This window comes from Phascolarctos cinereus, unplaced genomic scaffold (assembly GCF_003287225.1).
Source record: "Phascolarctos cinereus isolate Bilbo 61053 unplaced genomic scaffold, phaCin_HiC Scaffold_4;HRSCAF=312, whole genome shotgun sequence".
Classification (NCBI taxonomy): domain Eukaryota; kingdom Metazoa; phylum Chordata; class Mammalia; order Diprotodontia; family Phascolarctidae; genus Phascolarctos; species Phascolarctos cinereus.
This window is the reverse complement of record NW_027555847.1, coordinates 515557779-515780692: the sequence shown is the minus strand read 5'-3', so window position 1 is coordinate 515780692 and position 222914 is coordinate 515557779. Positions and strand designations below refer to the sequence as shown.

At 38.2% G+C, this 222914-nt stretch overlaps 1 protein-coding gene and 2 pseudogenes across 1 annotated transcript; 1 reads left to right on the top strand and 2 right to left on the bottom strand.

The window, feature by feature from the left end:
* Positions 1–21150: 21150 nt before the first annotated feature.
* Positions 21151–207556, bottom strand: RAB31 (RAB31, member RAS oncogene family). The gene is made up of 7 exons (XM_020985548.2): positions 207021–207556; positions 127554–127633; positions 110893–110974; positions 79970–80041; positions 78325–78431; positions 63681–63790; positions 21151–25728 (listed from the first exon to the last, which is right to left on the bottom strand). Exons 1-7 carry the CDS (start codon positions 207057–207059, stop codon positions 25631–25633), a joined length of 588 nt encoding a protein of 195 aa, XP_020841207.1. The 5' UTR covers positions 207060–207556; the 3' UTR covers positions 21151–25630.
* LOC110207776 (alpha-enolase pseudogene) lies at positions 132682–133936 on the top strand (annotated as a pseudogene).
* Positions 207557–216893: 9337 nt separating the features above from the next.
* On the bottom strand, positions 216894–217144 carry LOC110207835 (large ribosomal subunit protein eL39-like; annotated as a pseudogene).
* Positions 217145–222914: the final 5770 nt, after the last annotated feature.

Below are 222914 nucleotides of genomic sequence, written 5' to 3'. Positions count from 1 at the left end.
AGTTCTTTCTTTTGAGACAGACCACATTTTTCATCATGAGTTCTTTGGAATTGTCTTGAGTATCCTCCTTAACTCCCCTTCTCCCTATCCCACTGTGTGGGATGCCACTCAAATTAAAAAACAAAACACAGAGGTATCCAAGAAGAAACGAAAGTTAATTTATTATTATTATTTCAAATCTTGAGATTTGGGTGTCCCTCCACCAGTATGATCTGATGAGGGGAGACAAAGACACAGAAGCAGAAAGCCAGGTTAAATAGTCCTAACGGGTAAATTCCCCCTCCCACTAGCTGTCGCTCGGTTACTTGGCTCACAATCTCAGACATGAGACTCTACCATAGAACAAAGGAAATAGTATGCATCTCTATATTTCTTAGTTTGTTTGAGATATTGTCAAAGAAGCAATTAAAAATGTGCAGTCAAGCTAGAGGTTGTGCTGTGGAGCCAGGCCATCAAGACAGAAAGATAGTTTACAAATGTATTGGGAGGTCTAGAGATTGAACAGACAATGGGAATAGATAATGGAGGGAACTGGAAGGCATTTGAGTAAGGTACTTTCAAAGGTAGATAAGGGGAGTAGTTAAGGAACCTTTTAAGGATTTTCTGGGCCCTGTAGACAAACAGGAGCCAGATTATTTTAGGGCGAGGGGCAAAGGCACATCTGAATAAAATTAAAAGGTAGGCTAAGGCTTAACAACTAGACAAATTTTAACTACTGATATATGGCACTAAAAAAAAAAGAACTTACAGAAATCTATACTTAACCCTATCCTACCTTCTGAACTTATTACCAGATTTAGGATAGCCTTATTCCAAACCTTAATTACGCTGAGAAGTCTTCACTGGGACATCCCATTCACCACTTGTTTGCCTGTAGAGTTTGATATATTTCTACACTAAACAGTGAGTGTATATATTCAAAACACCTTTGTACAGTGCAGGTAAAAGTAAGGTTCAACTGATCTCCTCCCCTTTCTACCCTTTCCTCTATGTTTGTATACTCTCCTCACATTCCCTAATTATGAGAAATAGCAAGTTCTGCCTTCTTCCTTTCTACACTAGAATACTCCTTTTTCTTTCCTTCTCTTTCCTTTCCTGAAACCTTCAAAATAAAACTATATTTTCTATTTGACTCCAATACTTTTTGAAGAATATTAAAGTTCTGAAGGGACACTTGTTTTTTTCTCCCTTACAAGTATGTTAGCACTACATCATCATACAGCCTCTTCCAGTTGCTAAAATAAATCTACCTTTCTTATCTTTTCTCTTGACTTATACTTGTATTATGAAGTCTCTGTTGGGTTCTGGACTTTTCATCAGAAATGCTTCACTCCTCTGTTCATTAAAGATCCATTTTTCCTTTAAGGATTATACTTTGAAGGATGTTTTTCTTGGTTATGAGCCTACATCATTTGCTTTTTGGAATATTGTATCCCAAGATCTCTTATTTATAGTTTTAAAAAATGCCAGGTCTTATGTAAGATTGATTGTGATTCCTTGGCACTTGAACTCCTTTCCAAATGCTTGCAAAATTTTCTCTTTGATGTAAAAGCTCCAGATTTTGGCTATGACGTTACAGGGACTTTCCTTTTGGGGGTTCTTTGAGGAAATGTTCAATGAATTCTTTGTATCTTTGTTCTGTCCTCTGGTTCCACTATATCTGGATAGTTTTCATTTATGATTTCTTTAACTATAGTGTCCAAACGTTTTTTGAAAGCATAGTTTTAAAGGAGTGTAGTTACTGTTAAATTGTCTCTTCTTGACCTGTTTCCCTGATCAGTTTTTTATATCAAATATCTTATATTTTATTCTATTTGTTAATCTTTTGATTTTGTTCTATGATTTCTTGTTTTCTCAAGGAGTCATTCATATCCCTTTGATCTATTCTAGTTTGAGGAGAATCATTTATTTGGATAAAATTTTCTACTTTCTCTTCTAAATTATTTATTTTCCTTCTAATCCTTTCCTCTAGATATTTTATTTCATTTTTTATTTCTTGCTTAGCTTTTTTAAGGTATAGTTTTTGTAGAAAATCCAGTTTTTCCTTTGAGTCTCTCCTTGTAATTTTTATAGACATACTCTCTCCTTCTAAGTTGGATTTGGGGTATATTGAATCTACAGTAATTTCTTACAGTACTCTATGTCTTTGGTTTGTGCATCTTTCCAGCCTTAGTTTCTAAACAGGGGCTTTGTGCCAGGGTCAGGCTCTTCCCCTTGCTGTACTTCTGAAAGTGTTACTTGGTTACTTGCTCTCCAGTTGGATTGACAGACTGTCAGAATGTGTATATCACACACACACACACACAACACACACACACACACACACATATGACAAGCATTACAAATAAATGTTAAACTGGGCTCCACATTGAATAGGAGAAATAGTGTAGCCTATATTGTCTTTGTCATTATTTACTGCATCAGTTCATATAAGTCTTCCAAAGCTTCATGATTTTTGTATCCATTTTATTCATCATTTCTTATAGCATAGTAACATTCTGTTATTTGAATGTACCACAACTTGTTTAGCAATGCCCTAATCAATAAGGATATAAAATTAACAATGAGTATGTGGGTCAAAGAATTGTTACAGAAATTTTGACAAATCCTTTGCATTTATTACCTCTTTGGAATAATATGGCTCAACTGCATCTCTTGCCAAGATTTCTTAAACACATTGTTTTATGAGGCAATATTTTATATTATATTCCTATAGAAAATTTTAAAAATGAGTTTATGATCTAAATTGACATTGCCTTTACCTGTCATATCTCTGTACTTGGCAAGAAAATCAAGTTTTTGCTAACTGAGGTGGTCTCTAAATTATCTCACACCTTCTTCTACCAATTGATTTGCTTCAGTTAAACTTCTATAGTAATACAGTAGTCCAAATCAATGTACTTTCACAGTGATAGTTCATGTCAATGTCTGTTCTTGTATCATTGTTTATTTTTCAGAGTCAACAATCTGCTTAACTAGGTCACATTAGAGGTTATTTTTTAAAATTGTATATATTCTCTGCTCATTTGTATTAATTCTTCTAATTTGATTTTGATTTTTATCTTTGTTCTACCAAATTGATAATTCACCTCTGCACAGATAATTATTTCAGAAATGATTCCAGAATCAGTGAATGACTGATTCCTATCTGTTAACATGTAGTCAATTATGTTATTGTGGTATTATTTAATTCCTATTATGTGCAGACTCTCTTGACTCTCTTCTTAAAGAACCTATTCATGATTGACGTGAAGCTTCTGTATAGCCAATAACACTTTTGCTCTTTCATTTCTTAGTCCTGAGACAAATTTTCAAAACAATTTTTTGTTGTTCTCCCCTTTTATTACCTTCGCATTGAAGTCACCAAGAATTAAAGTATAATTTGCAGGGTCTTATCAAGTGCTTTCTAGAAGTTTTCTGTTTCTTCATCTTCTGCAATGGACATTGGTGCTTAAATTGTAATTATCTTCATAACGTGTTATTTTTTTTTCATTTCAACTGTCATAGATTATGAAAATAGGCCTCTTAAAACACTGGCAAATTTATTCCAATTTTTGTCTTTTTTGTTGTACTTCTTTAAGTTTTATGCATGTTTTTGGGTTAATCAGGCTTGGTTTGATCTCACTCCTGGACTTTTGTATGCAGCACTCCTCAGAGATATTGTGGGCTCCATTCCAGACCACTGCAATAAAGAGAAAGGGAGTCATACAAATTTTCAATTTCCAAGTGCATATCAAAGTTATGTCCACACTATACTGTGGTCTATTAAAAGTGCAAGTATTGTGTCTAAAAAACATATCTACCTTAATTAAAAAATATTTTATTGCTTAAAAAAAACCACTATCATTTGAGTCTTCAGCAAGCTGTAATCTTTTTGCTAGTAGAGGGATTTGCTTCAATATTGATGGCTGCTTCCTGATCAGGATGGTGGTTGCTGAAGGCCTTATTTCTTAAAATAAGGCAATAATGAAGTTTGCCCCATCGATTGACTCTTCCTTTCATGAAAGATTTCTCCATAGCATGTAATGATGTTTGAAAGCATTTTACCCAAAGTTGAACTTCTTTCAAAATTGGAGTCAATCCTTTCAGACCCTGCCACTGCTTTATCAACTAAGTTTATGTAATATCTTTCAATACTGTTGTGCCTCAGGGAATAGGAAGGCCCACGATGAGGGAGAGAGACTGAGAAACATCTGGTAGGCAGAGCAGCCAGAACACACACAACATTTGCTGATTAAGTTCACTGCTGTATACAGGCTTGTTTCATGGCTCCCCAAAATAATTCCAATAGTAACATCAAAGATCATCAATAATAATAATTTAAAAGTTTTAAATATTGCAAGAATTACCAAAATGTGATACAGAGACTTGAACAGCTGCTGTTGGAAAAATGGCGCTGATAGACTTGGTTATGCAGGGTTGTTACAAACTTTCAATTTGTAAAAAAAAAAACCACGATATCTGCAAAGAACAAAAAAGTGAAGCACAATAAAATGATGTATACTTATACTCATTTTCTCCTGTATTGTTATTTGATATTTTATGAATATAGCTAATCTTCCCCCATTCTCCTCTGTAATATTTTTTTTCAAATGAACTTATATTCCCAATAAGAATTGCTACTGGCTGCAATAACTTTTTTTAAAAAATCATTTTATTGATATCTTTAGTTTTTTACAAAACAGTCATTTTCCAATATCTGCATTTTAGATGTTTGTAATTAGAGGAATACCTATATAGTCAAAGAAAGTGTAGAACAAAATAGAACACATTTAATCTGAAACCTGGGTTTTTTTTCTCTTTTGTACATTTATTTGATTTGTATTAACATCATACATATATTGCACATTTTAATTGCAATAGTTTGTTAATTATGTGTAAACGAATGTTAGCAAATTAATCTGGCTATTTTGTATAGGCTTCCAATATTATTATTATTATTATTATTATTATTATTATTATTATTATTATTATTATTATTATTATTGCATGAATGGCATGAATTGGCAAGGTTTAGACTGGATAACCCACAAGAGATGAAGGGATAGAAGGGGGCCTACGTTACTAAAGACCCTGGGAGTTGTATTTCTTCCTAGATCTGGAAGAAAGGAGATTATCTATGGACCAAAGCAGCAGGAAAGAAGGCTTAGGGATTTGTTTGTTTGTTTTTCTGCTATGGTGGAATTTATATTCTGGAAGAATGGCAGCTCCCAGATTTCACTATAAAGCATGCCACACAGACCCTTTAGTATTAGGCACTGGGAAGAAATTTTAAAAAGGATAATGCAGGACCTCCCCAAATCACTAAAGAACTATACAAGATTTTGGACTATGGACTTTGATAAACACATGCCAGTACATTTGCTGGGGACAATAAATATTAAAACTGAGGGAGAGATTCTGAGAATCTGGATGTGAGATTTTGGAGCAAGAATGGCATTTCAGCTCACCTTTGGGGAGCAAAGGGGTCTAAACTGTGAGAGAGATGGGAGAGATCCAGGAAAGTCATTGGTTTCTAGGATCATCTCTGAGTAGAATACCCAGGCAGAGGGAAGTCCTAAGAAAAGGTCAGTTCTTTCCCCAACTTCCCCCCGCCCCATGCCTGTCTATCCACAGACACTTTAATATAATTTGATATTTTGCTACCCAAATGTTTCTAATAAACACAGTTTTACCTCAATTACAAAAAGGCCAGGAGTCAACATAAGTTGGTATAGATATAGATATAGATAGATCTGCTAAAATTTTGGGAATTTTCCTAATTAGGAGTTCAAAATAATTGTAACTGAATTCTAAACTTTTCATCTAAAATAAACCTTCTAAAGCTAAAGAAGCTACCAAGTGAAACTTAGGGTCCATTTTACTGCCCCTTCAGCTTAGATCATGCTAATCATTACAACAGAATTAACAAATAGTGAATCTAAGCAACCACTATTTGGATTTTACTCTCAAATTTTCATCACATTGAAAGTAAAGTTTCGGGTGGGCAGAGAGGATGGAACAGGAGTCAAGAGACCTGTATTCAATTTCCAGCTCTGCCATGAACCATCTCTATTACCTTGAGCTAATAACTTAGCCTTTCAGGACATCAATGTTCTTATTTGTAAAGTGAGTAGATTTATAAGGTACTTCCCAATCTAGATCAGAATCTTCCTTATAGTGAGAAGGAATCTTCCTTTATAGTTTGCAAGGATGTGTTAAATTTCCGCTAGGTATCTTAGTGCCAAAGAAAACAGGCTACTCTTGAGGGCTTGTTCCAGATGGCATCTGGCCATGATTAGGAAACAGCAGCAAACCCATAAAATCCTCAGCAGCCAAATCAGAGCTTCAAGCATGACTCAAGTCAGAATAGCTAGATTTATACCAAGAGCCCAAGGGCTAAAGTGCATAGGTCAGACAAACTGAGTTAAATCTGGGCATTTGGCTCAACATGAAAGGCCCAGACATGTCCATAGTACAATTTAAGTGGGTACAAAGATATTGATCAAAAGAGAGCTATGCCAAGAGCCAAGAGTTTTTGGATGAAATAATTGTTACAGTTAAACTGAAGAGCTTTCTCTGTTAGAACTAAGTAGAGTGAGTCAGCCTTTCCAGCCTTGTTCTTAGGTTAGATCTTAGGTTAGGTCTAGTCAGAACTTCCTTCTCAACAGAAAAATTGCAAGGATTTTTTATCTTGATTTTATATAGTAGGTTACATTGAGAGGAAAAGAAAGAGAGAGAATGGGAGGGAGGAGGAAAAAGGTGGAAAATTGCATATGAGAGGAGCAAGGGAAGAGACTAAGTTATGGTAGCAAAGAGAGTACATACTTCCTGTAGATTGCTCTAGGTCAAAAGTAAAAAGAATTTGAATTGAGATGTTTTTTTTTTATCAGTTCTCTATCTTTCCTTTCTACTTAAAACTCCCCAACAATTAGAGTTATGCCAAAATAAAATAGGTTGACTCAAGAGACAGTTGGTTTACTATCACTAGAGGCCTTAAAGATGACCACTTGTCACGATCATTTAGTAGATGAGATCCTTGCTTTCTGCTACTGGCTTTGCTTCTTATTTTAAAGACTTAGCCACTATGCCTCAGCTGCCATCTCATGTTGGATCTTCCCTCGGCACCTGGGACTTCCTCATCCTAGAACATCCATCTGCCTTTGTGGTCTTCTCAATCTGATACATCCCTCTGCCATGCCAGTGAGTTCCTTCCGGGGGGGGGGGAAAGGGTCCATTCTGAGAAAGGGTCAAGGTTGGCAAATCTTCATTTTCCTTTTATTCTGCTCCTGACTTTCCAGACTTTGACAACACATCCCCATATCTTCTCATCCTTCATCACACCCCACCTGGCTGCACACCCTCCCTTGTTTTGCAGGTCCCTTCTGTGTGTTGCTTTTTCCCATTAGAATGTAAACTTTGAAAGACAAGGTTTGTCATTCTTTTTGCTTGTAGTTGTACTTCCAGACCTTGGTACAGTACCTGATATAATAAGCGCTTAATGAATGCTTGTTGCTTGCCTCTGTGCCCAAAAACAGATTGGGGACCTCTTGGGGCACTTTCTAATTCTAAGGTTCTATGATTTTGTAATATGTACCTTTTTTCCTCTTTATTCTCACTCCATTTTACTCCTTTTTTTCTTTTTGTTTTTTTCCTTCTCCCCAATTGATGCCTCAGGCCTGTCTAGGGCACTCACCTCCTAGGCCAAAAATGGTATATATCCTTTGCCCATCTATAAGGAAGTTAAAAAAGAGAGAAGAGCCAATATAAAGAAAGAAAATAGAGTTGCTATAGGGAGACAGTGAGGATTTTTATAGTCCAAAATACATCGCCAAAAGAGATACTAACAGATATATGTAATAGTTAGGAATGCAGACCAGATGGGTAGGGGACAATGGCATTGCCTTCTTTGTTTAGCTTTTGTCTTGGATCAAATGCATTTGTATGCCAAACTGAGAGTATCTTGGAAATGTCTTACCCAAAGTCAAATAGTTGCCCAAGGCAAAGGAATGTAATTTAGCTTTAGATATTGAATTTTAGGGCCAGCTAATTGACCATCTACACTATCTGTTAAATGTATATACTGAAGAACAAGTTCTATAGGTTCTCCATTCAACTGAAAAGCATAGCCTAGACCAATGGTCTCCAAAGCGAAGGCTGTGGAATGACCTAAAGTGATGTGTAATAAATTGTGAATCAGAGGGAAAATGAGTCACATTCCACCTTCTCCAGGATAGCCAATTATGAGATTTGTTTCCAAAACAACCAAGCCTATTCATATTCCCCAATACTCCCCCTCTCCCTTCCCAGGGAAGCTCCTAATCATTTTTCTTCTGAGCCAGCATTGAGTCCTCAAGCCAATTATAACTAATCACTACCCACAGTGGTTGCCCAAGTGTCATTGAGATAATTCCCCTGCATCCCTAGCATGCCCATCCCCTACCCCTCCAAGATCCCTTACTTCCTTGCTGAGGACATACCCTACACACTGAAGAAGTGACTTGTCCTTGCCCCTTTTCTTTTTATTCAGAACAGAGTGAGTCATATGGGATGAGTAGGCATGGATAAATTGTGGTCTGCATTGTAGACCTTGTCACATTATTTCCCCCCCATATCTGTACCTCTACGTATACCCATATGTATATATCTTCCTAAAAGAAGAAATTAGGAATGAATATTGGGGGAAGGAATGAATACAGGTCAGAACTTAGAGCTCTCAATAAGAATTAAAGAACTTAATAAGCAGATTAGAAAAAATTATAATTATAATATATAATTACAATCCATGATGGAGAGAAAAAAGATGAACAGATTTGGAATACAAAAATACTGAAACAGAAGAAAATCTCTCAGAAAAGAAGCAACAGGCAACAACATTTAAAAGATTACATGAATTTTGTAAAAGCCCAAGTGGCTAATTTTGAAGACAGGATGCACAGAGATACTTAAAGATTAAAGGCCAAACAACAAATTTTAAAATCTGAACATCGTAATGCAAGACATTGTACCAAAAAATTTTCAAGAACTTCTGAATATATAAAACAAAGCATCAATTGAGAGCAACCACAGATCATTCCGAGGGGAAAAAATAGAAATTAAAAGCCTGAACCTCAAACTCCAAGGCACACAGTGCTTAAATTTCACAATTTCAATGACAACAAATTTTACAGGCATCTAAAAGAAATACCTTGAAATATAAAATAAAGTGCATTCAAGTAGATTATTCTACAGATATAAGAAATTATAAAATAAAATGTAATAGTGTATTTCAAAAAGGAAAGGAAATCAAATTGCATCCCAAAATGACAAACCCTTTGAACTTGAGCCTTATCAATAATGAAAAAAGATGGATAGTCAGCAAAAGAGAAGAATTGGAGTTATTCTTGCCTTTTAAAAAATGTGAGCAGAATATTTGATTTACAAGTACCCAGACCAACAGAAAGACAAAGTAAAATAATACAATAACCAAGTTAAAAAAATAATGAAACAAATTATTCCATGTTTAGAGGTTATTTTAAAAGAGAAGGAAAGACTGAGTGATGGGGTGAAAAATCAGTGAGTAATTCATCAATAGCCTCTGTTAGGATGTTCAGTACTCAAGGATATCATCAGGCCAAGGTAATTGGAATTAATCAAAGCGAAATAGATACTCTCTTAATGCCTCCTTACTTATCTACAGAATTAACTCCCAAATAATAGGTTTTTTTCTGTCTTTTCTAGTCCAGAGATCATTCTACTTTGAAGAAAGAAGTAAAATTAGTTGAACACCTCTGCCTTCTCTCGACTGTCTTTTATCAGTATGTCATTCACCCCAGTAGTGTGGTTTTATTTTTCATTTGATACTACTCTTTTCTCTAATACAGCTTTAAAAAAAATAAGAACACCTTTTTTAAAAAAAATCCTTAGATTTCCCCAAAAGCCTCAAGTCATTCTGAACTTGAACAACTTTGACACTATTCATACAATTCATGCTCCATTACTTTTCCTCCCATGTTTATACATGTCTTTTTCATATTTAAGTTTGTTAATGAGTTCCTTGTGAACTTAGGCAACTCCCCTTTTTATTCCTATTGGAACCTTTTCTCTTTGTCATTTTCAAAACTCATTCTTGGCTAACTTCTGTATAATTTTAGTCCATAGAATCCATTTTTCTGAATCTTTTGATATCTGATCTACTAAAAATCTGGGGTGCATTCTAATTATGCCCAACTTTCCTCTTCTTCTCTTTTATAAATACTAAAATGAATTAGTCACTTCATTCTTTGTATCCCCAAAAAAGTTTCTCCTTCTTGGCAATGATACATAATAGAAATGGTATGTAGCATAGGCCCATGGCAATGTTATTCATATTTCTACCTCCACTCTTATTCACCCAAAAGCTTTCCACTATGTTTTGCATCCCCAACATAGAAGACATTTCTGGATTTTCGCGCATGTGTATATCTCCTTAATATACAATGCGACTCCTTTTCCTTCCTTCCTAATATTTCCTGTTCCCTTTAAATAAATTATATCTTTCCAGGACTATATTATAGTTATGGGTCACATCCTACAAAATTTTTTTTCCCCGCTTTTAGGCAATTGGGGTTAAGTGACTTGCCCAGGGTCACACAACTAGTAAGTATCAAGTGTTTGCTCTGAGGCCAGATTTGAACTCAGGTCCTCCTGACTTCAGGGCCGGTGCTCTATCCAGTGTGCCACCTAGCTGCCTCTCTACAAAATCTTTTTTTTAAATATAAATTTATTTATTTTTAGTTTTCCACATTCACTTCCACAAGTTTTTGAGTTCCAAATTTTTGCCCCATCTCACCCCTCCCTCCACCCCAAGATGGTATGCATTCTGAATATCCCTTCCCCTAGTCTGTCCTCTCTTCTATCTCCCCCCTTCTCTTATCCCCTTCCCCTTCTATTTTCCTGTAGGGCAGGATAGACTTCTATACCCCATCTCCTGTATTTCTTATTTCCCAGTAGCATGTGAAAACATTTTTTTAAACATATGTTTTTAAAACTTTAGGTTTCAAATTTTCTCTCTTCCTCCCTCCCCATCCACCCTCATTGAAAAGGCAAGCAACTCAATATAGGTTATACATGTGCAGTTATGCAAAACACTTCCATAGTAGACATGTTGTGGAAAACTAACTCTATTTCCCTTAATCCTATCCTGCCTCCCATTTATTCTATTCTTTCTTTTGACCCTGTCCCTCCTCAGAAGTATTTACTTCTGATTACCCCTTTCCCAATCTGCCCTCCTCTCTATCATCCCCCTGCTCTCTTGTCCCCTTTCCCCCTATTTTCCTGTAGGGTAAGACAGATTTCCATACCCAATTGAATGTGTATGTTATTCCTCCACAAGCCAAATCCTATGAGAATATGATTCACTCATTCCCTCTCATCTTCCCCTCCTTCCCCTCCACTGTAAGAGACTTTTTTTTCTGTATTATTTTCTGAGATAATTTACCCCATCCTACCTCTCCCTTTCTTCTTCTCTGAGTATCATCCTCTCTCATCCCTTAATTTTGTTCTCCAGATATGACCCCTTAATCTTCAACTCACCCTGTCCCTCTATCTATATCTATTACATAACATATAATTTTTTTCCTTCAACTACCCTAATACTGACAAAGGTCTCATGAGTTGTAAATATCATCTTTCCATACAGGAATGTAAACAGTTCAATCTTAATAAGTCTCTTATGATTTCTCTTTCCTGTTTACCTCTTCATGTTCCACTTGAGTCCTGTATTTGAAAGTCAAATTTTCTATTCAGCTCTGGTCTTTTCATCAGGAATACTTGAAAGTCCTCTATTTCACTGAATGACCATTTTTTCCCCTGAAGGATTATACTCAGTTTTGCTGGGTAGGTGATTCTTGGTTGTAATCCTATCTCCTTTGCCCTCCGGAATATTATATTCCATGCCCTGCGGTCCTTTAATGTAGAAGCTGCTAAATCTTATGTTATCCTGATTGTGTTTCCACAGTACTTGAATCGTTTCCTTCTGGCAGCTTCTAATATTTTCTCCTTGACCTGGGGAACTCTGGAATTTGGCTATAATATTCCTAGGAGTTTTCCTTGGGGGATCTCTTTCAGGAGGAGATCTGTGGATTCTTTCAATTTCTATTTTGCCCTCTGGTTCTACTATATCAGGGCAGTTTTCCTTGATAATTTCTTGAAAGATGATGTCTAGGCTCTTTTTTTGATCATGGCTTTCAGATAGTCCAATAATTTTTAAATTCTCTCTCCTGGATCTATTTTCCAGGTCAGTTGTTTTTCCAATGAGATATTTCACATTGTTTTCTAATTTTTCATTCTTTTGGATTTGTTTTACAGTGTCTTGATTTCTCATAAAGTCACTAGCTTCCAATTGCTCTATTCTAATTTTTAAGGAAGTATTTTCTTCAGTAAGCTTTTGGACTTCCTTTTCCATTTGGCCAATTTTTCTTTTTAGGGCATTTTTCTCCTCATTGGCTTTTTGGACCTCTTTTGCCATTTGGGTTAGGCTATTTTTTAAGGTGTTATTTTCTTCAGTATTTTTTGGAGTCTCCTTTAGCAAGCTGTTGACTTGTTTTTCATGATTTTCTTGCATCACTCTCATTTCTCTTCCCAGTTTTTCCTCTACTTCCCTTACTTGCTTCTCAAAATCCCTTTTGAGCTCTTCCAAGGCCTCAGATTGATTCATATTTTTCTTGGAGGCTTTGGATGTAGGAGCTTTGACTTTGTTGTCTTCTTCTGGTTGTATATTTTGGTCTTCTTTTTCACCAAAGTAAGATAATATAGTCTGACTCTTTTTGCGAAGTTTGCTCATGATCCCGGCCAATTACTTGAGTTTTAAACTCTTTGTTAAGGTAAGAGTCTGCTTCCAATGTGGAGAGTGTACTGTCCCAAGCTTCAGGGGTTTGTATAGCTGTTTTCAGAGATACTTGTAGGGACCTGTAAATTTTCAGTTCTTCCAAGGTGGTATGATAAGAGGAGAGGTGTTTACTCGTTTCCTGGCCTGCGACTACAAGTACTCCTTTCTGTCCTGTAACTGTGAGGAGGGGCTCCTATCCACAGCCACTACAAGCTCCTCCAAGCCAGTGCTCCTCCTCACCCCAGCACCACTGCCCAGAACTGTGACCCAGATCCAAGCATGGGCAAAGCAAGAGATTCCTGCCTCAGCACTGGCAAAGAGACCCCTGCAATCCCTCTCTGATCAGCCACTGGATTCCCCCTCAGTCTGTGGGCTGGAAGCTCCGGAAGCAGCTGCCCCCCCACAGCACCGCACTCTTGGGGAATGGAGCTGAAACCTCACCTTCCTCTCTGAGCACCACAAAAACAACAGACTTTTCCCACTGACCTTCTAAGTTGTCTTTGGCATTGGTGGATTGAGGAGTCTGGAAACCGCCACAGCTGCCCGCGATTCAGTTCTCTGAGGCCTGTGCCCACGCCACACTGTGCTGCACTCCCAGCCAGGTGTGATACACTTTTCTGATCAATCATCCAGTTTGTCTTGTGCTGGAAATTTGTTTCACTCTGTCTTTTTGTGGGTTCTGCTGCTTCAGAATTTGTTTAGAGCCATTTTTTATGAGTATTTGGAGGGGTTTGGGGGAGAGCTCAAGCAAGTCACTGCTTTCACTCCACCATCTTGGCGCCGCCCCCCCCCCACAAAATCTTAGTGATATCTATGAGCATATTCCAAATTTGCCTCTTTTCATTAGGGTCTATAGTTCATCTTGCTTGCTGCCTATACTCCGAACATTCTATATAGACATCTGAAGCCATAGATTTTATTGCTGGCTTCTTTCTTCTATTTTGTTTCTGTGAATTTATGATTATCTTGACTGCTATTCTTCTTATGTTGTAAATGCTCTGTGTGGTATCTAGTCTGGAAGGTATATTTGAGTAGTTTTCTTCTCTTTTTCTTTTCAGTTTAAAATCCTTTTGATTTGATTCATGAGACACCAAGCAAATACATATTTTACTAGCCCTTCCTAGATTTCCTTCATCTTTATCTAGAGCCTGTCATTCCTATGTTGTTAAGAATTGGCCCAGAAATACAATTTCTACTCTTTGACATTACCTTCCTAACTACCTAGTCACTCTTTAAATTTGTTATTCTCATCCAAAGCCTAGTTTTTGATTAGTAACAATGGTGAAAATGTCATTTGTGTCCCTAAGGTAGTCAGATTTTTGCCCAAGACTTCATAATCCTAAGTAATGATTTCTAGATTCCTTGTGCCAGTATCATTTGTGCCCACAAAAATCCCCAGGAATGGGTAATAATTGTAAGGTCTGACAAGCCTTGGGAGGGCTCCATCCTGTCCTGGATGCATGTTTCTCAAAGATAACAGCAGACTGCTCTCTTGTTATTGTCAAGTTAACAAAGAACACTTAGAGCAGGGGATCATTAACCACCACTGTTGGCCTCTTTCTCTGACCCAGTTATGGTACTATGTCACTATTCCTTAGATGACAAGCAGCTGCTTCCTCCTCACAGACCTCCATTATCTTCCTGTTTGGAAAGAGCTTCATATCTGTTACTTAACCTTCAGCCTTCTTCCCTTTCTCCACCATGTCACATCATCACTTAGGTCAAGATTCAGCTGTGTCTCTTCAGTTCCTTTTTCTTCTTCGTTTTTACATTAAAGTCCCTTTTTAATTTTAGGGGTACTTCATTACCCCTTGGAGGGTGAAAAGCCTTCTTCAAACTAGTTTTTTTTTCTGCCCTTTATAGATCAGCCTGCACTTTGACCATTAATAACAATTACTTGAATAAGGCAGAAAGACAAATGTACATTCTATGCAGGGGTTGGCAAAATTCTCCCTGCCTCTTCATGTTTTCCAGAAGCAAAATCAACAGGGCTCAGGAATGTGATTGTAACTTGACCTCAGTACATGCAAGAAATAAGACCGACTTTTTTTTTTAGGCAATTGGGGTTAAGTGACTTGCCCAGGGTCACACAGCCAGTAAAGTGTAAAGTGTTTGGTCTGAGGCCAGATTTAAACTCAGGTCCTCCTGACTTCAGGGCTGGTGCTCTATCCACTGAGCCACCTAGCTGCCCCCAAGACCAACTTTCAACTGTCAGATATGGAGGCATATGAATCTTTCTATCAACCCATATATTTTGATTTTCTTTGGGAGTTTTTCTTTGAGAAGGCACTATTATTTCACACATATTTTTTGAAGGAAAATGTCAGATTACAGAAAAATGATTAGTCATGATAGAAACTCCTTATTCATTTAACAGAAAAGAATTTGCTCATCCACCATTGGTGGCACTAATTTAAGAATATTGCTGCTGCTATGTGTGCTATTGCCAAGAAGATGCCATTTTAAATGCTGCCACTTCTGTGTGTATGTGTATGACATTCAGAGTAGTGAGTGTCAAAAAGGGAGGGGAGTAAATATGAAGGTTGTTGAGAATTAGCAAGTGACACCATGATAGGGTAATTTTAATAGCAAATCAGAAATGATTTCATATTAGATGGTCAAAAATGTAAGGAGGTTCTATGAATATGTATGGTGTGGGGTTTTTTTTTGTTTGTTTGTTTGTTTGGGGTTTTTGTCTTTCATCCCAAAACTGGTAATAAAAATCTGTGAAAGTTAACAAGGAGTATGACTTGAAGATAATGGGCAGACAAAAAGGTTGTTTGCTGAGCTGAGGTAAGAAAGATGACATACCTCTGAAAGTGAGACATCTTTGGGTACTGGGACAATAAGCAAAGAAGGTCAACTGTACCATGGCAAGTAGAACCAAGAAGAAATAACACATGAATAATTTTCATTTGCAGAGAGTACAATCTGCTTTTGCCTTTCTATTCTAGAAACCCAAGTAAATGAGTTTTACTAGGATTATAGCTTTAGAGCTAAAAGGAACTTCAGAGATCAAGTCTAAACCCCTCATTTTACATGTGAGGAAACTGAGGCCCAGAGAGGTTGTGACTTGCCCAGGGTCACACAGGTAGAATGGGCATTCCATCAGTAATATAACACTTTTCCTTACCTTTCCTAAATACTGGGAACTGGTTATTGACTTCTTATCTCATTGATGTGGATTTCTGTTGAAATCTGTTGATTTCTTATCTCATTCCCTTCAGGGCCCGTTCTAATTTTTCCCCTTTTTCCTCTATTCTCCCACCATATACCCTTATCACCCTCACTCATATTAAAAAACTTGGACTGCTACTTCACTGAGACTGAGATCATCAAATATTGAGTTCCCACAATTCCCTTTCTCCACTTCTCAAAACTTCTCAGCATCATCACTTATCCATTCCTTCTTTCTTCCCACTTCAGATAAAGAGGTATAGGCATATGTGATTGTAATATGTTCATTGTAATGTATGTGATATGTATATTGTTATTTCTTATTAAAGCTAATCCCTCCAGTTGTGGCCTTAATCTCATTCCTGCCCTCCACTGGCTTGATCTTGGAACTTGGTCCAATAGCCTGTATCTTGTGCATCTTTCATTCTTTCATTCATTCTGTCTCACCACTGGCTCTTCTTCTGGCTGTAAACATGCTTGCACCAATCCTAAAAAGCCTTCCCCTTTTATGAGAAGCCCCTTTATAAATCTGAACAAAATTGATTAAAAATCATCTTTTTACTTAAAATCCTACAGTTTCCAACTGTGTAAAGTTTTAACTCCTTACCCTAGTATTCAAAGCTGGTATAATATGGTTTCACTATACCTTCTTTCTATCTTTGTCTCGAACTGTTCTTTCTACACACAGTATGTTCCAGTTAAAGGCCTATTCTCTCTCCTTTCTATACAGGAATGTACAGGTAAATGTTTAATAACCAGCTTTCCAGGAAAAAATGTAGGCATGACACACTTTTGAATTAAATCTGCATTTTTTTAAAAAAAATTTCATTTTTTCCCAATTACATGTAAAAATAATTTTAACATTCATTTTTAAAAATTTTGAGTTCCAAATTTTCTCCCTCCCTCCCTTCCCCCCTCTTCAAAAAGGCAAGCAACTCGATATAGGTTATACTATATGCAGTCATGGAAAACCCATTTCCATATTAGTCATGTTGTAAAAGAAAACATAAACCAAAAAACAAACAAGAAAAATAAAGAAATTTTTAAAAGGTATGCTTCAATCTGCATTCAGACTCCACCAGTTCTTTCTCTAGAGATGGATAGCATTTTTCATCATAAGTCCTTTGGAATTATCTTGGATCACTGTATTGCTAAGAATAGTTAAGTCATTCACAGTTATCATTATGTAATATTGCTGTTACTGTGTACAATGTTCTCCTACTTCTTCTCATGTCACTTTGCATTAGTTCATGTAAGTCTTTCCAGGTTTTTTTTGAGAGCATACTGCTCATCATTTCTTATAGTACAATGGTATTATATCACAATCATATGCCACAACTTATTCAGCCATTCCCCAACTGATGAGCATCCTTTCAATCTCAAATTCTTTGCCACCACAAAAAAGCTGTTATAAATATTTGTGTGCATATAGGATCTTTTCCTTTTTTCATCTCTTTGAGACACAGACCTAGCACTAGCATTACTGGGTCAAAGGGTATGGTTTTATAGCCCTTGGGGTACAGTTCCAAATTACTCTCCAGAATGATTAAATCAGTTCACAACTCTACCAACAATGCATTAGTGTCTCATTTTCCCAATCTCCTCCAACATTTCAATTTTCCTTTTCTGTCATATTAGCCAATCTGATAGGTGTGGGGTGGAACCTCTGACTTGTTTTAATTTACATTTCTCTAATCAATAGCGATTTAGAGCATTTTTTCCATATGACTATAGAGAGCTTTCTTTATTCCATCTGAAAACTGCCAGTTCTTATCCTTTGACCATTTATCAATTGGGAAATGGCTCTTATTTTTATAAATTTGACTTTGTTTTCTATATATTTGAGAAATGAAGCCTTTATCAGAGAAAATTGCTGTAAAAATTTTTCTAGTTATAGTTACTGTATATTTCCCTTCATCTTGTTTTACCACCTGTTTAGTCTATTCTCTCACTTCTTTCACCCTGTCCATCCTCAAAAGTGTTTTGCTTCTGACTAGTGCCTCTCCCAATTTACTCTCCTTTCTGTCAGTCCTCCCCTTCTCTTTTCCCCTTCCCCTCCTATGTTACTGTAGGGTAAGATAGACTTTTATAACCAACTGAGTATACATGTTATTCCCTCTTAGAGTCAGTTCTGATGAGAGTAAGGTTCAAGTGCTCATCCCCACCTCCTCCATCTTCCCCTCTATAAAAGTTCCCACTATAAAAGTTCTTTCATGACTCTTTTATGGAGATAATTTACCCCATTCTACCTCTCCCTTACCCCTTCTCCCAGTTCATTCCTCTTTCTTACCCCTTAATTTTATTTTTTTACTTATAATCCCATCATAGTCAACTCACACCCATGCCCTCTATGAATAAACTGCTCTGATAATGAAAAATTCTTAGGAGCTAGTTACATGTATCATTTTCCCTTGTAGGAATATAAAGAGTTGAAACTTATTGAATACCTTATGATTTCCCTTTCCTGTTTACCTCTTCCATGCTTCTCGAGTCTTGTATTTAAAAGTCAAATTTTCTATTCAGTTCTGGTGTTTTCATCAGGAATGCTCGAAAATCCTCTGTTTCATTAAATATCCATTTTTTCCCCTGGAGGATTATATTCAGTTTTGCCGGGTAGGTGATTTTTGGTTGTAATCCTAGCTCCTTTGCCTTCTGGAATGTCATATTCTATACCCTCAGATCCTTTAATGTAGAAGCTACTAAATCTTGTATTATCCTGACTGAGGCTCCATGATATTTGAATTGTTTCTCTCTGGCTGCCTGTAATAGTTTCTCCTTCACCTGGCAGCTCTGGAATTTGACTCTAATATTCCTGGCAGTTTTCATTTGGAGATCTCTTTCAGAAGGCAATTGTTCAATTCTTCAATTTCTATTTCACCCTCTGGTTCCAGAATATCAGGGCAGTTTTCCTTGACAATTTCTTGAAAGATGATGTCTAGGCTCTCTTTTTTTTCATGGCTTTCAGGTAGTCTAATAATTCTTAAATGATCTCTCCTTGATCTATTTTCCAGGTCAGTTGTTTTTCCAATGAGATATTTCTATTTTTTTCATTCTTTTGGTTCATTTTATTGTTTCTAGATGTCTTATGAGGTTATTAGCTTCCATTGACCCAATTCTAATTAAGAAATTATTTTCTTCAGTGAGCTTTTGTACCTCATTTTCCATTTAGGCAATTCTACTTTTTAAGTAGTTCTTCTCTTTAGTAGATTTTTGTGCCTATTTTACCTATTTGGTCTATTCTGTTTTTTAAGGTGTTATTTTCCTCAGTATTTATGCATTTCTGTGCCTCTTTTACTAAGTTGTTGATGCTTTTTTCCTGATTCTCTTGCATCACTCTCATTTCTTTTCCCAATTTTTCCTCTACCTCTCTTATTTGATTTTTAAAATCCTTTGTGAGCTCTTCCAGGAATTCTTTTTTGGGTCTGAGACCAATTCACATTTTTCTTTGAGGCTTTTGCATATAGCTATTTTGACTTTGTTGTCTTCTTCTGAATTTGTGTTTTGATCTTCCCTATTACCACAGTTACCACAGTAACTTTCTATGGTCAGGTTGTTTTGTTGTTGTTGTTTTTGCTCCTTTTTCAGCCTATTTCTTGACTCTTAACTTTATGTTATAGGTGTGTTTATGGACTGTGCTCTGGTCTGTGAGTAACCACAAACACTCTTTTCCACCCTGGAACTGAGACCAGGGTCCCCATTGCCCTGTGACTTTAAGCTCTGGTGTGCTAGTGTCCCCTCCTTACCCCAGGACTGTGACTCAGATCCAAATATGGGCAATGCCAAAGAGTCCTGCACCCAGTGCCAGCAAAGGGACCCCTGTAATCTCCTTCTGAACTAGCTGTCCAATCCCCTTACCATCTGTGGGCTGAGAGCTCTGGAAGCCACTGCTGCCATTTCAGTTGCCCCCAAGGCCAGCTTCTGGCTTGCACTGGACATGGCTGCTACTGACTGACTGGTATAGAGTCGAGGGCCTCACTGCTAGCTTGCTCAGGTATGGACTGTGCTGGGCTACAAGCCACTCTCATCCCAATGCAACAGATCTTTCCTTCTAAGTTGCTTGGACTGGGAATTTGTTTCACCCCCTCCTTTTGTGAGTTCTGCTGCTTTAGAACTCATTTTGAGGTGTTATTTTAAAGTTGAAGGAGAATTTGGAAAAGCTCAGGTGAGTCCTTGCTTTTTCTCTGCCATCTTGCTATCTTAAATTCGCATTATTAACATTTTGTCCATCACTTTCTTAAGTCCAGATAATCAACAAAACAATAAATCAACCTCTGATTTATAGTTTGCCTATTTCTAAGGTGTAAATGCTCACAATGAAGGTTTGACAATTGGCTCTCTTGGTTCAAGCTGGCTCTGGCACATATACCTAATTATATATACCCTAAAGTTTCCCATCCTCTTAACTTTGTTCATGCTCTTCTTCATGCCTGAAAAGCTCTTCCCAGTCCCATCCTTACTTATTTAATTCCTACCTTTAAAGCCTACTCCAAATGTTACCTTCTTCATAAATCCTTCCCTGATTACCCCATTTACTAATGACTTTTCTCTGTGTATCTTCAATAGAACTTTGTACCCCTCTTGTACAGTCATCATGAATTATACTTTATGATACTTCATAGCACAAGTTATATCTATTGGACTTTAACCTTGACATCAGGGGCTAGGTCCTATCTAGATCATGTATCTTCTCTTCCATCTAGCACTACTGTGCTTAATACAAATCAGATTTGTTGAATTGTTATTTATCTGCCATCTCCTCCAAGCTGTAACTCTAACATCCATATGTACTCATTGGCCAATAGTAACAATAGACTAAAAAAATGTGTATAAGGATAATGAGTGTCTATATAGGTTGTTTGAATAAATTAGCACTCATGAAACATCTTATTATAAGCTTGATTTCTGCTAGCTAATAAATCTTTGAAAACTGATATTATGTGCCCACTTGTTATGTATTCTAACCTTTACCTTCCCTGCTCTCACATATCTACCTAGCATAGCACAGTGATCAATGTCTTGCACATAGTAATAAGTCAGTAAACTTAATATTTGTGGAATTGATTAGATTAAATTGATCTTAGCAGCCCTCATTTTGACAACTGTAGCCAAGTGCTTAAAACTAAGCAGAGTTCTAAAAGATTACGACATTTGGTAATACTTAAAATATTTATTAGTATGAATCAGTGTATGTTAAAAACAAAATAACAAATACAGTCTTGTTGCTATTGTTGGAATTTGATGATTTTTATGAGGAGAGATTGGGAATGCACTACTGTCTAAAGAAAGGGAGAAAAGTCTTGACATTGTAAAAGCATCCCCCTATGCAGGAACTGGGTCCAGCCCAGTCAAAGCCCTTTGCAAAAACACAAGAGAGAAAGCAGTATTCCTGACAAAACATAATGCTGACATTGGTACACTGGGTCTGGTTTAAAAATGATTAAAATAGTAAACATATATCACTGATATACTTCTAGTCTATTGCTCAACTTGCCTTACTCTTCCGTAGCAATGTAAAGTGGGGAACCTACCAGTGAGTGCTTGTTTTCAGCTACTACACATTATAGTGCCATGTCTAGAGAAAGCATTTCACCTTCACATCCCCAGCACTTAGCACAATCCCAGGTACATAATAGGCACTTAATAAATGCTAGTTGACTAAACTTGTGCATACCCCCTATAAGGAATGAGATTAATTCTCTTTGGAGCACAACTTCAGTACCCCGACTGTAAAAGAATGGCTAATTTGGGGCCCTCAAAATCTTGTAGCCTGGACGGAAAATGCATATTTAGTATCATTGATGTACTATTTCAAAGTTTAAAAAATGGCAAGTCAACAAGGTATCTATATCAGCCTCTTGTATGTTGCTACTTTCTATCTTTGGCCTTTCTGTTCTTAAATGTGAAATGGGTACTATAAAAATTCATATTTACAATATACAATAGATATCTGTAAGCCAGACTCAGCCAGTGAAAGGTATAACATGTTACCTTAAGAAATGTAAAATCATATTTATATATGTATATATGTACATAAGAAGAGATAAAGAAGGGGCAGGAAGAGAAAAATGGAAAAAGAGAATGAAGGAGAGAGAAAGGGAGGGAAGGAAGAAGGGAAAGAAAGAGGGAGAACGAAAGAAAGGAAGGGAGGGAGAAAGAGACGTTTGGGAATGATTAAAATGGTGTTATGTCACCTCTAATGCTCTAGCTAGAGTTTGGAGGCACATTGTTCTATAAGGTCACCTTGTAATATACTGTTCATGTGTTAACTCAGGCTACCCTGATTTTTTTTAAATGGCTCTCATGAAAAATCCTGACTCTTGAAAGGGTCTAGGTACTTTCCTGAGAAGGCTCAATAGACATAAATGTGTTTGCTCAGCCATGCTCTATCAGCTCCTTCCTGATTCTTTAAGTGATGATTAAGGCTTTCTTCCTCCCAAACTGCTTCTGATAGAAAGAAACAGTATCACAGAGGTAAAAAACAATCACTTTAAAAACCTAATCTCTTCTGAAAAGAGCCCTGATTCAATTAATTGGAGGGGAAGGGGGGGGGAATATTCATGCTCTGTCATCAGAATTAGCCTCCTTTATGTTAGAATTTGTCCAGTGTAATACCCTAGCTATGTGACAGACACATGGATATGATTCCTTACTTTCTCTGCTCTATTCCCTTCTTAGTTCAGACGTTAACTCAGTTTCTCTGTTGAAAGAGGAAAGGCTCAACAAAGATCTGCATGTCACCCAGAAAGAATTGACTTCAGTTTCTAATATCAAACTATTTACTTCCAGAAGGATGTGCAGATCTGTGTCAGGTCTAAAGTAAATTCAGTGTAGACTATGGACAATGTAGGAAATCCCATAAAGTCTTTTCCCAGACAGCCAGAATCCCTCTTTATTATTTGTGATGGACCTGTTTCTGTCTGAAATAACTGAGACTCAATTCTGTACCAAGACAGGTAGAACGGATAGAGTTCCTTCCAGCCACTAAGATTCAAGAACTAACAAACCAGCTCTACCAAGTCCAGAAATGCAATTAGAGAATCAAACTGGCTGTGTTCACGATAAACAAAAACAAAAAATATTTTTATTTGTAATCTTTTGTAATCTGTCATTTGTAATCTTTGTAATCTTTTTGTAATTTATAATCTTTTGCATTTTGTCATCTTTTTTATATGTAAAAAAATTTTTTTTTAATTTCAAAAGATCTTTATCGTCAGCCTGGCTTCATTGATTGTCATTCCATACACAGCCTTTTTTTACACAAAAGAGGGATGGTTGTGATACCCATACTGATCCCTCAGTAAATGCTTCTTTGGGCCATTGACATAACTCATTTCATCAGCTTAGGAAAAAAAGGATCAGAGTGTAACAGGCACTAAACAATCATGGGGATGGTAATATGTTTGCTCCCTAAGACATGAAAACTCCAGGTGTTTAGCCAAGACTTAATTTCTCTCCTAGTTCTGAAATGAACTAATTGCATGAACTTAGACAAACCATTTACCCTTTCCGAGCCTTTGTTTTCTCCTGTTTCTCCAGGTCAATGAGTGATACGATTGCTTCCTAGACCACAATTAAGGTGCTCATGGAAGGGTAAAAATGGGACCAACTTTCTCTTGACTTGACCAAATATTTTGGGGAGGGTAGGATTTCTTCTCACAGTATGGTAAAAAGACAGCTGGATTTAAAGACAGCTTAGATTCAAAGCCCACCTCTCCTACTTACTACTATGTGAGCTCGGGTGAATTAACTTAATTTGATCTCATTTTCATCACCCAAAAAATGAGAGGTGTTTGTCTCAATGGTCTCTAAAGTCATTAGTTCCTTAATCCCTTATCTCCTACCAAGGGTACTGCACCTGAGAAATTCTAAAAGTCCTGTTCCAATTTGAACCTTGGTGAGAAGTCAACCACTGTTTGATCCTGGATTGGTAAAAAACTTGGAATGCAAAAAGGATTTAGACTTAGGGGACAACTAGCTTTTCTCCTTATCCTTCTCAGTCTTCACTTCTTCCCTCCACTGGATCCAAGTGGAGTTTTCAAAATTGAACAAACAGGGGCAGCTAGGTGGCACAGTGGATAGAGCACTGGCCTTGGATTCAGGAGGACCTGAGTTCAGATCCAGCCTCAGACACATAACACTTACTAGCTGTGTGACCCTGGGCAAGTCACTTAACCCCATTGCCTAGCCAAAAAAAAAAAAAACCTGAAATTGAACAAACAAAAGATATTCAAATCCTTTTATATTACAGAAGAAGCTAAGGAATCTGGATCAGGAAGGCGATCCTAAAGTCTATATTTTGTGCAGATATGATGGAGTACTGCATTGATAGAGTGTAGAAGAGTCCAAAAGATGTCTTTTTTTTAATGCCTTTTTTTTGTCTAGTAGTTTTAAAGTGTTTAAAAGCCTAAGGCATCTGCCACTCACTGACTAATTGCTCAATAATCTAACCAATCTCCCCTCATCAGAAGTTTATCCTGTAGTTTAGTCTGCAGATTCTTTTACTTCAATTCTTAACCTTGATTAAGAAACCATGACAGATGCTATTAGCAAGGACATACTTTGTACATTGAGCTCCCTACCCATCAAGACAACATGCAGTAGGAAGTACCTCTTTTAAAAATATCTCTACTTTAGTCTGCTCATATGCATTCTTACATAGGAATGCCTTCTGTCTCTTTTTCAGAAACAAGACCTTCTCAGCTATCAAGTCATTTGCAGCAACTTTCTCAGGTTTGTCACTCTACATGTACCTGAAACTCAAAATGTGTGCAATTGAGGAGAAAAAGCATAGATCTAAAAAATATTTCTCTTTCTTCTTTTCTTCCTTCCTTCTTTTTTTTTGTTCCTTTCATCCCCTTTCCTTCTCTTTCTTTCTTCCTCTTTCTTTAAAATAAGTCTTCCCTTCTTTTTCAGTGAATTGCTCAAACCTGTAATCTGGGGGACAGTTGGATAATAATCCTCTGTTCTCTAAAGAAGATGTGGGAAGTATGGGCTAAATTCTATTTCTTTCCTTTAAAAAATTTTATTTAGAGTAGATCTAAAATTTAAAAATAAAAACCATGCTCAGTTCTAAAACCATATAAAAAGTTATCTCCTCACTAGCTAACTTTCACAGGTGACTGATTAGGTCATCCACAAAGTCAATGGCACAAAGATTCCGGCAGTGTGACCAGGCCAACTAGGAAGCCAGAGAGGAACAACTGACCCCAGAATGCCCCCACACAAACTGAGCCAGCAAGAATACATCCTCTTTCTTACAAAACTTGAGGACTGGGAGGGTTAACAGAGAACTTGGTATATACTTGTCATCCACCCACTCCCTTCCTTCACCCACTCAGTAAAAACCACCATTTTAAGAAGAGTGAGAAAGGGGGGGGGGGGCAAGATGAATTCAGTATAATCCAATCCATCAATATAAATAGTATGACTAAGGATTTTTCAAGAATTTCTGCAAAATCCTTTCCCAGAGAAACTTTCTGGTTGTGATGCCTGCGTATTTTTCATAATGTAGAGCTGGGTTTTTTTTTAAACAAGGCACCAAGTCACCAAGAGTGGGAAGTCCTTCAGTCAGTGCACAAGAAAATGGGATTTGAGTTCTTCAAGTACATCAGATGATATCATATCGGGTCAGCAACATCGCCTGCTTGCTTGTGGTGTTTGCTTCCCAAGCCTGATTGCTCCATTGTTCCCATTTTCATGAGGATCCAAGGGTGGGATCTGACGACCTAGAACATAAAACAAAGTCAGGGCTGGGTTTTGTGATTTGTCAGTATCCCTTCACACAGGTTCTTATAAAACCATCCTAATGATCCTCTAGTAACCCTAATTGAGTGTTTATCTCTTTCCTATTTACCTTCCACTTCTCCCTTCCATCTTCATGCCACATACTTATCCTAACACCAGTTCATTTTTATTCTTTCCCTAGCTCTTCCCACCCCATCCCCAGCCCAGGTCACTTTAAAAAAATACTTGAAGGATTCATATGTGCCATGATCTTTATTAGCAACTTTCAGAAGTGTTCCCAATTGCTTTTTTTTTCGAAAAAAATTGATCAAGGTCATTCAGCTCATTTTGAATCTACCAGCATAATTCACCAGAATCCTATTCTATCTACTATGCAGAAATCCCAATGAGAGAGCAAAGTAGATCTAGGATGGATAAGGGAGAAGGAAACATTGGACATGGGAAAGGTGGGAAGATAGGGGATTAGAGTCAGAGTGTTTGGAAATTCATAGCATTTCAATAACATTTATTAACACTTAATCCACCATTCCTTGAAAGGCTATCAAAACACAGAAATCGTCTATCACAAAACCATACAAGAAGACTCTTCAAATTCAATTATCTTTTCATTTGAAATGAAAGTAAAATTCTTGGTTTGCTTCATGATTTGTGGTTTTTTTTCATGATTTGTTTTTAAAAGTAACACCTATCCTAGGGCTTTTATTTGGAGTATAAAATAGTAATAAAGATGAAAGAAAATTCTAGAAAAGCCAAATGTTTCCCTTTCATTTAAAACAATGGCTCAAAGGGAGAGATTTTTATGATTTGCACTTCAGTAAATTAGTAGAAGAGAAGAAAGGCATTTCTTTAAAAAATAAAGCTCTTCCACAATCTAAAAAAAATGTAGAAAAGACTAGCAGATTTGCACTTCCACAAAGGGCAGAAAGAAGAACTGATTGTCTTCCTGCCATGTTGCTGTTTTTCTAAAGATATTATTGTAATAGTCTATGAGACATGTGAACTAGTGTTACAGCTTTGTGAGTAGAAAGAAGACACAGATGAGAGATGTTCTACAGGTAGAATGAGGATTTGGCAAAAGTTTAGATATGTAGGGTAAGTGAGAGTGAGAGTCAAGGATGATGCTAAGATTGGAGGTGTGGCCTATTGGGACAGTAATAGGAAAGTTCAGAAAAGGGGAGGGTTCAGACGAAAAGATAGTGAATTCTGTTTTGGACCCGTTGAATTTGAGATGTCTATGGGACATCCAGTCTGAGATGTCTAAGAGTCATGTGACAATGTAGGGCTGGAGCTCAGGAGAGAGACTAAGGGTGGGTACATAGATTTGAAGATCATCTTCATAGAGACGAAAAATGAAATTATAGAGTTAGTGAGATCAATAAGTAAGATGTTATAAAGCAAAAAGACAAGACTCAGAACATAGACTTGGGGGAATGCTCTTGGTTGGTAGGCATAATAAATTCTCTAGATAACTAGAGAAAAGATAACTAAAGAATTAGTAAAGGAAATTGAGAAGAAACAGTTAGATAGAGAAAGAGGAGAGAGCAAGGTCATGAAAACCTAGAGAGGAGAAAATGTCCAGGAGAAGGTGACCAGCTGTGTCAAATGCTGCAGAAGGATCAATAAATTTGACAGATGAGAAAAGGCCATTAGCTCTGGCAATTAAAACACTATTACTAACTGCCTTGAAAGCTACTGTGATCCTGGAGTAAGTTATAAGAGAGGCATAGCATCCAGAAATAAAGAGGCAATAGTCCTTCCATATTCTGCTCTTGTCAGACCATATTTGGAACTTTATGTTCATTTCTGGGCACCATAGCGAAAGAAAGAGATTGAAAAACTGAAGTGTGCAGAGGAGGACAACAAGGATTAGAAAGAGGAGAGACTAAAAGTAGGGAGAACAACTAAGAAGCTATTACAATGGTCCAGGCAAGAGATGACAAGGGTCCAAACTATGTTAGAGGCTACAGGAGTAGAGAAAAGGGAAGACATGCCAGAGATGTTACAAAAGTAGAACCGAAAATACTTGGCAACTGAGAGAATATAGGATGAGGTGGGGAGTATCGTGAGGTAAAGAGAAGAGTCAAGGATAATGCCAAGGCAGTAACCTATATGACTGAAAGTATGGTGGTGCCCTCAACAGAAATCAGGAAGTCTAGAGGAAGAAGGAATTTGAAGGGGGAAATGTAATAAACTACATATAGGGGATGTTGAGATGTCTATAGGATAAACAGGTAGATACGTCCAGCAGGCAGTTGATGATGAATTTAGGAGAAAGATTAAGGCTTGGGTATATAGATTTCAGAGCCTTCAGCATAGAGATTATTGAATTAATTGGAACTGATGAGGTTATTAAGGGTAAGTGGATGGGGAGATAAGAAGGCCTCAGAAGAGAGTCTTGGGGGATACCACACTTAGAACATTTATACAGATTGGTAAATACAACATGATTGGAGGAAGAAGAGAGTGCTAATAATTAGGTGGAATCAGGAAAGGCTTCCCTTATTCTGATTATTGTAAGGTCCTCCTATGTAGTAGATCAAATTTCCTGGGTTTGATAGTTTTTCCTTATGATAGAAAGAAATATAGGAATACATTATATAAAACTGACCAGTAAAAATCACAGAATCTTGAGTTGACTGGAACCTCAGAAACCATCTAGTTAGTCCAACTTGAATCTGAATAGGAATATCCCCATAACATCTTCAACTGCCTTTCACACAGTTTAAACTGGACGTCCCATAGATATCTTTAACTTAATACATCCAAAACTGAACTCATTATCTTTCCCCTACACCCTATCCCCCTTCCTACCTTCCTTATTACTGTAGAAAACAACACCATCTTCCCAGTTCCTCAGGCTCACAACCTAGGAGTCAAACTGGATTCTTCACTGTCTCTCATATCTAATCTGTTACCAAGATCTGCAATTTCACCTTTGCAACATCTCTTGAATATTCTTCATTCTCTTCTTGGACACTGCCACCCCTCTAATGCAGGCACTGCTGGTGGGTCTGCCTGCCTCAAGTCTCTCCCCCCTCCAATTCATGCTCCATTCAGCCACTAACATGATTTCCCTAAAACAAAAGTCCAGCCATGTCACATACCTCAACCCCCCACCTAACCATCAATAAATTCCAGTTTATTATCCCCCACTGCCAATAAACTCCAGTAGCTCCCTATTGCTGCCAGGATCAAATACAAAATGCTCTGTTTGGCATTCAAAGCCCTTTATAACCTAGCTCTCTCCTACCTTTCCTGACTCCTTACACCTTATTCCCTGACACATACTCTGATGCAGTGACACTGGCCTCCTGATTGTTCCTAGAAAAAGATATTTCATCTTTAGGCTCCAGGCATTTTCTCTGGCTGTCCTCCATGCTTGGAATGCTCTCCCTCCTCCACTTGGCTTACTGAACTCCCTGGCTTCCTTTAAGTCCAAACTGAAAACCCATCTTTTACTGGAAGCCTTTCCCAACCCCTCCTGATTCTAGTGCCTTTCCTCTATTATTTTTTATTTGTCCTGTATATATTTGTTTGCATGTCGTCTCTCCTACTAGATCATAAGTTCCTTGAGGGCAGGGACTGACTATCTTTTGCCTCTTTTTGTATTCCCATGCTTAGTACAGTGCCTAGCACATAGTAGGCATTTAATAAATGTTTACTGATTGATTGACATATAGTTATCTAGCCTTGGCTTGAAGACCTCCAGTAAATAAGAATTCACTATTTCCTGAGGCAACACATTTAATTTTGGGGCAGCATTAATTGTTAGGAAGAGTTTTCACCTAAGAAGCCTAAATCTGCCTTATTTCAGCATCTAGCTCCTAATTCTGCCAGACAGAAAGTCTAAACAGAAGTCCAGTACCTGTAACCTATCAAATGTCTTTGGTTACTTAAAGATAACCCTAACCAATTTTATTTTACAATATTGTTGAAAATAGTTATATCTTTCATATAGTTATACACATATATAGTTCATTCCTAGTTGCCTGGCTCAGTCTTTTCTCTACTACAGCTCATGCCTTCATACTAGGAGACTTCAATGTTCACACTGATGTTCCAACAATTATCCTAAGCTCTCATATCCTCACTTAACTCAGTTTTCATGAAATACTGCTCCACTCTACCTAGACTACACACAGAGATGGGTCATACCCTTGATTTTGCCATTACCCACAAGTTTTCTGTTTCTGCATTCATGAACTTCGCAATGGCTTTCCATCTTTCCCTATGTATTACAACCCCAATCTTATTTTTCATTCTCATCATAACCTCCAATCCTTCCACCCCTTAGTTCTTCTACAGGCCTTTGCCCCTGTACAGTCTACATTTTCCCTTCCCTCTTTGTGAATTAGTTCAACTCTATAGTATCTTTTACATTGAAACTCCTTGTCCCCTTGTCCTATCATGGATCATGTTTTGCCATGCCCCACCTTGGATTATTCCCACCATTCACTTCCATCCATGAGTAGCTGAATAGAGCTGAAGGAAATCATGAAATCATGCTGAGTCTACTATAAATTTATATTACATAATTTCAAGTGGGCCCTCAACAAGGCAGTTCTTTTACACCTCCCTAGTCAATTCCACACCACGGAAACTTGTTCTAAATATTATGCCTCTCCTCAAGCCTCTCACAGCACCTCATCCACCAACCCCCTTAACTGAGGACCTCCCCTCATACTTCACCAAAGAAGTTCAAGACTATCTGCTAAGAGTTCCCTCCTCATCTCACATCACTCAGACATCTTCCTCCCAATGTCTCCTCCTCTTGCCCTACTTCGCATAAGAGATAGCCCTTCTCCTTGCCAACTCAGAAACACGTACCACTGATCCCATCCCATCTTGTCATCTCCAGCAAACTGATCTCTCTGTAATCCTCATTTTTTCTCTAATCTTCAATATCTCCCTCTACTTGCTCCTTCCCTCCTACATGCAAATATACCCATGTCCTCCCATTCTTAAAAAAGTCCTCACTTGATCTTGCCATCCCTGCTAACTACATTCCACTACTTCTCTCCTTCTCAGCTAAAGTCTTTGAGAAAGCCATCAGTATTAGATGCTTGCACTTTCTGTCCTCTCACTCACACCTAAACCCTCTGCAATCTGTCTTCTGTGCTTGTCATTCAACTAAACCTTCTTTCTCCAAAGTTAGCAATGACCTCTTTAAGACCAAATCTAATGGCTTCTCAGTCCTCATCCTTACTAACCCATCTGTAGCATCTGACACTGTGGACTATACTCTCCATCCAGATATGCTATTTCAAGTTTCCATGATAGTGCCTCCCTCTTATTTTCATCCTGGCAGACCAACTACTCTTTCACAGACTCCTTTGATGGATTTTCATCCAAGGCATGCCTATTAACTATGGGTATTCCCTAAGCACTTGTCCTAGATTTTCTTCTCTCTATACACTGTCTCACTTGGTGATCTCATCAGTTCCCATGGTTTCAACTGCCATCCCTATGCAGATGATGCCCAGATCGATTGATCAACTGATCTATCTGTCTGTCTGTCTGTCTGTGTCTCTCTGTCTGTCTATCATCCCAGCCTTTCCTCCAGTCTGCATTGCCAACTGCCTTTGGAACATCTCAAACAGGATGTGCTGTAGACATCTCAAACTCAATAAGTCAAAAACAGAACTCATTTTCTCTCTCCTACTCCCAATTCTCTCCCCTACCCAACTTTCTTATTTTTAAGGGCACCATAATTCTTCCATTCTCCCCAGGCTAGCAACCTCAATGTCATCCTTAACTCCTCATTCTCATTCACCCAACATAACCAATCTGCTGTCAAATCTTGTCTTTTATACCTTGAAAACTTCTCTTGTATGTGTCCCCTTCTCTTCATTCATACTACTACCATACTGATTCTGGCCCCTGTCACTCACACCTAAACTGTTGCAATAACTTTCTGGTTAGTCTCCCTGTGTCAAGTTTCTTTCCATCCCAACCCATCCTCCATTCAGTTGTCAAAATGATTTTCCTAAAATGCAAGTCTGATCATGCGACCTCCCTCCCCACCCCTTGCTCCCACTCAATAAATTCTAGGGCTCCCTAGTACCTCCAGAATCAAATATAAAATGCTCTTTTTGGCATTTAAAGCCTTTCAAAACTTGACCCATCATACCTTTCTAGTCTCATTAGACCTCATCCCCCACCAAATATGCTATAATCCAGCTATCCTGGCCCATTTGCTATTCCTTGAAGACAACACTTCATTTCCTAACTCCATGAGTTTAAACTGGCTGTACCCCATATCTGGAATGCTCTTCCTCATCTCTACCCCCATAGCTTCCTTGGCCTGCTTCAAGATTCAATTTAAATTCTACCTTCTGTAAGAGATCCTTATAAATTTCTACCTCAACTCCCCCCACACCCTTCCCTCTGAGATTACTTTCCATTTACATATATAATGTGTGTGTGTGTGTGTGTGTGTGTGTGTGTGTAGGCAACAATATCAAAATAACTATGTACACACATTATATATCATGTATAGTTATTTGCATGTTGTTTCCTCTACTAGAATGTGAGATGCTCAAAGGCAGAGATCATGTTTTTGCCTTTCTTTGTATTCTCAGCACTTAGCAAAATTTCTGATACATAGTAAGCATGTAATAAATGTTTATTGACAGACTAACACATATGCCCAATAACCAAGCCCAACTCTAAGGCTGAGAATTCCACTGTCACGTCATTCTTATCAGTTCTTCCTTTTTTAAAAAATTAATGTTCCTTGTGTTTTCTTAAATTCAAGTAATGATTAAATCACAGATCTTTAACATTAGGTGAGCTATTCCTGCAAATGTTTGGTGAATCAATAAATATGGTAAAGAGAATATGAAATGTGTCTCTTGAGAGTGTCTCTGATAACTATAAATGTTTTGTTCTCCTAAAGAATTTAGTTATTTAAGATGGTTCCTTCCTATCAGCAGAGTTGGTAGACTATAGGCATAAAATAAGACATACATTTGCAAATATAGCCAATGGGTTGGCTTGTTTAACTTAGTTATACTTACTTGTTAGAAAGAAAAGTGCTAAGAGTGAAAGATGGATGGAGAAACGGGGGAAGGAGAGAGAGATTAGGAAGCGAAAGTATGTTTAAAAAAGAAAACTCATGAAAATTACAGAGGAGAAATTAAAATAATTAGAAAGAGATATTTAGTCTTGTAAGACATGAAGACGCCCCTCTAAAAGTTAGACCTCCAAAAGGAAATTATGTGGTGATTTTGTTCCCAAGAACCAAAAGTCCATCTCAGAATAAACATATCTACTGAGCTAATCTCCCAATAAATGGCACAGTGCTATGTAAATGTAATAGGATTTTTTTTTCAGTTGCCCAGAGGAGATTTTACTATATTATCTTCAGCTGTAATGGGCAAAGTATTTAGGTTATTAAAGCTCCTAATGTTTATCAAACACAAGTAGGATTTTTCAGATTTTCTTTTCTTTTCTTCGGCAAAGAGGAAATAACAAATTACATTCCAGAAGTGAGGGAATTCAAACACATAAATTCCATCTTTGCATTTGCCCCAGTTTGGCCTCACCAAACACAGTGCAACACAGATAAAAGCCCCACAAATATGCTATTTCCATGAATTCCAATTGTGCCCAGAAAGCCAGCAGTGCAAAGGCCTTTCGTGTCAACTGCTGTCGTGAAATCCCCATGAGTCAGAAATCCGCCTCTCCCCTCAAAATGTGTTATGTTAAATGTTAAGAATCCTATCTTGGAGCTCCAACCAATAAATTATACTAGGCCTTCAGAGATCAGGCTGTTTGATGGCAGCTTGCCAAAGGGAAAATTATGTGGAGAAAAAAAAGTGTATTTCCTTTACAAAACTAGGAGGAGGAGGAGGGGAAAGAACAGGGAGGAGAAGGGAATGTGAGTAAAGGAAGAAATATGCCATAAGTACAACACATACTTCCTTTAACTTTCCATCAGGGAGCCTCTATCTATATTCCTCCTGATAGACAAAGATATGTCAAAAGAATCCTTTTTTTTCCATCATGGGCTGATCACATTATTCTGTCAAAAAATTCTACTCACTGGTGTCGTTATAATTACTTTTAGACAACTAATAAATGTTTATGAATTTGTTAATCATAGGTGATCCTTGCTGCTTATTAATAATAATTGTTAATGATAATGAACAAACTCTCCCTTTCTCATAAATTGATACTATGTACTTGAAAGGGATAGAATCATAGATTCTGAGTTTGAAGAGATCTCAGAAACAATCTAGTCCAATGCTTTCACCTTACCAAAAGACATGAAGTACCGCAAGCAGGTTCTAACAGAGCTAGGATTCCAATCCAAGTTCTCTGATTCCAAACCAGAGGCAGCTAGGTGTCCCAGTGGATAATGCCCTGGGGCTGGATTCAGGAAGATCCAGCCTCAGTCACTCAACTAGCCGTGTGACCAGGGTCACTTAACTTCTGCCTACCTCAGTTTCCTCAACTATAAAATGAGGATGAATACTACCTACCTCTCTGGACAGGTAGGAGGATCGAATGAGATAATATTTGTAAAGTGTTTAGCACAGTGCCTGGGACCATGCCTAGCACATTATACGTATTTAATAAATGCATGTTTCCTTCCAAAATGAGTGTTCTTTCTACTGTACCACATTGCCTCACAACTGTAATTCTTTCAAAATGTCTTCTTATTCAAGTCCATAGATATTCTAGTGAGGGATAGGACCTGAGGAAATGTTTCTTCCCACCTCATCCTTTCATTTCTTCAAGAATCATTTTTATACTAGTGAAATCTTGTGATGAACTTCAAAGATAACCCTGGTCAACAGAACTGAGAGGGTAAATATTAGGTAGAGCAAGAATATTAGAAGTATTTCAGGGAAAAAAGTAGTAACTAATGGAAAATATTACAAAAGGCAACATATAGCCTGGGGGTGGGGGGATTATTGCTAGGCAAGCCGAGCCAGTCTCACATATGATGACTCAGTAATGGTGAAAGCAGAGATGTATATTGGGGAGGGTGGGGAAGGAGAAAAGAGTTATTTGTTGATTGTATATGTGTCTTGAGTCTTTTAAAGCACATTTTGGAGGTGTCACTTCCTTTCTTCCTCTTGCCATAGTAAGTCACTAAAGAATTCCAGCTGCTAGGTCTTCATAACAGGGTGTGTTCTTCCTCAAAAATATGTGGTTTGGGGCTATATAGATATGAGTCATTACTATGTTATACAAGGCTTAGCGCAAGTTTAAGCTGCTAAAGCCTACTAGCTGACCCTGAGCAAGTCATTTAACCTCTCTCTACCTCAGTTTCCTCAACTATAAAATGGAGATTAATAATGGCACCTACTGCCTATGGGACCCACACAAAACCACTAGAATAGAATGGAAATATTACAGAATCCATTGCTAAATTTGGGGTATGGACTCAGATGGTTCATTAATCAAAACTAACCTTCTACTTAAAATCATAGAAACATAGAACCACAGAACCTCAGAGTTAGAAGGATCCATAGAGGCCATGTGTCCAAACCAAATTTGAACTGGACAAGAATCCCCTAGAGAACCCAATCCAATCCATCAAGTATTTATTAAACACCTACTATATGTGTATGGCACTAGACTGGGTACAAGGGATTTAAAGACAAAAAATATTGTGACATTCTTAAGGCACTTTTTTGGGTGGTCTGTAAAGTATTTCACAGACATTACCTCTTTCAGGCCTCATAACAATTCCTTGAGGAAGATACTGCAGTATTATAATCTGCAATCTGAACATTAGGAGACTGAAGCTTAAACATGACCATGGTCCCATAACTAGTAGAATCCAGGTCTTCCTGAGTCTGAGGCCAGGACTCCATATACTACGTAACCCTGTCTTTCAACATGCTTGAGGCAGTGGTCATTCAGCCTTTGCTTGAAGACATCTCCTGAGGGGAGTAATCAACTCCAGCCTGAAGTCGCTTGTCCCACTCCTCTACTCTTTTTTTTTTACAGCTCTAATTGTTAGGAAATTTTCCCTTTCATCAAGCCTATATGTGCCTCTTTTCAACTTTTTCCCACTGTTCCTAACTTTGCTTTCTGGGGCCAAACAGAATATATCTCTGTCAGTAGTTTTAAAAAAAAATAGAAAGAACATAAACTGGTAAACTGAACTCCGTGTAGTTAAAATTACCAGGCTTGCCCCCCTGAGAAGAAACAAGAAAATATACCTCCCTCCCTTCTTTCATTGAAAAGATGAGGGACTATGGGCATGGCATATTGCATATGCTAAACTAATATATTTGGCTAATTTCACTGAACTGTTTTCTTGTTTATTCTCTGTTACAAAAGATGACTTGTTGGCTATGGGGAGGGGGGTTTGACATATTTTGAAATGAAAATCATATGAATGCAAAACATATCAATATATTTAAAGACTAATCTCAGTTACCAACACCTTGAAGGCAGTAATAGGAGGCACAGAGAATCAAAAGACCACCAAGTGGGAAGTGTGGAGGTAGGAGAGAACTCAAGAAAAAGTAAAGAATCTCCAGAAAAGAAAGAAGCCAAAAAGTAGGAAAGACATATGGGAAAATTTTAAACATTGAAGGGAGAATAAGAAACTGGATTATCTTTTTTTAAAAATCTGGGAATAAAATATTTGTGAGGTTTTAGGTGATGAAACCAATATCTTACTTGTTAGTATTTCTTTTTTTCCCCTCAGTATGACAGAGGACACATGTTGACTAAGTAGCCCTGGGCAACTTTCTAAGACTCTAACTTGAAGGAAACTGCTCATCAGAAATGGTAGGAGAAATTACTTATAGGAATCACTTTGTTGAAACAATATGTCCCATTAAAAAAAAAGGCTGAAGTGGAAGCTAGCAAAGGAAGAAGGGTAGGAATGTGAATGTTGGGGCCTCAAAGTCTACCATCCTTCCAGCTCTAAATTTACGATTCTCTGACCAAGAAATCAGAAGACTTTTTTAAAAGAATGAAGCTGGGATTGTTGAACGGATGAGCGAGCGTAGCCTGGAGCAGCTCTGTGGATGCAATCCTATTCAGCAAGGGGTATCCTGGTATGAAAAACAGTGTTCTTTTGGGGGAGCTAGGAGAAAGTCAGAGTGGAGAGAACATGGGGACAAGTTAAGTCCAAGTAACCTGAGGAGGGTATAATCACTGAAATTTAAGTATAACCCAGCCTGGTGTTTGGTAGTTTTCACTGTTACTTTATCTTGGCATTAAGCAGCTTAGTATAGTGGAAAGAATATTGGATTGGATATCAGGAGACTTGGGTTTAAGTCTTGGCTCAGTCACTTAATAGTCCTGTGACCCTGGGTAAGTCACTCAATCTCTGAGCTTCAGGTTTTATCTCTAAAATGGAAATTCCAATAGCTATACTACTTGTCTCACAGGAAAGCATACTGTAGATGGTAAAATACTTCGTAAATGTGAGCTATTACTATTTCTGATTTTGCAAATTCTCTTTTCCCTTGTTGAATAAATACAAATACATGTAAATTCATTCTTGTGGTGCAGCACATAACACAGTCTCTCTCTCTCTCTCTCTCTGTATGTGCGTGTGTGTACATAGGTATGTATACATGTGTGTACATACACATATACATATATTTTAATTTGTCTGTTGTTTCCTCCATTAGAGTGCCTCCTTTAGTTTCCCCAGTGTGTAACACAGTGCCTGACACATAGTAGGAGCTTAATAAATGTTTATTGATTGAGACCATACATAATTTTTTTTATATTACCTTGACCTTAAAATAAAGATGGGGAAGAAGTAAGAGGTAGAATGAAGAAAAAGGAAGAGGGAAACTTGGCAAGGATATAGAATAAAGCCTTGTATCAAAACTAAGTGATTACATAACCGTTTTTACCTAGGGTCCTAACCTAAGAAATTAATAAACTAAATAATTGGTCCCCAAATAACTGAGTTAACTGTACTGTCCCATAGATTTTCATTTAAAAATCATACAATAAAAATACTATTCAATTTCTAATTTCCTATCATCTTTGGAAGGTTATATCTTTGCTCTAGCCCTATCATCAGCCTATCCTTCTGTACTTTAGCTTTGCTATCCTTAATCACAATGACTACAGCTACTCCCAAGTAAATAATGGTGCTTAGCTTATGACTTCATGGACCAACCAGTTAAACCTTCCTAGGCATGGAAAACAATAAAGAACATAGGCAACAGCAAATGACCCAGTCTTAAAATCACAGAACTGTAGAGAAGAAAATGGATCTTAGTAATTACTCAGCTCATATGTTTATTTTACCAATGAGGAAACTGAGGCCCAAAGTCACACTGTCAACTAACGATAGTAAATTATACTTTTCCTATTAAAAATAAGATCTTTAGTGAAATAAAAGGCATAAATATGAACTAATCACTAAAGATAAATGACATTACTGACAATTTAGTGCATTGGGGAAAAAAAGACACAAACTTATAATTTGGTAACTTCCTTCCAAAACTTGAATTTTGAACAATAATCACTCTATCTAATCCCAGGTATTTTCCCAGACCTAAGCAGAAAACCTGATTTGAATTTTCTTTTAAAATTGTCTTCCCAGGGCACAAGCACTCATTTAATTCACCAATGAGAATGCTCCTTGAGGACAGAGACCAGGTGTTATGTGATTCTGTGTCCTGCACGGTGGTTTGCAAGTAGTGGGCACTCAATATTTGTCGAACGAATTAATGTATTAATTTGCCTCTTTAATACGCCCATTTATCTCTCTCAGCCATCCTTTTATTTATTAGAGTTCCTCTCTGCCCCTTTTCACAAAGAAGGAAAATTGACTTTCTGTTCCATGTGTCCTGATTAAAATGCTCCTTCAGCTTCTCCTACTTGTTCTTCTTATAGACGAGCAAAAAAAAGAGCAAGGAAAGGAATATGATGGCCTTCCAAGATTGGTTAAATATATTTACTAATCCTTCCTTTGTAACTTCTGTAGATTTCCAACATTTTTAGAATCTGGCTTCTTAAAAAGTATAAACATTCATTAAGCATTTATCAGAACTAGAGTCTAGTGACACAAATTAAAAAAAAAATGAGATGATACCTGCCCTTAAGATCTTACATTCTATTAGGGAAATACATCACATATACAAAAGTGATGCCCAAGTAAGAGACATTTGGTCTAGGCCAGGGGTTCTTAACCTGATGTCTGCGAACTTTTTTGAAAAAATATTTTAATAATTATTTCAGTGTAATTGATTTTCTTTGTAATCCTATGTATTATATTTTATGAATTTAAAAATGTTATTCTGAGAAAGGGTTCATTGGCTTTACCACACTGTCAAAGGTTCTGTGACACATAAAAGGGTATGAATTCCTGCTGAGGGATTGTGAGTGGAGCTACAAAGCACTGGATTATCATGACCTTCCAAGTAGCAATGGTAGTATTGATTTGAATATTGTTCCCAGAGCAAAAGCAAGAGGTGGAAAAAGGAGGGCAGGTTGGTGGCAAGATGCCTGAATTAGGTAGGCCCCTAGTAGATGCCCAAACAAATTATGAAGCAGAATTTGAGATTGAATAGATCTAGGTCTATAAATAGAAATATGAACAGATTTTGGGTTTTTTCACCCTAAACATCTTAAAGCATATAAATTTTTAAAAAAAGAGGTTTATTATTAGTAGTTTCTTGTATTTGTTTTTTTAAAAGAAATGTATAGAACATTCTTCACACTCAACCTTAGGTCCTTTTAGTACCACTTTAGACTAATGTACATGTGTACATGCTGCTCTAAACCTGACCTGAATAGGTCTTATTTTGGGGGTGGGGGATGAATGCCTATTTTATTTAACACAAGCATTACTTCACATAACTTTGTTCAAAATAGTTGATGTTTGCAGCTCACATGTTGGAACTTTCCCTATCCAACAGTCCCAACCTTCCAACAATTGCCATTTTCTTTTTTTTTTGGTCATCTTTGTCAACCTGATGAGTATAAGGTAGAAAAAGAATTGTTTCAATTTGCATTTCTCTTATTATTAGTGATGGAGGATTTTTTTAATTATATTTTTCCCAATTACACGTAATAACAATTTTAACATTCATTTTAAAAAACTTTGAGTTCCAAATTGTTTCCTTCCATCCTCCTCCTTGAGAAGACAAGCCTTTTGATATGGATTATACATGAGCAGTCAAGCAAAACATATTTCCATATTAGCCATGTTGCAAAAGAAAACATAGTCATAGACAAAAAAAAGAAAGAAAGTAAAAAGTATGCTTAGATCTGCATTTAGACTCCGTCAGTTCTTTCTTTGGAGGTGGCTTGCATTTTTCATCATAAGCTCTTCAGAATTGTCTTATATCATCATATTGCCAAGAAAAGCTAAATCATTCACAGTTATCATTGCACAATGTTGCTGTTACCCTGTACAATATTTTCCTGGTTCTGCTCACTTCACTTTGTATTAGTTCATATAAGGCTTTCCAGGGTTTGTTTGTTTGTTTGGACAATTTTCATATGGTAGTTGATCACTTTTATTTCTTCTTCTGAAAACTGCATGGATATATCATTTGACCATATCAATTAGAGAATGGTTCTTGTTGTTATGTTTGTATTAATTCCCTATACGGACACAAGGTATCCCTAGTTTTAAGGTTTCTCAAAACTGCACTAAGCCTTTTGGGACACTCTGTATCTTAGATTTCAAGCTTTAATCAGAGATACTTTCCCCCTGGTTAACCTCTTCCCTTCTAATTGTAACAACATTAATTTTGTTTATGCAAAAACCTTTCAATTGTATGCAATCAAAATTGTTTATTTTATATTTTATGATCACCTCTGTCCTTTAGTTAAGAATTCTATCCATAGCCATGAAATGTATCTCCACTTCTCCTTTAAATATGATCTCTTAAAATATGGATTATATATGAACTTGAAACTTCTTATGATAGATGGTATGAGATGTTGGTCTCAGCTTAAATTGTCCCAAACTTATTTCCAATTTTCCCAGCAATTTTTGACAGATGGTAAGTCCTTACCCCTGTAGGTGGTGTTCTGGATTTATCAACTATTATGCTATTATATTCTTTTACTTCTCAGTCTTGTATACCTAATCTAAATAAGAAACTTTCAGAGATTTAAAGACAGTTACCAAATTGGCCCTAAGCCTTTTTTATCTTTGGGACAAACATCCTCAGTTCCTTCAAGCAACCCTTATACATTACCTATTTCCAAGCCTTCTTGCCATTTTGGCCACTGAATAATTCTTTGTTTGCCAATTTTGCCCAGAATTCGACATAGCACCCCATAATCTAACTTTCACAGAGCACAGTAGGATTACGACCTTCCCTTCCTAGACACTATAATTCTATTAACACAGCTTAAGATGGCACTCGCTTTTTGATCAGACATGTGATACTGCTGACTCATAGTGAGCCAGCTGCTCGAAGACAACTCAAACCTCTGTGGGTTGTTGTTGTTGTTTATCACAGCAACTGCTATTAAGCCAATGTTTCCTCCATCCTGTATTTGTATGGATTTTGTAAGCACAAGACTTTACATTTATACCTGTTAGAGTCTTCTCTTTTTGAATATTGATTCCTAACTATTCTTCCCAGCTTTGCATCGTCCACTATTTAATAACCATGTCTTCTCTGTCCTCCCTTAACAACTGAAAAAATGTTGGACTGGACAAGACCAAGGATCATGTCTAGTCACAGCCATTAGGAAAATGAATTCTGTACAAGCTGATATTAATCACCATTTTTCTGAGTGCTTCATGTATATTAAGTGCTTGTTGTTTGATTGATTTGGATATGCTCATTCAACTAATCACCTCAATATATATCTATGGACCTCATCAGTGTATTCCCCCCAAAGTTGTTGATTGTAATCCAACTATGCTTGCCTATCCTGTGTGGCTTCTTGTCCATCTCTTCTCATAAATCTTCCATAGTGGGTACATCCAATTAATTACTAATCCACCTAGCTGTACTATCATCCAGCTCACGATTTTTTTTCATTTTTTCCATAAGGATACTATTACTGATGTTGTGAAAGGTTCAATTGAAATTCACATAAACAGGGTCTACAATATTCCCTTGATCTACTGGAGCAGTGACTCTGTTTTTTTTTAAAAGAAATCAACATGTGGTTTGAAAATATTCATACTTCAAATACAATAAGATGGAAAAAATGCTTTCCCATCAGAGTATGAAAAAGGAAGATTAATTAATGAAAGAAGAGTTGTACTTTTAAAAGGAGAATGTAAATAACTGGGGTGGGGGAAGGAACAAGGGCTTCTATCCCATGGTCAAAGATATTACAATTCATTCCAAGGTCAAGTACACCATTTACCAAAGAATGGAATCTGGAAAAAGGCCATACATAGTATTCTGCACCAAGGTGATCACCACGGAACAGTGTTAAATCAATATTGTTTACATGTGGGAAGGACAGACTAAAAGAGTCTGAAGAGGTTCAGAATAGCATCTGTATGTTTCAGTTCTTATAAAATACCTTGTAAGTACTCCACCTTAATAGCAAGTCATACTTGTGAAAAAGCCTTAGGGTATTTTCACAAATGAAACTTGGATTGGGTAAGATTCTGTTTGTCTGGGAAAAGTTAAAAGACTTTAAAAGTTCAGATTTCTGGGAAGTCAACAGGCTTTAACAAACCCAAGACTTTAACGGTTTCTTCAGAAATTTAATGTATGAAAACAAGACCTAAGCCTGTGAAATTTCAGCACAAGCATGACCTGGGTGGCTGGAACATGATTATACCAAACAAAAACTAAGCAACATTTTTATTTGCAGCTAGATTTTTGCCATGTGTGGTGGAACAAAAGCCATTTCCTTTTCATGCTTTACCTTATCCCAACTTTTCCACTTATATTCTTCACTCCCATTGTATTTTGGGGGCAGGCCTCCCATTTACATAGTTCACATATCTCCTTTGTCATATTACCTGCTCCTTTCTCTTTCTTTACTTCACTGATCATTCCCCATTGTTTCTGAGGAAACTTTTGTAGTATCGATACTTTTCAGTAGTTAACTCTATCTATCTGTTTATTTTATTTTATTTTATTTATTTTGGCTAGGCAATGGGGTTAAGTGACTTGCCCAGGGTCACACAGCTAGTAAGTGTTACGTGTCTGAGGCCAGATTTGAACTCAGGTCCTCCTGACTCCAGGGCTGGTGCTCTATCTATCTGTGTATTTTAAAGACCAACATTGGTTTTCTAGCTCCCATTTCTCTCCTCTGATTTGATAATTCTGTTGTTTATTAAATCAACCAACTCTTTTAGGACTAAGCAATATTTTACTCTTGAAAACAGGGACTGATCACCTAAGCTCATAGTCTGTGTAGAGTAAAATGAGAACACTGCTCCAGAAATAAAGAAAACCCGGAAGTCAGGAAGACTTGGAAATAATATGTGGCCTCATTTATACTCTAAACTTCCCCAACATAGGCTTGGTGCTACCTTGGTGAATGCAAGAAGGCAGCAGTGAAGAAACTGGAGTAATTATTCACAAGGGATTAAATTAACCAATCTACTAAAAGGGCAGGAACCAGACCTTCAAAATAATCTAATGGTGAATCAGCTTTGACATTTTTCTACATGGCAATTAGGAGATTATTCTTACTCCTGCTATTTTTATGTATGGGTTAATTTCCTCTGAAGAGAATGGACATTGTAAGGGTAAGGACTCTTGGTTGAAGTCTGATATGGCCAGCAAAGAAGACACGAGAACAGAACTAAAATTAAACCAGCAAAGAGTGGGAACTCAATACCTGCATGCATGAAGCTGGCATTTAGGACAGATGCAGCCTAATAAGGAATCTCTACAGAAATGCACGCTTAAAGGAATTTTTATTCATTGTAGAATCAAATAAACTGTGTGTTATGTGGTCCTGTCTCCAGCTGAGGGAGTTTTGTCATATAAGAATCAGGATTATTATCTGGCCTCATATTAACACTGAAGAATAGGGCTTGATAGAAATAGGAATTCCAAAGCTGTGCAAGCTTTACAAAGTAGAGTTGTCACTCTACACAAACTATTAAGGCTTTTTTTTTCTCTTTAAAGAGAAATATAAGTGGATCTTTCCTTCTGTTGCTTCCTTTCTTTCACTGCCATCAAGTGCCTATTTCAAGCACCATCTCTCTTACTCTTCTCTTTTCCCCATTCCTCTCCCCCTTAATTTCTCTGCCCTCTCTTCTCCTCCCTTACACAGCCCATCCATATGCCTATAGGTAGTGACTATGCATAGCCAGAAAGCCACCATGGTCAATACAGCTTAGATGGTTTACTTCTAGTCCTCACTATGGACAAACCTACAGCAGTGCATATTGAATACAATGACTATAATAGGGTGCCATATAGTTCATCTTTGCCAAGTTGCAATTCATTACACTGGTTGCACAGAGTCATTAACACTCTTATACAATGGTACCAGATGATTGCTTGTAACCTATCTTGACTCTGCTAGTCTTTAGTCGATCAACAAACATTAATTAAGGGCCCGCTATATGTAAGGCACCATGCTAAGCACTGGAGATAAAAAAAAAAAAGAGAGAGAGAGAGAGAGAGAAGTAATCTGACTCTGTTTTTGCACATAACAGGTGCTTAATAAATATCTCTTGAACTTAACTGAATTGAATTGAAATGTACCACAATAGTAGTACTGGCTAGGAAACATCGGTACCAAGATTCAGTCAGAGGAGAGGAGAGGAGAGAAGGGGAGGGAAAGGGTGGGAGGGAAGAGGAGAGGAAGAGAGAAGGGGAAGGGAGGGAAGAGAAGACTGACTAAGGGCACCTACCAAGTAATTCAAAATTCTATGTATTTTCAACATGAGGATATTCAGATTTTTCTATCATTAGGTTTCTTCTTTATTCAATTTGCACATATTCCCCCTATATATGATTCACAGAGTATCCTTTATAGCTGTATTTGCTTTTAAAAGTTAAGTTTCTGAAGGTTATTGGGGAAATAGAAATGGGTGGATCTTAGCTGTCCACCCCAAACTTCACTGCCTGCACAGGTGCTGGAAGTATTGCTTGAGCAAAAGTACTCCTCATCTTAGGATGCAGTGATTTCTGATCCAAGAGCAGCTGAGAGAACAGGGAAGGACATAACTATCACTGACTTTGTGACAAAGAGTCAACATAACCCAGCCCTTAGTGATCTCTGTGCCCAAGACCTCAGGCAGTTTGCAGCACTGTACAAAGGACAAAATTTCAGCAGATATGGACAGTACAGGACAATACACATACAAACATACTGGGAAAACCACCCAGAAAACCAAAATTTCTTTATGGTTTGGAAGGGACATCAAATGCCACCAAGTTCAACCATTACCTGGCCAAAAATCCCCTTTATAGTAGTCCCAACAGATGCCCATCCAGCCTCTGCTGCCTTCTAAACGTACAGGTTTAGATGCCACTAATTATTAGAAAGGTTTTTGTTACACCAAGTAGAAATCAGTCTTCTTGTAATTTAAACTTACTATTTGATTCTGTGCTCTGGAACCATGTAGTACAAGGCTAACCCCTCTTCAATAAATCAGTCTTTCAAATAATTCATGACAGCTATAATAATCCCGCCCTACCATGTTTTCTCTTATTTAAACACTCTCTGTGTGTGCATGTTCTTGCTACATCTTTAAAGTCAACTATTGGTAAAAGCTAAATGATTAAATGGAACTGAGGCACTAGTTATAGGACCCTAACAATGAGGGAGAGTGGAAAAACACAGTCAGTGGGGGCTTAAGTCAATGGCTGTAGAGGAAAAGATACCCACAAAACCTTCAGGGTACTCTGAACCCTGAGAGGTGACATAGCTGAACTGCCCCTGAGAGATAGTTACAGCAAAGACATGGGAGTGAGATGCCATGTCATATATGGGGAACAGAGAGCAGGTCAATTGGACTGGAATGGAATGTGTGTGAAATAAAGTAATATAACGTAGAACTGGAAAGGTAGGTGAGAGTTATATTATAGAAGGCTTAAAATGACAGCCTGAGTAGTTTGTATTTCATACTAGAAGCAATGGCAAGCTACAAAAGGTTTTTGAGTAGAAGAATAGCAGAATCAAATCTTCATTGTAGGAATATTAATTTGGCAGTTGTTTGGAAGCTGAATTGAAGAGGGGAGAGAATGGAAGCAGTGAGACTAACAGGACACTATTGCACTAATCCAGTAGAAAGATGATAAAAGTCTGAAGCAGGGTAGAGATTACATCAGTGGAGATAAAGGCACAAATGTAAAATATGTCAAAGAGACAAAATCAACAAGATTTCATAACTAATTAAATGTGAGGAATGAAGGAAAAGGAAGAATTAAGGATGTCTCCAAGGTTGTGAACAAGCAGTGACTGGCACTGCCAGTCAAGCATTTCTTAAGCACTTACTATGATCCCAGGCACTGTGCTAAGTCCTAGAGATATGAAGAGAAGCAAAAAACCCCCCAAAAAACGTGATCCCTGCCCTCAAGGAGCTTACAGTTTAATACAGCAGTTAATATGCAGAAAAAAAGAATACAGACAAGATATGTAAAAGTAGATGGAAAGTAACCTCAGAAGAAGGCACTAATAGTGGGAGTGACCAGGAAAAGCTTCATGTAGAATATGGGATTTGGCTGAGCCTTGAAGGAAGTCAGAGAAGCCATGACACAGAGATGGATGAAGAAGAACATCCTAGATCTGGGTGACAGTCAGTGAAAAGGCAAAAGTCAAGAGATGGAGTGGGTTGTGCAAGGAACAGTAAAGTCCAGAATCTGCTGGATTGCAGAGTACATAGAGGGGGATTAGAAAGACTTGGAAAAGTGGGAAGAGTCCAAGTTGTAAAGAGTTTTATAAGCCAAACAGATATTCTTTGTTATATATGAGGTAGCTCTCTGGGACTGGAGAGTAGAAAGGGAGAAAGAATATAGGGGGAAATTTAGGTGATGTAAAAATAAAAATATATAAATAAATTTTTAAAAGCCAAACAGAGGAGCTTATTATTATTATCATAGGGAGCCACAGGAGCTTATTGGCAGGGTAGTGATACCCTCAAGAGACATGGAGAAGTTTAAAAGAAGGATCAGTTTTAGGAGAAATGTGAGTTTCATTTTGAACATGTGAGTTTGAGATGGGGACCTGTGGGACATCCAGAGATAGACATCTAGCAAATAGCTGGTAATCCAACTGTTCAGGAAAAGGATTAGGGCTGGCTCTTTAGATTTAGGAGTCATCGGCATTGAGAAGACAATTGGTTCCATGTAGAACTAAAAAGATTAACGTAATTACCAAAAGAGAGTGTGAAGAGACAGAAAAGGACCCAGGACAAGAGCTAGGCGGGGTTAGGAGGATACCTATGGACTGAGTCAGAGAGTAATGATGATCCAGCAAAGGAGAAGGAACAGTTTAGCAGCTAGTAATGTAACCAAAGGAGAACAAGGTCATGGAAAACCGAGAAAGAAGAAGTGGTCAAGAGGACAAGGTGGTGCTCACTTTTTTTTTTGGATGAAAATGACATTTACTCAAAGAAAAGAAAAATGGAGTCGAAGTCTCCTATCCAAGGCTAGCTAGCTACCCCTAGTTGGGTAGTTTGGGGGGAATTACTCAGATGATAAGCAATTCACTGAATTGACATTCCTGAAAATGATCTAATAAGAAAACATTGTAGTTTTAAAGATTATGGATTAGATTGGTTGTTGCTGTCAGTCATTAAATATCCAAGGGTCGTAACTGCCCAGTCACAGACCTAGAGAGTCAAAGTGAAACCCTGACTTTTCGCCTTCATTCCTGAAATTGCTGGAGTCCAAATCTATAAGCAGACACTGGGAGGAGCCACAGTGGTCTGGCTCCTCTGCCTTTAGGATAAGGGATCAGGATCTGTTAAAGATGTTGATGTTTCCTGTGGCCTGAGGTGGTGAGTGGCTAGAGCAGGGGTGGGGAACCTGTGGCCTCAGGGTCTCACAGAATCCAAATCAAAAGGTTGCACTTGAGGACCTAGAGGGCCACATGAGACCTTGAGGCTGCAGGTTCCCCACTCCTGGGGTAGAGCTTACCTTTTCTTTTGATGGGGAAAAAAGCAAAAGCAGCAGATAGCTATGTCCCATCCAGTATTTGCTAGGAGCTAAGATAAAGAGTGAACCAGTGAGGAAAGTAGTTTTTGTATTTAATATCAATTGCTCACTGAAACTTGCTATTTTTCACTTTCTTTCTTAGTCCAATATTTGAGTCTTCTTGTAAAAATGACTAATATGGAAATGTTTTACATGATTGCGCGTGTATAACCTATATCTGATTGCTTACCATCTCAGAGAGGAGGGAAGGAAGGGAGCAATAGAATTTGGAACTTAAAACTTTAAAAACCCAAATGTTAATTGTTTTGACATATAATGAGGGGGTATAAAATATATAATCAGAAGAAAAATAATCAATTGCTCCATCCTACTGGTGAATGGAATTGTATGGCACAGTCTTAAGGTTTTCATTAAACTTACAATAAGTCAAGCATTGCAGTAAAGCAGTGGGGATGGTAGTGGAGGGGGAATGTGTTTATAAAATACCTACTATGTGTCAAGAACTTGCTAAGCACTTCTTACAAATATTATCTCAGTTGATTCTCACAACTCTCGAAGGAGGTGCTAATATAATCCTTACTTTATAGTTGAGAAAATTTAGGCCAATACAAGTGACTTGCCCAGGGTCACACAGCTGGTAAGTGACTGAGGTCATATATGAACTTAGGTCTTTGGACTCTACACCAATGCTTTATCCACTGAGCCATCTAGCAAGCAAAAAGACCCTAATCTCAAGGAATTTACGTTCTAATGGGAAAAGACACACATAAAGAGAGCTGAAAAGCAGAAAGGAAGGGGAAAGCACACAGGGTGAGAAAGAGGGAAATGATGTTGAAGTTGAGAGTCAGAAGCAAAATTAGGAGGGGAATGAAGGATTGTTGTTTGTTGTTATTCAGTCATTTCAGTCATGTCTGACTCTTCATGACCCCATTTGGGGTTTTCTTAGCAAAGACAATGGAGTGGTTTGCCATTTCCTTCTCCAGCTCATATTATAGATGAGGAAACCGAGGCAACCAGGATTAAGTGACTAGCAGAGGATCACACGGCTCCTAAGACTGAGGTCAAATTTGAATTCAGATCTTCCTGACTCTAGGATCAGCATTCTACCTACTGCGCCACCTAGATGAATGAGGGATGACGGCTTTCTCCAAAATAGAAGCCCCAGGAAAAATGCCTGGGAGAAGGGGGATGATCAGGTAGAGAGATATTCCAAGGTAAGAATGCTGCAGAGGCATTTAGGGACATTCTAGATGTAACTGCAACATAAATTTGAATCATGATTGTAGTTTAAATATTTGCAAGCTGGTTCCACCTTCCAAATTCATTATGTTTTGCTATGAGATTTGTGTATGTTAATAGGGACTGAGCTATGAATGATAGAGTTGGAGTGTGCTGCTAGCAGTAAAAGCCAAGCCAAATGGAGAGGAGTGGAGACATTAGCTATTTGGGTATTAAGTGCAGTGCCTGGCCCAACCCACATTAGGAAAGATGTTTGGAAATTTAAAAGGATAATGTCCTTGGAGGGCTGACAGTTTTGTATATGCTGCCCCAGCCTCTTTATTACATCATATGAGAGCCAATTATTTGACAAAGCATGGAAAGAATTTTGTGGGCCTTAAATCACTGTATCAATATCAGATGTGGTAATTGTTTTATAATTCCCTCTCTTGCTTAAAGAAAACCCTCTTGTACCTTAATAGGCATTCTTTGAAGTGAGAAAGGAACTAATCACCCAACTGCATAATATCTATGCAGACGGCTGTATGTGTCTTCTCAGTTTCTGTTGAGGGTACCACCATCTTGCCAGTCACTCAGGTTCAAAACCTTGGCCTTGTTCTTTTCTGTCTGTCTCAATCTCTTTGTGACCTTGCACAGCCCTCGCTCACTCAAATCAAAGTCAATTGCAAGTCATGTCATCATCTCCCTGATGTCATGGTCCTCCTCAAGAACAAAGGACAAACACAACAACCTATCTCAATCTCCACAGCCAGTCACTTCACAAGCCTGTGTCAACTCTACCTCCACAATATCCTTCCCTACATGTGTACATCCTCAGGACCTATCTAAATTGGCAATTTCTCCATGGCAGTAGCTGATAACAAAGCACATTGGCTTATCATGCTGGGGCCACTGGATATCAAATTCTTTTTTCATCACATATTCTGCTACAATAATGCCATTCTCTTACAATACCTCTCATGATCTATGGTTTACCTTATAACATATCCCCCATTCTCATCTGTCACCATGGCTTTGCTCATTAAGCGCCTGCTCTTGAAACTGAGATGGCCCCCACCCACCTATCTTTTGCAATCTCTCCTCTCCTTCAAAATCAAATTCATGTAGGTTAAACCTCCAAAGCTTTCCCTGATATCCTCTTCTGATGACATCTTCCCCGTCATTCAGGCTCACAAGCTGTGTCATCCACAACTACTTACCCTCACTCTTCTGACATATCAAACCCATTACTAAGTCCTATTGTTCCTTTCTACCTTTCATATACACCCCCCTTCTCTCCTGTAACATTGCAACCACCCTGGTACAGGCCCTCATCACCTCAGACCTGGACTATTGCAATGGCCTGCTGGTTGGTCTCCTTGCCTTAAATCTCTCCCCACTCAAGTCCATCTTCCACTTAACCATCAAATTGATATTTCTTAAGCTCAGGTCCTATTCACCTCCTATTCAATAAATTCCAGTGGCTCCTTATTTCCAGGATCAAATATAAATTCCTTTGTTTGGCTTTAAAATTCCTTCATAACCTGGTTTCTTCCTATCTTTCCAGTCTTCTTATTTAATACATTTTATTACATGTTAAAACAATTTTTAACATTTTTTTAAAGTTTTGAGTTCCAAATTCTATCCCCACTCTCCCTCCCTTTCCCCTCTCCCTGAGAGGGTAAGCAATCAGATATAGGTTAAACATGTGCAATCATGTAAAACATTTCCATATTAGTCATTTTGTACAAGGATCAAATAAAAGAAAAAGAATGAAAGAAAGTGAAAAAATAGCATGCTTCAGTCTGTATTCAAACAATATCAGTTCTTTCTCTGGAAGCAGATAGTACACTTCATCACTTGTCCTTTGGGATTGTCTTGGATCGTTGAATTGCTGAGAATAGCTAAGTCATTCACAGTTCTTCATCATTCAATATTGCTTTTACTGTGTACAATGTTCTCCTGGTTCTGTTCACTTCAGTTTGCACCAGTTCATATAAGCCTTTCCAGATTTTTCCTGCCTTTCCAGTCTTCTTATACTTTACTGCAAACCCCCTCACCCTGGCACACACACATATACTCTAAGATTCAGTGACACTTGGCTCCTTGCAATATCCTGAAAAAGGCACTCCAGGCATTTTCACTGTCTGGCCCCTGTCAAGGATTCTCTCTCTCATCTCCATTTCCCAGCTTCTCTGGCTTCCTTCCTCAGCTAAAGTCCCATTTTATGTAAGATTCTTTTCCCAGTTTTAAGTCTTGGTGCTTTTCCTCTTAGATTCTCTTCCATTTATCCTGTATCCCTCTTATTTAAACATAGTTGTTTTCCTGCTGTCTTCCCCTACCAGACTCTGAGTGGCTTGAGAGCAAGGATCATTATTTTTGCCTTTCTTTATATCCCCAGCACTTTAGGACAGTGCTTGGAACAAATTAGGTGCTTAATAAATGCTTGTTGAGTAACTGACTGACTTCTACTTTTACAATGCCTCTCATATACATCTCCTTTCCACTCAGACACGACCCTAGTTCAGGCCCTCATCACTTCTTGCCTAGACTCTGCAATAGCCTCCTAACTGATCTGTCTTCCCACATCAAGTCTTTCCCCACTCCAAGCCATCTCCCAATCAGTCGCTAAGATGATTTTTTTCCAAGTCTAATGCTATCACCTCTCTGATCAATGAACTCCAATTGCTCCCTATTACTTCCAGGATCAAATATAAAGTCTTCTGTTTGAAATTTAAAGCTCTTCATAACCTGGCCCCCTTTTACCTTTCCAGGCTCCTTACACCTTACTCCCCTCCATGTATTCTTATGATCCAGCATACCTGGATGTGGCATACCTGCACTTCCTCTAACGTAACATTTCATCTTTCCCCATGCCTTCAAAATCCCACCCCCTCATCTCTCCTTTTTGGTTTCTGTGGATTTCTCTGAAACTCAGCTCAATCCCACCTACTTCTAGGAAGCATTTCCCAGTCCCTCCAGCTGATAATGGCCTCCTCTTTCTGTCTATGAACATACAGATACAGGCATCTTGCATGTACCTAGTTATTTACATATTATCTCTCCCATCAGAATGCAAGCTCCTTAAAGTTGGTGACAATGTTTTTGCCCTTCTTTGTAGCCTCAGCACTTACCACAATGCTTGACATATAACAAGCACTTAATAAATGTTTTTTGACTGACTGACATCTTGCTTTTACCATTTCTCTGCGCTGATCACATTCTGCCTTCTAACATACTTGGTTACGTGTTTTAATGCCTCTTATTAGATTCCAAGATCCCCCAACATAGGACCTGTGTGCTATATAATCTTTTTTTAAAAAATCTCCAGCAACTAACACAATGCCTTCCTTTTACATGGTAGGTGCTTAATGTTTGCTAAATTGATGGAATGCTAATATACTCGTATAGTGCTAAATATAGTGTTAAGTATAGTGCTAAGCAGTTTTGGAGACCATTTTCACTATACTACTCATTCAATCCTCACAAAATCTCTGTGAAGCACCTAGTATACGTATCACCATTTGCAACATTTTGTAGATAAAGAAAATTAGGTTTTCAGAAGTTGAGCATCTTGCCTAAAGTCACAAAGCTTAAAAATAGAAAAGCCAAGACCCAAATCCAAGTGTTGTGTTTCTAAGTCCAGCACTCATTTCACCATATAACATTGCTACATGCTACTGTGAACATGGCGGCCCAACAGAATATTTAATGCAAGATTTGTTTATATCTCCTACAAATTGCCTTTTTAGTCCTTTCTGAGCCAACATTTCCTAAGCCTAGGGATCCTCTAGGAGTCTTACAATTTCACATGAGTCAGGGAGAGATTTCTCTTCTGCTGGCCTGTTATTGGAAACAAGCTCCATGACAAGCAGGGAAATAGGGCATCAGCAGGCTCCTTGTTATATTAGCCACAACATGACCTAATTATATGAATGTGTGAAGCCCAATCTTGGCTCCCTTTTTCACCCTGTACCTTCTACTTATTAGCCCTTTTTGAATATTTCTGTAAATGCCACCATACCACAAGCATTGAGCATCTACTATGTCAAGCACCTAGCAGTGGGCTCAGGATTAAGGGAATTACAAAAGAAGTAAATGACATGGCTTCTGAATCAAGGAGTCTGAAATTTCTCTGGGAGGCAAGACAGACACAGGAAACAATTGCAATGAGGGGAACTCCCAATTGCTTAGAAAATAACTAAAATAAACTGCAGGATTATACAACTCAAGAGGATCTTAATTAGTTCTTCAAACCTAAGACATCACATCCATAGGAAACAATTAGACAGCAACATAAACCAATATAATTAAGCATCCCAGTGATGGATGCAGATAATATGTAGGATAGGTCTAAGCAAGGAGAGATTACTGTGGGCCAGGGCAGCAAAGGAAGGCATACAGAAAGTCAGAGTTGAGGTTTGATCTGGGTCTTGAAGCATAGATAGGAGTTTTATATCTGAAAAGGAAGGGGTGGGTATTCTAGACTGGAGGAAAAGCAGGAACAAAAACAGAAAAGTGAGGATAAGAATGGCACTTCCCAGTATATAAACTCTGAAACCATGCACTTAAACCCCTTTATGCAAGCAGGTGATATATTGGGAAAGAGAAGCAATTTTAATCACATCTAGAAAGCCTTTCAAAGAATTTAGAAGACTTTCTGTAACAAGCTAACAAAAATGAATAGGAAGTTATTTGTTTTCTCATATGATTTAATATGTCACTAGATCTATGGTTCTATCCATGTGGGTACTCACTGAACTGGTCAGGGCCCAATTACAATTTCTCACTCTCTAGAAGTTGTCGGTGCCTTCTCATAAATCCTCACAGTAGGTCCATCTAATGAGCTAGGGGCTATCTTCTAAGTCTCTTGACATTATATGGAAACCAATGGAGCACAAAGGCTGTTCGTTACTTAGCCCTCCCCCTACTTATTATATGACTAATCTACCTCCTTTTGTGGCCCTAGAGTTCCTTGATGATATCTTTTAAGTCACTTCTCCTATGCAATTCTTTATGTTAGTGGAATGTTGCCATGTACTCCCACTGATCATGCATCCCTACACTGTCCTTCAGGCAACCCTCAACTCTCATTCATCAGAAACTGTGGTATTCCATGACTCACAGCCACATGTCATCAGCAGCCTACATTCTCATCTACCAAACTAAAAAGGAGAAATGTTCAGTTAGGGTTGATTTTTAAACCAAAAATCTGTTTCTTTTTTAATCCACAGGGATAAACACATACATTCCTTAACACCCAAATCAAGGGCATAAAAACTTCCCAGGGCTTGCCAAGGTTAATGTCAAGAGCCCAATGAAGAAAAACAAGTCAACCCAGGGTTAGGAATACATAGAAGAGAACAAATTATATGCACTGGGAGAAAATGATGGGAAAAAAAGCGATTTTGAAATCTGTCTTGGAGAAAAACCTCTATTCCAGGATGCCTGGCAACCTTACCAGTCAGGGCCCAATCAGGCCCACAGATTCCAAGGACAATAATAGATTATGTAAGTCAAACACATAGAGTATTAAGTAGCTTTACTGGAATCTGACACTAGAATAACCAAGCAGTTTTTCAAGTCATTGTTATGTACTTGTAGCCTGAGACTTTTTAAAAATATATGCTGGTGAGCCATTTTCAGTTAGCAAATAGATTAGCTCATCGTTAGAACAGACAGTGGCCTCATTTCTGGTTTACAAATACTTCTGAAATGCAACAGAGAGACATTTGTTTCTTCATCTGAATCAATATGACTTTATTTTTAACATAGCACACTTTCAAAAGATGCAGTTTTTTTCTTTTCTACTCATTCTTAATTGTTGTTTGGTTGGTTTTTTTGTATCTTTTCTTTCAAGCATTTTGCTCTTTGGGACGCTGCTTCTGGGAACATAGGTGTCAGCAGTGTCCAGTTCTATTTTAAGACCAAGGGTGGAATATATGTAATGCAAGCAGGAAAGTACTTGAAAATGCCAGTTACTTTGACCTTAGAAATACCTGTAATTGTAGTTTAAAGTATCTAGAAAGTTAGGGTTCATCCTGTGGAAATTTAGATGAGGGAAGAAGATAGAAGAAAAGGGAGGGGTGTATGTGTGTGTGTGTGTATAGACAGAAATTATATTAAGCTCAAAGCTATATTTTAATATTCATGTGACAAATGCAAGGCAAAGTGAGATAAATAAAAAATATTGCTTAATTGAGACAGAAGATGGACAAAATCATGCATCTACTGTCCATTCCAAAAAAGCATAATTACTCAGGCAAGATAGGCAAAAGCTCATGTTTTCCTGAAATATATAGATATCTAAGGGAAAACAAGGTTTAGAGATTTTGTTATTTCGTTTATTCAAAGATTTGTTCAGCTTATCCTTCTCTTTGTCCTATGGAGGCCCAGCCCCAATAGACGCAATACTTTTATTCTGGTATTATTTAGCCTGACAACAGGCCTGCTGGAGTCCTCAAGCCCAACTCAAATATCACCTCTTTTGTAAAGCTTTTCTTGATTGCTAACAATAGTCACCCTAACACAGCACTTTGTTCTGCGCCTTTGTGATGCATTTGTCATATAATATCTTCAAATATAGTTATTTATATATGTGGTACATCTACCCTCTTACTGGAATGTAAGCACTACCAGGCAGGGACTCTGTCTTACTAAAACTCCCCAACACCTATCACAGAGCTAGGCACATAATGGGCACTTAATATGTTCTGGATGAATAAATGAATGCAACAATAAACTTTCAAAGTTGGTAATCTAGATTATGCTAAAGTAAGGAAATAAGAAATAATTTAAGCATTATGGTATAGTGGATAAAGTACTGTAATTGGAAGCAGGAAGACCTGGGCTAGAATTCCACCTCAGATACCAGGCAAATTATTTAACCTTTCAGTCATTCATTCAGTACACATTTATTAAATACCCACTATATGCCAGAAACTGTGCTAAGTGCTAGGGTGTACAAAAAGAAGCAAAAGATAGTCCCTACCCTTAGGGTTGGGACGGCTAGGTAAAACAGCAGACTGGGTCTGGAGTCAGGAAGACTTGAGTTCAAAATTGGCCTCAGATACATATTAACTGTCTGACTCTGGGCAAGTCACTTAACCCTGTTTGCCTTAGTTCCTCATCTGTAAAAATCAGCTGGGGAAAGATATGGCAAATCACTCCAGTATCTTTGCCAAGAAAACCCCAAATGGGGTCACAGAGAATTAGACATGGCTGAAGTGACTGAACAACAACAAAAGCCCTCGGGGTGCTCACAATCTAAAGGGAGAGACCACGTGCAAACAAATTTATGTACAGGATAAATGGAGGTGGGGATTAAAAGAAGGAAAGAAGTAGAATTAAGAGGTAGAAAGTGAGATTTTAGTTGGGACCTAAAAGAAGCTAGGAAGATTAGTAGTTAGAGGAGAGTAGGGACAGTGTTCCAGGTATAAGGGACAGCCAGAGAAAATGCCCAGAGACAAGAAATGGAGTGTCTTCTTTGTGGAACAGCAAGAAGACCACTGTCACTGGATTGAAGAGTAGGTATTGGGAAGAAAGAAGACTGGAAAGGCAGGAGGGGACTAGGTTATGAAGAGCTTTGAATGTCAAACAGAGCATTTTTTATATTTGATGCTGGAGGCAATAGGAAGCCACTGGAATTTACTTGGGGTAGGTGTTACATGATCAAACTTGTATTTTAGGAAAATCACTTTAGTGGCTGAATGGAGGATGGATTGGAGTGAGGCAGGCAGACCTACCAGCAGGCTGTTGCAATAATCGAGGTGTGAGATCATGACGGTCTGTGCTAGAGGGGTGGCAGTGTCATAGGAGAGAAGGGGACATATTGGAGAGATGCTGCTAGGTGGAATCAAGGGGCCTTGGCAACAGAATGGATGTGGGGGGGTGAAAGACGCTAAGGAATCCAGGATGACACCTAGGTCGTGAGTCTGAAAATGATGTTGCCTTCTACAGAGACAGGTAAGGTGGAGGTGGCAGGAAGGGTAGGGGGGAAATAATGGGTTCTGTTTATGACATATTGATTTTAAGATGGCTACTCGACATCCACTATGAGATGTCTGAAAGGCAACTGGAGATATAAAATTAGAGGTCAGCAAAGAGACTGGGGCAAGAAAGGTAGATTTGAGAATCATCAGCATAGAGATGGTAAATCCATGGGAGATGATGAGATCACTAAGTTAAGAAGTTGGAGGTCAACAAATAGATTGGAATAGAAAAGGTAGAGTTGAGGATCCTTATCATTTTGTTGTTGTCATTCAGTTGTTTTAGTCATGTCTGACTCTTTGTGACCCCATTTGCGGTTTTCTTGGCAAAGATATTGGAGTGGTTTGCCATTTCCTTCTCCAGTGGCAAACAGAATATGTGACTTGCCCAGGGTCACAAGCATCTGAGGCCAAATCTGAATTCAAGTTTTCCTGACTTTAGGCCCAGCACTTTATCCACTATGCCACCTAGCTGCCTCATTAACACAGGGATAGTAATTCAATCCATGACAGCTAATGAAATCAATAATAAAGAAGTAAAGAAGGAGAAGAGAAAAGGCTCCAGAGCAGAACCCTGAGGGACACCTAAGGTTAGAGGGTGTGATCTGAAGAAGGATCTCAAAAAGTAGACAGAGGAGTGGTCAGATAGGTAGGAGGAAAGCCAGGAGAGAGTGGTGTCCTAAAAACCCAGAGAGAAGAGAGTATCAAGGAGTAAAGAGTAATCAGCAGTGTCAAAGGCTACAGAGAGGTCAAGGACATAAGGATTAAGAATATGCCACTGGATCTGGCATTAAAGAGACCATTAGTAACTTTGGAGAGAGCCGTTTCAGTAGAATGATAAAGTTGGAAGCCAGATTGTAAAGGTTTAAGAAAGAGAGAGAAGAGAGAAAATGAAGGCACCTATTGTAGACATCTTTTTGAGTTTAGCTACAAAGGGCAGAAGAGATAAAGGATGATAGTTAATAGGGACAGAAGAATCAAGTGAATTTTTCAATAGGGGATAGGACAGACATGGGCATGTCTGTTGGTGGTAGAGAATAAACCAGTAGAGAGAGAGAGATTAAAAGTAAAAGAGTAGGGATTACAGAGAAGGCAATCTGTTGGAGGAGATGGGATGGAATGGGATCACTTGAACAAGTAGAGGGGTTAGCCTTGTTAAGAAATAAGGTGACTTCATCATATAAAACAGGAATAAAGGAGGAGAAAGTAGTAGATGGCACTTGAGTGAGAAGAGATGGGGAAGAGAGGAAAAGAAGTGAATGGTGAATGGCCTCAATTTTTTTCTAAAAAATATGAGGTAAGATTCTCAAATGAGAGAGTAGGGGGAGGGGAACCCTTGGGAAGTTTAAGGAGGGGTGAAGGTTTGGAAGAGCTGTTGTGGAGAGTGGGATAGTAATTTGATAAGAGATGTATAATAGCATTGCCTAGCAGCAGTGAGGGCTCAGCTGAGGTTATGTAACATAAATTTGTAGTAGACCTAGCCAGAACAGTTGAGTGGGTGATTTCTCCACCTTTGTTCTGCAGCACATGTGTAGGCATGAAGGTGGGAGTGATTTGAGCCTAAATGTTGGTTGGGTATAGTCAGTACTCTAGGGATTCAAGAGAAGAGGACAGTGTAGAGTTGAATTGGTTCACCAAGCAGTCAAGATGGGGAGAAGAGGAGAGAGTGGCTAGTGCAGGGGAGATGGCCTGGGAAAGTACTGAAGGGTCAAGGGACTGGAGGTAATAGTGAGGATAAAAATCAGGGTTAAACAAGGGAAGGCAGAGGGAGTGGTGAAAAGCCAGTAGATTAAGGTAGGATAAGGAGATTTTGGAATTCTTGAATGTGAAGACATTTATGGGTGATGGCAAGATCAATGCTATGACTATCTTTGTGTATGGCTGAGATGGGATGGAGGAGGGACTCATGGAAGATAGAGAAACTGAGTGGTTAGAGTATTTGAGGAAGAATCAAAATGTATATTGAAGTCTTTTAGTATAAGGGCAGGAGTTTGGGAGGAGAGAAAAATTGTAAGCCAGGTATCAAAATCATTGAAGAAGGAAGGGTAGTGACCAAGGGATCTCTAGACAACAGCTACCAGGATTTTGATTGCATGGAAGATATGAATAACATGAACCTCAAAGGAAGAGAGGTTATTGACTAAAGGAGGAAGGGAGAGAACCTGGAAGTAGCAATAGGGAGCAAGGAGTATTCCAATTCCCTTGCCTTGACCAGTGAGTAGAGGAGGATGAGTGAAGGTGCAGCCAGTACTGGAAAGGGTGGCCAGGGAGGCTATGCCATCATAGGAAAGTCAGGTTTCAGTAAGAATTAGTAGATGCAAAGAGTGGGAGAGGAAGAGATTTAAGATGAAGGGAAGTTTTTTGCCCATCAAACAGGCATTCCATAGGGTACAGTAGAAGGGCTGGGTAGAGTTAGGCAGAAATCTGATTCTCAGTTTCATCATCTATAAAATGGGGATGATGATAGTACCTACCACAGGGAGTTATTGTGAGGACTAAATAAGATGACATATGCAAAGCATTTTGCAAGTCCTAAATTGCTACATAAATGGTAAGCTAATACTCTAGTAGAATATAAGTTCATTCAGACCCAGGATGGTGTCACTTTTGAATCTGTATGACCTGGCACAGTGTAACCACTTAATGTTTTCCAAAAAATTCATAGTACATAGGCCTGGGAAGAATATAATTCACCTCTTTTGAGGTCCTTATTTTGTAACTTATTTTAATGATGGGTATTCCCTGTATTAAAAGGTCTCTCAGAACCAATGGAGGAATCTCACTAAAAACATTTGAATATGCTTATAGCACTTAATGTATACAAAGCCATTACAATAATTTGGTGGTAATAATAATAACAACAACAAACACTTATGTAGTAAAATTTAAGCTTTTAGTACTTGCTGGCAGGATATCATTTGATCTTTGCATCTCATTAGGTAGCTACTAGTCACCTGGTTGTGGCCTACAGTGGATGAATGAAGTGGATGAATGAAATGAATGAATGAATGAATGAAATCCTTCAGTATCTGGACAAGTAGCCTAGGCCCCACCTACCAAGAATATAAATTAGGACTTTAGGGAGCAGGAGGGTTACTGTAACAAGTTCAACTTGCAGTTGCTTAGATGATAACTAAAACAGGCTGCAGTTACACAACTGACAACTGAAGAAGACCTTAACTAATTCTTCAAACCTAGACACCAAATCCATAGTCCTTTGCTGGAAAAGAAACAGCCATGTGGGTGGGAATTGGGTTTTTTTTTCCAATAATTCTTCATCCTGGAATTCAACAGCCAAAGTCAACAAGCCTTGCAAAATTCCTGTACTATGGAGAGTATGAAGCGAGAACAGGAAAGGAATCCTTTAGCAGAATTATTTGCACTATGCTGGCTTGGAGCAGCTAGGGTTGAAGGGAAGATGGAATTGACTGCAAGGAACTAAAGACACAAGGGGATACAGAGGTCTTAGCAACATTCCTTTCTAATTCTCTGGGGAGCATATTTCAGGTCACAGTTCTCTATCTCCAGCAAGTTCTTGTTAAGGCCAAAACAAGCAAACAAAAGATTCCCTTTTGTGGGTCCTGATCTTTGAGTCTAAAGTAACGAAGAAAAAACTAGTTCAATGGAAACCCAATCTCCCCCTGTGCTTTTCTGGGGGAGGCCAACAATGATCTCAGGCTTAAACATCAAACCAAAAAACTCTCCTTCTGGGGCTGTCAGGTTCCAGTCAATTTGAAAACAACTGCTCACTAAGCTTTGAGCCTTCCCCTGAGGAGGATCCCCAACTGTCTTCAAGTCCAAGACTCACCCAGCCACTTCTACTTTCAGCAGTAACTCTGGGTAAGTCAATTATAACTGAATGAGGTTTCTTTGGAACCCACAGTGAAAAATGCACTCTACCTCCAGAGAGAGAATTGATGAACTCTGAGTGCAGACTGAAGCAATTTTTTTCTTACTTTCCTTTTTTTCTCATTTGTGTGCATGTGTTTTCTTTTGTAATGTGGCTAATATCGAAATATGTTTGTGTGTGTGTGTGTGGAGAGAATTTGGAACTCAAATTTTTTTTAATGAATGTTTAAAACTTTTTAAATTGGGAAATATTTAAAATATATATGTATGTGCATATGTATATATATACATATATACAAACACATTTATGTACACACACATACACATGTATATATTAAAAACAAGTATACATATATTAAATATATTACATATTAAAATATATGTTTAATTAATTAAATTAATTAAACATAAATATTAAATATATGTGTGTATATATACATACATATATATGTATCTGTGTGTGTATACATATATATACACACACACATACACACACACACACACACACACACACACACACACACACATATATATATACACACACACACCCCATATTTAAAGAACTCCTTTGGAGAAACTCCCAGGGCTGTTGTTCAAAAAATATCTTCCACCATACGCCAGAACAGAAAACCATTATGGGTAGAGTTGATCAAGATAATAACTAGGTATTTCAGGAGATCTGGCTTTCTACAAATGAAGGTACTTAAGAAGCCATCCACCCCAGAACTTTACCCTCTGACAAACGTTATTTATGGTAAAACAGAAACATCTTTTAAAAATCTATAAGGATAACTAGATACTAAGCAGGAGTAGGAAATTGATTACTTTCAATTAGCTGTTCAGTAGTGATGAGTCTTTTATGAACAGCTGCTCCACCTAGTTTCTAGTTTGTTTTGAAGAGGAGACAGGATTTTCTGTCATTGTTGAATCAGATAATAGTACTTACTAGAAGTTTTAGGTATTTTTGCTCTGTTTATTTACTTTATCATGGCTTATTCTTGGCATCTCTCTCTTAGCCTCCCAAACAAGAGCTACCAACAAATGGCCCTTGAGATCCCTAAACACAGAAAGTTCTGTATGGTATATACAATAAGCTTTAGAAATTTCAGGTAATTTTTAAAAATAATTTAAGCAAATTAAAATTATTCTATTTGATTATTTTTATTGTTTTTAGTATTTTGTGACATCTTGGGATAAATAATGAGATTTACTTAGTTCTTTAAGGTTCACAAGCATTCTTCACAACTCTGGGGATTATTTTAGCTGACCACTCCACCTCCCTAGTCTTTTTACATCTCATCCCCTCCTCCCCACATACTCTTTAATCTAATGACAATGCCTTCTTCCTTTTCCATGAACCAGACACTCCATCTTTCTGCTCCAGATACTTTCTCTGGCTATCTCCCATGTCTAGGATGCTCTCCCTCCTCATCTCTATCTCGTTGTTTCCCTGGTCACCTATCAGTCTCAATTATAATCCTACCATCTACAGAAAGCCTTTCCCAATCTCTCTTGATTTCCTATTTATTATATATACAGCTTGTCTGTACATATATGTTTGCCTACTGTCTCCCCCATTAGACTGTGAGCTCCTCAAGAGCAGGCATATTTTTTTGTCTTTCTTTGTATCCCCAGTGCTTATCACAGTGCCTAGCACATAGTAGGTATTTAACAAATAACTATTAACAGACTGAGTTTCAAGATAAAATGAAGTAATGTTTTTAAAGCACTTTATAAACCTTAAAGCACTACACAAATGCTAGCTGTTGTAACAAGTATTACTATCCCCATTTTATAGATAAAGAAATAGATAGAGGCTGAAAGAGGTTAAGTGATTTGCCCAAAGTCAGAACTAAAAGTCAAAATACAGGTCTCTCCTAACTCCAAATTCAGTTTTCTTTCCACTTGATCACAATGTTCCTCTCCTATGACGAAGTGAAAGGGTCACAGATTCTCCAAGTTGGGAGAGACCTCAGAGGTCATTTCATTCAGCCCGAACTAGAATTCTCTCTAGAATATCCCTGACACATGTTCATTTAAGTTGAATGTTAAAGATCTTCAGCAAAGGGGAACCTTCTTGGGAAACTCAATTCCATGCTCAGCTCCAGTTATTAGGAAGCTTGTCCTTATATTTAATCTAAATTTTGTTGCTCAGTCATTTCAGTCATGTTTGACTCTCTGTAACCCCATTTGGGGTTTTCTTGGCAAAGATACTGAAGTGGTTTGCCATTTCCTTCTTCAGCTCATTTTACAGTGAGGTAACTGAAGCAAGCAGTTTAAATGATTGGCCCAGGGCCACTCAGCTAGTAAGTGTCTCAGTTTGATATCATAAAGATGAGTCTTTCTAACTGTAGGCCTGGCACTCTAACCACTATGCTAAATCTACCATTCTCCTTCCACTCATCTTTATTGACAGCTAAGATATCCTTAGTAACTGTTCTCCTCTCCAAGCTAAATACCCCTCGTTCCTTCAATTAATCTTCATATTGTAAGGTCGCCAGTCCCCTTACCAAGTGTGGCACCCAGAACCCAACATAATACTCCAGATACAGTATGACCTGAGCCAAATACAAATGGATTATCACCGCCTTCATCCTGGAAATGTGACTGTTAAAACAGCCTAAGATTACATTGACTTTTTTTTGCTACTATGCTACATTGTTTACCTAGATAGATCAACAGGTGAGAATACAGAATTGCAGCTTTAGAGCTGAAGTCATCTTAAAGATCATAAGGCTGCAGGTTTGAGCTCTTTATCTGCCAGAACACAGGTTTCATTTAATGGCTATCGATCTAATCTAAGACAGCTTTGAAAATACACACACACACACACACCACACACACACACACACGAAAAAAACAAAGTGATTTACTTACTGATTCCTTGAAAGAGTTCCTCAATGTTAATAGCACATTTTGCACTGGTTTCAACTACAACTGCACCTATGGATTCAGCATATTCCTTAGCATCCTTCATAGGAACCTCCCTGGAAAAGAGGTAAAACACATGTAGTAATAATTTGTAAAGAACTTAGTATTTAGGAAAACAATTCTCATCCCATCCAATCTCAGTGTGATAGAAGTAGCCTCTCCATTCATTCAGCAAGTATAGATGTACAATGGCAAGTGCTGATATGGATAAAAAAGAAATCAACAACCTGGTCCCTGCCTTCCAGAATATTCTAGCAGAGTCCAGTTCTTACCACTTTGCTTAGCATATAGCAGGCACTTAAAATGTTTATTGGTTGATTGAAGGGAAAAGATAAATATAGATTTATCGCTATTTCTTAATTTCCTCTGGAGGACAGCATTCCTAAACAGATAAACTAGAGCATATATTTACGCAAAAAGCGTGTCTGTGGGAAATATTTTGTTGCTGTTGTTGTTGTTCAGTCTTTTTCAGCTGTGTCCAATTTTTTGTGACCTCATTTGGGGTTTTCTTGGCAAAGATACTGCAGGGGTTTGCAGGGTCTTGAAGAGTCAGACACATCTGAACAACAACAAATTGTGGAAAATTAAAGGGAGGAAATATGTGAAAGGAGTTATGTGGTCACACTCCTCTGGGCGAAGTTTTGTTTCATAATGCCCTTCTAAAATGTGGCACCCAGAACAGAACATAATGAATCAGTAACCATTTATTAAGCATTTTCTACCATTCAGGCACTGTGCTAGGCACTGGTGATACAAAGAAAAAAAGAGAAACAGTCCCTGCCCTCAAAGAGCTTACCTTCCATTTGGGAAGGACAGGGAAACACCTACAAGTATAAGAAACATAAAAAAATAGAAAACAACTTGGGGAAGGTAGTTTCAGGAAGATAGGAAAGTGTTGTTTTGTTTTGCTTTTTTTTCTTTGCAGAAAATAACATGTGAGCTGAGTTTTAAATGAATAGGAGATTCTAAGAGATGTAGGTAAGAAAGGAGAGCATTCTAGACTTGGGAGACAGCTAGCGAAAAGGTACAGAAACAGGAGATGGGGGGCATTGTGTGAGAGAAGGAGCAAGGAGGAAGTTTGGTTAGTTTGAAGAGTTTAGAAAAGGGAATAAGGTATTAAAAAAGATTAAAAATATGTGTTGGAAATGTGTTGTGAAGACCTTTAAGAGCCAAAGAGAAGAGTTTGGCTTCACAAAACCTTGCATAGTTATTAAGGAAACTGAAAACTTCTGAATAATTTGTATTATCTAAAAATGGAATAAGGAGCCTTCTGAGGTAGTAGGTGCCTACTGTATGAGACACTGTGCTGGGTACTACGGTTACAAACATGGATGGAAGACAAACTTTGTCTTCAACATGCTTAGAGTCTAATAGGGGGAAAGACATGCATGCAAAAAATCACAATGTGAAAGAAAATGTGGTAACTATGAAGAAAAAAGGCCTTGGCGGATGGGAACGATAAATTTCAACTAGAAATGGGTTGTGATCAGGGAAGGGGTCATGAAGGAGGTGGCACCTGAGTTGGGCCTTGGAGAAAAGGAGAGATTCCAACAGATGGACCTGATGAGGGCTATGAAAGAGAATGCTATAAAGAAATGAGGGCGGGGAGGCATGAGCAAAGGCGTAGAATCAGAATAGAAAAGGAGAAGAACAAGAGTCAAAGAACAGCCAAGTGAAAATGGAACATGGGGCACGTGAAGGGGGTTAATATGATACAAGGCTAGAAAAAGAAGTTCAAACCAGATTACAAAAAGCCTAAGATGTCAAAATTAGGATTTTATACTTAATAATAATAGCCAACACTTTTATATAGCACCTACTATGTGCCAGGATACTATGTTCTAAGTGTTTTATACGTATTATCTCATTCGATCCTCATAACAACGCTGGGAGGGAAGTGCTATTATAGTTCCCATTTTACAGTTAGGAAAACTGAGGCAGAGAATAGTTAGGTGACTTCCTCAAGGTCACACAACTAAGTAAATGTCCCAAGCCATATTTGAACTTTTCCAGACTCTAGGCCCAACTCTCTACCCACTGTAGCATCTAGTTGCTTCTTTATTTTGTAGTTAATAGAGAGCCAATAAAGTTTTTTGAGTAGAAGATTGACATGATCCAAAATATTAGAAAGCTTATACATGCAGTGATGTGAAGGAAGGATGCATTAGTGAGGGAATAGGCCAGAGGCATTAAGACCAATCATTAAGGCAATACTAACAGGCAAGATGTTATAAAGAACAAAAGTAGACATATTGTAGTAGAAATGGAAAGAAAGCATAGATTTAAAAAAACAGCCTAAGCTGAACTGGATATGGGAAATGAAAGAAAGGGAAGAGTCAAAAGATGACTTTGAGATTATGAGACTTGGTCCCAGGCAGGATGATCACGCCTTAAATTAAAAGAGCAATAGTAGGGACAAGAGCAAGTGTTGACGGTAAATGGTAAGTTCAGTTTTGGTAATATTGAGTTTGAGATGCTGGTGAGGCATTCAGATGGTAATATCTAGCAGGCAGCTGGAAATTAAAAAAAATTAGCTCTAGAGAGGCAATTCTTAATCTTTGTGTGCATCACGGACCCCTTCTTAGAATAACATATTTAAATGGTTAAATTAAGACACAGAATACAAAAGGAAACCAATTACTTAGAAATAAAGATATAAAACTACATATTTTTAAACTCAAGTTCACAGACAACAGGTCATCCTGCTCTAAGGCAAGGAATTTTTCTACCTCCAACAGCATTTGTAGTAGAGCAAAAAGAACATAAAATTTAGAGTTAGTAAATCTGGATTTGAATAATGGCTCTGTTGCTCTGTTACTCTGTTAAGAGAACTCAGCATGCCTTTAGTTAAATCAAATAAATTCTTTAGGCTTCAGTTTCCTCCTCTCTAAAATGAGAATTGGCTGGTCTTTAGAATCTCCTAGCACTAGATGTTATGATGATCCTGAGTTATATATGAGACCCACAGTTCAGGTGCTGCCATTCAGATCAATAACCCTGACTCATTCAGTCCTGATACTCAGATACTCAAATAGATCTGGGATCTCTTCAACTGAGTCTTTTTTGCATCATGTGAATTGCAACCCATCTGTGCCTGTACATCTTCTGCAACTCAAGACTCAATTCAAATCTTACCCTATGCAGGATGCCTTTCCTGGCTCCACCAACTAGGAGTGATTCCCTTCCATCTACTCTGTATATACACACACACACACACACACACACACACACACACACACACATATATATATATCTTATCCATACAAAGTTGTTTGCAGGTTGTCTCTCCCATTAGAATGTGAACCCTTTAAGGGTAGAGACCTTGTTTTTACATTTCTTTGTATTCCCACACTTGGCACAGTGCCTGGTACATCATTGGTGCTTAAATACAAGACTATTCTAGACATACTTTGAGTCTCCCCTAATTAGTAACACAGGCCATACTGTTCTTAAGATTCAAGCTAAAGAGTGGGGAGCTAAATATCATTACATTTACAATCATAGAATGATTCCAATAATGAAATCTGGGAAACGCTTATTAATTGTTATACATATCCAACTCTAAGTCCATCATAGGGAGTCCACTCAACTTTTTGTAGGCCCTCTTCACTTTCTCTTGTCATGTGATGAGCTCATCTTCTAAGGCCCCTTTCAAATCTAAATCTATGATTGATCCTATGACTTTTATTCAAATCCATATGGTCTTAGGTATGTCACTTCCTTTCTAGGACCCAGTTTCCTCACCTATAAAATGCAGGAGTCATACTAGAAAGTCAAAATGGCGAAGTGGTGAATACTGGACTTCCATCCTGACTCTGATACTTATTAATTATGTGACCACAGGCAAGTCACTTAACCTCTCTTACCTCAGTCTCCTCATCTGTAAAATGAGGAAAATAATGCCACTTAACTCAAAGATTTATGAGGATTAAGTGACATAATGTATATAGTGTTTTGCAAGTTTTGAAGTGCTACATAAATATCAGCTGTTATTTTCATTAGATTATCTCTAAGGCACCTTCAAATGCCAAAGTAAGGACAAAAATACCTGTAGTACTTTCCTAACAGGATTGTTTTCAGGAATTAATGAGATAATGTATGTAAAGTACTTTGTATACTTTAAAACACCATATAAATGTAGGTTAATAATAAATCCTATAGTCCCATAAGTTGTATGTGAGAATGGGAGTTTTGACGATTAAGGTACCCTTTTCAGAAGAAGGTTACATTCCAAGCCCTTTCCCAGCTTAACCATTAAAACAGAACTATTCCATATGTCCTTTGAGGCTCCCCTAATTAGTAACACAGGTCATACTTCTAGTAAGATTCAGGCTAAAAAGTGGGGAGCTAAATATCATTACTTAGAATCACAGAATGATTCTGATAACGAAACTGGCATGTTGGAAGCTCACTTTATAATTTTATATTTATAAAGTAACACCTCAGAAAGGTCTGCTGCATCTAGGGCAGTATGAAATAAACAAGCATTTTCACAGTAACAAAGTCAAGATGGTCTTCTGGCTTCTTCCCCCTGCCTCACCCCTAAAACACAGGAAGATACCTTTTTTCACACATGCATTGTATTAAGCATACTATGTTTCTAAACTCCCTAGGATATAAACAACACACAGAAATTTTAAAATTGGCCAAACTCTGGGGAGCTGACATTTACCATTCAAAAAAGGAAAACGTTTTCCTCCCTCTTTACTTTCTTCCCACTATCATGGCCCCTATCCAAGGTCAAGTTTAAAATGGCAAATAAGCTGCCAGTATTGTAGCATGGCAACAGTGAGCAGTATATGGTAGTTAAATGTCTGGTGGAATAGTTTTTGTCACCACCATCCCACATGTTTAAAGTATCTGGGCCAAAAATGATGGGAAATATTCACAACACTCCATCAAAATCCTGCAGAGGCAAGCTGTGGGATGTGTGTGAAGGCTGTTGTGTGTGATGAAGCAGATTCTTATAGCCTTTGCTGATATCAAGGACAGCCACTGAATCCCATTACCTCTTATATTTTCTCTAAATATCCAAGATATTTGTGTGACACAGACGAAGCAATTCTTTTAATGATAGTTTTGAAGCAGCAACGTGCATGTTTAAAAATAAACTTTTACTGATGCTAGATGCAATTTACCTGGGAGAAAGAACTTTTTTAGCTAGTAAATAATTACTATGTTTATACCAAAAGACCCAATCATATTTAGCCTATATATAGAACCATATAGCTAATCCACTCAACATCCCTATCATGGGAGTGAGAAACTGTTCCCCTGAGACCCTACCTGCTTAATCATGTGGATCCAGAGCCCTATTTACCTGCAGCCAAAGCCTCAGTGTCAAGTTTAAGTAAGCAGTGTCAAGTTCACACCATAGACTTAGACCGAGTGTTTTCTCATGGAAAAATACTCCAGGTCTAAAAGCAGACCCTAGTTCCCAGAAAAGAAAAGGTTTTTTTTCAATTCAACAAATAGTTATTAAGTATCTACAAGGAATAAGCCATTATACTAGACTTGGGAATACAAAGAGCAAAACAATCCCTTCCCCTAAGGAACTGACATAAAGAAAAGTTCTTAAAGAGCAAGGTCTTTGAGCATTGCTTTCAATAATAGGATTCATGCCCTATCCCTGGGAAGAAAATGAAGGTAACTGAAGAAGGTCCTATAAAGAAGAGATAACAAAATATGCCCAATACCTCAAAGCAGAGAGGTGGGGGATTACTAGGGCAAAAGATTGTATGCATTGTTAGATGAGGTTTTCATACCAGGTATTTTTGCTTAATTGTTTTTCTTTGTCACAAGTAAGAGTTTGATCTTGGAGGTGGAGAGGTGAATGACTGCGATATAAAAACAAAAGTCAGCAATAAAAGGTTTTTAATTTTTTTTTTATTCAGGAAAGTGAAGGTAACACCTAGGAAAGTGGGAGGGAGGGTGGCTTAGGAAGAAGTGGCCATGTCCAGATCTCAGGAATTGACAGTCGTACCTTTTCTCACTCGCTCTTTGGGGCTCATTCCTTGTAGAAAGGTATGACCTTTCTTATGGCTCTTCTTCCCATTTCAGCCCAATCTCTGATGGTTAGACTCTGAGCTAGGAGTCCAAACATCTGGAAAAATGCAGTACTTGAAAATGATCCCTGGGATACCTGGAATTCATAATAGAAACTCCAGGGAAACTCAGGGCAGCATGCAGATTAAAAGGAAAATGAATACTTGCTCTTCTGGCAAAATTTTCTGTATCTAAAGCTGACCCTTAGTAATACTATGTTAACTTACACTTTTGAATTGGATTGGATGGAATATTGGTCTTACCTGAGTTCAAATACCGCCTTTGCTACTTACTATTTGTGTGACCCTGTGCCAATCACTTAACCTCTATGGGCTTCTTTAGTCTCCTCACCTTTATAGTAAGAGGTTTGCACCAAATGATTTCTCAAGTCCCTTCCAAAAAGTCTATGATCCTAATGATCTGCCATCTGTGGGGCCTGGCTGAGGAAGAGATTCAGTCCTCTTAAGGGCCTCAACCTTTTTGTTCCCTCTACTTTCATGACTAACCATATGTGTGGTCACCTACATCAGCCTCTTGACATCAACTATCAGCAAAAGATAACCTCCTTGTAGTCCAACATGTTACCAACCGTCGTTGAATGACCTCTTATAAACTGCTTTTTCATGCACCACATATCAGCAAAAATTAATATCTCTCAATAAATCAATAAGCATCTATGAAGAACCTGGCATTGTTCTAGGAGAGAATACAAAAATTAAATACTCCTTGACTGCAAGGAGCTCACATTCTATTGGGTGAGATAGCAAATACACATATTAGTATTTGCAAAATATATACCAAATAAATAAAGATAATTTTTAGGAGGGAGGCGATATAATTTGTGGGAGAGGGATCCAAAAAGGACTTGTATAAGGAGTGGCATTTTAGCTTAGCTTTGATGAAACTAGATATCCTATTCAACAGAGGTAAAGAGGGAGTGTGTGCTATGAATGGAGTCTAGAGCACATTCCATGAATAGACTCTAGAGTACATTCCATGAATGGCATCTAGAGTTCATTCCATGGATGTGATCTAGAGTGCACTCCATAAATGGAGTCTAGAATTCACGCCATGAATAGGGTCAGTGATACTCATAAAACAGGACCTTAGAAAAATGTCAGTATTTGATTCTGATACTTCAGTAATTTGATATTTCAATAATAATTTTGCTGACTTTCATGGTCTTAGCATTTATTTGTTATGCTTGAGAGTTTTTAAATATTTGATCTGGATTTATCTTGAGTTTTCACCACCCAGCATCTGCAATTCTGAAAGCTTGTAGATCATCAAAAAGTATTAATGTTCCTAATGACCACTTTTGAGGTTGGTTTGAATATTGGAAACACAATGTTCATAATCAATGCAGAAAAATTAACTACCCAATAGGCTCTATTCCATTTTCCAAAGTCTGCCTAGAAATTATAGACTTAATGAGCTACCTGGCAATACTAACTTTAGTCTTCATCTGTTGCAAGAATTAAGCAACAAGAATTTATGAGGCATCTATAATGTGCCAGGAACTGTACTCTGTTCTGGGAATACAAAGAGAAAAATAAAATGAAATAAAGAAAACAGCGTTTTTACAAAAGAAAACACAAAATATAATAAGTAAACAAAAACAGTAAAGTCTTAATTAATTACAGTTAAAAATAACAAGTAAATATACAGTAATTTCTGGTGAGTACTAGCAGCTCAAGGGATCAAAGGAAGCCTTGTTTAGGAAGAACTTGAACTGAGCTTGGAAGAAAACAAGGAATTCTAAGAGGCAGCAGAGAGGAAGACCAAGTGTCTTCCAGGCACAGGAGATAGTACAGCCTCAGCAAAAGCCTGAAGAGGAAGGACGGTACCTTGTGCCTGAAGAAAAGCCAATCTAGCTAGAATGCAGACTGTACTAAGGAGAGCAACACCTAATAAGCCTGAAAAGGTAGGCAGAAGCTAGATTGTGAAGGGCTTTCAGTACCAGACAGGAATTTATATTTCATCCTACAGGCAATAGGGAGTTACCAGATTGGAAATAGTGTTTGGACTGCAAATTCCCAAATTCTGACAATCGTCCCTTTCCCTGTCCTCTAGTTCCCATGTCCAAATTGCACAGAAAAATTTTAACATCTGGGTTCCAAAGTGGCATAATCCAGAGTTGCTGTTTTTTTTTTAAAATTTTAGCTATCCTTTATATAATGCTTTAAGGTTTATAATATGCTTTACAAATATTATCTCATGAGATATTTATAAAGCACTTAGCACAACGGCTGACAGACAGTAGATGTTATATAAATACTAGCTATCATTATTAGATCCTCAAAATAACCCTGGAAGGTGTGTACCATTTTACAGTTGAGGAAATTGAGGCAGACAGAGGTTAAGTGATTTGCCCAGGGTCACATAGCTAGGAAGTGTCTGAGGCTGAATTTGAACTCGGGTCTTCCTGAGTGCTCAGGTCCAGCACTCTTATCCATTGTGTCAACTAAGCTGCCTCTTTTCTGGACTATGGAGATAATCTCTACCTCTACCTACTTCACAGGGAGTAGTGAATATAAATAATAAAAGACTCATGACAGTAAGGTTAAATGAAAATTACAAATTGTTGTTGTAATGCCTCCATGCTCTTCTTCTGACTTGTCAGATCACAGTAGTACAACCTAAATTACAATAAATGTTTGTTAATTTTTGAATTTTAACCTAAAGTTATTGTTTTTAGTCTCTCTTCCCTCTGATCCCTTCTACTTAACACTTCCATTTTTTTTTACTTTCCTGCTCAAGAACTTAAATGGCTCCCTAACCTACTGAAGTCCAAATTCTTCTACCTGTCTTTCAACTACTTGTCCCAAACCTATCTTTTCTACCTGGGAGGTCACATTTTCAGCTGTATTATTTTATACCTCCCAACATAAATCTTTAGACAGACTAGTCTCTTTAATATCTCACTCACATACTATGCTCATTCATACCAGTACCTCTGCTACTCTCTCTAAACCAGTCTTCATTATTTTCACTAACAAAATGTCTCTGAGCTGTTTACCCTCTGGCAATTAACTCACCCTTTTGCTTATAGACACCATCTTCTACGAGCTGCCTGCAGAAGAATTATATTAGCTCTTTTATAGGGCATCTCTACTGCCACCCACTTCTTTAACTTAAGGCCCAGCACTGCAATGGCAGGCTGATTTCCACAGAAATCCCCTGCCCTTAAAGCCCAATAAACAGGAAACCTCACAATATCTGAAGCACGTTGACTTTTAAAACTCTACCACTTTAAAACTATTGATGATCCCAAAGTAAATAAAAGAAACTATCCCGAGAATTATAGATGGGCCAGCTGGTTTTGAGTTATTGTAAAGATGGTAGTGCTCTGAATAAAACCTGAAAATGTGGCTAAGACCCAGGGCTATATAAACTATTACATGGTATCTCTAGTTGTTATTAAAAACCAACACTCCACGACCTGACATGAGGTTTTAGAAATCCCAAAGAAACAGAGCAATTTGTCAAATGGTGTTAAGTGTGTGTGAGAGGCCTATTCTTCAGTGTTTATTTAATTTTAGTTTAATCATATATGGATTAGAAAAACTTGGAGCACTGTGTACTGTCTATCATGGTATTTATGGGAATTGGCTTCCAATATTCCTGACAGCCAAAATAACCAATGGAATAGAGCAGATGAAAATTCATTATTTGCTTCTTTATTACATATTTATTTAGTGAGGCAGCTAGCCTATAAGACTTGATAAAGGCATCCTCAAACCTCTATTCTAAGCCAGTATAAACCCCTCTCCAGAGGAAGGTTGCTCTATGTTTCATTGTTTCAGGGATAAGGCAGTGCACACGTTTTGCAATATACATCATGTCTCAAGTCTTAGGAGATGACCTAGGTCTAAATTTAATATTGAATTACAAGTTGGAGTTTTACTTCACCAGGAATGCTTGATTTAACTAAACAACTATGTCATGCAGAACATGAATAATTCATCTTGTCCAACCAAAGGGATCACCTCAAATAATGCTGGTGGCAGAAATAACAACAACAATAATAATATCAATTAAATACATGGCATTGCTCTTTCTAGCCTCAAATACTCATATATCTAGCAATTTATTTAGATCTTGTATGACCCAAGTAGAATTTAAGCTTCTAGGGAGCAAGGATTGGGTTGTTTTATTGTTTTGTCTAGTCACTGTATTTCCCGGTGTCTAGTATGGTGCATTACACACAGTAGGCATTATAATATATGCTTGTTGGATTGGTTAAATTGGGCAGCACTATGCCATAAGTGAAAGGAAAACTTAGTTTTAAAATGCATCATTACATAGTCAGGTAATTCTGTAATTCACTCTCCTTTCCTGCAGAGAAGGATATTGATGTTAATTCCTGTTCCTGCAGAATGAACACTATCTAGGTAGAGATCTCTCTGTGACATCATACATTTTCATGAATCTCTGAATGACAACAGTGACAGCTAACATATCAAGTAATGGACTAAAGTCACAATAGATTCTAGGAGGGTCATAGCTGACAGTTCTGGGTAATAACAAATTTCACCAGAACTCTATCCAGGACCATATCAATAAAAAAGATCAAATATCAAAATCAAACATATTCTCACATGGAGCAATGGAAAAAGAAAAGGAATAATTCTGGAACATACTAACCCCATCTGAAAAGGCAAAATTATGAGTATATGGTTTAATTATAACCCCAAGAGAGTTACTATCCTTCTTAGGATTCTGGGAATGACAATTGAACAATTAATTATTGTTCTTATTCTATTTTGACAAATGATTATTTAATAGCTTAGGACTACCTTTCTGAAAAATCACCCTTTATGCTTTTCCTGACTTTGTCTTTCCCTCTCCCTGGATGTCTTCCCCAACCTTTATCTCTGCCTGTGAAAATCCTACACATACTTCAGGCCCTCTTCAAACACCTTCTCTTCTATGAAGCTTTGTTAATCCCCCTAACAAAAATCTCTCTCTCCCTTCTTTATACTTTCAAAGCATTTTTGTTTATGCCTGTTTTGTGGTACTTATGATAACCTACCTTCCAATATATCTATCTGTGCCTGTCTTATCTCCTTTATCATACTGGAAGCTGTTTGAGGATAGGACCATGTCTAATTCATCCTTATTTCCTTTATAAGGCCAAATACAGTACTTTATACAATAATATATTAATGAATTCATTTAATTTATTAAGCACATACTGTGCACAGAACTAAGGACTAGAAAATCTATAAAGAAAAAGACATGGAAATGAGAGTTTATGGAGCTTACCTCCAGAAGGGGAAATACAAAATGGACACAACTATGTTTCATAAACATTAGCTGAATTCAAACCACTTAGCAGACAAGTCAACTAATTGCTTAGGTAAGGAGTTAAAGGGATTCAAAACTTCACAAATTTAATGAGGAAATAACTATATGCCCTAGGTTACTTCTACTACAGTTGCTCTCTTATAAAACACAATGAAACACATGTGTAAGTTAGGTGACACAGTAGACAGAGTGCTGGAGTTGGTGTTAGGAGATGAGTTCAAAAATTTGATGGTTGTGTGACCCTAGGCAAGTAATTTAACCTCTTTGTGCCTCAGTTTCCTAATTTGTAAAATGAGGCTAACAATAGTACCTACTTCACAGGATTGTTGTCAGGATCAAATAAGATAATACTTGTAAAGTATTTTGCAAACCCTAAAACACTATATAAATGCTAGCTATTATTATTGTTAACATTACTATTATAGACAAAAAATTTTAAAAATATTACTATTATATGTACATTATATATCAATAATGATAAATTATGGACATCGCAGTTCAAGGAACCAAGGATTATAATGGATCACAGACATTTAAACATGATCCTAGTTAGTCAATTTACTAATTACTGTGCCTACTTATGGACTGTATGTTTTATCTCCAAGGTTAAGTTTAAAGGGTTTATCACCAGATTAGCCTCAAGGTAATGAATTGTTTCAGCCTTAGCAGCTCTCAGATTTCATCTACTAACTTACAAAGGGTCTATAATCTGAGTCAAGGGAGAGAACCCCCATAACAATGAAATTACAGGTGGCCAGTGAGGCACTGGCAGAGAAGTTAAGAGCTACTACCTCCTTAGGATGTTGCAGGGTCAAGGGTTACACATACGTAGCCCATATATACAATTCTAAGGGCCATGTCAAGTACAAAAAAAACCAAACCAGTATTATGTAGTTTTGTGGAAATTGAAACATTTAAAATATACTAAGAGCTTGCTATTAAAAAAAAAATTATCAAAAATCTTAGATTTAACATTGGAAGGGACCTTAAGAGATTAATTTATTCAACCCTCTCATTTTTGTAGATTAGCAAACTGAAGCTTAAAGAGGGGTACTGACTTGGCCAAAGTCACATAGTAAAATGCAGAGTAGAGGGAGGATTTGGAGGAAGGGAAAATGAATTGTTTTGGGAATAATGAGTTTGAGATCCTGTGTGACATCCATTTGGAGATATCCCATAGGTAGCTGGTAATAAGGGAGTGGAGTTCAAGAAAAAGACTGGGGTTGGATATGTAGATCTGAAAATCAGTGGCATAGATATGATAATTGAACTGATGGGAACCAGTGAAAACACTGGAAAAAAAAGCTACTGAAGAGAACAGGACCCAGGACAGTACCCTGGGATACAGCCATGCATATAGAGCAGAACAGAGATAATGACCCCACAAAAGAGACTGAAAGAAAGCTTCCAGGCAGGTAGGAAAAGGACCAGAAGAAAGCAACATCATGAAAAGCCAAGGAGGAGATAGTTTCTAGGAGGAGAAAGTGATCAATTTTGTTAAATGCTACAGAGATGTCAAGAAATATAAGGCCTGGAGATTAGTAAAAAGATCTGGAGATTAATAGACCTTGGTGAGAAAATATAAGTGATACCCCTAAATGGCTTCTTCTAGGAATTTCATAGTAAACGGGAAGAATGCTATAGGACATACTTGAATAAAGTACATTTACTGTTTGTAGGATATTACCTAGAAATTGTCCCAATATGATTTTTTTGTAGTTGTTGTTCATAGGCATTTATAAAATTGTTGTTGTTTGTCCTTTGTTCTTAAAGAGGACCATGACATCAGGGAGGTGATGCCATAACTTGCAAGTGAATTAGATTTAAGTGAGACGGGGCTGTGCAAAGTCACCAGCCTCACTTTCTTATCAGGAGCCATCTAGGTCCAGTGGCAAGACATAGATCAGGACAACTGGAGATGGCCCTGGATGCAGTGAGAGATCATAGACTTTTTCACTTGGACAAATTTGCTTCCTCTTTCTATATCATGCAGTAATAGATTATAATTTTCATAGGGCAATTCTCTATAATTTAAAAGCCCTGTACCTATAAAAAGATAAGGCTAGCTATAAGAAGGCAGCTAGGTGGTACAGTGTATAGGGCACTGGGCTTGGAACTGGGAAGACGTGAGTTCAAATCCAGCCCCCAACTCTTACTAGGTGTGTGATCCTGGACAAGCCACTTAACCCTGTTTGTCTCATTGCTATTTACAAAATACACACAGACACAAAGTATGTTTGTTTCTAGTTATATATTTACACCTTTAGTCCATGGGATTCCTGAAGGGCAGAATGTACAAGTACGCATGGGATTGACACTTCATTTGTTCAATGGGTAAAGGAGCAATTTCATGGACAGTCTTGTTGCTGTAGACTGCTTAGCCTCAACTCTTCTCTTAAAAAGGCTCACCACCTCGCCTCTACTCAATGAAACTGGCACACCAATGAGATGCATCTTAGCTGGAAGCTGTGGCATTTACCTTATGACCTTTTTCTACACATCCAGCCTGGCCCATTTCAATTCATTTTGGAGTACTTTCATCAGATACCTACATACTCAGGCCTACTGGTGTTCATTTCAATTGGAGACCTAAAAACTCACATTACAAATGTCTAAAACTATTTATGAGGAAGCAGTGGAATGAGGAGAAAACTACTGAAGCAGAGTGAATAGAATGCCCATAGAAATATTTTTTCATCCTTCAAAGACTCTATCCCTTCCTTCTAGGTACATAACTATATTTTAGATAGCTAAGGTTGATCAGGGTCTTACTGCCAGGTACCCAGCTATGTTCGGAAATCTGAAGTTCCTCTAAATCTAACTGTGGGATAATTGAGTCACTGTTATATGTCACAGCTAATAATGACCAATATTTAGCAGATTTGATTTTTCTACTGATAAACTCATTCTGAAATTTATAGCTGCTTATTCAAGGGAGATTAATAGAAGAAAGACCACTGGACTAAGAATCTGGAAACTTAGCTCCTCTTGTAAAGTAGCCATGTGGCCTTAGACAAGTCATTTGATGTCTATGGACTTCAGAATTTTCATATGTAAGATAAATAGGTTGGACTAGAGGACCCAGAAGGAAAAGATCAGACACCAGTCAAATAAGAGATTAGATTAAGAAGTAGTACCATTGGCATAACCTTCTCAATCTGCACATAAGTATTAATAGGATAATTCATAATTGCACCCACATAAGTAAACATATGCATATATATGTATATATTACCTAATATCTGAGAGATCACATTTGTTTCCAGCGATGGCCATTACAATGTTTTCTGGACCATGTTCTTTTAATTCTTTCACCCATTTCTTCAAGGTATTAAAAGAATCCTAAATCGAAAGCACAAGCAAATTATTCAGAAAGTTTATTTGGATCTTTTTAAAATCTAACATTGTCTTGCCATTACAAGTGCACTCCAGTTTGATGAAGAAAGAGTTTTCATGGGTTCTCTTGAATAATGTGACTTAGGCTACTTCTCTGTATTATGTAAATATAAAACTATCATTGAAAATACAATTCATTCTTTCACACAATCCGAAACATTCAACATAATTCCCTCTTCTCAACAGAAAAGTAAGGGACTATTGTGCAAAATGTTATCAAATATGGTTACTGAATTGGCCAGTTTTGTGTTATTGGGATTTTGTTGTTGTTTTTGTTGTTATAAGACAAGTTTCTATGATAAGGTCAGGGTCGGAGAGGAGAGGAGGCAAGTGAGAAATGAGTATGATATAAAAACAAAAGCATTCAATAACACTATAAAATATGAAACTCATTCAAAGAATAAAATTAAACCTCTGATAGAGGTGAAAAGGTTTTCTACTGACCCTTTTTTCTGTAAGTTAATATTTCTTTAAAGTTGTATCCTTTACACTACATAAATACAGATAACAAGGCTGATGATATCCTGTTTGGGATGGAGGGCTCCTTTCATGTTTGCTTCAATAGGAGGAACAGCTCATGTGCTCTGAAGTCTGTTTTTCCTTTTTGCCCTTTATTTGTACCCTCCCCCCACTCATTGAGCCAAAGAACACAGAACATAGAGCAAAAAGTGGCACAAATTAATAAATGGTAGCAGTGATGGGTCATTAAGCTAATGCCTTAGTGTTCTGAGTCAGCCTTTCAAAGCTAAAAGTAAATAATTCAATTTGTAGGAAAGAAATAAAATGTCAGCAAACTGCTGTGAAGATCCATTAATGCACATCCTATAACCTCACTTTGTCAGATTTACATATATATATATATATAAATACATATATATATACATATATATATATATACACACACACACACACACATATATATATAGACATATATATGTATGTGTGTACATATATATGTATATATATATGTATACACACACATACACACATATACATATATATACACATAAATATTATCTCTGGGTTTTAAGTTCATAAATTTCCTGTAGTAATAGCCATAGGAATATTGACAGAAAACAGGAATTTTATAACCATATATAAAACTTTGCAAAACAAATGCTTTTCTGCCTTCAAAAGTTAAAAGCTTGGTCAAGAAGACTCTCAAAGTTCTATCTACAAATAAATGGTCCAAGTAAAATGTTTTCTTAAAGTTAATAAGCAGCCACTCTCTAGGACATTTGGTTTGCTCATTTATTTCTGGATAGGATGTATATCTACATGCATTGAGACCTTTGGGAAATAAAAGCAACATGGAAAAGCCAACTTTGGCTCCTGAGGATCATTACTTCCTGTCAATGCAAGGCTGCACGCTAATAAACTCCACCACTGCACATTTGAAAGACCCAAGCAAATGAGTGAGTCCCTGCCTTTCTCACATACTAAGTCAGGAGAAATATATTATTTCTCAGTTTGGACAATCTTACCTGTTTAGTGATATCATACACTATAACAGCTGCTGCAGATCCCCGATAGTACATGGGTGCCAATGAATGGAACTGTTTAAGGAAGAATGAATAAACTTAGACCAAAAAATACATTTAATGGAGTTTCAGACCAAATACAAAATTCTAATCCCAAATCTATCTATAATAGTGGCTTCCACTGGTATTTTCCAAAAAAATAGATTAAATAATTTTAAAATCCTCTTCATTGAATATTTCTCCGTGTTCTGCATATACCTACAAAACCCTTGGATCTCTTCTTTGGAGACTGCCAAACTTCAATTTCATTTTAAATGTTCTTTCTAAAAGATTTTTCTTTTTTCTATTGCTCTTCAGTCATCTGATTTTACTTTCCTGTATCACTGTCAAGGGAATTATATGATAGCAAGGTAAAAGATAAAGTATCTAGGATAGAGTGGCAGAAGAATGCCAAGTATCACCAGACCTTTGCTGAAGAATCATTGAGAATGAAGAGATTAAAAACCTTAAAAAACACTCCTATTCCAGTTTCACTCCACACAACATTGGACTATCTTAAGAATCTTAGGAAGTCATAAAATAAAAAGTACTTCGTTCAAAAGACTTACCAAAAAGAATATCGTTGGTGATAAGATTCTTATTAGGAAGGAAAGAAGTAAGAAAGGAAGGAAAAGATGGAGGGAGAGAGAAAGGAAGGTAGGGGAAAAAAGGAAAGAAAAGAAGGGAGAGGGAAAAGGAAGGGAGGGGAGAGCAGTGCAGGGCAGAGCAGGGAAGAAAGGCAGCCCAGAGATTTTTATTATAAGGACATCATCCTGAGGATTTAGTAGTGAGCCATGAACCTGATGAATATTCAACATATCTATCTATTGATTAAATGACTATCACCTTCCTCTTATTTCTTTTGGATTACTAGAACTCTCCAAGTGGGGAAATTCATTCTACTTTTACCAGTGAAGACCTCCAAGTCTATCTCCTTTTCCTGCAGTTTTAAATAACAAATGTCTATGAAGCAAGAAGAAATTCACTTAAATATTAAAAGGAAGAGGGGCACAACTATCCCTAATACAGACAGTTACATTTTTTACTTGACAGATTTGTATACAAAGTCCCAGTTCAGGAAAGACTGCTGAATCCAGCTGGGAAAGCAAAGAGATCAGTTATAAATTCATCAAAATGTATTCTTAAACACAAGAAGGCCCAATTCTGTAGCTCTGAATGAAACAAAATTCCTATGGAGGTTGTTAAGGTTGCTTAGCCTTGTTTAAAAAAGCATGATTGAGTCCAGAAAAGGTATTTCACTTGCAAACCTGTTAGGAGTTACATATCTTACCGTGGCTATTTAAAGATGGAAGTGATCAAACTGGAAAAAAAAGGAGGCAGTTCTTTTTGATGATGGTGATGAAGATGATAATGACAACTAGCATTTATATAGTGATCTAAGGTTTGCAAAGCACTTTACAAATTTTATTTCATTTTAACCTCACAACAACCCTGGGAGGTAGGTGCTATTATTATACCCATTTTACAGCAAAGGAAACTGAACCAGAGGTTAAGTGACTTGTCCAGGGTCACATAGCTAATAAATGTCTGAGATGGGATTTGTACTCAGATCTTCCTGCCTTCAGACCCATCACTCTATTACTCCACCTAGCAGCACCAGTACACAAATGATTGTAATATAAAGGCAAAAAGCATCAATAAAATATATTTTTTTAAAATAGCAGTGACTGTTGAATCTATACACAGAGAGAAGTGCTATCTTACTTTTGTTTTGTGGCCACAAGAAGTAAAACATGGTCTTAAAATCTGACAATGTTTAACAGAGTGACTGTCAGAACGCTGGTTCAAATCTCCCTTCTTTAGGAATCAGTATATGAATACCCTTCTTTTTTAATGTGAAAAATTTTATATTTTTTTTCAAATTACATGTAAAAATAATTTTCAACTTTTGTTTTTTAAAATTTTGAGTTCCAAATTCTCTCTCTCTCCCTTCCTCCTCTCCCCACTCCTTGAGAGGGCAAGGAATTAGATAAAGATTATACATGTACAGTCATGCAAAATATATTTCCGTATTAGCTATGTTGTGAAAGAAAACACAGACCAAAAAAAAAACAAACCAGAAAGTTTTTAAAAGTATACTTTGATCTGCATTTAGACTCTATCAGTTCTTTCTTTGGAGATGGATACCCATTTTTCATCATTCAAAATAACCATAAAAACTGAAAATCTGAGGAAGAATACACATGCTAGAATCTTAAAATTTCTTCCTAGAAAAAATTCGTACATATCAGTAGGTCACTATGTTCCATAGGAATCAATCAATCAAGCATTTATTAAGTACCTACTACATAGTAGGCACTTGGATTACAAAGACAACAATGATACACTTCCTGCCCACAAGTTCTGGAGTTCCCTATGGTATAGTTGTGTGCTCTAGACAGACAAGAAGTATTATCTATAGTTTATAATCCCCTAAATGTAGCCTATTTTGACAATTTTTTTCAGTCTAATTCAGAGAAGCTATTTCAACAAAAGCCTGAGGGGTTCATAGGATGAGGGGAGTTGGGGGGGTGTCAAAGGCAAAAGAGGAATTAGACAAAAAGCAAAGAACCCAAAGTCAGTCCAGGGCCAAAAAATAGTGCCACCAGGCAACAGAAGAAAGTTTAATCAAAGGAATCAACCAAGCTGCTGATTCAAGAGTACGTGTTCCTGAGGCAAGGGTACAAAGCTCTATAAAACAGGAAACACTTCAAAATTACTTCTTCTACTCCCCACAGGATCCAGAAAGGTCAAAAATGATATCCCTGGTTTTACAGAATAAGAAACAGAAAGGTTAAGTAATTTGTTCAAGATATATAGTAGGCCCATTGCAAAGAGAGTTCATGGTTGAATTGAATAATTTCTGTTATGCTGACTTCCTCATGGAAAGAAAGGTCCTATTATATATAAAATATTAAAATAATATATATTATGGTGATATATTAAATATATTATTTAATATCATATTATACATTGTGGAGAAAGAGAATAAGGAAAAGAGAAAAAGGGAGAGAAACAGAGAGGGGGAGAAAGAGGGGAGGAAAAGAGAGAAAGAGAGAGAGAGAGAGAGAGAGAGAGAGAGAGAGAGAGAGAGAGAGAGATTGAGAGATTGAGAGAGAGAGAGACTATTTTATAAGCCAGAAACTCCACAGTTCTAATTGCTGATATTTGTCTACAGTCCTGGGAGAGATTCAAGGTCTAACACAGTTTTTCTTGTTTGCAGAATAAAGAATAATGTTCTGCAATTTAACAACACACACCTGTTTGTGCATTCTAATTTGATGTGTTTGCATGTTTGATTATTTGCAGACAAAAAGCTGAAATAAATCTCTGGGGAACAATTAGTGCTGAAATATTTAAAGAATGAACTCTGCTCTAAAGTCATCCCAGTCAGTCAATGTGGAAGATACTATACCCTAAAGACCTGAAAAAGTTCTTATGATTTTGTAAAATCTGTTTCCTGAAGGCTCAAAATAAAATGTATGTCCTATCCTTTGTTTTGAAAGGAAGATGAAGGCAGCAGCTGGAAAAAAAGGTGTTTCTTTTCAAGATCCCAAAAGTCATGTTGTATCCATCACACAATACACTCCTTGGAAAACTAAGAGTCATGTAAGTTAAATCGTAGAGGAAACATTATTAAATGGTAATTGGTTGACTTTTTCCAATCATCTGTTTCTTGGAACAAGAGGCCATGGTATCCAAGGTCAGAGTAATCAAATACCATGAGAAAATGTCACAGGGTGCATTCCAAAGACCAGACCAGACCAGATTAGTTAAATCCTAGATCATGACTTGTGTCACAGAATTACAAAAATTTGAGGAGTCAGAAGGGACTTCAGATCAGCCTGTACCTGAAAAAAGATCTCTCTATGACCTATAGGACAAATAAGGGGAATTACTAGCCCTTGAGGCAGCCTGTTCCACTTCTGGCTAGCTCCAATAGTTAAGAAGTTTTATGGAAATCAAATCTAATTGGATTAACTTTGAATTAACTTTTTGCAATTGCCACTCATTGCTCTTAGCTTTGCCCTATGGAGCCAAGAAGAATACAGCTATACCCTCCACGGGACAGTTCATCAAACATTTGAAAACAGCTATTACGTTTGCTTTTATGTCTTCTCTTCATCCCCATTTTCTTTTCTTTTTTTTGGCTAGGCAATGGGGTTAAGTGACTTGCCCAGGGTCACACAGCTAGTAAGTGTTATGTGTCTGAGGCCGTATTTGAACTCAGGTCCTCCTGAATCCAGGGCCAGTGCTCTATCCACTGTGCCACCTAGCTGCCCCTCATCCCCATTTTCTTCAACTGACCCTAATACAGCATGAACTGTAGCCCCTTCATCGTCCTGGTTGCTCTCTCTCTCAGGACACTTTCCATCTTATCAATGTATTTCTTAAAAGGTATTACCTAGAACTGAATATAATGTTCCAGATATGATCTGACCAAAGCAGATCAACCCAAGATATCGCTGACCTGATCCAGTCACTTTTCTGTGAGATCAGAGAACCATCTAGGAGATCTTAGTTCAGTTTCAGGATCAACCCACCAATGTACTGAAGACCTTCTCCTTGTTCTTTTTGACACTGAAGTAGACCAGTGGGGAACTGTCTGTCATGCCTTTCTCTTTCCACATGGCTAATTCCTCTAAATCATACTTTTCCTGAAAAGGAAAATCCCTTACATCACTTTGCAAGCAGAATTCATCATCACATTTGTGTTGCAGTCCATTTGCATTCATCATGAGAATCTCCATTACTTTCTGGGTTATCTGCAACTTTAATCACTCAGATTTTTGTATTACTCCAAGATTTAGAACCATGGAGCATTAACAGGAGAACATTTATGTTGAAAAGATGGGTCTTTGCATGGGAGCCACTTGGGATCATTTAGAAGGTTTGCACAATTTCCCAAATGCAACCTACCCTGCTTTTTCTCCCACTTAATTCTGAGTCTCACTCACTGTCCGTCTATGTTGCCTATCCCAGATGTATGTATGTATTGAATTTATTATATGTACTTAGTGGATCAGCTATCCAGCTGCCTGGCACAGTCTATCTAAGAGCCTTTTTTCATGCATTTTTTTCTACATGAATTGTTAAGCTAATCTCTTTTCAACACTTTCAGATTTCACCGAGGATCTGGTTTTGTAATTTTGGAGTGGTGTTGGCTTTATGCAATAAGCACAAAATCATACTCAACCAATGAAGGACCTGGAAGATCTTCCCTCTAGTTCACCATCTAGAAGGATTCCCTCTTCCATTTGGACCTTGCCCAAGACATCTTTCCTGACAGTAGTGAACACTTTCTCTTTATGTGTTGTGCTTTGCTTGAAGTTAATGAGATGATCATGGAACAGTTATCTCTGTGATTACATTTGTCAAAGAATATTGTGCATACATGAGATATTTTTCATATACAAGAGACTCCTTGTTGAAGGAGAGTATAAAGCTTCTATTTTGCTGCAGCAAATTTGAGGGAGGGGAGTAATCAATAAATAACAAGCACAGCTAGATCTCATGTTCTCAGCTCTTTTCAATCCATATGACTACAAAGATGTTGTCTACTCTAGACAATCACTTTTTAAAGTCTGCTTGTTCCGTTCTTATAGTTTCATAAAATATACCCTTTTAGGGCAGGTAGGTGGTGCAGTGGATAGAGCTCTGGCCTTGGAGTAAGGAGGACACGAGTTCAAATCCAGCCTCAGACACTTGACACTTAACAGTTATGTAACCCTGATCAAGTCACATAACCCCAGTTGCCTCACCAGAAAAAAAAAATACCCTTTAGAGGCATCCAGATCACTATGTGAGCCTAAGCAAGTCCCTTAACCTCTGTCAGCCTCAATTTCCTCATCTGTAAAATGAGGATTTAGAAATGACCTCAAAGGTCCCTTGCAGATCAAAATCTATAATCTTACAACCCTATGACATGATAGTTTTCTTCAAGTACTTTCAGGGCTGTGGCCTGGAAGAGGGATTAATCTGTTTAGCATGTTTATTCTTTGTCCTTTGCTTGTTCTTGTTAGACGTTCAACAAACATAAATTTGTTGAATGAGTGAGTATAATAATAATAATAATAGCTACCATTTATATAATTCCTGCTGTGCCAGGCACTCTGTTTACAATTATCTCATTTGATCCTTACAACAACCCTCTCGGGCACACAACTAGTAAGTGAAGTATGTGAGGCCATAGTTGAACTCAGATCTTCCTGACTCCAAGCCCACCATTCTAGCCACTGAACCACTATCCTTGGATATCTGTCTTGGGCCAGCCTATTCCCCTCATGTATAGAGGGAGAATCAGACTGAGTCCATCCCAGAGAAAGCAAAAAATATCATGTCTCTACCCTCAAGGAATTTATATTCTAATGGAGGGATGGAGAGAGAAGAGAAAAGAATAATAAACAGGTAAGAAAATACAAAGTCTATATGGAGTAAATACAAATGTCAAAATGTGTTAATAAATAAAAATGATAATGTTAATAATTAGTGTTTGCTGATGTGAGAGGAAAATTGGAAGAGTTACTTTTTAAGTGGAAAAATTAAATTTTATTTCTATGCAACCCACTTCTCATTAAACTCAGTACAGAAGATTCACATGAAACAACCTGGCTGAGTTAATATCATACACAAGGTCTATTTTTTTAAAAGTGGCCACCCATAGCCATATTCTATCCAGGCACCCGAAGCAAGAGAGACTGTATGAAGGAGACTTTTCAGAAAGCTGCCATGATAGAAGCTCAAACAGAAAGAACAGCAAAGGATAGATATTTTGTAAAAAGAGAGCTCATTTTTAATAGTTAAGCCATAAACTGATCCTTAAATGGCCATTGGTGGGCCTGTCTTGTGAATTATTGAAAAGTACTCTGTTTATAATGCATTGCTCTCTAGCTCCTTCCTGGAAATGGAATCATTTCTAAATAAATCTGCTGGGGAACCTCATCAAAAGATTTTTCTTTGCTGGGGACTATTAATGAGTCAAAAGTTAAAGAGGTCAGCCACCAAAACCCACATCTGTGACCAAAGGATAGTTTCTGTGCAGGTTGGAAAGAAAAATCACTCCTGACCTCCACAAATATTAAATAAAATCCACCTCGTACCGTTAATATACAAAATGACATAATGTGTTTAGGGAAAGGGAGTAGTGAGAGCAATCCAATTATAAAGCCATTTGGAAGAAAAACATAATCATCAAGAGTATGTAAAAAACCTGTCCTTGAAAGGTTGAATATCTTAGGTCTAGAACAAAAGATGCCAGTCTGCAGTTTCTCTTCACTAGCTACACAACATAATAGCCTAAAGGCCCAGTAAACCGTCCATCCAGATAATTTTCAGACGCCTTCTAATCATTCAGAAGCAACCCCATGGGGGATTCTTGAAATGCTAATCTTTTCCCCTAAAACAAATAGTTTGGGTTCTCTCCTTAGTGTTCTTCATAAAAATGAATAAACGACCTACTTGTTTATCACTACTCCCTTCCAGTCACAGTGTCTTAGGAATGGAATGAGCACTTGAAAATCATTGTCTAGACAAGAGATAATGGACTCAGGATACAGGTTTAGATGTATATTTTTGAGATGACCAATGTATGAATTTATTTTGCATGATTATGCATACTTATTACAAGAGTTTTGTTTTTCTTTTTCATTTGGGAGGCCAAGGTAGGAGGGAGAGAAAATAAATTTGTATTAACTGAAAAAATAAAATAAAAAATGTTAAAGCATAGTCTAAAAATGTCTTTATTTCTTGACCCAGAGATTCTATTGTTAGGCATATACTCTAGGAAGGTCAACGACACAAGAAAGGTTCCACATATACCAGTTTATAGCAGCATTTTTCCTATTAGCAAACAAGTGGAAACAAAATAGAAGTCCTTTGGAGAACATCTAAACTTGCATTACATGAAGGTAATGGAATATCATTGTGCTGTAAAAAAAACACTGAATATGAACATGGAAAAAGATGGGAAGATCTATGAACAGATGCAGAGGAAAATAAACAGAACCAGGAACACAGTATAAACAATGACTGCAATAATGTAGATTGCAAGAACAACGAAACAATTGAAACTGAATGCTGTGAAATTATAACCAACCACGATTCCAGAAGACTCATGATGAGGTGACGGATTCAACGTGAAGAATGAGATTTTTTTTTTTGACACGGCCAATAGGGGAATTTATTTTGTTTGAAAATCCTTGTTTGTAACTGAGGTTTTTTCTTTCCCAATGGAAAAGGAATGGAGGAGAGAGGGAAAAAAGAAGGCAGATTTTCACTGAATGAAAAAAATGAAAATTTAATTGAAGAAAATTGTAATGACCAAGCTTGGTGTCAGAGGAGGAATACAAGAAGGCATATTCCCATAGTGTTTCAGAAGTGGAAGACTATGCGTATGGAACACTGGATATAACATTAGGCTTTTTCAAGTTTTATTTTTGGTGTTTATTTGTATTTAATTTTGGTAATCTGGCTTTTTTCTCTTTTTTATTCTTTATTATAAAGGCTGTCTCTACTATTAGGGATGTAAGGGATGTAAAAATAAAAGAATCTAACCCAAGTCTCTTGGCTCCCCTAGGCCAGTGCTCTTGACATTATACTATAGTGCCTCCAAAATCACTACTGACCCTCAAATTCCGGGGACCCCACCAATTTCCCATAATTACTTAACCCCAGCCAGCTTTCTCCAGAACTTCAAGGCCTGAAGTCTTGACTCCTTCACTCCTCAGGAATTAAGACTAGAAGGGAATGAAGGGTCAGACTCAATCCTGTCATTCTCTTCTCTAATCCCTCCTTCTTGCCCCAGCAAACTAAGTCTCTATCTAAAAAAAAAAAAAAGAAAGAAAAAAAGAAAAGAAAACCATTCTTCTAATATACACCACCCTGTATTCTCCATTCTCTAACTTCTCCATCTCACAAAATAACCTACAAATATTAGCCATATGATCTCAGGCAAGTCATTTAACTTCTCCATGCCTCAGTTTCCTCAGCTGTGAAATAAGGAGGTTGAACTTAATGTCCCTTCCAACTCAACCCTACAATTACAGATATCCTAGTATTCAAATGAATGCTGTCATTTTAAAGTTATTTGAAGCAAATTTATGGGTATTAAATGTTGTTCCCAATTGCATTATTAACATTTGAAAGAAAAAAATTCATTCCCATAGCTAATAAATTAGAGTAGGGGCACTAGGGTTTTGCCCTTCCCTCTCTTCTAATTTGTCTCAATCATCCCTCTTTGGCCCCTGGCTCACTTGTTCCAGCTCTTTGACCTACCACAGCTGGATGGGGTGGTGGGTTGTAGATAAAATAGCCCTAAAGTGAGAATCAGAAAATCTGGGTTCTCATCCCAGTCCCATCACTTGTCTCTGCATCCTCTCAAGGTCTCCTTTCAGATTCCTCAGCTGTAGAACATGGAGGTTGGACTAAATGATTTCCCAGGCTTTTGGACCTATAACTCCATGACTTGTTCTGTGATCACAGCAAGCCTTTCACACAAAAGAGGAGCTCCAGCTTAATACTGGTGGGAATTCATTTTTACCCCAGCCCTACATTCTCCCTACTTCCTTAGCTAGTTGTCATCTATTACAGCATAACTTCCACTTTTTCTTTCCATTCTCTGCATTAGAGGTTCTTTTTTTTCTATCCTGGACCCCTTTGGCAGTCTGGTAAAATCCATGGACTTTTTCTCAGAATAATGTGGGGCTTTGGGGGGGTTTTTTTAGGTTTCTTTTAAATTCATAATTGAAGGAAATGCTAAATTCCAGCTCCAATTAGGGAAAACAAACATGCAATTTTTTTTTTCCTATGGAAGGTCATGGACTCCCTAAAATCTTTCCTCAGACTCTTAGGCAATCCATTAATAACTCTTGCTCTATATCCAGCAAAATGATGGAAACTCCAAGAGGCCAGTAACTTTTTTTCTTTTGGTCCTTGTTTTGCCCCTTTTTGTATTCCCAGTGCTTGGCATTGTGGCTGGCACATAGGACCTAAATAAATGTTTACTGATCGACTGACCAAGCCTAGCACAATACCTGGCATATAGTAAGCACCAAATAAATGATATTGTTATGGCATCCTTTGCTAGCCCAAGCTGTACTCTAGCCTGAGTTGACATATGTTGTTGGGGGGTCCCCAAGACCCAACATTGCCCCAGTCAAGTTTCTAAGCCATTCAGACCACCCATAGAGCCTCAGGAAAAATTCCTTAAATGCAGATTTGTGGTGTCATAAATTCTATGAGAGCAAAATTCCACATATTGAAGTTCCATGTAAAAAATGAGCAGTGGTGGAAAATAAATGATAGCTTAGAATGAACATCTGGCTCCAGCTGGGCTGTACCTTTACAAATGAGAAAGAATCAAGCTAGAATTATCTGGCAATGTACTCTGGAACTTAGCTATGTGTTTCACTTTTCAGTGAATAGTCTCTCCCTGGAGATCCACTTACAATGAGACTGAAACCTTGCCTTCTAAGTTTTCTTGGCTTGGACAGATCCCTATGGTCCACTCTCAGGCCTGTCTCCTGTCCTGTGAACTTAATCAGAAACCTTGCAACAACCCTCAAATCCTAGACTATGAAAAAGAGGCAAGAGCAGGAAATCAAAACAAGACCAGGCTACTACTGGGTTTCTAAGAAAGGGGGAAGTGGTAAAAAAAAAAAAATTCTTGACATTCCCAACATTCTCAGCTGGCAGGGTGTGAATGGAAAGTTTTATGTCTTAGGGTTCTTTCAGTACCATTCAGCAAATGCTTTGCAAGTTTCATTTGGACCCACTCTCTAGGCAGAAAAATACAGAAATCTAACTCTGACCAAAAACCATGATATCCAGATTGCACAAAGGTACATTAAAATCCAACAGAAACCATCTTCCAGGATCATTTCTCTGGCCATCTCTGGCTTCAAGACACATAAGGTTTAAAAATCTTATTAGAAAGTCTCCTAGATTTAGAAGCAACCTTATCTTTTTATCCCTCCTCCTTCTTCTTCCTCTTTTGGAAAGGTACAATACAAATCATTTAGCTCAGGTAGCCCTTCTACAAGCCTCCTGAATGCTACCTTCAGGTTCCAGGTACACTCTGCATCAGTATTTAATCAAAATGACAGCTCACAAGTCCCAATGTAATTTTCTTTTTTATTAGGCCAAACTAGAGGACACAGAATAGCAAGGGAAATAACAAAGGAAATACAGAGATACTGCCACCCACAGCTTTCATATTACTGGTGAGAAATGGTATATTCATAATAATCCAGACAACTCATACTTCTAGGGCTGCATTCCAGCTGAAACACCTCTCTGCCCCTTGAAGCCACCTCTTGCTGCTTCCTCACATAATTAATGATGTCATCTACTGTGTTGCTTTCTCTATTGAGCTGCCATCTGCTGCTTCTCCACTGAGAGTTTACTGCCATCTGCTCTTTTTTGATGTATTTGCTAGTAGGCTGCTTCACCACTGAAATGTTATTGCCATCTGCTGCTTCCCTACTGAATTGTATCTAAAAGGTAGTTTATTCCTCAGAGGGGAGTATTGTGAGCCAACTCTTTTATGAGCAAGCATCAGAACAATTCTGTCTCTTTTGTGAGTCAGACCCACAGTCATACCTAGCCAGCACAGCAGAGTCCTTGAGTTCAAGTCTAACTTTTTGAATACTATACTTCCCCTTTAATAAGAAACTCCCCTCCATGAAGCCTGATTGATGGGATGAGTAAATTCCTTATAACTTCCAACTTGCCCCTGGATAATAGATAGCACCAAAGCCATGAACATTATTTTGGGGCTTCAATTAACAATATTGGAGGGTCAGAGTAGAGCTGACAATCTTCACATCCAAAGTTACATCCAAACTTCTGTCCTCCCCTCACAGAAAGAAATGATGAAATACAAATACAGACACTTTCTCTAATTATACACAAACACATATAAACTATAATATATACATATATATGTTTGTGTATGTTTATATATGTGTATATATATATATATAAAATGTGTTAGAGTTTATCCATAGCAATTATCTGAATTACATAGTACACTTATTATCTCCATGTTTACAGATAAGGAAACTGAATCTAAGAAAGGTTAAGATGTGTTCACAGCTAAAACACTAGTAATTTTCAGAGCAGGAACTCAAAATCACGTCTTCAGACTCCAAGTTCAGTGCTCCACACAGAATACCATGCCATCTCTAAAATGTGAAATTTTTTATTCAGTTATATTCATAAAAATTAAAGTTGAAAGGGACTTTTTGATTCAATCCTCTAACTTTACAATGAAGAAACTGAGGCTACTGATGGCTCAGAAGTCATGGAGACAATGAACTGCATTCTACCTCATTGCTTCTCTGAGTTGGCATATAAATGACACTTATCTAAAAGTTTAAAATCCATGTACACACAGACCTAAGTCATCTTCTTCCACTATCAGACATGATTGTAGCTCTTCACATTTAAAGAAAATAATGAAATCCTAAGTGAGAAAAAAATCTATCATAGTCTCTCCTACACTGTTACATTCATATTTATCTATTAGCTCCTCTTCTCACTTTCCACATTCACATAAAACTTATTCCAAAACAAATCTTATACTTAAGTTAAAAATGTTATCAAGGACTACTGATCTAAGGAACCAAAAATAAATGAAGGATAAAGGAAATGTAATGCGCCCTAAAGATAGGAAAATATAGGCCAGGACCCAAAGAATAGGCTCCCATTTCTTCGCATATTTTGTGGGAATATAAGTAATAAGACATACAGGTAATATTCCCTCATAGACTTTTCTATCCTTTGTCATAGGATGGAAGAACCTGTATTTTATTCAATTTAGCCACCATTTACTAGGTACCTATAACATACATGTTGCTGTGCTAGGCTCTAGAGACACAACAAAAAGATGGAAATAGTCCCTGCCTTCAAAGAAAGAGGAATATAACACACAGACACCTAAGCACAAGAAAATATGAGGAGGGAAAATCCAACAACAACTGGGGGGAGGGGCAGTAATCAGGGTTCCCTGGAGAAGGTTATACCTTTAACCAAAAGAGGAAATTTGGAAAAGAGGTACACTTAGTGCGGAAGATGTTACATTTTGGACATGTTATGTTTGGAGTACCTAAAGAACATCAAGGTAGTTAGAAGTGTTCAACATGCACTTAGTGATACACTCACAATGGTAAGTAAGAAAAAAAGTAGATAAGCAATGGTAATTGACAGAATAAGAGATGCACTTGCATGAAAACCTTAGATAGACATAGTAGATACACAATGTGCTTGCCTCAGAACTGAAAAAGAGTACGAGAATATGTTTGATTGCATTTGGAATGCAATGCTGGATTGCAATGTCTGAAGTATTTTCAAACACTCCAAGCTTCTGCCTGAAACCAAAAAACCATCCTTTCAGTTCCAGTATTCTTCTGGTTATGCTATGCGTTTGAGAACTGGGAAATAAAATCTCCAAGGCAACAAATTTGTGGGTCACCACCCAAAAAAACAATGAAGAGATGTGTGGTGAGTCAATCAATCAAACAATAGACACTGTGGCACCTATTATGTGCCAGGCATTGTGCTAAACACTAGGGAATATAAAAAAGAAGCAAAAGACAGACCTTGCCCTCAAGAAGCATACAATCTAATGGGGGAGGCAACATCAAACACATATCGAGAAAGCAAGTTACATAAATAAAAAAAATAACAGGGGAGGCACTAGAATTAAGAGGGATTGGGAAAGCCTTCCTATAAAAATGGGATTTTAGTTGTACTTAAAGGTGCCAAGGGAAGTCAGTAGGTAGAGTTAAGTAGGTAGAGTATCATAGGCATTGGGGACAGCCAGAGAAAACAACCTCAATGAGAGATAGAGTGTTTTGTTCATGGAATAGCAAGGAGGCCAGTGTCACTAAATCAAAGAGTACATGAGGGAAAGCAAGGTATCAGAAAACTGGAAAGGTAGGAGAGGGGCTTGGTTATGAAGGGCTTTGAATGCCAAACAGCACATTTTGTATTTTATCTCAGAAGTGATAGGGAGACACTGGAGTTTATTGAGGGCTGTGTGTGACATAGTTGGATCTATGCTTTAGGATCTAAATAGATGCACCTTATTCCCAATGAAAAATTGCATGCAAAAAGTAGTATAAAAGATACCGCCAAAGAGACATGTGACCAGAATGGAAGTGTGCTTCTCAAACAGCAAAAGTGAAGGATAAAATATAAACATATACTGCTTCCATACCCATAGGATATCAAGAGACAGAGAGAAAGGATCACAATATATTGGTTGGTCTCCATGTCAAGAAGTTATGGGGGGGAAGCCAAGATCGCAGAGTAAAAGCAGTGACTTGCTTGACCTCTCTCCCAAACCCTCCAAATACCTGTAAAAAATGGCTCCAAACAAATTCTAGAGCAGCAGAACCCACAAAAAGACAGAGTGAAACAAATTTCCAGCCCAAGATAACCTGGATTAGAAAGGTCCACTGCACTAAGCTGGGAGAGGAATATAGTTCAGCATGGGTGCACAGGCAAAAAACAGGCCAGAGCAAACCTGGAACAGGCCTCAGAGGACTGAATCACGGACGGCTGTAGCGGTTTCCAGACTTCTCAACCCACAAATGCCAAAGACAACTTAGAAGGTCAGTAAGAAAGATCTGTGAATGTAGTGAGAAAGAAGCTCAGTCCTAGCCCCAGTCCTGGCACAGCCCCAGGGCAGCAGCTACTTCCAGAGCTCTTGGCCCATAGACTAAAGGTGAATCAAGTGGCTGATCAGAGGGGGATTGCAGGGATCTCTTTGCTGGCACTGAGAGAGGAACCTCTTGTTTTACCTGTCCTTGGATCAGGGTCACAGTTCTAGGTGGCGGTCTAGGGGCCAGGAGGAGTGCTGGTGTGGTGGAGCTTGTAGTGGTGGTGCAGAGAGAATCCTCCTCACAGTCCCAAGGCAGAAAAGAGGGCTTGTGGTCACTCACAGACCAGAGCCCAGGCCAGGAAAGGAGTAAACACCTCACCCTGGATTATACCACCTTGAAAGAACTGAAAATTTACAGATCCCTAAAAGTATCTCTGAAAACTGCTACTGTCCCCCAAAGTTTGGGACAGTACATTCTCCACATTGGAAGCAGACCTCTACCTTAACAAAGAGTTTCAAATTCAAATAATTGGCTGAGAACATAGCAAACTGCACAAAAAAGTCAGACCATAGAATCTTTCTTTAGTGATAAAGAAGATCAAAACATACAACCAGAAGAAGATAACAAAGTCAAAGCTCCTACAACCAAAGCCTCCAAAAAAAATACAAATCAGTCCTGGGCCAAGAAAGAGCTGAAAACGGATTTTGAGAAACAAGCAAGAGAAGTAGAGGAAAAACTAGGAAGAGAAATGAGAGTGATGCAAGAAAATCACGAAAAACAAGTCAACAGCTTGTTAAAGGAGACTGAAAACAATACTGAAGAAAATAACACATTAAAAAATAGCCTAACTCAAATGGCAAAAGAGGTCCAAAAAGCCAGTGAGAAGAAGAATGCCTTAAAAAGCAGAATTGGCCAGATGGAAAAGGAAGTCCAAAAGCTAACTGAAGAAAATACTTCCTTAAAAATTAGAATGGAGCAAATGGAAGCTAGTGACTTTATGAGAAATCAAGACATTGTAAAACAAAACCAAAAGAATGAAAAAATAGAAGAGAATGTGAAGTATCTCACTGGAAAAACAATCCAGGAGAAATAATTTTAAAATTATTGGACTATCTGAAAGCCATGATAAAAAAAAAAGAGCCTAGACATAATCTTTCAAGAAATTATCAAGGAAAACTGCCCTGATATAGTAGAACCAGAGGGTAAAACAGAAATTGAAAGAATCCACCCATCGCCTCCTGAAAGAGATCTCCAAAGGAAAACTCCTAGGAATATTGTGGCCAAATTCCAGAGTTCCCAGGTCAAGGAGAAAATATTGCAAGCAGCCAGAAAGAAACAATTCAAGTATTGTAGAAACACAATCAGGATAACACAAGATTTAGCAGCTTCTACATTAAGGGACAGGAGGACTTGAAATATAATATTCCGGAGGACAAAGGAGATAGGATTACAACCAAGAATCACCTACACAGCAAAACTGAGTATAATCCTTCAAGGGGAAAAATGGACATCAGTAAAATAGAGGACTTTCAAGCATTCTTGATGAAAAGACCAGAACTGAATAGAAAATTTGACTTTAAAATACAAGACTCAAGGGAAGCATGAAGAGGTAAACAGAGAAGAGAAATAATAAAGGATTTATTAAGATTGAACTGTTTACATTCCTACATGGAAAGATGTAACTCATGAGACCTTTGTCAGTATTAAGGTAGTTGGAGGGGAAGAAAATTATATGGATAGATAGATGGATGGATGGATGGATAGATAGATAGATAGATAGATAGATAGATAGATAGATAGATAGATAGATGACACAGGGTGAGCTGAAGATTAAGGGGTGATATTTGGAGAATAAAATTAAGGGTAAGAGAGGTTTATACTGGGAGAAGGAGAAAGGGAGAGGTAGAATGGGGCAAATTTTCTCACATAAAACAGACCAAAAAAGGCTTTTACAGTGGAGGGGAAGTGGGGGAAAGTGAGGGAGAATGAGTGAATCTTATCTCATTGGATTTGGTTTAAGGAGGTAATACCATACATACTCAGTTGAGTATGGAAATCTATTTTACCCTATAGGAAAATAAGGGGGAAGGACATAAGAGAGCAGGGGGATGATAGAGAGGAGGGCAGATTGAGAAAGGGGGTAATCAGAAGGAAATAATTCTGAGGAGGGACAGGGTCAAAAGAAAGAATAGAATAAATGGGAAGGCAGGATAGGATTAAGGGAAATAGAGTTAGTTTTTCACAACATGTCTGCTATGGAAGTGTTTTGCATAACTGCACATGTATAACCTATATTGAGTTGTTTGCCTTTTCAATGATGGTGGATGGGGAGGGAGGAAGAGAGAAAATTTGAAACCTAAAGTTTAAAAAACATGTTAAAAAAATGTTTTCACATGCTACTGGGAAATAAGATATACAGGAAATGAGGTATAGAAATCTATCCTGCCCTACAGGAAAATTGAAGGGGAAGGGAATAAGAGAGGGGGGGTGATAGAAGGGAGGGCAGATTAGGGGAAGGGGTATTCAGAATGCATGCCATCTTGGGGTGGAGGGAGGGATGAGATGGGGAGAAAATTTGGAACTCAAAATCTTGTGGAAGTGAATGTGGAAAACTAAAAATAAATAAATAAAACCTCACCAAAAAAAATTTAAATTTAAAAAAAGAAGCTATGGGAGGACATAAACAAGATACCTAATTTGAAAATGCATGCATAGGTTATGATCTGCATCATTAGAGGAAGTACCCACTTTGATGAAAACAAAGATTGATTCAAATATAAAAGAAGAATCCCAGAGTAACAGAATCTCAGATTTAGATCAGACTTCAGAAGTCAACTATTTCAACTAGTACTTGAACAAAAATCGCTCCTGTGACATTCCCAGAAAGTGGTCATTCAACCTTTGCTGAAGTCCTCCAGTGAGGGAAAACCTATGATTTCATTTTATTAAAAGTCAGTATCACCTATCAAAACTTTTTTAGAACCTAACTCCATCACCTGCTATGTCAGATGTTCTTCTCAATTTTGTATCATCTGTAAATTTGATAAAGATGCTGTCCTCTAATTTTTTTCCAGGTGACTAATAAATAGCATTGGAAGAATCTTAGCTCTCTAGAGTTTTCCAATAGAGGACTCTTTCCCACTTGGTATTGGACCAGTAATGGCTGCCATCGAACTAATAATGAATCCATGTACCTGTCTCATTGTTTAGCCCACATTTATCTTTCTTGTCTAGAAGAATAACACAAGAGACTTTCTCAAATACTTTCTTAAATCCAGGTAAATCATATTTATAGCACTATTCTGGCACAAACACCCTATCAAAAAGAAAGAAATGAAAGAAATGAAATATGTCTAGTAACTATTAAAAAAATTAGCATGTCAGGTAAGCAATATTATGTTAAATGTGCTGGTAAACATTTATGTTACACATAATCAGTCAATAAGCCTTTATTAAGCACTTAATATCCCTGTATGTGCATAAGAATACAAAAAAGAAACTTTGCCTGCCCTCAAGAAACTTACAGTCTATCAGACAGTGGGTAGAAAAATATACACCCATATCACTCATGAAGCAATTGTCAATAAATTTCTAGTACATGTAAAAACTCCCAGGAGCTATCCCTACACCATCAAAATCAGCAGGGGTCAACATGTGAATACATCCTCAAACCAAGTTTCAGTCTAAAATACTAACCAGGAGAAGGCAGGGACTAGAGCCTATCCATCAGCAAAAGCATGGCTCTGCAAACAGAATATGCATAAAATATGAAAGGAATCCTTTTCCTTCAATTAAATCTGTTTCAAACAGTCTTCCTTCGACTCTCTCTAGTCATTAAGCTTGAACACCTGAAGAACAGAATCTTGGTGGCCTAAAGCAAATCTGTTTACTTTAAATTCCAGTTTGAGTGAGATTCCCAGACCCCCGAACAGACTTTCACTGAGATTCTGCCCTTCCATCTGCATTTTAGCCTGCTCTACAGAATTGACTACCCTCATTTCCCTCAAATAAAAATATGAAAAACTCTATTCTCCAACATCCTAATAAAAGATGAAAACAAGCCACACAAATCCTTTGGTCTTGAAAGCTGCTCTCAGGCTTCTGCTGTTGTTTTTCAACTTGGTCACAGCATTCTCCAACCTGGCAAAATGGAAAATTGGCAGCAGTGCAAGAAACACAGGCAAATCCTTTAATTAGAAGCTACTTATGGAAGCCTGGACAAAAACACACACTACTAAAATGTCATTAGCCCAGTTGTGAAGAAACTTTACCAAGAGCTGAGTCCCCTCCAATATCCTTCCCTAGGATATGGGAATAAGCAGGCAACACTGGCCAGCCCTGAATCAGGGCAGATGGAGAACTAGGAATAATTAAGACATAAGCAAGAGCAGTACCCCATTCTCAGGAATGAAGACAGATTAAAAATGGTCTGGTTTGACAGGGAGGTAATGCAGAAGAGCTAGAAGATTAAGATCAGTTACTAAACATGACAATGCACCACCACAGCTTTGTAAAGAACTCTCATAGTTTCTCTCCTACTCTTCTTCTCCCTATCATTATTACTACTACCTCTACTCTGTCTCCTTCCATTTCATTAAGAGTTTCCCTTAGGATTTCCAACATTCACTGCAGTATATAGAGTGTGTCCATCTCTCTCTACTCCATTACCGTCCTTTTTCCACCTAATCACTAAATTCTTCATCTAGCAAAATGCTAGCTATCATCACATAACAAAATGCTTTTCCCTTCTGCCTCCCTCACAATCATCCTAGCATTTAATCCACATTCACTTCTTTGGCCCTTTAGAAAGTTTCTCTCCTCTAACATAGAAACTTAGCCTCTATTACTATTATAGCTTATGGTTTCTTCTATCATAAATATTTTTAAGGGATGAAAACTTCTATACATAAGAAAGCAGACTGAGCGTTAAAAATGTCTATCTCGGGCAGCATACAAAGGAATTGGGTTACTGAGGTAACAAAGGGACCTAATCCTAAGACAGTCCCCCTGAAATGATGATGCTAAGGAATTTGAGTATATTTAGCTTTACTATTAGTAGTAGTATCAGTATCAATAATACTAATAACTATAATAATAAAACTAGTACCAATAATAACTAATAAAGTGCTTCATCAATTTTCTAATAATAATAATAGCTCATATTTATTAAGTAACTATTATTATGTGCCAGGCACTGTACCAAGCACACTACAAATTATTATCTCATTTCATCCTCACAATAACCATGGGGAGGGTGAGCACTATTATTATCCCCATTTTACAGTTGAGGAAACTGAGGCAAACAGAGGTTAAATGACTTGCCCAACATCACACAGCTAGTAAGTATCTGAGATCAGCTTTGAATTCAAGTATTCCTGACTACAGGCCCAGCACTCTACCTACTTCACCATATAGCTGCCTGGCTTGTCAAGATATTAGTTTGATTAAAAAACAAAGTTAACATTTCCCATCCCCATCCTCATCCCCATCACTCACCCCTAATCCAGATTCTGTTGCATATTCTATATCCAATTTTAGGAATTTTTAAAAATTTTCTTTTCAGATTCTCAGTACCTCACTGGCTCCATGTTTTCCCACTCTCCCATAGCTTGTTTGTCTTTGGTAAAAGGGAAAAAAGCCCAAATTGATGAATTTCCCTCTATTCTCCTCCTCACTTCACCTCATAGATTTTATCCCTTTCAAAAGTAGGCTTTGACATTCTTATCAAAACAGCTCTTATGTTATTCATCTTGAGACTGGTAGGCCAAGGCAATAGGGCAGAGATGGGTGGAGTAGTTCCTTTCTGGCAGAAACCTAGAAGCAGCAATAGCAGCATGCTTGTGTTTTGTTTGTTGCAAGTGAAATCAGCCAGCCTTGTTCTACTTACTAGTCAATAGTTTCAGAGCAGGCAAAGGAGAAAGGAAAAATTAATTCATTTAAGAGCCTAATAATAGACTCTTATTTTGTTTTCTCATGTACCTCATAGAAGAGGTCCTCATGTACCTGATTAACCCCAAATTTCTCCTGACTTTGGATGGCATCTGTGAAGAGTAAAGGACTGGACCACAGACTACACTGTCATCATTAAGAAGAAAGGACAACAAAAAAGTCAACCCTGCTTTACTTCTGAACTTCTTTTGACGTTTCCAGGGTCTGACCTTCACTCCAGATATTGGCTAACTTGGGTGGCATTGCTTAGAACACAAACCTTTGACTTCCCTTTGGTTTTGAAAGTACCTGTTCAGTCATAGCACCACGCCAGACACCATTTTGCCAAATGAGGCTTCTATAGCACACAGCTGCTTCAAGGAATCTAACCTTTGGAGACTCCTAAAAATTGGCTTCTGTTCTCAAAATGAGCCCTAAAACAGACAACAGGCAGATTCATCAAAAAGTATTAGGTACTCAAGGTTCATAAAACGCAAATGTTGTAGCTCTTGGTGTGTATTAGCTACAGAAACTATTTTGGGGATTTTAAAAACAAGTCTTGAGGTTTCCAAGTGGATGTGGGGTAGATGTTGGGGTAATTTTTTGGAGGACTAAAATAGGTGTAGGGAAGGCAAAGGAGATAGTGAGAAATTCCTGTCCCACTCCAACTAATTATTTTTATTTATGCCTTTTTTTTAAACCGGAGAATCAATTAATTCTCATTATGCTTCATTCACTGAAACCAAGAAGTAAAAATCAACCAACAAAGTAACCCTGTTCAAAGCTGTAAGCATCATTCCATACCCGGACTCTATCCTCCTTCATCCCCCATTTTCCAGCCAAGAAAAGGAAAATAGGTTTTCTCCTCATTTCTTTGGTACCAATATAGGCCACTGAAATTAATCTGAGTCTGATGGCATTTTAATGGTTTTCTCTTTTCATTTACCCTAATATTATCATGAGGAATCTTAGCTTGACAGAATTGGAAGTACCTTGCTGAATTTCTGAATATAATAATTTCATCAATCAAGCAATAAGAAACAATTAAGCGTCTACTGTGTTCTGGACATTACACTGGGTGCTGGGGATTCAAAGACAAAAGTGGAAAAGGTCTCTGCTTTCCAGGAGCTTACATTCTAACCCCAGAGGACAATATGTACATACACAGTTATGCCTAAGATGGTTACATGGTAATTTGGAGGGAGGAGGAGAAGTATTAGCAGCTGGGGGAAGTGGAAAAGGCTTCATGTAGAAGGTGGTGCCTCAGCTGATCTTGAAGAAAGCTGGGAATTCTGAGTAAATAAGAGAATGTAGTTTAAGAAGAGGAGACTAGTATGCAGCTAGTGTTACACATGAGGAACAGCAAGAAAGCCAGTTTGGTTGGATTGTAAAATGTGGGAAGGGAAGCAACGCATAATAAAAATGGAAAAGTAGGTTGGACCCAGATTGTGAAGGGCTTTAAATGACAAACAAAGGAAGTTATATTTGATTCTAGAGATGATAGGGAGTAGGGTACTGACACAGATGGACTGGAGTAAGGAGAAACTTGAGGCATGAAGAACAGTTAGGGGACTACCTCAAAAGCAGACTACCATCCTATCTTTATCCTTAATTAATATTTATGTAGTCAACCGACAACCACATCAAGTAAGAAGATATTGCTGAAATAATTATTTGAAAATCATACCACTTTGAAGATAAGTTCTTTCTCTAGAAATATTTTAGCTTGAGAGCAAGTTCCAAAAGTCACAAATCCATGAATTTTAATCTAATAATAGTTAGGTCATTTCTTCTGCTCTCTCTTCTGACTTGCAAACACCAAAACTTTAAATTCCAATACTCCCCTGTTTATAGCTTTTTACAAATTCACTGAAAAAGACAGCTGAAGGGGCAAGATTTCAACATTTAAAGACAATTGGGGAATGGCTAAACAAGCTGTGGTATATGATTGTGATGGAATATTATTGTGCTGTAAGAAATGACAAGCAGGATGATTTCAGAAAAACCTGGAAAGATTTACATGGATTGATGCAAGGTGAACAGAACCAGGAGGACACTGTACACGTAATAGCAATATTGTTCAACGAAGAACTATGAATGACTTAGCTATTCTCAGCAATACAATGATGAAGCATACTCTCCACTTCCAGAGAAAGAATGTATATTGATTGAATACAGACTGAAGATTCTATTTTTAATTTTCTTTCTTTAATTTTTTTCTTTTGAGTTTTCTTGTACAAAATGACTAATATGAAATGTTTTACATAATTGTACATGTATAACCTATATCTGATTGCTTATCATCTCAGGGAGGGGAGAGGGAAAGGAGGGAGGGAAGAATAGAATTTGAAACTCAAAATTTTAAGTAAAAATGTTTTTTAAAATGAAAAAAGGTGGGGGAGGGGATAGGTAGGATGGGGCACAACTCTGACCTCAAGACTGTACTTCCTATCCACCAATAAATCTCAGGGAGCTGAAAGACGACTAACTGGCGCCACACAATACAGAGGTAAGTACTTAATATTCTCCTTGCTGATAGTGAATGAGGAACGAGTGCTGATGACAGCATTTATAGTTAATGCAATTGCCAACCACAGCAGCACAGAAAGGTCCAGGATGGATTATCCAGGAAGGTTAAAAGTAGATGTCAGTACTAACCTTGCCAGTATTCATCAGGAAAAGAGTACCCAAGAAACCAAAGCTTTAAGGTTCTAGGATGACTGAGAGAGAGGGGAAAAGAAGACTCCTTCTGCCAGAGTAGTATAGATAGAACTCCACAACCACAACCTCTTAACACTTTACTTGGTCTCCAACCCACTGGCAGGATGCATCTTATCACTTCAGGAGGACTGAAAGCAAATTGAAAAGCTTTGCAAAGACAATTGTGCCCTTTAGTAAGGCTGCTCCTCTAACTGACCCTAGGCACCTGGGAAATTTGCATTGCATAAAATTTCACAAGTTGCAATAAATGTATGGGTCACAGTAATAATGAAGGAAGATAAAGCATTTGGAGAGATGCAAAAACCAAGATATAGGATGGGAAAAAGCTAGCTCTCTAAGGTATGAGAGACAAAAGAGAATCAATAATAACTGAAGCCAATGCTAAGCTAAGGCCATGTATAGAAAAAGAAAAGGAAGCCCAAAATCTATCAAAATCAAACTCTCTCAAATCCAGAGCATGAGTATTTAAGAGGAAGAAGAGACACAAGCAAGGAAAAAAATGATAAAATGACTAAATTAAACATTTAAATTTAAAAAAGAAAATAGCAACCCCTGTCATACCATATTCTCCGCAGATGTTTGAAATGAATCTTAATACAGGGGAACCAGAAAAAAAAAAAAGGCCTCCCTTGCACCAGACCTAATTTAAGTCAGTTTGTTGTTGTTGTTGTTATTGCTGTTTTTCTGCTAACAAGGAGAAAAAAGGATTTCTAAAGGTGGTCTTTGCACAGAAGACTCTACCTCCTGTCACTGAGATCGATATCTGATGACTGTCTGGATCTGCAGTTGGCAACAAAGAAGGGTGAAGAGAAGTAAGTAATCCCTAAAGTAACCAAGAAAAAAAGTATATCTTTTTTATTCCTTATAGAAATGAATTTGTGCTTTAAAAATACATAACAATTAATACAATTTTGAAAATTCCCCAATAACAATCAAAACAGAAAAAAAACAAAAATAGAACCCTCCCAACAATGCACAGTTAGAATTTAAAATTATATGTATAGATGCATATATATATATATGAAACCTTTTTTTAAACAAAGATGATTCTTGGATTTCCACTCAAATGATTCCATTCTGTTCAATATCATCAGATTGCCCTTTTAAAATATTGCTTTCCTCATCAAATAGTGCCTCATTAAAAGGAAAAGATGATACTCAGAGACTATACAGAAATTGTTTCACCCCTGGTTTTCCTATTAGTTGTCATTTTTATCATTAGATTGACATTATATTTCCTGCTGGATAGTCTAAGTGTGGGGCTACAGACATCCTGGAAAAGCATAATGGGATGCTTCTGATAGCAGGCACCGACCTGTTTTAATTCAAGAGACATTTAAATGGTACAACAGCATGCATGATGAAATGAGAAGCAGACAACTTCAGGGAATTTCAGAATGGCCAAAAGTCTTTTATTCTGGATATTAAAAGGCTGTCATCAACTGCCCTGTGTGGAAAATATATCTGTTCATTTTAAACCGAGGCTGGAAAGTAGAGCTGGAGTCATGCTAGTAATGCTTAGGGTGAATCCAGCTGTTTTAAACATTACTGACATAGTTTAGTCTGGTTTTATCATTTCCAGTGAAAAAGCCAGAGTTTATACAGTTCAAGAAGGAATACGAAGCACAAAGAACATACTGACTTTGGAGTCAGGGGATCTGGGTTCAAATTCTAGCTCTATCACTAACTGCCTGTGTGACCTTGAGCTGTATGACCTTGGGCTGTGTAATATTGTGGCTCTGGGTCTCATGTTTTTCATCTGCAAAATGAAAGAGCTTGAAAACATGATCTCTAAGAGGATTTTTCAAATTTGAACAAGATATGATTTTTGCTGAATAAATAAATACACATTTTTGCTGTTCCATTTATTCATTGTTTCTTGTTTTGTTATCTTCATATATATACATATGTATATGTATGTATGTGTGTATATATATAAATATATACATAACATAAGTATGTATAAGCTGGGGGCGGAGCTAGGTGGTACAGTGGATAAAGGGTAAGGCCTAGAGTCAGTAAAAATCTTGGTGAGTTCCTAATACATTGTTGGTGGAGTTGTGAAATGATCCGACCATTTTGGAGAACAATGTGGAACTATGCCCAAAGGGCTACAAAACTGTGCATACCCTTTGATCCAGCAACAGCACTTCTAGGGCTATATCCCAAAGAGATCAAACAAATGGGAAAAGGACCCACATGTACAAAAATATTCATAGCAGCTCTTTTTTGTGGTGGCAAAGAATTGGAAATTGAGAGGATGCCCATCAATTGGGGAATGGCTGAGCAAGTTGTGGTATATGAATGTAATGGAATACTATTGTGCTATAAGAAATGATGAACAGGCTAACTTCAGAAAAACCTGGAAAGACTTACATGGTCTGATGCTGAGTGAAGTGAGCAGAACCAAGAGGACTTTGTCCACAATAACAGCCATGTTATGCGATGACTAATATTGTTAAACTGAACCCTTCTCAGCATCACAAGGATGGATCTAAGACATCTCCAGAGGCCTCGGGATGGAAGATGCTGTCCACATCCAAAGAAAGAACTATGGAAGTCGAATTGCTATCACTTATTTTTACCTTCTGTTGAGTTTTGTTTCATCTTTCTGATGGTTCCTCCTATTGGTTTTAATTTTTACTTACAACTTCACTAATGTGAAAATATATTTAATAGGAATGTAAATGTAAAGTCTATATTAGATTGTGCGCCGTCTTGGGGAGGGTGGGGGGGAGGAAGGGGGAGAAAAATTTTCAACTCAAAAGCATATGGAAGTGATTGTTGATAAATCAAAATAAATTAATAAAATTTTTTAAAAATCTTGGTGAGTTAAAATTTGGCCTCAGACACTTACTAACTGTGTGACCCAGGACCAAGTCACTTCACCCTGTTTGCCTCAGTTTCCTCATCTATAAAATGAGCTGGAGAAGGAAATGGCAAACCACTCCAGTTTCTTTGCCAATAAAACCCCAAATGGGATCACAAAGAGTCAGACATGACTGATACAACTCAACAATAACAACAAAAATATAAACATATGTAATACACACATATGTTTCTGAGGATGAAGGTAAATAAAACCCATAACCAAGCTTTATATTTACCAGGTGGAGCTAAGGCTCTTCTACAAAGTATGGAAATGTGCATCAAACTTAACACAAGTATTCTAGTAATTACTAGATAAAAACATCACTAAGAATAATAATGTATTAATTACAATAATCCCCTTGCTATGTAGAAGAGAGCTGGAGTTAAAGACAGAAAGCCTGGATTTGGATCCCTGCTCTTCTAAGGTGACCTTGAGCGATTCAATTCACCTCTCCGAAACTCAGTTTTCTAATCTGTAAAATGAGAAGGTTGGACTGGGTGATTTCTAAAGTTCCTTCCAATTCTAATGCTATGATCAGATGAATCACTCAATGTCACTAATGACCTTCTATGTGCAATAAACTGGGTCAAGAACTGTCATTCTTGGGGCAGCTAGGTGGTGCAGTGGATAGAACACTGGCCCTAAAATCAGGAGGACCTGAGTTCAAATCTGGCCTCAGATCAAACACTTGACACTGACTAGCTGTGTGACCCTGGTCAAGTCACTTAACCCCAATTGACTTTAAAAAAAAAAAAGAACTGCCATTCTTTATTTACAGAAGAAGATGGAAGTCTAGACCCATACTATTTTTTTTAAATGGTTCTAAAGAAGTTAGCACAAATCATGGTGGCTAAATACAATCTAGAGCCATGAGAAGGAATGACAAATATTTACAGACATAAAGGGATGCTAAAAAGAACTGGGATCTTTCATTAATTAATGAAAATGAACAAGCAGCAATGGGTATGAGCTGTAGCAGGAAATTTATTTTTAGATTAAGCAGTAGGCCACTTCATTACAAGCACAATTAAGGCAGTCAACAAGCTGCCAAAAAGATTGAGGAATTTTCATTGCTGGAGAGACTTCAAACTAAATCAAGGCAAACCCTCTGCCAAGCTTAATGATAATTAAATCATTGCTGCAGAGGAATTACATACATCAGAGGAATCATAAAGGCTGACTAAATACTTCTCACATAGAATCTAATTCTAAAAATTTAATATTCCACAACTGATTATACCAGAATACTCTCCCACAAAAAGAAATGCATAGTATGATTATAAAGCATAAGACTGATTTCCTTAAGTAAACAATATATACCCATCTTTATTTTCTAGTCACACCTTTTAAACATTTGCAACTGACTGAGTTTAAGGGAAAAAAAAAACAAAGCTTTGCTCAATGTAGTCATATGTCTCTGTGGCCTCTCCACACCTATTTTCATTGAAGTACATTAAAAATCATTGCAAATATGGCTCATTTGGATACTTTGATTAGCCACTATTTTGCTTCAAGATGATGAATTCAACTGCAAATCTATAACATGGTATCAATTTCTGTCAGCTTAGTGACAAATTCTATCAAAATAAACCAACTCTTCCAAAAGCTGTCATGAAACAAACAGGCAGACATGAAACACCCAGCAGTCAAGTACAAACAGAGATTTCACTTTGTTGAAAAATTAAATCAACATTCTTTTCCACTTGCAAGGCAAGCACCTGTACTCTGAATTATTTGTCCTATATTTGGAATCAGAAGATTTGGGTTCAAATCTTAGCTTTGAAATGTATCAGCTCTATGACCTTGTTCAAAAATAATAATAGCAGCCTCTCTGAGACTGGGTTTTCTCATCTGGTAAAATGGGAATGATAATAATACTTACCTTTAGCATCTCTTGGGGTTATTGTGAGAAAAGTATTTCATAAACTGGAAAGTGCTATATACATGTGTGTAATTGTTTGGAATTATGTCCCAAAAGTCACTAACCTGTCTATACCCATTGACCTAGCTATACTGCTACTAGACCTATACACCAAAAAAGTCAAAGAAAATAGAAGAGGATCCATATATACAAAAATATTTATAGCAGCTCTTTTCATAGCAGAAAAAAAAATGGAAAATGGAAGGGGTGCCCACTTACTGGAGAATGGCTAAACAACATGAATGTAATGGAATATTACTGAACTATAAGAAATGATGAAATGAAGAGTTTCATAATAAACTAGGAAGATCTCTATTAACTGATGCAAAGTGAAGTAAGAACTAAGAGGATAATCTATAATAATCTAATAATACTATGACAACAACATTTTAAAGAAAAACAACTTTGAAAGACTTCAGAACTCTGATCACTAGAATGACAAATCATGATTCCAAAGGGCTGATACTAAGGCATGCTACCTCCACCTACTGTGAGAGGTGATGGACTTAAAATCTGGAATAAGGCACATTTTTGGACATGTTGTCTTTTGCTTTTCTGACCTACTCATATTTGTCATGAAGGTTTTCTTTACTATTATTATTATTATTATTGTCATTGTTATTCAATGGCAGATGGAATTGGAAGATGAAAAATGCTTGTTAATTTAAAAAATAAAATCAGTTTGTTTTTTAAAATGTATGACATTATTTAAGTTAAATTTGCATTGCCTATTGGTTAAAACTTATAATAAATATGTATTTTTTTCCTCTTTTTTGTGAGGCAGTTGGGGTTAAGTGACTTGCCCAGGGTCACATAGCTAGTAAGTGTCATGTGTTGTGTGTCTGAGACCGAATTTGAACTCAGGTCCTGCTGACTCCAAGGCCAGAGCACAATACACTGTGCTACCTCGCTGCCCCTGTATTTTTTTTAAAAAATAATAAATTTGGCCAGATGTGATGAAGCACACTTACAGTCTTTGCTCCTCAAGAAAGCTGAAACTGGTAGACTGATCGAATTAGGTAGTTTTGAGCTATAGTAGGGCTAAAGCCATTTGGGTGTCTGCAATATGTCAATCACCAATATGGTGAGCTACCTAAGAAGAAGTAAACTGGACCAGGTTGGAAACAGGTCAGATTAGAGCTTCTATGATGATCAGTATTGGACTCAGGACTGTGAGTAGAACTACCCTTCCAGTCTGGATGAGATAGGGAGACCTTGTTTCAAAAAAAAAAAACAGGCATAACCAGAAGAAAAGGAAAAAATAAAGTAGTCTCAGAAAGTGATTATGTGCATGCCCAGAGTTTCAGGAAATTGACATTAATTATGTATAACAATAAAAATTTAGCAGAAAGAAATAATCCACATTAATATAGCACTTTTAAGGTTTAAGACACACCTTCCTCACAACAGCCCTTTGAAGTATTGTAGTGAAAGTATTATCCCATTTCACAGATGAGGAAGATTAAGTAACTTAACCAGGGTCACATAACTAATGAAGATGAGAACCAGGATTTGTTGGATTATACTGGGATTTATTGATTCCCCCTCTTTTTCCACACTGATGTGAGTAGCATTTGTAGGATGGAAAGCAGATCTAATAATTTTTTAATTAAAGAAGAATATCTTTTTTAAATATCCTGACATATAAAACTAAGGAAATTTAGTCTCAAATAGATCTCACCCAAAATTAAGATTACACAAAACAATGTAGTTATTTAGTTACTGGTGGTCCAATTTATGAATCTGCCATTCCTCTCCTTTCTTGTACTCTTTATTGCTGATCCCTTTATCATTGGTAGTTTTAGTACTTTCAACATGATGTGGACAAGACAAGGAAAACGTCAATTTTTCTATTATGATGAAAACCACTCCCACTAATGAAGTGTCTGGGCATGAAGGTGACACTGGTTTCTCAAAAATTATGTCAGCGGAGTGTAAGCTTTCACAAGTTCTAACAACCTAGAAGGTATTTGAATATGGATCTGGTGAAGGACCTCACCTCCACTGTCAAGGACCCATCTAAATTTGGAAAGACTCATCATCATATTAGCATCAGAGGGATGACTGGCCATAGCAACTCTTAAGGAGCACCTACTCAGTAGTAAAGGGCCAGGGATCTATAGCAGTGGAAGAGTGACCAGCAGGTCAAACTCACATATCCTTGAGTATTAAAAAAAAAAAACCCTTTACATTTATTACGTTGTAAGTTCCTTGAGGACAGGGATTGTCTTTTGCCTTTTTTTATTCCCTAGTGCCTGGCATGGAGTAGGCACCAAATAAATGGTTATTGACTGCCTCACTCACTTATAATGCATTTCATAATTGCAAAGAGTTTCATATACAATATATCATTTGATCCTTCAAATAGGCTTGTGAAAAAAAGTTTATGATTATTTTCCCCATTTTATAGATGAAACTAAAACTCATAGAGGTTAATAGATTTGGCCAACATCGCGTTTTTATGCAACAGACAGACTAGACCTTTGACTTCAAATCCAGGACTTGCTTTACGAAACTATACACTATCTATTTCTGCAGTATAAGATCTACTTTTGGGAGGTAAAGCTAAAATTTTCACCTTATCCAAAATAAGGATTATGCCCATCTGTCTGTGTTTCATTTATCCAGGTTATTCGTCTCCACCTCTAGCAAATATAATTATGTCTCAATAGTAAATATGTAGAGAGATACACATAGCATACGGTGTTTTTTATTCTTAGTATTTCACCCCCCTGCCCCCATTGATGATGAGACGAGCTCCTTAAATGACATTATTCTCTAAAAATGTCTTTGAAAAACAAAAACAATGACTAAGAAAGTTATAGAAACTGGTACTTACACGTTCCTGACCAGCTGTATCCCAGATGAGGAACTTATGAAGCTCATTTCCACAAGGCACAGTTTTAGTCATGAAGGAAGCACTGTAATTAAGAATCAACACTAGGTTAGTCCTGTAAATCACTATGCTTCAAACAAGCTCACTCTACTCCTCAGCAAGACTCTGGTTTCTTGAGCAAATCCCTGAGAAGAAAAAAAGGACAGTTGGAGTCAAGTGTCACTCTGAAAAAATCTTGGGTCTTCCATACTAATGTAATGGTCTATTTTTTAAAAATCTAGCAAAGAATTTTTATACATTTTGGTAGATTGTGTTTCCAGCAGTCCTGTTGTTGTGTGCATAACATTTTTTCAGCTCTTGAAAAAGAATAAACCATGGATTTTTTAAAAAGAAAAAAAAATCCAACACCACAGCAAGTTTGGTTCACAAGTAGGTTGATATGTTGATACCATTACAGTTTTGTCATGGCAACAGTAGAAATGGCAAAATGGCCTAGCTAATGTGCTGTGTTGTGAGTAAACCCAAAGCTAATACCATCTGCAAAAATGCCGTTATCTCTGTTCCCCAGCCTTTGGATAATACTTCTGTACCCGGTGAATTATGAATATAACAAATATTATAACAAATATTCCTATTTGCTGCACAATAATAAACATGTAAGATCCTCAAGAAATGATGACACATGCCCACTGAGCATTTTCTTTCTTCCTCATTTTTTCCTGGGTTGTATCCATACATGGCCACCTGCTCTTTCTTGTTTCATATGAAAGACTTCCCTATCCTAAGGTCCTCCCTCTGATGTGTGACCCTGGATTCCTGAAGACAAGGCCAAGGGAACACAGTTCTCTGAACATTTATTGAAGATGCTGTTGAAGCTTAGCCAAGCTGAGGTCTTTGAATGTAGGCCCAGGAAGAGACTGTCTATTGTTCATGGGCTAGATAAGTTTGGGGGAGGTTCATAGCAAGGTGATGAATTTGGAGACAATTCTCTAAAGTATTGAAAGACTTCACAAGAAGTGTAGAATTCCCTCCACATCCTTTTTACAAGGTGTGTCTTCTCAATGTCCAACACATTATCTCCTTGCCTCTCTCCCAGTTCCCATTTTGTATCACACTCCTTAAATATTAGAATTTCAAGTATTCACCAGAGGCCCTACCCCTTTGGTCCAATGATCAATGCTTATCTCATGCCGGGAGCTGCCTAGGACCAAGAAGGCTGCTTAAAACTAGGGCAAAAATGAAAAGGCGTTTCCTCATCTTCTTTGAAGAGGTAAAGAGGCTAGGGATGTGGAATACTGAATATTATGTCAGACTTTTTCAATGTGTTGGTTAGTTTTCCTGATTTTTTTTCTTCTTTGTTACAAGGGATAACTCTTAGGTGGGGAAAAGGGAAGGATATACTGAGAAATGTAGGTGGTAAAAAAAGAAATCAATAACATTTATTTCAAAAATATTTCAAACAAAAAATAGGGTAGAAGAATGATAGCTTTAGTCCCAGGATCAATAGCAATACCTAAGTAGTTCTGTTCTATGAACCCACCTACCCAGCCGAGATTTTAAGATGCTGTTTCCAAGTCTCCTAATTCAGATCCCATTGCCTGTGTATTTCTTCATATATTGTTTGAATTGAAATCCTACTAATCTATGCCTGAATACCTTGATGTTGATTCATATGGGGCCTCTCCACTTCTAAATTCCAACTCTGACCTGTTTTCTTGGACTCTAAACCTCACTGGCATATACCAGTTTGGGCTTCTCCTTCATGACTCATAACTATTCTGTCCATCCAGCCCTGCTCAGCCCTTGCTCATGGCCCCAGATGGCATGCTCTGGCAATAAGATATCCTTTTTCACCTTCTATCTCCTTGCCTCACCACCTCCTTAAACTTCCCTACACTAATAGTGGCTTTCTCCTCCATTCCCCAATGAAAATAAAAAATAAATAAAATAAATTTTTTATGATTCATATAATTGTATATAGTATACAATAATATATAATTTATGTAATTCATTTTTATATAAAAATAAAATGAATAAATAGAAAGAAAAAAATCTACCTACATTATTCTGGTCTTGAATATACTTAATAATGGGGCAGCTAGGTGGTGAAGTGGACAGAGTACCAGGCCTGGAGTCAGGAGATACTCACCAGTTGTGTGACTTTGGGCAAGTCACTTAACCCTGTTTGCCTCAGTTTTCTCATCTGCAAAATGAGCTAAAGAAGGAAATGGCAAACCACTCTAGTGTCTTTGCCAAGAAAACCCCAAATGGAGTCACAAAGAGCCGGACATGACTGAAAATGACTGAATAAGAAACTTCCTAATAAGCACAGAATAGCTCATAGGTAATCAGAAACAACGATCAACACAGAAAATCATTGTTTCATTGTAACTGACAACTGAAGTGCAAGTGTACTCCCACTTTTCCAGCTAGTGAGTTTCACTGGGCACGATTACATGGTATAGTATACATTCTGATAACATACATCTCTTTTTAATTAGTGATTTGATGTACACACACACACACACACACACACACACACACACACACCCCTAAAAACTTTCCAAAAAAAAGAGAGTTGTGTTCTACAAAGGGAACTCTGGACAACTCAGACAGGCACTCAATAGGCAAGCATTTAAAATGTTTTGTAAACCTTAAAGTGCTATAGAAATGTGAGCTATTATTATTAAACTGATAGCTTCAGCTGCAATGCCCCCTGTTTAACTGTTTTTATAAATTTCCATCTGGTTTTTTTTTATCCAGGAAAATTTAATGGCCATCTAACTTGTTAAACACACACACACACACACACAAATACAAAATTTGCTGCTGGGAAAGTATATCACAGGGACTCCCATCTCCAACCTACCCTCCCACTGCTGCCAAAATTATCTTCTTAACATCTAACGAGGTCATTTCCCTGCTCAAAAACCATTGGTGACTCTGCTGCCTCTAAGAAAGGGCCTGACATTTAAGACCCTTCATCATCTGGTTCCCACCTACTGTTGCAATGTTATTCACATTACTCCCCTCTGTGTACTTCACATTCTGGCCAAACTGGACTATTAGCTGTTCATCAAATCAGACATGCTGTTTCCTGTCTCTGAACTTTCAGGCTGTCTGCCTTACTGTGGGTAATGTCCTCTTCTTCCTTGAGGGCTCATCACCTCATTCTCTGAGGCCTTCCCTGATCTTCCCAGCTGAAAGTCATCTTTCTCCCCTCACATTGTCCCAGAGCATTTTGTCTGGATTTCTCCTTTGCCCCCATCTCACCTTACTGGTATATCACCTTACCTGGGTCCATGTTCTATCCCCAGAAGAATGTAAATTCTTTGAAGGCAGGAAGTATGCCATTTTCACTCCTTGTATACTGAGGGCCTTGTATAGAGTAGGCACTTAGTACATTTTTACTAAATTTGAATGAATTTTACAAATGATGGTTAACACACAACCCCACAAGTAGCCTACTCAACAGCCATAGTTTTATCATTGGACTGAACTTAGATAATCTGGGGAATTTCACTATTTGATAGCAGTTAGCATAGTGCCTGGCACCTAGCAGATGTTTATTTATGAATTATCATGAATTATTTATTAATGTTTATTGAACTGAATTGGTGTTATCACCAATTCTCTGTATGTGGCTCACAATACTGAAAGAACAAACGAGTTTATTTACAAGTCAATGAAAACAAACATGGTTCCCCTTAAGATAAGTGCCTTCCCTCTGAGATTATCTCCAGTTTATCCTGATTATATCTTGTTTGTACATAGTAGGCTGCATGTTGGCTCCACCATTTGACTGTAAGGACAGGGACTGTTCTTGACTTTTTTTGTACCTTCCAGTGCTTGGTACAGTGCCTGGCACACAGTAAGCACTTAATATTTGTTGATTGATGGATGATGAAAATCTTATTAATAATGCTGCCTGCCTGTGGGGAATGCTTATCCAGAGGCCTATTTGGTGCTTCTAATGTGGCTCCTCAAAACCTGTCTTTTTCTGAGCCTTTTCAGAGCCTGAGCTGAATCCCCTTGTTGATTCTTGTCTACATTGGTCTTTATGTTTCCTCTGTTCATCAGCTCAGCACTGCTGTGCCTGCAGCTCCCTGGCAGGAGCTGGATCCTCCTCTTCTTCCTGTATGTGTTGTTTGGCCTTTGGTCAGAGGTGTACTGGTGAATATTTACCAAGTAGATGTACAAACAACATACTTTGAGGTTTAACTTGCATTATTAACATTTTCTCTATCTCTTTTTGAAGTCTAGAAAATACAAAAAAAATAAAAATGAGTTCCTGATTTGTAGCATTTGCTGACTTCTAAGGTATAAATGCTCACGCTGAAAATTTAACAAGCTGGTTTAGAGCTGACTCCAGCACACTCTTACGTTTAGTTCTCAGTCCCATGCAGATGTCTCTGGTTGCTGAACGCCATGGCTGCTTCCCTCTATCTTTCAGTATTATTCCTCCTGTAGATGCCAGTGGATGGATTGTGATGTCTTCTCCAGAAGGTCTACTATGGCAGAGTTCCAGTCAGAGGTCAATCCTATAGCTATTCAGAGACATTCTACAGTCACCCCTTTTCTGGACCTCTTAGCATCCCAGCTTTGGATGCCAAATGAAGTGCCCCACAGAGCTTCTACCTAGCGTTACAGTTCTGCCCATCTCTGGCCTTACACAGAAGCAAGCCCAGTGGTCACAAAGACAATTTGTCCCTGATACCTCTGACTGGATCTGTGATCAGCAACCTCATGTTTTGTCAGAGTTATATTCAGTCTGACATCCTTTACATTCCAGCACTAGAGTGATATCTTCCCTGCCCATGTTGTTTACTTCTCATGTGTTTAGAGGCTTGGCAAAATCAATGGTTTCTCCCCTTTACCGAATTATCCCTTCTACTCTGATCCTCCCTAAATCCCTCTGGTGTCAACCATGTCAGGGTGATTCCAACCCCACAGGGCTGTATCTTCCCTCAACTCTAATTTAGGAGATAGGGCTGTTTGGGATGTATCCAATCATTCATGAAGCCAAGTACTCCCCCAGTGGCATTTAGGGAAGAGAAAATATTAGAATCTTGCCTACACTAGAAATGCTCCATTAGCAAGAGGAAGATGAGAACAGAGAGGGCCTTTGTTGTATGGGAAAGAATTCTGATGTGGAACCAGAGCTCTTGGCTCAAATCCTAACTATGATATGGATTACTTATGTGACCATGAGGAAATCACAACCCCACTGAGCTTCAGTTTCCTATAAAATGGGAATAACAATATCTGTACTAACTGATTCACAGAGTTGTTGTGAAGATCACTCTTTTTGATCCCTAAAGTGCTTAGTAAGCATAAGTTATTAGTAGAAAAAGCATCATATAGAGATCCAGGAGGAGACTTGGCTTTGAGCCCTATAATTAATTTGTTGTTTGACCTTAACCACATTTTTGTGGACTTCAGTTTATTCAGCTATAAAATTTTATGATTCTAAATGCATCATCTTTGCTTTTCAGGTCAAATAGCATTGGAGTCTATACCATGGTTTAGTCCCATAATAAAGCTATGGCTGACTTGTGGGGTGCATATTGACCACCATTTGTGAAATTCAATCAATTCAATAAACATTGAATATTGCGTACCATATGCAAAGCCCTAGGGATACAAATATAAAAAAATGGCATGGCTCTCCTGCCTTCAAGGAACTTACATGGGGGGGGGGGGCGTGAGTCATGACATAAGTCCAAATGGATAAAATACAGGTAAGATAACATAGGCACAAAGGAGATCCAGACAAAGGCGCTAGGAAAGTTTGAGGAAAAAGAGAAGACTTTAAGCTGGGGAGATCAGGAAAGACATCAGGGATGACGTAGCACCTGAATTGAGCCTTCAAGGAATACATTCCCCAGAGAGGAGTAACCAGGTCAAGTGTTTAGAGACAGCAAAAAGCACACAAAAAGCTAGAACAACTAGCAGTCTTAATTCCAGTGTTTTCCCTCTTTTAATCATTTCCTATTTATTCCATCTATAATTTGATTTGCATATATTTGTTGCATGTTGTCGCCTCTATTTAAATGCAAGCTCCTTGAGGGCAAGGACGTCTTTTGCCTTTTTTTTTTAACCTCCAGCCAAAAAAATCAATCTCCAGTTGTCCTGATCTATATCTTGCCACTGGACCCAAACAGCTCCAGAGGAGAGAATGAGCCTGGTGACTTTGCACGGCCTTCCCTCCCTTAAATCCAATTCACTTGCAAGTCATGGCATCATCTTCCTGATGTCATGGTCCTCTTTGAGAATGAAGGACAAACAACAACAACCATCTCCAGCACTTAGTAGCCTGACACATAGTAGGCACTTAATATGTGCTTGTTTAATAGAATCAAATAGTTTGGCAGGAATGTAAAGTGCACAGAGTAGGAGAATGAGCCAGAGAAGTGAGAAATTTCTCAGGGTGTACCTAGGTCCTTCGTATCACATGAGCACCTCTGATACACAAAGACTATGACAACATTTGTGATAAGCACTGTAAACTAAAGGTCATTTGGAGAATAGCCTGCACTTTATTTTAAATGCTCTTGGGCTTCTTTCTCCTGGTTAAGTACATTAAAGTGTTTGTGAAAGGAGTGGGTAGATGAGTGGGAGGACTGGGGATGTAGAATATTTCCAGTATAGCTCATCATGGTTCCATTTTCTGCAGAAGCCAAAATCTGGCAGGCAAGTGACAGGCCCTCCTTGCTATAATTGAGAGAGATATGTACACACATAGATGCAAAAATGTCAAAGCAATCTGCTTCATTAGAACAGCTAGGATTTTTTTTACATTTAATTATAGTTGAACATGCAGCATTAACCCTTTTAGTGATGGAACAAGACTGGCTAGCCCATAGGATGGTCTATTTCCAATGACAGCTGATAACAATTTGCAGAAAGTCCTAGATTTATGCTTTAAGGTTATTCCTTATATCTTTCTTTTATGGCATTGGAAAGCAAAACAAAAATATTAGCCAGAAGCAACAGGGAAAAGACAAGATTTTCTTTAAAAGATTTAAAAATTTGATAGGCTAAATTAGGAAGTGAAGCATTCAGACTTTGTTGTTCAGTTTTTCAGTCATGAACAACTCTTCATGACCCCATTGGGGGTTTTCTTGGCAAAAATACTGGAATGGTTTGTCATTTCCTTCTCCAGTTCATTTTACAGATGAGGAAACTTAGGCAAACAGGGTTAAGTGATTTGCCTAGGGTCACACAGCTACTAAGTATCTGAGGCTGGATTTGAATTCAGGAAGATGAGTCTTCCTGACTCCAGTCACTCTATCCATTGCACCACCTAGCTGTCCATAACTTACAGTTGGAAGACCTTAATTCAGATCCTGTCCCAGACACTTTCTTGTTGTGTGACCTTCAGCAAATCACTTCATTGAGGGTCACACAACAAAATATGACCTCTCTAAACCACAGTTTCCTCATCTGTAAAGAGGGGATGATAATACTACCAGCCTCACAGGGTTGTTGTAAGGATCACATGAGATAATACATTAAAGTATTTTGAAGATATTTAAATGTTGGCTAGTGTTTAGATTAAGATAAATGGGGGGGTGGAGATGGTGGAGTGAAAGCAGTGACTTGCTTGAGCTCTCCTCCAAAGCCCTCCAAATACCTGTAAAAATGGCTCTAAACAAATTCTGGAGCAGCAGAACCCACAAAAAGACAGAGTGAAACAAATTTCCAGCCCAAGATAACCTGGATGATCGATTGGAAAGGTCTACTGCACCGAGCTGGGAGAGAAACACTGTTCAGTGTGGGCGCACAGGCAAAAATCAGGCCAGAGCAAACCTGGAACAGGCCTCAGAGGACTGAATCACGGACGGCTGTAGCGGTTTCCAGACTTCTCAACCCACAAATGCCAAAGACAACTTAGAAGGTCAGTAAGAAAGATCTGTGAATGTAGTGAGAAAGAAGCTCAGTCCTAGCCCCAGTCCTGGCACAGCCCCAGGGCAGCAGCTACTTCCAGAGCTCTTGGCCCATAGACTAAAGGTGAATCAAGTGGCTGATCAGAGGGGGATTGCAGGGATCTCTTTGCTGGCACTGAGAGAGGAACCTCTTGCTTTGCCTCTGCTTGGATCTGGCTCACAGTTCTGGATGGCAGTCCTGGGGCCAGGAGGAGCAGTGGTGTGGTGGAGCTTGTAGTGGTGGTGCAGAGAGAATCCTCCTCACAGTCCCAAGGCAGAAAAGAGGGCTTGTGGTCACTCACAGACCAGAGCCCAGGCCAGGAAAGGAGTAAACACCTCACCCCGGATCATACCACCTTGGAAAAACTGAAAATTTACAGGTCCCTAGAAGTATCTCTGAAAAGTGCTGCACAAAACCCCCAAAGCTTGGGACAGTACATTCTCCACATTGGAAGCAGACCTCTACCTTAACAAAGAGTTTAAAACTCAAGTAATTGGCTGGAAACACAAGCAAATTGTGCAAAAAAAAAAAGTCAGACCATAGAGTCTTTCTCTGGTGACAAAGAAGATCAAAACATACAACCAGAAGAAGACAACAAAATCAAAGCTCCTACATCCAAAGCCTCCAAGAAAAATATGAATCGGTTCCAGGCCATGAAAGAATGCAAAAAGGATTTTGAGGAACAAGTAAGAGAAGTAGAGGAAAAACTAGGAAGAGAAATGAGAATGATGAAAGAAAATCATGAAAAACAAGTCAACAGCTTGCTAAAGGAGATGGAAAAAAAAATAACACTTTTAAAAATAGCCTAACTCAAATGGCAAAAGAGGTCCAAAAAGCCAACGAGGAGAAGAATGCCTTAAAAGGCAGGATTGGCCAGATGGAAAAGAAAGTCCAAAAGCTCACTGAAGAAAATACTTCCTTAAAAATTAGAATGGAGCAAATGGAAGCTAGTGACTTTATGAGAAATAAAGACATTGTAAAACAAAACCAAAAGAATGAAAAAATAGAAGACAATGTGAAATATCTCATTGGAAAAACAACTGACCTGGAAAACAGATCCAGGAGAGATAATTTAAAAAGATAAATTAAAGCATTTTTTAAACCATAACAATAATATATAATAGTAGTCCATGCCAAAAAAAAAAAAAAGATGACTGGACTAAGGTATATAAACCATGACCATGGAATGGAGCAAATCTAAACAGAAATTTAATCCATGAACTTTATGTCACTAGCAGCGACCAGTAACAACTGAACAAATGATTTTTGACAGAGGTGAAAGTGACAAAAGTGTCTACCACAATGCCCTACTCATGCTTTTTTTTTTGGTTTAGTCGTATTCAGTCATGTCTGACTCTTTGTGATCCCACTGAACAGGGTTTTCTTTTTTTTTAATTAATTTATTTATTTTTAGTTTTCAACAATCACTTCCTGAAGCTTCTGAGTTTTAAATTTTCTCCCCCTCTGTCTCCACTTCCCTTCCCAAGACAGTGTGCAAGCTGATATAGGCTCTACATACACATTCCTATTAAACATATGCACACATTAGTCATGTTGTAAAGAAGTAGAACCAATAGGAGGAACCACAAGAAAGAAGAAACAAAACAAAACAGAAGAAAAAAAAAGAGCAAATAATATGCTTCAATCTGCACTCAAACTCCATAGTCCTTTTTCTGAATGTGGATAGCATTTTCTATCATGAGATCTTTGGAGATGTCTTAGATCCTTGCATTGCTGAGAGGGGCTAAGTCTATCAAAGTTAGTCATCACACAACATGCCTGTTACTGTGTACAATGTTCTCCTGGTTCTCACTTCACTCAGCATCAGTCCATACAAGTCTTTCCAGGTTTTTCTGAAGTCCTCCTGCTCATCACTTCTTATAGCACAATAGTATTCCATTACCTTCCTATACCACAACTTGTTCAGCCATTCCCCAATTGATAGGCATCCTCTCAATTTCCAATTCTTTGCCATCAAAGAAAGAGCTGCTATAAATATTTTTGTACATGTGGGTCCTTTTCCCAATTTTATGATGTCTTTGGGATACAGCCCTAGAAGTGCTATTGCTGGGTCAAAGGGTATGCACATTTTTATGGCCCTTTGGGCTTAGTTCCAAATTGCTCTCCAGAATGGTTGGATCATTTCACAACTCCACCAACAATGCATTAGTGTTCCCATTTTCCCACATCTTCTCCAACATTTATCATTTTCCTGTTTTGTCACGTTAGCCAATCTGACAGGTGTGATGTGGTACCTCAGAGTTGCTTTGATTTGCATTTCTCTAATCAATAGTAATTTAAAGCATTTTTTCATATGACTATAGATAGCTTTAATTTCTTCATCTGAAAACTGCTTGTTCATATCCTTTGACCATTTATCAATTGGGGATGAACTGGGTTTTCTTGGCAAAGACACTGGAGTGGTTTTCTATTTCCTTCTTCAGCTCATTTTACATATGGGGAAACTGAGACAAACAGGGTTAAGGGGCTTTCCCAGGATCACTCAGCTAGTAAGTGTCTGAGGTCAAATTTGAACTCAGGTCTTTCAGACTCCAGGCCAAGTGTTCCACCCACTACCCTACCTAGCTGCTGTCATGATAAGTACCTAATAAATAACTAGTACATGAAATGAGAAGGCAGTTTAAATCTAGAAGGAGCCTAAGAGTAGAAATGTCAAAAAGAGCTTGTATGTATATATGTGTACATGTATGTATGTGTATGTTTTGGGGAAAGGTCAGACAGGAATATCAATCTGTTTCTTTAAGGATAAGGAAAAGGAGATTTTAAAATATCACTTATCTTCTATCCTCGAATGAGTATAAATGACTAATTAGTATACATCAATATACATGACCTCTATAAGCATTCACTTGTGTCAAACTCTAAGAATGAATACCTCTCCACTTATTGCACACTGTTAATTTTGAAAACTGATAGAGAAAATCAACTCATTTACAAAAACTCCTGGTATCCTTCCAGTCTTACTTCTTAAGGGTTAATTTCTCCATGAAGCTTTCTCCAGTTCCAATCTCCCTCATCTACACTGCTAGAGTCCAAAGTGACTCTCAAAGCATTTTATATTTTTTACAGTGGAGACAGTATTATATTTACTTTGTATTTCCTTCAGTACCCAAAGGGAACTTTATATATAAGTACTCAAGAAATATTTCCTGAATTGAATTTGCTGAAAAACTCAGTGCAGACAAAAAGTACCCCTCTTGAAAGGAAAGGGAGAAGGGAGATATAGAGAGATCATAACAATAACTGCAAAATAAAAGCCTTCAAGATTTATACAATATTATATATATGTATATATATGTATACATACATATGTACATATATATAATCATACTTGAGCCGTATGTCTATTTTTTTAGGCATTACAGGTATTACTATCTACATTTTACAAATAAAACTTCAGAGACGTTAAGCCAATTGTCCCCTGTCACACAGCTAATAAATGTCAGAGGCAAGAATCAATCTAAATCTCTGCTGACTACTAGAATGTAAGCTTCTTGAGGGCAGGGAACTATTTCACTTATATACAAAATGCCTGGTACCTAGATGATTGATTGATTCTAAGCCAGGACCCTTTCTGCTCCACTGCAATGAAATGCTTCTTTCAATCGTTTTAGACAAGAGCCTATCCAAAGCACTGAACCACAGAAAGCAGAGCAATCCAGGAAGAAATGTTTCTCAGATCCATAGAAGAGCTTATCATAATATTGACTTCAAAGTACAAGTGATAAAAGAACCATAACACCATACTTATTACTGCACAATCTAGTTTCCATTATCTAGCCTCCTATTGTTCTCCCTGACTTTCTATCATTTCCTGAATCATTTGTGCCCAGAAGAGATGAGTTTGTCTCTGTGGATTGTTGGAACTGTTTCAGTAATATGATTTTTGAGATAATGGCAGGACTGCTTCAGCAGTATTTCCTCACTAAGGGCCTGTCTATCTAATCTGTCTTTGAGAGGTAGCCAGTGATTAGCTAAGAATGTGGGTGGAACAAGCAGAAATCTGCCAGGCAAATGAAGAGTTTTCCTGATTGGTTCAGAATTAGCCTAGATTTGTAGAACTGGCAAATAAATTCAGTCCACAGCAATTAGATAAGCAAATCCAAATTTGACATGGGGTATTTTGAGAGTGAAGAAGGCAGGTAGTAACCCTGGGCCTGGAGTCATGAAGACTTGAATTCAAATTCAGTTGCACTTACTAGCTGTGTGACCCTGGGCAAGTTAATTAACCTTCTGTGCCTCAGTTTGGTCAAATGTAAAATGGGGGTAATAACAGAACCAACTACCCAGAATTGTTGTGAAGATGAAATGAGATAATATTTGTAAAGTGCTTAGCATAGTGCCTGGAACAGAGTAGGTGCTACATAAAAGTTTATTCCCTTTCCTATGAAGAAACCATCCAATTTGATGACAAAAAGGAAACAGAATGCCTTAGGGCAAATTCTCTGTCAAGAGGATAATGAGGAGCAACCTAAGTGGGGAACATTTTAGTTAAAATTAGTTTAGAAAGTCTGATTGGTCAGAAACCTAATTTTAACTAAGCTTTAATTTCAACCTCTTTCTGTGAGAGTTGGTAGAAACAGCAAAATTGAATTTTATCACTTCTTGCCTTCCTATGTTAAAATAACAAAGTAATGAGTGCCTAGGAGGAAGAGTAAGAATCTGCAAACTGGAACATTATCTCTTGGATTCTAGAAAGCTAATTATAATTTCAGGTGTTTTTCAATTACTCTGCTAAAGTAAATAAAATGTAAAAGTAGGAAGTTTCTTGAAGCATAACAGCTTTCAGATAAGATGTTTTTCCCAGTCTTACAAAACATACTGACAACACTAGACTTCATCCAGTATTATAAACAAAATTCTAAATAGAATCTAGAAGCTAAAAGGCATCCAATATTGTGTTCCTTCCAAAGTTGTTCTAATTCAATAAAAAAAAATCATGCATAGTACATTACAAGAAAGAAAAGAAGGAAGGAAGAGAGGGAGGGAAGGAGGGAACAAGGAAGGAAGAAAGAAAAAGAAAGAGAAAGAAAGAAAGAGAGATAAAGGGAGAAAAGAGAAAGGGAAGGAAGAAGTCTAGGATTGGGAAGCTTTCTTCTATATAAACTTCTAATTATTTTATACTGATAAACTTGTTTCTGAATTTGTATGTATTCCCTTCCCTTATCAATAAGCTCTTTAGAAAACATTTTTGGTAATCTATAGTGTATAATATCAGGAATAAGAAAAGAAAGAAAAGTATAATTACAGTCACACATGGTAACCACAACAAATTATGGGGGACAGGTAACTAGGTTTTAGAATTAGACGAAGCACTGAAAAAATTCAGTCCAATCCCCTCATTTCAAAGGACAGGAAACTGAGACCTAAAAGCATTAAAATGACTTGCAGAAGGTCCCACAACTAGGGAATGATTAGAACAGATCCAGATCTCAAACTTAGATCCTCTGACTCCAAATCCAGTGCTCTATCCTCCATAACAACAGTACAAGAGAGCTCAAAACCCATAGAGCCAAGCAGGCTCAGAGACCAAGAAGGTTGGGAGATTCAATGCCTAACACTGGGGTTTAAGGAGCAAGGAAACGGAGAAAATAGTGATAGAAGAAAGCCCTAGAACCCAATAAATATTCTCCTGGACTAAGGCTTTCTCCTAGGAAAGGAAATCCTTGTGAAACTGCTCAAAAGTCAGCAGCAAGACCCAGGACATAACGCTAGATCATCACAGTGTCATTAGCAATAGTTAGACAGGGGAAAAGAGTTTATTTAGCTAATTACTGGCACTTCAGATAGGAGAAGGAGTCAAACAGCACTTTTAAAATAGTTTAACATTTCCAAGGTCTCACACTCCTCCTGAAATACAATCAATATAACATAAGATTGAGGAGCAGTATGGCATAATGAGTAGCAGGAAGGGCCAGTCATGGAAACAGGAAAATCTGAGGTCAAGTCCTGCCTTTGATACATCTGGTTCTGCGACTAGGAATAAGACATTTTAATCTCTCAGTGCCCTGGGCAACTCTAAAAGACTAGAATGTATAGAGGAGTTGTTAAACTATGTCAGTTGAGGAAGTTTCTATACTGGGAATTCCTCAAAGCAATAAAATCCCACATCCCCTAAAAAAGAATATAGAAGATAGGGTTTGTTATAATGGGAATTCTTCCTGCATTGGCTAAAGTGATGCTTTGGAATAATCTATGCATTTCCAGAAAACTCAGGTTCATCCAGATTTCCAGAAAAAAGGGAAGAAATTAAGATTATAGACAGACTGAGCAAAAGAAGTGAATAGAGACAAAGAGGGGTAAGATGGAGGCAGAAAATGAGTCCAGAACTAAGTGCAGTCAGGAGCAACCCTCAGATTGTCACAAACCAGAGCCATGTGATTAGAAATTGTGAGAGCAACAAGCAAAGAGACTACAGTTGACAAGATGTCTTTTAAAAGGCAGGGAAATTGCAGGTTTGAGTTCATGCTGTGTAGTTCACCAGACAACTTGAACATGTCCAGAAAGCGTGGAAAAGGACAGGGACAGTGGAAAGCACCTAAGGAGATGGTGGGAAAAAGCAGTTACACCTCAGGGGTCTTGAAAGACTTGATTACTAGCCACACTTGTCACTTAAATGGCTTTTGTGCCCATGTAAGAGTAATCTAAATATGGCAAGGGGGGAGGAGGGGGAGAGAAAAGGAATGGAGGAAGGAAGAATAATATAAAAAACAAAGCAATTTAAAAATCATGGTAATAATGAAGTTTTTAGGGTCTCTTCCCAAAGCAAAATTATTATAAAAGCACCACCCTGGAGCTCAAAGCAGTAAACTATGTAATTATAAAAGAAACTATCAATTAGATAGCAATGTGGGAAAAAAAGTTCCCATTACACAAATCAGGGAGGAAATTCAAGTCAAATGAATTCAACAAGGGCAGTTAGGTGGCAAAGTGGATAGAGTGCTAGGCCTTGAGTTAGGAAAACTCATCTTCCTAAGTTCAAATCTGGCCTCAGACACTTACTAGCTATGTGACCCAGGGCAAATCACTTAATCTTATTTGCCTCAGTTTCCTCACCTGTAAAATGAATTGGAGAAGGAAATGGCAAACCACTCCAGTATCTTTGCCAAGAAAACCCCAAATGGAGTCACAAAGAGTCAGAAATTCAACAAATTCAACAAGAATTTATTAAACACTTAGAATGTACAATTCACTGTGGTGAGCATTTCTTTTTTTCCTTTATCTTGTGTTTATATATGCATTATGTGCATATAATATGCATGTGTGTTATGTATGTATTATGTATATTATATGTACATGTTATGTACATATGTACATGTATGTTGTATATGTATAAAATCACCTGCTTTACTTGCCTAAGAACATACTGAAAAGAAGGTCAGCATATTGGAGGCACATCTGCAGAGGGCCATATAGGAAAGAAATTAAGATCACCTTGAATTCAAAGAACAGGAGTATCTCAGGAGTTAAAATAAACCCACCAACACCCTTCCGCATATGAGCACACCCAAATATAAGGAGAAAAGAATTGCTGGCATAGGATTAATCCAGAAATGGAGAGGAAATGGTTGAGTCAGTCTGCTCCACAGGATATCCAAAGAAATCTGAAGCATGCATGGATAAGTTTATTCACGTTTGCTCTTAGTACAGGACTTGTTAAGCAGTTTGTTGGGTTTTTTTGTTTTTGTTTTTGTTTTTCTGGATATCAGGTTTTGCCTGGAAAAAAAAACCAAGGGTGTGCTATATGGAGCCATCCACTTGTAAACGAGGAAATGGCCTTTTAAACTAGCACATGAGGGATGCAGACTAGACAGAAGGATATTTGGGGCAGTGAAAATTTACTTCTGGGAAATCTCTCTCACAAAGCCTAAAAATGGAATTGATTCTCATCTGGTTCATTCTCTTCCCAGTCATCTTGAAGGTTTCACTTTCTTGCACTCTAACTTCTACCTCCAATTTAAAACTCAAGCAACCCTCCCCTCCCCACCCTTCTTAGTTGCCTCCAGGACCCTAGGCTTCTGACTGGTCAGCATTTATTTTATATAGCACAGTCCCATCACTCTATTTCTCATCCATCTTTATGCCATTTGTGTGTACCCTTCTCTCTCTCAAAATTCTTCCAACTCTGAGAACATAATCAAATCAATACCAGCATTCCTGGAAAGGACATGTCAATCAGATGTCTTATGGCTCCAACGACCATCCCTGGGACTTCCCTGGTCTCCGTACCCCTCTATCTGTCATCTTCCCTTATCAGAATGTAAGCTCCTTAAGAGAAGGAACTGGCATCCCTGCTCAGATGTATAATCCCATAATTCAGCACAATGCTTGGCACATTAATAGATGCACTCAATAAAGAAAAGCACTCAATAAGTGTGTTTTCATTCATTCACTCATTTTACAACTCATGGCCAGCTGAGAACAAACAAGCAAACAAGTAAGCATTTTTTAAGAACCTACGTACCAGGCATATACCTGAGAAATAAAACAATCCTGGTCCTCAAAAAAAGCTTACATTCTCCTAGGAGGGTACAAAATGTTTACAGATAAGTAAATACAGGATATTTATAAAACAAATGCACAATGAGTTGAAGGGCAATGATAGTGTGGGGGAATCTTAAATCAAGGAAATGAATGAGTCATCAAGGTCCTTTTAGCTCTGATTCTAGGGGAAGAAAAATAGAAAGGAAAAAAATATATCCTAGAGTACTTACCCAATTGTGGGACTAATGTTGTGGTCAAAGTGATCCTGCACAAATCGGCAAACAATGCTTGACTTTCCAACCCCAGTATCCTAGAAATTAATGAGAGCACAGATAAGTTCAAAGACTGATGAACCTAAGCTAGGGCTAAAAAGCTTTCAAGTCAGATGGCCATAGCAAATATGCTTTTAGAGGGGATTAAGAAGGAAACAAGAATTTATTTACTGCCTATTAGCACAGAGACTCTGCTGAGCACATTACAAATATTATCTTGTTTGATCTTCAAAACAACCCTGGAACATAGATGCTATTATTATCCCCATTTTATAGTCGAGGAAATGGAGACAAAGATAATTTAAGTGACTTGCCCAGGGTCACACAGCTAGCTATCCTCTGAAGCAAGATTTGAACTTAGGTCTTCCCAAAAAGAAAATTATGTCAAGCTATTTTTCCAAGAATCACTTTCAGGTCTGGAGCATATCAGTTCAAATTTCTGCATTTCTAACATTCTTTTCTTTAGCATCTAATGACTGCCCAATTACATCTCAGTCTTGTTTAATTACAAAATTTCACATCAGCTAAGTTTTCCCTATTTTTTACTCTACTAGGCAACCACTTCAAAGTTAAAGATGATAAGAAATTCAGGGGCAGCTAGCTGGTGAAGTGTATAGAGCACTGGGCCTGGAATCAGGAGGACCAAAGTTCACAGACACATGGTACCTGTGTGACCCTGGGCAAGTTGCTTCACCCCGATTGCCTCCAAAAAGAGAAAGAAAGATATTATGAGAATTCTCTTCATGAATTTTTCTTTGGGGTGACCCTTGGTAGCCAGTATCCACACAGAACTGGAAGAGATTTCAGGTGCAACCTAGCCCCACCCCATACCTAAAAAAAGTTAATTTCTAGAGCATATCCAACAAGCTATCATTCAGCTTTAGCCTGAATAACTGACCACTTAGCTTTAGCTTGAATAACTCCAATGAAAAGTGTTTGCTTTGTTCACATAATTTCCAAATATTTGCAGCACTATCTTCAGCAACAGGATAAATAAAAAAGGGACCAAGATATTAACCACCCGAAATAGCCAATTCTGTAGTCCCATTTAAAGAATATTGTTCATCACAATCAGACTTTATTTTATTTTAAAATAGAGGAAATGTGGTTTATACCTCCCCCATGTACTCTGTGATCCAATAAACTTGACTTCCTTACTGTTCCCCATCTAAGACACTCTACCTCCCAACGTGGGGCATTTTCACCGGCTGTCCCCATAATGTCTAGAATTATCTCCCTCCTCATCTCTACCTCCTGGTTTTCCAGCTTCCTTCAAGTCCTGGCTAAAATTCCACCTTCTTCAGGAAGCCTTTCATGATCTCCTTTCATTCCAAAGCCTTCCCTGCCTTGATTATGTCTCATTTATCCTGTATATAGTTTGCTTGCACATAGTTGTTAGAATGTAATCTATCCCAATAGTATATAAGCAACTTGAGGGTAGGGACTATCTTTTGCCTTTTTCTTTGTATCCCCAGTGCTTAGCACAGTGTTTAATGAATGTTTATTGATGGATTGATTTAAAAATGCTGGAGAAAATACAGACTTGGATTTTAATCTTAGATTAGACACTAGCAGTACAACATTGAGAAAGCCACTTAATGTGGTACTATGGGAAGAATAATAATATAGGATCTTTCGTTAGAGGACCTGTGTTCAAATCTGTGCTCTTGTAATTATTAGCTGTGTGATTATGGGCAAATCACTTAATTTCCTTGGTCCTCAGTTTCCTCATCTGTAAATAAGGGAGTTGGAGTAGATGACCTCTGAGGCTCCTTCCCACTCTAGAACTATGACCCTGTAACTACTCCAAGCCTCGGTTTCCTGTTTGCAAAGAGGGACAATACTCATGCTACTTACTTCAAAGTCTGTTGTAAAGGAAAGAACTCAGGAAACCCAGAAGTGCTATACAAATGCAAATTGTTATTACTATTTACTATCTATGTATCAGGGAGAGTGGGAGTTTGATGCCAACAATCCAAGACCAGTGGGGAGTAAGACAAGGGAAGGGATGATTATTTCACATTAGCTCTTCTCTGGAAGAAAAGTAAGTATAGCCCACCTGAAGGGAGGAAAGAGGAACAAAAAGGAGCATAGTGCTGGCTGAACACAGAATGAGGTTGTGTTGACGGTGGCTAACACCAGCTATCCATTAGGAGAAGTAAGGAAAGTAAAAGATAGAACAGGCTTACTCCAGGGCAACTCCCTTTTGTGGGCTCAGGGAAGTCACAACCAAAAGCTTTCAATTTGATAGATAATGGATATACTGTAGGATTTTCATCTAAGAGGAATATAAAGGAAGGGTCTTTAGGGCTTACAAAGGAAGAGAAGTGATATTACCCTCTTACTGTCTTTGGGAATAGACAGTCTAGATGTATTAGCCTTATAAGGAAGTCTGCAAGTGCCTATTTTCTAAAATTATACTTGTAGAATTACAGAGATCACTTTCCCCAGGCATCCTCCCTACCTGGTTCTTATTAAACAGAAATTCTCCAATCCCTATCAGGGTTTCCTTCCCTCTAGCTCAGGAGCCATAATAAAACTCCATTAAAAAAAAAAGTTGTTTATCTGCCGTGCACAAAATCAATGCACAGAGCTCAGAGGGGTGACAACAGTTTTTACAAACAGCTTAGAAGGTCCCAGATCAATGCTGCAGCTATTTCTGAGCTCTGTCAGGCCAGATTCCAGCTAATATCACTGTATAATATCCTATACCATGGCTCAGTTCTTTTTTCCTCTCCTTGGTGGCTGTTTTTAAAGTCATTTGTGGGTACATATATCCTTGCTATAGTTTCTTCTAAGCCAGTCCATAGAAACTGGAAACTGACTTTGTTCAGGTCAGAGGAATCATGTTACCTCATCTCTCTGAAACTGGCTCTTGCCTCCCATGGCTGGTTCCAAATGAGTCGTGACACCAGTGATCTAATGTCACCCTGAACACCATACACATTAGTTTCCATCAGCCTTGGCCCATCCATCCCTAGCTACCAGCAATGGCAAAAATGTGCCAGCTGGCAACAAGGCCAATTAGAGGGATCATGGGATTTAAAGCTACAAGACAACTTCAAGATCCTCATGTCCACCTCCCTAATTGTACAGTAAGGAAATTAAGGCTTAGAAAATATAAATGGCTCACCTGGTGAGCCATTGCTAGTAAGAAAGGGAATTAGGCTTCAAACTCAGGTCCTTTAATTCTAAATCCAGAGTTCTTTCCACTTTATCCTGTTTCTTCTTCTAAGAGGGCAAGGAAGCCATTTGACCTGGCCCTCAAGTTCAATGGAAATCTCAAATGTAAGCAGGTTAAAAAGCTATTATCATTTAATGTGGGCTAAAGGGCAGCTAAGTGATGTAATGCCAGGCCTAGAGTCAAGAAGATTCATCTTCCTGAGTTCAAATCTAGCCTCAGACACTTACTAGCTGTGTGACCCTGGGCAAGTCATTTAATCCTGTTTGCCTCAGTTTCCTCATCTGTAAAATGAACTGAGGAAGAAAATGGCCAACCACTCCAGTAACTTTGCCAAGAAAATCCCAAATGCGGTCACAAAGAGTCAGAAATTATTGCACTACAACAAAGTTATGTTAGATGGGTCTCAACCGGCCTCAACATTCCACAAAAGGTAGATTCCCACCCACCACCCATACAAAAAGGATTTTTTTAAAAAAGCATTTGAAAAGTTTTTAAAAATTCAAACTATATCTCAGCTGTGGATCTGTACTTTTTTTTTAAATTAGTGCTGTGAGCCTCAAAAGCTAAAAAGTGATTTAAGCCTCTTGGGAACTTTGAGAACCCACTAGTTATCATCTCTCCTTCCAAGGCAGAAGAGGTAGTTTTTAATCTAATTACTCTTTTATGGGTGGATAGTTTTGTTTGATTAGATTTGGTTTGGGAGAAGAAGGAAGGAAAGAAAAAAGGAAGAATATGTTGAACAATTCCTATATGCCAAGTATAGCTAAATGCTAGGAATACAAATATAAGCAAAAAAGAAAGCTAATCCCTGCCCCTAAAGAGTTTACATTCTCATCTTGCAAAAGAGGGCTTAAAAGATGGAGGGGAGGCAGAAAGAAGAGGAGGAAGGAATCTAAGGTCAGGGCTTGGTTTTGAAGTCCACAAAGTCAAGAACAGGGATGGTAAGCAGTTGCTGGGTAAAGAGGTCGCTGTGTTGTTGTTGCTGCTGCTGCTGCTGCTGTTGTTGTTACTGTTGTTGTAAGGAGGCCCCAGGTACTGAAGGAAGTTCCAGGATAAGCTAGCAGTAGAGAAGTCAGGGTTTTAAAATACAAAAAATCAGAGAGAAAAAGAGAATGAAGGGAGGTAGGGCAAGTTGTCACCAGGACAACTTCCTCAAAGATGACTATACAAAGCTTTACTTCACTGGGTTCACATTTATCAGAGGAAGACTGAGAGCCTGTGGAAGCTATTTTTCACTAGCTCCACACAACTATTTCCACTCCCTTCCCAGATCTCTCTCCCCTAATTGTGTTCTTCATTTGTTGTTAGCTAACTGAAGTATCTATTAGAGCCCTAGGATGATGTTACTTAGGAGTGATATATAGCTTTTTCAGAAAGCCCATGCCTATCTCCTAATTTTGCAATCCTTTTTCTGGCTCTCAAATCAAGAAATAGAAAGAGAGTCCAGCTTCACACCCTCTCCCAAAAAAAAAGGTAGAGAAAGAAATAAAATTCTCTCACATATATGTAACCCTAGGGAAGACCTATAGTGGTAAACAGTATTTTTAAAAATTGTTTTGTTTTTCCTTTTGCTATTTCTTTGTATTTGCACCTATACCTTGGGCAATATAATAAAGAAGGGCCTAGTCATCAGAAGATGGTACTTTGTGAGATCAAAGGAAAGGGGAAAAGACCTATTTGTACAAAAATATTTAGAACAGTTCTTTTTGTGGTGGCAAGGATTAGAAATCGAGGGGATGCCCATCAATTGGGGAATGATTAAACAAGTTATAGTATATGGTTGTGATGGAATACTCTTGTGCCAGAAGAAATGAAGAGCAGGATGGTTTCAGAAAAAACCTGGGAACCCCTTGGCCTCTGTTCTCTGAGCCCAGAGGAGGAAGCCTCACCCAGAAACTCATCATGTCTATTTTCAAGATCCAGGCAAGAGAGATCTTTGACTCTCATGGAAACCCCACTGTTGAAGTTGATCTCTACACTGAAAAAGGTCTCTTCTGAGCTGCTATGCCCAGTGGTGCTTATCCATGAAGCCCTGGAGCTCCGAGACCCGATACAACGGGAAAGGTGTCTCAACAGCAGTTAAGCATATCAATAAAACTATTGCCCTGACCCTGGTTAGCAAGAAACTGAACATTATGGAGCAGAAGATTGATAAATTGATGATAGAGATGGACGGCACTGAGAATAAATCTAAATTCGGTGCAAATGCCATATTGGGAGTATCTCTGGCTATTTGTAAGGCTGGAGCTGCTGAGAAAGGTGTCTCCCTATTCCACCATATTGCTGATCTTGCAGACAAGGATGACTTTTCCAGCCTTCAATGTGATCAACGGTGGCTCCAATGCTGATAACAAGCTGGCAATGCAAGAGCTCATGATCCTTCCTGTTGGAGCAGCAAACTTTAAAAAGGCCATTACAGCTAAGGTCTACCACAACCTAAAAAGCGTGATTAAGCAGAAATATGGACAGGACCCCACCAATGTAGGGGATGACGGTGGCTTTGCTCCTAACATCCTGGAGAATAAAGAAGCTCTGGAGCTGCTAAAGAAGGTCATTAGTAAGGCTGGCTATACTGATAAAGTTGTAATTGGCATGGATGTTGCTGCCTCAGAATTCTTCTGATCTGGGAAATATGGCCTGGACTTCAAGTATCCTGATGATTCCAGCAGATACATCTCCCCTTCTGAGCTTGGAGACATCTACAAGAGCTCCATCAAGGACTATCCAGTGGTGTCTATTAAAGATCCCTTTGACCGGGATGATTGGGAAGCTTGGAAGATTTTACTGCTACTACAAGTGATAGGGGGTGATCTCACAGTGACCAATCCCAAAAGCATTCAAGAGGCTGTGAGCGAGAAAGCCTGCAACTGCCTCCCACTCAAAGTGAACCAGATTGGCTCTGTGATTGAATCTTTCCAGGAGTGCAAGCTGGCCCAGTCCAATAGGTGGGGAGTAATGGTTTCCCATCATTCTGGGGATACCAAAGATACCTTCATTGCAGACCTGGTGGTGGGTTTCTTGTACGGGCAGATCAAGACTGGTGTCCTTGCTGATCTGAGCATCTGGCCAAGTATAACCAGCTTCTCAGAACTGAGGAAAAGCTGGGCCGAAGGCTAAATTTGCTGGAAGGAACTTCAGAAATCCTTGGGCCAAGTAAGCTCTGTGGCCAGGAAGCCTCAAAGCTCACAGGCGCCAGTCACCCCTGCATACGTCTATTCCTGTCCTAAAAATGGGCAGCACCAAGTACTAGACCAGTTTTGTTTTGGGGGTGGGGGCCTTGGATGCTTAACTTCCCTCTCCCTCCACCTTTCTGTGATGTTCTCACCACTTCATTAGAACTGTCTTACCAGAAACTACCTGACCATCTGGCACCCTGTCAGAAGACCCTTATCATCTTGTGACTGGGATAGAATGACCTGTTATCATCTCCCAAGCCCAGTGTTGATGTGTGGAGCCATGTGCTTGTGATGCAGCCCCAACAAGCCCACAGGCCAGATCTTTAGTGGCTTCTATGTGCAGGAAAAAAAGTATTCAGTGGGGGGAAAAAGCCTTATATGAACTTATATGAAGTGATACAAAGTGAAGACAGCAGAACCAGAACACTGTACACAGTAACAGCATTATTGTAAGGATGTTTAACTGTGAAAGACTCAGATAATCTGATCAAGATAGTGATCAAAGACAATTACAGAGGACCATGATGAAAAATGCTATCCACTTCCGAGAGAGAATTGATTAATTCTGAATGTAGACTGAAGCATAACTTTTTCTTTTTTTTCCTGTGTTTTCTTTCACAAGGTAGTTAATATGGAAATGTTTTATATAACTTTACATATATAATCAATATCAAATTGTTTACCTTCTCAAGGAGAGGGCTGCGGTTGGGGAAAGAAAATTTGAAACTCAAATTTTATTTTTTTTAATTTTTTTTAAGGCAATTGGGGGTAAGTGACTTGCCCAGGGTCACACAGCTAGTACGTGACAAGTGTTTGGTCTGAGGCCACATTTGAACTCAGGTCCTCCTGACTTCAGGGCTGGTGCTCTATCCACTGTACCACCTAGTCAAATTTTAAAAAAATGAATGTTAAAAATTTTTACATGTAATTGGGAAATTTTAATGAAATAAAAATATGTTTAAAATGATACTTAGCTTATGAAAGCCTTGTCAGTACTCAGTTTTATTTTTTTTAATTTCATAACAATACTGAAGGAAAATACTTTTGATGGTTACACAGTCTGGATAAGAGATTAGATTTCAGACCTAATTTCTCAAATGAGAATGCCTACCCTCATCCCCTAAACTTCACCACTTAGAATCTCTCATCTACCCTCACATCATATTTTTTTCTTATACATATATTATATTCTTTTTTTCATTACATTTATGTGTATATGTCATCCCTTCTTCTGGATTGTAAATTCTCTGACAACAAAGACTGTGCTTTTCACCTTGGTAAACCCCAGAAAGCACAGTAGGAACTAAACAAACATCTTGTTTGTATGAATAAATAAAAGTATGAATGAATGAAATGTCCTTTGCCTATCTAAATCTTACCTGAGGCCCACCTCAAATTTTGCCCCCCTTCATGGTACATTCCCTGATTTCCTCAGCTGGTAATTATTTCTCCCAAATGTTTCAGCATATTTTGTGCATTTGTCTTATGCATTTACAATATTTTCATTTGTATTATAGTTACTTGTGCACATCTCAGCCTTGATAGACTGCAGGCTCCTTGAGGGATCCTATCTAATTTATCTTTGCATTAAGCAGCTAGATGGCCCAGTAGATAGAGTTCTGGACTTGGAACCAGGAAGGACTGAGTTCAAATCCCCTGTTAGACATTTCCTTAACCATATAATCTCAGTTAAGTCACTTGATCTATCTCAGCCTCAGTTTTCCATCCATAAAATAAGGATAATAATAACATCTACATTATAAAGTAGCTGTGAGGATAAATATGAAATTTTATATATATATATACACACATATGCATATGTGCAAACCTAAAGCACTGTATAAGTGCTATGTATTATTATAATTCTATCATTTAGCACTGTGCTAGATGCCTAATAACAACTGAAAAATGAACTAGTTGCAAAGGAATACAATTCAGAGATTATCCTTTAAAAAGGGATGTGCCAAAGAAAGCTATAACTCCTTTTATTCTTCAGCTGCTGAGATGGTAGACATGGGGGAAAGGATAAGAGAAGAAGTTAAAGAGTACCCCAGTCCAACCCATGACTCAGAGAGTCTCCATTACTAAATTCAAGGGAAACAGTCAGTGACCCATTTACATGCTTGACCCCACATCTATGATATTTACACTTTATACTAATCGACCCAAAATGCTGTCTCTGATAAGTAGAATTACCATTCTCATTGGCAATCCAAAATAGTTAATAGCTTCACCTGGGTTTTGTTCTTCTCTGAAATCATTCCCAAACAAAAAAGGAAGTAAGCATCCAAGGTAACTGAGGGTTACCTTGGGTTCTCAGCCATTTAGGAATTGTTTTGAACTATGTTCATTACATCTAGTAGTCCCTTCTGACCCAGAAGGCAAATGAAATAAATGACCCACTGGCTTTGCTCCCGTCTTTCCCCTTGCCCAACATGCCCTCTGCCGTTTTGTCCACTTACCTAAATTCTATGCATCCGTCAGAGTACAGCTTAAGCACCACCTCTCTCTACTCGAAACTATAATAATTTCCTTCCCTTTCACACCAATAGACTCCTTGGAATTCAGTGTCTCTACTACTCATTTGGTACTTATCATTATTGTGTGGCCTAATATTATTACCTAACTTTTCATAGGCATTATGTTTTATCATCTGAACTACTCTTTGAACTTCTTAGGGGAGAAAGTGTGCCAGCTGATACTCATATTTACATATTATATTAACCCATCCATAATGCTGTATCCCCCTACAGAGCTTACGTTGGTGCCTTCCACACAGAAAGTACTCAATAAATCTTGGTTAATTAACTACCCAGCCTAGCTCCTGGTCCTGAAGATGCTATTGACGGATACAACTTGCCTTGTTTCTTCTTTCCAGCTTTCTGATTCCTCCCTCCCCCCATCTCTTGATCATCAACTAAGTTCCTGTTTATGTCACTTTATGTAGATGGTATGATGACCAAAGAACTTAATACATCATGCAGAAGGTGCAAGGGTTCACTATCACCTTCCTTTGATACCCCACTAAGCCAACAAGACAAAAGGCAAAAATTGCAAACATCACTGGGTTAAAATAAATCTGTTATCAGGTTATCCAAATTTAAAACTTCAAATTTCTCCCTTCCCAAGCATGACACCAAAAAACAAACTGGAATTTAGGTGTATTTTTTTTCACAAGCTCATGCCAAATTATAGACAAAACAGATGTTATCAAAATTAAGATATGGAGCTATTTTAGCCCCAGTACCATTTTGGAGAGGCAACCACAAAAGTTGAAAAACTATTCCCAGTTACCATTGAATAATGAAAATAGCCAGCATTTATATCAATCTTTAAGATTTACAAAGCATTGTGTCTGATTTGATGCTCACAATAACCCTGCAAGGTAAGTGTTATTATTATCCTTATTTTACAGGTAAGCTGATTGCACAACATCTGAGGCAGGATTCAAATTCCAAGTCCAGGGCTCCATCTACCTAACCACCTAGCTGAAGAAATGAGTTTTCCAATGACATAGTGAGCAGGGGAACTAAATGCTCTCTAAAAAAAATTAAGCCCCTGGGCCTACCAACCTCAGGATGAACTGACAAGTAGCTTTAGCTAAAAGAATTTCTCCTAATGCAAAGTCTAGGTAACGTAGAGAGTTTGAATTCCATTCCCACAACTGATTAACTGAGCAATCCACTCTCTCTAAGACTCAGTTTCCTCATCTATAAAATTAGAGTGTAGGAATAGATAACCTCTGAATTTTTATTATATGCCTAAACCTTTTGACTAAGATATTGTCTTAACAGCTTTATAATACAGAAAAGCACTGCCTTGGAGGCAGTCAGATCAATTTGCTTTACCCAAGGGCTTAGCTGAAAACAACACATCAAATCCCAAAGGCTGTGTGCTAGACTCTGCAAGGTCAAGCCATAGAATATCATTTAACATGAGTTGGAGGGATAGAAAGGAGTAGAGTGAATATATGTTAAAGAAGGGAGGGGGAAAGTCAATTAAGACATTCTGCCTTTTCCCTTCTTCTATTCTCCATCCCCTAAGCTCAAACTTGAGGTGCTATGCATATCTAGATTAGCTTTGCCTGCCTGAATTTGGATTTAACAAGTAAATTACCAGTCCAAATAAGTCAAAGCCTGTTTGCTTGCTTTTTTTTCACAACTTAACTCTTAATATTTATATCTCTCATATTTTTCACATGACACAAAATACAATTAATTAAAAGGGAGCTTTCAGTCATTGAGTTTTGATATTTCTTTGAAAATGTTCCAGAGAAGGAAAAGATTCTGCAATAGATCTGCACCAAATCTCCACCACCCCCTCACCTTGGCTAGCTGATTTGAGATATCACCAGGAACTACAGGCAGCTCACTGAAGCCTCAATTTACCTAAAAGAATTATTGTCCCTTTTCTGGCCACCAGGGGAAGACCGCACACAAAATCTGCTGGACTGTGGATTCAGGTGTACCTCCCTCTGCCTCCCCACCCCCATCAGTTTCAAATCCCTTAGTTCTGGGATGGCCCCACCTCCCACTGCAGTGTCATCTGAGACACTTGGGATAAATGCAAAAGGAAAACTTCTGGGTGACTCATTCATGAGTCTAATCTGCAGAAAACAGAAAAGATTAAAGCAAGAAGAGTCAGAGAATCTAGTAGGTGGAAGAAAAGTTTATTTTAAAAAAATGGGAAAGAAGAGTTTACTGATCACTGTTCTTCACTGAAACCCACTCAATCATGGATGATCTCACTACCTATTTAAGAGTTTCCCCCCTCCTCCCTTCCTGATTTCATATAAACACAGAACACTGAAAGGCAGGGTCAAGTAGTGGATAAAGAATGGACCTGGGAGTCAGGAAGACCTTAAGCGTAGGTCCAGGCCCTGACACACACTGGCTGTGTGACCTTGGGTAAGTCATTCAAACTCTGATGCCAAGATGCATTTTAGTTGTGCAAAAATTTGTACATAAATTGGATTCTATGCTAGATTAAATTTCTCTCCAAATATAGTGAAAACCCAATGTAAATCTTTCAGTGTGCAAAAGAGTTAAAAATCTGCAGTTTTAGGCTGCACATCTTCACATAGCACTGTCTAAAATGAATCATAGCATCGATTCACCAATTATCCAAGCTGGAAAGGACCTTAGAAATAATGTAACCCAAAACCTTATTTTACAGATCAGGAAACTGAGGTATGAATAGGAGGACTGACTCACCTGGTGATACAGAGCCATTAAGAAGCAGAGCGGGGACTAAAACCCTGGTTTTTTTCTCAGTGTGCCACAGTGTTGCATCCCAGTCACTCTAAATTATGGTTGTTCTAGTTTAATACGCAAATCAGGGAGCCACCGATTGAAACAAGGTAATAATTGGTGACTGGCTTTTGATTCTGGTTCTGAAATCCACTGAATATATAATTCAGTAAAAAAATAATTTGTGGGGTAGTAAATTTTTCCTTCTTTGTTTGCACAGCTAATAGTCAGCTATGCCCTGAGGTCTAGATAGCCAAATCCCTCTACTCATTCTGAAAAAAGATCACTATTCAATAATCTTCCCAGCTAAGTTATCATTCTTCACTGACAAAATTAATTTGTGACATCACTCAAATACTCAGGTTTGAAAGACTTTGCTTTCTCATCTTTTCTTTCTCTTTGCATTTATTCAGAAAATATAAATTTGTAACCATAGAATCCTAAGTCAAAAATTTAATTAAATGCTGGGAAGCTTTAAGTAGGTAAAATAAGACTAAAATGAGCCAATAATGCTTTGAGTTGCTTTTTTACAGTTAAAAAGTCACAAAAGGTAAACAACTAACAAATATGTAAGACTGAGTGCCATTCCCCAAAAGATTAGTGATAAAAGGATATGAACAAACACCTCTCAGAAGAAATGCAAACTATTAACAAGCATATGAAGAAGTGCTCCAAATCACTAAGAACACAAATCAAAACAACCCTGAAGTTTCATCTCTCACCCAGCAAATTCACAAAGATGACAAGAGATGGGAATAACCAATGTACAGACTTCAGAAATATAGGCACATTAATATGCTGTCAGTGGATCTATGAATTGGTCCAACTATTTCAGAAAGCAATTTCGAATTAAAATAAGTAGAACCAGGAAAACAATTGCTATAAAACTACAAAAATGTAAATGGAAAGAACAACAAAACAAATGAAACTGAACATAGAGAAGTTATAATAACCAAACTTGGCCCCAGAGAAGAAATATGAGAAGACATCTCCTCCTCTACTTTTTTCCAGAAGTGGGGCACCAGTTGTTACATGTCTTCCCCATTAGACTGTCAGTTCCTTGAGAGCAGGGACAAGCATTTTTACCTTTCTTCATACCCTCAGCATTTAGCACAGAGCCTGGCACATAGTAGGAGCTTAATAAATGTTTATTGATTGACAACTAAACACAATATATAAAATTAAACTTTTTTTATATTGGTTAGTTTTGTGGAACATTTTATTCTTGATTATAAGGATTAATTTGAGAAGGGTAGGGGGAAAGACAAACTGTAAAATGTAGGTAATATAAAAACAGCAGATACCAATAAAAATTATTTAAAAAATTTTAAGTTACAAAAAAGGGCACTAGCCTAATGGATGAATAAAGAGAACCAGGACACACTGTGGCCAAGTAGTACTGGGTCTGAGTCTTTTTATAGCATGTATTAGGGCCACCTCTGTCTACACCAACCTCTGTCTTTCTAGGTCACTGCCTAGTTACATCATCCCAAAGGAATCCCTTAAATCTCAAAGCAGCACCAATTTGCAAAAATTACTAAAATACTTGACTCATAACTGAACTACTGTCATGACCTCCTAACCACTTAGGCTGTCTCCCTTAACTTTCTCACTTTCTCCCCTAATTCCACCTTGAACCTAGGGTAGCATTTCTGAAGACCCCAGACGTGAAAAAGGTACTCCTCGTGCTAAAAAATAAATGCTGCTTATAAACCCTAAAATATAGATCCATTAGAAACTTTATACAGGGAATGTAGTCCTAAAACTTTCTGGGGCTTAACATCAAACTGCTTTGCCACTTTAACCTTTAACATAAATTGGAAACCTGAAATACTATGAGCACCTTCCTTATTTCATTAAGGTCTGAAATATCAAAAAATACGTACAGAAGCTGCCACAGAATATGAGCTACTGAATATCTATTAGATCCACCTATCAATGTACCAATAACACCAAATGAGCCACTCGTTGCATCCGGGACAAGGAATACAGAGTCAGAAGCACCAAAGTGCTTCACAGCTAGAAACTTCAAGGGAGGGGCATACGTACAATAGAAATATCATTAGTGCTGGCATGAAAGCAACCCAACTCTCAAGAGATATGAGAGTCCAGTTCTGATTTAGGCTTTAAAGCCACTATAATTTGTAGAAGAATGATGACATTTCTGGTCTTGTCCTTTTTTTTTTTATCATATTTGTAACTTAGGGTTTCCCTTTGTTAATTACTTCCCTACTTATCCTGTACATAGCTTGCTTTGCATATATTTGTATGTTGTGTCGCCTATTAGACTGTAAGCTCCTTGAGGGCAGGGACTGTCTTTTGCCTCTTTTTGTAACCTCAGTGTTTAGCATGGTGCCTGGCATATAGTAGGTGCTTAATAAAAGTTTATTGTGATTATTGGCAGATTTGGGATGGGAAATTAGGGGTCATCTGATTCCAAATCCAGTATTTTTTACCTTGTTATACTGCTACTTGAATAAGACTTATATAAAAGTGTTAAAGGCAGATGAGTAGTGTGGTTTTCCTCCAGAGACAATGTCCCCAGAGAAATAGCCCCAGGATAAGTATCATTTGGGGAGACAAAGTTGCAGGGTGATCCCAGCACCACTAGATGCCTTTATAACAGGAGTTCTTAAACCTGGAGTCCATGAATTTGTTTCTTTAAATATTTTGATAAATGAATTTCAGCATTATTGGTTTCTTTTGTAATCTTATATATTTGTTTTACATATTTAAAAACATTAATCTGAGAAAGAGTCCTTAGGCTTCACCAGACTTCCAAAGGAATCCATGACACTAAGAAAAACAAGAACCCTTGATCTAAACCCTAAACACCACAACAGGTGGGACTCATGGCATGGGAGGTACACCACAGCAGGCTCTAGTTACATTCAGCTCCAAGATAGGCTAGGAAATTGCACAATTCACACACCCTTCCCCTTCTCCCACTACAGAGCCTCATTTACTGACATAAACCTAAGATGAAAAGACCCCATTCCAGCCAGCTTTTTTCTGAAGGGAGGAAGGATACCTCCGCGGAATTTCTCCCTCTCAGTCATTTGTTCCACTTTCTTGACTGAGTTTATAACAAAGCCACCACTAGGGAGCCTCAGTCGTACACACAAGAGTCTGAGTGAGGTCAGAAGTAGTAAGGTTCCTGTCATATAATTAATCCTGAATAGTACTTTGGACTGGAAATCTGGAAAATTGGATAATATTCCTAGCACTGCTGTGAAACTCCTTAAGAACCCATATGCAGTCAGTCACTTTCCTTCTTAATGTACTTTCCTCTGCCACAGAATGAAACTATAGTCAAACTGTTCCCAGCTTACATATGCTACAACCAACCCTTCCTCCCAGGCCTGGTGACCATTGGGCCCTCTCCCTTCCCTCCCATCAGCTATCACTTCTCCCTATAGTTCTTGACTCCTAAAACTGCCAGCCCCACCTTGCCCCACTTCTCAGTTGTTTCAGGACTGGTCCTGGGTGTAGTCTGAGGCGGCAGGATTAGAGTGGCAAGGGAGGAGAAGAGACAACAGCAGAGGAAGGTAAACTCCCAGCAAGTCCCATTCCCATCCCTCTCCACCCCCCCCCTTCAGTTCAGTATCCCTTCTCCTCACCAGCAGCCTCAGGCTTTTCCTGTCTAACCTCACAGCCCTCAGCCCCTTCCAAGAAGGGAAAACAGTACAGAGTCTTTGCTATTCCTTTGCAATGTAACTGAAACATTATTTCACACGATTAGTACCCAGTTGAAACTTTCCCTACAGGGTTGAAGTAGAGAAAAACCATGGAGGAGGGGGAAAAAGAGGCTGCCATGGAAGAGTCTTTAAATTGTCTGTTTCTCACAATTACCAGAGAGAAAAACAAACCAAAGAAAAATCACTTTAAAAAAATACCTACAAAGAGCTGTGTGCTTGCTTGCCTGGGGACAAGGGACAAGGAAAAACACTGTGAGACTGCACCCAGCTCCACAATGGGCTGTGTGCCTGCCTGCGGTTAAGTTACATTTCCAACAATGGCCAAGGAGAGGAGAAACCTTGGTTGAAAACAACAGATGGTAGCAATGGGAAGGGAAGCAGACAAGTCAATCCCTGAGGTCCAGGGAAGTAAATAAAGAGTTTGACTGGGCAGTCAACCCAAAATTTCAATGCATTTTTCACCAGCAAGAGGCCTCTCAGTGTAGCTCCTATCCATTCCCCTTCCTCTCACTTCCTGCTACAGTCTTCTCCTGGATCTGCACCTCCTGTCCTACCCTGACCATCCATTTCCTCTCTACCTCCCCAGTCCCTGTATTTGGCCTAGAACTGGGAGCATTCTGGTCCCACTGCCTGGTGTTAGGGAAGAGAGATGAAGGACAGAAGAGGCAGGTCCCCTTATAGCAATAGAAAAGTTATATTTTTGACATTCTAGGTTGTAACTCTGAATAAGCTTTTTGAAACATTAATATACATAATGGGTTGGGTTCCTTAGTACTTTTCATATCATACTACTTACCAAGACTTTTACTTTGTACTTCTGTCTAACCAAATTGAAGTTTCCCTATACCTAAGTGTGCAGCAGTCTTCAGGAAGTTCTATGGTTGACCTTCCCTTAGCCAACCTGATAATAAAGCTCTTAATTTAACTTGACCAAGGTCTCTGAATGACTGTTTGACTTTCCAGCTTGGAAGTACCTGCTAAAGTTTCCATTCCACTCATGATGCCTTCAGAAATCCAGGGTCACCACCACACACGATAAGGCATAACAATAAAACTTCACTAGAGTACACATTAGTTATGAATAACTGCGGGCTAACCTAGAACCTAACCACCATGGATAACATTATTTTATGTTTTGAGTTATTGCATACATGCATGTATTTGTTATATTTTTAAGTGTATCTACATATATACATGTGTGTATATGTACACATATGTACATACTCCCATGGAGGAGGGGCCAGCCATCCCCACTAACTGCCACAAGCTGGCCTACCTGAAGCAGCAAGCATCCTGGAGAAGAGACAGGAGGCACACGTGCCAGACAAGTCAAACCACCACCTGTTTTCAATCACCACCTCTCCTCAGACCTAGATGGAGACTGTCTACTACCTTTGAGTCCAAGAGCCCTAGGAGCAGCAGAGTCCTTCTCCCTTTTCCCTGTTCAGTGAAAATAACAGTAAAGATGATGCATTACCACGTGCTTTACCACACTAAAGGACCTATTGGGCCTTTCCATCTGCCTTGAAGCTGAAACTTCCTATGCATATTGTCTCCCTTTATTACAATGTGAGAGACTGACTACGTTTACTATTTGAATCCCCAGCATTTAGGACAGTGCTTTGCACAGAGTAAGTACTTGATAAGCACTGTTTCATTCATTCATTCATTCATAGATATATAGATATATACACACATACATACACACGTAGATATATCTATCTAGAGAAGAGCAAGAGAGAGACTGAGAGAGACAACCTCAGTCAGGAGGGTTAGGAGGGCCAGGGTTCAAATCTGACTTCTGACTCCTACTACCTGTGTGACTCTAAGCAAGTGACTTAAATACCCAATGACTTAGGTATCTCTCTAAATACCCTAAATTGCGGAACAGTTGCTGATTTGTACTGGTAGAGTTTCCTCACTAGAAACTCCCTATGCTGATTAAATCTGAGGTTAGGCAAAAATATATACCATCTATAGATGAGTGAACTATTATTTATTATGTGGTCTACAGCCATATGAATATCAGCGATCTCAAAAGTATAAAAAAAATTAAAAGGCTTTTGAAAAACAAGTAAAAACACTTTTCTTTTGCGGATATAGATGAAGCAGACCCATGGCCATAGGCCCCTGTCGGCTTCCCCGATAACGAGCCAGAACTCAGGACCCCAATCCTACAATTGATTCTGAGCTCAGCCTGGTGAGCTTTCATTCATCTTATCTTGCCTTAGGTCCATCACGCTACTTCCCATCAGCAGGCCAGTGCAACTCCCCTCGTTCTGCTCTAGAATTTCCAACTCTAGCTCTGAGAACAGCAATCAAATCAACACTACCATTCCTGGAAAGAACACATCAATTATTTGCCCTATTGCTCCAATTCTCTCTGATTCCCTCATCCAAAACACTCCTTCCTGGCCACCAGCTCCTATATGTGTCATCTTCCTCTATTAGAATGCAAGCTCTTGGGGCAGCGAGGTGACACAGTGGATAGAGCACTGGCCCTGAAGTCAGGAAGACCTGAGTTCAAATCCGACCTCAGACCGAACACTTACTAGCTGTGTGACCCTGGGCAAGTCACTTAATCCCAATTGCCTTAAAAAAAAAAAGAATGCAAGCTCTTTGATGATATTGATGATATATTCATGATAGGGACTGCATTGTTTGATTATATTCATATCACCAGTGCTTTCCTAGTACAGTGCCTTGCATAGAGTAAACACAATAATTTTTTTCATTCTTTTATTCATTCTAGATTATAAATTGTGAAGAATATGTAACGGCTAGTTTCTTTTTGTCTTTAACCAAGTTTCATTCATTCATTAATTCATTTAACAAATCCAGATGTGCTTACTAGTGTGCTAGGCTTTGTGAGGGCTCAAAGATGATATACACAGGAGTCCCATGTCCCTGACTTCAAGCAACTTACAGATTAGCTGGGACATAGGACATACACGTATGAAATGTGAACTTCTTCAGGATATGTTATTTTGAAACTATCTCTGCTATAAGCAGGGACAAGAACTGGACCTGTGATTTCAGTAGAATAGAGAACTGCCAGGTGAAAGGGTTCCCCCTTCCAAAGTAGGTTCATATCTTCTCTGAAACTTATAAACTTATAAAGTTGCTTAGAACCCTAAGAGGTTAACAAATATGGCTAGGGGCACACAGCCAGTATGCATGTCAAGAGGACAGAAGGGAACCAAGCTGGCTTTGATCCCAGGTCTCCCCAACCACCATACTGCCCTGCCCCTGGTAAAAATGTTCATATTAAATTGAATGCTACAAGTTTTTATACTGATGCTTTCATTCTCAATAAATTATCAATATCATGTGAAATTTTTTGATGCTGATTGACTTCCAATTCCTCCAATTAGTGCTAGTATTCTCCCTCCCCTTAGATCAGATCCATTTGTTTCTGTATAACCCTGTCTCTTCGTTATTAGAAAAAACCCTATTGGGCTTCTCCAAAATGAGGTAGTTTTGCCTGACTATTTATTTAGATCTCTCCTCTTACCCCACCCCGATCCCCCACTCCAAGGCAAACAGCAGGAGGCAATGAACTGGCTAATGCTAGACTGCCCACTAGAGTTCCTCCCCCAACCTCCATTGCACCATTCTGCCTTTAAAAAGGCCTGCCCTAACCCACTCTCATTTTGCATAGCAGAATATTTCCATCTCAAGAGTGGGTGGTATCATGCCTTCTAAATAAAAACTGTGCTTGCTTCCAATGACGGCTTTTTTTTTTTTGGCCTATGTATTCTTGGGTAATGAGATTCTTTATTTTAAAATAAATTTTTACTGATAGATTTTGTTTTTACATCTTCAATATTTCCAATTCTATCTCTACCCCTAGTTCCTTCCTGAGAGCCATCTTTTATAATAAAAAATTTAAAAATAGAAACAAGAGTTCAGTAAAACTAACCAGTATATCAAAAATGTATGATGTTATACACAATATCCCATACTCATTGTCCCCCATATCTACAAAGAGGTAAAGAGAAGTGTCTTCTCATATTTCTTCTTTGGAGTCAATTATAATTTCACAGCATTCAGTTTCAACTGTTTGTTGTTGTTTCTATTGCTAGAGCTCAGGACTTAGAGTCAGGAAAAGCTGGGTTTAAATCCAGCCTCAAACACTTATAAGCTGTGTGACCCTGGGCTAGTCCCTAAACTATCTGCCTCAGTTTGCTCATATGTAAAATGGGGATAATAATAGCATTTACCTCACACAGATGTTGTAAGGATTATATGACATAGTATTTGTAAAGGGTATAGCACAGTGCCTGGCACAGAGTAAGCGTTTAATAAATGCTTGTTTAAAAAAATTCATTTTCCTGGTCCTGCTTACTTCACATTTCATCCATTTATATGATTTTGCATGTTTCTTTGTATTCATTATATTCATCATTTCATAAGAGTATAGTAATATCTCATTACATACATGTATCCTAATTCATTTAGCCACTCTCAAACAATGGACATCAACTTTGTTTCCAGTTCTTTGCCATCACAAAAAACTGCTGCAATATATATTTTGGTATATATTGTCATTGACTTCCTTGGGGTTTATGCCTAGCCAGTGAATCTCTAGTCCATAGATATGGATATAGTAGTCAGTTTCTTTTTTTTCTTTTCTTCTTTTTTTTCAAGGCAATTGTGGTTAAGAGATTTGCCCAGGGTTATACAAGTAGTAAGTGTCAAGTGTCTGAGGCTGGATTTGGACTCAGATCCTCCTGATTCCAGGGCTGGTGCTCTATCCACTGCACCACCTCGCTTCCCCTCATCAATTTTTTTTAATTCCAAATTGCTTTCCAAAATAATTGGACCAATACACAGGTCCACCAATGATGCATTAGTGTGCCAGTCTTTCCTCAAAGATAAGCAGATTCTTGAGAAGGCTTGTTGTAGTCAGTAAGTGTTCTAACTCAGAAAGTTTCAAGCTAACCTGAACCCTAGCCAGTAACAAAGGAAGAGTAGGCAGCACAGTACTGTCAAATATAAGTCATTAAGTGAATAGGTATAAAGTGCTACAGTAACCTACAGAAAGCTGAGTGTATTAGCGAACTGAAAATGTGCATGCTAGATCAACTGTGCCCTTTACAGCAGTGAGTCCTAAGAAAAGAAACTTCTTTGTCTTTCAGGATCCTGGATGCACACTGTCTCTGTGTTGTTCACTTCTGCTCCTCCCCTACCATTTCCGTTCAGAAACCAAAGAAGGGGGAGGAGAGATTTTTTAAAAGAGGAAGGAAAGTTCCAGAACTTCTCGTCTTTTCTTATTATAGGTCATTGACATTTTTCAGAGAACAAGTTGCCCCAAAGTACAAACTCTCTGTGGTTAAGCAGATTGTTCAGTTTATTTAATGACTTCGGAAGGGGCTGCCCCCATCCAAAAATGAGCAGGTTTTTTTTTACTTAAGAAACACTTCCGCCAGAGGAAACAATGTCCTACCAGCATCTTTTATTTCTTCACATGCAACATATATGCAAAGTAATTTGTTACAACTAGGGCAGGGCACTCAAACTATTAAGACACAGGATACTGATTCCCTGAATGAAAAATTTGCTTACCGTATAAAAAAATGAAGCTACTGGGCACCTGGCCTTATACATATTCCACCCTCTACCAGGGTTGGTACTCCCGAATGATGCAGAAATTGTCTGTAAGATGGAGTTAAAATATGCTTGCTCCTTTTTTCCTCAAAACACTAGGAAAATCAAGGGAATGCCTGTAAATTCCCTGGAGATCCCTCTCTTGTACTATTTAAGGAAAAATGAATCCCAAACTTAATCCTTGACTCCATTTAAGTCTAGCCTTGGACTGAAAGCATTATGAAATCTTATTTGAATATTCTACTTTAGAGAATGGAGTATATAAACTTGAAATTGATGATCAGTGTGGAATTTAATTGTTAAGGTAAGGTGGGAGACCCAAAGTCAAAGACAACACCCAAGATCATGAACGACAACCTGCCCTTTAAATCCAAAAAGGGCATTCAGGACTTAGCCTCTGAAAAATAAAACTGTTTTAAACACACTGTTTTAACTGAAGAAAACATCTTTTAATAGTTGGAGCACTGATAAGGAACTGGGAATTAAAAACAATGATTCCCACAAAAGAATGAACATTCAAAGATAGCACAAAGCACCCAAGGTCATAACACAGCACGAGGAGAACATTAGAATTTGCTTCCTGGATCTTATTTCACATAATCTAAGTTCCTTTGAGAGTCCTCTACCTTAGCATCATGTCATTTTATTAAATGCCTTTTGATGTTTTAATTACAGCTTTCTGTCATTAGATATCATCACCACATTAGTCCACATAAAAGCTGACTCAATGGGTAAGAAAGAAGATAGAAACACAGAGGCAGTTAACTCCAGGCTCCCTCTACACATACTTTGTAATTCACTCTTATAGCCAAACACTCTACAGGCATAATCTCATTGGATACTTTAGAAAATTACAAAGAACATGCAAAGGATTACAAAGTATTTATTTACTCCAGTACATGCTGAACACATGGGCTCTCTACCTCATTCCTCCTCCTAGAATATAAGATTCCCCAGGACAGGGATTGTTGCTTTTTTTTTTTTCATCTTTGTATCTCCAGTAACCAATACAGTGTTTTGAACATAGTAGGCATTAAATAAATGCTACTGAAATTGAACAATCCTTTGAGGTCAGTGGTACAAATATTATTATCCCCACTTTACAGATGAGGAAGCTGGGCCTCAGAGAGGCAAATGAACTTACCCAAAGGCAGCTAGCTAGGTGACATAGTGGTTAGAGTGCCGGACCTGGAGTCAGGAAGACCTGAATTAAAATCTGACCTCAGATACTTACAAGCTGTGTGACCTTGGGTAAGTCACTTAACCTCTGCCTCCCTAGGCTTTCCCAACTATAAAATGTAGATTATAGTAGCACCTACCTTACAGGTTGTATGGATTATGTGAAATAATATTTGCAAAGTGCCTGGCACTTGATGCTATCTATAAAGCCAAGGACTTAATAAATGCTTATTCCATTCCAAAGTCTCATAGCTAGAAGGTCACAGAGCCAAGACTAAAATTCCAGTCCTCTAACACCAAATCAGTCAATCAACATCTTACTCCTCTACTGATTTTTGTAATCTTTAGGAAATCCCTTAACCTTTCCTATGCCAAGCAGATCAGTTAGATGAATAATTGAAAGTTTATCCACCCTACCATCAGCAGAACGGTAACAAACATTCCAAGTTGAAGAGTATTTGGCCCAGAGAAATACATATCAAAGCTTTTAACATGGTAGGTGACAAGGAGGGTAAAGGCAAGGTCATAGAGGAGGAAAGGAAGAAAACTTAACAGAAGTATACGCAGGTATATATTTTATATAAATATATATACATACACATATATATACATTTATATGTATATAATAGAAGTGCCTTTTTCTTCACCTCCATTTCAGAGCTAACACTCTTGTATAGGAAGGTGACCTCCGTAGTCAAATAAAAATGCTCTAAATCACTATCTATTAAAGAAATGAAAATTAAAACAATTCTGAGGCACCATCTCACACCTATCAGACTGGCTAATATTACAGAAAAGGAAAATGACAAATGTTGGGAGAGGAGGGGGAAAACTTGGGATATTAATACACTGTTGGTGAAGCTGTGAACTGATGCAACCATTCTGGAAAACAATTGGGAACTATGCCCAAAGGGCTACAAAACTGTGGGTACTCTTTCTAAGTCTATATTTCACAGAGATTAAAGAAAAGGGAAAAGGTTTGTATGTTTTAAAGCAGCTCTTTTTGTGAAGGCAAAGAATTGGAAATTGAGGCGATGCCCATCAATTGGGGAATGGCTGAACAAGTTGTGGTACATGATTATAACAGAATACTATTGTGCTATAAGAAATGAGGAGGAGGATGGTTTTAGAAAAAACTAAGAAGGCGTATATGAATTGATACAAAGTGAAGTGAGTAGAACCAGGTGAAAATTGTACATAATAATAGTAATAGTGTACAATGGTCAACTGAGAATAACATCTATTTTGATCAATACAATGATCCAAGATGATTCCAAAGTACTTATGATAAAAAATTCTATCCGTCTCCAAAGAAAAAACTGATTGGAGTCTGAATGCAGATTGAAGCACAATTTTTTTTTCATTTTATTTCTCTTGCTTTTTTTGCAACACAGCTAATGTGAAAATGTGTTTTATATGATTTCACATGCATAATTGATATCACATTGTTGCCTTCTAAATGGGTGGGGGAGGGGTAAAAAGGAGGGAGAGAATTCAGAGCTCAAAAAAATTTAATTAACATTTAAATAAATAAATAATGACAATTTTTAAAAAGAAATGGCTTCTCTCTCCTTCCCTACTCCCCCTTCTGCTTGTATGTCACAGGAACCTTTAGTGGGAAAACCATCAGGGCTCTGCCTCCCCCGTCTTGTTTCTCAAAGTGTTTCCTTGAATGTGGAAGGTTCAGGAATTGACCCCCTTCCTTTGAGTCAGAAAGAACATAGGACAGAAGGGTTATTCTACTGACCTCAGTTCTCTGACAAGGAACAACTTATTAAAAGACAGGTCAGCAGAATAACAGTATAGACACCCACTATGACTAATTTTTTTAAACAACAACAAAGAGAGCAGTACTTTGTAAGTACAAAAACAGATTCAGAAAGAAGCTCTGAGCAGATATTGGTGAGAATGGTATGGTAACCATCATAACAACTGCTGATCACCACCCCTAAGGGTTTCCAGAGCAAAAACTAAGATGATTCATTATAAAACCTGTACTCTACCTGAGCAAACATGCAAAAAGCTATGATAGCTCAAGGGAAGGAGAGAGAGAAAAAGAAGCGGAGGAGAGTTGAGGAATGCAGATTGGCCAAAGATTCTAGTATCCCTCTCCCAATCATTAGCTCAGTGGAAAGTAAGCATTCAATTCACAGATATAGACTTTGCTATTCTCAGAGAGCATCTTCATCTGTTCCCACCTAAGGTAATCAGAAGATCAAAGAGAGTGAGGTCTTTTTTTAGATATTCCCTTGACACTTAGGATTATAGATCTAAAGCTGGAAAGAATTTCAGCAGCCATCTAGTCTAACCCCTTTATTTTACAAATGAGGAAACTGAAGACCAGGAATATTAAATAATTTATCCAAGTTCAAACAAGTAAGTAGTATCAAAGGCAATATTTGAATCCATGTTCTCTAACATTAGAGCCAGTGACAATTCCATTGTAACACACTGCCACATTCTTTTTTTTTTCTGGCTAGGCAATGAGGTTAAGTGACTTGCCCAGGGTCACACAGCTAGTTAAGTGTTATGTGTCTGAGGCCGTATTTGAACTCAGGTCCTCCTGAATCCAGGACTGGTGCTCTATCCACTGTGCCACCTAGCTGCCCCTGTCACACTGCCACATTCTAAATGTTAACTAGTTAACTAGTAAACAAACATGTCATAAAGAAAATAAGCAAACTCTTATTTAAAATATTACATCAAAATAGGAAGTTCTTGCTAATCAAGGTCAAAATCAATTAGATAAGTAGCCTTGGCATATACAGTTACTGGAACGAGTCAATGAAGCTGACACTGGAATACGACTATTCAAAGATGCACTAAAAAACAACAAAGTTGAGAAATTCAGAGAAATATGAGAAGATTCATATTTAAGTGAAACAGAACCAGAACAATACACATGACTACAATAATGCAAATAAAAACAATGCTAAAAAGCAGTTTGATTAAGTTTAATTTCAATGACCAGTTCTGATCCTTGAGAACAGATGCAAAACACATATTTCCCCTTCTTGGGAAATTAGTGGGAGATTGGGGTGGGGGGCAGGGAAAGGGATTATGTTGTATGAGCTGTCTGTTAGATATTTGCTGTGTCACTTGGCTTTGCTCATGGTGGAGAGGGAATATATTGGGAAATAACTAATATATACAAAAGACCTCAAGAAAATTGTTTTTAAAAAAAGATACACATGCTTTGCTGAAAATGGAAAAACTCAAGAAAAGGGAGTGGAGGCACATCAGAGCACATCTATGTTGCTCTCTCCTCTACAGGATTTCTTTTATCATAGAATAGGACATGGACTATTTCTATGATGTTGTGGTGCTAGAAATAATACAAGCAAATAAAACAATCTCTTCACGATTTTCTCTAGCAGACAAAGGGTACGGAAGGACCAAGTGCCACTGAACGCCATCTTGACGAACATGTTAGTCTACTAAGTTCTAACAGGAAGTTCCCAGGTATTTTAGTTAGGGTTGCCCAAAAAAAGAATACTATCTTTCATGCTTTTAGAAATTGTATGTGCCACACGAACAACGCTAAAACAAGCACCTGTGGACAATTTTATTTTATAGCTAAGGGTAAATTCAATAAAGGAATTGTTTGATTTGTGATCTGTTTCTCCAATGATAAAAGATAAGGATTATCTAAATGCTTCCTTGAACCCAGTCATACCCAACCAATGCTAGATTTCCAAATTAATTTTTCTGACTAAATGTCACTTATTCAGCCATTCAACAAAGATTTATTAAGTGCTCACTATGCACGAGGCCATGCCTTAGGGGCACAGAGATAAAAGAGTTCCTACCCTTAAGGAACATAAATTCTACAGATAGAAATGACATGAACACAGTAAGTCAATACAAACTGCCACATATTGTAGTTCTATTTCAACTAATCTTTTTCTTTACCTTGTAAAAAGAATCACAGTGAAATCTTTTCTATCTGGCCTGCTTTCAAAAAACAGATTGATCATGGTAAGACTGTACAACAGTATCATCATCATTTTACCTCAGAAGAAACTGAACAAAGAAATATAGTTCTTTACCTCCAATTTATATTAAAGTCCCTTCAACATGTATTATCTCATCTAATCTTCAAAAGAACCCAGTGAAGTACCCAGAACAGGTATTATCACCATTTTCGGGCTGTGGACATTTAGTCTCAGAGACGTTAAAATAATTGTCCAAAGTCAAAGAGTTAGTAAGTGCTAAAGTAAAACTAGAACTCAGTCCAATTACTTGCTACCCATGTCCTACAACCCCCTGGAACCAATGGAGCCTTTCTTCTGTCTTTCATTATTTCCAATTTGTCTATCTTGTTAATTTATACAAAGCTGTTTACATTTTTTTTGTTGTTTTTAGGCAATTGGAGTTAAGTGACTTGCCCAGGGCACACAGTTAATGTCAAGTGTTTGGTCTGAGACCAGATTTGAACTACTGTCCTCCTGACTTCAGAACCGGTGCTCCATCCACTGCGCCACCTAGCTGCGCCCCCCAGCTGTTTATATTTTGTCTTTGCCATTAGCCCGTGAGCTCCTTGAGAGCAGGAACTGTTTTGGGGGTTGGGTTTTTGGTTTTGGGGGATTCGGGGCCTTTCTTTGTATTGCTACTGTTTAGCACAGCACCTGGCACATAAAAGATGCTTAATAAATGCTTGTTGGCTTGACAAGACACTATACTTTCCTTATCCCTAATACAGTCTCAAATTCAGTACTCAAGGTCAGAGTCCTAGGAGAAACCATCCTAAGCCCAGAGACATAAGAAGGTTATCTATAGAAAAAAGACAAGAGCTGAGGTGAAGAGAGGATAAAAGACCTAGGTAGAGGGAGAAGGGTTCTATTCCTTAAAACAAAGTTGGACCCTTCAGTATTTCACTATTAAATTAGTGATCATGTAAATATATGAATTTATGCAAACTAATGCTGGCTATTTTATTCCACAGCACTTTCTCTTCGACAAGCAGACATCTATTATTAGCATAAATCTATCTTCTATCAACAGTGTGAAACCACATTCACTGTAAGAATGAAAGAATGTTTCTTTAGTAATAAGTTTATTTCTGTAAAAAAAAAAAAAGGAAGAAAACTGCCTGCTTGTCCCCTCCAACCGATAGGACAGCTACACTATACCTATTAGCAACTGTCCAAAGAGAATGACTAATTAGTGCAGGAGTTCTTAATCATTTTTTGTGTGTGTTTGGTGACACAACTTTGGCGGTCTGATCAAGAATAGAGACCCCTTCTCAGAATTAGAATTTTAAGGAAACCAATTATACTGAAAGTTATCAAAATGTTAAAAAAAAATTTATGGATCTCCAGTTAAGAACCTTTGATTTAAAGTAAATATGCTATACCATTTGGACAGTGGAAGCATTTCTTCTTTAGGGTACCCATTACAAAATAATATTAGGAAAACAGTTAAGTCTAAAGTCCTTGGTTCCACCTGAATGCGAAACCTTAACCAAGCATTCTTTAACTATCAATTCCCAAACAAAGTCCTTCAATGACATCTTTAATCATCATTCTTAATGAAGGCCTGTCCAGCCCAAGGAGATCTCCTGAAGTGATCACAATGATCAGTCTAAAAGAAAAGTTTCTAATTAATTTGCTTAATAGAAGTCTCTTGCAATCACCTTTGACCAAACTGAAGGAAGAATCTTTGGCAAGAGTGGCTAAAGAAGGATTCAATGCTTTTAGGAAAATTATTCCTGAGTGTAGGCTAAAAGTCAGGCAACTATGTTCTGTTCAAGGAATTAAAATCTTAACTAAGCTTTTGTCTGAACTCTGTAACTGTGTTATATCTTATTGTGGAATGCTATCTTTGGGAATAATACAAATTGTGATTGGGAACGACTGGGACAAGAGATTTTCAAAGATGTGATGGATTTCTCTCTAGGCAAAGATGCTTAGAATTGGAATAATTTAACTAATAAAATTATTCCTGGAAGGCCTGTGCCCAAAATATAGAGAATAGAATATTCTTCTTCAGTAACAGTATCTGTCCAACATGTTTACACCATTCTAACAGCATGACATAGTTTGGATAGTAGACATTCTTCATTCACTTGTGCTGCAGGGTCCAGGAGTCAGAAAGACCTGAGTTCAAATCTGGCCTCAGAAAATTACTATATGTATGATCTAGACAAGTCACTTCACTTCTTTTGGTATATGCATGTCAGACAACTTGAGGGAAAAGAGAGATAAGGTGACATTTTGCTGTGCTGGATCAAAAAAAGACACTGCAAATGACCAATAAATTGATTCTAGAATTAACAAGGGGAGAGAAAACAAGCATTTACTAAATATTTCTTATGTGTCAGGCAGTGTGCTAAGTACTTTAAAAACATTATCTCATTTGATCTTCACAAGTCTGGGAAGCAGGTGCTATTATTTTTATTTTACAGATAAAGAAACTCAGGCTGACAGAGGTTAAGTGACTTGCCCAGGATCACACAGATAGTAAATGTCTGAAGCTGGATTTGAACTCAGGTGTTATTGACATCAGGCCCAGCACTCTGTCCACTATACCACCAACCTGTCTTTAGATGGAGAAGAGCTGGATTACCTTTGAGAAATGAAAAGCTCCTTTAATTATCTCAAACTCTTCCCTAAAACAAAGGACCATCTTTTTAATGGCAATATTAAACTGGCATTATTGTATGGCTGGCTATGTATCATGGAACACTACCGTCTCTTAATGATTAACCATGAGTATCACTCAGAGGGCCATGGAAAGGTCCATGGCAGGTAGGAGCAGGCTGAAACCAAAAAAATAAGGAACTATAGAGAAAAACCAGAACAAAAGGCATCATTTTTTAAATTGTGTTCAAAAGTGATAGAATGATCACCTGAGAATAAGGGATGACATAGACTGGCCTGTATGCTCAACAGTCATCCTAAAACCAGCAAGAAAAAGTGAAAGTCTTCAGCATTTTGGTGAACTTATGAGAAAGTTTCTGAATACATTTCTGAAGATATGTTTAAAAGTCAGATGCGGAAATATGTTTTACATGATTGTGTGTGTGTGTGTGTGTGTGTGTATGTGTGTGTGTGTGTATCAAATGGTTTACTTTACTGTCTTAGGGAGGGGAGAGGGAAGGAAGAGAGGAAGAAAATTTGGAACTCAAAACATTTTAAATGAATGTTTAGAATTGTCTTTACATGTAATCGAAATAAAATACTATTTTGAACATAAAAAATAAACTTGAAAAAATTAAAAGTCACATCGGATGGAGAGGAATGGATGGGTTGGGATCTGCATTGTAAAAGGAAATAGCCACATTTGTAAAAATATATATATATATACTATGCTATGCTGGTGCTGTTAGAGAAGTTATCTGTAATTCAAAATTACAGAATTTTAGAGCTAGAACAGACTTCAGCAGTCATCTAGTCCAACCTACACTTAGAAAATGAATGCCTAGTACAACATACCTGACAAGCAGTCATCCTGGCTTCTACTTAAAGCTCTACCATCAGTAGGAATCCACTACCCCCCCAAAGCAGCCGATTCCATTTTGGGAGAGCTCTAATTATTAGGAAGTTTTTCCTGACATCAAGCCTAAGTTTGCATCTTTGTAACTTCGGTCTATTACTCATGGCTTTCTTTAAGATACTTGGAAAATGTCCTCCCCACTGCACCTTCCACCTCAAGTATTCTCTTCTGCAGACTAAATAGCCCTCATTCCTTCAATCAATCTACACGTAATGTGGTCTCAGAGTCCTTCACCATCATGGTTGCCATCTTCTGGATACTCAGAACAAAACACAATATTCACACATAAAGGTCAGCTTCCTTTCTCACTAGGAAAGTAGACAGAAAAACAAAGACAAAAAAAAAAGCTATGGTCTTTTTCTGTCAAGAACCTCCCCAGATATGGACAATCTACCTGACTATGGCAAAAAGAAGGGGATACTCAAGTGCATCTAATCTACACAATGGGCTAAGGTCAATGTGAGTGAGAGCCCATAAATTCCCTTTTTAAAAAAACAACAGAAATTAGTGCCCACATTGATTCTGTTCATGCTGAAGTTGTCTGAAAATGTCTCTAGTGTTACACTCTAACCTCTAAAAAATACAAGTGATTTGCTCTCTATTAAACACATGGATTTTGTGTGCATTTTTTAAAATATACAGTATAATTTGTTCCATGAATGAAATCATCCTTCTGCTTTCAATTTGGATCCTTTCCCTTAATTCTACTTTGACTCTGGGGAGCAGTACTCTGTTCCCCAGAAGCAGAAAGTAGGCTTTGGGGTTGCAGAAGTTTACAGATAATCATTTAGTCAGATGCATAGAAAGGAAATATGTTTCTTCACTTAGTGGTTTGTATAAACTCAGAACGTAAGGAAGATGACACAGACTTTCTCTAAACGTGTAACCCACATCCATCTTCGTTAAGAAACACAACTCAACTGTTTGTTCATCCACCACTTTTCACTAACATGAAGTTAAGTTCTTCCATGTCTTTGCCCTATAATAAGAATAGTTAAGGTCAAGAATATTAAGGGAATTAATTAAAAAAATGCAAAAGAAGGTGGCTTAGTAGTACCAGATCTAAAACTATACTATAAAGTGGCAATCCTCAAAACTATGTGATACTGGCTAAGAAATAGAGTGATAGACCAGTGGAATAGGTTAGGTAGGTAAGACATAGTAGTCAATGACTATGGTAATCTATTGTTTGATAAAGACTCCAGCTTCTGGGATAAGAACTCATTATTTGACAAAAACTGCTGGGAAAACTGGAAAATGGTATAGCAGAAACTAGGTATAGGCCAACATTTTACACCATGTATCAAGATAAGGTCAAAATGGCTACATGATTTAGACATAAAAGATGATACCATAAGCAAATTAGGAGAGCAAGGAATAGTTTACTCGTCAAATCTATGGAGAAGGGAAGAATTTGTGACCAAACAAGAGATAGAAAACATCATGAAATGCAAAATGGATAATTTTGATTATATCAAATTAAAAAGGTTTTGTACAAACAAAACCAATGAAACCAAGATTAGAAGGGAAGCAGAAAGAAAGTCAAATTTATAAGAATACAAGTCATTCCCTAGTTGGTAAATGGTTAAAGGATATGAACAGGCAGTTTTCAGATGAAGAAATTAAATCTTTAGTCACATGAAAAAATGCATTAAATCACTATTGATTAGAGAAATGAAAATTAAAACAACTCTGAGTTACCACCTCACACCTATCAGATTGGCCAACATGACAAAACAGGAAAATGATAAATACTGGAGAAGATGTGGGAAAATTGGAACACTAATGTATTGTTGGTGGAGTTGTGACCTGATCCAACTATTCTGGAGAGCAATTTGGAACTGTGCCCAAAGGGCTATAAAATTCTTCACACCCTTTGACCCAGCATTACCACTTGTAGGGCTGTATCCCAAAGAGATCATAAAAATAGGAAAAGGACCCACATGTACAAAAATATTTATAGCAGCTCTTTTTGTGATGGCAAAGACTTGGAAATTGAGGGGATGCCCATCAATTGGGGAATGGCTGAACAAGTTGTGGTATATGAATATAATGGAATACTATTGTGCTATAAGAAATGATGAGCAAGCCGACTTCAGAAAAACCTGGAAAGACTTGTATGGACTGATGCTGAGTGAAGTGAGCAGAACCAGCAGAATGTTGTACATAGTAACAGCCACGTTGTGCAATGACTAACTTTGACAGACTTAGCTCTTCTCAGCAACGCAAGGATCTAAGACAACTCCAAAAGACTCAGGATGGAAAATGCTATTCACACCCAGAAAAGGAACTATGGAGTCTGAATGCCCTCTCTCACTTTTTTTTGTTTTTGTTTCTTCTTTCTTGTGGTTCCTCCCATTGGTTCTAATTCTTCTTTACAACATGACTAATGTGAAAATATGTTTAATATGAATGTATATGTAGAGCCTATATCAGATTGCTTGCTGTCTTGGAGTGGGGTTGGGAGGAGAGGGAAGGCAGAAAATTTGGAACTCAAAATCTTAGAGAAGTGAATGTTGAAAACTAAAAATTAATTAATAAAAATAATGAAAATGACGCATCTTAAATTTTAAAAAAATGATGGGGAGGCAGGTTTCAGAAAAAAACTGGAAAGACATATGAACTGATGCTGAGTGAAGTGAGCAGGAGCAGGAAAACATTGTTCACAGTAATAGTAACATCGTGCAAAGATCAGCTATGATAGACTTGGCTCTTCTTAGCAATACAATGATCTAAGACAATTCCAAAAGACTCATGATGGAAAACGCCATCCACATCCAGAGAAAGAACTATGGAGTCTGAATGCAGATCAAAGCATACTATTTTCCCCTTTTTTTCTTGTTTTTTCTTTCTCATGGTTTTTCCCTTTTGTGTTGATTTTTCTTTTACAAAATGAGTAATGTGGAAATATGTTTAATATGATTGTACATGTACAACCTATATCAGATTGCTTGCCATCTTGGGGAGGGGGGAGGAGAGGGAGGGATGAAGAGAGAAAAAAATGGAACTCAAAGTCTTATAAAAGTGAATGCTGAAAACTATCTTTACATGTAATTGGAAAAATACTATTAAGTGGGAAAAAATAAAAAAGAAAAGTCTTTCCTTTATACGACATCAAAAAAAATAATTATTGACATTTCAAATCACTTTAAAGAGTACAAAGAACTTTACACATTATTTGATTTGAGCTTCACAAAATCCCACAAGGTGGGTACTATAGTTATTATTGATTATCTCCATTTTACAGATGAGGAAACTGAATTTCAAGAGGTGAAGGACTAGGGCAGCTAGGTGGCACAGTGGATAGAGTACCAGCCCTGGAGTCAGGAGGACCTGAGTTCAAAACCGGCCTCAGACACTTGATCACTTGGTATTTACTAGCTGTGTGACTCTGGGCAAGTCACTTAATCCCAACTGCCTCACCAGTACGTGTGTACGTATGTACATATGTACGTATGTATGTATGTATGTACATATATATTGGGGCAGCTAGATGGTGTAGTGGATAGAGCACCGGCCCTGGCATCAGGAGGACCTGGGTTTGGGTCTGCCCTCAGACACTTCACACTTTCTAGCTGTGTGACCCTAGACAAGTCACTTGACCCCAAATGCCTTGCAAAAAAAAAAAAGGAAAAAAGGTGAAGGACACTGTATTAAATGATTTGCCCTTAACCAGTAGCTAGTGTTGGCTATAGAATCCAAATCCAGGTCTTTCAGACTTGAACACTAGCAGGTTTTCTACTGTATCACACTTCTCTCCCGATGACCTTCAATGCCAACTCCTTGCATTTGTTTCTAACTCATAAATATGGCTCCCATCAGAAACTATGCAAGTGGTATTTCCAAAATTGCTTTGTTGGAGGGAATTTCCAGAGTGGATGATAAAATATGAGTTGTTGTTGTTCAGTTGTTTCAATCATGTCCCACTCATTATGACCTTGTTTAGGGGCTCTTGGCAAAGATACTGAAGTGGTTTGCCATTTCCTTCTACAGCTCACTTTACAGATAAGAAACCAAGGCAAACTGGGTTAAGTGACTTGTCCAAGGTCACATAGCTAGTAAATATCTGAGATCACATTTGAATTCAGCTGAGCCTTCCTGACTCCAGGCCCAGTACTCTATCTACTGTACCACCTAGCTGCCCATGCATGAGTACAGGTTGGGATAGTGAAGGCAGTAACAAATAATACAAGCTTCTTGCCACAAGCCTGTGAAATAAGCTACATTGTATATACTCTGAGATTCTCTGAGTCTTTTTGTGCAGCTGTTTGGACCACGAAAAAGGGGAAAGAAGGCTGAAGTACATTAAAGTATATTTAGCAAAGATATTCTTGGAATCCCTACAGTTGCCAAACCTGAATTTGTACCACAAGGCAAGATGCTTCTGCATAAGAACAATTTTCTATTAAATCAATCAATAGCAAAACATACAGGCAAAAGTCCAGGAACATCAAGGTCAACCAGAATGTGGAACTAGCATCAGCAGTGTCCTGTCACACTGCTGACCAAAGGAAAAATCTTTGGAGCAGGACTGGAATAGTAATAATAATAATTGAAACAATAATAATAATAACAATAATAACTAGCACTTATATATTGTCTCATGGTTTGCAAAAGGCTTTACAAATAGTGTCTTTATTTTATCCTGACAACAATTCTGAGGTAGGTAGTACTATTATTCCCATTTCACAAATGAGGAAACTTTATATGGCAAGAGGTTAAGTAATAATAACAATAATATCTAACATTTACATAGCACTTACCATATGCCAGGCACATAGTAAAAATTATTATCTTATATGATTCTCAGAACAACCCTGAGAGGTAAATGCTATTATTATTTCCATTTTACAGATGAGGAAACTCAGGTAAACAGAAGTTAAGTGACATGCCCAGTGTCACACTGCTAGCGTCAAAGGCTATATTTGAACTCACATCTTCTAGGCCTAGTGCTCTATCCATTGCGCCACTAGCTGTTTCCTAGAGAACTGCTTGATCTCACAGTCAAGTCATTCTAGTCCTAGGCCAGCCAGATTTATTTTCCAGTGGCAGCAAGTCTCTACTGCATCTCCATTGCTCTTTATTTTGCCCTTTTTTCCACAATGACCAGAACACAAATTCCAAACATACAACTGTTTTCACTAAAATACAATGTTTCTAAAACATGAGGTAAAGTTGTTAATGAGCTTTTAAATTCATGGAATAGCTAGCACCCTGACACTATGCCCTGGGACTGTGGGACAGTAAAAGCTTACGTTATTCTGTCTGAATGTGTTAGTTTGCCAGCCAAAGCCACAAAATTGTTTTTGCTACGATAAATTAAGAAGAAAATGATTTAGTAAGAAAAAATGCTGACCAGACATTCCTCCCTACTTTTCTATATGGACCTCATTCTATTCTCTGTGTGATATGGGAAAAGAATGCAGGGTATAGAGGTAGAGAACTGGACAAATACTTTGACTGATTTTGTCTTATAAAGATTTTACTTAATTGCTTGGCAACAGAGAAAAACAGCCTGTGAAGATGAACATGATAACGTACATAACATTCTCTGAGCTCCTAATTTTTAACTAGACCCATGATTTCGTGGGTATAAGAAGCGCCCGGTGAGCAACTTCTTCTACATATCCATTGGTATCTACTATGCAACAGAGAGTTAGTTGCCTGTCACATAACCAGTATGTGGCAAAGTCAGGTCTTGAACTGAGGCCTTCCTAACACTGAAGATGCTTTCTATTTAACACACAATGCTCTCTTGTGTAATGTAAATATGATATATTTGTGTATATATACATATGTACACATATGTAGATGTTTTATATAGCAATTTAAGAATTGATAGAGTAATTTGGTTTTAAATTACAGTCCAAAGTAACATTATCTCCTCAGTCTTATTATGACCCACCCATGCCACCATCCCTTCCTGCTGACCTGTTGAGTTTGATGTCTGTATCCAACCCTCCTTGGGTAAGGTTCATCTTACAAGTGATACCCACTCCCTATTCCTTCTTCCATATTTGTATACATCTCTTTTTGAGTATGCCAATCACAAGAAATAATAAGTTCCACTCTATTCTTCCTCCTTGATGTACTAGTGTATTTCTTTCATCTTCCATTTTCTTTCATCTCTTAAATCCATAAGAATAGAACCAGTTCACCACTCTTAGCCCCAGGTTATTTGTTTGCCCTATTTGATTTCTTCAAAATCTTTTGAAGACATTAAGATTCTTAAGAGGTACTTGTTTCTTCTCCCCAGTGAGAATATTAGTACTGCCACGTTATACAGCCCCTTTAAATTGTCCAAATAAAGTGATCTTTCTAGGTTTCTCTTGACTCTTGTGTTTTCATTTCAAAGAATCTACCCAGCTCTGGTTTTTTCATTAGGTACTCCTGAAAGTCCCTACTCCATTAAAGATACATTTGGTTTTTTTGGTGAGGCAATCGGGGTTAAGTGATTTGCCCAGGGTCACACAGCTAGTAAGTGTCAAGTGTCTGGTCTGAGATTGGATTTGAACTCAGGTCCTCCTGATTCCAGGGCCAGTGTTCTATCCACTGTGCCACCTAGCTGCCCCCTCCCCACTCACCCACCCCTGATACATTTGTTTTTTCCCTGTAGGATTGTACTCAGTTTGACAGGGTAATTCATATGTGTCTATATCTTTTGTTCTTTTGGAATATTGCATTTTAAGATCTCCTCTCATTTATAATGGAATCTGCCACATCTTGTTCAATCCTGATTGCGATTCCATGGCAACTGAACTCTGGTTGCTTCCAATGTCTTTTTTTTTTTTTTGGTCAAGATGCTCTAGATTTGGGCTATGACATTGTCAAGACTTTTCCTTTACAGAATTTTTTTCAGAAGGTAACTGGTGAATTCTTTATATTTTCACTTTGCCCCCTAGTTCTAATAGATCTCAGCAACTTTCATTTATGATTTCTTGAAATAAAACATCAAAGTTTTTTTGTTCATTGTGATTTACACGGAGTCCAAAGGTTCTTAAGTTATCTCTCCTTGACCTGTTTTCAGGATCATTTTTGTTGCTAGATCATAAGATCCAAGATATAGAGCTGAGACCTTTGAGATACTTTGCATTTTCTTTTTTTTTCAATATTTTGATTTTGTTCTAATATTTTTTGTCTCATGGAATCACTGATTTTGGTTTAGTCTATCTTAGCTTTCAGAGAATTTATAACTTGGATTAAGTTTTACCACTTTCTGTTCTAAGATGTTTGTCCTTTTAATTCTTTTCTCTAGAGCTTTTATTTTACTTTTTTTAACCTTTGCAAAATTTCTTTCAGATACTCTTGTAGTCCTTGTGCAAAATCCACTTTTTCCTTTGAATCTCTGAAGTTGTTATGACATTAGTATCTTTTCTGGGTTGAATTTTTAGAGATGTTTAGATAAGTCTTTACAGCTATCAATATCTTCTTTTATTTACTCATATCTTCAGTCTGACCTGAACTGAGGCTTTGTGGCTGGCTCAGGCTTTTGACTTTGTTGTACACTGAGGGAAAAAGGAAATGATTGGCCCTACTTGGTCTCAACTTAGCTCACCCAAGTTTCTGTGGCAGAAACTTTGAGGCAGTTAGGTGGCCTGATGGATAGAGTGCTGGGAATCAGGAAGAACTGAGTTAAAATCTATCCTCAGACACTAGCTGTGTAAATCTGGTGAAGTCGCTTAACCTTTGTCTACCCATTTCCTCAATTGTAAAATGGGGATAATAATATCACCTACTCTCAGAATTGTTGTGAGAATCAAAGATTATTATTTCATTTGTAAAGTGCTTATCACAGTGCATGATACATAGTGAGCACTTAATAATCCCTTACCTTCTCCTGTGCAGACTTCCACCTCCCAGGATGTATCTATGCTAATAGCACTGGGACGTTCTAGGCCCCTCTGTATCCAGAGAGCTGTATCATAAGAGTTCTCTATGGCATCTCAGAGCAGAGTTCTAGATACCTAGGAGCCCCTGAGTCTCTAGTGCCCTAGTATAAGTGCTGCCACACCAAAACTGTCTCCTGATACACCTAATTTTTCTACGGGTCACATTAGATTTTCTAAGGTCCACTGAAAATTTTCAGTCACCTCAAACTTCTCTGCTATTGCTGTCTCCAGATACAGAGGCTTACTGGCTATAGTTGTTTCTGGCTTCTGTCATTTTTTCTTGCCCTTTTCATATTGCATGTGGGCTTCTAGCTGACTTTCTGTGCAGTTCTGGAGTGATGAAGTCATTGTAGTTCTCATTAGATTTCTTGATCATTATCAGCCTGAGGTTTTTTTGGGGGATGCATGTGGGAGATAGACTGCCTGCCTCCATTCAAGTAAAAGACCAGTGAGACATTTCAAAAGGACTTTAAGAGAAGCTCCTAGTGTCTTCCAAATGTTAAAAGCAATTTCATCCTATCAAAGAACTGGAAACAAAAGTAGATGCCCATGAACTGGGGAACAGTTAAATTAAGTGTGATATATGTATACAGTGGAATATTACTGTGTCATAAGAAAGGATTAATATAAAGAATTCAGAGAATATGGTAAGACAGAAATATGGAAAGAACTGATACAGAACGAAGTAAGCAGAACCAGGAAAACAACACATACATTGTCTACAACAATATAAATGAAAAGAATAACAATACCAAAACTAAATTGAATACTATGTAGTTATGATGCCCAAGCTTGGCCCCGGAAAAGAGATAAGAAAAGCTACCTAGTTCCCTTCTTTTTAGGAATACAGGACTATGGGTATGAAACATTGCATATCCTGCCAGGCTCAGCGGATGATGTGGTTAGTTTTACTGAACTGCTTTACTTTTCTCAGTTATTTTTACTGCTTATTATTAGGGCTGAGTCACTGGTTAAGGGATGGTTGAAGAATGTGTTTGGAAATGAATGTCACTCAACATGTTAAAATATCAATAAATAAGCTCCTCTTTACATATAATTTAAATCTCTTTGACTGTTATTTAAACCTAATACTTGACCCTTACATGTAGATAGATGGCCCTGAAACATGTTGTTATATGGGAAACAAAGCAAAGCAAAAACAAACAATAACAACAATTCTATAAAAGGTAAAATAAAAAGTGAAAATAGCAACCCATAGTGACAATATGATGTTGCTTGTGAAGAAGACACAAGGAACAGTATTAGATACTTAACATTATTCAAAGATATGAACCTAAAGCTAATAGAATAGACAGTGAAGCTGACCTCTGATTACCTGGGAGAAATGCAATACAATTCAGTAGTGAAATGGGCCTGCTGACACTCCTCATGAGCTCTGAATGACACCATAGGAGACCCTATTCCACTAAATCTGTAGGCTGCTAACTCAAGGATAACATGAAAACATAGCTAGGCAAAAAAGACTCAAGTTGCAAGAGAGAGGAAAGTTAAAGTGACCACAAGTAAGGAGAGTGAGGAAATCTGGAAAGCAAGAAAAACAAAATTTGCTGCTACCCCAGCAGCTGGCGCTGCTGTCAGAGACACTGCCAAAGCCTCCTCTGCTGTTTCCCCAACTTGAAATGCGTCAGGGAATGAGTCACAAAGCTGGTGTTGCATGTGGGCTGAGTAAGCAGTTTTTCTCAGAGCCCAATAACTGAGAAAGGAAAGAGACTTCTGGCTTCAGTGGCTTCCCACACCCACTCAGCCATGCCATAATCTTTTTATCTCCCTCCCGACTCAATAAGAATAGGTGAGGGAGAGGAGGGACAACCTGAGGCCTTCTAATTCATTTGAGTACCAAAAAAGGGTCCTTTTCCCATTACCTATATTATCATTTGTCAATTAATGCCTCTGTTGGAGATCTAGGAAATTATAAGACTTTGAGTTAGTTAAGAGATATAAAAACACGATATTAATTTACAGTGAAAAGAACACTTTAACCTATGTTAAAGTGATTGGGACATGCAACAGAAACATTGAATCATCATTTTTCTTTCTAATAAAACCCTAGTTATTATATGAGTCTTAACTATAATAAAATTGCAGTGCCTTCATAAAGTAACTTATTACTTCATAGATTATATGATTATATATATTTTCACATATATAGTTGGAAAGTCAAGTGAAGAACTGAAACAAGTTCACAAAATTCAATAAAATATTTCAAGTTCAATAATCTGGATATTTAAACAAAAAATGAGTTTAAGATTAAATTCACCAAAAAGAAGTATTTTTATTCTTCATTTCATTCACACAGTATCACAGAATATATACAGCAACAGTAAAACTGTCCCCAGACTAGATTTCTGGTAGACTCTGATTGATTTATGCCGTGGAAATAAATCAAAACATTAAGGTACAAGGTTCAGTGAGAGGACAGAGTACACATCTGGGCCAGTATTAAAATGGGGCCAGTCGTCTAGAGGAAACAAATCTACTGATCTTTCTTCTTCACAGCATTAAAAATGCAAGAAAGAAGACTCTAACAAGGAGGAAACTTTAATTCAATTGAATTTTATGAAACACCTACCATACTGCAAGGTGCTTTGTGCTACACTGGTGGGTTGGGGATACAAAAGGCAGTGTGATCACACTTGTAAAACAGAAAGTCAGTGTGACATCATGCAGAAGTGCCAAACACACAACCTGCGGTACTCCTAAGTGCATCTGGAACCAGATTAAAATGTAATTGGGAAATACTTGACAAAATAAATAAAAACACAAAAGAACATAGATACACTACATTTTAAAACTAAGCCAATATGCTGCCACTGGGATCCTCAATCAGTGGCTCTCATTTGAATTTGAGTTTGACTCAACTGGTGTAACAGAAACAACACTAAATCAGTTGTTACACAACCTTGGTTGAATGAATTATTCCCTGTTCTACTCTTTGCTGTCTGTGTGGCTTTGGACAAAAGGAAGTGGGGCAAAGGTGCATTTATTAAGTGCCTACTATATGCCAAGCACCATGCTGAGTACTTCACAAATATTATCTCATTTGACAAGTCACCGAACCTCTCTGGACTTCGGTTTCCTCATTAAAAATAAAAAAAACTGGTTTGAACCAAGATGATGAATTAGGCCTTATCCAGCTCTATGATCCAAAAATAGCTCACATTTCCAGAGAGCTTTATGCTTTACAACACAATTTCCCCAGAACTCAGTAAGGTAGATAGTATAAATTCTATTACTAATTTTTTTTTCTACGAGGAAATTGAGGTTGGGAGAAATTAACTGACTCGTAGGGGAATGTGAGAAGAAGAAGTGAAACCCAAGTCTTCTTTACTCCAAGTGTCATCAGTAACATTAGTGCACTTCGTAGAGTTTATGACAATCTGGACAAAAGTAGACTTCAAGGTTACTGTTCTTTACAAAGTAAAAACTGATATTGTAAGCAAAATTTTAGGGGGAGGAAGAACACTCAAAATACTTGAGAAAACAAATTGTTTCAAAAGTATCCTCTAAAACCTTAGATGTGCCAAATTGGATAAAGACATAGATGACTTGATAATCAAATTAACATGAAGTAGTGGAAAAAGAAGCCCAGTGAGTCAGGAACAGTGCTCATAGACAAGTGAAGGATTGAATATGGCTGATGTTGGAACCCTTCCTTAAAATCTAGACTGGTTTTGCAGTGAACAAGTATAAATGTCCCAAGGAGCAAGGAGTAACCTTTGTGTTTCTTTTATATGAAAATGATCATGTATGTTGGATGTTTAACAAATTCAGAAAAACAAAAATTTCAAAATTTCAAAAAATAAAAACATTGTTCACACGGAAAAAAATTAACATAAAGGTCTGAGGGGTCACTAGCCCATTGAAAGAGTAGCCTAATTAGATGAAATTCAGTATGAATAAAATATGGAGCCCTAGATGTGGGTTTAAAAAATCAACTTCAAGGGGCAGCTAGGTGGGACAGTGGATAGAGCACTGGTCCTGAAGTCAGGAGGACCTGAGTTCAATTCCAGCCTCAGACACATAACACTCACTAGTGACTCTGTGCAAGTCACTTAACCTCAATTACCTCACAAAAAAATAAATAAAATAAAAAATCAAATTCACAAATATTATACAGGAGAGGCCATATTACAACATGTGCAATAAACCTGAAAGTTTTTACCGGATTGCAAATGCAATGAGGCACCAGTATAACCTGGTGGCCAAAACTTCAATCTTGGGATCCTGGGCTGCATTAATAGAAAAAATAATGTCAAAATTGGGGGAACTCTGGAGAGATGAAACATTCTTATTGGGTTTCATTCATAAGAGGTCTCCTTTTATAATTAGCTCCTCTTATTGTTTAGCTTGGAGATTTCTAGAAGCAGGTGGGTAGAATAGTCATGCCAGGTCAGTGAATGTTTAACCAGGAGAAATATAAGTACGTATGTGTGGAGTGAAGGGCTAGGGAAAGGAAGACTCATAATTTTTGAAGGCTATCATAACAAAAAATAAATTTGACTTATTTTTCATGGCCTCAAAGGGTAGAGTTAGTAGCAATGGGTAACAACTTCAGGGTCTGAAGTCAGGAAGATCTGAGTTCAAATCCAGTCCTAGACACTTACTAGATGTATGATCCTGGGCAAGTCACTTAACCACTGTCTGCCTTAGTTTCCTCAAATGTAAAATGGGAATAATAATAGCACCTACCCCACAGGGTTGTTGTAAGGATCAAATGAGATAATATCTGTAAAGTACACAGTGCCTGGTATATAGTAGGTAATTAATAAATGTTTCTTCATTTCTTTTCCCCCATTCTCTTATAAATGAATTCAATAGAAAGAAAATCTTCATAGGAAACTTTACAATTTTTCTAAGACTCTTAGCTGACCCAATATATGATGGGTTCCTCATAGAGTGAATTCCCTATCATGGGAGGTTTCAAGAGGGGATTACTGCTCTGAGACCCCTTCTAACTTTAGGATGCTCTGATTCTATTTACATAGAAATATAATAAAGCAATATTACAGTAGATATATGATCTCATCAATGTGGCTATTCCTACCATCCAATGCAAATGTAAGGTGTTATTATAATTACTAAGGGCAATGGAAGAAAGGACACTATTTGGATCATCCTCCTAAGGTGGAGAATGGGCAAGGGAGACCTAAGGAAGGAGGACTTTATCAAAACTGAGGTGGATGAACTTTTTTTTATCCTTGTTCTTTCTTAACCACCCCTTTCTTTCTCCTCTCAGTGCATTCAGTCTATTACAGAAGGAATATACCTGTCACGTTTCCGAATCTAAAAGTGAAAAATTTTGCGCTATATTTATCATTTACAGACAATTCTAAAACCCCTAAGTGAAAAATGTCACACTGCAATGTATATTACTTACCAAGATTCTGACTTAAAGACTTATTTCTTAGCCTTTTTCTTAGTGATAGATCTACCACCAGACAACTTAAATATTTCACAAATGCACAGAATTTTAGAGTTGGAAAGCACTTCAATAGACATCTAGTCCAACCCACTCTGGAAAAAGAAATCCCTATTATGATACATTTAACAAATAATCATTCAGTTTTTGTTTGTAAAGCTATGGTGGGAAGAATCTGCCAGTTTCTAAGGCAACTCATTCTCTTTTGGGAGGTCTGACTTTTAGAAAGTTTCTCCCTCACCCTGTGTCAGAAAACAGAGAAATTCATAAGAATCTCTACTTTCTGACCCTTTCCTGCTAGTCTTTGGACAATGTGATCCAAAGGAAGCTGCTTCATAACAGTATTAGTCTTCTGCTTGTCCAACTACCCTATAAAAATAAAGGAAGTATTTTGCATTAGGGGAATGATGAGAAATTTACAGGAATGATAGTGTGAGGTAATAATGCAAAATAAGCACCATCTATCTGAAATCACCCAACTTGAAAGGAAGTAAGAACTTAAGAAGTCTTTAGGCACTAACATGAAAACTACCCAGAAATATACCAATGATATCAATGTAAAGGTATACCTGAGATAGGCAAAAGTATCACCTGGGATAGGCAAGTGTTGGAGAGATGCTATAGAAAATGCCTTTCATCAGAGAGGAGCATTAAGCCTAAGCAATCTGAGTGAGAACACTTGAATAGAGCTGACCGCTCTCCTTGCAATGCTGCCCATTTCCATAATGATTGCCCATGTTCCCAATGGCTCCCAAAGGCAACCATCACGTAAACAAAGGTAGCAGCCTCCAAGATGTGATTTACAGCACCAAAAGATAATCCTAAAATACCTCCCCTAAAATAGGATCACTCAATGGTCTTAGACTCAGAAGATCTAGATGTGGTTCTTGCCTGTGATATTTACTCACTGTTCGATATTGTGAAAGTCACAAAATCAAAGAATTTAAAGCTGAAAGGGCTCTCTGGAATAATCTAAAGTTCAAGCTATACCTGAAAGGAATTCACACTATAACATAGCAATAAGGAGACATCCAGATTCTTTTTTCTTTTTGGGGGGGCTCAGCAAAGGGGTTAAGTGACTTGCCCAGGGTCACACAGCTAGTAAGTAAGGCTGAATTTGAGCTCAGGTCCTCCTGACTCCAAGGCTGGTGCTTTATCCACTGCACCACCTAGCTGCCCCACCATCCAACCTCTTCTTGAGGACCTTCAATGAGAGATACAAAAAAAAACCAAAAATAGTTCCTGTCTTCAAGGAGCTTATATTCTAAGGGGGGAGATAACATGAATGAATATAAATGAATACGTACAAGATACATACAATGCAGTTGCAAGGAAACCTTAAAGGGGAAGGTTATAGTAGCTATGGAAACTGTAAAGGTCTCCTACAGAAAGTGGAATTTTTGCTGAGGCTTTAAGGAAGCCAGAAAGAGATGAAGGAGAGTATCCCAGGCATGGAGGAGCTGCCAAATGATTTTCACATATCTAAACACATCACTACCTTACTCAATAAACTCCTGTGGCTCCTTATTGTCTCCAGAATCAAATATAACTTCTTTTGACATTTTGAAGAAGCACATAGGTGACAAATATTTCCAAGTATTTGTAGGAAGAAATAAAATCTGTTTACACAAGCTGATATACACAAGGGAAAAGAAAAATAATTCAAGGAGATAATTAAAAGGAAAGATGAAATCGCAATATAAGAATCTGAGTATGACAGAAAGAAAACTTCTAAGCCTAAAGATATTTCACTCTGTGTCCTGGCTGAAATCTAGGGCTCTTATTCAGTTTTCAAAAGGCATACTAACCAGTGAACTGAAAAAAGCCCTCCTGTCCAATTTAGGCATCATTCCCATAGTCCCAGCTGCCATTAAAAAAATATGGAATACAGTCTGTGTCCCTCGGATTACATGAATCAGAGACAGAAGTAAAAGAGATTTGAAACACAGTCTCAAAGGAGAATAAACTTCAAGTTGAACAAAGAAGGTTAAAAATAATAGTAGGACATTTCAGCAAGGCTTTCTACATGGTTCCCTAAAATCTTCCTCCATATAGAAGTCCCACTATCCATACATGAGGACTGGAGAGAGGAGGAGGTAGTATACAATAGTAAACTGATAGCCCAGCAGCACCAAGCTTCATGCCCACCTCAAATCATCTATAGTGTTTCCACATGACAGAAATAAACGGCAGCTCGGTGGTGCAGTGGATAGAGCACCAGCCCTGGAGTCAAGAGGACCTAAGTTCAAATGTAGCCTTCAACTAGCTATGTGAGCCTAGGCAAGTCACCTAATACCAATAGTCTTTTAAAAACATGTACTGTGGGACATATGTCAGTGCATTTCATATCACAAGCATCTCATAAATGTTTGCTGAAATACAGGCACATCTCATTTATTGCACTTCCCTTTATTGCATTTCACAGATATTGAGTTTTTGTTACAAATTGAAGATTTGTGGCAACTCTGCATCAAGCAAGTATATCATTGCCGTTTTTCCAACAGTGTGTGCTTATGTCACGTCTCTGTGTCACATTTTGGTAATTCTCCCAATGTTTCAAACTTCTTTATTATTATTTCATGTGTTACAATGATCTGTGATCAGTGATCTCTGATATTACTGCTGCAATTATTTTGGGGTGCCATGAACCATGCCCATGTAAGATGGCAAACTTAATAAATGCAGTGTGTGTTCTTATTACTCCACCAACTAACTGGCTATTGCCCCATCTCTCTCTCTCTCTCTCTCTCTCTCTCTCTCTCTCTCTCTCTCTCTCTCTCTCTCTCTCTCTCTCTCTCCCCTTTCTCTCTCTCTCTCTCTCTCTCTCTCTCTCTCTCTCTCTCTCTCTCTCTCTCTCTCTCCCCCTTTCTCTCTCTCTGTCTCTCTTCCTCTCCTCTGGCTCTCTATTCCCTGAGATGCAACAATATTGAAATTAGGCTAATTAATAACCCTACAATAGCCTCTAAGTATTCAAATAAAAAGAAGAGGCAAAAGATGAGGCAGACTGCATTGTTGTCTTATTTTAAGAAACTGTCCAACCTTCAGCAACCACCACCTTGACCAGTCATCAGCCATCAACATTGAGGCAAGGCCCTCCACCAGCAAAAAGATTATAACTTACTGAAGGCTCTGATGATGGTCAGCAATTTTTTGGCAATAAAGTATTTTTTTATTAAAGTATGTACATTTTTTAGACATAATACTACTAATAGCCTACAGTACACTGTGAACATAACTTTTATATGCACTGGGAAACTAAAAAATTCATGTTACTCACTTTATTGTGATATACACTTTATTGTGGTGGTCTAGAACCAAACCCACAGGAATGCCTGTAATAATAATAGCTAATATTCATATAGTACCTACTATGTGCCAGGTACTGTGCTAAGTGTTTTATAATTATTATATCATTTGATCCTCACAACTCTGGGAAGTAGGTGCTACTATTATCCCCGTTTTACAGAAAAGGAAATTGAGTCATTTGGGAGGAGCCAAGATGGCAGAGTGAAAGCAGCAACTTGCTTGAGCTCTCCCCCACAGCCCTCCAAATACCTATAAAAATGGCTCTAAACAAATTCTAAGGCAGCTTAACCCACAAAAAAGACAGAGTGAAACAATTTCCAGCGCAAGACAACCTGGATGATTGATCAGAAATGTATATTGCACTGGGCTGGGAGCAAAGGGCAATGCGGCATGGGCACGCAGGCCACAGCAAACCTGGAGCAGGCCTCAGAGGACCGAATCGTGGGCAGCTGTGGTGGTTTCCAGACTCCTCAATCCATGAATGCCAAGACAACTTAGAAGGTCAGTGGGAAAAGTCTGTTTCTGCGGTACTGAGAGAGGAAGGCGGGGTCTCAGATCCATTCCCCAAGAGTGTGGCCCTGGGGTGGGCAGCTGCTTCTCGAGCTTCCAGCCCACAGACTGAGGAGGAATTGAGTGGCTGATCAGAGGGGATTGCAGGGATCTCTTGCAGTGCTGAGGCAGGAATCTCTTGCTTTGCCCTGCTTGGATCTGGGTCACAGTTCTGGTGGCAGGTGCTGGGGTGAGGAGGAGCGCTGGCATGGTGGAGCTTGTAGTGGCTGTGGAAGGAAACCTTCCTCACAGTTACAGGACAGAAAGGAGTGCTTGGTACTAATAGCACAGGCCAGGAAAGGAGTAAACACCTCGCCCCTTATCATACCACCTTGAAGAACTGAAAATTTATAGGTCCCTACAAGTATCTCTGAAAACAGCTATAAACCCCCAAGCTTGGGACAGTACATTCTCCACATTGGAAGCAGACTCTTACCTTAACAAAGAGTTTAAAACTCAAGTAATTGGCCGGGATCATGAGCAAGCAGCGCAAAAAGAGTGAGACTATATTATCTTACTTTGGTGAAAAGAAGATCAAAATATACAACCAGAAGAAGACAACAAAGTCAAAGCTCCTACATCCAAAGCCTCCAAGAAAAATATGAATCAGTCCCAGGCCTTGGAAGAGCTCAAAAGGGATTTTGAGAAGCAAGTAAGAAGTAGAGGAAAAACTGGGAAGAGAAATGAGAGTGATGCAAGAAAATCATGAAAAACAAGTCAACAGCTTGCTAAAGGAGACCCAAAAAAATACTGAAGAAAATAACACCTTAAAAAATAGCCTAACCCAAATGGCAAAAGAGGTCCAAAAAGCCAATGAGGAGAAGAATGCCCTAAAAAGAAAAATTGGCCAAATGGAAAAGGAAGTCCAAAAGATTACTGAAGAAAATACTTCCTTAAAAATTAGAATAGAGCAATTGGAAGACAGTGACTTTATGAGAAATCAAGACACTGTAAAACAAATCCAAAAGAATGAAAATAGAAAAATTAGAAAACATGTGAAATATCTCATTGGAAAAACAACTGACCTGGAAAATAGATCCAGGAGAGAGAATTTAAAAATTATTGGACTATCTGAAAGCCATGATCAAAAAAAGAGCCTAGACATCATCTTTCAAGAAATTATCAAGGAAAACTGCCCTGATATAGTAGAACCAGAGGGCAAAATAGAAATTGAAAGAATCCACAGATCTCCTCCTGAAAGAGATCCCCAAAGGAAAACTCCTAGGAAATTGTAGCCAAATTCCAGAGTTCCCAGGTCAAGGAGAAAATATTACAAGCTGCCAAAGAAACAATTCAAGTACTGTGGAAACACAATCAGGATAACACAAGATTTAGCAGCTTCTACATTAAAGGACGCAGGGCATGGAAAATAATATTCTGGAGGGCAAAGGAGATAGGATTACAACCAAGAATCACCTACCCAGCAAAACTGAGTATAATCCTTCAGGGGAAAAAATGGTCATTCAGTGAAATAGAGGACTTTCAAGCATTCTTGATGAAAAGACCAGAGCTGAATAGAAAATTTGACTTTCAAATACAGACTCAAGTGGAACATGAAGAGGTAAACAGGAAAGAGAAATCATAAGAGACTTATTAAGGTTGAACTGTTTACATTCCTGCATGGAAAGATGATATTTATAACTCATGAGACCTTTGTCAGTATTAGGGTAGTTGGAGGATAGATAGATAGATAGAGGGCACAGGGTGAGTTGAAGATTAAGGGGTCATATCCAGAGAATAAAATTAAGGTATGAGAGAGGATTATATTTGGAGAAGAAGAAAGGGAGAGTAGAATGGGGTAAATTATCTCACAAAAAAAAAAGAAAAGAAAAGCTCTTACAGTGGAGGGGAAAGGGGAAGGTGAGAGGGAATGAGTGAATCTTATTCTCATAGGATTTGGCTTAAGGAGGGAATAACATACACATTCAATTGGGTATGGAAATCTGTCTTACCCTACAGGAAAATAGGGGAGAAGGGGACAAGAGAACAGGGGGATGATAGAGAGGAGGGCAGATTGGGAAAGGGGTAATCAGAAGCAAATACTTCTGAGGAGGGACAGGGTCAAAAGAAAGAATAGAATAAATGGGAGGGCAGGATAGGATTAAGGGAAATAGAGTTAGTTTTTCACAACATGTCTACTATGGAATGATTTTGCATAACTGCACATGTATAACCTATATTGAGTTGCTTGCCTTTTCAATGAGGGTGGGTGGGGAGGGAGGAAGGGAGAAGATTTGAAACCTAAAGTTTTAAAAACATGTTAAAAAAATGTTTTCACATGCTACTGGGAAATAAGAAATACAGGAAATGGGGTACAGAAGTCTGTCCTGCCCTACAGGAAAATAGAAGGGGAAGGCAATAAGAGAAGGGGGGAAGAGATAGAAGAAGGCAGACTAGGGGAAGGGATATTCAGAATGCATGCCATCTTGGGTGGGGGAGGGGTGAGATGGGTGAAAATTTGGAACTCAAAATCTTGTGGAAGTAAATATTGAAAACTGAAAATAAATAAATTTATAAAAAAAAAAAAAGAAATTGAGGTAAAGAGAGACTAAGTGACTTGCTCAGAATCACATAGGTAGTAAGTGTCTGAGGCTGTATTTGAACACAAGTCTTTCTTACTCCAGGCCTGACACACTATCTACTGGGCCACCTGGCTGCCTCTAATGAATAAATGGAGAATATGAATAACAATTGAAGCTATCACAATGGAAGTACATCTCCACAGACCTGCAGAGGCCAATTTGTGACTCTTCTACTAGTTTGAGTAGGATAGTTTCTGCCTATATTTTACGGGTTCTTCTAAGTTAATCATCCTTTCAGGTATGGTGGCAACAAAGGAATCCTACCCTGGGAAGATTCTTTCCGCCCAGTAGCCACATGAATTCTTCTCTTCCCAGCCTTACCCTCAAGGTCAGCAACTTTGTCCTGAAATTTTCTTCCTCCCCTGGCAGTTGAGTCTACATCCTTCCCTTGGCGGCTACACTCCAGGTAAGCTCCTTTCTCACAAAGGTACAATATCCCTTGCTTTAGGAACAAATAATTCCTAGTTATGGCTCAGGCTACATTGGTTTGTGATTTATCTTTTTCTGTCAGCATCTTGTCTCTTTAATTAAATTGAAAGCTCCATGAGGAAAAGGGACTCATTTTCTAGATTTTGGGTCCCTTCTATCTGACACAGGATCTAGGACACAGCAGGTACTCAATAAATTACTGAAGGCTAAAATTTGAATTATAAAATATTTTCAAATAAATACCCTTTTATTACTTTCATGTACACATAGCAATGCAAACCATGCTAATATTATTGTCCCATGGATGTTGGACTAAATTAGTAATACTTGCCAGCATTTATACAGCAACTACTATGTGCCAACACTATATTAAGTGCTTTACAAATATTATCTCATTTGATCTTCACAACAACCCTGGAAGGTAGGTACTATTATTATCCCCATTTTATAGTTGAGGGAACGGGAGCAAAGAGGTTAAGTGACTTGATCAAGGTCATATCACTGGTAAGTGTCTAAGGTCAAATTCAAACACAGGTCTTCTTGACTCTAGGCCTAGCACCCTATCCACTGTGCCAATAATTTAAAGCCAGCACTCAAACAAAGCAGTACCATAGTTTGTATATAAAATTATTATTTCTGAAAGGTATGAAAACAGTAGATAACCTACTTAGGTGGGAAAAAAATCATTTTATAATCTTGTTTACACCATTCATTTGCTCAGCAACCCCTAGTTCAAAGATCATACACAGTATAGCTCCTCTCTGAATTAGCATAAACCCTGAACCAATGAAATTCAAATTCATGAGTTACATTTACAGAGCCTTGCTGTGGCTACTCAATTTTTTCAAATTCCCACTCTCCTCAACATATTTATTTGGAAAGAACTGCCCCATTTTGGGATTTCACCCTAGGTTGGCCCATCTACCAGTTTCCCCAGCAATCCAAAGCTTCACTACATCATTTGAATTCATGCTTTGTTATGTTGCTCCTGCCCCCATCCCATGTGTAGCTGTCCTATTTTTGATGGCCAAAAAGCAGCTGTTTAGATGTCCTGGTGTCACCCATTCTTCACATGTGGAAAGCCCAGTAGAGTCGCTTTAGTAGCAAGTATCACTTAAATGCTGCTGGACTGGCTACATGTCAGGACCTAGTTGTTGGTAATCCTGTCTTGCTGTTTAGAATGTTCAGGAAGACAAAACACTATTTATAACCATTCAATTACACAGAAAAAAAAAGGAAAGCCAGATCTCCTGGGTTCCTCTGACCTATTTAGTGATCCTTACTTGTTATGTAGTATTTTCAACCACTCACATGAAAAACAATGATCATCCCTTAAAACTGCATAATGACTATAGAACAACTTGTTCTTCCCTCCATTTTTTGCTGCCAAATTGTCACTGATAGAAAATTCATTTCCTGTGACACCTGGTAGTGTCTCATGACCTGAATGACAAATAAACACCTTTCCTGTACCAGCTGCATTTTGGTGGAATAGAAGAGCCAGAGGGTGACTTGCTTAGGAAGTCACGAGGAACTACAACATTCTTCAGCGCTGCTTACCTTAGATTGAAATGGATGTCAGATGGCAAATTGTTTCCCAAAGAGAAATCAGCATTGCACCATATCTATTGAGCTGAGAATACAATTTCTGTCTTACCCATTCATCCTACTCCTCCACCCTCCTAATCCTCCCCCCAAAACAAGCCACAAACTATCATCTGTGTTGCCTATAGGAAAAAAGGGTGTTTTGGGTTTTTTTCAAACCAATTATGAAGGAATGATTGGAGTGAATCTTAAATTGAAACAGATGGAGTCAGCAGCTATGCTGGCAAAACGCAGTTGTATGATTAAATTGACATATGGAACTGCACTTTTCACAGGACTGTGTTTGAATTTTAATGCTCCTGACCTTGTTATGTTCCATAATCTATCATCAGCAGAAAGTCATGATAATGAGTGTCACCTTGGCTTGCTATTTAAAACCAATTAACTGGCTTATGTTCTGGACATGTAAATCCATCTATCAATTCTTTAAATTCTTTATGTAAAATATCCATATCCATATGTATATAGGTACACAGATACCCATATATCATATACATTAAACATGAGAGGCAGTGTGATGGCATAAAAAGCTGTCCTTGGAGCCTGGAAGACTTAAATTCAATCTCCACCTATAATACATACTGGCTGGGTGACCCTGGCCAAGGTATTTAAACTCTTAGTGTCCCCAGACAACTCTCTATGACCATAAATTGCAGAGAAAGTACTAACCTGCACTGGTAGAAGAGTTCCCTCATCTTAGAGTTGCATATAACAATGAAATCACAAGTCTAACCCCTATCCCAATATATACATTAAGTAGATAAACAGATAAATGACAGAATATCTGTACATTACATATGATGTGTGTATATATACTTACACATAAACATATAATAAATAAGCAAAAGTTCAGGTGACTCAATACATAAATGCATGGCAGGGACGAGATAATCCCAACAATGACTACCAGATGACCTGCTAGGGTAAGCTCCTTCTTCTACCTTACCTTCCTCCCTGAGTCAGTAACCCAGAATCTATTTCTGCCCCACCCCTCCCCAAACTGAGGGCACCCTTCTTGCCAAATGAAAAATTCCTTGTGATGGCTTTGTCTACTAGAGATCCCTTCACCGTTTGACATGGTTACACCACTTTTCATGTCTGATCATACAGGCATTTCAAAATCCACCTAACTGTACGGCTATCCAGTCCAATTTTTTCCATCTTGTCCACAAAGATATTTTGAAAAACTTTCTAAAATGCTTTGCAAAAATTCAGATATACTATGTCTGAAGCATTCTATTGGTCTAATAACTGTCAAAAAGGAAATGCTGTTAATCTGGCATAATTTGTTCTTAATGAACCCATGATGGCTCCTAGTGATCCTCACACTTCCCTTTGTAAATACGCCCTAAAACATTCAGTTACCAAAACAATTTCAGATGTTACAAGAAAAATCAGCAATTTTCCACATGAAAGAAACAAATGGCCAACAGTTATCTGAAACAGAACTGGGGACATTTTTTCAAGGTAAAGTCACCACTACACTTGGAGAGAAATATAGGAATTTAGTAAATAGAACGTCTTTACTAAGACTCCTATGCCCCTCAAAATCATCATCATCATTATTAAACAATAACATTAACTAGCTTGATAAAGTGCCTATCAGATATGGTATTGGCACAATGAATAAATATTAACTGAGCACCTCTTAGATAAATAACACTATATTAGTTGCTCTGTTGTTGTTTAATCATGTCTGATTCTTCATGACCCCATTTGGGGTTTTCTTCGCAAAGATACTAGAGTAGTTTGCCATTTCCTTCTGCAGCTCCTTTTGTAGATGAAGAATATAAGGCAAACAGGGTTAAGTTACTTGTCTAGAGTCATAAAGCCAGTAAATGGTAGAAGCCAAATTTGAACTCAGGAAGATGAGTCTTCCTGACTCGAGACCCAGCACTCTGTCTACTGTGCCATCATTAGCTGCCCCATCAATGCTCTCAGTTAACTATACTCAGTGGATAGAATGCTAGACTTGGAGTCTGGAAGACCTAAATTTGAATCTTGCCTCAGACACTTACTAATTGTTTCTCATGTTTGGGCAAGTCACTTAAATGCTGTCTGCCTCAGTTTCCTCATCTGTAAAATGGGGATAATATTAGCACCTACCTCATAGGGTTATTGTGAGGCTTATATGGGAATATCTGTAAAGCACTTAGCACAGTGCTATGTAAATGTAGCTATTATTGTTAAGTGGAAAGAGATGAAAGGAAATTGGTGGGGCATAGTCCATGCTACCGATCCTCATGCTTCTCATGGTGCTCAAATCAGAGTCAGCAGTATCCAAGGTATGGGCTGCTAGATGAATGAGAAAAAAGCATGGCAGTAGCCCTCAAATAATAATGGCCAATCCACAGTCAGAGGCTGATGTGCTAAACAACACAGAATGGCCCACCACCCTTCAGTACATGTGATAAGTATTGCTCACTTTTGCCTTAAGTAAACTGATGGTCAAGGTGATATTGTGGGTTCTTCTTCCTGCCTCTGCCCCTTTAAAAGAGGACAGTCACTTGGCTGATAATAATTTCCATTTGGTTACATAAAGTTTTCCTCAGGACTGTAAATTAACTTAACAGACCTCTCACTGTCCCTTCTGGTTACAAGGTTGCCATCTTCACCTATTCAAATCCTTCTCTTCCTTCGAGGCACAGTTCTAGGTCCATTTCCCCATGAAGGGTTCCCTAATTCTCCCAACTATAACTGATCCCTATCCCCCACCCCCCATTATCTCTTATCATTCTGTCCTACTAAACCTAAAGATCATAGAATTAGAGCTGGAAGAGATGGTCTAAGAATGTACAGTTTCATCAATTCTTCTGAAATACTGTTTTCTTACTAGAAAAAGTTTGTTTGATTCTATGATTTTTACTTTGACCTCACTCTGCTTTCAGCTGGAAGGTCTTTCTGGTACAAGAGACCCCTTGAGGTTCATTAAGAAGACATCACAGGGGCAGCTCAGTGGCACACTGGATAGAGCACTGGCCCTGGATTCAGGAGGACCTGAGTTCAAATCTGGCCTCAGACACATAACACTTACTAGCTGTGTGACCCTAGGCAAGTCACTTAACCCCATTGCCTAGCCCAAAAAAAAAGACCCCACAATTCTTTTCCCTTTGTTGGGAGCCCGTTTCCCTTTGTTGGGAGCCCGTAGTACGTAGACTTACTTGCAAACCAAGGTCTAGAAAAAGGTGAAAATTCTCCTGAGGCATAAAAAGTCCCCTTTCCTCTTTTCCTTCTGCTGTTAATCAGTACTGTGGATAATCAACCCTTCATGAGAAGTAGTACTTTCTCCAATCCCTTCAGGTTCTCCTCTAACATTCCTAACCTGGGTTTGGTCATGTGACTCTGTTCTCATATTCCATTTGCTGTGTCTTACTCTGCATCTTCATCTTCATATTTCCCATGCCAGCCTTTTAACTAACCCTGGTACCCAGCTGCTGCTTTGGTTGGGCAGCTTAATTTTGTCCTCGTTGACCTTGAATTGTTGTCTGACTTCAATTATTCCAGCTATATTGGCTGACCAGGAAGGGATGAAGACCCAATACCCTTTAGCTGACCAGAAGAGCTTTCTCTAGTCAACAAGGTTTTGGTTTGAGTTGGTAACCTCGCTATCCAAGCCTTCCATCCAGTGACTTCTGTAGCTTAATAAGTAGCAACAGTATTTACGTACCATCTGGAGGGAGATTTGTCAATTTAAAAGGAAGTAAGTGCGATTCCAATACATGCAGACCACAGAGTTTAAAACTTGTTCTGAAAAGCAGCCAAGTAAATGAGATTTATATTTCCAGTTTAAAACCATGTATTAATAAAAAAAAAAAGTCTTCCAAGAAACTGCTATTTTGGAAACACAGTAAACAGTTTACAAATAGCTGTTACTCCTTTCCCAAACGTTTTGTGTAAGGACAGGTCTGTCAGAAGGTAATTATCACATTTCACTAAATAATTCCACCTGAAATTTCTGAGGGAGAAAAGTAATAATGGAAAGGGATTGGAAACAGTTCAAGAAAACACTAAAACCAAGACCGAAAGAAAATTCTCAAGCCAAATCCCTGATTCCACCATTTCCTGGCCTCACGGGCTCATTGTTTAAAATGAGCATTTGGGCCAACTGTCTTTCTCATCCACAATTCAGAATTTGCTAACCAGAAGGTTCCTCATGGCTTTTTTGGACAAACTCTCTCAAAATATTAACCAGGGTTTCCAGACATAATGATGTTTATTTTAATTATTTTAAGCTCTCAGGTATTCACACAGGTAACTTATTTTCTCAAGTTATTAACCCCAATGCTTATTCTTTTCTATCACTGTCTAGTCATCTAACTCCTCTAGGAGGTTAAAAAGGATAGGGGAAGAAGTAACTCATTTTTCCCCTTGCAGCTAGGAGCATACTACCTGCTCTGCTTGACAGACATATCTCAGCCCTCAGTTAAGGATGCCCTGCCCTCTACTTTCCCCACCCCTCCAGCAAAAAAAAAAAAAAAAAAAAGCTTGCCAGGGCAAAAGCATTGCAGAGGCTGAAATACCAGGCAAACAAGTTCACCAGTTCCTCCCTTGCCTTTGCTCCAGCCTCACCCCTACTTCTACTTTTAAGGTTAAGTAGCTAAGGTAGCCAGAGTAAAAAGCTACCTTACTAAGGGGAGAAAAAATACATTCTTTCCCTTTACGCTCCTGTCATCTCCCCACCGCTGACATCACCAAACCTGAAAGGGAGTGTAACAGAATCTCCAAAGCCAGGATTTGTACACAGCCCACTGTACTTATTGCCTCCTAACCTTACAGGAAGCAATGGAGAGCAAAGCAAAGGGAAGTAGCAGACCTAAAATCACAATCTTATATAATAAAGTTTGTAAAATTGCTACCTTGCCTTCCTCTACTTAAAACATCATCTGTCCCATTCTCTCTCTCTCTCTTTTTTTTTACTTATCTCTATTTTTTAAATTTATTTTATTTTTAATTTATGGAATAAAACAAGCATTTCCGTAGCACAGTATAATAAAAAAAAAAGATATTTGCACATGAAACTGCAAATCTATTATGTACAACTTGCTATTCCTTTTAAATATACAATAAAGTTATCATGTAAATTTCTTTTTTTCTTTCCTCTCCCCCCCAGATTAGACACATTAGACACCAGATTAGACACCATTAGATACAAACATATTCTTTCTCTGAATGCAGATAGCTTCTTTCTTCATATGTCCTTTATATAGTTAATTCTCTTCTAATTCTAATTTTCTTCCCTGTTCTCTATTTCTTATCTAAGCCATTCCAAGGGGGTTAATTCAAATCTCAGCTCCACTACACATCGCTCCTTAGCCCCCACAGAAAGATCCTTTCTCTTACCACTTGTAGCCACTTATAGTATATTTCACTCATATTTAGTCATATATTCTTACATTTAACTCTTTCAGATGCATTTTATCTCCCGGAGAGATTCAAGATCCTTGAGGACTGGAATCATGCCATACACCATCTTTAAGTAGCATATAGTCTCTAACAATATCTCTGACACAGAAAAAAAGCACTGAATTAATACTTCTTGGTTATAAAGTTAATTTTCAAAGACCAAATAATGCACAAATACCACAACTTGTTTTGTAATTTTTACAGTAGGTTTTCACCTTATCAGGTGTTTCTATCTTAGTTCTTAGCACCACCAAGAGAAATATTTCTATTTTCTCACCTAGGTTCATTCTTTTGTTTTCTTGGTTCATTGTAATGTCCAGGCATATGCCTTGGATATTTCAAACCACTCTATAACATGAGTGCTATGTATCAGATATTCTTAATTACTGAAAGGTAAAGTGTCTTTTAAGAAAACTAGCTGTATCTGGAGCTCAGTTCATCTGTCATTTTTAGACTCACTGACAGTATTTTCTGGATGGAATCCAATGCAAGTGAACACATTCACACAGAAGCGGAAAAAATGAAGAAACATTTACAACATGGAAAATACACAAGTGCTACAGAAGTTGGAAAAGTGGTTTTTCATCACTTGTTTATTTTTCCAGCAGCTGATGCAAACTCATAAACCTATCATAACTTAAAGCATAGGTACCAGGGAGGTCCCTCTCCAGCCATCAAACAGTCTTTTTCTGTTCAGTCTCTATTATCTCTTGGCTTTGTGAGCTATTCGTTCTTCACATCACTTGGTTGTTTCCACACAATGCTTCCTGCACAGTATTTGTCACATGGAAAGCATCATGAACTGAGTCAAGGCACAGTGCTATACTAAATACAGGTAGACAATCATAATGTTGATTAAGGCAGACTAACCTTGACAAAAGTTGGGCTCTTCTTAACAGACTGCTATTAGACATCTTGGAAGCAGCTAGATGGTGTAGTGAGTAGAACACTGGGCTTGGAGTCAGGAAGATTTGAGTTTAAATCCAGCCTCAGACACTTACTAGCTATGTGACCCTGGGCAAGTCATTTAACCCCTATATGCATCAGTTCCTCACCTGCAAAATGGGAGCATGGAGAGTTGGACACAACTGAACAACAACATTCAACATCTCAAATCCAACAGCACAATCCTACAATCTCAGTTGTTAGTCTTTTCAGATGCCTATAAAAGCCAGCATTATTTCTCTCATGTACTTAGTTGTGTTGTTGTTGTTGTTGCTGTTGCTGTTGTTGTTGCTGTTGTTGTTTTGTGGCCCTAAAGCCATCTTTGCTTTCGATTGGAACTGCTCCCCTCAAGACCCAAACCCTAACTTAATGCCCTCCAGCGTCTTCCCAGTGCTTCCATTATTCTAGCCTGAGTTTTTTTCCTACCTACACCAATTCCACTAGTGGCTTCTCCTTAACTTCAAGATTTTTTTAAACCTGCCTTTCGGGCAGTTACAATATTCTTTCTTTCTTTACTTTGTCAAATACTTCTATTATTTTTCACATTAACTCACCAAATCACAGATTTAGTGGATGAGGAAACTGAAATGTTGAGAGATGGTGACTTTGCCCAGAACACATGGATAGTAGCAGAATTGGGATTTGAACTTGGGTTCTCTGATTCCAAATCCAACACTCTTTCCATCATACCACACTGCCTCCTCATGACAGACATATACTATGTGCAAGGCATTGGGCTAGGAACCTGAGAGATAAAGACAAAAAAGAAATGGTTCCTATGCTCAAGACACTTACATTCTACCCTTTAGAGGTGACATAGGTTTACACCTGCTAATGAATCCTGTGGCATCATTGTTCAGGGCCAGCATTAACACATCAAATGTTTACAGTTATACCTTATAACTTTATCTACAGGAAAATTATTATTATCATGCAATATGCACACTTTAGGGAGGGACTTTTCATCACCAAACTCACATACAATCCATGATAACTTACTATTTGTTGGATCATCACATAGGTCACGGCTTGTACATTTCCACCAAAAAGGATGGCTTCTAAATTGCTTATTAATTACTGAAAATGGTGGAGGGACAAAAAATTATGGATGAATAAAATCCAAAGACAAAAATTCCAATTTCTAGTTATTTACAAAAATGATGATATATGGATATTCCATCTTCTGTTACTGTCTTCTTTGGCTTTCCATTTTCCCCTTCTCCCCTTCCCCTCCTTTCCCTTATCTGGTGAAGAAATAAATGATCCCTGGAGTGGCTGGAAAGTCAAATGTAGCAGAGCAAAAAGAATTGAAAAAGCAGGAGTCATGGACAATCCCAATGGTATGATTAGTACTCAAGCAGAGCTAGTATGTAGTACAAAGAGTAGGACACAACTGAAAACAACTGAACAACAAACAAAGGTCCCTTGCAGTTCTAAAATTCTATTAATCTAATAAAACTATAATATTTTGAGCTAGAAAGCTTCCTTGGGGGGTAGATCTGAAAAGTTTAAGAACTCTAATCAATACAGTGACCAATTATGACTTCAGCAGATTGATGATAAAAGATGGTTCCTTACTCTTGGTAGAGAGGCAGTGGACTATAGGTGCAAAATGAAATACGTTGTTGAGTCGTGTCTGACTCTTCCTGACTCCACGTGGGGCTTTCTTGGCAAAGATCCTGGAGTGGTTTTCCATGTCCTTCTCCAGCTCATTTATAGATGAGGAACTGAGGTAAACAGAGTTAAGTGACTTGCCCAGGGTCACACAGTTAATAAGTGTCTGACAGGCCAGATGTGAACACAGGAAGATGAGTCTTCCTAACTTCTGCCTACTGTGACACCTAGCTGCCCATTTTTACAAATAGCCACATGTGCTGATTTGTTTTGCTTAACTATACTTAATCGTTACAGGGGGATGAGTGGTGAATTAGTAGAAGTGAAAAAAAAAAAAGAAAAGAAAAAAGAAAACATTAAGCCATTTTTTGAATACACAGAAAAAAAAAGACAGGGAATAAGCACATATGTTTACACAGGGCTTACTATGTGTCAGAAACTATGCTAAGTGCTATTTACAATTATTATATCATTTAGTCCTCACAACTATGAGAGGTTGGTGCTATTATCTACATTTTACAGTTGAGGAAACTGAGGTAAACAGGGTTAAGTGACTTGCCCTGGGTCAAACAGCTAGTAAGTGTCTGAGGCCAGATTTGAATTTAGGTCATGGGGACTTCAGGCCCAACTCTCAATCCACTACACTACCTACCTGCCTCTAAGGGAGGACCAATTTAATACCAATGGAAAGAACTTGTGACCTCATCGATAGAGGGAATTTCTGGACTAGTAAATTTCTTCCATCAATGCATATTCTCACTATAATTTATAATCTTTGAGAGTTGCCTTCCTGGCTTGCTGATATATCAGTTATATATCATGCTGTTTCTATATAAATTTTATAGACATGTTTTTTAAAAACCTACATATAACAGAAGTCCATAGGTTCCTATATTACCATCTTTTTGTTCTCTTTTTTATTGAAATGTTTGCATGTTGATTGTGATTACGTTAATAAACAAAAAGATTTCTTCTTATAATGATCTTGGAGATCTAGTCCAACCCCTTCATTTTACAAGAAAAGAAACAGAGGCCCACATAGGATAAGGGTTTTACCCAAGTTCTGACAGTTAGTAATGGCAAGGATAAGATTTCAATCCAGGTGACTCAATGATCATTCCTTTATACCATGCTGCAACGTTCTATAATTCAAACTAGCTTCTTACCAATTAGTCTGAAATAAGGTTTTACAGCATTCCAAAATAATTATCCATGTCAGGGATCCACTGGGGTGAGTGAGCTGGTAATTTTGGTTTTGGCTTTGGCTTGGTTTTTTGGGGTGAGGGGAAGGGAAAGAAATCGCTGCTCCCTAAACAGTAGTTATGTTAACAGCTGCCACCCCTCAATCAAGGTTAGACTTTATAATTGACCACAAACATACATATATATATCACACACACACACACACACATATATCAGGAAGAAAAGTAAAAAGACTACCCTCAGATGATAATTTAATTGTATGATGTCCATGGAAAAGGTAGCATGATGCAGGTGGAAACAGCACTGACCTAGAACCATGGAATCAGGATTCTAGTCCATAAATTCATAAGATTTAGAAATAGAAGAGATCATCTAAGGTTCCTAATTTCACAGATGAAGAAACTGTAGCCCACGTAAGTTAAGAAATAGTCCCAACCCTGTATTAGATGTGAGACTCTTGGGCCAATTATTTCATCCCTCAGAGGCTTAGTTTCCTCATCTCTAAGATAAGAAAATGAATTTATACACTACCTACCTCATAAGATTGACATGAGGATTAGATGAGATAAAGCATGAAAGCCCTCTATAACTACAAAGCACTAAACAAATGTAAGCTATAATTTTTTAAAATCATTTAATACAAATCAGGTTCAGGCTTCTCTGACACTGGCCATTTGCTCAGTAGCCTGTAGAGCCTAAGTTTTTACTTTACCAGCAATGGTCTGCCACACTGGGAAACTCTGCCAGGAACCATGAAGCCATAGTTTATATACTTCATAAAAGTACTTGAAATTTTATACAAATCAATTCTTTGGGGTTGGGCTTTTGCTATTCAAAAAAATTATATCTTTCCCATGCCCCTAAAAATAATCTCCAAATTTTAGAAGGACTGCAGAATTGCCATCTTGTTATTACAGGTAAGTCTTCTGAAGAAAGTAAACACACCTCTGAACATACCATTGTAATCCACCTGTTGGTGCCCAGGGACTGACTCACCTTTGGAATGCAAGTACTGGATATGAAGTCAGGGGACATGGGTTGGAATTCCTGCTCTACTGTTTACTACCTGTGTGATCTTGGGCAAATCACTTCACCTCTCTAGGCTTAAGTTTCAACATTTATAAAATGAGATGTTAATATTATAGAATCTTTAAGGTTACTTTCTAGCATGAAATCCTGTTACCTTAAAAAGTCATACAATCTCTACAGTCAACGGGTTGTAGAAAGGAGATTCAGTATTAAATTGCATTAGTCTATAGTTAGCTCTTCTATTTGGACTATTATTAGCACCAAAGAAATGAAGTTTCAGCTCTTAAATAGGGTAGAAATTACTGCCTTAACCCAGGCAACAATATTGGAAATACATGTCATTTGTCATGATGGCAGTAAGTGAATCAGAATAAATCTCTACTGGGCTTTGCATTCTACTATAAATGGATCAAGAACACCATTCCTAATAGGATCCTGGTATTCAAGACCCTCTACAGCTTTCATTGCAGCTTCATTTCTCACTGCTCCCTACATATAAGAGCCAGCCAAACTAGTCTATTCACTACTGCCGTTATCAACTCTCCTCAACCTTTACACTTTCATGGATGCCCTTCACTTTCTTATCTACCTATTTGAACTCTAACCATCTTTCAAGGTATATTTCAAATTCATTCTGTTCATTGGAAAGAACTAGCCTCCCTCCCTTGAAATCCTATGCCACTTTGTTTCAACCTCCCATATTCCCAGGGACTCAACAGATTTGTGAGGTACTTAATACAACAAGGCTTTAGCCCTACTGCAGCTCAGAATGCCTAAACTCAAGCAATCCACCACCAGCCTCGGCCTCCTTTAGTAGCAAGGATTACAGGTAGATGGACTAGAATGTGGATATATTTGAGTCAGGAGACCAATCAGAAGGTTACTACAATAGTCCAGACATGAGATGAGAGGGATGACACTGTCAGAGGAGAGAAAAGTGAGTATACAAGAGATCCTACAAAGGTAGAATCAACAGGTTTTAACAAATAATTGGTCAAAATGCTATTCACCTCCAAAGAGAAGAAATGGGGAACTCTGAATACAGATTGAAGCATACCTTTTTTTTTTATTTTTCTTGGGTTGCTTTTGCTTGCATTTTCTTTTGCAAGATGGCTAATATGGAAATATTTTCCATGACTTCACATATAGAATCATTATCAAATTACTTGCCTTCTCAAGGAGCAAGGAGGGGTGGGAAAGAGGGAGAGAATTTGGAACTCAGTTTTTAAATGATTGTTAAAATATTTTTACATGCAAATGGGGAATATTTAATGAAATAGATAAAAATATACTTAAAAAACAATTTATTGGTTATGGAGGGGGAGCAAAAGACGGGGGAGGGGAAGGTAAGGAATTCCATTTTGGACATGTTGAGATATCTACAGGACATTCAGTTCCAGATGTCCAGCAGACAGTTGGAGATGTGAGACCGGATCTCAGGAAAGTTGTTACGGCTGAGTAAACAGATCTGAGAATCATCTCCATAGAGATGATAAGTGATTCCATGGGAACTGATGAGAGATTACCAAAGGACGTAGCATAGAAGAGATCTCACACAGCACAGAGCCTTTGGGAACAACTATGATTACTGGGCATGACCTGGACCAAGATCCAGCAAAGGAGATTAAGAAGGATTGGTCAGACTGGGCCACAAGCCTGAAATGCACCCTTCCTTACTTCACCCTCTTAGAATTCCTGGTTGGTTTCAATAGTCAAGCACCGTATTCTGTATCAGACCTTCCCCTGCTTTTCCAGCTGCTAGCCTCTTCCCCTGTGAGGCGATCTTGTATCTGTTTTACATGTGTTTTGTATATGTCTATATATGTGCATAGTTGCTCTTCTTCCTTAGAATACAAATTCTTTGAGGGCAAAGACTATCTTTTTTTATTTGTGTCCCTGAGCCTAGTACAATGGATGGCACCTAGTTGGTGTTAAATAAGTCCTTGTTAAATGCCCAGATTATAATACCCATTTTATAGATAAGGAAATTAAGGCTTAAATTGGTTAAGTGACTTGTGCAGGTCAAATAGTGTCAACTAGAATATGAGCTTGGGTATCCTAATTTCAAAAGCAGCACTCATTAGATGATACAGAGGATACAGCACTGAACCTAGAGTCAGGAAAATCTGACTTCAAATCTAGCCTCAGACACTTACTAGCTTTGTGACCTCAGGCAAGTCACTTAATTTTTCTTCTTCAGTTTACTCATCTATAAAAAGGGAAGAATAATAGCATCTACCTCCTAGGGTTGTTGTGAGGCTCATATGGAATAATATTTGTAAAAGCACTTAGTACAGGGCCTGGTGCATAGTAGGCACTATATAAATGCTAGTTATTATTATTGTTATTATTATTTATATCTTGTCACTGGACTTGCTGACTCTGGAGGAAAGACTGAGGCTTATGACTTAACAAAACTGTGCTTCCCTTAAATCCAATTCATTTGCAAGTGAAAATATCACCCTAGTGAAGCCATTGGTTCTCTTAGAGAATGAAGAAGGAACAACAAGAAGGAGGAAAATGTGCATAATTAACACTGTCTTCTTCACTCTTCTTTTGCCACTATGTTGGTTCCCTAAGAGTGTTAAGATATGCTGGATTTCTGTAAAGAATAAACTTAAGCTCACTGAGGAGATATGAGAAGATATCTCTTCACTCCTTTGCAGAAGTGGGAGTCTGTGACTGCATAGCACTGTATATAAGACTGATGTTTCAATGTGTTGATCAGTTTTGCTGAATTTTCTCTCACTTCCTTCTATGTTATAAGGAATGGTCCTTTGGGAGAGGGGAGGGGCATGAATACAAGGAAAACTAGGTTTGTAAAGATAATAATTTATTTTTTTAATATACTGGATTTCCCCCATTTTACTTTGCCAGTTTTCATTAGGGATGGTGAATAGGATTAACAATAAATTTAAATGTTTTTTAAAAAATGTAAATGTTAGTCAAGTCTTTAAAATTCTTTTGTTGTAGGAAGGCAGCATGGTATTGTGGAAAGGGTGCTGGATTGAGAGTCCAAGAACCTGGATTCAAGATACTGGCTCTGCTACTCATTATCTGTGTGACTTTAGGCAAATCACTTGACCTCTCTCTACCTCAGTTTTCTCATCTGTAAAATGAGAGGATTGAGCTCTATAATTTTATTTTGAAATTTTTGTCTTAATAAATGTTGATCAGTTGTTTTAGCCGTATCTGACTTTTTATGACCCCATTTGGGGTTTTCATGGCAAAGGATCCTGAAATGAAAAGTGCTACACGTTATAGGTAGCAATAATGTTTCAGGACTTTCCAAACTAGTCTCTTAAAGCTAAATATAGCCTTCATTGTTCCTGCCTCACTGTTTGACAAAAGCCAAGAAAACTGGAAAGCATTTTAGTAGATGAGTCCCAAATGAATATATGATTTAAGTATAAAAGGTCACAACATAACGAAGTGTAAGAAATGGCTATGGCTAGTGGAAGTATGAGTGACCAAACAAGTAATAAAGAGAATCAATGGATAATTTTGATTGCATGAAATTTAAAAGTTTTTCCACGAACAAAATCAATGCAGTTAAAATTAGAAGAGAAACAAGTAGCTGGGGGAAAAAACCTTTGCAATAGTTTCTCTGATAAAGGTTTCATGTCCAAGATATGTAAGAACTGATTCAAAAATATATAAGAACAAAAGCCATTCCCCAATAGTTAAATGACCAAAGAATATGAATAGATAGCTGTTGAAGGAAGAAATTCAACTTATCAACAGCCATATTAAAAAAAGAAAAATCTTAAAAAGAAATGTTTCAAATAATTACTAGAGAAGTTAATTTTTTTTAAAAAATGATGTTCTATTTCACATTCATCATATTGACAAAAAAATTTTAAAAAGGAAAATGACAGTTGTTGAAGAAACTGAGGAAAAACAGGTACGCTAACAGGTACATTGTTAATGAAACTATGAATTGATTAAGCCATTATGGAAAGCAATTTGGAATTGTACTCCAAAAGCCATTAAACTGTATACCTTTTGATCCAGTAATACCCTATTAGTTGTATGTCTCCAAAATGATTAATAGAAAAAGGAGGGTGAAAAGCCATATTTACAAAAATACTAATAACAGCTCTATTTATTGTGGCAAAGATCTAGAAACTAAAGGCATAGCTACCTATTGAAAAAAGCTGAACAAAATTATGGAATGTGAATATAATGAACTATTTTTGCTCCGTAAGGAAGGAACAATGAAAAGGGCAGTTTGGGGAAAATTTGGGAAGATTTATATGAACTGATTAAAGGTAAAATGAGCAGAACCAAAACTATTTATATAGTAGTAATATTTAAAAGAAAAACAAATTTGAAACACTTTAAATATTTGTTCAATGAAATGGCCAATCATGACTTGAGAGGACCAGTGATAAAGCAGGTTATCCACTTTTTCCTGTTAGCTGCAGAATGAGAGACAATTTTTTTTAATTTTTAGGTAATTGGGGTTAAGTGACTTGCCCAGGGTCACACTGCTAGTTAAGTGTCAAGTGTTTGGTCTGAGGGCAGATTTGAACTCAGGTCCTCCTGACTTCAAGGCTGGTGCTCTATCCACTGTGCCACCTAGCTGCTCTGAGACAAATTTTTGAACATGACCAATGTGAGAATTTGTTTTCCTTGACTATATATTTTATATATATATATATATATATATATATATATATATACACACACACACACACACACACACACACACACACACACAGACATAATATATGTATATCTATACACATACATAGGTTTATATGCAAGTATAGATATAGATATAGATAAATTTTTTTTTATTTTGTTTTTCTCCTTTTTTGATTGGGGAGAATTAAGGGCACAAAGAAAGGGCTAGCAATAGTATTGTCACAAAAGAAGAAAGGAGGGTCATTGAATTTTTTTTTAATCCATAAAATTGAAGAGAAATTCAGAAAGAAAACACAGACAAGCAGAAAAGCTTTGAAAGTAGTACATTAAATTTACTATATACTTAACATAAAATGCAAGTCCTGATCTGCATTAGGAAGAGAGTTTCCTCCCTCCCTAGGTATTACCTACAGTCCTACACCAGTGAAATCACAGGTCTGGTCCTATAATATATATCATTATCATCATTGTCATTATCACTCCATTGTAAAGACTTTGGTAATCTGCCATGTGTCCACCTTCTAACTCAAAGTCCTCTCTTTTAATGGAATCATTGCTATTTTCACAGCAGAAAGGGGACAGTAGTTGAAGGCTTGATCACTCTAGCAACCAGGAAAGACAGAGGCTTCCAACATTCCACTCCACAGAGACATCTTTAAGAAACACCTTCAATTTTTGGCATAAGTATCCAGAGTCACCAACTCTTAACCATAGGGGTCCATAATGCATCCAACTTAATCCAGGGAAAGATATAATCAATCAGAAGCAAATATTGCAGAAAAGCTTCTGAATGGGTCCTAATAAAACAGCTGGCTTCTGGAGCACAACTCGTATACAGATGTAGAAAAAGTACTGGAAAGAAACCAAGATTCTGACTCCTCCTTTGTGAGTCACAATAGAATTTTAACGAAAGCACAAAGGGCTAAGCTTCTACAAGCTACTAATAAAGAAGAGAGGGGAGTGGAGGGGAAGAGAGCGGAGGGGAGGAGAGGAGGAGAACTTTGGCTCTATTTGGGCCTGTTAGCCTAGAAGTTGTAGAAATGTCTATATTAACTAGCTGTCAAGACAACTCAAAGGCCAAATATAAAATTCTTCAGGATCCCAACCAGCAGGAGCTTTTAAACATATCCATCTCCACGTACTACAGAAGAAATAATAGACTAGGAGAAAATCCCTTACACCTCCTTCTTCTCCATATCGTGTGGTAGTGGGGGTTAGAAACTGCATACTGGGAAACATTTGGGGGTTTGAAAGTCTACTGCCTGAATCTCTCTTTTTTGGGGCTTTTAAAAGATAATAATAAAATGGCTAACAATAGCTGAGATGCTCACAATAATCTTGGGAGGTAGGTCCTTTATTATCCTCATTTTACAGATGAGGAAACTGAGGCAAACAGAAGTTAAGTGACTTGCTCAGTCACACAGCTAGTAAGGGTCTAAGGCTGGTTTGAACTCAGATCTTCATGACTCCAGGCCATGCTCTGTCCACCATGTCATATTTTCCTAACTCATTATTTTTAAGGTTATAATCCAAACCATTTCCTAACACTAGTGCAAATTAACAACCTATGTGCTTTATTTTCTTTTTTTTTCTTTCCTTTCTTTTTTTCCCGACTGGGTCTCCCTATCTCACCAAGCATGGAAGTGCAGTGGCCACTCACAGATTCAATGCCAGTACTGATTACCCAGGAAGTTTGATCTGCTCCATTTCCACCCTTTTCCAGTTAGCCTTTCCTTGGACAACCTAGTGGCCTCTTCCTTCCAAATACTTAGCATATTAGTGCTAGATACCCTAGATACCCACCAGCTTCAGCCTCCTCAGTAGCAGGGACTAAAGATCCACACCACCACATGCAATAACACTTTACAGTTTTCCCTTCCACATTTTGGGGGGCTAGGGGTACAGCGCACCAGCGACCTGGAAAATCCACGTAAAATTTTTTGGCCCTCTTTTTGTACAAGAGAAGAAGTCTGAATTCTTTTTATTTTATGGGTGTTTACAGTACCTTATTCTAAAATCTGAGTCAAGTATTTGGTCAAAAGCTCTGTGCTGTCTGCTGCTTCTACAAAATTGCCAAAAAATTCCCATTTTATTTCTTATGCCAACCCATGACATATCAGAATGTCAATAGGGAAAGTTGTGATGTGGAAGGGATAACTGTACTTTCTATGTGACAGGCAAAAATGAGAGCCCTGTGGCTGTGGATGCCTGACAAAGACACTTCTCATCTAATTTTTGCTCACCATATCAACTCTACCCTTCTGAATGATCATCTCAGGAAACACCATGAAAATGACTTTGATTCTGCTGCAGCTCTAGAAGAACTCTCATTTCTAGAGAAAGATCTGAGCTGACCAATCACCAAAGAGAACCATGGACCAAAGTCTTGCTCTCACCCAAGCACCTCTGGGTTTGCCTCTGACTGAACCCTGTGCCTAGAACAGCCGGGACCACCCTAAACCAGCCTAAACTAATCCTGGGAATTCGACCTGCACCAACATCCTGCTTCTTTGTTCCATCTATTCCAAAAACTCCCCTCCCCTAAACTACCTTTTTGTCTCCCCTAACACCAATGTGGCTTTAGTCTTTAAATACAGCTCAGTAATCCTATACAGATGGGCACTCTTGTACTTCAATACTTGCAGTGTCCCAGTGTGCTCATCCTTGGGCAATTCCACATTAAAAATGAATTTCTGTTTTTTAATGCCTGATACCTTTGGTTTTCTTTATACTGAGAGTGGGGTAGATAGCACATTCACAGATCCATCAAACCTTCTGCCACTTGTTTAACTTACTTTCAAGAAAACTTCAGAGATGAAAAATTGAAGTTGAATATTTTCAACAGGTAATTTAAGTAAACCCAAATGATGCTTTTAAGTCCCTGGATTTCCAAAACCACTGAGCAGCTAGTCAAGGATAATTAACTGGGCATTAATGTTCCATACCAATCCCATTCCAGTGGTCACTATGCAATACCAGGAGCTCAGACAATCCAACTCACTGTAAAATCCTGAAGACACAAGAAATCAAGGGCCTAGGTAGTGGGTATTCCAAGCTTAAGTGAGACAAACAAAGGTATCTCAAAGGATGTCAATATGCCTCATTACTACCTCAGGCAGCAACACATGTCCCCAGTTTCAGAAATAAAGGCCTCTTGGTAGATATTACTAAGCAGGAATATGCAGGTAAATTTAAAAATCAGCTTTCTTTTAAAAAAATGTATGCAGGACACACTTTTAAGTTAAATCTGCATTATCAATCAACATTTTCTACATTACTTTCTTAAGTTTAGACAATCAACAAGGCAATAACTCAGGTCTTGATTTATAACATTTGCTGATTTCTGAGGTATAAATGCTCACACTGATAGTTTAACTGGTTACAGCTAGCTCTAGCACACCTTTGTTACTAAGAGAAGGGTGGACCCTTACAAACATGAAGCTGAGGATAACTGCCTGGGTTTCTTGTGTCTCTCTATCCTGAGTTTTAGCCTAGAACAATGCTCCAAATCTTCATTAAACCACTTAAACACTTGACCAGTTGTGATTCTGCCAGTTCTCTAGTAGAGTCTCATGAGCTGATATTTTCAAGGTCAATTTGGCACTTTTTATTTTTCTCATTTTTAGCATCATTAGATATACTGGGGTATCTGAGTATTTAAGAAAACAACGTGGAAACTTGGAGTGTTTGGGTTGTACTGTATACCTCATTTTTAGGTATAAATGAGACATCAGATAGCGCACGAATACCACCATTGTTTATAGTCCTACTGAGAAAGGCCAATCAGGAGAGAAATGTAAGTCAGAGAGCATAGGTTAGAGGTTATTGATACATCAACTAAGATAAGGTTACCAAAGATAGCATGAAAAATGCACTGGATTTGGAGTCAAAGGACTTGGGTTTGAATCTTGGCTATGCCCTTACTATCAGTGTGACCCTGGGGCAAGTTCTCTGGGTTAACTTCTCTGAGTTTCTCTTTCTTTATCCATAAAAAAAAAAATTAGTAAGGATTAGATTTCAATTTGGAATGATGCAAGGAAAGTGTTTAAAATGGAAGATGGTCACTTGAATAGGAGGTAGACCATCCAACTCCCAAATGCCTAGTCCAACAAAACCCTGAAGGGTGCACCAGACAGAATAAAGATCAGATCAGAAAACCCAATGAGAACCTACAGTGTCTTCTGACAGAAGAGGTCAGCCAGAAGCCCACAGGCAATAGGAAGCAGGGCCTACCAACAAACAGGGCAGAATAATCTTCCAGTTCAACTAGAGGCAGCCACAGAAAGCAGCCAGCTTGCAAAGCTCTGTGTCTTGAGGCAAAAAGAAGGAAAGAAGGAAGCAACCATTTATTTTTTTTGGTTTTTTTAGGCAATTGGTGTTAAGTGACTTGCCCATGGTCACATAGCTAGTGTCAAGTGTCTGGTCTGAGACCGGATTTGAACTCAGGTCCTCCTGACTTCAGGGCTGGTGCTCTATCCACTGGGCCACCTAGGTGCCCCTGGCAGCAACCATTTATTAAGCACCTATTGTTTGCCAGAAACTATGAATAAAAGAAGGGGAAAGGAATAAACATTTTCCATACTACCTGTGTCAGGCCCTGTGCTAAGCACTTTACAAATACTATCTCATTTGACCCTCCAGTCAACCCTAGGAGGTAGGTGTAATATTAATCCCCATTTTACAATTGAGGTAACTGAGACAGACATACATTAAGTGACTTGTCCATGGTCATATCCCTAAGTACGGAGGACAGATTTGAATTCAGGTCTTTGTGAGAGCACTCCAACCTCTGTGCCACCTTGCCGCACAGCAGCAATACTAATGGTCTTAGCTGAAAAAGACCAAGGGTGGTCAGAAAGCTTTAGGGTGGAGACCTTGGAAGTGCCAGCAACTGACAGCAACCAGCAGTAAGGACAAACAGCAGGGCTTAAACCAGGACACCCCAGGCCCAAGGATGCTGAAGTCCCTAGTACTATGTCTTGAGAATCCAGACAGGACACTGAAGGTGTAGTATTTTGAACTTCAAAGACCCAGCTGGGACTAATGTTAGGATAGAGATTGGTGCCAAGAACCAAGATGACTGAAGGTGAAACCAAGTAGGGCCGGACTCCTCCAGGCAATACCAATAGCAAAAGCATAGCAGGAGATTAGGTATGGCTCTAGAACAAAGCCCCAATTCAGGAACTAAAGCTGGAGAGATGAGTAAATTAAAGAAAACACCAATTAGTAGTTTTTTAAAAAATTATAAATCTAAAGATCTCCAACAGAGAGATCCATAACTACTGCAAAAAAATCAAAGAAAAAATAGGCTTTCTATAAAACTTATATGAATATTAAGAAAAAATGAAGCAAGAGCTAAAAAAAGTGAAATAAAAGCTCTTGAGGAAAGAACTGGACGGAAAATAAATAGCTTAGAAGAGTACATGGTAAACTTTACTCAAGAAATGGCATCCCAGAAAACCAGAATAGTTCAAACAGAAATCATGTCTCATGACTCTATGAAACAGCAAGAAATATTGAAACAAAATTAAAAGACTGAAAAAATAGGTGAAGATGTAAAACACTTGATATCAAAAACAAATGAGCTAGAAAATAGGTCAAGGAGAAATAATTTAAGAATCACTAGTCTTCCCAAAAGAAAACATGATTTTAAAAAAAGCCTGGATATCATTATATTTCAGGAAATCATCAGTGATAACTGACTAGAACTGTTAGAAGTGAGGGGCCAAATAAAGATAGGTAGAATCTGTAAATTATCTCCCAAAAGGAAACCCAAAAGGAAAAGCACTAGGCATGTCAGAGCCAAAATCAAGAGTATTCATGTTAATCAAAAAAAAATAATATTGCCAGTAGCTAGATGGAAGCAGTTCAAGTATCTAAAGACTATAGTCAGTATCACACATGTGTTAGAAGCTTCTACTATAAACAATAAGAGATTACTAAAGACAAAAGATATAGGCTTACAATCAAAATAACTTACCCTGCAAAGTTGCACATAATTCTACATGGAAAAAATATATCTTTAATAGAATAAAGGACTTTTCAAGCATCCCTGTGGAAAAGACAAGAGCTGGGTAGTAACTATGAAATACAAACATGAGGATCAAGAAAAATCTTAGAAAGCTAAATTTATTTGAGCAATTGAAAGGGAGCTGGCAGATGATCTATTCTAGAGCTAACACTTCAATATGGGGATAAAAACAAGAGTTCCTTGAGAACCTCAATGATATCAAAGTATACTGAGAGAATTGAATAAGAAAAAACCAAGAGGTCCAGGAGGAATAATTCTATTTTGAGGATCTAAAAAGGGGGAATTGGAGGAAGTCTACAGGAAAAGGTTGAAGAGGGGAAATAGGAGAACTCTACTGTTATCAAAGAGAAAGGAGTATTCTTTCTCATAATTGGAAAGTGTGAGAAGAGTATACAAGTGTGGGAGGAATGCGTATTAGGTGAAGCTCATTCTTGTCTAAAATGGCAAAGGAGACCTGAACAAATGAACACAAAAATTTGATGTAGAAAAACATCCAACTCAACAGGGAAAAAGTAGAGATAGGGGAAACGAAAGTCATTATGAGGGAGGAGAATACTAATGATGAAATATCAGCAAGCAAAATGAGCTTTCTGATGAGGAGAGAAGTCAAGATTCAGAAGGGTGTTTTGGATAGACTTTACACAGCTGGGATAGGCTGAACAAACTGTGGTACTCCAATGTAACTGAACATTGCTGCACTGTTGACAAATGATGAAAGAGAGATGATTTCAGAGACCTCGGTGGCATGAACTGACGGTGAAGAAGCAGAACCAGGAGAACAATTTATTTAAGAACTGCAACATTGACTTTTTTTAATGATTTTGAAAGCCTCAAGAAATCCAATCAATGTAGTGACCATCCAGAAGACCTATGATGAAGCATGTTATTTCCCTCCTAAGAAAAAGGTGAAAGCCACAAGGTACAGAAAGTAGCATATATTTTTGCACATGGCCACATTACAGATTCATTTTGATTAACTGTGTTTATTTGTCATAAGGAATTTTTTCCTATATTTTCTCAGTTAATTGGGAGTGGGAAGAGATTTGGCAAGAAGTTAGCAATACTAATGCCAAAAAAAGAGGCCCACTAAAATGATCTTTAAAATGTACAGAAGAGAACAGAAGGAATTTCAGGAGGAAGCACAGACAAGTAGTACTTTGGAAAATAATGTGTAGTGAGGACCTGAGTTCAAATTCAACCTCAGACCCTTGACATTTACTAGCTGTGTGATGCTGGGCAAGTCACTTAACCCTGAATGCCTCATCAAAAAAAAAAAAGCAAAGAAAAAGAAAATAATGTGTAGAACTCATATATGTGTGTATAACAAGTGATATAAAACGGAGATTCACAGATGAATAGAGGATCCCCTTTTTATTTCCTGCTATGTGTATGGAAATGATCCTTTTTTGGTGCTAAAATTCAGAATTTTTAAAAAATGTGAAGCACTTTGTCAACCTTAAGGCACTAAAAAAGTGATTATGCTGTTTATATTCTTTGACCATCAATCTCATTTCTGAGCATACACACTGAGAAAGTAGACTTCATTGATAAGCAAGCATACTATGTGCCAGGCATGCTAAGCCAAAGACAGAAACAGAATATATATATGTATATGTGTGTGTGTGTGTGTGTGTGTGTGTGTGTGTGTGTGTGTGTGTGTATATATATATATACATATATATGCATTTATATTATATAAAGACAGAAACAAATGTCCAGGAGACAACAAAATGCCTATAGTAGCACTCTTTGTGACAGCAAAGATCTATAAACAAAGTGAGTGACCACTGATTAGGAAATGGATAAAAAAAAAAACCTGCCATGGTAAATGAATGTAGTGTAATATTATTGTATAGTAAACAATGAAGAATATAAGAAATTCAGAGAAACCTCAGAAGATTTATATTAATACAGAGAAAACTGAGCAGAACCAACAAAAACATACACAATGACTACAATAATATAAATTAAAATATCACTAAAAAGAAAGATGGACTATGAATAATGGAAAAAAACACTGAAAGTTCCAGAGAAAAGATAATGAAACATACCTCCTTTCTCATGGCAGAGAGGTGTGACAGAAGGGAAAGGGAAAAAATAATAGGTTTTCCTTTGAGATGTTTTTGCTTAATTGTTTTTTTGAAGTTTGTTTGTTTGTTTTTATCACTGTCATTGAATCCCAAGTAGTGATTCTATCTGGAGAAGTAAAAGGAAATTATTGTAATGTAAAGACAAAAACCATCAAGAAAATGTACTTTAAAAATAAAAAAAAAATAGGGGCAGCTAGGTGGTGTGGTGGATAGAGCATCGGCCATGAAGTCAGGAGGACCTAAGTTCAAATCTGGCCTCAGACACATAACACTTACTAGCTGTGTGACCCTGGGCAAGTCACTTAACCCCAACTGCCTCACCAAAAAACAAATAAATAAAATTTGTAAAAACTGTTGGCTAAATGGCCTTTCAGTTCTAAACCTTTGAACCTGAGACATGTGCCTAGAAGAGGCTTCAAGACTACAAGACCACAGAATGATGTTGAACAAATAAGTACTAGGTTAATAATATCTGTCCTCAGTCTAAATAAAGTAGAAAGGTATAATAACACTTACGGTCAGCCCAACCTGGAGCAGGAGGAGTAGGCAGCCATCCAAGCGGGATGATTAAAGAGGTGTTACAAGGCTCCACCTTGGAAAAAATTTCTCAGAGACTGCCCTTCACTTTCCACTGGAGTCCCTCCAATGAACTAGATTACAAAGGAAAGACATTGTCTCCAGGAGGCCATAAAATGTGTTACTTGGAAAAAGAGAATGACACCTGGGAATCTCCTTTAATTCCCTTCCATTATTCACTATTTCAATGCATTTATGATCTCATCAGTGTGGATAATCTCAATAGAAGAGATCGTAATCCATCCATAAATCCTACAGGTAGGCTCTACCCACCATTCAGAGAGACCTCCTCTTAAATTTCCTGACATTATGTGTGTACCAATGTAGCACAATGACTATCCAACCATTACCATACTCTCTTGCCACATGACCATCTTTCCTCCTTTTCCAGTATTTATGATTTCTTCTATATTTCTTTCTGCACATGATACATTGTAGAGACAGCATGTTGGATTGTGAGGTCAGGAAGACCTGGGTTTATATCACTTACTAGACTCATGTCAAAGAGCAAGTCATTAACCTTTCTAAGCTCAAGTTTCCTCATCTGAAAAATGGGAACAAAAACACCTATAATATCTACCTTGTGAGGTTGTTATAAAATGCTTTGCAAATCCTTTTGTTTAAGTTTTATTGATGTGTTTTCTTTTTATATTACAAACATTCACAGCTTTCCCTCCCCCAGGATAGTTCTCTTGTAATAAAGTAAAACAATTGAGCATAACTAACAAGTGACCTCATCTGAAAGTACTTGCAATATTCCACACCTGTATCACCCCCAATTTCTTTTTATTATTTAAATTTTTTTTAATTAACAGAAATATATTTTTTCTTCTTCCCACTCCTCACTACATTGGAGAAAAAAGAAAAAGCCAATTTCTTTTAAGAAATATGCATAGTCAAGTAAAACAAACTTCCTCCTTCTTGATGACTTTGAGAACACAACAAAACCTACTCCTTTATTTGCCTCTACAAACATTTAACCTATGAGCCATCCTTATATTTGGTTGTCTTCCTCCTTGTCTTCTAGTTTCATATACAGGGGGAAATATCAATATTGCTATAACTGAGTTTCTTCAGTAGTCTATTGACTGAGATCTTAGGGCAAGGACCTCACATTTAAAGGATCAACAATTAAGGTTTAGAAAAACTCTGTAAACTATGTAATCCTTGGTACTATCTGCTCTCTGTTACCCTGTCATTTTGACTACAGAAGCTGATAAAGGACAATGAGGATTGACAGAGGGCCAATTTGCACTTTTCTTTTGTTTCTTGGTTTACCATGACTAAAGAATCCATCATTTAATGAATGGCCAGCATACTGGCAATGTGCCTTTCCATCCTTAGCTCAGCCTGTCCTTGGAAAGCAAACTCAATTGCATTAGAAGCCAGCCTTTCCAGTATAGTAAAACTCACCAAAGTTTACACTTCACTGGCATATCCTTCAGGAGCCCAGGATTATTTCCACATCCTGATGAAACATCAAAATTGAACTCCCATTACACACATTAATTCTCAGATTAACTAAAAATCATCTTAGAATCATAGGTTTGCAAGTGATAGAACTATGGATTGTAATACTGGAAAGGATCTCAAAAGATTTCCTAGTCCAGCTCTCTACAGGTAAGGTATTATTATCTCCATTTTATAGATAAGCAACAATATCACACAAGAGAAGAATAGTACTCAAGTCTTCTAATTAGCAGTAGAGAACTAGATCCTTTGGGACATAAAAAACTATTAACCCCAAGAGGATCTATAATTCTGTGAGTACTTTATACACAGTTCTGGGCATCATACTTTCAGGGAACCATTATCTAACCAGAGCAGGAGTTACTGACTTTTCTGTGAGTCATGGACCCCTTTGGCTGTTTGGTGAAACTTATAGATTCCTCAAATTAATGAAATTTTAAAATTCATAATTGAAGGAATGCTATATTCCAGTTAAAGGTTAATGAAAATAAAGACATTTTCTTCTATCCAAGTTCATTGACCTCCCCCCACTCCAAATCTATCCGCATACCCTTTGGGAGTCTGCATAGACAAATTAAGGACACCTGAAGCAGACAGTATCTAAAAGAGGGTGACTAAGGGCAGATGGGGCAGGTAGGTGGCACAGTGGACAAAGCACTGGGTCTGGAGTCAGGAAGACTCATCCTCCCAAGTTCAGATCTGGCCTCAAACACTTACTAGCTGTATGACCCCAAGCAAGTCACTTAATCCTGTTTGCCTCAGTTTCTTCATCTGTAAAATCAGCTGGAGAAGGAAATGGCAAACCACTCCAGTATCTTTGCCAAGAAAACTCCAAATAGGGTCACGAAGAGTCAGACACAACTGAACAACAAGATAAAAGGGGAAGGGGTTTGGAAATCATGTTATATAAGCAACAGTTGAGATGGAAATGTTTATACTGGAGAATAAGACTGAGTAGGAGCATGATGGGTATAAAATACTTGAATGGCTTTTATGTGAGGAAGAAACTAGATTTATTCTAGGGTTCCTTCAGAGGACAGAGTTACCTAGTGAACTGGAAAAAGCATTAGATTTAAATCAGAAGACCTGGATTCAAATCTAGACTCTGCCACTACCTATTTAATTTCAGACAAGTCATTTTATCTCTTGAGGCCTGTTTCCCTCTCTGTAAAATGAAAGGATTAGATTAAATTCTGTCTAAGATATCTTCCTGTTCTAAAATCCTACAATCCTTTGTCTAAATCCTTTGTCAAAGGGGAGTCACAAAACAGAGCAGTGAAAACTTGGCCTTCTTCATAGCTTTCCCTACAACCAGCCCTAGTCATATAACCTAAGTATGCTTCCAATACTTTCAACTACTTAAGGTACCACATTCCTTCTAGGTCCTTGATAGCCTTTCTGAAACTGAAATGATCCCTCAAAAGGAGACGTAAAATTCCTGGAATTTATGTCTGGACAATATTAGAATCTCTGGCATAAGGCTGAGGAAAAAAAGAACCTACCAATGTGCATTCTGATAAAAGCCACTGGAGATGGACTAGAATAACACACAAACATTTAACTTTGCACAATTGGGTGAAAGAGACTGAGGGGGTCTTTACTGAGGATATGACAAAGGTTATATGAGAAGAGAAGGCTAAGTAAGCTAAGCCATACAATCCAGCCAGAGATTTCAGAACCCTCCTCAAAACACAATCTGGAGGGCACTACAGTTTTGTAAACACAAGTCTATCCTAATGTTCTCCCTACAAAAGCCACAGGGTGGATAGAGACTTAAAAGATCATTTCCTCTTATTCACTTCTTGGAAATCTACTGACAGCTCATAGTTAACATTTCTTTGAGGCTAACAAGAATGAGTGTTCCCTTTTGCTGCTTTTGGTGGTGGAGGGAGGCAGTTTTCTTGGAGATTAGTTGGACCCAGCTAGCAAGAGTCCACAGATGTCAAAAGCTGCCGCATCTTTGCTGGGGGCGGGGGTGGGGGGGTTGCCAGGACACTGTCCTTTTTAAAGAACCATCTCTGAGGTAGGGAGCAGGGACGGGTGCCGAGGTGGGATGAGATCAAACAGAAAAGCCCTAGATCCTGAACTCCGGGCGAATGTCCCGTTGGAACTTTCGGAGCTGGCCCTCCTTGTGAATGATACAGGCCAGCCACTCCACTGGCTTTTCCGTCCTTGGCAGCTTAAACAGAGTTCTTCTTTATGCTAAGAAATAAGATTTGAGAAAGAGGGGAAGTAGTAGATGCGTGTGTGTGTGTGTGTGTGTGTGTGTGTGTGTGTGTGTGTATGTGTGTGTAGGAGGGGGGAGGACGAAGCCTTTCTTAGCCTGCTGTTTTATCCACGACACAAAAGGCTTCCAGACCAACCACATACTTTCTTTATCCACCCTCCCAACCACTACCGTACTCTGAGTTTAAAAACACTAATGGATATCTTAACCTGAGTTGTTGTTGTTTTTTTAAGTAAATAAATAAACGAAATCATTCCCAATGGGATGAAAGAGAATTTCAGGCTACTCTGAAAACTAATTTACTTTCAGCCGGAAGGAAATTATCAAAGGCAATGAAGAAAGCCCCTCCAACAAGGCTAGGAGTAAGGAGGTGGAGGGAAAAGCTCTCCAAAGATGGAAACGGGACTCCCCGGTACCCTCGCTGGCTGATGGAGAGCGGCTCCGGGGGCACTATTCCCCGAGGAGACCCCTCCAGTCCCAGGGCAGCCCAGTTACAGGAAGCCAGTCCGGCGAAGATAGCCAAAAGAGGCAGGCACCAAGCCAAGAAAGCTCCCTGGGCCAGCTTCGTCCCGGGACCCCAGCTGGGGCGGGGGGGAGGGGGCGGAGGTGACGAAGGCCAGAAGGCAGTCTAGGCCCCCCGGCTTACAGGGGGCTGGGGGGGCGCCTGCGGAAGCATCCCCCCTCTCCGGGATAGCGGAGGGGGTCTCGAGGCCACGGCCGCCCCCTCTTGGCTGGAAAAAGCCGGTCCCTTTAGCTAGTCTCCCCTGGCAAGAGCCGCTGGCGCCAGGACTCACCCCGAGAAGACACACTTTCAGCTCCCGTATCGCCATCATCTGCTTGGGGCTGGGGCAGGGCAGGGGGATTGCATTCTCCGGGAGGAGTCCCCCGGGTGTCCCGCGCAGCCAACGCCGCCGCCGCCGGCTCCTCTCTACTGGTCGGGCTCTCTCTTTCTCTCTCTCTCTCTGTCTTTCTCTCTTAGCCAACCAGGGAGCGGAAACCAGCTGCTGCTATTTCTGGGCAGCCCCAGCCCCAGCGCCGCCACCACCACTACCACAGCCTCCACAGCAGCCTCCGCGGCCGATCACATGCCTACAATGCACATCTTCTCTCCGAGGCTTCGGGTCTACCAGCTCTCGGACCCTAAACTCTAACGAGCTTACTAGCCCAGAAATCAGCCGAGACGCCCTCTGGGGTTCACTCAGCACCCGAAGCAGACACACCTCCGTTGCTATACGTGACACCCCTAACTCAAAACAAGGTTGCAGTCCAAATCCCCTAGACTCCTCGTCCCCCGCTGCCCCAAATCTCGACAACCTAACTCAACCCCAGTGAAATGCCACTCTGGGTTCTCACGCAGTCTGAGCCAGCCAAGTGTTGGGTTGGCCTACGGGTGAATTTTATCTGTATTAGTGTATCTCTGAAATGTGCGTGGTGGGAGTCAGGAACTGGCTGTTTTCTGAAGGTTCGACATCCTCGTTCCACCACTCCCGCCTTCCTCACCTCCTCTCCCCACACCCCACACCCCAAAGCCCTCAGCAGCAAGACACTGTTTTCCCAATGCACCCTTAAAGTGCACTTTAAAAGCCTCTTTGGAATCCAAGGAAATAATTCTCCACTGTGGGAGTCCAAAAAAGAAAACAAGTGGCATCTTAGAGGGTTTGGAGACAAGAAGGATATCCCTGTTTCACAAAGAAAATCCTACAGTCCACAGTATCCTAACTCTCCAAAGCAATATTTTCAGAAAGAGTATCCTTATCTTTTGTTAACTACAGTAAGAAAAAAAATCCCGTGAAGAAATACTGCTTCCTCTTCTACCTACATATTGCCTGGGTAGTCTCACAAGCTTCCACTATTAATAATATGTAAGAAGGGAGAAGTTTGGCAGGAGGAAATGAGCATGGAAGTTACCTTGTCACTTGGCATGGATTGGACGTCATGTAGTCAGCACCACCACCACCACCACCACCGGTATCTTTCCACGTTGTATGAGTGATCCTGGGGCAAGCAGTTCAGATCAGATTTAAAAATCAAATAATTCCAGATGAGCCATCCTAACTCACTTAAATCAAATTGTCTCACTTAAAAACAAACAAACAAAAGACAATACTCCCTAAGGTATGTGGGGCTCTACCAAGAGGGATTTGACATACTGAGGGTTTAGTGGAGAAGGCTGGATCTTTTACTGGAGAAGACTGGATCTTTTACTGGATAGTGAGGGGATATTTTCTAATCCACTTTTTCGGCCATTTCAGTCGTGTCTGATTCTGTGAGTCCATTTGAGGTTTCTCGGCAAAATGCTAGAGTAGTTTGCTATTTCCTTCTCCAGCTCATTTTACAGATGAGGAAACTAAGGAAAACAGGATGAAGTGATTTGCCCAGGTTCATACAGCCAGTGTCTGATGTCACATTTGGACTCAGGTCTTCTGGACTTCAGGCCCCCTCTATCCTTTGTACCACTTAGTGCCCTTCTAATCTACTCCAAGGGCCAATTTGATGTTGGGGTAGCCTACCTCTCTTGTCAGTTCATCTAGTATTGAGGGGAAGGAGAGGGAAAAGCTAGACTACTTATTTGCCAAGCATGAGGGGAGTCAGGATAGCTCCCATAAGTTGTTTTTTTTTAATTAACTTAGCTGATCTGGACTGCTCACTATAGCATAAATTTTCCAATTATACATATGGGAAGAAAGGGGAAGTATTGAGGCCTAATCTTAGGTTGGCTTTCCTCATTTTAATCAAGAGACAATGGGTATGTCTATATTCTGTTTGGGTGTTTATCAAATGTTCCAGAGTCTGGATATCCTGCTGGAAAACATCATTAAATTGAACTCAACAAAGAAATCCCTTATCAACCTTTCCTATAAGTTGAGTAATATCTGCAAATCTAAATAACCAGTTGTAACACAACTTTGGGAATGCCCAGATCACCTTAAATGGAGACACCTGTGGGAGAAGTCAGGGACACACTTCTTGGAGAAGATATTCTGTTCCCCCACCTTGTGGGTGCAAGCTGCCTCTTTCTTTCCGTTGGCTGTGTAGCCAGAACTGGCTGCATCTTTAAAACTACCAGACTGGTAAAGTCAGCATAAGTATCAAGAAGTTGTACAAGAGAAAGGTTATCTCCTTTCTCTTTTAGGTCTTGTGGCCTGGAGAAGCCGACTTTGGGTTTTGGTCTGTTTTGTTTGTCCTTTTCAGTTCTAGTTACAAGCTATGGAGATCCCAGATGCTGGGGCTAGAGCCCTGGTAACCTTGGAGGTAGGATTCCAGGATGAATATTGCTGCAGGGAAGCTCTGAGAAGCCAGGGTGTCAGCATACAAGCCCAGGGGGGCACTGGACTTGGAACTTAGAAGGACCATACCATAGGAAGTGAATTAAACAGAAAATCTAACTCCCTTTCTTCACCAGAGACTGAGGTGATGTGGACGGAAGAGGGGGATATTATACCTCCCAGGCGTTGTGGGAATGTTTATATGTTTGCTCTGGTTATACTTTTGAAGTAAATATTCTTTTGTAAAAATTAGTCTGTTAAGTGGTTAAATGGAACTGGGGTGCAGGAGACCAGTAAAATTTGAGGAACACTAATGGGGGGGGTCTTGAGCCGATAGTAGAGAGGTACAGGAAAACCATAGGGAAGGGATGAAATGTAGCACACCTGGCCTTCAGGCAGTGGAGACCTGGGTAGGCACTGTTACAGTTGTGCTCTCTCACCTACGCTTGTCTCTCATTTTCTTTTTCTTTTCAAAGTTTGACTGATGTGTTTTCTACAGCACAGTCATTTCCATGTGGCTCCCTCACCTCCACTGGGAAAACCCTCCCATAGAAAAAATAAAAGTTAAACTAAAACTAGCAACCCACAGGACGGACAATATGCATAGATACAACATTCCTCACCTTTAATCTCATTTGTATTTTCTTATCTGTTTTCTGGGACCACAACTATTCATTACATTTAATAAAAGATCAGTTACCTTTTTTCTTTCATTTCATTGTAGTCATTTTATATACATATGTATATATATATAGTTTTCCTAGATCCACTTTCCCTATTCTCCTTAGTTCATACAGGCCTTCATAATTTTTTATAAATTAATAAATAAAGAAGCATTTATTAGGTACTTATTATGTGGCAAGTACTATGTTCTAGAAATACAAATAGAAGGGGCAGGTAGGTGGCACAGTAGATAGAGCATGGCCCTGAAGTCAGGAGTACCTGAGTTCAAATGCGGCCTCAGACCAAACACTTGACACATACAAGCTGTGTGACCCTGGGCAAAGTCACTTAACGCCAATTACCTTTAAAAAATGTAAGCTTCTTGAGGGCAGGAACTATCCTTTCCTTCCCCCCCCCCATTTGTGTTTCTATTTTTTTTTTAAGACAGTTGGGGTTAAGTGACTTTGCCCAGGGTCACACAGCTAGTGTCAAGTATTTGGTCTGAGGCCGCATTTGAACTCACATCCTCCTGACTTCAGGGCTGGTGCTTTATCCATTCCACCACCTAGCTACCCTAGAAGCTTACATTTTAATAGAAGGAGAAAAGAGTAGTGGCCAGGCAGGAGACTTTAGTTTGAAAAGTTACACGAATGCTGAGTGGGGTAACAAGGGAGTAGATTGACACATCCTTACCAGGAGGAGTTAGAGTTTATTTTATCATGATTCCAGAACTAGAGAGCAGTGTGAAGAGAAGGAAGACTATGGTCTACTTGAAATAGTAGACCAAGTAAGGCATCAAGACAGTGTCAGTCCAGAGCAGAATCTCTAGAGATAAAAGGGAGAGTCCTTTGGGAATGATTTATGAGCCAGGAGGCAATGTTTTCAAAAAGATGGTCAGGGAATACAGAATTGAGTAAAACATGTCTGGGATCTGCCAGAAATAGTGGACCAGGTTAGGCAGGTGGAGCAATCATACTCATATAACACAAATTGTTCAGTCCTTCTTCAATCAATGGGTTCCCACTTTGCTTCCAATTCTTTACTATCACAAAAAAAAGTGATACAATGAATATTTTTGTATATATGTAAACTTTCTCTCAGTCCTAAACTTGCTCAGGATTTGTATATGGTGGAGGTTCCTTAGGTGAAAAAAGAAATGAACAGCTTCATGATTTCTTTAAAAAATTCCACTTTGTTTTCTATAATGATTGGACCAATTCACAACTCCACCTATGATGTATTAGCCTGCCTTTCATTCCAGAGGACCTTCAAAAGTAACTGTTTCAGGGGCAGAGCCAAGATGGCAGAGTAAAAGCAGTGACTTGCTTGAGCTCTCCCCCAAATCTCTCCAAATACCTATAAAAAATGGCTCTGAACAAATTCTAAATTAGCAGAACCCACAAAAAGAGAGAGTGAAACAAATTTCAGCCCAAGACAACCTGGATGGTTGAATAGAAAGGTATATCTCACCAGGCTGGGAGAGGAACGCAGTTTGGCGTGGGCGAGTAGGCCTCAGAGGACTGAATCACAGGGAGCTGAGGCAGTGTCCAAACTTTTCAACCCATGAACCCCAAAGACAACTTAGAAAGTCAGTGGGAAAAGTCTGCGTCTATGGTGAAAGAGAGAAGCACAGGGTCCCAGCCCCAGTCCCTCAGGTCGGCCTTGGGCGGCGACTGCCTCCAGAACTTTTGGCCCACCGACTAAGGAGGAATCGAGTGGCTGATCAGAAGTGGATTGCAGGGATCTCTCTGCTGGTGCAGGATTTTCTTGCTTTGCCCGTGCTTTGATCTGGGTCATGGTTCTGGACGGCCGTCCTGGGAGAAGAGGAGCACTGGAATGGTGGAGCTTGTAGTGGTGGTAAAGAGAAAATCCTCTTCACAGTTCCAAGACAGAAAATAGTGCTCGTGGTCACCTCGCCCTTGATTATAGCACCTTGGAAGAACTGAAAATTTACAGGTCCCTAGAAGTATCTCTGAAAACAGCTGCACAAAACCCCCAAAGCTTGGGACAGTACATTCTCCACCCTGGAAGCAGACAACTACCTTAACAAAGAGTTTATAATTCAAGTAATTGACTGAGATCATGAGTAAGCAGCACAAAAAGAGTCAGACCATAGAATCTTTCTTTTGTGACAAAGAAGATCAAAACATACAACCAGAAGAAGACAACAAAGTCAAAGCTCCTACATCCAAAGCCTCCAAGAAAAATTTGAATTGGTCCCAGGTCATGGAAGAGCTCAAAAAGGATTTTGAGAAGCAAGTAAGAGAAGTAGAGGAAAAACTGGGAACAGAAATGAGAGTGATGCAAGAAAATAATGAAAAACAAGTCAACAGCTTGCTAAAGGAGACTCCAAAAAATACTGAAGAAAATAACACCTTAAAAAATAGCCTAACCCAAATGGCAAAAGAGGTCCAAAAAGCCAATGAGGAGAAGAATGCCTTCAAAAGCACAATTGGCCAAATGGAAAAGGAAGTCCAAAAGATTACTGAAAAAAATACTTCCTTAAAAATTAGAATGAGCAATTGGAAGCTAGTGACTTTATGAGAAATCAAGACACTAAAAAATCCAAAAGAATGAAAAATAGAAAACAATGTGAAATATCTCATTGGAAAAACAACTGACCTGGAAAATAGATCCAGGAGAGAGAATTTAAAAATTATTGGACTATCTGAAAGCCATGATCAAAAAAAGACCTAGACATCATCTTTCAAGAAATTATCAAGGAAAACTGCCCTGATATTTAGAACAGAGGGCAAAATAGAAATTGAAAGAATCCACCATCTCCTGAAAGAGATCCCCAAAGGAAAACCCTAGGAATATTGTAGCCAAATTCCAGAGTTCCCAGGTCAAGGAGAAAATATTGCAAGCAGCCAGAAAGAAACAATTCAAGTATTGTGGAACCACAATCAGGATAACACAAGATTTAGCAGCTTCTACATTAAGAGACTGGAGGGCATGGAATATAATATTCTGGAGGGCAAAGGAGATAGGATTACAACCAAGAATCACCTACCCAGCAAAACTGAGTATAATCCTTCAGGGGAAAAAATGGTAATTCAGTAAAATAGGGGACTTTCAAGCATTCTTGATGAAAAGACCAGAGCTGAATAGAAAATTTGACTTTCAAATACAGGACTCAAAATGAAACATGAAGAGGTAAACAGGAAACAGAAATCATAAGAGACTTATTGAGGTTGAACTGTTTACATTCCTAAATGGAAAGATGATATTTATAACTCATGAGAGCTTTGTCAGTATTAGGGTAGTTGAAGGGAAAAAATTATATGTACGTATGTATGTATATAAATGGATAGATAGAGTTGAAGTGTGAGTTGAAGATGAAGGGGTGATATCTGGAGAATAAAATTAAGGGGTGAGAGAGGATTATACTTGGAGAAGGAGAAAGGGAGAGGTAGAATGGGGTAAATTATCTCACATGAAACAGACAAGAAAAGGCTTTTACAGTGAAGGGGAAGAGAGGGAAGGTGAGAGGGAATGAATGAATCTTATTCTCATAGGATTTGGCTTAAGGACAGAATAACATAAATACTCAGTTGGGTATGGAAATCTATCTTACCCTACAGGAAAATAAGGGAGGAAGGGGAGAAGACAGCAGAGGGATGATAGAGCGGAGGGAAGATTGGGGGAGGGGATAATCAGAAGCAAACACTTCTGAGGAGGGACAGGGTCAAAAGACAGAACAGAATGAATGGGAGGCAGGATAGGATGAGGGGAAATATACTTAGTTTTTCACAACATGACTACTACGGATGTGTTTTGTATGACTACACATGTATAACATGTATCAAATTGTTTGCCTTCTCAATGAGGATGGGTGGGGAGGGAGGAAGGCAGAAAATTGGAATCCAAAATTTTAAAAACAAAAGATTAAAAAAAAAACCTTGTTTTCACATGCAACTGGGAAATAAGATATACAGGAAATGGGGTATAGAAATCTATCCTGCCCTACAGGAAAATTGAAGGGGAAGGGGATAAGAGAAGGGGAGGAGAGATAGAAGGGAGGGCAGATTAAGGGTATTCAGAATGCATGCCATTTTGGGGTGAGGGGAGGGACAAGGTGGGAAGAAAATTTGGAACTCAAAATCTTGTGGAAGTGAATGCTGAAAACTAAAAATAAATTAATTAATTTAAAAAATAAAAAAGTAACTTTCTATCTGAATGAATGAATAAATGAAAAAATCATTTATTAACCACTTACTTTACATGTAAAGCATTGTACTAAGCACTGAGGGTAGAAACAGAAAACAGTCCCTGCTCTTAAGGAGCTTACTAATGGGGAAGACAACATATATGTGAGGTTTTGGTTGCAAGTCAGATGGAAAAGTCCTACTGTCCTTACAGTTCAGTTGCAAACATATGATAATGCTTCTCCTTTAATGTCATTTTCACCGATAAAATCATATCAGTTCCTGATGTAGAACCATTTGCGCTCTGTTCTGGGCCTTCTTTTCTCTCTCTACATTATTTCATTTGGTGATCTCATCAACTCCCATGGATTCAATTATCATCTCTATGCTGATGATTCTTAAATTTACTTATGCAGCCCTAACTTCTCTAATGACTTTCAGTCTCACATCTCTAACTGCCTATTGGACAACTCAAATATGATGTCTTTAGACATCTTAACACTTCTCCCTAAACCCTTCCTCCTTTCAAACTTCCCTATTACTGCCACCCTCCTCCCAGTCCCCCAGGCTCACAACCTGAGTCTCATTTTCAATTCCTCACTCTCTCTCACTCCCTATGGCTAATCTGTTGCCAAAGCCTGTCAGTTTTAGCTTCATAACATCTCTCATATATGCCCCCTTCTCTCCTCTGACACTGCTGCTACCCGACGCAGGCTCTCATTACTTGATGCCTGGACTATCACCATAGCCTGCGGGTTGGTCCACCTGCCCCAAATATCTTCCCATTCTAGTCCATTTCCATTCACCTGACACAGTGATTTTTCCTGAAGCATAGGTCTGATCATGTTGCCACATCCCCCCATTCAATATACTGCAGTGACTCCCCTTCACCTCCAGGATCAAATGTAAAATCTTCTGGTGTTCAAAGTCTTTCATAGCCTGCCCCCCTCACCTTATAGGTCTTCTTAAACCTTATATCCCCACTCTTGAATCCATTAACACTGGTCATCCAACACTCCATTACCCTATTCTTTGCATTTTCACTGGCCTTCCCTTATACCTGGAATGTTCTACTTATTTTTTGCCTCCTGGCTTTCCTGTCTTCTTTCAAATCTCAGCTAAAATATCACCTTGTACAGGAAGCCTTTCCCAATACATCCCTCTCTTGATTTCCAATTTCTCCCACAGATAGCTCATTTGTACATAGTTGTTTGCATGTTGTCCTTTCCATTTGACCCTGAACTCTTTGAGAACAGGGTTTCTTTTATCTCTCTCAGTATTTCCAGGGCTTGGCACATAATTGATAAGAGATGTTTAATAAATGCTTATTGACTAATTGGCTGATTTGACAGTGCTAAAGACTTTGGAGACAATACTTTTTTTTCTGGATCTTCAATAGCTACTGCTAACAATTGGCCATCAGTTATCAGTTGTTGCTGGTGGTGATGGGGAAGGTTGTCCCCTTCTCCATAAAGATTTCTTCCCTCAATGGTGGCTTTAGGGACTGGGCTGGCAGCAGATCTGGTAGTTTGGGGGGGCACAGCTATTCCCAAGGCTCTTGAGTTCAGGGTCCTTGTCCATCTTCATCAGGATCTAAGGAGAAATGGTGGTCAAGGTAGTATTGATTTGACTTGCTTGGTTCATACTGTGCCTCTCTCTCTGTCTCTCTCTCTCTCTGTCTCTCTCTCTCTCTGTCTCTCTCTCTCTCTCTCTCTCTCTCTCTCTCTCTCTCTCTCTCTCTCTCTCTCTCTCTCTCTCTCTCTCCCTCTCCCTCTCTCCAACTGCCTTGCTGTTTCACATAAACTGTCTTGCCTCGCCTCGCAGCTTGTTCATTCACAAGTCATCTCTCATGTTCCTGAAGAAAGGAACTGCAGATGTGGCAGACACTGGCTGCCACTACAATTGCACTGCTGGTAGCCGTGGGATGACCATCCCCTACCCCAACTCTCACCTTCTTTACTCCTTGTTCTCCAAATGGTTATCCTCTGTAATCATCTTTACCAAAACAGGTGTGATATAATACCTCAGCGGCATTTTTCTTCATATGGTTATTGATAGTATGCATTTATTCTTTTGAAAATTGTTAATATTCTTTGACCACATCTATTAGGGAATGCCTTATAGTCATATCTGTGTCAATTTCTTGTGTGTCTCTTAAAATAGATTTTTAATTGATACCTTTTCATTATATACCACCTAGATTTCTCCCTATTATCCTTCCCCATAACCTTTCCTATTGAACTATCTCTTATAACAAACAATGTTTTTTAGAAAAGAAAGGAAGAAAGTGGGGGGAATTCAACAAAAACAAACATAAAAAAAACTGCCATATTCAATGATCCACATCCCACTCCACCTCTGCAAAAGAGTGGATGGAAATGTCTTCTAGCTCTTCTTTGGACCAAGTTTTTTTTTTAAATTTTGGAATATTCGTTTTTATTGTTTTGTAGTTGTTTTTCTTTCAATCTACATTGCTATAGTATATCTTTTCTTAATATCACAAACCTGTTTATTACTGAACTTATCAACACAATGCATGAAAAGAAAAAGGCAAGGCTGGTTTCTTCAGCAAGTTTTTTATATCTGTACCTTAACAAACAGCTTCACAAATGGGAGGATGGTAGCATTTGCTTCTTCTCAGGGGGGATGTAGTAAGACGTTTAGACTTGGTATAAAATAAATACATACCATCACATTTGTATAAACTCAACTTGGTTTTTCTCCAGTGTCTGAGTAGTACCTGATCTTATCACCAGTTTTCATGCAAACCCACTAATGGATGGTATAGTTTTGCTTCTGTTTATCGGCAAGAAACCTCTTTATTCTGAAAATTTTGTGAAAAATAAGATGAAAAGGTCACTAAGTGCAGGCACCATAATGCCAGAAAAAGCAAATGAAGTTCTGTATAACTTGAACATCAGATTCAATCTCTCATTTTCAACTGCCTGGATATTCATTTAAAACTTAAACCCAAGAGAATTAAAAATGGACTCACTGTCTTCAACTTAAAACTTAAAGAGATAGCCTGGTATAGTAGAAAGAGAGCTGATCTTGGAGTTAGGAGACATGAGTCTGAATCCCATTGAGCCTAGTGAATGACTTTGGGCAATTTTCGCTTCCGCAAAACTCATGTAACAGGGGATTAGTCAAGCCCAGTCCTTATCAGAATGTTCAGCATGCTCAGCTGTTACAATCCCCATGTGGGCTTCAGAGAATGCACAGCTGACTTTTTCTGGTGTGCTCATCAGGTGGTGAAGAAACAGACTTTTTGGTTGGTTACTGGGCTGGAATGGGGCATACTTTTAAGAAGCACTAACAGGCCAGGGTTTTCCTTCTTTCCTGACTGGCTGTTTCAAATGAAGAAGACAAGCTATAAGGTTATGGGTAAGGAGAAAGGCTTTAAGCCTTAATCTCCCTGCCAGGATCTATAAATACAAATAATTAGCCTGTAAATACACATCTCTGTTCTTTTCTTCTCTGCATTTGTTCTTTTCTGCCCTTAAGGAGCATTGGACTAGGCTGAAATCTTGTGAGCTTTGAAAGGTCAGAAGAGCTTGCCACTGTAGGTCCAGCAGCTGGTCCATGCCAGATTTTGTGGACAGCTAAGGCTGGTAAGGAGCCAAGTCCCAAGTGACCTGCTTGACCTAGCAAAACAATGGATCTAAGGCAACCGAGAGGGAGTTACAGCAACTCACCCATTAGTTTTGCCTCATTAAGTGAACTTGTTGTGACAAATGCTTTATAGTAATGTTTTCTTCACCCCAACCCTAGCTTATACCCTTCCACCCTTTCCTCAATGCTCTAATCTGTAGAGTCTCTCTTGAATCTTCTGCATTTGTTGAATGCAAATGTTTAGCTTGGAGAGATTAACCTATGATTCAGCACCACACATTGCCTTTATCACTCACATCTTGCCTGTCTCTTCTCCTTACAATGACATAGTCTATTAAATGCCAATGTTTGCTTTAAGGGTGTATCTATAACATTTTGTTGTGTTTAGGTAAATGGAAGATAACATTGGTGATAAGAAGGTCATGAGATGCACAAGTCTTCAGCAATAAGTGACCATTGCAGATGCTGTTTCTGACCCCTTTCCTCCCAAGGATTCTCTGCCACATGTGATAGTCTGTGTCTACTCTGGCATTAAAATCATCCAGAATAACAAGCTTGTCCTCTTTTGGCACATTGATGATGAGGGTCTCTAGGTATTCATAAAACTTTTCTTTGACCTCATCAGGTTCATCATGGTGGGATCATATGCATTGATGATGGTGGCAAAGCACTTTCCTGCAAATGGCATTCATGTTGTCATGAGCCTGTCATTCACTCCTCTTGGGAGGAATACAAGCTTGCTGACTAGATTAGTTCTGATTGTGAAACTTTTGCTAGCTTCACAGTGCTCTTCATCAAAAGTGGCTACTCCAGAAAAAAACTGCGTATCCAGTTCCAACTTCTGTAAGCTGGCCTTCATTTGCCAGCTTTGTTTCATTTGGGGCTGCTATTTGGATTGGGCATCTCCAAGTTCTCTCACAAGAAGAGCAATTCATCTTTCAGGTCAAGGGTTTTGTGTTGTCCATGAGCATGGGCACATTCCATATACCGATGGTGAGTAGAATCATCTTAAAAAAAAAATTGTGGACAGAGTGTGGGAGAGAAGAGGTATTGGGCTGCATTCTAAACTGAAGGTCTACAGAGCCATTGTGCTGACTTTATTGTTGAATGCCTGTGAAACCTGGACGGTCTCCCACCACCATGACAGAAAATTGAACTGCTTCTATTTGAATTATCTTAGGAAGTTTCTGAAGATTACCTAGCAAGAAAAGGTACCAGATACTGAAGTACTTTCTTGAACTGAACTGCCTTCAAGCTGAACAAGCATTCAAACTCTACTACAGAGAGCATAGCCAAACATAGGTTTACCTAAAAGACTCTTTTACAGAGAGCTCACACAAGGCAAGTGCTCATATAGTGCTCAGAGGAAGGATACTCTCAAGGTCTCTCTAAAGAACTTCAGTGTCAATTGTGAGACATGGAAGATGCTGGCACAGGACTTCCCACCAGGTGTGTCCACATCAAAGAAGGTGCTGTAATCTATGAGCAAAGGAGAATCAAAGTAGCACAAAGGAAACTGAGATGCACAAATATAGAGATATCTCCATCCCAAATGTTCAAATTGTCTGTTTGTGCCCAACATATGGTAGAGCCTTCTGGGCTTATACTGGACTGATCAGCTCTAGTCAAACATACTGTATCTTGACCCCACATCATGATGTCCTCTTCAAGTATGAAGGACAAACAGTATTTTCCCCAGGGACCAAGGTAGTATAAAGGGGAAAATGCCCCTAAGTGTTGGGGGTGTTGAAATTGAATTTAACAAACAAATAAACTGAGGCAGATCTCCAAACAAGATAACATTTATTAGCAGAGGTATGCTACCTGTCAATAAATGGGTCAATGGTTTGCCTCCATTTATAACAAAGACCCTGAGTAGACAAGCTCCCTTTTTATAGGTTTTGGGGAGTATAGAACAAAGAACAGAACAAGGAAGATTACATCATGGGATTAAGAGCAACATTATTGGTTACAGAGCTAAGATACAGGGAGCCGCATGATTGTTTGGAAGTTTGGTAATGGGTGCTAGCAATGATCCCCCCCCTTTTCCAAGACTAAGAAGTGCTCGTTGTTTGAGTCCACATGTGAGACAGTGACCCAGACTTTTGGACAGCAAACCAGACATCCTTAAAGGATAGCTCGGTGATCCAAACTCCTTTGCTTTCTCACACATTCCTCAACTTGAGCAGAAGAGGTAAATTTTTAAACTTAACCCTTTATAGGCCAGCTGAACTCTGAACCAAGATCAGAGACAAAAAACCATCACTTAAGCAGTTATGGGACAAAGTCAATTAGTTGTAAAGAGGATCAATAAGAAAATGATAGAGGATCAATCTTCATCTTCTCAGGGGAAAAGCTTTGTAACTTCTGTTTATGCTATACCTTCTTGGTAAATTTCCCTTTGTAAAAGCTAATTAATATTAATTGGTTGAATGAAACTGGGTCACTAATCATTGAAGGCTATCAATAATATAATAGAGATGTTAACCATAACTAGTACTTGATATTGGAGAGAACACACCTAAAAAGAGACTTAAGCCAATAGTATTAGAAAGATATCCTCAACACTAATGCACTGTTGCTGGATAGAGTTGTGAACTGCTCCAACCATTCTGAAGAACAGTTTGGAACTATGGGAAAAGATCTATTTGCACAAAAAATATTTATAGCAGCTCTTTTTGTGGTGGCAAGGAATTGGAGAATGAGGGGATGCTCATTAATTGGGGAATGGCTGAACAAGTATGATTATGATGGAATTCTATTGTGGTATAAGAAATGAAATGCAGGATGTTTTGAAAAAAACCCGAGAAGTCTGATACAAACTGATGCAAAGTGAAGTCAACAAACTAGGAGAATATTGTACACAGTAACAGCAATATTGTAACAATGATCAATTATAAAAAACTCAGCTACTCTGATCAAGGATCCAAGACAATTTCAAAGGATCCATAATGAAAAATACTATCCACCTCCAGAGAGAGGAGATGAACTCTTAATACAGATTGAAGCATGTCTTTTTTAAAAAACTATTTTTTGTTGTGTGTGTTTTCTTTTGCAACATGGCTAATACAGAAAATATGTTTTGCATGATTTCACATGGATAATCAATAGCATAGTTCTTGCTCTCTTAAGGGGTGGGGGAGGGACAGGAAGGAGGGACAGAATTTGGAACTCAAAAATTTTTAAATGAATGTTTAAAAAAACTTTTAAATGTAATTGGGAAATATTTAATGAAATAGTTAAAAAATACATTTTAAAATTTTTAAATATTCAAAAGATATCCCTATAACTCCTCCAGAATACTCCTAGAATCCTGAGGAGGGATGTAGCCTTGCTCAGGGGCCCAACTCTTCTGTAATAACAGAAAATAAGATAAAGATACCTGATAAAAAGACTTTATTGGGAGAATAATACTTACATATTTATAGTATATAAGTATCAGAAGGTTGTTATGAGAGAAGTTGCAGAATAGACACCTGCCACTAAATATATCTGCTAGGACCCTCTCCCTCCTTGAAAACAAACAGAACTCAGTTTCTTCAGCACAGTTGTTAGACAATCCTAAAATTCCAGAGCTCTGCCTTGGTTTGCATTGTCTCATAGTTGGAGTCCCTTATGCTCCTTAATGCTATGTTTTAATGCTTAATACTCCTTAGTCCTATGTCCATGTATAATTATAGGACTGAGGACTGTTGGTTCAGCTGTATTGTCATTTCTAAAAAGCCATTCAAAACCAAATAACTTACACAAATATAACTCCCTCTAATATGAGGTAATAAAAGAGCTTATTTGCACGCTAGTAGAAGAGAGTCCTGCATGTCTGTATACCTATCATATACCAAGTAAAAGAGAATGGAGGAAACCAGGGATTAGAATTTAAATAGGATAGAGATACAAATCTTTGACTTTTCCTAACTGGGGGCTCTGAACTTTGATGATTATATCAATAAATATAATATATATACTATATGAATAATAGAGAAATAGAAGTGGACCTGAGGGTCATTATATTGCTTCTAGGTTAAAAGCAAGCAAATTGTTGTAATGAAAGAGAGAAGGGGATCATTGCAGGGAAAAAAGGCTAATGACCAAAGAAGAGATAGGTGTGTCTTGCAAGGATCAATTCTGATCCTCTCCAGAAGGGAAGAGGGAGTGGAAAGGAATGAGCAATGGCTGGACAACTTTGCCTTCCACAGAGACACCCGTTAGTTACTTTGGAAAAAAAAAACACTGCTAAAGAATTAAAGGTAACACAGGGATCTATAATTACTTAGAAAATTTAGCTGCATTTCTTTAATTCTTCAGAGTCCAAAGCCTTCAGTAGAATTTTAATAGCAGACAAATAGAGGAAGGATTTGTGGCTGTTTAAAAGTAACCCTTTTTCCTTTATACGGGAACTGAAAACTCTACAATGGAGGAACTGAGTTCCTCACCCTCCCACTCTTTCTTGGGGATAAGCTGGCTGCTATATATCTGTAGTCTTGTGTGGTCTTCTGGGAGGGGTCTGATCTGAGTAGTTTAGGTTCAGTACTAGAACAAAATGAGACACAGGTCACTCAACAGTCAACAAAATAGAGGTTTATGAGGATAATCATTGAGGACACCTCAAGTTGATCCAGCTAAGCAAGATTCCCTTGCCTGTATTACCCATTGTGATCCTCCAGCCAAACCTCATAGAATACCCTCTCCCAGGTTCATTCTGGTGCTTTGTACTCATGTAAAGTCAGTAGTCTGAGTCCTTGTTCCCTGAGCCAGCCAAATCTGGAGAAATGTCTCAATAACGTTTGAGCAAAAAATTAGCCAAAACTGCGTGGGGGGTGTGGGTTAATATATTGCTCCTACCATACTCCACTTCTTAATGGTAAAGGCCTTAAGGTCTTCCAGAGGACTTATCACCACTTAAATGATTTGGGGTCTGTTACTGGTATATTCTGACCTCTGGGATTCAAGAAGCCTGATATAGGTAGCACAAAGGACAAAGAGAAAAACTAAAACAGAA

Coding starts and splice junctions, on each gene's coding strand:
- RAB31 (XM_020985548.2), bottom strand. CDS start 207,059: ATGATGGCGATACGGGAGCTGAAAGTGTGTCTTCTCGGG. Junction 80,042..110,892: donor ATACAGCTGGTCAGGAACGT/GTAAGTACCAGT, acceptor TTCCTTAAACAG/TTCCATTCATTGGCACCCAT. Junction 63,791..78,324: donor TGTGATCTCTCAGATATTAG/GTAATATATACA, acceptor CCTCTTTTCCAG/GGAGGTTCCTATGAAGGATG.